Source organism: Coregonus clupeaformis, chromosome 37 (genome assembly GCF_020615455.1).
Source record: "Coregonus clupeaformis isolate EN_2021a chromosome 37, ASM2061545v1, whole genome shotgun sequence".
NCBI classification, from domain to species: Eukaryota; Metazoa; Chordata; class Actinopteri; order Salmoniformes; family Salmonidae; genus Coregonus; species Coregonus clupeaformis.
The window spans coordinates 10,079,896-10,368,253 of NC_059228.1; the positions used below are offsets into that span (position 1 = coordinate 10,079,896).

The 288,358-nt window shown below is 45.0% G+C and overlaps 5 protein-coding genes and 1 long non-coding RNA gene across 8 annotated transcripts in view; 3 read left to right on the top strand and 3 right to left on the bottom strand.

Annotated features, from left to right (window-relative positions):
- The window catches only part of LOC121553758 (fibrillin-1-like), an 11,788-nt gene extending 9,003 nt beyond the window's left edge, over nucleotides 1-2,785 (bottom strand). The window contains exon 1 of the mRNA XM_041867124.1: nucleotides 2,679-2,785. Within this exon, the coding sequence (XP_041723058.1) occupies nucleotides 2,679-2,763 (85 nt within the window). The 5' untranslated portion in view covers nucleotides 2,764-2,785. The remainder of the gene's footprint in view (nucleotides 1-2,678) is intronic.
- A 25,075-nt stretch (nucleotides 2,786-27,860) lies between these two features.
- On the top strand, nucleotides 27,861-34,419 carry LOC121553657 (tumor-associated calcium signal transducer 2). The gene is made up of 7 exons (XM_041866940.2): nucleotides 27,861-28,170; nucleotides 28,716-28,817; nucleotides 32,513-32,771; nucleotides 33,020-33,085; nucleotides 33,197-33,359; nucleotides 33,490-33,729; nucleotides 33,917-34,419. The coding sequence occupies exons 1-7, from the start codon at nucleotides 28,107-28,109 to the stop codon at nucleotides 33,938-33,940; spliced, it is 918 nt and encodes a 305-aa protein (XP_041722874.1). The 5' UTR covers nucleotides 27,861-28,106; the 3' UTR covers nucleotides 33,941-34,419.
- Nucleotides 34,420-40,622: 6,203 nt separating this feature from the next.
- plekhh2 (pleckstrin homology domain containing, family H (with MyTH4 domain) member 2) lies at nucleotides 40,623-91,052 on the bottom strand. Of its 2 annotated transcripts, none has more exons than XM_045211534.1 (30): nucleotides 90,884-91,052; nucleotides 82,971-83,120; nucleotides 64,283-64,345; nucleotides 63,415-63,564; nucleotides 63,097-63,180; nucleotides 62,778-62,859; nucleotides 62,519-62,698; nucleotides 56,527-57,401; nucleotides 56,372-56,447; nucleotides 56,170-56,264; nucleotides 55,862-56,042; nucleotides 55,436-55,572; nucleotides 53,271-53,384; nucleotides 52,632-52,718; nucleotides 52,289-52,447; nucleotides 51,667-51,747; nucleotides 51,401-51,580; nucleotides 49,662-49,770; nucleotides 49,378-49,490; nucleotides 49,095-49,175; nucleotides 48,260-48,357; nucleotides 47,950-48,127; nucleotides 47,226-47,381; nucleotides 45,106-45,203; nucleotides 44,818-44,959; nucleotides 42,673-42,818; nucleotides 42,207-42,336; nucleotides 41,650-41,736; nucleotides 41,370-41,519; nucleotides 40,623-41,168 (listed from the first exon to the last, which is right to left on the bottom strand). In XM_045211534.1, the coding sequence occupies exons 2-30, from the start codon at nucleotides 83,091-83,093 to the stop codon at nucleotides 40,983-40,985; spliced, it is 4,341 nt and encodes a 1,446-aa protein (XP_045067469.1). In that variant the 5' UTR covers nucleotides 83,094-83,120; nucleotides 90,884-91,052; the 3' UTR covers nucleotides 40,623-40,982. The 2 variants fall into 2 exon arrangements, with proteins under 2 accessions (XP_045067469.1, XP_045067468.1); XM_045211533.1 differs by having other exon boundaries at nucleotides 48,996-49,175.
- A 209-nt stretch (nucleotides 91,053-91,261) lies between these two features.
- On the top strand, nucleotides 91,262-205,540 carry thada (THADA armadillo repeat containing). 2 transcript variants are annotated; one of them, XM_045211535.1, is made up of 38 exons: nucleotides 91,262-91,401; nucleotides 92,498-92,577; nucleotides 92,676-92,785; nucleotides 101,663-101,796; nucleotides 102,093-102,247; nucleotides 102,357-102,389; nucleotides 102,513-102,561; nucleotides 102,796-102,989; nucleotides 103,331-103,425; nucleotides 103,599-103,822; nucleotides 105,453-106,171; nucleotides 111,918-112,069; nucleotides 116,399-116,554; nucleotides 116,740-116,847; nucleotides 117,023-117,146; nucleotides 117,269-117,417; nucleotides 118,979-119,210; nucleotides 119,432-119,567; nucleotides 119,674-119,810; nucleotides 120,028-120,180; nucleotides 120,478-120,638; nucleotides 133,256-133,365; nucleotides 135,866-135,998; nucleotides 136,906-137,028; nucleotides 138,272-138,394; nucleotides 138,658-138,749; nucleotides 142,455-142,544; nucleotides 146,087-146,218; nucleotides 150,410-150,578; nucleotides 158,734-158,837; nucleotides 162,261-162,343; nucleotides 172,229-172,665; nucleotides 175,735-175,859; nucleotides 182,145-182,217; nucleotides 182,312-182,462; nucleotides 182,789-182,911; nucleotides 204,303-204,484; nucleotides 204,731-205,540. In XM_045211535.1, the coding sequence occupies exons 2-38, from the start codon at nucleotides 92,505-92,507 to the stop codon at nucleotides 205,049-205,051; spliced, it is 5,865 nt and encodes a 1,954-aa protein (XP_045067470.1). In that variant the 5' UTR covers nucleotides 91,262-91,401; nucleotides 92,498-92,504; the 3' UTR covers nucleotides 205,052-205,540. The 2 variants fall into 2 exon arrangements, with proteins under 2 accessions (XP_045067470.1, XP_041722121.2); XM_041866187.2 differs by having other exon boundaries at nucleotides 91,289-91,333.
- A 4,134-nt stretch (nucleotides 205,541-209,674) lies between these two features.
- LOC121553195 (mRNA decay activator protein ZFP36L2-A-like) lies at nucleotides 209,675-212,989 on the top strand. Its single transcript, XM_041866194.2, has 2 exons — nucleotides 209,675-209,971; nucleotides 210,268-212,989. The coding sequence occupies exons 1-2, from the start codon at nucleotides 209,921-209,923 to the stop codon at nucleotides 211,456-211,458; spliced, it is 1,242 nt and encodes a 413-aa protein (XP_041722128.2). The 5' UTR covers nucleotides 209,675-209,920; the 3' UTR covers nucleotides 211,459-212,989.
- A 3,659-nt stretch (nucleotides 212,990-216,648) lies between these two features.
- Nucleotides 216,649-219,521, bottom strand: LOC121553173. The gene is made up of 3 exons (XR_005997508.1): nucleotides 219,314-219,521; nucleotides 218,214-218,330; nucleotides 216,649-216,687 (listed from the first exon to the last, which is right to left on the bottom strand). It is a non-coding gene; the product is annotated as an uncharacterized LOC121553173 (long non-coding RNA).
- Nucleotides 219,522-288,358: the final 68,837 nt, after the last annotated feature.

A 288,358-nucleotide genomic window follows, 5' to 3' on the forward strand; every position in this document is an offset into this window, starting at 1 on the left:
ACGATGGTCATTATGGCCAAACAGTTTTATTTTTGTTTCATCAGACCAGAGAAAATTTCTCCAAAAAGTACTATCTTTGTCCCCATGTACAGTTGCAAACCGTAGTCTGGCTTTATTATGGCGGTTTTGGAGCAGTGGCTTCTTCCTTGCTGAGCAGCCTTTCAGGTTATGTCGATATAGGACTCGTTTTACTGTGGATATAGATACTTTTGTACGTGTTTCCTCCAGCATCTTCACAAGGTCCTTTGCTGTTGTTCTGGGATTGATTTGCACTTTTCGCACCAAAGTACGTTCATCTCTAGGAGACAGAACGCGTCTCCTTCCTGAGCGGTATGATGGCTGCGTGGTCCCATAGTGTTCATACAGTGGGGAAAAAAAGTATTTAGTCAGCCACCAATTGTGCAAGTTCTCCCACTTAAAAAGATGAGAGAGGCCTGTAATTTTCATCATAGGTACACGTCAACTATGACAGACAAATTGAGAAAAAACATTCCTGAAAATCACATTGTAGGATTTTTAATGAATTTATTTGCAAATTATGGTGGAAAATAAGTATTTGGTCACCTACAAACAAGCAAGATTTCTGGCTCTCACAGACCTGTAACTTCTTCTTTAAGAGGCTCCTCTGTCCTCCACTCGTTACCTGTATTAGTGGCACCTGTTTGAACTTGTTATCAGTATAAAAGACACCTGTCCACAACCTCAAACAGTCACACTCCAAACTCCACTATGGCCAAGACCAAAGAGCTGTCAAAGGACACCAGAAACAAAATTGTAGACCTGCACCAGGCTGGGAAGACTGAATCTGCAATAGGTAAGCAGCTTGGTTTGAAGAAATCAACTGTGGGAGCAATTATTAGGAAATGGAAGACATACAAGACCACTGATAATCTCCCTCGATCTGGGGCTCCATGCAAGATCTCACCCCGTGGGGTCAAAATGATCACAAGAACGGTGAGCAAAAATCCCAGAACCACACGGGGGGACCTAGTGAATGACCTGCAGAGAGCTGGGACCAAAGTAACAAAGCCTACCATCAGTAACACACTACGCCGCTAGGGACTCAAATCCTGCAGTGCAAGACGTGTTCCCCTGCTTAAGCCAGTACATGTCCAGGCCCGTCTGAAGTTTGCTAGAGTGCATTTGGATGATCCAGAAGAGGATTGGGAGAATGTCATATGGTCAGATGAAACCAAAATATAACTTTTTGATAAAAACTCAACTCGTCGTGTTTGGAGGACAAAGAATGCTGAGTTGCATCCAAAGAACACCATACCTACTGTGAAGCATGGGGGTGGAAACATCATGCTTTGGGGCTGTTTTTCTGCAAAGGGACCAGGACATTGATCCGTGTAAAGGAACGAATGAATGGGGCCATGTATCGTGAGATTTTGAGTGAAAACCTCCTTCCATCAGCAAGGGCATTGAAGATGAAACGTGGCTGGGTCTTTCAGCATGACAATGATCCCAAACACACCACCCGGGCAACGAAGGAGTGGCTTCGTAAGAAGCATTTCAAGGTCCTGGAGTGGCCTAGTCAGTCTCCAGATCTCAACCCCATAGAAAATCTTTGGAGGGAGTTGAAAGTCCGTGTTTCCCAGCGACAGCCCCAAAACATCACTGCTCTAGAGGAGATCTGCATGGAGGAATGGGCCAAAATACCAGCAACAGTGTGTGAAAACCTTGTGAAGACTTACAGAAAACGTGTGACCTGTGTCATTGCCAACAAAGGGTATATAACAAAGTATTGAGAAACTTTTGTTATTGACCAAATACTTATTTTCCACCATAATTTGCAAATAAATTCATTAAAAATCCTACAATGTGATTTTCTGGATTTTTTCTCCTCATTTTGTCTGTCATAGTTGATGTGTACCTATGATGAAAATTACAGGCCTCTCTCATCTTTTTAAGTGGGAGAACTTGCACAATTGGTGGCTGACTAAATACTTTTTTTCCCCACTGTACTTGCGTACTATTGTTTGTACAGATGAACGTGGTACCTTCAGGCGTTTTGAAATTTCTCCCAAGGATGAACCAGACTTGTGGATGTCAATTTTTTTTTATCTGAGGTCTTGGCTGATTTCTTTTGATTTTCCCATGATGTCAAGCAAAGAGGCACTGAGTTTGAAGGTAGGCCTTGAAATACATCCACAGGTACACCTCCAATTGACTCAAATGATGTCAATTAGCCTATCAGAAGCTTCTAAAGCCATGACATCATTTTCTGGAATTTTCCAAGCTGTTTAAAGGCACAGTCAACTTAGTGTATGTAAACTTCTGACCCACTGGAATTGTGATACAGTGAATTATAAGTGAAATAATCTGTCTGTAAACAATTGTTGGAAAAATTACTTGTGTCATGCACAAAGTAGACGTCCTAACTGACTTGCCAAAACGATACTTTGTTAACAAGAAATTTGTGGAGTGGTTGAAAGACGTGCAATGTTTTAATGACTCCAACCTAAGTGTATGTAAACTTCAGACTTCAACTGTATGTATACTTCAGTGACCTTAACCCAACACCTACTACGTCGTCGAGAGGTTTGGATCTCTTGGCGTAAAAGTTATGGTGTTGGCTTGACAGTCGCAAAGTCCCGGGTTCAAGCATCGGTTAGGACTACCCCCTGACTTTGCTACAACACAGTATGTTTATGTCAGAGGTCAAGGGTCAGTACCTGTGCAGTTGCGTCCGTCCCCAGTAAAGCCAGGCTTGCACCTGCAGGTGTAGTTGTACCCTGAGCTGAGGCAGTTGGCCATCATGTGACAGGGAAAGGGGAAGGGAGGGAGGCAGAAGTCTGAGAGGAAAAGAATGAGAAACATGAATGAGGACAGCTCAATGGTAATGAATAGGGCCAGGAGTTTCTGGATGAGGAAAAACTCCTGACTAGTAGTAATGAATAATTTCCTGAATGCAGGTAAAGAAGTTGCTAGCTGAGTAGTGCTCATTAGGGCACGCAACGGAAAATGAGCAGGTAGTCCCTCCCTGTTTTCTCTCCCGTTTAGTGCCTAATGAACACAACCCTTGTTATCCAAAGTATACTAGCCATTTTCAAAGCACTTGTATCCCTGCTTGTCCCTGTAGATGGTGGGTGAGGGGCACTCTCCACAGGTGAACTGGTCTGGCTCTCCCTGGGATTGAGACTGGGACTGGCACTGTACTCCTGGGAAGCAAGGGTTCCCTTTACACACGTCGGTGGTATTCCCACAGAATTTCCCACTGAACCCCTTAGGGCACAGACACCCTACCACCTGGGAGGACAAGGCACAAAAGGTGTGTGAGTTGATCGGCATGAGAATATCATCTCACACTCAAAACACAAGACTAGTTTATATTGCGCTCTGGGAGAAAACACACAAGTCCATTTAGAAATACTCCCCTTACTGTTTTGTCTGTCAGTCAGTCTGTCTGTATGTTTGTTTACCTGAAATTTCCCCTGCAGATGGTTGTCCACTATGCTGTCATATTGGCAGGTGCCACCATTGAGGCAGTTACACATCTGCAGGATGGGAGTGAACTGAGAGCTGAAAAGCTGGTCATCAACTCTGATGGTCAGGTAGACAGGCTGGATGTTGAGTGGTGTCCAGGTCAATATGCCATCACCTATAGGGAGAGACACATTAATGAATTATAGGTAACTTCGCCAAGAGGGGTGGTTGCATGTGTGCGTGTGTGTACATGTGTGCATGCGTGTGGGTGTGTGTGTGTTTGTAGCTCACTTTTTCCAACAGATGCTTGTGGTGGTCTGGGGAAGAGCAGTGAGAAGCTTATAGGGTCTAGGTTGGCGTCTTGAGCGCTGATCTGCACGCGAACAGTGGATTTGACCTTACAGCGGATCACTGTGGGCTCAGTCACGATGGGAGGCATGTTCCCTACATAGGAGAGAAATTGAAGCATGTCAATGACTTATGCCCTCAAACTCAACTCTGGACCTCAAAGCCAGTTCCACTGCTTTTTTTTCATTGTTCCCCTTTAATAATGGACTGATTTAGACCTGGGACACCAGGTGGGTGCAATTAAGTATCAGGTAGAACAGAAAACCAGCAGGCTCCGGACCTCATAGGGTAAGAGTTGAATACCCCAGACCTATAGAGAAGCATGTCAATTGACCTCAATCACCACTACACTGCATTCAATGAATTCTTACGGAGCGGATGGCAGAATGCGGTGGAGTAGGATGAAGTTGCACATACAGGCCAGTGGTGGAAAAAGTACCCAACTGTCATACTTGAGTAAAAGTAAAGATACCTTAATAGAAAATGACTCAAGTAAAAGTGAAAGTCATCCAGTAAAATACTACTTGAGTAAAAGTAAAAAAAGTATTTGGTTTTAAATATACTTAAGTATCAAAACTAAAAATAATTTCAAATTCCTTATATTAAGCAAACCAGACGGCACCATTTTCTAGTTACATTTTTTTTTAACAGATAGCCAGGGGTACACTCCAACACTCAGACATAATTGACAAACGAAGCATTTGTGTTTAGTGAGTCCACCAGATCAGAGGCAGTTGGGATGACCAGGGATGTTTTCTTGATAAGTACGTGAATTGGACCATTTTCCTGTCCTGCTAAGCATTCAAAATATAACGAGTACTTTTGGGTGTCAGGGAAAATGTATGGAGTAAAAAGTACATTATTTTCTTTAGGAATGTAGTCTAGTAAAGGAAAGTTCATATCCATCAAAAAAACGACTTAAGTAGTACTTTAAAGTATTTTTACACCACTGAAACACGCTGATCTAAGGTTTGTGTTTACCCCCCTAAATTAGCCCAACTAGGCTAATATTTAAGATTAGACTTTGTAATTGGGGAGGGTAAGCTGATCCTAGATCTTTGTCCAGGGGGCAACTTTTACCCAGAGCACACAGTATGTGACTCAAAGAGGAAGGGCCAACAGTCTTAGACCTTTGGCTAACGTAACAGTTGACTCACCAAACACCATAGCCAGCTTGTGGTACAGCTCCTGAGACTTCAGACTCTGCAAACCCAGGTCAGTGTCGTTAGAAGCCAGGATGTCATGAACACACTGCAAACTGCCCTGACATGTCCTCCTCAGCCTGTCTTGTACAGCTGGACTCACTGACATCAGCTCCTCTGTAGAGGCTGGAGTAAACCGATCAGAGGGCGGGTTGGAGAAGAGCAGGGTCTCTGGAACAGGCACAGCCCCTATGGAACACGTGACAACATCAGTCAGAACCCTCAAGATATCTCACCATATTTGACATTAGATTAGACATGAGGGGCTCTGTGTGAATTAGTACCCACTTATCAGACCAAGGCTGAAAGTGTCACACCCTGATCTTTCACCTGTCTTGTGCTTGTCTCCACCCCCCAACCAGGTGTCTCCCATTTGTTCCCAGTATTCCCTGTGTATTTATACCAGTGTCTTCTGTCTGCCTGTTGCCAGTTTGTCTTGTTATGTCAAGCCTACCAGTGTGTTTTTCCGTACTCCTGTTTTGCCTAGTCTCTGTTTTCAAGCCCTCCCGGTTCCGACCTTTTCTGCCTGCCCTGACACTAAGCCCGCCTGCCTGACCATTCAGCCCGCCCTGACCTCGAGCCTGCCTGACCATTCAGCCCGCCCTGACCTCGAGCCTGCCTGACCATTCAGCCTGCCCTGACACTAAGCCCGCCTGCCTGACCATTCAGCCTGCCCTGACCTCGAGCCTGCCTGACCATTCAGCCCGCCCTGACCTCGAGCCTACCTGACCATTCAGCCCGCCCTGACCTCAAGCCTGCTTGCCGCCCTGTACCTTTCGGACTCTGACCTGGTTAATGAACTTCTGCCTGTCCTCGAGCTGCCTCTTGTATTTTAATAAATATCAGCGACTCGAACCATCTGCCTCCTGTGTCGTTATAGAAAGGGTGAAAGACCGCTCCTTTAAACACCTAGCAACGTCTGTGAATGGCTACTAATACATGAGTGGAGTTAGGGGTACTTAATCTGCATGATACACTATATGTGAATTAGGGGAGAGAGACTACACTAGCATGCTACCTAGAATGAAGCAATGTATTGTACATGCATTTTAAGTGGTATGTTCGTATTGACATTCAATGTGCCTCCAACTCCTTAATGTGACTTATTGACTTAAGCCTCACTCACAGGAAAGGCCAAAGTGGCGCAGGCTCTCCTCCGGGGGAGGGTTGTTCTTGGGTGAGATCATCAGCTTCCCGTCAGACTGCAGGAAGTCATCAGTGCGGTTGGAGCTCCAGAAGCCCAGCAGGCCCACGGTGCGGTTGTAGAAGGTCTGGGGGACCTCCACCAGGACAGCCAACTGCTGTCCACCACCACCTCCATCCACCCTCCACACCACCACGTGGAGCCCCCCGGCGTACACTGTCGCACAGCTACTGACCGATGTACAGCGCACCGCAAAACCCTCCTTGCCCATGTGCACCACACCTGCAAGGACAGCAGAGGGCACTGTTATATCATCTCAAGGGGATATGAGGATTGCATTCTATTGCTACTGTAATTTGCTGGGTCCCAGCCCGTTCGGGTGTGGAAAGGAATGAAATTGTAGACCAGATAGCCATATAATTCATATTCATCTTCCACTGGGTAGAGGTGAGGACAAATGTAAGATCAGAGCCATTTTTATAGATGTGTGGCAGAAGAGATGGAACTCTGAGCCCAAGGGCCGGCATTTATATGCCCTCCAAAAAAAGGTCGGTGGACCAAGATTCAAAGGTCAGATTAGGAAGGAAGAGGTGGTGTTTGTTCGATTATGCCTAGGACATTGTACATTGAACTCCTCATTACATCTGGTTGGCAAGCATGTGAGGAAAGGGTGGAGCATGTGTTATATTGTTGTAAGTACAGTGAGGGAAAAAAGTATTTGATCCCCTGCTGATTTTGTACGTTTGCCCACTGACAAAGACATGATCAGTCTATAATTTTAATGGTAGGTTTATTTGAACAGTGAGAGACAGAATAACAAAAAAATCTAGAAAAACGCATGTCAAAAATGTTATAAATTGATTTGCATTTTAATGAGGACAATAAGTATTTGACCCCTCTGCAAAACATGACTTAGTACTTGGTGGCAAAACCCTTGTTGGCAATCACAGAGGTCAGACGTTTCTTGTAGTTGGCCACCAGGTTTGCACAAATCTCAGGAGGGATTTTGTCCCACTCCTCTTTGCAGATCTTCTCCAAGTCATTAAGGTTTCGAGCCTGACGCTTGGCAACTCGAACCTTCAGCTCCCTCCACAGATTTTATATGGGATTAAGGTCTGGAGACTGGCTAGGCCACTCCAGGACCTTAATGTGCTTCTTCTTGAGCCACTCCTTTGTTGCCTTGGCCGTGTGTTTTGGGTCATTGTCATGCTGGAATACCCATCCACGACCCATTTTCAATGCCCTGGCTGAGGGAAGGAGGTTCTCACCCAAGATTTGATGGTACATGGCGCCGTCCATTGTCCCTTTGATGCGGTGAAGTTGTCCCCTTAGCAGAAAAACACCCCCAAAGCATAATGTTTCCACCTCCATGTTTGACGGTGGGGATGGTGTTCTTGGGGTCATAGGCAGCATTCCTCCTCCTCCAAACACGGCGAGTTGAGTTGATGCCAAAGAGCTCGATTTTGGTCTCATCTGACCACAACACTTTCACCCAGTTCTCCTCTGAATCATTCAGATGTTCATTGGCAAACTTCAGACGGGCCTGTATATGTGCTTTCTTGAGCAGGGGGACCTTGCGGGCGCTGCAGGATTTCAGTCCTTCACGGCGTAGTGTGTTACCAATTGTTTTCTTGGTGACTATGGTCCCAGCTGCCTTGAGATCATTGACAAGATCCTACCGTGTAGTTCTGGGCTGATTCCTCACCGTTCTCATGATCATTGCAACTCCACGAGGTGAGATCTTGCATGGAGCCCCAGGCCGAGGGAGATTGACAGTCTTTTGTGTTTCTTCCATTTGCGAATAATTGCACCAACTGTTGTCACCTTCTCACCAAGCTGCTTGGCGATGGTCTTGTAGCCCATTCCAGCCTTGTGTAGGTCTACAATCTTGTCCCTGACATCCTTGGAGAGCTCTTTGGTCTTGGCCATGGTGGAGAGTGGAATCTGATTGATTGATTGCTTCTGTGGACAGGTGTCTTTTATACAGGTAACAAGCTGAGATTAGGAGCACTCCCTTTAAGAGTGTGCTCCTAATCTCAGCTCGTTACCTGTATAAAAGACACCTGGGAGCCAGAAATCTTTCTGATTGAGAGGGGGTCAAATACTTATTTCCCTCATTAAAATGCAAATCAATTTATAAAATTTTTGACATGCGTTTTTCTGGATTTTTATGTTGTTATTCTGTCTCTCACTGTTCAAATAAACCTACCATTAAAATTATAGACTGATCATGTCTTTGTCAGTGGGCAAACGTACAAAATCAGCAGGGGATCAAATACCTTTTTCCCCTCACTGTACGTTGAAGAGAGGGACAGATTTGAAGTGTAGGGTCGTTGAGGTTGGACGGGTTGGCGGGGGTTTGGAATGGATTTTGGGGATGGGGGAGGGTATTTTAGAAGTTAGTAGGGATCTTTTTTATTTTCTCAGAAGTACAGAGTTAGGTAGGAGGATTTAGAAATGTGGAGCTAATGTTGTAAACTGTGATTGACCACACACTCCGGCACAGTAGGTGGCAGCATGCACCTTTAACGTTTGTTTGCGGACCGCCATTATATCATAGAAGAAGAAGACGCTACTGTAATATTGTATGTAACAAGGTTTGGAGAATGATGTTCCAGGTAGTTTGTAAAATTGTATAGAGATTTACTATATTCCTAAATTGCATTGTCTAGTCTGGTGGAATAATAGTAAAAGGTTGAATAGTAATCTTCCTGTTTCTGTGCCATGTTTGTTATGGTAGGCCAAGTGTAGGCCTGTGTACTATTTTGATTTCTTACCGACAAAGACTGGGACCTCCACATTATCCACCAGGACCTCCAGTCCCTCTCCTGACTCTGCACACCGCCACTCAACCTGAACACACACACATTCACACAGAGGTAAGGATAATCAACCACATGAGATCTACAGCCCATAATACAACCCATAAGACACACACACACACACACCGCACTGACCTTGCCGATGCCCTGGTGAAAGGCAGCCATCCTCACCACCGTGGGGACCCGTCTGGCCTGTCCGTCTGTCTCCAGCTCGCACGTCTCACCCTGCAGCGTGAAGATATTGGAGCCCGTGTAGGAGGAGAGGCGCACAATGACAAACTCGCCGAGGGCCTTGAAGGAGTACTCAGTCCCATCGAAGGTGATGAAATGAAGGCTGCCGTACACCATGCCTGTAGACAAAACAGGTATATACTGTATGAGAAGGAAACAATTCACTAACCAAGACTTTATACAGTACATTTACACTCATTTACACTGAGGGGTACAAGCACACAGGCATACAGTGAAGGATCTGTCTATTATCACATAATGGGACCAAACATGTGGGCTATATATCATTGACAAACAGTGACAAAATGATGTATGATTAAGCAATAATGCCTGAGGAGGTGTGGTATATGTCCATTATACCACGGCTATCGGCTGTTCTTACGCACAATGCAACGCGGAATGCCTGGATACAGCCCTTAGTCGTGGTATATTGGCCATATATCACAAACTCTGTGGTGCCTTATTGCTATTATAAACTGGTTACCAACGTAATTAGAGCATTAAAAATACATGTTTTGTCATACCCGTGGTATACGATATACCACGGCTGTCAGCCAATCAACATTCAGGGCTCGAACCACCCAGTTTATAATAGAGTATATTCTGTGAGTAAATAATAATTAATTCAATGAGTTGACAGGAGTTGAAAGTAAATGACCCCCATTCCTCTGAGTAGAGGTAAGCTCTCACCAATGCCCTGTGTTGCCTTGACCGCTGTTATGCAGCAGTTGGGGCTCACCCAGCCGTAACCTTGGCAACGGTCCAGGGGTCTCTTGGCCAGATAGAGGTGGCATAGAGAGGACTGGATACAACACCACTGGAACGGAAGGAGATCCTCATCTAGAGATGGAAGGATAGAAATAAGATGACAACAGGCAATAAGGATGAGTTTGCTAGTTTAAAAGACAAGCAATTGGTGATTACATCAATGAATGGCATTATTGATGTAACAGCATTCCGAATGGCAGGTTGAGCTTTCACTATTTGACGCAAATGAGACGTTACCTATGTGTTTCTGTGCAGTGGCTCCAGAGAAGTAGCGCTCGCTGTATCCAGCCAACAGGGGACCTTGTTGGTCATACACACATCTCTTCCCTGAGCCGTGCCGATTGGACAGGATGGACTGGAATACATAACCGCCACTGCCCCCCCAGCGCAGCCCCCGTAGCTCCCTCACCCGTACCCGATCCTGCTGGTTGGGGGGGAGAGTCTCAGACCCGAAGGCCAGGTCCTCCAGTGCTTGGGCGTGGGTACAGGGGCACGACGACACCCCCTTGGCCCACTTCGTTGGCTCAGGCTCCTTTATGGCCCACACCTGGCACCTCATCTTGGGGTCCTGTTCGCGCTCTGTGGGCCCTGTCAGGTCATACACCAGCTGACCCAGCTGACCTGTGTTCCCCCTCACCTCCTGAGGCCTATACCGCCCCCCTGGGCCAAACAGATTTGTTGAATTTGTGGTCTCGTTGAAAAAGTGGGCTCCACCATCGGTGTAGCCTGTGAGGGCGTCATGGTGGATCCTCTGGCCAGGACTCCAGTGCATCTCCCCGAAGCGTAGCAAGGCAAAGGAGCGCTCCCCGTCCGTAGTCAGGATACACTGGAAGGTGTTAGTCTGGAACAGACCACAAGGTGGCACCACAAGAACAAAAAGATGGGGAGAGAAATTATATGTGAGGACTGATTCATCAGGTAGGTTACACTCTCCCAGCTAACACTTGAGTAACAATGGATGCTAAACTAGGACAGACATCCGAGCAAACAATACCACACCCTGTACCATCCAATAACCCACTTTCCTGCTAGACGTGCAATTATGTTTAGCGCCAATAGACACCTACAGTATACGCCTCTATCGGAGGTTGACATGATTGGGACATTGAACATTGAACCAATACCTCAGAGTGGTTGATTTTCTGATAGGAGACAGCCATCACATGATCCCAGGTGATCTTTAGAATCCAGGCTGGGGTGAACGCAGGTTTGCCGTTCTGTTCCTCAAACCGTGTCACATCCTCCGCTGTACGGTTGAAGACAATTTGGGAATATCTATCTGACAAATTCAGCTTGTGGTATTCCTAGGAGAGAGAAAATAATTCAGATTAGATGAGATTAGTCCAATGACTGCCATCCCCACTTTAACTCCACTCTGACCCAAACTCACCCCTCACCTTTCACAACTAACCCTTGACCTCTCACCTGATAGAACAGCTTCCCCTCCCCGAGGGTGAGGTCAACATCGTCCCAGAACACGGCCAGCATTGCCAGGCTCTCGTTGCCACGGAAACCCTTAGGGAAAGGGACAGGAAGCAGGAACTGCTCGTTCTGACTGATCGACTGGAACTGGATGAGTCCATTATCTGAGAACTAAGCCAGAGATGTTTTATTTTTTAATTAAAAAAATATATGAATTGCCAAACCTACAGTATGTCGCATGAAACATGCATTCTAGTCAAAACTATTCTGATTTGTCCTTTACTATAACATTTGGAAAGACAATTTGATCAAGCAGATTGTCAGTGTAATGGTACACATCTTTGATAGTGTTGTCATATTATACATTTGAATATTGTGGTAGAATATGATGATAAAGGCCTTAAGTCTTTCCAAGTCTGGCTTTATACTGTACTGTAGAACCAATCTGTTGGCTTCTTTGAATATGTCACGACTTCCGCCGAGGCTGCCTCCCCTCCTTGTTCGGGCAGGTTTCCTAGCTACTGCCGATCCCATTCTCATCACTCCACTTGTCATGTCTTGTCAATCACACACACACCTGGTGCTCATTCCCCTAATTAGTATGTGTATAAGTGTTCCCTCTGTTCCCCTTGTCTTTGTGAGTGTTTATTGTGAGAAGCTCGGTTGAGCTACTCTTCCATTTGTTATTGCCAAGGTGTAATTTCCCTTGTGATAGTTTCGTTTTGACGCTTGGTGCGGCTCATAGCCTGTGGCAAAAATGAGGGGACATGAAAAACAGGTATAGGCCAAGCAAAAGGTTATTTACTGTAAACCAAAGAAAAAGGAATGAGGTGTGGAAATGTCATAATGTAGGTAAGGTGCATGGATGCATGAATCTGTGTGTCTGAACATGACTGAGTGGAAACTAAGTAAACCTACAAAGGAACAAACAAAACAGGATCATACATGGAGGAGCAGGGAGAGAGAGAGAGAGAGAGAGTGGTTAGTGAAGCAGTTTTAAATACCCTGAGCCCAGGTGACTCCAATCACACCAACTCCAATCACTAACGACCCTCCTCTGCCTGCAGGAGGAACCGCCTCTGCACTGCAGAGGGGCCGTGACACCCCCCTCCTTAAAATGAGGGTCCTACCCTCAACCCAAATTACGACCCAACATATTTAAAACAATCCAAAATTCCTCCCAAAAACCAAAAAGATACTGATACCAGTCCCGGCTTCTAACAGTAGCCCCGTGTCCCCTAGCTGACTGTCCGTCCTCAAACTCAGCAGCCCTGGTACCTGGGGAGCAATTTAAGAGAAAAGAGGCGCAGACAGCCCGCAGGGGTCAGCAGAGAGAAAATACAAACTAGGCTAAAGGAGCACGGGACAGAGCATCAGCAATGATATTATCCTTACCACTAATATGTCTAATAATCGAGGTTGAATGGTTGCAAGAACAAAGCCCAACGCATCAGGCGCTGGTTCGGATTTGCAGGGACTTCAGAAAAATAAGTGGGTTGTGGTCAGTAAACACAGTTACAGGGGTTAAACCAGAACCAACATAGACCTCAAAGTGCTGTAAAGCCCAAATGTAGACCTAAAGCCTCCTTTTCAATTACAGAATAGTTTTGCTGATACTTATTAAATTTCCGGGAAAAGAAACTGACTGGACACTCAACATTGTCATCATTTTCCTGGAGAAGCACAGCCCCAGCACCAATTTGACTGGCATCTACCTGCAATTTGAAAGGTTTCCCAAAATGTGGTGCTGCCAACACAGGTGCCAAACACAAAAGAGCCTTAACTGCATCAAATGCCTCTTGACACTGAGTGGACCAGATAAATTCAGCCTTGGCCTTCAACAGATTGGTCAGGGGGGCCCCCACTTGTCACAGGCCGGCTCATAGCCTGTGGCAAAAATGAGGGGACATGAACAACAGGTATAGGCCAATCAAAAGGTTCTTTGCTGTAAACCAAAAACGATTAACTTTAAACAAAGAAAAAGGAATGAGGTGTGGAAATGTCATAATGTAGGTAAGGTGCATGGATGCATGAATCTGTGTGTGTCTGAACATGACTGAGTGGAAACTAAGTAAACCTACAAAGGAACAAACAAAACAGGATCATACATGGAGGAGCAGAGAGAGAGAGTGGTTAGTGAAGCAGTTTTAAATACCCTGAGCCCAGGTGGCTCCAATCACACCAACTCCAATCACTAACGACCCTCCTCTGCCTGCAGGAGGAGCCGCCCCTGCACTGCAGAGGAGGGGCCGTGACATTATGTAAACGGCAAACTCTGGACTTCGGTGTTTTACCTCCTGCGCCTGACTCCTTCATTCACAGGAGGTAAAACGCCGAAGTCCAGAGTTTGTTCCGTTTACATAAATAAAACGCACCAAGCGTCAAAACGAAAGTTGAGTGATGAGAATGGGATCGGCAGTAGCTAGTAAACCGGTGACGACGAACGCCGAAACCTGCCCGAACAAGGAGGGGAGGCAGCCTCGGCGGAAGTCGTGACAGAATATTGCTTTTCCTTAGTTCTGTCAAAGGTGGTCATTTTATTTTGGTGAATATATACGTTGTAGTTTTGCACATATATCCATGTTTTGTTTGTTGTTGTTGTTGTTGTTGTTTTTTTTGGGGGGAGGGGTAGATCAGTTTTAATATTGCAGATAGTGCTTTACCAAATGTCCACAGCAAAGGCCATTTCAGAGAAAAGATACAGTGATGTACATCCTCTTGCATCTAATAAAAAACGGTTGAATTGTACTAAAAATAGTACTAATCATTTATCTTGCTGTCTTCAGTTCAGGGTTGCCAGTCTCAGAGTTGTGAGTAAAGATGTGGATACTTACATAGACACGATCAAACAGCTTGCCTATGAAGGGGAAACCCATTGGTGGTGTGATGTAGGGAGAGTTCCCATCCTCTGTGTCCAACCACACTCCTCTATCTCCCACCTCGTCACCAAACGGGTACAAATCACTCTCTGTGAATTACATCATTGTAATTATGACATTTTGATACACTTTTCACACATAGAAAATATGCAGCAAAATGCCAATTACTATATATGCTGCAAGAATATTCGAAAAAGTAAACAATTTTTCGTTACACTATTTAGCACTTCAACTACTTCAAGTGCACTGCTAGCACTTTGATTTATCTTGACTACACTAGACACATTTGGTATGTGTTCAGCATACATGCAGAGACACTAATTCCATAACCACATACAGAACACAGAACAAAGTTAGTTTGCAGTGTAGCTTTATGAAGGAGTAGCCCACCCTTGGCCAGCTCAGTACAGACAGTGTTGTTAGAGGCACAGGAGCAGTTGAAGGACCCTGGGTAGTTTCTACAGGATGTGTGGGCGGGGCATGCCGAGGGCGACACACACTCATCCTGGTCAACACACCCTCTCCCCCCATGCCCCCCTCTCTCCCCCCTGGTATCCCAGCCACTGCCACAGTGGCAGTGGAACCCCCCCACAGAGTTAGAACAGGTGGCAGCAGAGTGGCATCCTCCTTTGTTCTGTTGGCACTCATCCAGGTCCACACACAGGGCCCCGATGCCCAGGAGGCCTGGGTGACACACACACAGGAATGACCCAGGCGTGTTGTAGCAGAGGGCGCGTTTGTGACAGGGCGCCGTCAGGACGGAGCATTCATCCACGTCCTCGCACCAGGTGCCGTTGCCCGCGTGGCCCTGGGAGCAGTGGCAGGTGTAGGAGCCTGGAGTGTTCCAACAGCGCGCCAAGGGGTGACACACCTCTGCACCATTACTATTTCCACATTCATCCACATCTACACACGCTCCCACATCCTCATGGTACCCCCCAGGACAGTCACAGTGGTACGTCCCAGGCAAGTTGGTGCACACCTGGTCAACGTGACATGTGGTATTAAAGAGGCACTCGTCAATATCCTCGCACACTGTGTCATTGCCTTGTGCCCCTGGCTCATACCCGTCCACACAGGGACACAGGAGGGAGCCAATTGTGTTTTTGCACACGGAGTGATCCAGGCAGGGGGTGCCCTCTGGGTCGCTACATTCGTCTACATCCTGGCAATCTGTGCCGTTCAGGAGGAAGCCACTATTACAGGGACACTGGTAGGAGCCAGGGAGGTTGACACAGGTGGAGTAGGGCTGGCAGACAGAGGTAGAGGAGTTGGAATACTCCTCAGAACACTCGTCCACATCCACACACTCAGTATCGTTGCTCCAGAAGCCCTCGTAGCATAAGCAGAAGAATGAACCAATGGTGTTCATGCATGTTCCGTTGGTGCAAAGTGGCCCGAAGTCGGGGTCCAAGCAGTCCTCGATATCCTCACAACGATCATTCATACTGAGGAATCCTACGTTACAGGGGCACAGGAAGCTGCCATAGGTGTTGACGCAGGTGCTGTTCTCAAGACATGTGGAGTTGTCCAGGCATTCGTCGATATCCTGGCAGCCTGTGCCATTGCCCTGGTAGCCGTCCCAGCAGTTACAGACAAATGAGCCGGGTGTGTTCTGGCAATCTGAGATATTCGGGCACTGCGCCAGCCCCAAGGCACACTCGTCAATATCCAGACACTGAGAGTTGTTACTAGCCAGGAAGCCCAGGTCACAGTGGCAGCGGTAGCTACCCTCCGTGTTGGTACAGGTGCTGTTGTCAGGACAGGTGTAGTTCCCCGCCTCACACTCATCCACATCCACGCAGTGTGTCCCATTGTCCTGGTAGCCATCCCAACAGTCGCACGTATAGGAGCCCTCTGTGTTGAAGCAGTAGGAGAACTCCGGGCAGTACTCCTGCCCCGATTGCCTACACTCGTCCACGTCCCAGCAGGTCATCCCGTTGCCGTGGAAACCATCCTGGCAGTGGCAGTAGAAGGAGCCCTGGGTGGGGTGGCACCCTGCGTGAGGGTGGCACACACTGCTGGCGTTCAGGCAGTTCTCCTCGCTCACACACGTGCCTGCATCATAGGCTAGGCCCAGGATGCAGGTGCAGTTGTAACCCCCAGGGGTGTTGTGGCACGTCAAGTTCCCCCCACAGGTGGAGGGTGAGAGACACTCATCCACGTCCTCACAGACGAACCCATCCCCCTGGTACCCCTCCTGGCACAGACAGAGGTAGGAACCGTCCATGTTGTTGCATTGTGCCAGGCGGCTGCAGTTGTGGGGCTGGGTGGAGTTGTCGGCACACTCGTCAACATCCTGGCACACAATGCCAGTGCCCTCGGTGCCAGACGGGCAGGTACAGTTGAGCGATCCAGCAGTGTTTGAGCAGCTGGCAATGGGGTGGCATCCTCCATTTTGGTTTTGGCACTCATCAATGTCTATAATTCATCCAAAATGGGACAGTGTCAGGAAAACAGCCCCACAAGTTACTAAAAGAAAGCTCACAAGAGAATCCACACAAAAGTAGAGCAGGTACTGTATACATGAACAGTCTTAACAGAGTTAAGTAATGTATACTGATAATAGAAATGATAAGAGAAATGTTAAGCTTACCAGAACAATTCTTCCCATCGCCAGTGAAGCCACTGAGACAGAAACAGAGGTGGCTCCCTACTGTGTTCACACACCGGGCAAACTCACTGCACTCCTTGTCTCCAGACACACACTCTTCCACGTCTGAGAAGAAAGAAAGAAAGAAAGAAAGAAAGAAAGAGAAAGAAAGAGAGAGAGAGAATCACCTGAACAACATCAACATTTTACAATTTTACAGTACACCCTATTCTAAAAAAGATGTAACTCCAGATTTTGAAGAAATAAGATAGGATTTTGCAATTGAGTGGTTATTGAGAAATATTGAGTGGTTCTGGTAGTTTTTCGGATTAAATCCTCTTACCAACGCAGTTTGTCCCGTTTTGTCTGTAGCCCACTTTGCAGACACAGGAAAAAGAGCCTGGGATATTCACACACTCCGTCTCATTCTGGGGGCACACATTCTCCTGACACTCATCTATATCCGAGCAGGCGAGTCCATCCCCCTCAAAGCCTATGTCACACACACACTGGAAGCCAGCGGGCGAGGGGTGGCAGAGCCCATGACGGTGGCAGGCAGGGGCACACCAGGGACTGGGGGCCACACAGGTGTCATTATAGGCCACTGTGCCGTTCATACAGGAACAGACGTAGGCTCCGGGGGAGTTGACACACTTTGAGATGGGGGGACAGGTGGCGGCGTTGGAAAGGGCACACTCATCCACATCCTGGCACCAGAAGCCGTCCCCAAAGAAACCCTGCTGGCAGGAGCAGGAGAAGTCCCCGGGCACGTTGGCACACTGTGCCCGTGAGTGGCATGTGCCATCTTCAGCACACTCGTTCACATCCTCACACTTGGAGCCGTTGCCTATGAATCCATGCTTACAGGTACAGGTATGGGAGCCCACTATGTTCAAACATGTGGCATTGACGTGGCAGGGGTTGTCCACTTTGCACTCGTCGATATCCGTACAGGCCTTGGTCGCTGTGGGGCGGTCAAAGCCCACCTGGCAGGGGCACTTATACGCCCCCTCAGTGTTTGAGCAGCGCTCATTGATGTAGCATGGCTTCTCCATGGCCTGGCACTCGTCTATATCCTGGCATATGGTGCGGTTGACCAGGTTGAACCCGGGCGGACACAGACAGGTGAAGGAACCTTTACTATTGATGCAGGTGGCTTTATTCCGGCAGCCTCCGTTGTCCACCAGACACTCGTTCACGTCCGCACACTGGATCACCCCATCCCCGGAGTAGCCTACCTGGCATCTGCAGTTGAACGTGCCCGCAAGGTTGGTGCAGAGGGCATTGGAGTGGCACTGCTGTGCCAAGGAGCACTCGTCCAAGTCCTCACAAGTGATGCCGTTGCCCCTGTACCCTGCCCTGCACTCACAGGTGAAAGAGCCCGGGAAGTTGGCACAGTTGGAGAAGAGGCTACAGCGCCCGATGGCACACTCATCCAGGTCCATGCACTTGGAGTTGTTAAAGATGTAGCCCGTGCCACAGTCGCAGTAGAATGACCCTCTGGTGTTGACGCACGCGGCCGAAGCAGGGCAGATGTTAGGGGTGATGCACTCGTCGATGTCTGTGCACTCTCTTCCATCCCCTAGATATCCGGAGCGGCAGGAGCAGTCATAGCTGCCCAGCACATTGATACAGGCAGCGTTGGGGTCACATGTATTCTCCCCATTACACTCATTGATGTCCCTGCATGCCACCCCATTCCCATTGAATCCATCAAAGCAGGTGCAGCTGTACGAGCCCAGCATGTTGACACAGTCAGCATAGAGACTACAGATGTTACCAGCACACTCATTAATGTCCTCACAGGTTTGTCCATTGCTCTGGTAGCCAATACTACAGCTGCATTGGTATGATCCAGGCAGGTTCTTACAGCCTTTGTAGCCAAAGGAGGCCGAGCAGACACCGGGAGTCTCTGAACACTCATCTATATCCAGACACAGGTAGTTCCCATTGCCCTTATAGCCTGTGTTACAGGTGCACACATAGGAGCCGGGGTTGTTAGTACAGGTGGCATTCCAATGGCAGATGCCACGGTTTGTGCATTCGTCAATGTCCGTGCACTGAAACCCATTGCCATTGAAGCCTCCCTTGCACTTGCAGTCTCTCCCTCCTTCTCTATTCGTACAGAGGGCATTGGCGTGGCAGCCACCATTCTTCGTCTGGCATTCGTTGACATCCTCACATTGGACTCCGTCGCCGAAGTAGCCATCCAGACACACACAGCTGTAGCTGCCCGGTGTGTTGTTGCAACGGGCCTTTGGGTGGCAGCCGTGGAGGCCGGTAACACACTCGTCAATGTCCTCACACAGTAGTCCATCTCCGTGGTAGCCAACCTGACACACACATACAAAGCTATTGCCTTTAGCCTTGAGGCACTCGGCGTGGGCGTGGCATTTACTTCCCACCGCTTCACAGTCACTCAGATCAGCAACTAGAGAGAAAGAGAGAAAGAGGAGAGAGAAGCGCGCATTAGAATAGAGAGAAACTTATGAAGTTAGTTTATTTAGAACTCATATACTATACTAGACCAAAACGAAATGTAATTGATAAAGAGAGAGATGATTACAGTCAAGATTACATGCAACCAGATTGTGGACAGACTCACCTACAGAGCAGTATCCCAGCACTGCACAAAGACACACCAGTCTTAGCAGTGGTAACCTGCAAGATAAAGAGTACAGTGAAAATGGTGACATTGAAATGCATAACATAGAAATGTATTTCACACCGCCTTGAGACTGATTTGGAGGCTCTGGAAGTCCTGTTATTTGTCAATGCATTAACCTTCATCCCTTGAATTTGTATGAGTCACAGAGACCAGCACAGCAGTTATATCATATAGCTCAGCTCTGGGAAAGTAGGTCAATTCCTTGTTCTGCTTAATGGTAGTAGAGTATTTGTTACATTTGTTAGGGTCATTTGTTGCGTAACCCACTTCCACTCCAAACAATGGCACAGTAGCTACTATTACCTTAACATTAAGCTTATTTTTGAGACATGAATCAACCCACCACAAACTTGGATTAGCAAACACAACGTGCCATTGGAACACAGGACTGATGGTTGCTGATAATGGGCCTCTGTACGCCTATGTAGGTATTACATAAAAAATCAGCCGTTTCCAGCTACAATAGCCATTTACAACATTAACAATGTCTACACTGTATTTTTGATCAATTTTATGTTATTTCAATGGATAAAATAATTGCTTTTCTTTCAAAAACAAGGACATTTCTAAGTGACCCCAGACTTTTGAACGGCAGTGTACATCATTTTGCAACTTACTTATACAGATGTCAAGACATATTCCCAAAAAGTATTTGATATTCTCTGCTGATAAAACATGTGATTACGAGTATATGTTTTTACTAATCATTTGGCAGTAACTTCTGTTTCTTTGATTAGGCCACAAAATTAACAACCTGAGAAAAAAGGACACTGTACTGGAACCCATTATTGTTTGTTCAAAGAATGTCCCCACAATGCATTGTTGAGCATCCAAATAGGTGAGACGTCTAAGTCCAGAGGGGTTGGAAATACAAGTCCACTAACAATATCCCACTGAATAGAGGAAAATGATGAGAATAATCCCTGTTGTCTGATTGGGTTACAAGCTAAATGCTAAGACTCCCTCTAGGCCAGCCAGGTTAAATTAGTGTGTGTTCATGGCCTGTGGGGACAGAGCTTCATACGTATGAACCCGGGTGGTGGTGAGTTGTTTTACATATACAGTGGGGGAAAAAAGTATTTAGTCAGCCACCAATTGTGCAAGTTCTCCCACTTAAAAAGATGAGAGAGTCCTGTCATTTTCATCATAGGTACACGTCAACTATGACAGACAAAATGAGATTTTTTTTCTCCAGAAAATCACATTGTAGGATTTGTAATGAATTTATTTGCAAATGATGGTGGAAAATAAGTATTTGGTCAATAACAAAAGTTTCTCAATACTTTGACACAGGTCAAACGTTTTCTGTAAGTCTTCACAAGGTTTTCACACACTGTTGCTGGTATTTTGGCTCATTCCTCCATGCAGAGCTCCTCTAGAGCAGTGTTGTTTTGGGGCTGTCGCTGGGCAACACAGACTTTCAACTCCCTCCAAAGATTTTCTATGGGGTTGAGATCTGGAGACTGGCTAGGCCACTCCAGGACCTTGAAATGCTTCTTACGAAGCCACTCCTTCGTTGCCCGGGCGGTGTGTTTGGGATCATTGTCATGCTGAAAGACCCAGCCACGTTTCATCTTCAATGCCCTTGCTGATGGAAGGAGGTTTTCACTCAAAATCTCACGATACATGGCCCCATTCATTCTTTCCTTTACACGGATCAGTCATCATGGTCCCTTTGCAGAAAAACAGCCCCAAAGCATGATGTTTCCACCCCCATGCTTCACAGTAGGTATGGTGTTCTTTGGATGCAAATCAGCATTCTTTGTCCTCCAAACACGACGGAGTTGAGTTTTTACCAAAAAGTTATATTTTGGTTTCATCTGACCATATGACATTCTCCCAATCCTCTTCTGGATCATCCAAATGCACTCTAGCAAACTTCAGACGGGCCTGGACATGTACTGGCTTAAGCAGGGGGACACGTCTGGCACTGCAGGATTTGAGTCCCTGGCGGCATAGTGTGTTACTGATGGTAGGCTTTGTTACTTTGGTCCCAGCTCTCTGCAGGTCATTCACTAGGTCCCCCTGTGTGGTTCTGGGATTTTTGCTCACCGTTCTTGTGATCATTTTGACCCCACGGGGTGAGATCTTGCGTGGAGCCCCAGATCGAGGGAGATTATCAGTGGTCTTGTATGTCTTCCATTTCCAAATAGTTGCTCCCACAGTTGATTTCTTCAAACCAAGCTGCTTTCCTATTGCAGATTCAGTCTTCCCAGCCTGGTGCAGGTCTACAATTTTGTTTCTGGTGTCCTTTGACAGCTCTTTGGTCTTGGCCATAGTGAAGTTTGGAGTGTGACTGTTTGAGGTTGTGGACAGGTGTCTTTTATACTGATAACAAGTTCAAACAGGTGCCATTAATACAGGTAACGAGTGGAGGACAGAGGAGCCTCTTAAAGAAGAAGTTACAGGTCTGTGAGAGCCAGAAATCGTGCTTGTTTGTAGGTGACCAAATACTTATTTTCCACCATAATTTGCAAATAAATTCATTAAAAATCCTACAATGTGATTTTCTGGATTTTTTCTTCTCATTTTGTCTGTCATAGTTGACGTGTACCTATGATGAAAATTACAGGCCTCTCTCATCTTTTTAAGTGGGAGAACTTGAACAATTGGTGGCTGACTAAATACTTTCCCCCCCCACTGTATTTCCCTCATTAAAATGCAAATCAATTTATAACATTTTTGACATGCGTTTTTCTGGATTTTTGTTTTGTTATTCTGTCTCTCACTGTTCAAATAAACCTATCATTAAAATTATAGACTGATAATTTCTTTGTCAGTGGGCAAACGTACAAAATCAGCAGGGGATCAAATACTTTTTTCCCTCACTGTAGGTGCCAGGCGCAGCCTACACACTTCTGTGCATTGTTCTTCTACAATTGAGAATCAACTATCAGAAACAGAAAGGGCAGGCAGCTTTGTACGTCATACATATAATTCTGTGTATTAAATGGGTCTATGGTAAAGCCATGAAATGACATCTGTGCTCTCCATGTCCAAATGACATTGCCACCTCAGGGATTAAATTAATAAGAGGCGTATAATGACTTGATACCCATGTCATACAGGACCGGATTAACAAACTGGCACGCAGGGCACGACCTCCCCGACCTCCAGGGAGGTCGGTGGGCCCCCAGATAACACATGATAGAATTGCAGAAAAAGCCTCTCTCATCTTTTTAAGTGGGAGAACTTGCACAATTGGTGGCTGACTAAATACTTTTTCCCCCCACTGTAAATACAGTCTACTGTAAGTCCCAGAGGACCTTATTCTACACAGTAAAGTTATACAGTTACAGTAAACTAAAAGGTCATGTTTGCCTCCTACCAAACCCCTACATTTCAACATTAGGTGCAGTATCTACTGTACTCTATGGGTAAGTTACTAGGCCATGAAGTGTAGGCTATTTGTTTTCAGGTCCAGAAATAGTTCAAGTTCAAATCTATTAGAATGTAATTGCTCTAATACAACATTCCAGTTTCAATGTTGAAACCCAAATGATCTATATCACAACTTGGCAAATGAAGAAGGTGAAAGAGACATGCATGTACCATTGCCTTCACTTACGGATATGTTTACTGAGCACCAAAGAACGGGTATAGAATGATATGTATTCACTTTTATTTAATCAGGGGAGCCCAATTGAGACCAGGTTCTCATTTTCAATGGTGCCCTGAGACCATAAAGTAAAATATAAAAATATATACAATAGCAAGCATCACTAACATCATAGCCATCCTAAACAAGTTATTAAATCAATCAATGTAAGGATTGCCTTTGAACATTTTCTGTTCCCCTTGCCAGGGTAAAGTGTGTCATCAGACAATGTCTTTATATTACGTTTCCTGCTCAGTATCACAGACACCGGAGTACACAAAAAATTTGACAATAAATTATGAAAACTTTCATAATCACAGAACATAAGTATGAAACGACCAATTAGGAACCTTTCCAAAATGTATCATTTAGAAACCCTCATGTGTCTATAAGTCAGTCAGAGCGCACCAACAAGTCACAGAAAAAAAAAAATATATGTATATGACTCAAAAAGGCCATCGGACATTTACAGCTACAGGTATCATAACAGAGAATTACTCACCACATATTTTTCTATATTCTCAGAGTCTAGGAGGCTTTCATTGGGGCTGAGAGTGCAGGCTTCTCTCGGCTGTAAGGTGTGTGTCTCTCCTTCTCTCTGTGTCCTCTCCTCCTTTCTTACCCAGGCTGTGTGCCAGTTCAGTTACTCCACTCCTGTCTCTTGTCTCCTCGAGGGACACAAAACAACAATCTACCATACCTGAGAGCCCTCTGACATCTTCAACCTCTGAGAAGGGGAACACCCATATTTTTCATTATGTTCTGTTCCTCTCACAATAACTGGACTAGTCCCCTGAGGCATTCATTTGTCCTCCTCACTGTAAAGGGATAGAGCCAAATAGACAAGGAACACTGGTCGGGATGGGTTCATCTGTAAAGAAGTGTTAAAATAGTTTTACAGTGTTATTCTGCTGAGAATAGTTCACAATTATCTGATGTGGGCATTTTACATTTGGGTTCCATTCTACATGTATCATGATTGCTTATTGTTTTCTAGGAGGAAGGCCTTTGCATAAACTGTACAGAATGTGCCTCTAGGAATCAGGGCCCACATTCACAAAGCGTTTTCAGAGTAGGGGTGCTCTAGGATCAGGTCTCTCTTCTTATTCATTAAAGGTCTACAGGCAAAACAGATCTGAGATCAGCCCTCCTAATCTGAGATGCTTTGTGAATACAGCCTCAGGAGTCCAAATAGTAGGAGTGCTGATTTAGGATTAGTTTTGCCTTTTAGATCATAATGAATAAGATCAGGACAGATCGTAGATCAGCACTCCTACTCTGAGAAGCTTTGTGGATACATTGCAGGTACTTCACTCGTAGACCTGCTAATCAGCTGTGTGGTGAGATAAAGAAATAAAGGCTACAGGTAGATAATATATGCTAGGTAGTAAAGTAATAAAGTAAGTCTACTATGTTGATAAGGCCAGTTAAAGGGAAACTACCTGTCTGGTTTGTCAGTTCCATTCCCAGGTGGAACAATCACTTGAATACAGTGTTTTGATATGATATTTTTTATTGTCTGATCAATATATATCGATTAAATTATCGTATTTCAGAAAAATATTATGATTAGTCATGTTGTACAATACATTTCTATTTAATATCGAAATAAATTTTTTCACTGGTGGATCAGTAAATACAGTGAGGGAAAAAAGTATTTGATCCCCTGCTGATTTTGTACGTTTGCCCACTGACAAAGAAATGATCAGTCTATAATATTAATGGTAGGTTTATTTGAACAGTGAGAGACAGAATAACAACAACAAAAATCCAGAAAAACGCATGTCAGAAATGTTATAAATTGATTTGCATTTTAATGAGGGAAATAAGTATTTGACCCCCTCTCAATCAGAAAGATTTCTGGCTCCCAGGTGTCTTTTATACAGGTAACGAGCTGAGATTAGGAGCACACTCTTAAAGGGAGTGCTCCTAATCTCAGCTTGTTACCTGTATAAAAGACACCTGTCCACAGAAGCACTCAATCAATCAGATTCCAAACTCTCCACCATGGCCAAGACCAAAGAGCTCTCCAAGGATGTCAGGGACAAGATTGTAGACCTACACAAGGCAGGAATGGGCTACAAGACCATCGCCAAGCAGCTTAATTAGAAGGTGACAACAGTTGGTGCGATTATTCGCAAATGGAAGAAACACAAAATAACTGTCAATCTCCCTCGGCCTGGGGCTCCATGCAAGATCTCACCTCGTGGAGTTGCAATGATCATGAGAACGGTGAGGAATCAGCACAGAACTACACGGGAGGATCTTGTCAATGATCTCAAGGCAGTTGGGACCACAGTCACCAAGAAATCAATTGGTAACACACTACGCCGTGAAGGACTGAAATCCTGCAGCGCCCGCAAGGTCCCTCTGCTCAAGAAAGCACATATACAGGCCCGTCTGAAGTTTGCCAATGAACAATCTGAATGATTCAGAGGAGAACTGGGTGAAAGTGTTGGGGTCAGATGAGACCAAAATCGAGCTCTTTGGCATCAACTCAACTCGCCGTGTTTGGAGGAGGAGGAATGCTGACTATGACCCCAAGAACACGTCAAACATGGAGGTGGAAACATTATGCTTTGGGGGTGTTTTTCTGCTAAGGGGACAGGACAACTTCACCGCATCAAAGGGACGATGGACGGGGCCATGTACCGTCAAATCTTGGGTGAGAACCTCCTTCCCTCAGCCAGGTCATTGAAAATGGGTCGTGGATGGGTATTCCAGCATGACAATGACCCAAAACACACGGCCAAGGCAACAAAGGAGTGGCTCAAGAAGAAGCACATTAAGGTCCTGGAGTGGCCTAGCCAGTCTCCAGACCTTAATCCCATAGAAAATCTGTGGAGGGAGCTGAAGGTTCGAGTTGCCAAACGTCAGCCTCGAAACCTTAATGACTTGGAGAAGATCTGCAAAGAGGAGTGGAACAAAATCCCTCCTGAGATGTGTGCAAACCTGGTGGCCAACTACAAGAAACGTTTGACCTCTGTGATTGCCAACAAGGGTTTTTCCACCAAGTACTAAGCCATGTTTTGCAGAGGGGTCAAATACTTATTTCCCTCATTAAAATGCAAATCAATTTATAACATTTTTGACATGCGTATTTCTGGATTTTGTTGTTGTTATTCTGTCTCTCACTGTTCAAATAAACCTACCATATAAATTATAGACTGATCATGTCTTTGTCAGTGGGCAAATGTACAAAATCAGCAGGGGATCAAATACTTTTTTCCCTCACTGTAATTTTCCACACTTTTACTGATGCATCTGAGAAATATGACTCATAGACAAATTAGTTGTGGAGAATTTAGTCAGTGCATCAGCAAAACTGATCAGTGTTGTTTCAACCTTTGGTTCAGTTTTGTGTGAAAACTTTACCTGGGTTGTTCAAATGATACTGTATCTAATGATATATATCAACAATGAAGCCTGTAGTTTGAAAACTTATTGTACAGCTGGTATTTTGCAAGGTATGTCTAGAAGAGAACAGCAGGGGTTCTCCAGTGGAATTGAGGTGCAATTGCCTTCAAATGGATGGACTTGGATCTCCATGATTGCTTCCAATGTGGTTGAAATAAACTGTCATTGATATACTATGTATTTTATCTGTGCAGACTTTCTTTGCCCAATTTAACTCCTATAACTTTTGTCTATTGTGTAATAACTGATATTTATGTGTACAATGTTGGTAGCTCAGTTGGTAGAGCATGGCGCTTGCAACGCCAGGGTTGTGGGTTCGATTCCCTCGGGGGGCCAGTATGAAAATGTATGCACTCACTAACTGTAAGTCGCTCTGGATAAGAGCGTCTGCTAAATGACTAAAATGTAAATGTTAAAATAATTGTAGGGAAAATAATTGTCTCCTTTTTTTACAAATGTTGATTATTTTCTCAAAATAGCTTACCATTAAAGCCTACATATTCTGATTACCTCTCATCTCATCTTTCATTGCCATTAGTTAGATTATATAAAATGTGCTATTTACTAAATTAGGTTGTTCTCTGTCTCTTGCTCTATCTCTCATGCTTTCTGTCTCTCTCGCTCTCTCTCTCTCTCTCTCTCTCTCTCTCTCTCTCAATTCAATTTCAATTCAATTCAATTCAATTTCAATTCAATTTAAGGGCTTTATTGGCATGGGAAACGTGTGTTAACATTGCCAAAGCAAGTGAAGTAGATAGTAAACAAAAGTGAAATAAACAATAAATATTAACAGTAAACATTACACTCAGAAGTTTCAAAAGAATAAAGACATTTCAAATGTCATATTATGTATATATACAGTGTTGTAACAATGTGCAAATAGTTAAAGTACAAATGGGAAAATAAATAAACATAAATATGGGTTGTATTTACAATGGTGTTTGTTCTTCACTGGTTTCCCTTTTCTTGTGGCAACAGGTCACAAATCGTGCAGCTGTGATGGCACACTGTGGTTTTTCACCCAGTAGATAAGGGAGTTTATCAAAATTGGGTTTGTTTTCGAATTCTTTGTGGATCGCTGTAATCTGAGGGAAATATGTGTCTCTAATATGGTCATACATTTGGCAGGAGGTTAGGAAGTGCAGCTCAGTTTCCACCTCTCTCTCTCTCTCTCTCTCTCTCTCTCTCTCTCACACACACACACACACACACACACACACACACACAGGGAGAGAGCGAGGGGGAGAGAGAGAGAGAGAGCGAGAGCTTGTTTCCTAATATGGTTAAGACGGAAAAAAGGTGAGCCAGGTAATACCCCTCCTCATTGTTTAAATTAGTTGACGTCATGAGATTGACCGTTCTTATAAATCAAGCACTTCTCAACTACAGAATCATATAGCAATAGATGTTACATTAAGTGTTTGTATAGGTGATACGCAGACATACCAGTGTTCGTTTGGTGAACAAGATATAATTGGAGTGTGTCAACTGCTTGGACGAGCCGTAACTGTGAGGAAAATAGGAAGCTTGTGTCGCTCAGGTGTTTACTCCATCTTTGTTTTCAAGGTTTTTCTCAAATTCAACTATGAAGATTTGGATTGCACTTCTTCTTGCGACTTTCGCAGTGGGTGTATCAGCTCAAGATCAATGTAAGTTGCTTTTAAAATTGGCATTTTAACAAGGCAAATGTGTTCGAATCAGTACCTATAGAAATGTGTAAGTAGCCCTAATCTCTAGCCAATTTTGATTAGTTGGAGGCTGTTGGCTAAAATGTATAACAAATTGGGTGGGTAACTTTATTTTATTGTTTTATTGCCCTCAGTGTTGTTCGCTGCCTAACGCTACATATAGACAGCCAGGCCTAATCAAGTTTTTTGGTATAACATCGTTTGCCTAAATATTACAATGACATTGTATATGACGCAATTGTATGCTTTTAGTTATAGTCAAACCACCAGTTTCGGTGCGCAAAGGACAGTGGGGGTTGGGAGAAATAGGTCTGTTTTGTGTAACCAACGCCCAGTACGAGCTCTCTACCGGTAGGCTTAATTACACCCTCTATGGGAATTCCTTTGGGACTTGTTCTAACTGCCTTCACTCTAATAAACATAGCATTGTTATTTCTAGCAGATATGTCAATTACATCACCTGTTAGCCTCATGTAGATTTGACCGGTTTAATTTGTCTTTCACAGGCATATGTGACAGTTTTAAGTGGGCTACATGTGGTGGCACTCCTTGCCAGTGTAGCGTCACGGTGGGAACTGGTGAGAATCAAAACCTGGACTGCTCTAAATGTAAGTACCTCTACTACACTACTCAAAAAAATAAAGGGAACACTTAAACAACACAATGTAACTCCAAGTCAATCACACTTCTGTGAAATCAAACAGTCCACTTAGGAAGCAACACTGATTGACAATACATTTCACATGCTGTTGTGCAAATGGAATAGACAACAGGTGGAAATTATAGGCAATTAGCAAGACACCCCCAATAAAGGACTGGTTTTGCAAGTGGTGACCACAGACCACTTCTCAGTTCCTATGCTTCCTGGCTGATGTTTTGGTCACTTTTGAATGCTGGCGTTGCTTTCACTCTAGTGGTAGCATGAGACGGAGTCTACAACCCACACAAGTGGCTCAGGTAGTGCAGCTCATCCAGGATGGCACATCAATGCGAGCTGTGGCAAGAAGGTTTGCTGTGTCTGTCAGCGTAGTGTCCAGAGCATGGAGGCGCTACCAGGAGACAGGCCAGTACATCAGGAGACGTGGAGGAGGCCGTAGGAGGGCAACAACCCAGCAGCAGGACTGCTACCTCCGCCTTTGTGCAAGGAGGAGCACTGCCAGAGCCCTGCAAAATGACCTCCAGCAGGCCACATGTGCATGTGTCTGCTCAAATGGTCAGAAACAGACTCCATGAGGGTGGTATGAGGGCCCGACGTCCACAGGTGGGGGTTGTGCTTACAGCCCAACACCGTGCAGGACGTTTGGCATTTGCCAGAGAACACCAAGATTGGCAAATTCGCCACTGGCGCCCTGTGCTCTTCACAAATGCAAGCAGGTTCACACTGAGCACGTGACCGAGTCTGGAGACGCCGTGGAGAACGTTCTGCTGCCTGCAACATCCTCCAGCATGACCGGTTTGGCGGTGGGTCAGTCATGGTGTGGGGTGGCATTTCTTTGGGGGGCCGCACAGCCCTCCATGTGCTCGCCGGAGGTAGCCTGACTGCCATTAGGTTCCGAGATGAGATCCTCAGACCCCTTGTGAGACCATATGCTGGTGCGGTTGGCCCTGGGTTCCTCCTAATGCAAGACAATGCTAGACCTCATGTGGCTGGAGTGTGTCAGCAGTTCCTGCAAGAGGAAGGCATTGATGCTATGGACTGGCCCGCCCGTTCCCCAGACCTGAATCCAATTGAGCACATCTGTGACATCATGTCTCGCTCCATCCACCAACGCCACGTTGCACCACAGACTGTCCAGGAGTTGGCGGATGCTTTAGTCCAGGTCTGGGAGGAGATCCCTCAGGAGACCATCCGCCACCTCATCAGGAGCATGCCCAGGCGTTGTAGGGAGGTCATACAGGCACGTGGAGGCCACACACACTACTGAGCCTCATTTTGACTTGTTTTAAGGACATTACATCAAAGTTGGATCAGCCTGTAGTGTGGTTTTCCACTTTAATTTTGAGGGTGACTCCAAATCCAGACCTCCATGGGTTGATGATTTTTGTTGTCAGCACATTCAACTATGTAAAGAAGTATTTAATAAGATTATTTCATTCATTCAGATCTAGGATGTTATTTTAGTGGTCCCTTTTATTTTTTTGAGCAGTGTATATCAGGCCACATTAATCTTATTTGGGAAACTTTTAAAGGTACAGTCAATCATGATTTTCCTGTCTTTATATTTTGCTATATCTACACCTAGGTTGGAATAATATTGGGGAAATAATAATGCCTCTAAGAGCTGTTTGAAAAGACTGCCTGAAAATTCAGCCTGTAGGTGAGATTGAGTTTCGATGAGGTTTCACGGTGGCTGGCATCCAATACATTTTGCATTACCGCCACCTACTAGACTGGGGTATAAATCTTGTATACTTTGCGTGGAGAAAAGAGGGGGTGGGGGAGGTATACCCTACACTCGTTAAAAACCCACCACCCTATTCCACTGTTTAAACCGGTCTGGTCCAGCTCAGGCCAACGACCTGATCCAACCATAAATTCACACATTGTGCCCATGGCAGAGAGGATGGAAGTTCAATATGTAGTTAGATGTTGTAGGCTAATGTTAACCTCTACGGGATCAGTGTCTCGTATACGGGACGGTTGAGCTAACGTGCGCCAATGTGATTAGCATGACTGTTAGTAACAGCAAACTTTCCAGGACATAGACATGTCTTATATGGGCAGAAAGCTGAAATTGTTGTTAATCTAACTGCACTGTCCAATTTACAGTTGCTATTACAGTGAGAAAATACCATGCTATTGTTTGAGGAGAGTGCACAACAAAAACTTATCAAGGCAACTGGTTTGATACATTCACCTCTGAAGGTAAATAATGTACTAACATTCAGTAATCTTGCTCTGATTTGTCATCCTGAGGGTCCCAGAGATAAAATGTAGCATAGTTTTGTTTGATAAAATCCATTTTTATATTCAAATGTAGGAACTGGGTTCTGCAGTTTGAACCCTTGCTGTCGCTGGCTCCACACCCACCCCGCCCGGCCATCTAGATGTGTGAAAGTTAGTGTATAAGCTAATGATCCATCATGTATGACATTCCTGGGAGTGTGTAAACTTACATTTTTCATTTTTGTATGTTCTGTATAGTTATGTACTTAAATGTATCAATTGACCAATTCGGCAGACTTGATACAAAATAGTCCAGTATTGCAATGCTTCACTGGATCAATCTGAAACGTTGCACACACTGCTGCCATCTAGTGGTCAAAATCCAAATTGCGCCTAAACTGCAATCTTATATTGTGGCCTTTGTCTTGCATTTCAAAGAATAGAAAACGCATGTATTTTTGTATTATCTTTTACCAGATCTAATGTGTTATATTCTCCTACTTTCATTTCCAAAAACTTCAAAGTGTTTCCTTTTCAAATGGTATCAAGAATATGCATATCCTTGCTACAGGCAGTTAGCTTTGTGTCATTTTAGGTGAAAATTGACAAAGGGTCTGTTCCTTAAGAGGTTAACACACCCTGTTATCCCTTGTATGGGATAACTGAAATATCCTAATGTCACTTTGTCGGGCAAAGACCCAAAAGAACCGACAATTACTTCTGTTTCATCACTCAAGCCACCCAGTCTGCTTCGCTCCAAACGCAGAGGATCCCAAACACCGGGAATCTTCCTTTGTTTGGTCCACTTTTACATTTTAATCACTCCTTTCAACTGTACCCTTTACTCTTTAGAGCAAAACAAGTCACAACCCTTGTCCCCATTCATGTGGTGCGGAGTGCCCATTCCCTCTGACCGGCAGAAACTATCACAAAACCACTTCAGGTTACCTTCATAGTCCACAGTACCAACTCCATTTTCACCCACCCTTAAACCACATGGATCAGCCAAAAGGCAGGGGGCCACTTTCTACAAAAATGTCACTAATTCTTATCCTGACCATCGGTGCAAGCCTTGGGCTCCGAACTTCAGCACACCTGCCACCTCCGAAGTTTTTTTTTTTTTTAAACCCAGTTTTCCACTCAGACCGTTCTAGCTATATTCTACTTGAGAAATTGCTCTTTGCTAAGAAGCTATTAGTCTATTGACAAAAAAAAAAGTATATAGAACACAATTGTTAACCAGAAATAATTTGATATTGAGATGACTGCATTTTTTTTTTTTCATACTTGTTTCAAATATTGCAACTACAGCCAGTGTTCATGGGTTGAAATAATTTTCAGGGACTGGTGACACTTGTTCTCATCCAGTGTTATTTTGGCTATGAATGATTCTACTTATTCTTCCTCTCCTGTCAGTGATCCCCAAATGCTTCCTGATGAAGGCAGAGATGTTCCGTGCTAGGCATGGCCTGTCTACTCGTACCGGAGGAAAGCCAGTCGATACTGCCTTTGTGGACAACGATGGCATCTACGACCCAGACTGTGATGCCAATGGTGCCTTCCGGGCCAAGCAGTGCAATAACACTGAGGTGTGTTGGTGTGTCAACAGTGCTGGCGTGCGCAGGACCGACAAGGGAGACAAGAGCCTTCGGTGTGAGAAGCTGGTGGAGACCTAGTAAGTTCCTATCATGCATTTTAGAATAAAGGGCTACCATCATTCATGCCGGATGTGTTTTCGGCTTTGATGTACAGACTAAGTACACGTGTTGTGTGAACCATAAGTTCTAGATGATTAAGTTGCGATGTGAAGGTCTGAGGGTAGAGATGCCAAAGATTGCTAGGATTAATCTAAATTCTGATGACTTGGCCATTGTACCAGGTATTTAAATCTAATCTACCCCCCTGTCCCTCCCTCTCCTCCAGTTGGGTTCGCCTGGAGCTCAAGCACAAGGCTGTGAACAACGCCGTGGATGCTGCTAAGTTGCAGGAGTAAGTAGTTGTCTCTTTTTATAGAATGAATCTTGTCAATTGAATATTATAATACTCGTCAAATGTTGACACGTGCATGAAATAACTAACTGAACTTTTGTCCTAATGCAGTGCCGTCGCAACTGCCATCCAGAACCGTTACAGCTTTGACAAGACCCTTGTAAAGGAGGTCCAGTATGACCCTAAGGCTCGCCTGATCGTCGTCGATGTTCAGAAGGAGAAGGGAGACCGCAAGGCCGACCTGTCTCGTATGGCTTACTACATGGAGAAAGACGTAAGCCATGACCTCTCTCCTTGCTTTGCAATTTCACTAAAGTAACAAAGATCAAGGTCTCTCTTGGGAAAGATGCCTTCTGACCTCAATGGGACTTCCCAGTTAAAATAAAAATGGTCACTATTCCCAGGTCAAGGTGCTGCCCCTGTTCAAGGACCAGGCTAAGTTTGAGCCCAGTGTGGACGGTCAGAAGCTGGAGATGGAGAACATCTTGGTGTACTATGTAGACGAGGAGGCCCCCACCTTCACCATGAAGAGGCTGACCGGGGGAGTCATCGCCGTCATTGTGGTGGTCATGCTGGCCGTGGCCGCCGGACTGCTGGTCCTTTTCCTTAAGAGGAGGCGAGAGCAGAGGTATAGCAAGGCAGAGGTGAGTGCTCCAATATATTTAACTGAATACCATATTAAGGAAGTGTTTGCAACGTGTTGATAAGTGGTCATGGTTTTATTAATGCAACCCTGTGTAAACTGTAGTAATGACAATCATCATAACCATACTAGCGTGTTGAAAAAGCACTTGCCCTCTGTTGCCTAATGTTTTGTTGCTTCTCTTTCAGCCCAGAGAGCTGGAGGCCATGTAGACATCTTAACCACAGAGCCGGTTCTACGCTGAAATATTAACACCTTGTTTATTCTGTTTGCAATTGTGCGGTTTTTAATATTGTTACTGAGGGATGCCGCTTGTAAAGGATTGGTCATATTCTATTTGGCACTGTTACTACCGCACAACATTTTTATGAGCTGTTGATAGAATTTTTAGCTTGATGTCTGTACAGCTGCTTACGCTGATTTCAAATAAAATGTTGATTAAAAGAAGAGTTTTGGATGCTGTGGATCCTGCAAACTCAACTCTGGATATGGAAGCCAGTTCAACTTTTATTTTTTTCAGGGACTGATTTTTAGACCTGGGGCACCAGGTGCGTGCAATTAAGTATTAGGTAGAACAGAACCAGCAGGTTCCAGACCTTGTAAGGTTTGAATAACCCTGCTGTAGATTGTGTAGTTTCATATACATTTCGTTTTGATGGATTTTCTGTTTTTAATAAAGTGTGTATTTTAATGTGTCTTCATACTTGATTTATTAGCTCTTTTACAAATGTTGGTCAATTGACTCTTATTTTTCCTCTAGAACAAGAGGTTCAGCATTTAAGCCAGGTAGAAGTTTTGGTAAGGTGTCTCAATGGAAAATTGATGTGGTGAGTCAGATTTTGATATAATGAAGACGCCTATGTCGCCACCCTAGCAATGGGATTTGTTGTCCAGAGTGGAATGGCGGGCTGTCAAGCTCCCACCTATTCCTCTCTTTGGATTGGTGGATACATCTCGTTGTTTTAATACTTTGACTATTCGATGAGGGGTGTTAGCTGCCTGTATTCAGTGGAGAGATACTATGCTACTAGCCACATCATGAATATGCATAGCCATGTCGACAACTCCGATAGTCTTTTCAAAGTTGCCGGGATGTTGTGTCCTATATCAGTACACGTATGCTAAGCATTACGGAACTTCTATTTGATCAAACAAATGTTAATTTTTTACACTAATTCGACACTCATTGACCTCCATACAAAAACTCCTTGCTTGCTGGAGACGACAGATTTTTGGCCCAATTATCCCTCTCACTTCTCTTCCTCTGGCAATCAAACCAATGGAGGGGAGGGGAACAATTTGCGTGGTATGTTGTCTCTTTGGGTTAGCCTGCCTGGCTAATATACTCAAACCAAATACATAAAGACATGTAAAGTGTTTTTCATAAGCTGAAATAAAAGATCCCAGAAATGTTCCATAAGCACAAAGCTTTCTCAAATTTGTTTCCATCCCTGTTAATGAGCATTTCTCCATTGCCAAGATAATTACATTCACATTAGAATCATTTAGCAGACACTCATATCCAGAGCAACTTACAGTAGTGAGTGTATACATTTTCATACTTTTTTTTTTTCTCCTTATTGGTCCCCCGTGGGAATCGAACCCACAACCCTGGCATTGCAAGCACCATGCTCTACCAACTGCGCAACACAGGACCACAATCCCTCCACCTGACACATGGGGTATCAAGACGCTGATTAAACAACATGATCATTACACAGGTGCACCTTGTACTGGGGACAAAAGGCCTCTAAAATGTGTAGTTTTGTCACACAACACAATGCCACAGATGTCTCAAGTTTTGAGGGAGCATGCAGTTGGCATGCTGCCTGCATGAATGTCCACCAAAGCTGTTGCCAGAGAATTGAATGTTCATTTCTCTACCATAATCAACCATCGTTTTAGAGAATTTGGCAATAAGTCCAACCAGCCTCACAACCGCAGACCATGTTTATGGCGTCGTGTGGGCGAGCGGTTTGCTGATGTGAACAGAGTGCCCCATAGTGGCGGTGGAGTTATGGTATGGGCAGACACGCTACAGACAACGAACGCAATTGCACTTTATCGATGGCAATTTGAATACACAGATATAACATGACGAGATCCTGAGGCCCATTTCTTTTAAGGTATCTGTGACCAACAGATGCATATCTGTATTCCCAGTCGTGAAATCCATAGATTAGGGCCTAATGCATTTATTTCAATTGACTGATTTCCTCAGATGAACTGTAACTCACTAAAATCTTTGAAATTGTTGCATGTTGCATATATTTTTGTTCAGTATATGTACAAATTGTCACCCCTAAACATAATTGTATGGCTAGTATTGGTCTTGAGTGACAGTGAGTTGTAAACATGGCACTTTACTGAAACTCAGCCATGTCCATTTAAACACCTCTGACTTGATCCCAGCTGAGCTCAGGCAGCGTATTACATTTACATTTACGTCATTTAGCAGACGCTCTTATCCAGAGCGACTTACAAATTGGTGCATTCACCTTATAGCCAGTGGGATAACCACTTTACAATATGTTTATTTAATTTTTTTTGGGTGGGGTGGGGTAAGGGGGGGTAGAAGGATTACTTTATCCTATCCCAGGTATTCCTTAAAGAGGTGAGGTTTCAAGTGTCTCCGGAAGGTGGTGAGTGACTCCGCTGTTCTGGCGTCGTGAGGGAGCTTGTTCCACCATTGGGGTGCCAGAGCAGCGAACCACTGAGAATGTTTACAGTTTACACACATTGTATACTTTAGATAACCTGTTTGAACACTGTACAAACTAATATTCTGGGTGTGTATTTGGATATGTTGCCAAATAGAACTGTTAATCCATGTTATGTGGAAATTGCTTCCATCTCTCTCTATAGTTGCCTTATTTTTCTTTCTGATCCTACTACCCACAAGTCCTGAGTATGTCAGTCAATCCAGTAGAATAGCGAACTATGTTTTTTTTCCCACAACCCACTGACTTTGTTTACATTTAGAGACAGTTTTGTTATTCTCCCCAGGTGAAGAGGCTCAGTAGGGTGTGGTCACCTCTGGTCTCTACACCATATGTGTCACACGTTCAGTACCTGTGATACTCTGTTAGAAATGCCACTGAATGACTGGTCTTTATAAACCTTACTGTCATGGGGTCATTGATACGTTTTGTGGGGGCTTTCTAAAGTATGTCTTTATTTGAGATAACTTGTCTCAGCTTACTCACATTGTTGGGTTTGATGTTTGGTTCTGGAGATTCTTCTTTTACTAGCAGTATGGCTACGAGTAAGTACAATCTTTGGATGTGTCAGTGTCATAAGTGTTAAACATCGATGAACCAATGAATTGGACACCTGTCTGTAAAACCATTATAATCATACATTTGGTACATGACAATGACAAAGGACTTTCTTTCTCACTGGAGTTTCTCTTACTCCTTTAAACAATAACTAAAATACTACACAAATATACAAAAATAGCCTTATCAATTAATAAATTATTGCCATTTTCAATAGTCATTACAAATTGCTTTGCCCGTTTCCCATTCAAACTCTTCTTCCTTCTCTCTCACTGTTTTCCTCCTCTCCTAAGCAACACAAAGTGCCTCTAACTAGTTTAGACAGGTTTTGGTGTCATATATCCCCCTTCCCCCCACTCCTCTGTTCCTGGAATGAGGGTGTCAGTTCCCGAAAGGCCCTACTGAAAGCTCCACAGCATCAGCCACAGAACAGCCTATCAGGTGACAGGAGGGCAGGTAGGGGGAGGAACAACTGTCGATACTACTTGGAGATACTGTATATTCTGTAATAGATATTTTTAAAATCAGTCTGTTTTAATAGGATAATTACACTGTTTGCGCTGAACAATCCCATCTGGACAAGAGGAATACCTATGTGAGAATGCTGTTCATTGACTATGGCTCAGCATTCAACACCATAGTACCCTCCAAGCTCATCATTAAGCTTGAGGCCTTGGGTCTGAACCCCGCCCTGTGCAACTGGGTCCTGGACTTCCTGACGGGCCGCCCCCAGGTAGTGAAGGTAGGAAACAACACCTCCACTTCGCTGATCCTAAACACTGGGGCCCCACAAGGGTGCGTGCTCAGCCCACTCCTGTACTCCCTGTTCACCCATGACTGCGTGGCCAAGCACGCCTCCAACTCAATCATCAAGTTTACAGATGACACAACAGTAGTAGGCTTGATTACCAACAATGACGAGACAGCCTACAGGGAGGAGGTGAGGGCTCTGGGAGTGTGGTGCCAGGAAAATAACCTCTCACTCAACGTCAACAAAACAAAGGAGATGATCGTGGACTTCAGGAAACAGCAGAGGGTGCACCCCCCTATCCACATCGATGGGACCACAGTGGAGAAGGTGGAAAGCTTCAAGTTCCTTGGCGTATACATCACTGACAAACTGAAATGGACCACCCACACAGACATTGTGGTGAAGAAGGCGCAACAGAGCCTCTTCAACCTCAGGAGGCTAAATAAATTTGGCTTGGCACCTACAACCCTCACAAACTTTTACAGAGGCACAATTGAGAGCATCCTGTCGGGCTGTATCACCGCCTGGTACGGCAACTGCACCGCCCGCAACCGCAAGGCTCTCCAGAGGGTGGTGCGGTCTGCCCAACGCATTACCGGGGGCAAACTACCCGCCCTCCAGGACACCTACAGCACCCGATGTCACAGGAAGGTCAAAAAGATAATCAAGGACCTCAACCACCCGAGCCACTGCCTGTTCACCCCGCTATCATCCAGAAGGCGAGGTCAGTACAGGTGCATCAAAGCTGGGACTGAGAGACTGAAAAACAGCTTCTATCTCAAGGCCATCAGACTGTTAAACAGCCATCACTAGCACATTAGCGGCTGCTGCCTATAGACATAGACTAGAAATCACTGGACACTTTAAGAAATGGAACATTAGCCACTATAATAATGTTTACATATCTTGCATTACTCATCTCATATGTGTACTGTAGTCTATACTATTGTACTGTATCTTAGTCCATGCCGCTCTGACATCACTCGTCCATATACAGTGGGGGAAAAAAGTATTTAGTCAGCCACCAATTGTGCAAGTTCTCCCACTTAAAAAGATGAGAGAGGCCTGTAATTTTCATCATAGGTACACGTCAACTATGACAGACAAAATGAGAAATAAAATTCCAGAAAATCACATAATAGGATTTTTTATGAATTTATTTGCAAATTATGGTGGAAAATAAGTATTTGGTCAATAACAAAAGTTTCTCAATACTTTGTTATATACCCTTTGTTGGCAATGACACAGGTCAAACGTTTTCTGTAAGTCTTCACAAGGTTTTCACACACTGTTGCTGGTATTTTGGCCCATTCCTCCATGCAGATCTCCTCTAGAGCAGTGATGTTTTGGGGCAGTCGCTGGGCAACACGGACTATCAACTCCCTCCAAAGATTTTCTATGGGGTTGAGATCTGGAGACTGGCTAGGCCACTCCAGGACCTTGAAATGCTTCTTACGAAGCCACTCCTTTGTTGCCCGGGCGGTGTGTTTGGGAACATTGTCATGCTGAAAGACCCAGGCACGTTTCATCTTCAATGCCCTTGCTGATGGAAGGAGGTTTTCACTCAAAATCTCACGATACATGGCCCCATTCATTCTTTCCTTTACACGGATCAGTCGTCCTGGTCCCTTTGCAGAAAAACAGCCCCAAAGCATGATGTTTCCACCCCCATGCTTCACAGTAGGTATGGTGCAACTCAGCATTCTTTGTCCTCCAAACACGACAAGTTGAGTTTTTACCAAAAAGTTATATTTTGGTTTCATCTGACCATATGGCATTCTCCCAATCCTCTTCTGGATCATCCAAATGCACTCTAGCAAACTCCAGACGGGCCTGGACATGTACTGGCTTAAGCAGGGGGACACGTCTCGCACTGCAGGATTTGAGTCCCTGGCGGCGTAGTGTGTTACTGATGGTAGGCTTTGTTACTTTGGTCCCAGCTCTCTGCAGGTCATTCACTAGGTCCCCCCGTGTGGTTCTGGGATTTTTGCTCACCGTTCTTGTGATCATTTTGACCCCACGGGGTGAGATCTTGCGTGGAGCCCCAGATCGAGGGAGATTATCAGTGGTCTTGTATGTCTTCCATTTCCTAATAATTGCTCCCACAGTTGATTTCTTCAAACCAAGCTGCTTACCTATCGCAGATTCAGTCTTCCCAGCCTGGTGCAAGTCTACAATTCTGTTTCTGGTGTCCTTTGACAGCTCTTTGGTCTTGGCCATAGTGGAGTTTGGAGTGTGACTGTTTGAGGTTGTGGACAGGTGTCTTTTATACTGATAACAAGTTCAAACAGGTGCCATTAATACAGGTAATGAGTGGAGGACAGAGGAGCCTCTTAAAGAAGAAGTTACAGGTCTGTGAGAGCCAGAAATCTTGCTTGTTTGTAGGTGACCAAATACTTATTTTCCACCATCATTTGCAAATAAATTCATTAAAAATCCTACAATGTGATTTTCTGGATTTTTTTTCCTCAATTTGTCTGTCATAGTTGACTTGTACCTATGATGAAAATTACAGGCCTCTCTCATCTTTTTAAGTGGGAGAACTTGCACAATTGGTGGCTGACTAAATACTTTTTTTCCCCACTGTATGTATATATTCTTAATGAATTCCTTACTTAGATTTGTGTGTATTGGGTATATGTTGTGAAATTCTTAGATATTACGTGTTAGATATTACTGCACTGTCGGAGCTAGAAGAACAAGCATTTCGCTACACCCGCAATAACATCTGCTAAACACGTGTATGTGACCAATACAATTTGATTTGATTTGAACACTGCTTTAAATGGCTGCAGGCAGTCGGTTAACCCTGGACCGTCTCTGTGGGGATTCCAAATGCCTGTCTGAACCACAACTCCAAGGGTGTCAGTTTGCCAATGGCGTTTATTTAAATATTTGTACAATAATGACAATTGAAAGATGCATTCTACATTTATATAAATGTATGGCATATCAAAATAAATACCTAAAACATACAGTATAAGCTAGTATTTGGGAATGACATACAGCATGAACAGGACAACGCGCATAAGAAACAAGTAACATACAGTTCAAAATGGGAAAAGAAAATGGTTGTTTCTTATTGGACAGGTTAAGATCGTACCTCCCTGTTTCACTCCATTTCGTACCTACTTAACACAACCCTGATTCCATGTACTCTGCTGATCCCCTGGCCTGATATACAGTAAATGTATGTAGCTGTACTTGCAGCTTATAGAAGGGCGATCACAGGAGAGTAGGTGCCTTGCTAGGTCTGCCCGCTGCTGGTGGTGATTTACTCCTTAGCTCTTTGCTCTTGAGATTGACAGGCTGAGCCACCAGTAAGGCAGGGGCAGAGAGGTGGTGGGTGGCGGCTTTCTGTTGATGGGCACTGTTGATGTAGCTGGAGATGAGAAGGGTAATCTCCCTGATCTGCAAAACAAAACAGGACCTCTTCACCTCTTTACATAAGTGCAAATCTACCTACACATAGTTAACCTGAGCCTCTGAAATCGGAAATGGCTGTTGAGAGAGAGAGTAGGAGAGTGAAAGCGCACAAGGGAGTGAGTGAGTGAGAAAGTGAGAGATAGGGAGAGTGTGCTTGTCTATGTCTTGTGTGTCCCACACACTAACCTTGGAGGTGGCCATAGTGAACAGGTGTTTATCTGTGGGCTTGTCTTTGGTAGCATTACTGCCAATGCTCTGGCCTACCACCAGCATAAAGTCCTGCCTGCAGCCTCCAAACGTCACCAGGCTCTTATAAGGGTGGGACACCAGCAGTTTCTACACAGTAAAGGGGAACATGGAGAGTGATGGGTGTAGTGAGTAGAGAGCAGGAAACCACAGGAAACCATGCATAAACCCAAAGATGAATATATACTTTGCTGGAAAAGATAGAAATAGAAATGCTTACAATGGAGTTGTGCTCCAGCACGCTGATGCCATCCTCGTGCACTGCCAGCCACAGGCGGGCACCCTGCTCTGGAGAGGGCGTGATGGACTGAATGATCACAGGGACAGAGAGACAAATCAGGGGAGAGCACAGAGAAAGAGTGACAGGTGGTTAACATCGTCATTCAATGCAAGGAATACATATCTATGACATTGGAAGATAAAACACACTGCTGACTAATCATGGCTTCATAAAGGCTAACTTGTACCTTGTAAGGCTAAGTGTGTACCTGAAGTATATTGTCTAACTGGGTTATGTATGGATTTCATTTTCTGCCAGCACACACACACACACAACACACAGACATTTCTGTCGTGTTCTTTGTATCTATAAGAGGCAATATTAACGTGCGCACCACCACATTGTGTGTCTGTGTGGTGCAGGGAATAGAAAAACCCAATGCTCAGTGTGGTCAATGATGATGTAGTACGAAATGTCAACAAATAGGTAAATGTTCAATAGGTAACTGTGTATGCGGAAGTATTTTTGGTCTTTGTCCAGTAAATAAACACACGCACCTCCGCTTCAAACAGCTTGGCCCCGAAGAAGGGCCACTTCCTGGCCACAGTCAGGTAGATGCGTACACACTCGGATGAACTTCGACCCCTGAGTGATGCCCATCGGGTGGACAGACGCTGGCGCAGTTGCCTGGGGGGTGGGAGAGGGTAGTTTATAAATGACAGAGTGTGTGTGAGGGGGATTAATAAATAACTGAAAGTATGGGAGTCAGACTAAGAGAGAATATAATTTCCCCTCGAGAGGTGTGTGAAACTTGGGTAAAGAAGGAAATAATAGCAGACCTAGGTCCAAATATTATTTGAAATCTTTCAAATACTTTTAGCGTTTGCTTTAGCCTGCCCTGAGTGCCAGATGGGTGGGTTTTGCACTTTTACAACTATTCTATTGATTCCATTGCGTCAATCAAGTCCAGCCAAAAGTTTTTGAACCCAGGTCTGTATAATAGAACACATTCTAGCAGCTTACCTGAGTTGTTCCTCAGTGGATGTCCTGCGGTAGTGTTTTGGGTAGAACCTCTCCAGTACCTGTTTCAGGGTCTGGTTAGACTTGGTCTGGGCTGAGTTGGGGCTGGCTGGGGTGGAGAACGGACGCTCAAAATCTCCAAACTCCACCTGAGACCAGAAACAATTACATTAACATTTACAAAGGAGACTCTAGTCTTTACACTGCGATACCATCTAATATCCACTACTGACAGGTAAACTCTTTTGGTTCCAATTAAACCTTCCTATATTTAACAACTCTGAATACACTGTTGACTTTCAAAACAAGGTGAGACAATGACAAGTTGGCAAACTGCTCACACCCAGGCTTGGGGTACTGCAATGGCATTCAATACAATTGCAAATTCCCCATTCAACACATAGACAAAGGCAGAATAAACTGTTTTAGAGATGATATGTCATTTACAATGGGCAGACAGTGAGGAGAGAGAAAATACACCAATGATGGGTAAAATTTATGGGATTATATACAGTAGGTACAGTGCCTTGCAAAAGTATTCATCCACTTTTGCGTTTTTCCTACTTTGTTGCATTACAACCTGTAATTTAAATGGATTTTTGGGGGGATTTCATGTAATGGACATATACAAAATAGTCCAAATTGGTGAAGTGAAATGAAAAAAATAACTTGTTTCAAAAAATTTAAAAAAATTAATAACGGAAAAGTGCTGCGTGCATACGTATTCACCCCCTTTGCTATGAAGCCCCTTATAAGATCTGGTGCAACCAATTACCTTCAGAAGTCACATAATTAGTTAAATAAAGTCCACCTGTGTGCAATCTAAGTGTCACATGATCTGTCACATGATCTCAGTATATATACACCTGTTCTGAAAGGCCCCAGAGTCTGCAACACCACTAAGCAAGGGGCACCACCAAGCAAGCAGCACCATGAAGACCAAGGAGCTCTCCAAACAGGTCAGGGACAAAGTTGTGGAGAAGTACAGATCAGGGTTGGGTTATAAAAAACTTTGAACATCCCACGGAGCACCATTAATTCCATTATTAAAAAATGGAAAGAATATGGCTCCACAACAAACCTGCCAAGAGAGGGCCGCCCACCAGAACTCACGTACCAGGCAAGGAGGGCATTAATCAGAGAGGCAACAAAGATACCAGATAACCCTGAAGGAGCTGCAAAGCTCCACAGTGGAGATTGGAGTATCTGTCCATATGACCACTTTAAGCCATACACTGGGCTTTACGGAAGAGTGGCCAGAAAAAAGCCATTGCTTAAAGAAATAAATAAGCAAACACGTTTGGTGTTCGTCAAAATGCATGTGGGAGACTCCCCAAACATATGGAAGAAGGTACTCTGGTCAGATGAGACTAAAATTGAGCTTTTTGGCCATCAAGGAAAACGCTATGTCTGGCGCAAACCCAACACCTCTCATCATCCCGAGAACACCATCCCCACAGCGAAGCATAGTGGTGGCAGCATCATGCTGTGGGGATGTTTTTCATCGGCAGGGACTGGGAAACTGGTCAGAATTGAAGGAATGGTGGATGGCGCTAAATACAGGGAAATTCTTGAGGGAAACCTGTTTCAGTCTTCCAGAGATTTGAGATTGGGACGGAGGTTCACCCTAAGCCTACTGCTAAAGCAACACTTGAGTGGCTTAAGGGGAAACATTGAAATGTCTTGGAATGGCCTAGTCAAAGCCCAGACCTCAATCCAATTGAGAATCTGTGGTATGACTTAAAGATTGCTGTACACCAGCGGAACCCATCCAACTTCAAGGAGCTGGAGCAGTTTTTTCTTGAAGAATGGGCAACAATCCCAGTGACTAGATGTGCCAAGCTTATCGAGACATACCCCAAGAGACTTGCAGCTGTAATTGCTGCAAAAGGTGGCTCTACAAAGTATTGACTTTGGTGGGGTGAATAGTTATGCACGCTGAAGTTTTCTGTTTTTTTTGTCTTATTTCTTGTTTGTTTCACAAGAAAAAATATTTTGCATCTTCAAAGTGGTAGGAATGTTGTGTAAATCAAATGATACAAACCTCAAAAAAACCAATTTTAATTCCAGGTTGTAAGGCAACAAAATAGGAAAAATGCCAAGGGGGGTGAATACCTTCGCAAGCCACTGTATATGGACGTCACAGACCTGGGCTAGCAGGGCAGACATCTCAAGAGCCAGCTCCTTGTTGACAGGGAAGTGTCCTGCTATGATGGCCTCGTTCGTCTGATAGGCCAGGAGCAGCCTCTCTCTCTCTGACTCACCTCGCACCTGAGGAGAGAAGTACAGCCTGCACACAGACAGACAGAGACACACACGCACGCACACACACACCCAGACACAGACCCAAACACAGACAGAGTGTTAAGGGGTTAACTAGTGGTGAATGAGATCTCTACATACACACAGTAAGTGAAAGTAAAGTGTAAAATCTACCTGTTCTTGTAGGTGAGCCGGAAAGTTCTGGTGTTCTCAGACTTGCCCGTGTGCTGCTCCTTGGAGGCCTGCTCCCATTTGGAGATGATGTCACAGATCTGTGAGAAAGGAAGACATGCATCTTTTGTGACAAAGACTTCAGATTTGACAAAGGCTTTGTTGAAAAAAATAATAAAGAACCCTTAAAAGGCAAATCCTCACAATTTCTCCAGCACAATACCAGTGTCTACATACAGTGGGGGAAAAAAGTATTTAGTCAGCCACCAATTGTGCAAGTTCTCCCACTTAAAAAGATGAGAGAGGCCTGTAATTTTCATCATAGGTACACGTCAACTATGACAGACAAAATGAGAAAAAAAAATCCAGAAAATCACATTGTAGGATTTTTAATGAATTTATTTGCAAATTATGGTGGAAAATAAGTATTTGGTCAATAACAAAAGTTTCTCAATACTTTGTTATATACCCTTTGTTGGCAATGACACAGGTCAAACGTTTTCTGTAAGTCTTCACAAGGTTTTCACAAACTGTTGCTGGTATTTTGGCCCATTCCTCCATGCAGTTCTCCTCTAGAGCAGTGATGTTTTGGGGCTGTCGCTGGGCAACGCAGACTTTCAACTCCCTCCAAAGATTTTCTATGGGGTTGAGATCTGGAGACTGGCTAGGCCACTCCAGGACCTTGAAATGCTTCTTACGAAGCCACTCCTTCGTTGCCCGGGCGGTGTGTTTGGGATCATTGTCATGCTGAAAGACCCAGCCACGTTTCATCTTCAATGCCCTTGCTGATGGAAGGAGGTTTTCACTCAAAATCTCACAATACATGGCCCCATTCATTCTTTCCTTTACAAGGATCAGTCGTCCTGGTCCCTTTGCAGAAAAACAGTCCCAAAGCATGATGTTTCCACCCCCATGCTTCACAGTAGGTATGGTGTTCTTTGGATGCAACTCAGCATTCTTTGTCCTCCAAACATGACGAGTTGAGTTTTTACCAAAAAGTTATATTTTGGTTTCATCTGACCATATGACATTCTCCCAATCCTCTTCTGGATCATCCAAATGCACTCTAGCAAACTTCAGACGGGCCTGGACATGTACTGGCTTAAGCAGGGGGACATGTCTGGCACTGCAGGATTTGAGTCCCTGGCGGCGTAGTGTGTTACTGATGGTAGGCTTTGTTACTTTGGTCCCAGCTCTCGACAGGTCATTCACTAGGTCCCCACGTGTGGTTCTGGGATTTTTGCTCACCGTTCTTGTGATCATTTTGACCCCACGGGGTGAGATCTTGCGTGGAGCCCCAGATCGAGGGAGATTATCAGTGGTCTTGTATGTCTTCCATTTCCTAATAATTGCTCCCACAGCTCTTTGGTCTTGGCCATAGTGGAGTTTGGAGTGTGACTGTTTGAGGTTGTGGACAGGTGTCTTTTATACTGATAACAAGTTCAAACAGGTGCCATTAATACAGGTAACGAGTGGAGGACAGAGGAGCCTCTTAAAGAATAAGTTACAGGTCTGTGAGAGCCAGAAATCTTGCTTGTTTGTAGGTGACCAAATACTTATTTTCCACCATAATTTGCAAATAAATTCATTAAAAATCCTACAATGTGATTTTCTGGATTTTCTTTTCTCAATTTGTCTGTCATAGTTGACGTGTACCTATGATGAAAATTACAGGCCTCTCTCATCTTTTTAAGTGGGAGAACTTGCACAATTGGTGGCTGACTAAATACTTTTTTCCCCCACTGTATGTGAAAACTGCACATTTTTACGATTTGTACAAACAAATATTAAGTTAATAAGTTCTACCCGATGAGCAAGAAAATACCCTTCCTCTGGCTAGAAATTCGTTGCAGGTTTTGAAAATCACAGAGAAGCATTTTATAGGACCTTTAATCTGATCTTTTTAACCACAGATCATATAAACGTGCCATTTTTACATATGTAGACACTTGTATAGTGCTAGAGATAATGAATATGAGGTTGAAATGCCCTTTAAGTGCTTTTCCAATAAAGACAGCAGATATTGTCCACATTTTTTGAGTGGGGAAAAATACTTTCCAGTATTTGTGTGTTGATTCTGTGAATGTGGCCATGTCTGTATGATGTCAGCTATTCAGTCTAACCTTGATGCCCCCCTGTAGACAGTGCTCCAGCTCTCGTCCAGTAGGGTCGTCCGTGTAGAGGCTGAAGCCTGATTGACCAGTTTTCCTCATGCCTGTGTCCTGGTTCAGTCTGCACTGAAACTCCTCCACTGTGGTAGAGGCATCAAAGCCCACTACCTGGATGGGGCAAAATACACCGTCAATGTGTGTGTGTGTGTGTGTGTGTGTGTGCATGCACCTTTGTGGTTGCAAAGGGAGGGTATATTACTGGAAACTTTTGTTTTATTATCAGATGACATCTAGTGGCCTTTTTGGGTAATTCAGATTATCACAGGTGTCTGTAATTATCTCTGGCCCACAGCATGTAGAATATATAAAATAATCAAATAAGATGATTTAGTGAATACCATTGGTGTTTAATATGAGGGTTTAGGCATGAAATATATATATATATATTTTACTATGTCAATATTTCTTTGTTGTAAATGTTTTGGCACCAAACTGGTGGCAGTTGTGAAAAAAGTAAATAGTTGAAAGAGTTGCAGAGTTAAAAAGTAAAAAAGTAATTTAAGTATAAATTACCAAATTTACCATAGATTGCCATATATTACCTGTTAATTACCAAAATTACAGAAGATTCTGTTCACTTTGGTAAATTACCTGTAGCTTTAAAACCCTAGCATGCACACGTGTGTGCGTCTCTCTCCCTGTGCACACTAACTGGTAGAGAGAGTATGTGTTGTACCTGGTATGTGTTGTTGAGGAAGTGAACAGGTACACTGAAGGGCAGTGAGTGGTGGTATGGGTTCCTGAGAAGGATAGACAGGATCTCCATACGGGACGCCCGGGCCTGACGCTCACCCTTTTGCTGGGTCCTCTCTACCGACCTCTGACAGTAGATGGCGTATTTACCCACCTCTGTTCTGAGAGAGACACACAGGGGAAAGTACAGTCAAATTGCAGGTAAATACAAGGTTGGGTTAGCAAATGAGCGACTAGGAAGTCAGACTAGGGACAATTTGCATGCGTGCGTGTGTGAGTGTGTGTGTGCTCACCTTGAGTCTCCATGCTTCTTAAGGTGTACCTGCAGCAGCCAAAGGAAGGGGTGCTGGGGCAGAAAGAGACCCACACACAGAGCCAGGAACTGCCATCCCTGTGGAAGACCATACATTTACATTTTAGTTATTTAGCATACAAACATAAACTCTCATTTGTTAACTCCGTATACACTGAGTATACCAAACATTAGGAACACCTTCCTAATATTGAGTTGTAAACCCAGCCACGTTGCAGTTGACACAAACCGGTGTGCCTGGCACTTACTACCATACTCCGTTCAAAGGCACATAAATCTTGTGTCTTGCCCATTCACCCTCTGAATGGCACACATACACAATCCATGTCTCAATTGTCTCGAGGCCTAAAAATCCTTCTTTAACCTGTCTCCTACCCTTTATCTACACTGATTGAAGTGGATTTAATAAGTGCCATCAATAAGGGATCATAGCCTTCACCTAGATTCACCTGGTCAGTCTATGTCATGGAAAGAGCAGGTGTTCTTAATGTTTTGTATACTCAGTGGATAAGGGCAAACTCTGTTTAAATCCATTGCAATTCACTAGTTCAAATTCAAATACATACTCTGCATGCTCCAGTTTAGTGCACCCATAATGGATTCACAACAATCTATTCATGACCGCCACAATCCATTGAATTTGTCAGGTGTGGACTGTATGTAATTTTACATGTACTCCTGCTGCCCCTCTGTGGTGAAAGAGTATGTATGTGTACCTGCAAGGGCCAGGGCTGCCCTTGGGGCTGTCTCTTGCGTGTCTGTTTGATGAGCTGACAAAATAACTCGTTTTGTAGCTCTGGGTGGGTCAGGCACACCTGCAACGCACTCTGGGCCAGGGACACGTGGTAGTCAATGGCTGGAGCATCGATTGCCACGTTGATGAAGAGCTGGCATGTCTGGAAGAGAGGGAGAGAGGGGGACAGAAAGAGAGAGAGATATAAAGAGAAAGGAGGAGAGTCATTGGAAAAACTGACATAGCTCTTTGAATATTATTTATTGTCAAAAGATTGCAAGGCCCATGAACTAATTCTCTTTGCGTGCACATGTCTGTGATGTCATGCGCGTGAGTGTTTGTGCGCATGTGTGTGTGTATCCTACCTTAAAGAGCTTGATGGCCTCAGTCTGCAGGGCCTGAGAGGGCAGGGTGGTGAGTGGAGATGACAGACCCTCTTTACTGAAACACAGCATGGGGTTTCTCCATATCTGAGAGTCTGAACGAAAGAGCGAGAGAAAAAGAGCGAGTTTGGAAAATGCAGTGAAAACTATTGACATACTGAAGAGAAGTCTTGCACACCCGACTTATAGTCACTTTCAATAGCAGAAGAGTCTAACTGATGAGATACTGAAACAGACAAAAGCCAGAAGAGCAGTAGGACACTCACTTGGTTCTCCCTCCACATTGAGCAGTTGGCCCACCAACTGCTCAAACTCTGTGCCAACCTTGCCCACCGTGTTGCCCGCTGCCACCGACAGGTGATACAGCCAAGCCTCCTAAAGAAACCAGAAGACAGGGCAGAACCACTATAGCTACAGTGCCTATCAAGTATTCATCCCCGTTGAATCTTTTCACACTGAAATTGACTTAATTGTGATTTTCTGTCACTGATCTACACAAAATACTTAATAATGTCAAAGTGAAAAGAAAATTATATAAATGTTTACACATTTATACAAAATAAATAACTAAAATCTATTAACCCACTTTGTTATGGCAAGCCTAAATAAGTTGAGGAGTAAAAATGTGCTTAACAAATCACATAATAAGTTGCATGGACTCATTCTGTGTGCAATAATAGGGTTTAACATGCTTTTTGAATGACTACCACATCTCTGTACCCCACACATACAATTATCTATAAGGTCCCTCAGTCGATTAATGAATTTCAAGCACAGATTCAACCACAAAGACCAGGGAGCTTTTCTAATGCCTCGCAAAGAAGGGCACTGATTGGTAGATGGGCAAAGAAAAAGCAGACACTGAATATCCCTTTGAGCATGGTAAAGTTATTAGGCTTTGGATGGTGTATCAATACACTCAGTCACTACAAAGATACAGGTGTCCTTCCAAACTGAGTTGCCAGAGAGAAAGAAACCACTCAGGGTTTTCACAATGAGGCCAATGGTGATTTAAAAACATTTACAGAGTTTAATGGCTGTGATGGGAGAAAACTGGATCGATCAACAACATTGTAGTTACTCCACAATACAAACCTAAATGACATAGTGAAAAGACGGAAGCCTATACAGAATTAAAATATTCCAAAACATGCATTCTGTTTACAAAAAGGCACTATAGTAATACAGCAAAAAAACATGCAAAGCATTACGTTTATGGCAAATCCAACACAGCACCACTGAGTACCACTCTCCATATTTTCAAGCATAGTGGCTGCATCATGTTATGGGTATGCTTGTCATCAGCAAGGTCTGGAGACAATAATCTAAAACACAAGGTCAAATCTACACTGGAATTGCTTACCAAGAAGACAGTGAATGTTCTTGAGTGGTCTAGTTTCAGTTTTGACTTAAATCTGCTTGAAATCTATGGCAAGATTTAAGATGGCTGTCTAGCAATAATCAACAACCAATTTGACAGAGCTTGAAGAATTTGAAAAGAATAATGCGCAAATATTGCACAATCCAGGTGTGCAAAGCTTTTAGAGACTTAGATACCCCAAAGTACTCACAGCTGTAATTGCTGCCGAAGGTGTTTCTAACATGTATTGATTTAGGGGGTGAATACTTATTTAAATGTGTGTTTAATTTGTCATAAAAGTATTTATTTAAATTTTTATTCCACTTTGACATTAGTGTTTTGTGTAGATCTTTGACAATTCTTTCCCCATTAAATACATTTGAATCCCACTTCGTAACACAATCAAATTTGAAGAAATCTTATGATAGGCACTGTACAGTATATTGGCTAATTACGGCAGTATTAGCAGTATCTACCAGTTGGGTGAAGCATGGTGCTTGCAACACCACAGTTGTGGGTTTGATTCTAGCAAGTGAAACACGTACTAAAATGTATTCACTGTAGGTCATTTTTGTGTCTGTGTGACCTTTTTATCATGGGATGTTCTCTACCATGTATCCACACTGATTCTGGCTCCTCTCATACCTTCTCATGTCGGGATTCAATGAGCAGGTAGGTGGGGCCCTGCTCCTGGGGATGGACAGCTATGGTGTGGGGCGTGGCCTGTAAGCCCCTCCCGCATGACTTCAGCTCCTCATCCGAGTCACGTGACCTGTCCACCTCCTCCACCCGAGCCTCCCACAGCTTGATCTGACCTAGGGGGAACTGTGGGGGCGCACACTGCGCGTTAGTATGGTGAATGGGAAGATGGATGAGTAGAGAGTATGAGTATAAGTGAATGAGTTGTGTACCTTGTCATCCTGACTGCGGAAGTAGTAGAGTGTTTTACCGATGAGGGCACACCACACCCGCTTGGAGTAGCCATGTTTCACCTGACAGAGATACAAAAAAGTGACCTTCACTTCAATGAGGCACTGGTCATTGGTAACCACCTTAGTCAACCAAATGTCAACACTCGACTCATAGAGTCATAGTTCTAGAGAGTTATCGTTCAAGTAGAGAGTTTAAGGGGCAATCTGCAGTTCAAACAATAACAAAGCAAATAGGGCTGGAGAAATGAGGGGTAGGGCTGAAGAAATGTAACCTCTCCAAAATGTATAGACAGAGCTATGGATGCAAGGGCTGATCATCCATGATATCAAAATGCTAGTTTTAACAATGTTTTGAGGCTATACAGGGTTTGTTTACAATTACATTGTTTACAAACAAAGGAGTAAAGAAAGCTTATTTTTTGGGTTCTGATTGAGTTAGACAGTTGAACTAAGCTCACGAGGCATTTATAAGTTATATTATTCCAGAATCAATGGCTATATATTATGAATTTAAAAGTAACAAAAAAATGGATGTAGCAATCACAGATTGCCCCTTTAAAGTTCATGGCTATCAGGGATATTTAGTGCTGTAAGACAGAACCTTGATGAGATGGCCCTTCATCCCGGGTCGTATCTCAGGTTGAGCGAACAGTGGGCTGGCTGTTTTGACCCTCAGAACACTCTGTAGAACCCTCAGCCACTCCTCTAGCAGGTTGGGAGAGTCTGCCTTCAGATAGTATACTCTCTTCCCTGTAACAATCTGAGATAACACACACGCATGCGGGCACGTCAGCATGCACGCACACAAACAGGAAATTATAGTTAATGCTAAAAATGTGCAGGCAAATATCCACATGAACACACTCTCCTGCTCTCTCTCTCTCTCTCTCACACACACACACACACACACACACACACACACACACACACACACACACTAGTACCTGGAGCACTTGCTTCCCGTCGCCGCGGGCGATACTACTGGTGGTGTTGACCTCAATCTGACCCTGTGGTCTCCGGATGACATCACTCTGGGAAGACCAATCACATAGGCTCATTCAGTAAATGACATAAGTGAGAGTGTTACAGTTCACTGAACCAAATCATCAGACCTGTCATGAGAGCTACAGATGTAGGATCTTAATTTGATCACTCTTTTGTTGCTGCACAGCAGGAAATGCAAACTTGTAGTGTATTCAAGGTTTAAAAAGGCTTCTAAAGTTTGTAATTTCCACTTTAAAATGTCAGACTTGATTTGCCCTAATGAAAAATGTAACAACTCCGACAAAAATGTCCACATAATAATTCACATTTCCTGTTGCTGCAGGTTTATTCTCCTGCTGTAGCAAACTGGCTCAAATTAAGATCCTACATCTGTAGACATGAACGTGTACAAGGAGACATGGCAGAAAAACACTCACACTAAATATAGCCTCAGATGTACACAAACCCATAAATAACATAGATCATAACAGTGTCAGTCCACATTAATTTCAAGGCAAACTTTTGAGGCCAGTTGGTATACATGATTTGAGTGAGTGTGTGTGAGCGTGTGTGTGAGTGTGTGAGTTTTTCTAACTGACCGGTGACTTGTAATAGAGCAGCTCTCCATCTTTGAGGACAAACCAGCGTCTCTTCCAAGTCTTCTTCCACGTTTTCACCATCTTCAGGAGGTACCCTGACTTCTCCATGGGCTCCTACAAACACAGGAGTTGGGGAGTGGTGTGTATGTATAGTGTCAGGTGTAGGGTATATGTGTTGGCTGTGTCACTTTATCAGCAAACTCTTGTCGAGAGAGTATGCGCCAAAACCAGATTGGGCAAGTTTGCTATTTTATTGCAACAGTTTTTGTGACAAAACCATCGGTAGAGTTGAAAATGCAATGGAAACCCATTTAATTTAGATGTTTTATTTGGTACATGGGAACTTAACTGTAAAATTGTTTTTTTATGGGCACCATGTCATCATGCACAACCTTTTACAGTGGGGAAAAAATGTATTTAGTCAGCCACCAATTGTGCAAGTTCTCCCACTTAAAAAGATGAGAGAGGCCTGTAATTGTTCATCATAGGTACACATCAACTATGACAGACAAATTGAGAAAAAAAATTCCAGAAAATCACATTGTAGGATTTTTTATGAATTTATTTGCAAATTATGATGGAAAATAAGTATTTGGTCACCTACAAACAAGCAAGATTTCTGGCTCTCACAGACCTGTAACTTCTTCTTTAAGAGGCTCCTCTGTCCTCCACTCGTTACCTGTATTAATGGCACCTGTTTGAACTTGTTATCAGTATAAAAGACACCTGTCCACAACCTCAAACAGTCACACTCCAAACTCCACTATGGCCAAGACCAAAGAGCTGTCATAGGACACCAGAAACAAAATTGTAGACCTGCACCAGGCTGGGAAGACTGAATCTGCAATAGGTAAGCAGCTTGGTTTGAAGAAATCAACTGTGGGAGCAATTATTAGGAAATGGAAGACATACAAGACCACTGACAATCTCCCTCGATCTGGGGCTCCACGCAAGATCTCACCCCGTGGGGTCAAAATGATCACAAGAACGGTGAGCAAAAATCCCAGAACCACACGGGGGGGACCTAGTGAATGACCTGGAGAGAGCTGGGACCAAAGTAACAAAGCCTACCATCAGTAACACACTACGCCGCCAGGGACTCAAATCCTGCAGAGCCAGACGTGTCCCCCTGCTTAAGCCAGTACATGTCCAGGCCCGTCTGAAGTTTGCTAGAGTGCATTTGGATGATCCAGAAGAGGATTGGGAGAATGTCATATGGTCAGATGAAACCAAAATATAACTTTTTGGTAAAAACTCAACTCGTCGTGTTTGGAGGACAAAGAATGCTGAGTTGCATCCAAAGAACACCATACCTACTGTGAAGCATGGGGGTGGAAACATCATGCTTTGGGGCTGTTTTTCTGCAAAGGGACCAGGACGACTGATCCGGGTAAAGGAAAGAATGAATGGGGCCATGTATCGTGAGATTTTGAGTGAAAACCTCCTTCCATCAGCAAGGGCATTGAAGATGAAACGTGGCTGGGTCTTTCAGCATGACAATGATCCCAAACACACCGCCCGGGCAACGAAGGAGTGGCTTCGTAAGAAGCATTTCAAGGTCCTGGAGTGGCCTAGCCAGTCTCCAGATCTCAACCCCATAGAAAATCTTTGGAGGGAGTTGAAAGTCCGTGTTGCCCAGCGACAGCCCCAAAACATCACTGCTCTAGAGGAGATCTGCATGGAGGAATGGGCCAAAATACCAGCAACAGTGTGTGAAAACCTTGTGAAGACTTACAGAAAACGTTTGACCTGTGTCATTGCCAACAAAGGGTATATAACGAAGTATTGAGAAACTTTTGTTATTGACCAAATACTTATTTTCCACCATAATTTGCAAATAAATTCATTAAAAATCCTACAATGTGATTTTCTGGAGAATTTTTTTGTATCATTTTGTCTGTCATAGTTGACGTGTCCCTATGATGAAATTTACAGGCCTCTCTCATCGTTTTAAGTGGGAGAACTTGCACAATTGGTGGCTGACTAAATACTTTTTTTCCCCCACTGTATACACAACAAGTCAGTTTGATGGAAACACCCCTCTGGTGGCATATTGTTTTATTCCGATTTTAGAATATTCCAATGAAAATCTGTCGGCAATTGGATGGAAACCTAGCTATAGAGAGAAACGTGGTTTGTGCTCAACAAAAAAACAATGTTCTTACATTCTTGCCGTTGTCGCGGGTGCTGGAGCAGGTCTTTGGGAGTTTCTGCTCTGGCTCAGAACACTCTGTGTCAGTAGAGTAGGCATCAGGAGGAATGGCATAGTCACTCTCTGATGTCATGGACGACATGGACACAGCTGGAGAAGAGGGAATACACAGACAGTCATGAGAACATGGTAATAATCACGTATGGATTTGGTTTTAATATGAGGCAGTGTGAGATGTGTACTCTTGTGTGAGCCTTCTTGTGGTGTGTTTGTGTGTGTGTGTGTGTGTGTGTGTGTGAGGTGTCTGACCATGTGTGTGCAATGACCATGTGTGTGTATGTGTATGTGTGCATGCGCATGCTTGCGTGTGCAAGTGTGTGTGTGTGCGCAAGTGTGTGAGTCTGTATTTATGAAGTGTCCGTGTGAGTGTGTGCAGTACCTCTCTTGAGGGAGCGGGGGCTGCCGGGGTTGCTGTTTTTGCGGGAGCCGGATCTAGAGGTGTGTGAGCTACATTTAGATCCTTCCTCTTCTTCTGAGCTGGACGACTCCTCTGAGCTGGACGACTCCTCTGAGCTGGACGACTCTTCTGAGAACGGACTACTGCTCAGCAGAGTGGCTTTCTACAGAAGGTAATACACACCATCAGCTTGACACACACACACACACACACACACACACTCTAGAGGGTCACATTAAAACAGGACTTCTGCGGGTGACACACACACACACACACACACACACACCTACCCCCTTCAGTGTAGTGTAAACAGGCGTGGTCATGTTCTTATAGATGAGGGATGTGTAAAGCACAAAAGCAGGGTACGAGGACTGGAGGGAGGGGTCTGGAACAGAGATGACAGCTCAATCAGCCAATCACAGAGCCTTCTCCAAAACACAGGGCCAATGGCAGAACGGTACTGACCCAGTATTCTCTTCTTCTCTCTCTCACCTTTGCTTGCCTGGTCTGTACATGAGGTCTCTGACAGCCTGATGCCAGACTTAGCCACTGCATATATCCGGCTTTCCTAAAGGAACAGTCAACACAAGCAAAGCATAAAACACTCAAAGTATGTACAATAAAGGTAAATAGAACTTAATGCTCACCCAGGAGGGGAACCTGTGTAGAGGGGGTGTCGGTGGCTTGCTCCCTGGCACCGTGGCAGGGAGGTCTGGGCTCTCTGGGGGCTCGTCTTTGTCCGTGGCGAGTGAGGCTGGTGAGGTGCGCAAGGTTGGCTTGGTGGCTGGCTGAGGGGGCGTGTCTCTACCCGTCTCCATGCCGACCTCCTGTTCCTGATCCAGGTCGGTCTCTTGGGGCCTAAGGGGGCGGAGCATGCTGATGGCGTTGCGCGTCCGTCCATGAGCCGCCTCCGTGCTGATTGGCGGCTGGCTCAGGTGTCTCTTGGCCAGGGCCACGCTCATCACGCCAAACCCAGCGGGCGTCCGCAGGCGGGGCTGCTTGGGAGAGGCGGGGGGGTCTCTGGAGTCCTGGGTGGAGGTGGGGCGCTTGGGGGTGAGGATGGGGCTAGGGGTGTTGGAGGGGTCACTGGAGGAGGACGAGGAGTCTAGTCTCTGGGACTGGAAGCGTTTGTTGAGTTCGTCCGAGGAGCAATCCTCAAGTTTCCTCTCCCTGACCCCCTCCTTCTCCGTCAGCCCCCCCTCCCCGGACCCCGGCAGGTGGAAGTGGGGGAGCTTGGTACGCTCCATGTCATCATCGAACAGAGAGCTGCTGTCATCAGACGCTGTGAGGTAGGTCTCGCTGCCGGGACGGCTGTACTTCAGCGGACACCCCTCCCCTTCACACAAACCTCCACCCTCGCCCTCCAAAGCAGCAATGGAGAGCACAGAGGACACACAACGAGACTCTGGCCCTCCTGTGCTCTCACACACACTCTCAGTCTCCTCCTCTGAGGTAGCGTCCGCTGGTCTGTGGCCTCCACTCTCTGCCCCGGAGGAGACTGATGTCTCTGTATTGGTGTTATCTGTCAAAGTAAACAAACACTTGTATGACTGTAAATCGCTTTGGATAAAAGCGTCTGCTAAATGGCTTATTATTATCAATATCATGTACCAAATAACATACCAAATCAATGTTCTTCAATCCTGGTACTGGGGACTTACAGACTATGCTGTGCAGGCATTTGTTTCAGCCCAGTACTAACACGCCTGATTCAACTAATCAAAGGAATTATGATTAGTTAAGCTTAATAAGGTGTGTTAGTGCTGGTCCAGATCAAGAACCTGCACACCCTGTGTAGTCCAGCGGATAAGAACCAAATACACTGAGTATACCGAACATTAGGAACACCTTCCAACTCTTGCAACATAGCCTGTTGAATAATATAATTTTATATGCATAAAACGCATCATCCAAATGCATCGTATGCCTACACACATTGACTTGAATAAATGGTTGTATTTTCAATACCTTCAAACACCAAATTAGGCCTACCTAATCAAAATAGGCCATCATCACTATCAATCGTGAATTATAAATCTTCTCATTTTACAGGTCAAATGTCCAAGCTGCATCTGAATGCCATTTGATCTCACTCAGTTTCATGAGAATATGCATTTAGATCTTCTTGAGTGATGCGAGTAAATACTTTTTGAGCGGATTTCAGAGCATATGATATTAACAAGCAACAGACTATCCTACCTGTATTGTTTCCATCAGAGACCATTTTTCCTATGGTGCGCGCTAGTTTTGGCCGCATCATGAGAAAAAAAACTTGGCCATTCAGCACAATCATCCTTAAAGCTCTTAAGAAATTAGGTGGTGTTTTTGGTCTTACAGTAACAAGTATGCTATTATAGTCAGGCTATTATGCAGAATACTAATTAATAATTCATTAAGTGATCTTCCGAGACATTGATTCGTCACTCTGGTGCGCTCCAGGAGCACTACACCCCTAATTATATTCAGTTTTTCAAAATGATCACCAACCAGCACCATAGGGCCATATTGGACAAGATTCACATAAATAATTGGTACATACAGCCCAACTATGGCTTAAAATGTTTTAAGGGTTCTGGAGAATACAATAAAATGGCCCAAGAATGACATTTATATGTATCCTTTAAATATTTTGTAGAAAAGTGGTGAAAAGGTGCCAAAAGAAATCGACCAAAATGACTGATTCTTGAATATACTTTCATCCTCATTTTCAGTATTTTGGGTGTTCCCTAAAGTCTACTAAATACATTATACAGTGAGGGAAAAAAGTATTTGATCCCCTGCTGATTTTGTACGTTTGCCCACTGACAAAGAAATGATCAGTCTATAATTTTAATGGTAGGTTTATTTGAACAGTGAGAGACAGAATAACAACAAAATGTCAAAAATGTTATAAATTGATTTGCATTTTAATGAGGGAAATAAGTATTTGACCCCCTCTCAATCAGAAATATTTCTGGCTCCCAGGTGTCTTTTATACAGGTAACGAGCTGAGATTAGAAGCACACTCTTAAAGGGAGTGCTACTAATCTCAGCTTGTTACCTGTATAAAAGACACCTGTCCACAGAAGCAATCAATCAATCAGATTCCAAACTCTCCACCATGGCCAAGACCAAAGAGCTCTCCAAGGATGTCAGGGACAAGATTGTAGACCTACACAAGGCTGGAATGGGCTACAAGACCATTGCCAAGCAGTTTGGTGAGAAGGTGACAACAGTTGGTGCGATTATTCGCAAATGGAAGAAACACAAAATAACTGTCAATCTCTCTCGGCCATGGGCTCCATGCAAGATCTCACCTCGTGGAGTTGCAATGATCATGAGAATGGTGAGGAATCAGCCCAGAACTACACGGGAGGATCTTGTCAATGATCTCAAGGCAGCTGGGACCATAGTGACCAAGAAAACAATTGGTAACACACTACGCCGTGAAGGACTGAAATCCTGCAGCGCCCGCAAGGTCCCCCTGCTCAAGAAAGTACATATACAGGGCCGTCTGAAGTTTGCCAATGAACATCTGAATGATTCAGAGGAGAACTGGGTGAAAGTGTTGTGGTCAGATGAGACCAAAATCGAGCTCTTTGGCATCAACTCAACTCGCCGTGTTTGGAGGAGGAGGAATGCTGACTATGACCCCAAGAACACCATCCCTACCGTCAAACATGGAGGTGGAAACATTATGCTTTTCTGCTAAGGGGACAGGACAACTTCACCTCATCAAAGGGACGATGGACGGCGCCATGTGCTGTCAAATCTTGGGTGAGAACCTCCTTCCCTCAGCCAGGGCATTGAAAATGGGTCGTGGATGGGTATTCCAGCATGACAATGACCCAAAACACACGGCCAAGGCAACAAAGGAGTGGCTCAAGAAGAACCACATTAAGGTCCTGGAGTGGCCTAGCCAGTCTCCAGACCTTAATCCCATAGAAAATCTGTGGAGGGAGCTGAAGGTTTGAGTTGCCAAACGTCAGCCTCGAAACCTTAATGACTTGGAGAAGATCTGCAAAGAGGAGGGGAACAAAATCCCTCCTGAGATGTGTGCGAACCTGGTGGCCAACTACAAGAAACGTCTGACCTCTGTGATTGCCAACAAGGGTTTTGCCACCAAGTACTAAGTCATGTTTTGCAGAGGGGTCAAATACTTATTTCCCTCATTAAAATGCAAATCAATTCATAACATTTTTGACATGCGTTTTTTTCTGGATTGTTTTGTTGTTATTCTGTCTCTCACTGTTCAAATAAACCTACCATTAAAATTATAGACTGATCATGTCTTTGTCAGTGGGCAAACATACAAAATCAGCAGGGGATCAAATACTTTTTTCCCTCACTGTATATGATATTCTGTATTTTGTCAATTTCAAGAAATGTAACAAGAAACCTTCCCTGTAGCCTACTTACTCCCCTATACTTAGAATGTTGAAAATTGAACCATGGACATGAAGCCATTCTAATAGAACTCTACCTTTTTGAAAGGGAAGTATGGAACAGGATACTAAGGCTACCATTACTTATTATACAAGCACTGTTTTGGTACATATTAGATATCATTCTAATCCACAGATATCACACAATATTTTTAAATCATTAGGAGCATGCTGAAATTTGACCCTCTCAATAGAGGGATCAAAATATCAACAACAAAAAATGTGAGTTGGACAGCATTTTGGGCAAATTTTTGGTCGGAAGTTACATACACTTAGGTTGGAATCATTAAAACTAGTTTTTCAACCACTCCACACATTTCTTGTTAACAAACTATAGTTTTGGCAAGTCGGTTAGGACATCTACTTTGTGCATGACACAAGTATTTTTTCCAACAATTGTTTACAGACAGATTATTTCACTTATAATTCACTGTATCACAATTCCAGTGGGTCAGAAGTTTACATACACTAAGTTGACTGTGCCTTTAAACAGCTTGGAAAAATCCAGAAAATGATGTCATGGCTTTAGAAGCTTCTGATAGGCTAATTGACATAATTTGAGTCAATTGGAGGTGTACCTGTGGATGTATTTCAAGGCCTACCTTCAAACTCAGTGCCTCTTTGCTTGACATCATGGGAAAATCAAAAGAAATCAGCCAAGACCTCAGAAAAAGAATTGTAGACCTCCACAAGTCTGGTTCATCCTTGGGAGCAATTTCCAAACGCCTGAAGGTACCACGTTCATCTGTACAAACAATAGTACGCAAGTATAAACACCATGGGACCACGCAGCCGTCATACCGCTCAGGAAGGAGACGCGTTCTGTCTCCTAGAGATGAACGTACTTTGGTGCGAAAAGTGCAAATCAATCCCAGAACAACAGCAAAGGACCTTGTGAAGATGCTGGAGGAAACAGGTACACAATTATCTACGGTTTGCAACTGCACATGGGGACAAAGATTGTACTTTTTTGAGAAATGTCCTCTGGTCTGATGAAACAAAAATAGAACTGTTTGGCCATAATGACCATCGTTATGTTTGGAGGGAAAAGGGGACTGCTTGCAAGCCGAAGAACACCATCCCAACCATGAAGCACGGGGTGGCAGCATCATGCTGTGGGGGTGCTTTGCTGCAGGAGGGACTGGTGCACTTCACAAAATAGATGGCATCATGAGGAAGAAAATTATGTGGATATATTGAAGCAACATCTCAAGACATCAGTCAGGAAGTTAAAGCTTGGTCGCAAATGGTTCTTCCAAATGAACAATGACCCCAAGCATATTTCCAAAGTTGTGGCAAAATGGCTTAGGGACAACTAAGTCAAGGTATTGGAGTGGCCATCACAAAGCCCTGACCTCAATCCTATAGAAACTTGTGGGCAGAACTGAAAAAGCGTGTGCGAGCAAGGAGGCCTACAAACCTGACTCAGTTACACCAGCTCTGTCAGGAGGAATGGGCCAAAATTCCCCCAACTTACTGTGGGAAGCTTGTGGAAGGCTACCTGAAACGTTTGACCCCAGTTAAACAATTTAAAGGCAATGCTACCAAATACTAATTGAGTGTATGTAAACTTCTGACCCACTGGGAATGTGATGAAATAAATAAAAGCTGAAATAAATAATTCTCTCTACTATTATTCTGACATTTCACATTCTTAAAATAAAGTGGTGATCCTAACTGACCTAAAACAGGGACTTTTTTACTAGGATTAAATGTCAGGAATTGTGAAAAACTGAGTTTAAATGTATTTGGCTAAGGTGTATGTAAACTTCCGACTTCAACTGTATCTAGCATATCAAGTTTGATACTTGTATCATAAAATATAACAATTATTTCACCTATCCACTGGACTAGTGGTTCTCCTGGACCAGCAGTGAAGAACATAAGATGTAGGATCTTAATTTGATTACTCTTTTGTTGCTGAGAATTGTCGTGTAGAGCAGGAAATGCAAATGTGTAGTATATTCAAGGTTTAAAAAGGCTTTTAAAGTTTGTAATTTCCACTTAAATGACTTGATTTGCCTTACCAAAAAATTTATCAACCCCTACAAAAATCTCCATGAATTATAATTCACATTTTCTGTTGCTGCAGAATTATTTTCCTGCTGTAGCAAACTTGCTCAAATTAAAGATCCTACATTTGTAGTATGACGTTGATAGTCATAGAAATGATCAGTGATGGTCATCCAGTAGATATGAGGAGGTAGGGACTGACCAGTGTTGTTCCCCCCTTCGGCCTCGAGCTGGGTTCTGAGGGTCCTCTGGGCGGGCTCGGGGCCTGTTAGGACCTGGGGGTTCTTCCCTCGTACCTGGAAACAGCCAAACGTCAAGCTGCTGAGACGCTGGGCTTCCCCGGGCTTGGACTGGACACCACCTCCTCGCTTTTGCTCCAGGGCTGGAACACATACATGAAACAGACTTTAAAATGTCTAGCCAGGGGATTTGGGTGTGTGTGTCTTTCCTGTGGTCCTTACCCTGCATCTGTTTCTGTAACTCCTGGATCTGAGCCTCCTGCTGAATGTTGGTCTCTCTCAGAGCAGCATTCTCCACCTCAAACTAGGAACAGCACAAACTCTTGTAACACCAAAAAGCATCAACACTAATACTATACAAATACACATGCTTGTTTTGCTTTCCTTGTGGTGACCAAACAATTGATTCCCATTGAAAATCCTATTTTTCCTAACCCTAATTGCAACCCTAAGCCTAAATAGCATTTTTCCTTGTGGGGACTGGCAAAATGTTTTCCTTGTTTTGCTATCCTTGTGAGGACACACACTTCCTGTACTGTACCTCACACAGCTTCAGCATCACCCACTCTTTGATCTTGGCTGCTTTCTCCTCCACAGTCTTAGCATCCTGGGCTCGGATCTGTTTCTGGTAAGGGACAGAGACAGATATCAACACTGATCTAGGATCAGCATATCCTCCCCCAATCCTAACCCTAAACCATTAGGGGGGAAAGCACAAAACTGACCTTAGATCACTGTCTAGGGGCGGCTCTTTACCTACTCCTCCAGCTGTAGTCACAAACACTGTTCTAGGATATGCTTACCCTCCCACAATCCTAAACTTAACCATTAGGGGGAAAGTCTAGGGACAACTGTTTACCTGCTCCTCCAGTTGTGTCTCCAGCAGGGTGATGACATTATCCTTCTCCTGTAGGAGAGACTGTAGGTCCTGACAGCGTTTGAACAACCGCACCTCAGAGTCACCTGACTGACCGTCTGGGGCCTTCACTTTCTCCTCCATCCACTGCACCTAAGAGAGAGACACACACACACACATTGTTATAAAGAGCACACATGCACACACTCATACGCACACATCACACACGTAATAGAATGTGCTCAATAAATATACAGGTAACTTCCCAAATAATGGAAACACTTGAGTAAATGAGGGATACAAAGAATGTTGAAAGCAGGTGCTTCCACACAGGTGTGGTTCATTAGTTAATTAAGCAATTAACATCCCATCATGCTTATGGTCATGTATAAAAATGCTCGGCAGGCCATTATTTTGGCCATTATTTTGGATACCATGGCTATGCCACCATAGGATGAAAATGCCCCCATCCACAGGGCATGAGTGGTCACTGAATGGTTTGAAGAGCATGCAAACGTGTAAACCATATGCCATGTGTCAGTCACCAGATGTCAACCCAATTGAACACTTATGGGAGATTCTGGAGCGGCGCATGAGACAGCGTTTTCCACCACCATCAACAACACACCAAATGATGGAATTTCTCGTGGAGGAATGGTGTCACATCCCTCCAATAGAGTTCCAAACACTTGTAGAATCTATACCAAGGCGCATTGAAGCTGTTCTGGCTCGTGGTGGCCCAACACCCTATTAAGACACTTTATGTTGGTGTTTCCTTTATTTTGGCAGTTACCTGTACATGTAACACACACAAATACACACACACACGAGCATGCTGACACACACGTACGCACACACACATCTCATTTACCTGCTGGTGAGCTTTGAAGGCACATTTCTCTGCCTCTATCACCTGCGTCTCCAGCTGCTGAATCTGTAAGAGGGAGAATGAAGGAAACATGTTTATGTTTCATGTTTACATACACAGTCACTGAATACATCCTCAGTCCCACTCCCATGACTTGCACTGAATGATGTGAATGAGACCTTTCATTTCCCTCTTGGAAAATGGTCTAACCCATTAAAACAATGTTTATACAGTCTGAGAGGAGAAATATCAACCTCCACACAAACCCAAATGCAGCAAATATAGAATGGGAGGTGGTGCATACTAGACTAGTGAGAGTGCCATTACTGATAACGCTGACTGATTTATGTTCTTAAATGGAAAAGGGAACAGTTACATTCCCCAAATGCTCTTGCATTGAGCATCCATTGTCAAATACATTTAAAAATCTAATGGAAACAACTTATTTCTTTATTGGTCATATTTTGTATGTCATCACTTGTAACTACTAAACCTGTATAGACTAACTCATTCACTTACTCCAGTGAGACTTGACTCCTGTTGTACTGCCCCTCTTGGTTATGGCTACAGTTTGTAACGCGGAAGTCGGGTTGGACGTGAAAGTGTATGGTCGCACAGTGTCAAGTCTCACGGTTACAGCCAGTCCTTTGTGTGCCCCTGACCAGAGAGGACTCTTAGAAAGCTGTCAGGCTCATGTTAAACCACAGAGACACAGAGAGTGCCATTAATACCAGAGAACACCACTGTTTGCACTGCAACGAGACGCCTAACTGATCTAGTGCACTTCGCACGCCACTTTGTCACAATTACAGTGGACGCGCACGCACAGGCACGCACGCACATACATACACACGCATACAAAGGAAAGAATGCACTCACGTGCACACAGACACAGCTTTGTGGGAATGGGGAAGAATACTTTATGAGTAGCATTCCTCTCAAATGCCTCAGCTCAAAGTGGCGGAAGTGGCAGGGAAACCAATGTCTTCTGAGGAGGCACTTGAAAAATCCCAAGCCCTCTGACAAACACGGCCTTTGAATGTGCAGCAACAAGACAACCTCCCTTCCACAAAGTCCCATTACAGCAGCGGCATTCTATCCAACACACACACACAAACACACACACACACACACACACAGTCCAGTATTCTGGGATCATGACATCATTGTGTGGCTATAGTGGAGCCTGTGCGGACCGGAGAGCTGGCTCCAGAGTTGCTGTTGGACTCTCATTGCTCTGGCACTGGTTCTACTCAGCAATGTGTTTCCCTTTAGTTCTAGTGACTGGGAAATGGACCCAGCCCAGCCCAGCCAGACCCAGAGGTTAGCTGATGCTATGCCCTTACACACACACACACACACACACACACACACACACACACACACACACACACACACACTCAGAGTTTCCATTGCAGGAGAATAATACGTTTGGAAGACTATGTGAATCAAAACTGTATGTATGGGTTTTCTGTGTGTGTGTGTGTACATAGGGATCAGGAACCAAGGAAGTTGTTTTATGGGCATTTCAGTAGAAAGGGGAGTCAGTGAAGCCAGTGGTACACAGCAAATCCTGTCTGAACCAGTCAGGTCCACTCTTTCTTCCAACTCTGGCTAAGGGAAAGAAGGCCTGGAGCCTATTCACAGCAGAGAGCAGGGCCAGACTGTACACACACTACCCTAACTGTGGCCAGTGGTGTGCCAGCTGGACCAAAGGGTGTGTTCAGATCAAAAACACACATGAAACCTGCGGAATATGTCATACAGGGCCGGCCCTAGGCATAAGCGACATCATTTTATTTGTCAGTCACTGACAGTCACTCAATTAGCCCATGTCAGCAAAACATTTTTAGATTGATAAATTAGTCTAGCCAGCTATCTGAAAGTAATCATGGCCGAATTACCGACCGGGTACGTGCCTTGGGGCTCTGACCTCCAGGGTACCCACATTGATTTTGTTAGTCACTCTCTCTCAGATATCATATTAACATGGCATAATTCTTGGCAAAATGTCAGGAAGTTTGCTTTAAAACTTCAACAATTTCTCCCCACCCCATAGCAAAATGTGGAAGGAAATTGGATGTAAAACTGCAAAATTCTCTCTGCGCCCCATGGCAAAATATGTAGAATTACAGGAAATATAAAAAATTACTCTAACACTTAAATGTTTTGCTCAGGAGTTGGGGGGTCCCCCCAAACAATCGCGCTTAGGGTCGGCCTTGCACACACATACAAATGTACACACGCACATGCACACAGAGTGGCAGACAGGCAAGCACTCACGAACACTCACACACTTAGCCACATCTTCTTAGAAAGGATTCTCCAGAGCCCAAGGTCGTCCACAAATGACAAACCACAGCTTTCTCTCAATGCACAGATATAGCATCAGGCAGAGAATAGAACTGTAATTACAGACAGGCAATTCTACGGTAGCAGAATGACACTGAGACTTTTTCACTTTAAACGTATGCCAAACAAAAACCATCGATTGCAAAGTTAACCCTTTACACTCGTGGGAATTGGCCTATATGGAGAGGGCTAAATTGAAATGTTGAAATATTTTGGTTATTGAACTACAGTAAGTGAAGTGGATTAACACCCGGTAACAGAATGACATTTACATTTACATTTACATCATTTAGCAGACACTCTTATCCAGAGCGACTTACATTATTTATTAATTTTTTTCATACTGGCCCCCCGTGGCAATCGAACCCACAACCCTGGCGTTGCAAACGAACCCACAACCCTGGCCAGACCGAAGCCACTCCTCAGTAAAAGGCACATGACAGCCTGCTTGGAGTTTGCCAAAAGGCACCTAAAGGACTCTCAGACCATGAGAAACAAGATTCTCTGTTCTGATGAAACCAAGATTGAACTCTTTGGCCTGAATGCCAAGCGTCACGTCTTGAGGAAACCTGGCACCATCCCTACAGTGAAGCATGGTGGTGGCAGCTTCATGCTGTGGGGATATTTTTCAGTGGCAGGGAGACTAGTCAGGATTGAGGGGAAGATGAACGGAGCAAAGTACAGAGAGATCCTTTATGAAAACCTGCTCCAGAGTGCTCAGGACCTCAGACTGGGGCGAAGGTTCACCTTCCAACAGGACAATGACCTTAAGCACACAGCCAATACAACGCAGGAGTGGCTTCGGGACAAGTCTCTGAATGTCCTTGAGTGGCCCAGCCAGAGCCCGGACTTGAACCTGATCGAACATCTCTGGAGAGACCTGAAAATAGCTGTGCAGCAACGCTCCCCATCCAACATGACAGAGATTGAGAGGATCTGCAGAGAAGAATGGGAGAAACTCCCCAAATACAGGTGTGCCAAGCTTGTAGCATCATACCCAAGAAGACTTGAGGCTGTAATCGCTGCCAAATTTGCTTCAACAAAGTACTGAGTAAAGGGTTTGAATACTTACGTAAATGTGATATTTCAGTTTTTTATTAGTAATACATATGCAAAAATGTCTAAAAACCAGTTTTTGCTTTGTCATTATGGGGTATTGTGTGTAGATTGATGAGGAAAAAAACAATTTAATTCATTTTAGAATAAGGCTGTAACTTAAGAAAATTTTTGAAAATACTTAACGAATGCACTGTATAAAGACTTACAATTTCCCCATCTCCCTTTTACTAATAGTGAGCGTGCAACTATCCAACAATTTCCCCCTCTTCCCTACCAGTGAGTCAAGGAAATTCTGACAAAGTTTTAGGATATTTTCAATGAACATAAAGGAAAGTAGTGTTACAGGTTTCAATAGGCCACAAGATATTAACGTTTCAAGAAAGGAGTGTATATATTTGTCCTGGCGAAGCGCTTTTATGCGCTGACTGAATGGAAGCTACTAATTATGAGTTTTGTACTCCGCTGGTCTCTCGGGAAGAAATTACGAGTCCTCACTGTCCGATACCGAGTCAAGACTGAGTAAAAATGTATCTGACACCGAGACAAGACCAAGACACTCAATGTGGTCTCGAGACCAGACTCCTACAACACTGGTAGCAAGTGACCCAACTGTGGTTTGTGACTCCTATGAATTCCCATTGTAGTCAATTCAGTTGCAGTCTGTTAAAGATTTTTGTGTAGGATGGAAAATGGTTGAACAATTTATATATGCCTTAAATTCAACAACAAAAAAATAAACTTCATTTGATTGACACCAAATTTGATGTGATCCTATGACATGTTATTGCTCATGGGGCTTTTTAACATGGAAATGCCCAGGCCATATAGAGAGTACAGCTGGAGAATGGGAGAAAGGATGCACACACATGCACACACTTGTTTAAGGATGCATCACTGTCTATCGTTTCCTGAGCAGCTCTGATGGGACTTTGTTAATGATAGTTACTGGAATTTACACTGTGGTAATCTGTGTTATGGTCCATTACCCTGTCCCTGAAATACACTTCCAGTCAGACAACGTCTACATAACATGAACACACAGTGTTTACACACTTGAAACACAAAAGGCTCAACATTAAGACATGTCAAATCAAATCAAATCAAATGTTATTGGCCACATGTGCCGAATACAACATGTGTAGACATTACAGTGAAATGCTTACTTACAGCCCTTAACCAACAATGCATTTATTTCTTAAATAAAAAAGTAAAATAAAACAACAACAAAAAAGTGTTGAGAAAAAAAGAGCAGAAGTAAAATAAAATAACATTAGGGAGGCTATATATACAGGGGGGTACCGGTGCAGAGTCAATGTGCGGGGGCACCGGCTAGTTGAGGTAGTTGAGGTAATATGTACGTGTGGGTAGAGTTAAAGTGACTATGCATAAATAATTAACTGAGTAGCAGCAGCGTAAAAATATGGGGTGGGGGGGCAGTGCAAATAGTCCGGGTAGCCATAATTAGCTGTGCGGTAGCAGAGAGAACAGTCTATGACTAGGGTGGCTGGAGTCTTTGACAATTTTGAGGGCCTTCCTCTGACACTGCCTGGTATAGAGGTCCTGGATGGCAGGAAGCTTGGCCCCAGTGATGTACTGGGCCGTACGCACTACCCTCTGTAGTGCCTTGCGGTCGGAGGCCGAGCAGTTGCCATACCAGGCGGTGATGCAACCAGTCAGGATGCTCTCGATGGTGCAGCTGTATAATTTTGTGAGGGGAATAGGCTTTGTTGTGCCCTCTTCACGACTGTCTTGGTGTGTTTGGACCATGATAGTTCGTTGGTGACCTGTTTCACTACAGCCCCGTCGATGAGAATGGGGGCGTGCTCAGTCCTCTTTTTTTCCCCTGTAGTCCACAATCCTCTCCTTTGTCTTGGTCACGTTGAGGGAGAGGTTGTTATCCTGGCACCACACGGCCAGGTCTCTGACTTCCTCCCTATAGGCCGTCTCATCGTTGTCTGTGATCAGGCCTACCACTGTTGTGTCGTCGGCAAACTTAATGATGGTGTTGGAATCATGCCTGGCCATGCAGTCATGGGTGAACAGGAAGTACAGGAGGGGACTGAGCATGCACCCCTGAGGGGCCCCCGTGTTGAGGATCAGTGTGGCAGATGTGTTGTTACCTACCCTTACCACCTGGGGGTGGCCCGTCAGGAAGTCCAGGATCCAGTTGCAGAGGGAGGTGTTTAGTCCCAGGATCCTTAGCTTAGTGATGAGCTTTGAGGGCACTATGGTGTTGAATGCTGAGCTGTAGTCAATGAATAGCATTCTCACGTAGGTGTTCCTCTTGTCCAGGTGCGAAAGGGCAGTGTGGAGTACAATAGAGATTGCATCATCTGTGGATCTGTTGGGCGGTATGCAAATTGGAGTGGGTCTAGGGTTTTTGGGATACTGGTGTTGATGTGAGCCATGACCAGCCTTTCAAAGCACTTCATGGCTACAGACGTCAGTGCTACGGGTCGGTAGTCATTTAGGCAGGTTATCTTAGTGACCTCGGGCACGGGGACTATGGTGGTCTGCTTGAAACATGTTGGTATTACAGACTCAGTCAGGGACATGTTGAAAATGTCAGTGGTCAGCACATGCTCGGAGTACACATTTTACATTACATTTTAGTCATTTAGCAGACGCTCTTATCAAGAGCGACTTACAGTTAGTGAGTGCATACATTTTTGTTTTTCATACTGTCCCCCGTGGGAAACGAACCCACAACCCTGGCGTTGCAAGTGCCATGCTCTACCAACTGAGCTACACGTCTGCCAGTCCTGGTAATCCGTCTGGCCCTGCGGCCTTGTGAATGTTGACCTGCTTAAAAGTCTTACTCACATTGGCTACGGAGAGCGTGATCACATAGTCATCTGGAACAGCTGGTGCTCTCATGCATGCTTCAGTGTTGCTTGCCTCGAAGCGAGCATAGAAGTGGTTTAGCTCGTCTGGAAGTCTTGTGTCACTGGGCAGCTCGCGGCTGTGCTTCCCTTTGTAGTCTGTAATAGTTTTCAAGCCCTGCCACATCCGACGAGCATCAGAGCCGGTGTAGTACGATTCAATCTTAGTCCTGTACTGATTCCTTGCCTGTTTGATGGTTCGTCGGAGGGCATAGCAGGATTTCTTATAAGCGTCCGGGTTAGAGTCCCGCTCCTTGAAAGCGGCAGCTGTACCCTTTAGCTCAGTGCGGATGTTGCCTGTAATCCATGGCTTCTGAATGGGGTATGTACGTACGGTCACTGTGGGGACAATGTCATCGATGCACTTATTGATGAAGCCAGTGACTGATGTGGTGTACTCCTCAATACTATCTGAAGAATCCCGGAACATGTTCCAGTCTGTGCTAGAAAAACAGTCCTATAGCTTAGCATCTGTGTCATCTGACCACTTTTTTATTAACCGAGTCACTGGTGCTTCCAGCTTTAGTTTTTGCTTATAAGCAGGAATCAGGAGGATAGAGTTATGGTCAGATTTGCCAAATGGAGGGCAAGGGAGAGCTTTGTATGCGTCTCTGTGTGTGGAGTAAAGGTGGTCTAGAGTTTTTTTTCTCCTCTGGTTGCACATTTAACATGCTGGCAGAAATTAGGTAGAACTGATTTAAGTTTCCCTGCATTAAAGTCCCCGGCCACTAGGAGCGCTGCCTCTGGATGAGCATTTTCCTGTTTACATTTACATTTACATTTACGTCATTTAGCAGACGCTCTTATCCAGAGCGACTTACAAATTGGTGCATTCACCCTATAGCCAGTGGGATAAACACTTTACAATTATTATTTTATTTATTTTTTAGGGGGGGTAGAAGGATTAGTTTATCCTATCCCAGGTATTCCTTAAAGAGGTGGGGTTTCAGATGTCTCCGGAAGGTGGTGAGTGACTCCGCTGTCCTGGCGTCGTGAGGGAGCTTGTTCCACCATTGGGGTGCCAGAGCAGCGAACAGTTTTGACTGGGCTGAGCGGGAACTATGCTTCCGCAGAGGAAGGGGAGCCAGCAGGCCAGAGGTGGATGAACGCAATGCCCTCGTTTGGGTGTAGGGACTGATCAGAGCCTGAAGGTACGGAGGTGCCGTTCCCCTCACAGCTCCATAGGCAAGCACCATGGACTTGTAACAGATGCGAGCTTCAACTGGAAGCCAGTGGAGTGTGCGGAGGAGCGGGGTGACGTGAGAGAACTTGGGAAGGTTGAACACCAGACGGGCTGCGGCATTCTGGATGAGTTGTAGGGGTTTAATGGCACAGGCAGGGAGCCCAGCCAACAGCGAGTTGCAGTAATCCAGACGGGGAGATGACAAGTGCCTGGATTAGGACCTGTGCCGCTTCCTGTGTAAGGCAGGGTCGTACTCTCCGAATGTTGTAGAGCATGAACCTGCAGGATCGGGTCACCGCCTTGATGTTAGCGGAGAACGACAGGGTGTTGTCCAGGGTCACGCCAAGGCTCTTCGCACTCTGGGAGGAGGACACAACGGAGTTGTCAACCGTGATGGCGAGATCATGGAACGGGCAGTCCTTCCCCGGGAGGAAGAGCAGCTCCGTCTTGCCAAGGTTCAGCTTGAGGTGGTGATCCGTCATCCATACTGATATGTCTGCCAGACATGCAGAGATGCGATTCGCCACCTGGTTATCAGAAGGGGGAAAGGAGAAGATTAGTTGTGTGTCGTCAGCGTAGCAATGATAGGAGAGGCCATGTGAGGATATGACAGAGCCAAGTGACTTGGTGTATAGCGAGAATAGGAGAGGGCCAAGAACTGAGCCCTGGGGGACACCAGTGGTGAGAGAACGTGGAGCGGAGACAGCTTCTCGCCACGCCACTTGGTAGGAGCGACCGGTCAGGTAGGACGCAATCCAAGAGTGAGCCGCGCCGGAGATGCCCAGCTCGGAGAGGGTGGAGTGGAGGATCTGATGGTTCACAGTATCAAAGGCAGCAGACAGGTCTAGAAGGACAAGAGCAGAGGAGAGAGAGTTAGCTTTAGCAGTGCGGAGAGCCTCCGTGACACAGAGAAGAGCAGTCTCAGTTGAATGACCAGTCCTGAAACCTGACTGGTTTGGATCAAGAAGGTCATTCTGAGAGAGATAGCAAGAGAGTTGGCTAAAGACGGCACGCTCAATAGTTTTGGAAAGAAAAGAAAGAAGGGATACTGGTCTGTAGTTGTTGACATCAGAGGGATCAAGTGTTGGTTTTTTGAGAAGGGGTGCAACTCTCGCTCTCTTGAAGACGGAAGGGACATAGCCAGCGGTCAAGGATGAGTTGATCAGCGAGGTGAGGTAGGGGAGAAGGTCACCGGAGATGGTCTGGAGAAGAGAGGAGGGGATGGGGTCAAGCGGGCAGGTTGTTGGGCGGCCTGTAGTCACAAGTCGCAAGATAGAGGGGAGAAAGAAGTCAAAGCATAGGGTAGGGCAGTGTGAGCAGGACCAGCAGTGTCATTAGACTTAACAAACGAGGATCGGATGTCGTCAACCTTCTTTTCAAAGTGGTTGACGACGTCATCCACAGAGAGGGAGGAGGGGGAGGAGGATTCAGCAGGGAGGAGAATGTGGCAAAGAGCTTCCTAGGGTTAGAGGCAGATGCTTGGAATTTAGAGTGGTAGAAAGTGGCCTTAGCAGCAGAAACAGATGAAGAAAATGTAGAGAGGAGGGAGTGAAAAGATGCCAGGTCCACAGGGGAGTCTAGTTTTCTTCCATTTCCGCTCAGCTGCCCGGAGCTCTGTTCTGTGAGCTCGCAATGAGTCATCAAGCCACGGAGCTGGAGGGGAGGACCGAGCCGGCCGGGAGGATAGGGGACACAGAGAGTCAAAGGATGCAGAAAGGGAGGAGAGGAGGGTTGAGGAGGCAGAATCAGGAGATTGGAGGGAGAAGGATTGAGCAGAGGGAAGAGATGATAGGATGGAAGAGGAGAGAGTAGTGGGAGAGAGAGAGCGAAGGTTGCGGCGGCGCATTACCATCTGTGTAGGGGCAGAGTGAGTAGTGTTGTAGGAGAGCGAGAGAGAAAAGGATACAAAGTAGTGGTCGGAGACATGGAGGGGAGTTGCAGTGAGATTAGTAGAAGAGCAGCATCTAGTAAAGATGAGGTCAAGCGTATTGCCTGCCTTGTGAGTAGGGGGGGACGGTGAGAGGGTGAGGAGAGGAGTGGAAAGAAGGAGGCAGAGAGAAATGAGTCAAATGTAGACGTAGGGAGGTTGAAATCCCCCAAAACTGTGAGGGGTGAGCCATCCTCAGGAAAGGAACTCATCAAGGCGTCAAGCTCATTGATGAACTCTCCAAGGGAACCTGGAGGGCGATAGATGACAAGGATATTAAGCTTAAATGGGCTAGTGACTGTGACAGCATGGAATTCAAATGAGGAGATAGACAGATGGGTTAGGGGAAAAATTGAGAATGTCCACTTGGGAGAGATGAGGATTCCTGTGCCACCACCCCTCTGACCAGATGCTCTCGGGGTATGCGAGAACACATGGTCAGACGAGGAGAGAGCAGTAGGAGTAGCAGTGTTTTCAGTGGTAATCCATGTTTCCGTCAGCGCCAGGAAGTCGAGGGACTGGAGGGTAGCATAGGCTGGGATGAAGTCAGCCTTGTTGGCAGCAGAACGGCAGTTCACTTATGGCCTTATACAGCTCATTCAGTGCAATCTTAATGCCAGCATTGGTTTGTGGTGGTAAATAGACAGCCATGAAAAATATAGATGAAAACTCTCTTGGTAAATAGTGTGGTCTACAGCTTATCATAAGATACTCTACCTCAGGCGAGCAAAACCTCAAGACTTCCTTAGTATTTGATTTTGGCAACCAGCTGTTGTTTACAAATATACACAGACCGCCACCCCTTGTCTTACCGGAGTCAGCCGTTCTATTCTGCCAATGTAGCGTATAGCCTGCTAGCTGCATGTTGTCCATGTCGTCGTTCAGCCACAACTCGGTGAAACATAATATATTACAGTTTTTAATGTCCCGTTGGTAGGATAACCGTAATCTTAGGTCATCTAATTTATTCTCAAATGATTGAACATTGGCTAATAGGATTGATGGAAGAGGCAGTTTACTCGCTCGCCGTCGGATCCTTACAAGGCACCCCGACCTACGTCCACGATATCTCTGTCTCTTTCTCATGCGAATGACGGGGATTTGGGCCTTGTCGGGTGTCTGTAGGATATCCTTCGCGTCCGACTTGTTGAAGAAAAAATATTTGTCCAATACGAGGTGAGTAATCGCTGTCCTGATATCCAGAAGCTCTTTTTGGTTATAAGAGAAACATTATGTACAGAATAAATTACAAATAACGCGGAAAAACACACAATAGTACAATTGGTTAGAGGGCTGTAAAACGGCAGCCATCTTCTCCGGCGCCATTGGAATGCACAACTGATGTGCCGTTCTGCCCCCATAACTATAACATCTCTCCATCACTCCACCCTTCAACCTCCTCACTGGATCCAAACTCCAGTTTGCCTACCATTCCTGGAATTCCAGGCCTGCCTCGTTGTGGCCAGCCAAACAACCACACACACCCCCCCCACACACACCCTCCCCACTCACACACACAACCCTCCATCCACAGCCTAGCCAGCTCACAAAGCCTCCTTCTGTAGACACCAGGCCTACATCTGTACTCTGTAGTAGCTCAACATCTTAGCAGCTGAACACTACAGTAAAGCAATGGTTCTAACTGATTTCCGTGCAGTGGCTCCATCAGATATAGAGTACTTCCACACAGCAGACACTTGACTACTGGTGAGAGGGAGAATTGTGCTGAGGGGCTACAACTGTGGTCCTCACAGATCTCAGTGATTAGAGCAGACACAGAGGCCCTTTGAGTCGCCTACACACATGCACGAACACATACATCATATGCCCGCACAAACACACACCTACATCTACACACACACACTCAAGCACACACAAATACACACATGATCACACATACTGTACGCACACACACTCACACACACACACACACACTTACACTCACACACAGTATATGCCTGCACACGCACACACACGTACGCATGCACGCACGTACACACACACACACACGTCTGTCATGAGGAGGAAACCGATGGAGAATCGAGCAAATATCTCAAGGTTAGAGACGTAGGCGGAATTCCATCTTGAGATTTGTGGCAGCTGGGACAGCTCTGAAATTGGAAGCATATGTCTGTGTGAACACTGCAGTGGGTGTGGAGAGGCAGCACAGTCTTACTAAAGAGATACAACTGGCTTTTCTCTCTGAGTGTTTGTGTTGGTGTGTGTGCACATTTGTTTGTGCGTTTATTTGTGTGTGCGCCTACAATAACAGACTACTCTATAGCCACTGAGTTTGTGGATGCTATTGCCATCCTACTGTAAGTACAACAGTGTGGCCATCAGTAAGGTAAACTATGGTGGTCCAGTCTACTTACTTCACATCCTTGTGTGTGATTGACATGCCCTGTCAGAGAGATGATTGGTCCACGTGACATTTAACCCCAACTCCTCCACAGGAGGCCACTACCCACACAAATGTGGAATTAATCTGGGAGTGAAAGGCAGGAAGTGGGGGGAACGCTAAAACCAGAGCACATTTCTCCACCCCAAATGTGGTTTCTGTCTTTTAACATGTGTGTTTGTGTGTGTGTGTGTGTGTGTGTGAGGATCTGGACCATAGAAGTAGGGCACTGTGACTGTCTGGTCCCAAATACTTCATCCTCCCTTTCTGTGTCGACTCTACTGCTCAGGGTTCTACTGTAGTGGTGAGTGGACTTCCTCATGCAGTAAGAAGGCGACATCAGAGAGCAGTAGTAGTATCAACAGGGCCTAGCCTATGAGAGAGAGTGAGAGTGAGATAGAGTATAGGAGAAAGAGAGTGAGCGTTTAAGAGGAAAATAGAGAGTCTGGTACAGAGAGAGAGGGAGAGAGAGAGGTGAGAGAGAGAGAGACTGAAGGGGGTAGGGAGAGAGGGAGCAATGCAGCATCCTGGGAAAATAAAACACACATGGTCTCTTTGTCTCTAGTATGAGCTGTGTGGACCACTGTTCCAGCTGGCTAGTTCAGGGGCCAAAACCAACGCCCCACCTAGCAAAAGGAGAGCATTAAAGAGAGTGAGAGAAGAACGTGTGAGAGGGTGAAAGGAGAGAGAGAGAGAGAGAGAGAGAGAGAGAGAGAGAGAGAGAGAGAGAGAGAGAGAGAGAGAGAGAGAGAGAGAGAGAGAGAGAGAGAGACACTAGTTGTGACCCACATCCCTCCATCGTTCCAAACATGGAGAAGTGTAGACTGGCTCTCTCTCTGCCTCGGTCACTTCCTGTGCAACACGCTCTCTGTTTACAAACCCAGGAATTTCCTCCCCTGGGCCGCCAAATGATTACAAGAGTGTTTATTTCTACTCCGTCTCTCCCTCCTCCTCTCCCTCTTTCTTTACCTTCACTCTCTCTACTACTTGACCAATGTTCCATGTTTTCCTACTATTTTGTACCTTCTCTCTATTCCCTTAGTGAGTTAGAGCTTTCTGGTATTGGTGATGACATCAGTATGGTTGGTGGTCTGTCTTTGTCTTTATGTTTCATCTCGTTTCACCTTGCCAACACACCATTCCAGATCTCAAGTCCTCTATTAATGAGAAAAAACCTCCACTCTGCTCACGTCTCGCTAACACAACTGTAGAGCACTTCACCACTAAAAGAAACACACATTCAACCTCGGCCACATTAATACTGCACCCACCCACTGCCCACTCAGCAAACTAGCTCGCACCCCCCCCCCACACAAACCGGTGGCAGTTAGCCTAGCGGTTAGAGCCAGTAACCGAAAGGTTGCGGTTTCAAATCTCCGACCTGACAAGGTGAAAAATCTGTCGATGTGCCCTTGAGCAAGGCACTTAACCCTAATTGTTCCAGTAAGTCGCTCTGGATAAGAGTGTCTGTTAAATATACAAAATTAAAAAATGTAAACCCCCACACACACACCATTTAGGTGCCTGCAATTCACCAAACAGATGAGACAGTGGGAGATTAGTGAGATTCTTTGAGGCATACGTGCACCCCCACACACTGATGCATGGTTTAAAACAACAGGCGCTGACACACTGCGAGCCCAGTACAGAGGAACAAAAACACACTGGGATGACTGCATTGGGATTTTCACTTGATGAGCTCATCTCGTGTTAGTAGGAAATCCAGTAGGACTGAGGTCAAAGGTCACAGGAGAAAAAACAGGCTGACTCCACTCAGGGCCGGACCATAGAGGGAGGGAAGGAGGATAATAAGGTTAGACACTACTAGTGAGAGTGACCCCTCACCCCTGACTCGGGTTGATTTAATATTTTCCCGGTATTTTACAAATGTTCCATCCCGAATCCCGAGAATAAATAACTTTTTTCCTCCCGGGTAATCAGTGTCATTCTAAAGTATATAAATATGTCTGGATTTGATTAGAGCTTTTATCGGCTTGAAAATTCAAGCCTGATTCTACCTGAGCCTGATGAGCCATACATTAAAGACATTTTATGAGCCCAAAAAAGACAAAATGATTGTGCCATTACCCAGTAGGCCTAAATGTAAATATTCAGACCCCTTGACTTTTTCCACATTTTGTTACGTTACAGCCTTATTCTAAAATGGATTTAAAAAATAATAATCCTCATCAATCTATACACAATACCCCATAATTACAAAGCGAAAACAGGTTGTTAGAAATGGAGCTACCATTGGAAGGCACGAGGAGTTGCTTCATGGTCTTATGGAAGGTTTCCAGACCTTGACAGAATGCCATGACAGCGCGTTGAATACATAGCTGGAGCAATTCCGCGGGTTGTCTGTTAGGCAGCCTACCACGACGGTAACCTCCCAGCCCCTCAGTAACCCGGCTGTCAGCAGCGCGTCTCTCCCGGCCACCCGGCTTCCCGAGAACCCCGCTTACCTCCCCTGGAACACTTCGCTGGAGAGTCGGGAACCTGTCGGGCGTTTCTCAGTGTTCCCTCATCTTCGAGCTGCAGCCTTCCTCCTTCCCCTCGGACCACTCTAAGATTGCGTACCTCATCACACTGATGTCCGGGAGGGCTCTTGCCTGGGCTACGGCAGTGTGGGAACAACAGTCTGTCGTGTGATCCAGTCTGGAGGAGTTCGTGGCTGAGGTAAAGAAGGTTTTCGATTCTCCGTTGTCCGGGAAAGAGGCTGCCCGGAAGTTACTCCAGCAAGACTCCCGCAGTGTGGCAGACTATGCGGTGGATTTCTGCACGTTGGCTGCCGAGAGTGCCTGGAACACGGAATCCCTGTTTGACACGTTCCTGCACGGATTATCAGAGGAAGTTAAGGATGAGCTCGCAGCCCGGGAACTGCCGACGGATCTCGACTTGCTCATCGCCTTGACCATCCGGATCGATGGGCGACTACGGGAACGTAGGAAGGAGAGGAGGTCCGATTCCGGTTCCACAAGCCCACCCGAGGATTCTACCTCGCCTCCGAGGCATCCCGGAAGTCCCCGACATCTAAGTTTCCGAGAGAATCCGAGGCTACCCGAGTTCCCCCAGAGAGTCTCCGAAGTCTGCCGATTCACCTCTTCCCGAGCCAATGCAACTAGGCAGAGCTAGGTTGTCTCCAGCCGAACATTTACACAGGCTTAACACGAAGAGTTGTCTGTATTGCGGGACTACTGGTCATTTCGTGTCTACCTGTCCACTAAAAGAACTGGCTCACCGGTAGGGGCGAGTACTCTGGTGGGCCATACAGAGAACTTTCCTTCTCCCCTTACTCGCACCCCTCTCCATGCCATCCGCTGTGGGGGAACCAGTCGAAATCTCTCCGGGTACTCATCGACTCTGGGGCCGATGAGAGTTTTATGGACATTACCCTGGCATCAGAGCTGGGCATCCCCACTCAGCCCCTCTCCATTCCCATGGACGTTAGAGCACTGGACGGGTGCTCTATAGGCAGGGTCACCCACAATACCACTCCCATCAACCTGCGAGTGTCAGGGAACCACAGCAAGGCTATCCAGTTCATGCTTATTAAGTCACGTCAGGTTCCCGTGGTATTGGGATCCAGCAACACAATCCCCTCATCGACTGGACTGCTGGTGCCATCATGGGCTGGAGCCCGTTCTGCCACGCCCATTGCCTACAGTCAGCGCAGCTTGCCCTGGGACATCTTCCGGTGGGCTCGGAAGTAGCCTCGGACCTCTCCGCCGTTCCTGCAGAGTACCAGGACCTCCGGGAGGTTTTCAGTAAGGCCCGGGCCACTTCGCTTCCTCCGCATCGACCCTATGACTGCGGGATCAACCTTCTCCTGGGCACCACACCACCCCGGGGACGACTGTATTCTCTGTCGGGTCCGGAGACCAAGACTATGGACACCTACATTGAGGACTCCCTGGCTGCAGGGTGTATCCGTCCTTCTGCCTCCCCCGCCGGCTTTTCATGTGTCTAGGATTGAACGTATGTCTCACAGCCCTTTTGTCTCCTGTTTCCAGGCCCACTCCCCTCCCCCGTCTCATCGACGGCCAACCGGCGTACACGGTGAGGCGCCTCCTGAAGGTTCGGCTGCGGGGCAGGGGATTCCAGTACCTGGTTGACTGGGAGGGTTATGGCCCGGAGGAGAGGTGCTGGGTCCCCGCTAAGGACATCCTGGACACAGGCCTCTTTTCGTCAAGCCCGCCAGCGTGTTTTTCGTACTCCTGTTTTCTTGAGCACTGTTTTCTAGTTTTCCCGGTTTTTATCTTTCTGCCTGCCCTGACCCTGTCTCGCTGTAGCGCTGTCTTAGGCATCTCACAGTACGGACATTGCAATGAGCAGGGACCCTGGGCAACTTTCTTTTTGTGTTTTTCAGAGTCAGTAGAAATGCCTCTTTAGTGTCCTAAGTTTTCATAACTGTGACCTTAATTGCCTACCATCTGTAAGCTGTTAGTGTCTTAACGACCGTTCCACAGGTGCATGTTCATTAATTGTTTATGGTTCATTGAACAAGCATGGGAAACAGTGTTTAAACCCTTTACAATTAAGATCTGTGAAGTTATTTGGATTTTTACAAATTATCTGTGGAAAGACAGGGTCCTGAAAAAGGGACATTTCTATTTTTGCTGAGTTTATATTCGAGTCATAGGCTACATTACATTTTATATAAAATGTACAATTAAAAAACAAGGTGATCCCGAAAGCCAGATGGAGATGTGTAAATTAGACACGCATTCGGTCCTTATATTACTGTAGCATAGGCTATGCTGCAGCAAATGTAGGCCTACCTGTCACAAGACAAACAGTTACCATGATGAGATGATACATGCATTGTGTACTGCGCTCCTACTGAGTTGCGCTGTCTGTCCCCACCCTGAGTGTTGATGATTGATCATGCAGATAGCAGGCCATAGAGAAGCCAGATTTAGACATCTCATATAATTTAACAGTTCCATTTCATGTTATGCTGTTCATATAAATAATTTATTATAATTTACCGGTTTCTCACAGTTATTTATCCCGGGAAAAGGGAGTGGGTTTGGGCGGGAAATCTTGGTATATCTCGGTAACCCGTTTCCCGGTATTCAACCCTACCCCTGACCCCTGGCCTAGGCTTATAGTGGTGAGGGAGGAACTCTGATAGATGAGTTTAGAAGGGGAGTTACACTGTTATGGGGCCTATATTACGTTTATATTACATGGTTAATCATGAAATATGGGAAAGATATCCTTCTCTCAAATAGCTAAATTCTTCAAAATGCACCCAATCAACTTCAATATACCACAGGCCTATACAAAATCACAAGCGTTTTCCCAAAGATTGTTTGGCTCAACAACTGAGCGGTAACTGTAATTCAATAAAGTCAGTTCTATCCCAGAATGCAATGCGTGACGGAGCCCTGTGGTCAGGCTGCTGTTTACATTAACCCCTAATCAGGCCTCCCTGGAGACCTTAGGCCTCAGAACTAGGCCAGCAAACTACAGGGGCCAGCCAGGCCCACCCCACTATGCAGACCAGACCAGGGCAGTCTCTCTCTCTTTCGCTCTCTCCCTGTTTCACTCTCTCCCTGTTTTACTCTCTCTCTGTTTTACTCTCTCTCTGTTTTACTCTCTCTCTGGGTCGTTACACCTCAAAAAGCACAAGAAAGAGGATTGACACCCACCATCTCAGATTATTCTGAATCGTTTCTGTTCTTAGCATTCCTGCAACATTATTATTTTCATCCTATGTAATGTAATCACTGAGATTACATTACATAGGATGAACAAACAATATTGTGAGCCGCAGCTCCATACTACCTGTCAGACACAGAGAACTGATACTGTATACTCGTTGTTGGTTTGGGATTGGCGTGGGGTGTGGGGGGTTCATGGGTGGCTTTTTACCATTTCATTGATATCCTCATGCCTTACTCATAGTAAGAAAAATGTTTGGTCCAAATCAGATGTTAGGTACTATATTTATTGAATATTATATGAATCCTATAATCTCATCTGTTTCTAACGACAGAAATTATTTCAGAACAATCTGAGATGGTGGGTGTCATGGCTTCCTGAAATGGCTCATCACACACACACACACATGCACACACACACACAAACACAGCTTTCAAACAGCACTGCTGCCTGACACATAACCAAGTCTTCATCATCCTACCTCATTCTTGCTCTCTCTCCCTCTACCGTTCTCACAGTTCTACATTACTGTAAACACACAAGCACACATAAACCATACCCCACCACTCCATAACCTAGATAGTAAAACACTATCCCACACCATACATGGACTGGTGTTTAAGAAGATCCTGCTGTTCAACACAAAGATAGAGATGGAGTGTGTGTGATGTATGAGAAAGAGAGAGAGACTAGGAAAGAACAGCTCTTCCAATTGACCTTTCCCCACAGCAGATACTCAACAGACGCTTCAAAGCCTGACTGACATTAATACAGATGGCAGTTAATTTAGGATCATGCTCCAAACAGAGATCCTGGGGCAAGAGGATGTGCCTATCCAACGTGGGAGGAAACCGTGGATAAAACCACTTCCTTGTTCTGTAACAGTAACAGTTAATACCAGCTCCAAATGAGGGAATGTGGTTAAGATGGAATTTTTTGCTCATTCAGCCTGAGCTGTGAAATGGCCAGTTAAGAGTGCTCATGAGAAAGGATGAAGGACTGGCTGCTTGGAATGGTAATGGATGATAGTCCTGTGACTGTTTTGGGGGGTTTGAGAGTGTTACGGCCATGTTCTTTAGGTGATGCGTTACTGCTGATGCGTTTGCTTCAGTTTGCATCCTATAGGAGAGCCTGGGATGTAAGGCTACTTGGGATCATTCAACAACGTACAGGTTCAATTTGTTAGAATTTGATACAACCTGTTACTTAAGACCAACCTTGTCTGCCGTTAGCTCTCTGATCTTGATGATCTGCACCCGGAACTTCATGAGGAGGGCTTCCAGGACGAAACACTTCTCCTTCCAGTCCTCCTGTCCCAGGGCCTCCTCTGCCTCGGCCATGGCCCCTGTCCCTGTCCCCTCCAGCCCCTGTGGAACACAGAGAAAGATACATTAATGACAATGGTGCAGTCATCTCTATTTAGTATTGTTACTTGGGATTCTGATAAGAATGGCAGAATCGTCCTTCTGTTAAAACCCTTACCCCTATGTCGTGGACTGCAAAAGAGAGGGTGGATGAGATGCATACAGTTGAGACAGATAGACACAGAGTAGCCGACACTGACACTGAGTAACTGTTCTTTTGAAACTGTAACTGTATTTCCCATCTGGCACCCCTCAAATGTTCCAAGGCTGGGCTTGACTAGGCTGGACTGGACATAACTGGTAGCCAAACAGAGCAATGTGAGAGAAATGTGTATGGACAATTCCACGGTAACGGAATTACGTATTGACTCAGTTTTTTCTAACTTTAAAATGTATGCCAAACAAGGACTACTTTTAACAATTTCCACAGAAAAATGTACAAAACCTAATTTAGTGGAAGAACTGTGCAGATTGTTGTGGAAAACTCGATCCAAAGATTAAGGCAGAGACTATTTAATTGTATAATAGAAACATCTTTAATCAAGCAGCTGCGAGGGATATCTACAGTATCTCTGGTTTCACAGGGAAGAACTCCAAGAGTAAATGGTTACATGTCCCTTATATAGTGGGAGGTGATAATACATTAATATTGTTATTTTATACAAGTAACAGTTCCGAAACAAAATGGCCTTGTGTTAGTGTGCAGACATACCAGGAGTCTATGAAAGGCATAAGATCACAGTCCAACACAGAACATATCCCTTGAGAAGTGACAACAGCTCACCCCAAATTCTGCCACTACAAGATGCAAACTTTGTAATGGAATTACGGTAAAATCTCGCTCAGGTTTTTATGCGACCATGTTTTCCGAAAACTGTTAAATATCTATCTCTATATTAAGATTCACAGATGTCTGCAGAAAGAATGGTGTGTCAGCTATTCAGCTATGACATGGCACCTTCAGTTTGAAAAAATCTAATCTGGTTATTGAACTACAGTAAGTGAAGTGAATTTACACCTGGTAATGGAATTACAGTAACAGAATTACATCATTACATCACTACACAGAAATGCATAATTATGGAAATGAATTTGGTACCAATTTGGTAACGGAATTACGAGTTTTAATCACTTAATAATTCATAAACAAAATTGATCAGTAAAATCACTATAACTAATTGGTAGGTCTACCATTATGTGTTACTTCTGTGAACTTTCATTATCCTCCCTCATGAGGAGGTTTTAGTAAAACTAAATGCATGCTCTTCAATCGAACGCTGCTTGCACCCGCCCGCCCGACTAGAATCACTACTCTCGGCGGGTCTGACTTAGAATATGTGGACAACTACAAATACCTATGTGTCTGGTAAGACCGTAAACTCTCCTTCCAGACTCACATTAAGCATCTCCAATCCAAAGTTAAATCTAGCAACAAAGCCTCCTTCACTCATGGTGCTAAACATGCTCTCGTAAAACTGACTATCCTACCGATCCTTGACTTCGGCGATGTCATTTACAAAATAGCTTCCAACACTCTACTCAGCAAATTGGATGTAGTCCATCACAGTGCCATCCTTTTTGTCACCAAAGCCCCATATACTACCCACCATTGTGACCTGTACGCTCTCGTTGGCTGGCCCTCACTACATATTCGTCGCCAAACCCACTGGCTCCAGGTCATCTATAAATCACTTCTAGGCAAATCCCTGCCTTATCTTAGATCATTGGTCACCATAGCAACACCCACCCGTAGTATGCGCTCCAGCAGGTATATCTCACTGGTCATCCCCAAAGCCAACACCTCCTGTGGCCGCCATTTCTTCAAGTTCTCTGCTGCAAATGACTGGAACGAACTGCAAAAATCTGTGAAGCTGGAGACACTTATCTCCCTCACTAACTTTAAGCATCAGTTGTCAGAGCAGCTTACCGATCACTGCACCTGTACACAGCCCATCTGTAATTAGCCCACCCAACTACCTCATCCCCATATTGTTATTTACATTGTTATTTATTTTGCTCATTTGCACCACAGTATCTCTATTTGCACATCATCTTCTGCACATCTATCACTCCAGTGTTAATCCTAAATTGTAATTATTTTGCACTATGGCCTATTTATTGCCTTACCTCCATAACTTACTACATTTGCACACACTGTATATAGATTTTCTATTGTGTTATTGACTGTACGTTTTGTTTATCCCATATGTAACTCTGTGTTGTTGTTGTTTTTATCGCACTGCTTTGCTTTATCTTGGCCAGGTTGCAGTTGTAAATGAGAACTTGTTCTCAACTGGCTTACCTGGTTAAATAAATAAAAAATAAAAAGAGGGAGAGAAACAAAAAAATATCTTAAAGATATGTGGGTTTTTGGTAACGGAATTACAAGGCACAAGGCAATCTTTCTTAAACTTACAGAAGGTAAACAATTTCTCCAAAAATACATATAAATGTTGATATTAGTTGGCAGGGGTCTTTAAGTCAACATTTATTGTGTTTTGATGTATTTCTTATTCCTTTTAAGACTTTTTCTGGTAGATGTTTACAGTATTTATCCAGAAATCAAATTTTAAGATGGAAAATGGTTGAAAAATGTATCTATGCCTTCATTTTCCAAAAACAGACTCTTAGCTTTCATTTGACACCCAATATGATATGCTCCTATGAACTTCACATGTTGGTGCACATGGGTCCTTTTCGATGGAAATACCCATATCATGAAAAACACGTTAGTGGGATAAACACGAGAGAGGGAAAGAGAGAGGGATTGAGAGAGAGAGCGAGCAAGAGAGGGAGGCAGAGAGAGAGAAAGAAAGAAAGAACGAAAGAAAGAAAAAAGAGAGGGAGAGTAAGAGAGACATGGGGAGATCTGGGAGTGGGACAGACAGAGAGAGGGAGAAAGACTAAGTAACATTCATACTATAATAACCTCTGATTATAGCCTTGGGCTCCAAACAAAGGGAGCACAAACATGTGTGGAAGGCAATTAACTTGTTTCCACTGGCTGTTTTTGTTGGGTGTATGTTGTGGTAAACAATGACTAAGACCCGGACTTTGGGTCTGTATCAGTCTGAAAGAAAACAACGTAATGTGCCAGAGAAAGAAAAATAACATACCATTTCTGTTATTCTGTATCAAAGAAGAACAATTCGTGTGTAAACCAACATCTAAAAACTAATTATCCTAAAAGCCGTTACAGGAAAAACCCAAATCCTCTCATCGGCCTACACCTATTTAAACAATCCATAATAATCCTTGGCCTCTACCTGGCTCTCGCTTGGTAATACTTTCTGATGAGCCCATTTCCCCAAAGAGCTATGACGTTTCCCGTAGCTGCTTCCCATATCTAGCATCACATCACAGATCTGTCTTCCATGTGTCTTCCTCCTCTCTGTCGCTCTTACTGCGTCTCACTGATTCTGCCTCTCCTTCACTCCTCTCTCTGTTTCACTCCCTCGTTCATTCCACTGTGTATGTGTGAGTGCATGTGTGTGTGATGAGGTGATGTGGGGAGCGGAGGACATCAAAGGACAGTTGACACTTGGCCCCAGGGAAAGGGAGGAGAGCTGTCTCTCTATCTCCACTCGCTTCCTGTGAGGAAAGCCAGAGCAGCTCAGAGAAATACAAATGATAATGTAGTACACTATTAGTGACATCAATGCACATACAGTGAGGGAAAAAAGTATTTGATCCCCTGCTGATTATGTACGTTTGCCCACTGACAAAGAAATGATCAGTCTATCATTTTAATGGTAGGTTTATTTGAACAGTGAGAGACAGAATAACAACAAATAAATCCAGAAAAACGAATGTCAAAAATGTTATAAATTGATTTGCATTTTAATGAGGGAAATAAGTATTTGACCCCCTCTCAATCAGAAAGATTTCTGCTCCCAGGTGTCTTTTATACAGGTAACGAGCTGAGATTAGGAGCACACTCTTAAAGGGAGTGCTCCTAATCTCAGTTTGTTACCTGTATAAAAGACACCTGTCCACAGAAGCAATCCATCAATCAGATTCCAAACTCTCCACCATGGCCAAGACCAAAGAGCTCTCCAAGGATGTCAGGGACAAGATTGTAGACCTACACAAGGCTGGAATGGGCTACAAGACCATCGCCAAGCAGCTTGGTGAGAAGGTGACAACAGTTGGTGTGATTATTCGCAAATGGAAGAAACATAAAAGAACTGTCAATCTCCCTCGGCCTGGGGCTCCATGCAAGATCTCACCTCGTGGAGTTGCAATGATAATGAGAACGGTGAGGAATCAGCCCAGAACTACACGGGAGGATCTTGTCAATGATCTCAAGGCAGCTGGGACCATAGTGACCAAGAAAACAATTGGTAACACACTACGCCGTGAAGGACTGAAATCCTGCAGCGCCCGCAATGTCCCCCTGCCCAAGAAAGCACATATACAGGCCCGTCTGAAGTTAGCCAATGAACATCTGAATGATTCAGAAGAGAACTGGGTGAAAGTGTTGTGGTTAGATGAGACCAAAATCGAGCTCTTTGGCATCAACTCAACTCGCCGTGTTTGGAGGAGGAGGAATGCTGCCTATGACCCCAAGAACACCATCCCCACCGGGTGTTTTTCTGCTAAGGGGACAGGACAACTTCAGTGCATCAAAGGGACGATGGATGGGGCCATGTACCGTCAAATCTTGGGTGAGAACCTCCTTCCCTCAGCCAGGGCATTGAAAATGGGTCGTGGATGGGTATTCCAGCATGACAATGACCCAAAAAACACGGCCAAAGCAACAATGGAGTGGCTCAAGAAGAAGCACATTAAGGTCCTGGAGTGGCCTAGCCAGTCTCCAGACCTTAATCCCATAGACAATCTGTGGAGGGAGCTGAAGGTTCGAGTTGCCAAACGTCAGGCTCGAATCCATAATGACTTGGAGAAGATCTGCAAAGAGGAGTGGGACAAAATCCCTCCTGAGATGTGTGCAAACCTGGTGGCCAACTACAAGAAACGTCTGACCTCTGTGATTGCCAACAAGGGTTTTGCCACCAAGTACTAAGTCATGTTTTTCAGAGAGGTCAAATACTTATTTCCCTCATTAAAATGCAAATCAATTTATAACATTTTTTACATGCGTTTTTCTGGATTTTTTTATTTTTTATTCTGTCTCTCACTGTTCAAATAAACCTACCATTAAAATTATAGACTGATCATGTCTTTGTCAGTGGGCAAACATACAAAATCAGCAGGGGATCAAATATTTTTTTCCCTCACTGTACTGAGGTCTTGTTCATAGTTTTCAGTTAGAGATCTAGTGCTTACATCGATCCAAGACGTCATTGTAGAATGTTCTCCGTACGGCAACGTCTTTTATTTAAAGTATCATGTAATAACATTTATGGAAATAACATTAGTCGTTTGAAGTTCTCTATGGCACTGTGTTGACTATCTAATGATTGTGTACAATCATTGTGTATTGGATTGTGGATTGTGTATTATTATATTGGATCTATAGGGAATCCTACAGTAAGTCAGAAAACACTAGCAAAACCAATTTAAAAACTTCAAAAATGTAAGAACGTTGAAGTGACTTAATTAGATAGTCTCATACATTCACAGATCATGTCAAATCACTTTTGTTTTAGGGTATTTAAACCAATTTTGCTTTGTAGCTTTAGTGATATACAGTGCATTCAGAAAGTATTCACACCCCTTTACTTTTTCCATATTTTGTTGTGTTACAGCCTGCAATTTTTATTGATTAAATTGATATTTGTGTCACTGATCTAAACACAATACCCCATAATGTCAAAGTGGAATTTAGTTTTTTGAAAAGTATTCAACCCATTTGTTATGGCAAGCCTAAATAAGTTCAGGAGTAAAAATGTGCTTAATAAGTTGCATGGATTCGGTGTTCAATAATAATGTTTAACATGATTTTTGAATGACTACCCCCATCTCTGTACCGCACACATACAATTATCTGTAAGGTCTCTCAATCAAGTAGTGAAATCCAAGCACAGATTCAACCACAAAGACATGGGGGGTTTTTCAATGCCTCGCAAAGAAGGGCACCGATTGGTAGATGTGTACAAATAAAAAAAGATGCTGAATATCACTTTGAGCATGATGACGTTATTAATTAAGCCTTGGATGGTGTATCAATACACCCAGTCACTACACAAATACAGGCATCCTTCCTAACTCAGTTGCCGGAGAGGAAGGAAACTGCTCAGGGATTTCACCATGAGGCAAATGGTGATTTTAAAACAGCTACAGAGTTTAATGGTTGCGATATGAGAAAACGGAGGATGGATCAACAACATTGTAGTTACTCCAGAATACTAACCTAAATGACAGAGTGAAAAGAAGGAAGCCTGTACAGAATAAAAATATTCCAAAACATGTTTGCAACAAGGCACTAAAGTAATCCTGCAAAAAATGTGGCAAAGAAATGAACTTTTTGTCCTGAATACAAAGCGTTATGTTTGGGGCAAATCCAACACAACACATCACTGAGTACCACTCTTCATATTTTCAAGCATGGTGGTGGCTGCATCATGTTATGGGTATGCTTGTCATCTGCAAGGTTTTTTTGGGGGGTTAAAAATAAATGGAATACAGCTATAAGCACAGGCAAAATCCTAGAGGAAACCCTGGTTCAGTCTGCTTCCCACCAGACACTGGGAGATGAATTCACCTTTCAGCAGGACAATAACCTAAAACACAAGGCCAAATCTACACTGGAGTTGCTTTTTTTTTTAAACCCTTTTTCTCCCCAATTGGTTGTTACAGTCTTGTCCCATCGCTGCAACTCCTTTACGGACTCGGGAGAGACTACGGTCAAGAGCCACGCGTCCTCCGAAACACGACCCTGCCAAGCTGCACTGCTTCTTGACACAATGCTCGCTTGTCAGAGGAAACACAGTCCAGCTGGTGACCGAAGTCAGCTTGCACCCAGCCCGCCACAAGGAGTCACTAGATGGGACAAGGAAATCCCGGCCTGCCAAACCTTCCCCTAACCCTGACGACGCTGGGTCAATTGTGCGCGGCTCATGGGTTTCCAGGTCATGGCCGGCTGTGACACAGCCTGGGATCGAACCCGGGTCTGTAGCGATGCAGTGCCTTAGACCGCTGCACTACTCGGGAGGCCTACACTGGAGTTGCTTACCAAGAATACATAGAATGTTCTTTAGTGGCTCTAGTTAGTTTTGGCTTGAAAATCAATGGCAAGACTTGATAATGGGTGTCTAGCAATGATCAACAATCAACTTGACAGAGCGTGAAGAATTTTTAAATGAATAATGGGGAAATATTGTACAATGCAGGTGTGTAAAGCTCTTAGAGAGTTACCCAAAAGACTCACAGCTGTAATCGCCGCCAAATGTGCTTCTACAAAGTATTGATTTAGGGGTGTGAATACTTATGTAAATGACATATTTCTGTATTTCATTTTCAATACATTTGCTAACATTTCTAGAAACATGTTTTCACTTTGTCATTATGGGGTATTGTTTGTTGATGGGTGCGAAAAAAATCAGGCTGTAAAACAACAAAATGTGTAATAAGTCTTGGGGTATAAATACTTTCTGAAGGCACTGTATATTTGTCTGTCATTATGCTGCTCTATACACAAGATTGTGATCATTAAAATAAATAGATGTCAAAACTGCATTCCTACAGTACAGTTCTACAATGCCAGATATAGTTAGGGAGCAAATGACACTCAGATTGATAGCTCTCCCTCCATCTCTCCAATAAAGAGAAAAAGGCATCAATATTCTTCTACATTCTTGTCTTACCCTGAAAATGGTTGACGAAAGACAGACGGTGAGAGAGATGTTACTCCATTTCAGTTATTCCATCCATATTCCACTTGTTGTTCATGTCGTATTATCCTAATTACGGAATAAAATCGAATAGTTTTTTTTCCTTTCCTAAACTTTTCATTTCAGCACTAAGTTGAAAGAGGGCTGGCTCTGGCTCGAAGGCGTGTTTTCCAACAAAAACTTCGTCCAATCGAATGTTGTAAAGGCGTGGCCATGTAGATTAAATACGTAATATATACAATATGATCGACATATATTTCAACCAATGAACGCCAACAATTTTCTCTGACAGAATTATTGGCCAATAAGAGCATCCTCAGGGCGGGCTTATGGAAACTCCGGAATTGACGTTATACACGTGTAGCATGATGGTGGCTAGCAGCAGCTGAGAGAAGCCACAGAAAATATTATTTGTGATACCAGGTTGTTAATTGCAATTTTGCATGTTTATTAAAAAGTCCTTACCTAAACGTGAAATCACTCAAATTCTGGTGAGTGGGTCTTTTACGCTACATTAGCTGTAGTTGCTTCCCCTCTTTTTGCATGCTAACGTATAACGTTACCTCTAGGTCATGGGTAACGTTAACTTATATGTATGTTTCATTGATCATCATTTAGCTAGCTATGTATGATATCTTCAGACAGTTTTTTAAAAGTCAGCATATATAACACGTTACGGAAAAGTATAGCTATACATGTCTTGCAATTATGAAGACGTAGCTAGCAAGCTAGCTAGTTGTGCTGCGTTCATAACCATGTGGGAAGGTGGTAATTCCAAGTTGTGAAGTGTTAAATACCAGTAGGATGCATTCATGTGCTTTGTTTGAACTCGTTGAGAAACGCCGATTGTCTAATGGTCAACAAGCTGCGTCAACCATAAAGTAAAAGTACAGCTGTCATGCTCGTAAACAAATGATAGTGTTCAAAAAACATATTAATAGAATTATTTTTATAAATAATGTTTTGTTGCATTTAACTGCCGAAAATGCTGTTATTGAGAGTTTCCTTAGTAGTTTACGTCGGAGGTCAGCATGTGGGAGAAGTCGGAGCTCGTGATGTGGCGCAGCGGTCTAAGGCACTGCATCTCAGTGCTAGAGGCGTCACTACAGACCCTGGTTCGATTCCAGGCTGTATCACAATGTGGTTGGGAGTCCCATATGGCGGCGCTTAATTGGCCCAGAGTCGTCCGGGGTAGGCCGTCATTGTAAATAAGAATTTGTTCTTAACTGACTTGCCTAGTTAAATAAGGGTAAAATAAAAGATGCGTTTCCCACTAATAATTACCAGTTGGATGGGTGTGAAAGTGGATTTTTCCCATTCGTATGTGGTAAATACCACCTTCCCACTTGGTTATGAACACAGCATTATTCACTAGGATATTCGCTCTAGAAAGTGTGTGGGTGCGGTTCCAATGTATGGTAGTGGTCACCAATCCTGTCCCTGTAGAGCTACATCCAGGGTGTGCACTGTGCTGGCTTTTGTTTCAACCCAACACTACCACACCTGATTGAACTTCTCAACAGAGCTTCAACAGTAGAACTTATGTAGCTAGATGTTGTTTAACGCTTCACCTGGCTGTCCTGTCAGGGGAGTCATGGTGACAAAGAAGAAAACTGTGAAAGTGGAGGCTGTGGTCTTGGACAAGGACAGGCTTGACAAGTTGATAGGTGAGAGGATGGAATTTGTGGTAGCTACTGATTATTGTAAGTGTGGTGGTGGTTTTTCTGCTGTGTAAAGTGATTATCTGTGTGTGTGTGTGTTTCAGCGTCTCTCTCTGTGGATGGAGGAGATGAAGTGATCAGACAGCTAGCCCAGACCTTGCAGGACTGTCTGGCGTTGACTGACCCAGTGCAGCAGATCCAACTGGTCAAGAAGGTTGGTGTCCATTCTCACTCTCATTACCTCAACTAACTGATAGTGTTTGGTATTTTAGATTTGGGTCACACCTATGATCGGGACGATAACAATATTGCGATGCTCGTTAGTATCGTGGCAAGGAAACAAAACACAAAGCGGATTTAACTTATTTAGGAAAACAGCCGAAATGTTGTAAACAGACATCATTATCAAGTCACATTTATCCAATCAAATGTTATTTGTCACATGCTTCATAAACAACAGGTGTAACAATGCAGATAAAAAAAGATGAATAACAAAAAAATAATACCACGAGGAATAAATACACAATGAGTAACGATAGCTTGGCTATATACACAGCGTACCAGTACCGAGTCAAGGTGCAGGGGTACAAGGTAATGGAGCTTGATATGTACAGTGCATTCAGAAAGTAATCAGACCCAACACTACCACTTTTTCCACATTTTGTTACATCCTAATTCTAAAATTGATTAAATAAATGTTTTTCCTCATCAATCTACACACAATACCCCATAATGACAAAGCGAAAACAGGTTTTTAGTAATTGTTGCTATTTTATTACAAATAAAAAAACAGAAATACCTTATTTACATGAATATTCAGACCTTTTGCTATGAGACTCGAAATTGAGCTCTGGTGCATCCTGTTTTCATTGATCATCCTTGGGATGTTTCTACAACTTGATTGGAGTCTACCTGTGATAAATTCAATTGATTGGACATGATTCGGAAAGGCACACACCTGTCTATATAAGGTCCCACAGTTGACAGTGCATGTCAGAGCAAAAACCAAGCCATGAGGTCGAAGGAATTGTCCGTAGAGCTCCTAGACAGGATTGTGTCGAGGCACAGATCTGGGGAAGGGTACCAAAACATTTCTGCAGTATTGAAGGTCCCCAAGAATACAGTGGCCTCCATCATTCTTAAATGGAAGAAGTTTGGAACCACCAAGACTCTTCCTAGAGATGGCTGCCCGGCCAAACTGAGCAATCGGGGGAGAAGGGCCTTGGTCAGGGAGGTGACCAAGAACCCAATGGTCCCTCTGAGGAGATGGGGAAACCTTCCAGAAGGACAACCGTCTCTGCAGCACCCCACCAATCAGGCCTTTATGGTAGAGTGGCCAGACGGAAGCCACTCCTCAGTAAAAGGCACATGACAGCCCGCTTGGAGTTTGCCGAAAAGCACCTAAAGGACTCTGACCATGTGAAACCAGATTCTCTGTCAGAGGAAGGCCCTACAAATTGCCAGACTCCAACCACCCTCGTCATAGACTGCTCTCTCTGGTACCGCATGGCAAGCAGTACCGGAGCGCCGAGTCTAGGTCCAAAAGTCTTCTTAACAGCTTCTACCCCCAAGCCATAAGACTGCTGAACAGCTAATCATGGCTACCTGGACACTGATGCTACTCGCTGTTTATTATCTATGCATAGTCACTTTACCCCTACCTACATGTACATATTACCTCAATTACGTCAACTAACCTGTACCCCTGCACATTGACTCTGTACCGGTACCCCCTGTATATAGAATTGTTATTGTTATGTTATTGTTGCTCTTTTTTTTTTACTTTATATTTACTAAATAAATTATTCTTAACTCTTATTTTTCTTAACTGCATTGTTGGTTAAAGGCTTGTAAGTAAGCACTTCACGGTAAGGTCTACACCTGTTGTATTCGGCGCATGTGACAAATACAATTTGATTTGATGAAACCAAGATTGAACTCTTTGACCTGAATGCCAAGCGTCAAGTCTGGAGGAAACCTGGCACCCTACGGTGAAGCATGGTGGTGGCAGCCTCCTTGCTCGCACACGCTTTTTCAGTTCTGCCTACACATTTTCTATAGGATTGAGGTCAGGGCTTTGTGATGGCCACTCCAATACCTTGACTTTGTTGTCCTTAAGCCATTTTGCCACAACTTTGGAAGTATGCTTGGGGTCATTGTCCATTTGGAAGACCCATTTGCGACCAAGCTTTAACTTCCTGACTGATGTCTTGAGATGTTGCTTCAATATATCCACATCATTTTCCTTCCTCATGATGCAATCTATTTTGTGTAGTGCACCAGTCCCTCCTGCAGCAAAGCACCCCCACAGCATGATACTGCCACCCCCGTGCTTCACGGTTGGGATGGTGTTCTTCGGCTTGCAAGCTTTCCCCTTTTTCCTCCAAACATAAGAATGGTCATTATGGCCAAACAGTTTTATTTTTGTTTCATCAGACCAGAGGACATTTCTCCAAAAAGTACGATCTTTGTCCCCATGTGCAGTTGCAAACCGTATTCTGGCTTTTTTATGGCGGTTTTGGAGCAGTGGCTTCTTCCTTGCTGAGCGGCCTTTCAGGTTATGTCGATATAGGACTCGTTTTACTGTGGATAGAGATACTTTTGTACCTGTTTCCTGCAGCATCTTCACAAGGTCCTTTGCTGTTGTTCTGGGATTTATTTGCACTTTTTGCACCAAAGTACGTTCATCTCTAGGAGACAGAAAGCGTCTCCTTCCTGAGCGGGATGACGACTGCGTGGTCCCATGGTGTTTATACTTGCGTACTATTGTTTGTACAGATGAACGTGGTACCTTCAGGCGTTTGGAAATTGCTCCCAAGGATGAATCAGACTTTTGGAGGTCTACAATGTTCTTTCTGAGGTCTTGGCTGATTTTCTTTAGATTTTCCCATGATGTCAAGCAAAGAGGCACTGAGTTTGAAGGTAGGCCTTGAAATACATCCACAGGTACACCTCCAATTGACTCAAATTATGTCAATTTGCCTATCAGAAGCTTCTAAAGCCATGACATCATTTTCTGGATTTTTCCAAGCTGTTTATAGGCACAGTCAACTTAGTGTATGTAAACTTCTGACCCACTGGAATTGTGATACAGTGAATTATAAGTGAAATAATCTGTCTTTAAACAATTGTTGGTAAATTACTTGTGTCATTCACAAATTAATGTCCTAACTGACTTGCCAAAACTATAGTTTGATAAAAAAATATATTTGTGGAGTGGTTGAAAAACAAGTTATAATGACTCCAACCTAAGTGTATGTAAACTTCCGACTTCAACTGTAGGTAGGTATAAAGTCACTAGGCAAAAAAGTGGGATTCAAATTGATTTAATTGTCATCTTTTGTCAACGATCTACACAAAATACTCTGTCAAAGTGGAAGAAAAATTCCAACATTTGTAAAAGATTAGATAAGTGTTCAACCCCCTGAGTCAATACATGTAATCACCTTTTGCAGAAATTACAGCTTTTAGTCTTTCTGGGTATCTCTTAAGAGCTTTCCACACCTGCATTGTGCAACATTTGCCCATTATTCTTTTCAAAATTCTTCAAGCTCTGTCAGATTGGTTGTTGATCATTGCTAGACAACCATTTTCAGGTCTTGCGCTAGATTTTCAAGCAGATTTAAGTAATAACTGTAACTAGGCCACTCAGGAACCTTCACTGTCTTCTTGATAAGCAATTCCAGTGTAGATTTGGTCTTGTGTTTTAGGTTATTTTCCAGCTGAAAGGTGAATTAATCTCCCAGTGTCTGGTGGAAAGCAGACTGAACCAGGTTTTCCTCTAGGATTTTCCTGTGCTTAACTCCAATCCGTTTCTTTTTTATCCTGAATAACTCCCCAGTCCTTAGCGATTACCAGTATACCCATAACATGATGCAGCCACCACTATGCTTGAAAATATGGAGAGTGGTACTCGGTAATGTGTTGTATTGATTTTGCCCCAAACAACATAAGACTTTAGTATTCAGGTCAAAAAGTGAATTGCTTTGCCACATTATTTTGCAGTATTACTTTAGTGCCTTGTTGTAAACAGGATGCATGTTTTGTAATATATTTTTTTCTACAGGCTTCCTTCTTTTCACTTTGTCAATTAGGTTACTATTGTGGAGTAACTACAATGTTGTTGATCGCTGCTCAGATAATTGTATGTGTGACGTACAGAGATGAGGTAATCATTAAAAAATCATGTTAAACACTATTCTTGCACAGAGTGAGTCCATGCAACTTATGTGACTTGTTAAGCACATTGAATACTTATTGACTCAAGACATTCCAGCTTTTCCTTTTTTATTCAAAATGTGTAAAAAGATAATTCCACTTTGTACATTATGTGGTATTGTGTTTAGGCCAGTGACAAACATATCTCAATTTAATCAATTTTACATTCAGGCTGTAACAACAAAATGTGGAAAGAGTCAAGGGGTGTGAATACTTTCTTTAGGCACTGTAACTATACTGAACAAAAATATAAACGCAACATGTCAAGTGTTTGTCCGATGTTTCATGAGCTGAAATAAAAGATCCCAGAAATGTTCCATATGCACAAGAAGCTTATTTCTATAAAATGTTGTGCATACATTTGTTTACATCCCTGTTAGTGAGCATTTCTCCATTGCCAAGATAATCCATCCACCTGACAGGTGTTGCATATCAAGAAGCTGATTAAACAGTAAGTTCATTACACAGGTACACCTTGTGCTGGGGACAATAAAAGGCCTCTTTAAAATGTGTAGTTTTGTCACACAATACAATGCCACAGATGTCTCAAGTGTTGAGGGAGCGTGCAATTGACATGCTGACTGCAGGAATGTCCACCAGAGCTGTTGCCAGAGAATTGAATGTTCATTTCTCTACCATAAGCCTCCAACGTTGTTTTAGAGAACGTCCAACCGGCCTCACAACCGCAGGCCACGTGTATGGTGTTGTCTGGGCGAGCGGTTTGCTGATGTCAACGTTGTGAACAGAGTGCCCCATGGTGGCGGTGGGGTTATGGTATGGGCAGGCAAAAGCTACGAACAACAAACAATTGCATTTTATCAATGGCAATTTGAATGCACAGCGATAGTGACGAGATCCTGAGGCCCATTGTCGTGCCATCCATCTGCCGCATCACCTCATGTTTTAACATGATAATGTACAGCCCCATGTCGCAAGGATCTGTACAGAATTCCTGGAAGCTGAAAATGTCCCAATTCTTCCATGGCCTGCTTACTCACCAGACATGTCACCCATTGAGCATGTCTGGGATGCTCTGGATCGACGTGTACGACAGCATGTTCCAGTTTCCGCCAATATCCAGGAACTTTGCACAGCCATTGAAGAGGAGTGGGACAACATTCCACAGGCCACAATCAACAGCCTGATCAACTCTATGCGAAGGAGATGTCGCGCTGCATGAGGCAAATGGTGGTCACACCGGTTACTGACTGGTTTTCTGATCCACTCCCTTACCTTTTTTTTAAGGTATCTTTGACCAATAGATGCATACAGTGGGGAGAACAAGTATTTGATACACTGCCAATTTTTTGCAAGTTTTCCTACTTACAAAGCATATAGAGGTCTGTAATTTTTATCATAGGTACACTTCAACTGTGAGAGACGGAATCTAAAACAAAAATCCAGAAAATCACATTGAATGATTTTTAAGTAATTAATTTGCATTTTATTGCATGACATAAGTATTTGATCACCTACCAACCAGTAAGAATTCCAGCTCTCACAGACCTGTTAGTTTTTCCTTAAGAAGCCCTCCTGTTCTCCACTCATTACCTGTATTAACTGCACCTGTTTGAACTCATTACCTGTATAAAAGACACCTGTCCACACACTCAATCAAACAGACTCCAACCTCTCCACAATGGCCAAGACCAGAGAGCTGTGTAAGGACATCAGGGATAAAATTGTAGACCTGCACAAGGCTGGGATGGGCTACAGGACAATAGGCAAGCAGCTTGGTGAGAAGGCAACAACTGTTGCTGCTATTATTAGAAAATTGAAGAAGTTCAAGATGACGGTCAATCACCCTCGGTCTGGGGCTCCATGCAAGATCTCACCTCGTGGGGCATCAATGATCATGAGGAAGGTGAGGGATCAGCCCAGAACTACACGGCAGGACCTGGTCAATGACCTGAAGAGAGCTGGGACCACAGTCTCAAAGAAAACCATTAGTAACACACTATGCCGTCATGGATTAAAATCCTGCAGAGCACGCAAGGTCCCCCTGCTCAAGCCAGCGCATGTCCAGGCCCGTCTGAAGTTTGCCAATGACCATCTGGATGATCCAGAGGAGGAATGGGAGAAGGTAATGTGGTCTGATGAGACAAAAATATAGCTTTTTGGTCTAAACTCCACTCGCCGTGTTTGGAGGAAGAAGGATGAGTACAACCCCAAGAACACCATCCCAACCGTGAAGCATGGAGGTGGAAACATCATTCTTTGGGGATGCTTTTCTGCAAAGGGGACAGGACGACTGCACCGTACTGAGGGGAGGATGGATGGGGCCATGTATCGTGATATCTTGGCCAACAACAACCTTCCCTCAGTAAGAGCATTGAAGATGGGTCGTGGCTGGGTCTTCCAGCATGACAACGACCTGAAACACACAGCCAGGGCAACTAAGGAGTGGCTCCGTATGAAGCATCTCAAGGTCCTGGAGTGGCCTAGCCAGTCTCCAGACCTGAACCCAATATAAAATCTTTGGAGGGAGCTGAAAGTCCGTATTGCCCAGCGACAGCCCCGAAACCTGAAGGATCTGGAGAAGGTCTGTATGGAGGAGTGGGCCAAAATTACATTTACATTTTAGTCATTTAGCAGACGCTCTTATCCAGAGCGACTTACAGTTAGTGAATACATATTTTTTTAATACTGGCCCCCCGTGGGAATCGAACCCACAACCCTGGCGTTGCAAACGCCATGCTCTATCAACTGAGCTACATCCCTGCCGGCCATTCCCTCCCCTACCCTGGACAACGCTGGGCCAATTGTGCGCCGCCCATGAGTCTCCCGGTCGCGGCCGGCTGCGACAGAGCCTGGATTCGAACCAGGATCTCTAGTGGCACAGTTAGCACTGCGATGCAGTGCCTTAGACCACTGCGCCACTCAGGAGCCCAAACCTGGTCAAGACCTACAGGAAACGTATGATCTCTGTAATTGCAAACAAAGGTTTCTGTACCAAATATTAAGTTCTGCTTTTCTGATTTATCAAATACTTATGTCATGCAATAAAATGCAAATTAATTACTTAAAAATCATACAATGTGATTTTCTGGATTTATCTTTTAGATTCCATCTCTGGATTTTTCTTTTAGATTCCATCTCTCACAGTTGAAGTGTACCTATGATAAAAATTACAGACCTCTACATGCTTTGTATGTAGGAAAACCTGCAAAATGTATCAAATACTTGTTCTCCCCACTGTATCTGTATTCCCAGTCATGTGAAATCCATAGATTTGTCCCTAATGAATTTATTTCAACTGACTGGTTTCCTTTATATGAACTGTAACTCAGTAAAATATTTGAAATTGTTGCATGTTGCATTTTTATTCAGTATATTTAGCAGTCTTATGGCTTGGGGGTAGACGCTGTTCAGGGTCCTTTTTGTTCCAGACTTGGTGCATCAGTACCGCTTGCTGTGCTGTGTCAGAGAAAACAGTTTATGACTTGGGTGGCTGGAGTCTGACAATTTTTAGGGCCTTCTTCTGATTCCGCCTAGTATGGAGTTCCTGGATGGCAGGGAGCTCAGCCCCAGTGAGGTACGCACTACCCTCTTTAGTGCCTTGCGGTCAGATGCCAAGCAGTTGCCATACCAAGCGGTGATGCAGCCAGTCAAGATGTTCTCAATGGTGCAGCTGTATAACTTTTTGAGGATCTGAGGGCCCATGCTAAATCTTTTCAGCCTCCTGAGGGGGAAGAGGCATTGTCGTGCCTTCTTCACGACTGTGTTGGTGTGTGTGGACCATGATAATTCATTAGTGATGTGGACACCAAGGAACTTGAAGCTCTTGACCCGCTCAACTACAGCTCTGTCGATGAGGATGGGGGCGTGCTCGGCCCTCTGTTTCCTGTAGTCCACGATCAGCTCCTTTTTGTCTTGCTGACGTTGAGGTCACTGCCAGGTCACTGACCACCTATAGGCTGTCTCATGGTCGTCGGTGATCAGGCCAACCACCGTCAGCAAACTTAATGATGGTGTTGGAGTCGTGCACATCCACACAGTCGTGGGTGAACAGGAAGGGACTAAGCATGCACCCCCATGTTGAGGGTCAGCGTGGCAGATGTGTTGTTGCCTACCCTCGCCACCTGGGGGCGAACTGTCAGGAAGACCAGGATCCAGTTGCATAGGGAGGTGTTCAGTCCCATGGTCCTGAGCTTGGTGATGAACTTGAAGGGCACTATGGTGTTGAACGCTGAGTTAAAGTCAATAAACAGCATTCTCAAATAGGTGTTCCTCTTGTCCAGGTGGGAGAGGGCAGTATGGAGCGGAATAGATTCCGTCATCTGTGGATCTGTTGGGGAGGTATTTCTTTATTTTCTAAGCTATAGCACACAATATTTTACATACAGACGGTTTTTAAAGGACCAAATAGGTCTGCTTTGTGTTTTAATTTTTGCCATGGAAAAAATATTGCAATACTGGTATCGTCACAGCCCAAGTCACTCCTCTGGTGCTCTGTGGGTTGGGTTGACATAAACATGCAGAGATGAGAGAACGTCAACTGTCTGGCTTGGGAGAACGTCAACTGTCTGGCTTGGGAGAACGTCAACTGTCTGGCTTGGGAGAACGTCAACTGTCTGGCTTGGGAGAACGTCAACTGTCTGGCTTGGGAGAACGTCAACTGTCTGGCTTGGGAGAACGTCAACTCGACCTGCACTGCAACAGAGAAGACACCAATATTGAGATGAGACTGTCAACTTAAACCATAAGTCCTACATGACACAGAACATTAGGCCTACAATACTGTATCTCTATGCCGGGACAAAAAACAACAACTGTCATCCAATTAACTCCTGCACATATGTTTTCATCTCACCACGTTTGCCAACCCCTCCCAGGTTCTCCTGGCTGGTCTAATGTCAGTGTGTGTCTCCAGGCAGGATCTCAGTTGGAGCTGCTGAGTGAGGAGGAAACTTCCCATGGGCCTCTCCTCCAGGCTTGTCTGCACACCCTGGCCCTCATCTACACCTCCCTGTTGGCCAAGAACCCCCTCCGTAGGGCCAGCGCCAGGTACACCTCTCCTCACCACCTCTTCCTCAGTCTCTGGCCCTGGAGAGCTACAGGGTGTGCAGGCTTTTGTTCCAGCCCAGCACAACCACAACTGATTCAACTATGCAACTGCTGATCCACACCTTAATGAGTTGAACAGGTGTGTTAGTGCTGGGTTGGAAGTGGAACAGAAGCCTACACATTCAGGACCAAGGATTGTGAACACTGCTCTACTGTTTTAAAAAAAGTAGACTAGCAAACGTTATAGAATCGCTACAATAACGTAAACACTGAATCTACATGTTCTCTCTCTGCAGTGCCCTTAGCTCTGTACCAGACTGGCTGCAGGAGCAGACTGTCAGCTGTCTGTCCGTGTGTCTGTCAGACTGTCTGTCCACTGTGGGCTCAGACCACACCTCATACCCACACATGATAGACTCTATCACATCCTGCCTAGATGCCTTCCCTCTCGGTACATATGGAACCTCCTCATTTAGACTGTCTCTTGTGTTTGGTATAATTTGAATAAGATACACTTTATCCATAGTTCATTATATACCGAATGCTCTATTGCATTTCAGGTGAGAGGTGTATACACGGTCTGCTAGCAGAGGGTGAGTGATTTGTTTATCTTCAGGTTTTTATCAAACCTGCTCAGGATGGTGAGCTCAAACACAGAAACATAGTTAATTGATGTCTTTGGGATAATATGCCTCTCCTTCTGTTCTTCTCTCCAGTGTTACAGTTCCTCCATAAGGCCTTGAGTGAATACCTCCAACTAAACAGGTAAGACAGCCTGTGCTTCTAAATCCTGGTCCTCGTGACCCACAGCACGGCAGGCCTTTGTTCGAGAACGGTACTAAAACACCCGATTCAACTAATACAGGACTTCATTAGTTGATTTAGTGCTGGGCTAAAACAAAAGCCTGCACCCACCCACAAGTATCAGGATTGAAAAATGTGTAGCGTGTGGCCTCTTACTGACTGGTGTGTGTTTGTCGCCCCCTGCTGTCTCCTCAGTGGTCTAGCAGGTCGCCATGTGGTCCAGGCCCAGCTCATGCACTCGTGTCTGGCTGCGGTCAAGGCCTCCATGCTGGTGGTGCAGAGGTCCCAGGAGCTCATCAGTGCCGCCCTACAGGCTGTCCAACCTCACTGCACCCTGCAGCTGACCCTCAGTGGCCTACTGGATTGCTACACACACATTCTCACAGATGGTGAGGACCATGTTACACCAGGGGTTTATTCACTAGGAACCAAACGGAAGCCAACAGAACGAAACGTGGAGGGACCGACCTGAATTTTTCCAATAGGAACTCTCGTTTTTGTTGCAAAACATTGTCCGTTTGGAGTAAACAGTTTCTGTTTTGCAAAACGTTTTGCAACTGTTTGCTATGGCTTGGTCTGAATGAATACACCCCTGGTTACTCAACATCAGCTCATAAAGTCTGGGCACTGAGCATGTAAGTAATGAGTGGGCTCCCCCCGACTCTTTCCATATATCTCTCTCCTTATCTCCCCTCTCTGTCTCGTCTGTTCTCTCTTTCCCATCCGCTAGAGGAGTTTCTACAGTCTGTCCAGAGCACGGCTGGCATGGCAGTGGTCCTGCTGACCAGATCTGTCATGGGGAGTGGAGATCAAATGGCCGAAGTGGTGAGTGACCACTACACCCAATACACTCACAAATACCCTGAATGATTCCATTTGCATTGGATTATTTTTGGTTGTTCAGTGATACTAGTAATGGGCATGATGTTGAATTATGGAACTTTTTGTCTGTGTCTCTTTCTGTATGTTTTTCTGTCTCTGTCCATCTGCCTGTCCAGGTGTCAGGTCTCCTGCAAGGTTCAGAGCAGAGTGGTGAGTGCGCCCCCGTGTGGCTGAGACAGAGCTGTATGGGGCTGTATGACAGTGGTCGTCCCGCGGGGGTGTCCCTCTACCTGTGTCATGGGGCCCTGGCTATGCTAAACTGGAGAGGGACAACCCAGGGGCCACAGAGGGAACAGCTGTTGCTGCTGGTTCCCCACATACTGCTGGCGCTGGACACCAGGTTAGCGACACATATGCACGCAGGAGCTAGCACGCTGACACGCCGCACAGACACGCACATGTACAGTGAGGGAAAAAGTATTTGATCCCCTACTGATTTTGTACGTTTGCCCACTGACAAAGACATGATCAGTATATAATTTTAATGGTAGGTTTATTTGAAGAGTGAGAGACAGAATAACAAACAAAAAATCCAGAAAAACGCATGTAAAAAATGTTATAAATTGATTTGCATTTTAATGAGGGAAATAAGTATTTGACCCCTCTGCAAAACATGACTTAGTACTTGGTGTCAAAACCCTTGTTGGCAATCATAGAGGTCAGACGTTTCTTGTAGTTGGCCACCAGGTTTGCACAAATCTCAGGAGGGATTTTGTTCCACTCCTCTTTGCAGATCTTCTCCAAGTCATTAAGGTTTCGAGGCTGACGTTTGGCAACTCGAACCTTCAGCTCCCTCCACAGATTTTCTATGGGATTAAGGTCTGGAGACTGGCTAGGCCACTCCAGGACCTTAATGTGCTTCTTCTTGAGCCACTCCTTTGTTGCCTTGGCCATGTGTTTTGGGTCATTGTCATGCTGGAATAACCATCCACGACCCATTTTCAATGTCCTGGCTGAGGGAAGGAGGTTCTCACCCACGATTTGACGGTACATGGCCCCGTCCATCGTCCCTTTGATGCGGTGAAGTTGTCCTGTCCCCTTAGCAGAAAAACATCCCCAAAGCATAATGTTTCCACCTCCATGTTTGACGGTGGGGATGGTGTTCTTGGGGTCATAGGCAGCATTCCTCCTCCTCCAAACACGACGAGTTGAGTTGATGCCAAAGAGCTCGATTTTGGTCTCATCTGACCACAACACTTTCACCCAGTTCTCCTCTGAATCATTCAGATGTTCATTGGCAAACTTCAGACGGGCCTGTAAATGTGCTTTCTTGAGCAGGGGGACCTTGCGGGCGCTGCAGGATTTCAGTCCTTCACGGCGTAGTGTGTTACCAATTGATTTCTTGGTGACTATGGTCCCAGCTGCCTTGAGATCATTGACAAGCTCCTCCTGTGTAGTTCTGGGCTGATTCCTCACCATTCTCATGATCATTGCAACTCCACGAGGTGAGATCTTGCATGGAGCCCCAGGCCGAGGGAGATTGACAGTTATTTTGTGTTTCTTCCATTTGCGTATAATCGCACCAACTGTTGTCACCTTCTCACCAAGCTGCTTGGCGATGGTCTTGTAGCCCATTCCAGCCTTGTGTAGGTCTACAATCTTGTCCCTGACATCCTTGGAGAGCTCTTTGGTCTTGGCCATTGTGGAGAGTTTGGAATCTGATTGATTGATTTGCTTCTGTGGACAGGTGTCTTTTATACAGGTAACAAGCTGAGATTAGGAGCACTCCCTTTAAGAGTGTGCTCCTAATCTCAGCTCGTTACCTGTATAAAAGACCCCTGGGAGCCAGAAATCGTTCTGATTGAGAGGGGGTCAAATACTTTTTTCCCTCACTGTATGCACACAAACACACGCTTGTGCGATTACTTCCACCCAAATGGTTGTCATTTTGGTTGACTATTGTTCAGTCTGTGTCCATCTCTCTCTCTGTGTGTGTGTCTGCATGCGTACACGTATGTGTGTGTTTGTAGTATAAAGGAGTCCAGCACAGCCATGGTGGTAGCCCGCGTGCTGACCCTGTGGAGCGGAGCCGCCTTGGACAGCCTGCAGGGTGGGCAGTCCTCTCCACCAGACCTGCTTCACGACTCCCTCCGCGGGGGTTCAGAGCTCCAGGGGCACCTGCTGGAGCACGTCTACACCCACTGGGAGCACCCCTTGGATGGGGTCCGCCACCAGACCCGCGCCCTCTTCAAGAACCTCCTCCTCCTGCACCAGCACAGCAACCCTCTAGCCCTTTCTGACCCCCATAGGGACCCATACATCACCCAGCTAACCCACAACCTGCTGGGCCTGGAGTGGCACCAGAGAGGGAAGTATGGCTCTCTGGCCTGCCTGGTGGAGCTCCTAGGGGCAGGGTACCTGTTGGCTCTGGACCCCCAGCTGCCCTCACGTCTCCTGGGCTTGATGGGGGACCAGACACTGGCACCTTACGCTAGCGACCTGCTAGAGAGGCTGTTTGTCAGTCACAAGGCCCAGCTGGTTGAGGAAGGTGGCACAGGGGGCACAGAGGCGGGCATGGAGAGGTGGCACCAGACCTGGGTGACCCCCCTGCTTCAGGTGCTGTGTAGAGCCAGGCTGGACCAGACCACCTATATCCTGGACTATTTCCTTCCCAAGCTTCTGCGCTGCTCCCCCTCCAGTCTGGCCCACATGGTACAGGCCCTACAGGACACACCACCCTGCAGCGCAGGTAGATATAAATGTACACGCACACAATCATGCATACATACCAGGGTCGCGTTAACGCAGGATTCTGCGTTTTTCATGCAGATGGGGAAAAAATATCTTGCAGCGTTTTGTAAGTGCAGATATAAAATGCTTCTTATTGTAAATTCTACTCGGCTGCAGTCAGGGTTAACTCCAAATCAGGAATGTAAAAGGACTAATTTCGTGATTCAGTTGCACTTCTCCACTCAGATTAAATATATTTGCTCTCATCATTGTAGTTTTTCTCCCGTAGCAAGTTAAAATGCAATTACAGTACCAGTCAAAGGTTTGGACACCTACTCATTCAAGGGTTTTTCTTTATTTGTACTATTTTCTACATTGTAGAATAATAGTGAAGACATCAAAACTATGAAAAAACACATGGAATCATGTAGTAACCAAAATATTAGTGTTAAAATAGCCACCCTTTGCCTTCATGACAGCTTTGCACACGCTTGGCATTCTCTCAACCAGCTTCACCTGGAATGCTTTTACAACAGTCTTGAAGGAGTTTCCACATACAATGGGGGAAAAAGTATTTAGTCAGCCTTCAATTGTGCAAGTTCTCCCACTTAAAAAGATGAGAGAGGCCTGTAATTTTCATCATAGGTACGCGTCAACTATGACAGACAAAATGAGAAAAAAAATCCAGAAAATCACATTGTAGGATTTTTAATGAATTTATTTGCAAATTATGGTGGAAAATAAGTATTTGGTCAATAACAAAAGTTTCTCAATACTTTGTTATATACCCTTTGTTGGCAATGACACAGGTCAAACGTTTTCTGTAAGTCTTCACAAGGTTTTCACACACTGTTGCTGGTATTTTGGCCCATTCCTCCATGCAGATCTCCTCTAGAGCAGTGATGTTTTGGGGCTGTCGCTGGGCAACGCAGACTTTCAATTCCCTCCAAAGATTTTCTATGGGGTTGAGATCTGGAGACTGGCTAGGCCACTCCAGGACCTTGAAATGCTTCTTACGAAGCCACTCCTTCGTTGCCCGGGCGGTGTGTTTGGGATCATTGTCATGCTGAAAGACCCAGCCACGTTTCATCTTCAATGCCCTTGCTGATGGAAGGAAAATTCTCACGATACATGGCCCCATTCATTCTTTCCTTTACACGGATCAGTCGTCCTGGTCCCTTTGCAGAAAAACAGCCCCAAAGCATGATGTTTCCACCCCCATGCTTCACAGTAGGTATGGTGTTCTTTGGATGCAACTCAGCATTCTTTGTCCTCCAAACACGACAAATTGAGTTTTTACCAAAAAGTTCTATTTTGGTTTCATCTGACCATATGACATTCTCCCAGTCTTCTTCTGGATCATCCAAATGCACTCTAGCAAACTTCAGACGGGCCTGGACATGTACTGGCTTAAGCAGGGGACACGTCTGGCACTGCAGGATTTGAGTCCCTGGCGGCGTAGTGTGTTACTGATGGTAGGCTTTGTTACTTTGGTCCCAGCTCTCTGCAGGTCATTCACTAGGTCCCCCCGTGTGGTTCTGAGATTTTTGCTCACCGTTCTTGTGATCATTTTGACCCCACGGGGTGAGATCTTGCGTGGAGCCCCAGATCGAGGGAGATTATCAGTGGTCTTGTATGTCTTCCATTTCCTAATAATTGCTCCCACAGTTGATTTCTTCAAACCAAGCTGCTTACCTATTGCAGATTCAGTCTTCCCAGCCTGGTGCAGGTCTACAATTTTGTTTCTAGTGTCCTTTGACAGCTCTTTGGTCTTGGCCATAGTGGAGTTTGGAGTGTGACTGTTTGAGGTTGTGGACAGGTGTCTTTTATACTGATAACAAGTTCAAACAGGTGCCATTAATACAGGTAACGAGTGGAGGACAGAGGAGCCTCTTAAAGAAGAAGTTACAGTTCTGTGAGAGCCAGAAATCTTGCTTGTTTGTAGGTGACCAAATACTTATTTTCCACCATAATTTGCAAATAAATTCATTAAAAATCCTACAATGTGATTTTCTGGAATTTTTTTCTCAATTTGTCTGTCATAGTTGACCTGTACCTATGATGAAAATTACAGGCCTCTCTCATCTTTTTAAGTGGGAGAACTTGCACAATTGGTGGCTGACTAAATACTTTTTTTCCCCACTGTATGCTGACCACTTGTTGGCTGATTTTCCTTAACTCTGCGGTCCGACTCATCCCAAACCATCTCAATTGGATTGATCGGGGGATTGTGGAGGCCAGGTCATCTGATGCAGCATTCCTTCACTCTCCTTCTTGGTCAAATAGCCCTTATATAGCCTGGTGGTGTGTTGAGTCATTGTCCTGTTGAAAAACAAATGATAGTCCCACTAAGCCCAAACCAGATGGATGGCGTATTGCTGCAGAATGCTGTGGTAGCCATGCTGGTTAAGTGTGCCTTGAATTCTAAATAAATCACAAACAATGTCACCAGCAAAGCACCCCCACACAATAACACCTCCTCCTCCTCCATGCTTTACGGTGGGAACTACACATGTGGAGATCACAAAGACACGGCGGTTGGAACCAAAAATATCCAGACCAAATAACACATTTCCACCGGTCTAATGTCCATTGCTCGTGTTTCTTGGCCCAAGCGGGTCTCTTCTTCTTATTCGTGTCCTTTAGTAGTGGTTTCTTTGCAGCAATTCGACCATGAAGACCTGATTCACACAGTCCCCTATGAACAGTTGATGTTGAGATGTGTCTGTTACTTGAACTCTGTGAAGCTTTTATTTGGGCTGCAATTTCTGAGGCTGGTAAATCTATTTATCCTCTGCAGCAGAGGTAACTCTGGGTCTTCCATTGCTGTGGCGGTCCTTATGAGAGCCAGTTTCATCATAGCGCTTGATGGTTTTTGCGACTGCACTTGAAAAAACTTTCAAAGTTCTTGATATGTTCAGTGTTGACTGACCTTCATGTCTTAAAGTAATGATGGACTGTTGTTTCTCTTTGCTTATTTGAGCTGTTCTTGCCATAATATGGACTTGGTCTTTTACCAAATAGGGCTATATTCTGTATACCCCCCTACCTTGTCACAACACAACTGATTGGCTCAAACACATTAAGAAGGAAAGAAATTCCATAAATCAACTTTTATGAAGGCACACCTGTTAATTGAAATCCATTCCAGGTGACTACCTCATGAAGCTGGTTGAGAGAATGCCAAGAGTGTGCAAAGCTGTCATCAAGGCAAATGGTGGCTACTTTGAAGAATCTCAAATATAAAATATATTTTGATTTGTTTAACACATTTTTGGTTACTACATGATTCCATTGGTGTTATTTCATAGTTTTGATGTCTTCACTATTATTCTACAATGTAAAAATAAAGAAAAACCCTTGAATGAGTAGGTGTGTTCAAACTTTTGACTGGTAGTGTAACTATAAGCAAAACATTAGGAAATGTAGCTGGCTAAATTCTTTCTATGGTAAACATTAGAAATATGACGGCCATGCATAGTTTTTGCAAAAAATACCTTTGTTTTTCATTAAGTACATTTATGTATGGCTGGTAGCCAAATAGCATTGCACATCTGATGAAAAAGATTTTCTGTGCTAATGTATTTTGTGTGAAGGAAAACTAGTTGCACGCCCCTTCACTCTGTTGAAGACAAAAAACATTGACTGTCAGTATGAAATGCAGCTGAAGTGGTTTAAATGTAATTATAGTTTTTGTTTTCTTTCACGATATGACAATGCAATTGAATTACATTTAGCACTAAACAATAACTTGACAGACATGAATTTGCACAAAATTCAAGAAACCCGTTTTCGCTTTGTCATTATGGGGTATTGTGTTTAGATTGCTGAGGAATTTTTATTTATTTAATCCATTTTAGAATAAGGCTGTAACGTAACAAAATGTAACGTAACAAAATACAGAAATACCTTAAATAAGTTTTCAGACCCATTGCTATGAGACTCGAAATTGAGCTCCAGTGCATCCTGTTTCCATTGATCATCCTTGATGTTTCTACAACTTGGAGTCCACCTGTGGTAAATTCAATTGATTGGACATGATTTGGAAAGACACACACCTGTCTATATAAGTTCCCACAGTTGACAGTGCATGTCAGAGCAAAAACCAAGCCATGAGGTCGAAGGAATTGTCCGTAGAGCTCCGAGACGACAGGATTGTGTCGGCACAGATCTGGGGAAGGGTACCAAAACATTTCTGCTGCATTGAAGGTCCCCAAGAACACAGTGGCCTCCATGATTCTTAAATGGAAGAAGTTTGGAACCACAAAGACACTTCCTAGAGCTGGCCGCCCGGCCAAACTGAGCAATCGGGGGAGAAGGTCCTTGGTCAGGGAGGTGACCAAGAACCAGATGGTCACTCTGAAAGAGCTCCTGAGTTCCTCTGTGGAGATGGGAGAACCTTCCAGAAGGACAACCATCTCTGCAGCACTCCACCAATCAGGCCTTTATGGTAGAGTGGCCTGACGGAAGCCACTCCTCATTAAAAGGCACATGAAGACGCTTAGAGATTGCCAAAAGGCACCTAAAGACTCAGACCATGCGAAACAAGATTCTCTGGTCTGATGAAACCAAGATTGAACTCTTTGGCCTGAATGCCAAGCGTCATGTCTGGAGGAAACCTGGCTCCATCCCTGCTGTGAAGCATGGTGGTGGCAGCATCATGCTGTGGGAATGTTTTTCAGCGGCAGAGACTGGGAGACTCGTCAGGGTCGAGGGGAAAGATGAACGGAGCAAAGTACAGAGAGATCCTTGATGAAGACCTGCTCCAGAGCACTCAGGACCTCAGACTGGGTTGAAGGTTCACCTTCCAAAAGAACAACGACACTAAGCACACAGCCAAGACAACGCAGGAGAGGCTTCGGAACAAGTCTCTGAATGTCCTTGAGTGGCCCAGCCAGAGCCCGGACTTGAACCCGATCGAACATCTCTGGAGAGACCTGAAAAGAGCTGTGCAGCGACGCTCCCCATCCAACCTGACAGAGCTTGAGAGGATCTGCAAAGAACAATGGGAGAAACTCCCCAAATACAGAGGACTTGAGGCTGTAATCGCTGCCAAAGGTGCTTCAACAAAGTACTGAGTAAAGGGTCTGAATACTTATGTAAACATTTCTACCTAACTGTTTTTGCTTTGTCATATAAATAAATAATATGCCATTTAGCAGACGCTTTTATCCAAAGTGACTTAGTCATGCGTGCATACATTTTTGTGTATGGGTGGTCCCGGGGATCGAACCCACTACCCTGGTGTTACAAGCGCCGTGCTCTACCAGCTGAGCTACAGAGGACACACATTATGGGGTATTGTGTGTCGATAGATTCGTTTTTTTATTTATTTAATCCATTTAAGAATTTGGCTGTAATGTAACAAAGTGTGGAAAAGTCAAGGGGTCTGAATACTTTCCGAATGCACTGTATGTCTGTAGTCTATCAGACCATTACATATTGTTTTCTCTTTCTATCTCTGAGAGAAAATGTCCCTAGACGTCAGAAAAGTTATCGAGGTTACCATTCATTTAAAAAATCGATCTTTCATGTGAAGCTGTTTCTGCAAAGGCTATGTAGCATTCCTTATATGAGGGCGGGTCCTTCTCCCTCAGTGTCTCAATATGACTATTATGGCTGAAACAGATTTTTTGATGGTCTGCATTTTGAAAATGCACATTTCTGAAATCTAATGTGAATCGTGCGTACACCTCCCTATATATACAAAATGTAAAAATGTTATGACACATTTATGTAATTTCTATCATGGTGTGTGTGTGTAGGACCTCCGGGCAGTAGGGGTGCTGTGGGGGCTCTGATGACGTGTCTGCGTGCAGCACGGGCCCAGGGGGTGGTCCAGTCAGAGGAGGGGCTGTGGGGGGGACTAGTACCCCTCTTTCTGCTCCGTCAGGCTCTGGTTCACAAACACGACCAGGTGAGGAGAGAACTCTGTGTGTGTATACATTTACATTTACATTTTAGTCATTTAGCAGACGCTCTTATCCAGAGCGACTTACAGGAGCAATTAGGGTTAAGTGCCTTGCTCAAGGGCACATTAACGTCATTTAGCAGACGCTCTTAGCCAGAGCGACTCACAAATTGGTGCGTTCACCCCTATAGCCAGTGGGATAACCACTTTACAATTTGGGGGGTTAGAAGGATTACTTTATCCTATCCCAGGTATTCCTTAAAGAGGTGGGGTTTCAAATGTCTCCGGAAGGTGGTGAGTGACTCCGCTGTCCTGGCGTCGTGAGGGAGCTTGTTCCACCATTGGGGTGCCAGAGCAGCGAACAGTTTTGACTGGGCTGAGCGGGAGCTATGCTTCCGCAGAGGAAGGGAGCCAGCAGGCCAGAGGTGGATGAACGCAATGCCCTCGTTTGGGTGTAGGGACTGATCAGAGCCTGAAGGTACAGAGGTGCCGTTCCCCTCACTGCTCCATAGGCAAGCACCATGGTCTTGTAGCGGATGCGAGCTTCAACTGGAAGCCAGTGGAGTGTGCGGAGGAGGGGGTGACGTGAGAGAACTTGGGAAGGTTGAACACCAGACGGGCTGCGGCATTCTGGATGAGTTGTAGGGGTTTAATGGCACAGGCAGGGAGGCCAGCCAACAGCGAGTTGCAGTAGTCCAGACGGGAGATGACAAGTGCCTGGATTAGGACCTGTGCCGCTTCCTGTGTAAGGCAGGGTCGTACTCTCCGAATGTTGTAGAGCATGAACCTGCAGGAGCGGGTCACCGCCTTGATGTTGGCGGAGAACGACAGGGTGTTGTCCAGGGTCACGCCTAGGCTCTTCGCACTCTGGGAGGAGGACACAGCGGAGTTGTCAACCGTGATGGCGAGATCATGGAACGGGCAGTCCTTCCCGGGAGGAAGAGCAGCTCCGTCTTGCCAGGGTTCAGCTTGAGGTGGTGATCCGTCATCCATACTGATATGTCTGCCAGACATGCAGAGATGCGATTCGCCACCTGGTTATCAGAAGGGGGAAAGGAGAAGATTAGTTGTGTATCGTCAGCGTAGCAATGATATGAAAGGCCATGTGAGGATATGACAGAGCCAAGTGACTTGGTGTATAGGGAGAAAAGGAGAGGGCCTAGAACTGAGCCCTGGGGGACACCAGTGGTGAGAGCACGTGGTGCGGAGACAGCTTCTCGCCACGCCACTTGGTAGGAGCGACCGGTCAGGTAGGACGCAATCCAGGAGTGAGCCGCGCCGGAGATGCCCAGCTCGGAGAGGGTGGAGAGGAGGATCTGATGGTTCACAGTATCAAAGGCAGCAGACAGGTCTAGAAGGACAAGAGCAGAGGAGAGAGAGTTAGCTTTAGCAGTGCGGAGAGTCTCCGTGACACAGAGAAGAGCAGTCTCAGTTGAATGACCAGTCCTGAAACCTGATTGGTTTGGATCAAGAAGGTCATTCTGAGAGAGATAGCAAGAGAGTTGGCTAAAGACGGCACGCTCAATAGTTTTGGAAAGAAAAGAAAGAAGGGATACTGGTCTGTAGTTGTTGACATCAGTGGGGTCGAGTGTTGGTTTTTTGAGAAGGGGGAGCAACTCTCGCTCTCTTGAAGACGGAAGGGACATGGCCAGCGGTCAAGGATGAGTTGATCAGCGAGGTGAGGTAGGGGAGAAGGTCACCGGAGATGGTCTGGAGAAGGGAGGAGGGGATGGGGTCAAGCGGGCAGGTTGTTGGGCGGCCTGCAGTCACAAGTCGCAGGATTTTATCTGGAGAGAGAGGGGAGAAAGAAGTCAAAGCATAGGGTAGGGCAGTGTGAGCAGGACCAGCAGTGTCATTAGACTTAACAAACGAGGATCGGATGTCGTCAACCTTCTTTTCAAAGTGGTTGACGACGTCATCCACAGAGAGGGAGGAGGGGGGGGGGGAGGAGGATTCAGCAGGGAGGAGAATGTGGCAAAGAGCTTCCTAGGGTTAGAGGCAGATGCTTGGAATTTAGAGTGGTAGAAAGTGGCCTTAGCAGCAGAAACAGATGAAGAAAATGTAGAGGAGGGAGTGAAAAGATGCCAGGTCGGCAGGGAGTTTAGTTTTCTTCCATTTCCGCTCCGCTGCCCGGAGCTCTGTTCTGTGAGCTCGCAATGAGTCATCAAGCCACGGAGCTGGAGGGGAGGACCGAGCCGGCCGGGAGGATAGGGGACACAGAGAGTCAAAGGATGCAGAAAGGGGAGGAGAGGAGGGTTGAGGAGGCAGAATCAGGAGATTGGAGGGAGAAGGATTGAGCAGAGGGAAGAGATGATAGGATGGAAGAGGAGAGAGTAGTGGGAGAGAGAGAGCGAAGGTTGCGGCGGCGCATTACCATCTGTGTAGGGGCAGAGTGAGTAGTGTGGGAGGAGAGCGAGAGAGAAAAGGAAACAAAGTAGTGGTCGGAGACATGGAGGGGAGTTGCAGTGAGATTAGTAGAGGAGCAGCATCTAGTGAAGATGAGGTCAAGCGTATTGCCTGCCTTGTGAGTAGGGGGACGGTGAGAGGGTGAGGTCAAAAGAGGAGAGGAGTGGAAAGAAGGAGGCAGAGAGAAATGAGTCAAATGTGGACATAGGGAGGTTGAAATCCCCCCAAAACTGTGAGGGGTGAGCCATCCTCAGGGAAGGAACTTATCAAGGCGTCAAGCTCATTGATGAACTCTCCAAGGGAACCTGGAGGGCGATAGATGACAAGGATATTAAGCTTAAATGGGCTAGTGACTGTGACAGCATGGAATTCAAATGAGGAGATAGACAGATGGGTTAGGGGAAAAATTGAGAATGTCCACTTGGGAGAGATGAGGATTCCTGTACCACCACCCCTCTGACCAGATGCTCTCGGGGTATGCGAGAACACATGGTCAGACGAGGAGAGAGCAGTAGGAGTAGCAGTGTTTTCAGTGGTGATCCATGTTTCCGTCAGCGCCAGGAAGTCGAGGGACTGGAGGTTGGCATAGGCTGGGATGAAGTCAGCTTTGTTGGCAGCAGAACGGCAGTTCCAGAGGCTGCCTGCGACCTGGAACTCCACGTGGGTGGTGCGTGCAGGGACCACCAGGTTAGAGAGGCAGCAGCCACGCGGTGTGGTGCGTTTGTGTAGCCTGTGCAGAGAGGAGAGAACAGGGATAGGCAGAGGCATAGTTGACAGGCTGTAGCAAATGGCTACAAAAATGCAGAGGAGATCGGAATGAAATGAGCTAAGCATCTGGGAGCAGAGAGAGCAGGGCCTCCCTCACCAAAAACTTCTACCTCAGAAACTAAAATTGTTTCACTGAACCACCCGAACAAAAACTCTCCCAACTTCCACCTTTAGAAATCAGAATTGTTGTGAACCACAGCGGTTCAATGTTTAAAGGAATAGACTCAACCCACTTTATTCAACTATGACACCATAGCTAACTAGCAAGCTAGCATCCAATAACAATAACACACCGTATAGCACCAACACTTGGTCACAACAAACCACCAATAGTGTGATAACACACTAAACAGATCATTCGTGTCTGTGTCAAGTTCCTTTCATGACGCAGCAATGATTAGACGTTGGCTAGCTAGGACAAGTATATTGTATTTAGCTACTACCGTACAGTTAGCTGGTCGTGTTGGGTAGCTAGCAATGGCCACTGTGTTGACTTTGTTTGAAGAACGGCTAGCTAGCTAGCTTCGTGCTACACCCGGCACACAATGGCTATTGTGTTGACTCTGACTCTGTTCGAAAAAAACGGCTAGGTAGCTCGCCGTGCTACAGCCGGCACTGCCAAGACACAGTAACTACCCACAACAACCCACGATGCCTAGCTATGACGCCGTAGCTAACTTGCAAGCTAGCATCCATTAACACACAATTTAGCATCAATACTTGGTTACAACAAACTGCCAAGAGTGTGTTAGCACACTAAACAGATAATTCAAGTCCGTGTCTAGTTCCTTTCATAACGCATAACGCAGCAAAAATTAAACGTTGGCTAGGACTACATTAACATTGGAAACAGCTCTCCAGCGTTGCTAATCGATACCAGTAGCTACCCGCTAGCTAGCTAGCCTCGTGCTTCGATACTAACCTACAATTACCTACGGAAACCTACAATAACAACAATACTAACCTATAATAAATACAATACCTAACTACAGCTAACTACCTACCTACGATCTAATACATGGTTAAGCTTTACTCAACACCATATGAGAAGCTTACCTCCTGCTTACCTCCAGCTTACCTCCAACACCATTCCAGTTCCTTCAGTTCGTATATACTGTGGGGGTGTGTGTGTGCTAATGACGACATTCTTTGTCTTCTCAGGTGCGAATGGACGCGCTTGGGTTATTGTGCGAGAGTCATCGTAGCACAGAGGTTCTGACCTCGCAGGAAATGGAGCTGCTTCATCACTTCCTGCCCTCCAGTCTGAGCAGCCAATCACCAGGAGTCAGGCAGCTGACCATCAGCCTGCTCAAAAAGGTCAGACACACACTGCTTTTTTAATCCAGTATTGTTTTATAAATTAATGGGCTTTGCAGAGACCCAGATTGAGATTAAGTATGCTCATGGACTAAAGCACTTTCAATGAATTGCCCATTCAAAGTTATTTTTAGTCAAGGAGCAGACTGACAAGTAGATATCTATTGATTTGTGTGTGTGTTTAGCTCCTGTGCAGAGTGAAGGATAGTGGTCAGTCATTGCAGAGGAGGCTGGTCCAGGAGAGAGACCAGGGACAGAAGGACAGAGACCAACACACCCTGGACACATACAAGGTACACTATGATAATGGACTGAATTATATAGGGCTCAAAGATCTGTACCATGTATCCTAAGTGGGGAAGACACTGAGGAGAATGGGAATGTTTGGGGAGATGGGAGGTAGAGTTTTTACAAAACTGCTCTGTATCCAACGTGTGTGCAAATGTCTGTGTGTGAATGTGTGATCAGGAGTTCCTGTGCTGGCTGTGTGAGAGCCTGTTCATGGTGCTTCTCCCCGGGGCCTCCTTCTCCACCTGTCTGACAGCCCTCCACCTGCTGTGCCAGCTGGCCCAACTCTTCACCTTCAACACTGGTACTGTACACACACGCACACACACTTACTTTACATCATTTTCATCATCAATTACCACTCCATCATTATCATTCTTATCAACTGTAATCATACACATTCTCGCTCTCTCTCCTCTCTCTCAGGGCCTGATGATGTGTTTGCTCTGGGAGAGGTGGTGACTCCTGCACATGCACAGAATGTCCTCTACTGCGTCGCCAGCAACTTCCTGGAGGTCAAGCAGCTGGCCTCTACGTTGCTACGGCAACTCCCTCCATCTGCTGTGGGGCTGCAGGTTAGTGAGACAAGCTTTGATGGTTCCATAGACCTGCCCTTGGTCACACTACATACATAGTCATGTACTCTATGGTATATCTCACTTACTTTAGGAACACACAACATATACACCTTCATATTGCAGTGAACATCATTAAGTTTGCCAACGACACAACAGTGGTAGGCCTGATCACCGACAACGATGAGACAGTCTATAGGGAGGAGGTCAGAGACCTGGCTGTGTGGTGCTAGGATAACAACCTCTCCCTCAACGTGATCAAGACAAAGGAGTTGATTGTGGACTACAGGGGGAGAAAAAGAGGACTGAGCACGCCCCCATTCTCATCGACGCGGCTGTAGTGGAACAGGTTGAGAGCTTCAAGTTCCTTGGTGTCCATATCACCAACAAACTATCATGGTCCAAACACACCAAGACAGTCGTGAAGAGGGCACGACAAAGCCTATTCCCTCTCAGATGACTGAAAAGATTTGGCATGGGTCCTCAGATCCTCAAAAAGATATACAGCTGCACCATCGAGAGCATCCTGACTGGTTGCATCACCGCCTGGTATGGCAACTGCTCGGCCTCTGACCGCAAGGCACTACAGAGGGTAGTGCGTACGGCCCAGTACATCACTGGGGCCAAGCTTCCTGCCATCCAGGACCTCTATACCAGGCGGTGTCAGAGGAAGGCCCTCAAAATTGTCAAAGATTCCAGCCACCCTAGTCATAGACTGTTTTTTCTGCTACCGCACGGCAAGCAGTACCGGAGTGCCAAGTCTAGGTCCAAAAGACTTCTCAACAGCTTCTACCCCCAAGCCATAAGACTCCTGAACAGCTAATCAAATGGCTACCCGGACTATTTGCATTGTCCCCCCCACCCCACCCCACCCCCTCTTTTACGCTGCTGCTAATATAATATGCCATTTAGCAGACGCTTTTATCCAAAGCGACTTACAGTCATGTGTGCATAAATTTTTACGTATGGGTGGTCCCGGGGATCGAACCCACTACCCTGGCGTTACAAGCGCCATGCTCTACCAATTGAGCTACAGAGGACACTAACTCTACCCACATGTACATATTACCTAAATTACCTCGACTAACTGGTGCCCCCGCATATTGACTCTGTACCGGTACCCCCTGTACATAGCCTCCCTACTGTTATTTTATTTTACTGCTGCTCTTTAATTATTTGCTATTTTTATTTTTTACTTATCTATTTTTTTTACTTAACACTTTTTTTTATTTTCTTAAAACTGCATTGTTGGTTAAGGGCTTGTAAGTAAGTATTTCACTGTAAGGTCTACACCTGTTGTATTCGGCGCATGTGGCAAATAAAATTGTATTTTATTTGAACTTGGTAGTGGGACATGAACCTGTAACTAAGCTCAAGCCTGGATTGTGCCAGCATGGCCTAATTGCTACAACATGTGCCCAGAATCTTGAAACTTAGAGATCCTGGTTTAATCGAAGAGTTGGTAGACTGGAGAGCTTGAATGTGTGTGTCAGATTGAGGTTGTGGCGTAATGATGGCTGCTTTATCCATTACACTCCATCCATCCCTATCCCTCCCGTAGGAGCCAGGCAGGATGCAGGCTCTGCTCCAGGCAGCTCTGGACCTAAGCACCAGCACCAAGCCTTTTGACAGTGTCACGGCGGCCCACCTCTTCAACATGTTCCTTCACCAGCCTGCCCTGCCCCAAGCCCTGTTGCTCTGTGCCCAGGAGCAGGGCCTCTCCTTCCAGCCTCCTGCTCTAACCCAGCCCCAGGCTTTTGAGGCCCTCACCATGGAGATCAACACTCTGGCAGGTAATAGACTCTAGTTATTTTCTTAAACTCAAAGCACTTTACATTGTATGGGGTTGCATTGAAGTTATTTTTACGCCAAAAGCGAACTACACCGGCTGTCATTTTCCTCAGTTCACAGATACTGCTCAGTGCTTGCAGTAATTGACATCACCATGCTATACTGCTATGTGTGGTGTGATTGTGTGTCATATTTAGTTTGTGTGTGTGTGTGTTTGTTTCAGTGGTGCAGTTCTTGTTGCTGTGTCTGAAGGCTGAGGTGGTGAAGGCAGAGTCGTCTCTCCTGCTGGCGGCAGCCTCCTACCCTCTCTACGGCCGAGCCCACTGTATCACTGCTGCCTTACAGCAGCTCAACACTGGGTGAGGACACACACACACACACACACAAACACGCGCGCGCACACACACACTCACGTCCACTTTTGTCTTAGCCAGTCTGTGTATATTGTTTATCCTGTGTGTCCAGGTGTCTGACTCTGACAGGCCAGTGGAGGAGTGTGGTGTCAGAGCTCATCACGGTGTCCTATAGGATGTCTGACGTAGTGTCACCTGTCGTCCAGAGCTCCTCCCCCGAAGGTCTCATCCCTATGGATACCGACTCAGGTCAGCACCTCTGGTCTAGATTAGCGAGTGAGGATGCCTCATAACTAGTGCCCAGAGTTTTTCTTGGTAAGGAAAAACACCTGGCCCTACACAAGGCAGATGGTGTGTTTTTAAAGAAGTGTATCTTAAAAAGTGTGTGTGTGTCATGGCCCTACATAAGGCTGGTAGTGTGTGTTAAAGAAGTGTAAAAAGTGTGTGTGTGTGTGCCTCTTCTCAGAAACGTCCGCTGGTCTGCAGAGGATCCTGCAGGAGATCCAGCCTCGCGACACCAACGACTTCTTCACCAGCGCCAGAGAGCTGGACACACAGCAGTCTGGACAGGAGAACGGACCTGCAGCCCCCACAGACAGACCACAGCATGAGAGCACAGGTCAGCAATACACATTTCCCCTCACTCACTGAACTAGGATATATCATATCAAAATGTGTGTTCTATCAGACTCCTCAGACACAGCAGATGAGTGGTGAAACACTGACCCCATCAGGACATAGCCAGTACTACAGCCATCTCAGTGTTTCACCACCCCTCACCCGCTGGGACAGGTGTTATGTACTACTAGAGTGGATACAAAGCACACAGTGAAAATACAATTTGTTTGGCATGACCCATTCTAGAAGGATTTTGGTTGGGTAGTGAATTTTCAGTATGCGTCTGCGTGTGTTGTAGGTGGTAGTGGTGAGGGCTACAGGGTGACAGCTCAGATGGTATTGGTGTGCTGCTGGAGGAGTATGAAGGAGGTGTCCATGGTGCTGGGACAAGTGTGTCAGAGCCTCCCCCTACAGACCCCCAACACACACTCTGACCATTGGCTCATCACCGAGGAGCAGGTGAGACACACATACAGTACCAGTCAAAGGTTTGGACACCTACTCATTCAAGGCTTTTTCTTTATTTTTACTATTTTTTACATTGTAGAATAATAGTGAAGACATCAAAACTATGAAATAACACATATGGAATCATGTAGTAAACAAAAAAGTGTTTAAAAAATCAAATAGCCACCCTTTGCCTTGATGACAGCTTTGCACACTCTTGGCATTCTCTCAACCAGCTTCACCTGGAATGCTTTTCCAACAGTCTTGAAGGAGTTCCCACATATGCTGAGCACTTGTTGGCTGCTTTTCCCTCACTCTGCGGTCCGACTCATCCCAAACCATCTCAATTGGGTTGAGGTCGTGGGATTGTGGAGGCCAGGTCATCTGATGCAGTACTCCATCACTCTCCTTCTTGGTAAAATAGCCCTTACACAGCCTGGAGGTGTGTTGGGTCATTGTCCTGTTGAAAAACAAATGATTGTCCCACTAAGCCCAAACCAGATGGGATGGCGTATCGCTGCAGAATGCTGTGGTAGCCGTGCTGGTTAAGTGTGCTTTGAATTCTAAATAAATCACAGACAGTGTCACCAGCAAAGCACCCCCAAACCATAACACCTCCTCCTCCATGCTTTACGGTGGGAACTACACATGCGGAGATCATCCGTTCACCCACACGGCGGATTGAACCAGAAATCTCAAATTTGGACTCCAGACCAAAGGACAAATTTCCACCAGTCTAATGTCCATTGCTCGTGTTTCTTGGCCCAAACAGATCTCTTCTTCTTATTGGTGTCCTTTAGTAGTGGTTTCTTTGCAGTAAATAGACCATGAAGGCCTGATTCACGCAGTCCCCTCTGAACAGTGGATGTTGATGGTTTTTGCGACTGCACTTGAAGAAACTTTCAAAGTTCTTGAAATGTTCAGTGTTGACTGACCTTCATGTCTTAAAGTAATGATGGGCTGTTTCTCTTTGCTTATTTGAGCCCAAATAGGGCTATCTTCTGTATACCCCCCTACCTTGTCACAACACAACTGATTGGCTCAAACGCATTAAGAAGGAAAGAAATTCCACAAATTAACTTTTAACAAGGCACACCTGTTAATTGAAATGCATTCCAGGTGACAACCTCATGAAGCTGGTTGAGAGAATGCCAAGAGTGTGAAAAGCTGTCATCAGGCAAAGGGTAGCTATTTGAAGAATCTCAAATATAAAATATATTTTGATTTGTTTAACACTTTTTTGGTTACTACATGATTCCATATGTGTTATTTCATAGTTTTGATGTCTTCACTATTATTCTACATGGTAAAAATAAAGAAAAGCCCTTGAATGAGTAGGTGTGTCCAAACTTTTGACTGATAGTGTACACACACACACACACACACACACACACACACACACACACACACACACACACACACACACACACACACACACACACACACACACTCTTAAACATGAACTCAATGCCATCTCTTTTACCCTTATATGTAAAGACAGCCTCGCACTCACTGAATACATGCTTGAACAAAATACCAGTAAAACTCACTCCTAGTTAACTGTATGTTGTTGTTTATATCCAGACACACACACATGCCAATACGCTCCGGTGCTCCCAGCATGGATGTGGGCCTGGAGGTGGTGTTAAGGGATGGCATGTTTACTGTGTGTCTACTGTAGTGAAAATCTTAAATTAGCATCCGCCCTCGTTAGCAGATCGCTTTCATTTTAGGACTACCAGCTGTTTAACGGCCACGATTGCCTCAGTTCCCAACTTTCCTCGCATTCTTTCCAAATCACTTCCACTACCACCCGACCCTCTCCTGAATAGGTAAACACTAAAACCCCCTCAACCCCCTGTTCTCTCTGGCCACATAGCAAACACGAACAGACAGCCTGCTCAGTGCTCAGACACCCCCTACCTCACTCCCTTACCCCAGGCCAGCACTGTCAAATAGGCTATAGCGTTTATGTCCGCTTGATCTCATGTTGTCTTTTTGGTCTCGTCTCCTTCGCTCCTTCTGTGCTGTGTGCACCTTCCTATTTACACCAGAGATCTGAATAAAATGAGGAGATGCTCATGTCTCCGCTCTAACAATGGGAGTCATTGTCCCAAAGGCGGGAATGCAGGCGACAAGCTTAGGTCCAAAATAAGCCCATAGAAACACATTGGGCTTATTTTGGACTGATTTTAGGGAGAGTGAAACTTCTCGCTTCGCTTCTTCCTCTCGGTTTACACACACGCCAAGCCCGTCCCCCTGCCACTTACACCAACAAAGTTGAGAGAACACTTCTTCCTACTACTCGCTAATTGCATTTGAGGCTTGGTCCAACAGAATCGGTCATATGGACCCTGAAACTCATTGAGGCATTATTTTACTGTAATAGAGGAGAGGTTAACCTTTCTAACGATACCATTTTTATGTCTCAACTACTCAAATAGCGCGCAGAGCAGACACTACTAAAACAGGAGTATCAATGAACATTGATTGTGGAAAATTAATGCTCAAGTTTGTCGCACGCAGCATTGCGGTACCATGTACCACTAGCAGCGTTTTAGCCAAATACTGTTATACTAGCTGTCTAGTATGTGTTTTATAAATGTGCAATAAGCATAAAACACATTTATGTAAGGAATTGGCAACTCCTTCACGTTCGGAGAAATAAGGTAGGCCACTTGATTTTAACATCTGAAGTGGACAGGCTAGCATGCTGTTCAAACAGTTGGAGATGGACAGAAAGGTGTGTTCATAACAATTCACCTGTTCTGCCTTGTTAGCTAGCAAATATATCCAAGTTGGTTAAACTTCAAAAATAAAGATTAGCTGGGTTTCCACTAGTTGCCACATACTTTATTTGTGTGTATTTATATATATATATATACATACATACACACACACACATACACACATACATACATACATACATACATACATACATACATACATACATACATACATACATACATACATACATAACTGGTTGGTTCGAGCCCTGAATGCTGATTGGTTGACAACCGTGGTATATCAGACCGTATACCACGGGTATGACAAAACATTTTATTTTTAATGCTCTAATTACGTTGGTAACCAGTTTATAATAGCAAAAAGGCACCTCGGGTTTGTGGTATATTGCCAATATACCACGGCTAAGGGCTGTATCCAGGCACTCCATGTTGCGTCGTGCATAAGAACAGCCCATAGTCGTGGTATATTGGCCATATACCACATCCCCTCGGGCCTTAATGCTTAAATATACAGTACCAGTCAAAAGTTTGGACACACCTACTCATTACAGGATTTTTCTTTATTTGTGCTTTTTTCTACATTGTAGAATAATAGTGAAGACATCAAAACTATGAAATAACACATATGGAATCCTGTAGTAACCAAAAAAGTGTTCATATATTTTAGATTTTAGATTCTTCAAAGTAGCCACCCTTTGCCTTGATGACAGCTTTGCACACTCTTGGCATTCTCTCAACCAGCTTCACCTGGAATGCTATTCCAATAGTCTTGAAGGAGTTCCCACATATGCTGAGCACTTGTTGGCTGCTTTTCCTTCACTCTGCGGTCCAACTCATCCCAAACCATCTCAATTGGGTTGAGGTTGGGTGATTGTGGAGGCCAGGTCATCTGATGCAGCACTCCATCACTCTCCTTCTTGGTCAAATAGCCCTTAAACAGCCTGGAGGTGTGTTGGGTCATTGTCCTGTTGAAAAGCAAATTATAGTCCCAGTAAGTGCAAACCAGATGGGACAGTGTCACCAGCAAAGCACAATCACACCACCACCTCCATGCTTCACGGTAGGAACTACACATGCGGAGATCATCCATTCACCTACTCTGCGTCTTACAAAGACGCGGCGGTTGGAACAAAAAATCTCAGATTTGGACTCATCAGACCAAAGGACAGATTTCCACCGGTCGAATGTCCATTGCTCGTGTTTCTTGGCCCAAGCAAGTCTCTTCTTCTTATTGGTGTCCTTTAGTAGTGGTTTCTTTGCAGCAATTCAACCATGAAGGCCTGATTCACACATTCTCGTCTGAACAGTTGATGTTGAGATGTGTCTTTGACTTGAACTCTGTGAAGCATTTATTTTGGCTGTAATTTCTGAGGCTGGTAACTCTAATGAACTTATCCTCTGTAGCAGAGGTAACTCTGGGTCTTCCTTTCCTGTGGCCGTCCTCATGAGAGCCAGTTTCATCATAACGCTTGATGGTTTTTGCGACTGCACTTGAAGAAACTTTCAAAGTTCTTGAAATGTTCCGTATTGACTGACCTTCATGTCTTAAAGTAATGATGTGGACTGTCGTTTCTCTTTGCTTATTTGAGCTGTTCTTGCCATAATATGGACTTGGTCTTTTACCAAATAGGGCTATCTTCTGTATACCACCCCTACCTTGTCACAATACAACTGATTGTCTCAAACACATTAAGAAGGAAAGAAATTCCACAAATTAACTTTTAACAAGGCACACCTGTTAATTGAAATGCATTCCAGGTGACTACCTCATGAAGCTGGTTGAGATAATACCAAGTGTGCAAAGCTGTCAAGGCAAAGGCGTGGCAACTTAGAAGAATCTCAAATATAAAATATATTTTGATTTGTTTAACACTTTTTTGGGTACTACATGATTCCATATGTGTTACTTCATAGTTTTGATGTCTTCACTATTATTCTACAATGTAGAAAATAGTAAAAATAAAGAAAAACCCTTGAATGAGTAGGTGTCCAAACTTTTGACTGGTACTGTATATTTTGAACAAAAATATAAACGCAACATGCAACAATTTCAAAGATTTTACTGAGTTACAGTTCATATAAGGAAATCAGTCAATTGAAATAAATCCATTACGCCCTAATCTATGAATGCGTCTTTCCACACAAAAGGGCTTTATTACAGACAGAAAAATAATAATGTAATCTAATCACCTGTTTGTCACACATAATATGCACGCAGGTCTCGCTCCTATACCCTCCTTTTTCTAGATCTCCTCCTTCTTATTATTATGATCATCATTATAATAGTAAGTAATGTTGTTATCATTAGTAGGCTTTGTATAGTAGCCTTGTATAACCGCCATCGAGCTGTAGGCCTAAGAGCGCGTCCTGTTAAGTCTTGATACCGCAACTTACTAAGGCCTATTGCAATAAATATCAATCAATCATTCATTCGTTCATTCCATCACACTTCATAGTAGAAATTCATGCTTTGAAATGCAATCAAGCATTTTAGTTTTAAAATTAAATAACAGCTTTGAATAATTAGCCAAAACAATAAATAAACTGTTTTTCACATAAAGAGAGCATCGCTTGAGGGAATAGGGAATGTTTTTCCTAAACAAATTATGGATTTTGTTAACAGAACTTTTCAGTCTGAAACAAGTAAGAAACTAAATGGCTGAAATGTTGTTGCAGCTTCAGCACGGACAGCACAATAAACACTTGCTGTGGTGCCTTTTGGCTGCCGTAGTGAGGAGAGCGAGACAACGTGCGCCAGACACACAGGCACGTGCTGTCAAGAACAGGACGACTCTTTTTGTTTTAGTCGAGGACAGCCGAGAGAGAGAGCGAGAGCGAATATTGCCAATACGTTTGAAAAAATAGATTTTTAGGACCTATCGCCTAGTTCAGTCCAGTTTTCTGTGTTTGTAGAGTGGGTCTGGTCTTGTCTGCACAGACAGAAACCCTGTCTAACCTGCCACAGAGATTGGCACGCTCAGTCAAATACTACTGTGTGTTTGTGTGTGTTTGACACAATACATCTTTCCAACACACGTGCCGTCAACCTCCCCTGGCCTACGCCAGCGCACTGTTTTGCATTCTGGTTGCCATGGCGACGTGGCAGATGTTTCCGTTCCTGGTCGGTGCCATAGCAACTCAAACATTGGTCATGGCGGCTTGCCGATGGTGTTTAATCCTTCATATTCATGGCACTGCATGGGCTTCAGATGGTAGACAGAGACAGTCAACAGAGCCAGGAGGAGCGTTTCCACCCTGGGGGGCATTCTGGGATACGTCTCCTCCATCTTGGGAGGCCCCTGTAGTCTGTAGAGATGTGTGTTCTGTGTCTGTGAGACAGGGGAGTGGAATGGGACCCTGGTGGTGATGTAACTGCTTGTCTTTGTGTGTGCTTGGTGCTGTTGTGAATCCGAGGTCCTCCATGGTTTCACAGCTGTAGTGTTTGTTTGGCCTGGCCTGGAATAGATGGACAGTTTGGTCTTCAGTGGAGACACAGCCATCAGTGTGGCCTCTATGGACTGTGACACTTCCCCTCTTTCACTCTTGCTCTCTGTCTCTCTCTTTTAGCATCTGTTATTGTGTGGCTCATGTTTCCAAAACACCATTTTTATAAGAAACAGGAACAAGGGTAAGGGGGATGGGTGGGAGTATGGATCATTGCTTTCCTGGAAGTGTTGTGGACAGAGTTGGTGGGATATTATCCACACTAAAACATTGGTGTAAAGCATTGCATATACTCCATCATGCGCATTCATTGAAATGTTTTTTTTTTTACCCAACCCAGGAATGACAAACCCAACACATTGATGCGCCATCAACCCATCTGACCCCATTGCCCCAAGCTGTGATCCTACCCAACTACACCCTATTGTTTAGCAGTGCATTACCAACGTAACCACTGCAGTACCAACCCAATGAGTGTCCCGTCAGACCTACTCATTCACAACCCTGAGTCTAGAGTGCAGCCTGAGGACAGAGCTGACCTCACTGCAGTAAAACCCTAGTGAAAGCCACTCAGGGAGGGCAGTGACCAAACCGCCGTGTGGTGCTGAGCTGGGCCCTCGCTGTGGACGAGAGGGGGGCAGCTATTTAAGGTGGAAGGCGTTTGTGTAATCGTTAAAGTTCCACTCGGGTTCCTGGTTGGTGGGGGAACTTAATTTAGATGGGTCACTTCCTGCTTGCAACGTGCCCATTTCCCAGAAAAGCTTCCTTGTTTCCCAACGTCCTAATTACACAGGGCTGTGTCAGTGACCCAAATAGCAGCTTTTCCTCCTGACGACTGGGCTGGCTGCCGGGCCTTGGGGCCTGGACTGGCGGCGGGTATAAGGAGGGAAAACTGCTGCTGGTGCACTACGGCTGCTGTTGTTGCTGATCTGAGGCCATTGACTGGAGCCCCGGGGGGATTATGCAACAGGCTAAGAAGAGAGCAGGGCAATCAACATTGACATTGGCTGTAATGACATTGGCTGTAACGGTACACGTATTCTTACTGAATCGTTCGGTACGGGGACCTCTGTTCGGTTCTCACTGTGAACCCGAATTAATACATAAACATATTTTTTAAAATAAAACCACTAGGCCAATAGGCTATGCCTACGCTGCGTTGTATGCCATTGCGTGAGTAAATCTGAGCTGAAAAAAACATTGTAGGCTATTCTGTTAAAACAACTACAGCCTATGCAAACATTGTAATCAAAATTATAATCTTAACCGGCAGATTTCAAACTATCCTTTTGTGAGGCGCATCCGGGAACTTTGTAGATGGCAAGTGGTAGGGCGAGTGGTGGGATCGATAAACCAGAATTGGAGGATCCTCCATCATCGTTTAAATCTCCAGTTTGGAAACATTTTGCCCTCAGTCGATTACAACTGCGATGGACAGAGATTGTGGATAAAAAGTTAATAGTATGTTTTCCACTGCTCAACGAGAATAGCCTATGCAGAGTGGCGTGTGTAGCTTGTTGTTGGCCAAAGTGCTACTACAGTCATAGAGCCTCCATGTGTGGCAAAGCAATTTAGAAGATTATCTAATCAATGGAAGATGGAATTAAAATTATGGAATTAAAAATTACATGAGAACTATATGCTACAGTGAACAAGAGCCAACAGGTAGACTGCTATTTAATAATCTGAATAGAGGTATTGTTATTTGTAACTGTAGGAGACGAAGAAAGCGCATGCAGACTCAATTAGCCTAGCTAGCTGGCTAGTTAACGTAGCTAGCTATTTTAGCCAACTAGCTTCTCTCGGTTTGATGCAGTCAAGACAGGTACTACATTATCATATTGGATGATAAATAACCTATCTATGACATGCTAGAAGTTAGTCTACTAGCGCAAGTCGGCTCGGATGCTGCCTCCCTCCCTTCTTCCCTCCCTACTCCGGTTTCACTCGCTCACAGTACACACACCGCAAGGCCCCTCTGCCTGCTCTCCCTCGCGCTGTATCAGCTATGGTTAATAAAATAGCTTACAAATGGACTTTTCTGCTGCTTCCCTCAATCTGATCCGACCACGTCTATATGGAACTGGTCGTCCTCGGGTCCGTTCGGAACTGGTCTCCTATATTGAAAAATGTATATGTGCATATGTTTCCGGTTCGGATAGCCCCAGGTCCATTTCGGAACGGGTCCAAATTGTCATAACAGTCCCTGTCACAACAGATAATGCCAGGAACATTATGAATGATGCCACAGAAATTGGACTTGGGCCACAAATAGTGGTTTTTAATTTGTCTTATTTTTCCAAATAAACAAAATATTTTTCCGCTGTACCGTAACCAAACCGTAACCCCAAAACCACAATATGTACCGAACCGTGGGTTTGGTGAACTGTTACACCATATACAATGTTGATCGAAGGACAACTTAAGTCAGGGTCAAGATTCAGGGACAGTGCATAACCGGGAAAGTCCATAGGGGCTGTAGTGTGAGATGGCCAACACAAAGTCACAGAGCAGAATTAATACTATTCATTCAATTAAACTAGGATGTATAATATGTGTGAAACTTAGTGTATTATATTTGAGACATGGCATTTAAAATGCATTTGAAAAAACAAGTTGGCCTGGGATGTGTCTGATTTTTATAGATGTGTGAAAAGGAGAGAGGACAAGGTCCTTATTCGGGGCAGTGCTGAAAGATGCCTGTCCAAATCTCTGACTTTAGAGGGGATAAGTCCAACCAGGTTGTGTGATGAAACTCAAGAGGGTGTGAGGAATTCTAGAAGTACCCCATTCTCATTCCCACACAGCTGTCCCTAGGCTGTTATGGTGACAATATTACAGCCACACCGGCTGTCACGAGTCATGACCACAGTCAAATTCCACGTCACCATTGAGTCATGGTAACTAGGCTTCTCCAAAACTGCGTTCTGATGCTGCTGATGGTCATTAGTAGCCTACCAAACTTGCAAACGGTCAGTCGCTAGTGGCCTGGTACTCAGCGCTCTTGTCCCTCTAATCGCTCTGACATCAATGCAATCAAAAATCAAATCAAACACTTAATGAGAGCCCTGGCATTCAGAGTCTGAGCGGAATAGGATCGCCTGTTTTGCAGCGAGAGCCAGCTCCTCATGGCTGGTTGATGCATGGATTGAAATAAGTGTTCCTAGAAGCCCAAGCCCATGTTGCGCAACATTTCTATAGGCTATGCTATGCAATTACGTAAGAAAACAGTTTTGATGGCCTCTATTAAAAAGAGGAGGATCCGATCCACTTTCTACAGGCTAGGCCTGCTATATTTATTTCTCAACTTTCGTAATATTAACCACATTGCTTCACTTTACAATCGGAGTAGCTTACCTGGCTGGCATGAAAATTAACCGTGGGAAAAGCCTTCTCCATTCGCTATTCAAGTGCATAAAGATTACATGTCTTTTTTACACCCTGCCCCTGTTCTGACAGGTGCATGATCATGGCCCATTCTAAATCAAAACTAATTTCACACATATTATTTAGTATATGTAAAGACGAGATTACATTGAGAATAGTCTGATGGGTGAGAATATTAGCACTTGTTAATGATGCCCAGCGTGTGCCTCGATCACACCTCTGCAGCGTCATTGCGTTTTGGTACACCAGAAGTACATTCATTTCCAATGGAACGCTGCGTTTGCCTCACAGCATTGCGTTGCAGAGGCAGCTGCAGTGCATTTTGTGTGGTGCATATGTTCGATTTATTGAACGTATGCATCAAATTGTATGCGTAGATGGCTTGACAGAAATGGTAGCATAAGGTGAATGCTGGACTTTTGTTGCACACACATCCAGATGATGCTGCGTGATGACGCTGTAGGTGTGTTTGTGTTTAAAGCGTAAATCCTTGTGCCCACCAGTTGGGTCAAACTGTATGCGTTCCGGCAGAAGTCCATTCATTTAATTGGGAGGCAATCCGCACTGCTGCGACTCATCTGCCTGCCTGGTTAGTTTGCGGTCGCATTAGTTAGATTTTTAAAACTTGTGCTTTGCTTTGCCGTGTGGTACCAGTAGTAAACCACCGAAAAGTTGCTAATGTGTAGCGTGATACTTTTTGTTGTGGATTGAGAAGACTACGTAAAATGTACCGTACGGCAAGAACATGTGTGCACGCTGCATAACGCCTCGATCACACCAACAACGTCATTGCGTTTTGGTACACCAGAAGTTCATTCATTTCCAATGGAACGCTGTGTTTGCCTCGTAACGTTGCATTGCAGAGGCAGTTGCAGTGCGTTCTGTGTGGTGCATACGTTGGATTTATCGAACGTATGCATCAAATTGTATGCGTAGACGGCTTGACAGAAATGGTAGCAGAAGGTGAATGTTAAACTTTTGTTGCACACATATCCAGATGCTGCGTACCATTTTGCGCAATGACGCTGGAAGTGTGATCGAGGCGTAAGGCAAGAAACAGCGCATGCATTTTTGTGTGACTTTTTCAAATCGTAGACGCACACATCATGTGGTCTAGCCCATGGGCCTATATGTTTTGATTAGGTTTGTATCAAAACTAAAGTGGCCAAATAACTCTAAGCCTATAGGCCTAGGACCCCTGGAACAGGGTTGGAGAGCCCATAGCCTACAGAGCCTAGTAAAGCATGTTTTCTATATTTATTGGTCAATTCTTAAAATTAAGCACATTAGTCCGCTTTACAACTGGTGTAGCCTACCTGGCATATGAACAACGTAACCGCGGGAAGCCCTTACTCCATTCGCTATTTGAGTGCAAGCTAAAGATGACATGTTTTTTTTGTGGGCCATTCTAAATAAAAAAATAATTCAACAGATATATTAGTAGGCTATATGTAAAGACCAGATTAAATTAAGAATATTATGATGGGTGAGAATATTATCAAGTGCTTGTCAAATTGTGAATGAGAGACTGATGAAGTGTGTGCAGCCTGCGCAAGAAACAGAGCAGAGCTCATGCCTTTCATGCAACTTTTTTCAAATCAGAATTGGATTCGCATTATGCAGCCTTAGGCTATATGTTTTGATTAATAATACATTCTAAGGTTTGTATCACAACTAAAGTTGCAAATATAACTCTAAATTAATCATATAGGAGACCTGTTTCAAATTCACTGTTAACCTCACAACACAGAATAGCTGCATGTGTGCACTCCCTCAAGTAACTTGGGAAAAATAACCTTTCTATTTTATTCAGCTATGTTCAGTTGTATTCTTACTGTAAAATAATATAAAATAATGCCACGGGAATTATAAGCTAATCTTGTCTTCTAAATGAACTAGTGTAGCCCACAGCTGTATGGCATAGCCAGATCAGGGCCTAACATAAGGATGACTCAGAATATGTTATTCTGTTCTTCTGAAATAGGCTACATTTTCTTCATATCATAATGTTTCTTTAGATCTGCCTAAAATAAATCATTGATTTATTGTGATGGTGTAGGCTATATTAAATGGATTTATTGTGATGGTGTAGGCTATATTAAATGGATTTATTGTGATGGTGTAGGCTATATTAAATGGATTTATTGTGATGGTGTAGGCTATATTAAATGGATTTATTGTGATGGTGTAGGCTATATTAAATGGATTTATTGTGATGGTGTAGGCTATATTAAATGGATTTATTGTGATGGTGTAGGCTATATTAAATGGATTTATTGTGATGGTGTAGGCTATATTAAATGTTTTTATTAGACTTCTTTTTAAATGTCGTTGTTCCAAAGGTCTGCATCAGTGGCTTGTAGGTTATGCGTGCACCCTGAAAGTGCTAAACGTGTTTATGCTAATTAACGGTAAATTACCGTGAGACTGGCCGTTATTTGCATGACAGTTACCGGCTGACAATTTCATGACCGCCACAGCCCTAGCTGCGCCCATCCCTCCCTGTGCCCTCTGTGCCACCCCAGCCTGGCACAGCGCCTGGGTCCAGCCTGTGGTAGAGATGCCACAGTGTAATGACAGGGCACGGAGGCCTCAGCCTGCTCCACCCTGCTCTACCTCACCTGGTTTACCCCCACATGTTGACTAAATACAGGAACACATGTGGGCTGTGTTGATAAACTTTGATGTTATGATGGTTTAGTTAATTACATAACCACATGTAATTTTATATTGTAACTAATTACTGACAGTTAACTGCTTTAATGATATTGAAATCTGTCAATCAAGACTAACTTCTGTATGTTTGTTTACCTAACCACTTGTAACTCATCCAGAGGAATTAACAAATGTGTTATGTTCCCATACGACATACCCCCCTCTCTTCTCATACCTCTCTTCCCCTCTACTCTCTCGCTCTCTCTCTATACCTCGCTCTCTCTCTATACCTCGCTCTCTCTCTATACCTCGCTCTCTCTCTATACCTCGCTCTCGCTCTATACCTCGCTCTCTCTCTATACCTCGCTCTCTCTCTATACCTCCCTCCTATCTCAGGTGGAGGGGGTGGGCCTGTACTTCCGTCAGCAACTCCTCCAGTCTCGTCACCGAGGGGCCTTTGAGCTGGCCTATGTGGGCTTTGTACGCCTCACCGACATGCTGTGCAGGTGAGTGAGAGAGACAGATTGTGCAGGTGGCAGCTGGGGAGGAATGTGCCCTCCTGTTCTGAAAAGGGCTGCTGTCTTACGAGGGGCAGTGGACCAAGCTGGCCAGATCAAACAATCCACTGTGGAGGATGGGCGGAGGACAAAGCACACACACCACACACAGACTGATACACACACACACCCTGCCATCTCCCAGAGCCCAGTAGAACATACCACCCCAGAAACAAAACCCAACTTCAAAAGGCGGGTAGTTAGGCACCCCATAATCAACACCCCCATAACCCAGCTCTGTGTATACTATCCAGACTGTTTCCACCCCAGCGCTCTGGCTCACAACACACACACACACACACACACATACACACACACACTAGTTCCGACACCAACCCTACAAGAACATTCCCCTCATCAAATCACTCAGGCATTTAGATTACTTATTTATTCAGCATATATGCTTCGCTATTGAAAGGGCAAGATGTTCTCCAAAGCTTTTCAGTTTCAGTGCCTCGCTCTATGGCACAAAATCAGTTTCCCTAACAGATAGGAGATCTGGTCTGGGGTCCGTTTTTAAAGGATGATTTAGCTACACAACGTTCCTGTAGATTGTTCTAAAACCATAATTTGGTCAACAGTAATAGACTATGCATTATGTTGATTCCTGCTATGAAAGTATCTGCCTGTCCCTGTTTCGCTGTCGGCTGCTGATTCATTCCCTCTCCCCACTGTGCGCATGGAGGAGGGAGATATGCATTCTGAGAAGCACAAGCATATGACCGTTGCTTAAAATGCTAAAAAGACTGTTTTTAAAGCAACTACTGTTCTAGTTATAGAAAAGAGTCACAGCTTTCTGTGAGTATATAATGTATACCTCTTAATATTGAGTTCCTGGCACCACTTTACAACCGGAGTAGGCTGTAGAAAGTATGGTTTTGATGCGTCCGCGGATCCGAGTGGAGTGCGCCATTTGCAGTGAATAGGCCTACATCAAGTAGCATAGGCCAAGCGCTGGAAAGTTTTTGTAGGACATTAGCCTACATTTTACTGATCGATTAATCAATTAGCATACATGGCTAGCAACAAGAAATTTAGAGTTGGCAATCTAGCTAAGTGTTTCGAGTTCCCACTTCCTCAGGTGGGGAATAATATAGGCTATAGGCCAGGGGTCTTCAACAGACCGATCACTAGCTACCAGTAGCCCACCTAAGAGTAGCTCGCAAAACAATTCTGAAAGTGCATGTGTTTTTCACGTGTTCCACCGCAAACTGTCATAAACAAATCTCACAAGTATCAGAAACCTCAAGCTGCCGCCTACTATCCGATCAAATTCACATTGACATTATCGCACCCCTAGTTAAGCACAATTGGCTTAAAAAGTCAAACGCAACACAATATCTGGCAATTAATTTCTAGCAATATTTCCCTTGTATGTCTGTGTGGTGCACGAGTTTGTCTATCATTCACTTTGTGTAGCCTGTTAGCGATAATGATAAATGTGTTCAGGGTAGACAGACTTTCCCCAAAACCTTCTCAATTAAATGTTAACTGCAAAGTACCTGGCAGAATTATATCATGCTTATTTGTATCAGTTGGGTGGGCTTTTGTTTGCAAACTCTGTTGTGACATATGCAGCAGAAAAAACATCGCTAGACCAGCACATCGTTCTCTTGCAAAATTAAAGGGGTATTACACCAAAAACCTAAATGTGTTTGTCTTCTTTGCCCTCAAATTTAAGCATTGACATGGGCTCAGAAATTTGAATTGAATTGTTTCTCTGTTAATCATTGTAATTTTTTGAGTGAAAAACAAAAACCAGGATAAATACAACCGAGGAAACTGTATTTTGGAAAATACAAAGAGTGCCTATTTGAAAGCTAGGAAAAAATTAATGAGTAGCTCGCGGCATGTTTCATAATTTAAAAGTAGCTCTTATGCTAGAAAAGGTTGGAGACCCCTGCTATAGGCCAATATGCACAAAGATGTCGGCAAATTCTCTGACAGGTTGAGCATCAAAATATCAGTCATGCATTTCCTGGATATGTTGGCTGAAATAGCTTACTTTTGGAATCATAGGCTACCATCTCAGTTGTCTAACTTGGCACTGGAAAAAAATTGTCTAGAGCCCTGCCTCTAATGTAAAGTAACTGTCCATGAAATGTTTTTTTATTGTTGTATTTGTTGTTATCAAACAAAATAGTGACATTTATCACCATATGACTTAATGTTAGGTAGGCTAAACTTACCTGGAACACTAATACGCTTTGTTGTGTCTGAGAGAGGAGTTACATGACTAATGTTGCGTAAACAACAGCAACAACAACGTCGACAGTGTTAGGATTTTAATGAAACAATGTTTCTTTGTGTGTATTATACAGCTTAATGCCATACACAGGATATTTTCCAAATATTATTTGTGTGAGTGCGTGTGTTTGTAAATGTTTTTGACATCACTGCTCACCGTTCAGCCATGGCTAATTAAGAGCCTCTTATGAGTGTGTTTTAGGAGCGGAAGCCGGACCCTGCAGCAGCTGCCTGCTCGCTGGCTCACGGAGGTCTTACAGGAGGTCAAGTCCAGCGACCCTTCCTCCAAACTGTGTGCCACGCGCCGCAGCGCAGGCATCCCATTCTACATCCAGGTGTGTGTTTATGTTGGGAAAGGACATTCTTGGCATGCCTCTAAAGCAGTCATCCTTCTCTTTCTCTCTGTCTATTAAATAGTATCACAAATTAGAGAGAGGGGAGGGAAACTTTAGGGAGAGAGCGGTGGTTGAGAGGGAGGAGGGAGAGAATGAGGTAGAGCGTGAGGAGGGAGGATGTGGACTGCGAGAGAGAATGAAGATGAGTAGGTACTGTGAGGTAGCAAGAGAAGAGGGCGATATTAGGAGAGGGAAAATAGAGGAGGCTGAGCTGTACACCTTGGCAGGCTTGTGCATTCCGTTCCTGCGGTGAAATCCGGAAAAGGCTGGCCGGTTGCTGCTGGTCATGCTGGCCTCGGTCTGAACTGGGACAGACGTCACAGAAACCATCCCAGACCCCCCAGCCCCCAGGCCAAACACACAGCTGTCTCTCATCAGCACCCACAGCCAGCCAGCCCTGCACACCGGCCGGCCGGCGCACGCTGAAGACGTCACCACGCCGGAGGTGTTTTGTACAAAGGCTTGTGTTACTTAATGACAGTGTAGTGGCAGTGGTCCAATCTCTCCATCTCCCTCTGTGTCTGTCCTTACAATTTTTCTGTATTCTATAAGGCTGTGTTTTATACAGGCAGCCCAATTCTGATCTTTTGCCCATTTTAAAAGAGCTGATCTATTGGTCAATACCAATTAGTGGTACAAAAGATCAGAATTGGGCTGCCTGTGTAAACGCAGCCCAAGTGACTTATTTTCCTTGTCTCTTTTCCCGCTATTCAATTATCCCGTTCTTTCAGATTAGTGCTGCAGATAAAGTAAAGGACGCTTTTAAAGTCTAGACTATTGGCATGCAGGCTGATGCAGCATCTGTGTCCTGTCTGATCTCATTGTATCGGTCATGTCTCCTGTCCAGGCCCTGTTGTCATCCGAGCCCAAGTCGTCCAGCTGCAGCCTGCTGAAGATGACCATGAGAGAGCTGACCGCCCTGACCATGCCCTCTCCTGACAGAGGCACTGACCAGACCACTGTCCCTCAGGTACTGAACTCTACTACTGAACACAGTTTGTCACCTGAGGCAACAGTTACTGGAGGGATCACACGTTACAATAGGGGGGAAGTGGTTGGAAATGAATTTGGCTCTACCTGAGCTTGTCGAATTTGGAATCCTCCCTGGGTGACATTTTAACCCCTTTGAGCTTCTGAGCCTAGCACTGACTCCTTACAGTAACTATAGGCTAAGTGCCTGTACTGTAACCCAAGGGTTGTGGGTTCGATTCCCCCTGGGGCCACCCACGCAAGATATGTATGCACGAATGTCTAAGTCGCTTTGGATAAAAGCGTCTGCTAAATGTCATATTGCATTATTTATATTTATATTTATATATATATTAGGGCTGTCAAAAATAGCGCGTTAACGACGTTAATTAGTTGTTTGCTGTTAATTACGTCAATTTTTTTAACGCATTTCACGCATGCGCAGTGTGACAAATTATTCAGGTCAGGAAAGTGGTTGGGAGCTAGAGGCGAGATGGAGCAAGGTGAGCAAAGTGGGCCTATTGACGGATTCAAATATAAAAAGAATGATGATGGTACAGTTAACAAGTACAAGGTTATTTGCAAGATTTGTAAGAAGGAGTTTCAATTTCACCGGAGCTGTTCAAGCTTGAAGTACCATGTCAACGCCAAACATGCGTTTGCTGGGCCGTCAGATTCAGCAAGTGGTTTGCGCCAGACCACGCTGAATGTTTGCAGGCAATTAACAAAATCAACCTCAGATAATTTGACCAACACAATAGCAAAATGGATTGCAAAGGATTGTAGACCCATTAGCATTGTAGAAGACTCAGGTTTCCTTGATGTTTTGCAAGTGGCGTCTCAAGACTCATTCTATAAGCCACCGTCAAGAGCCACAGCCAAAGACAAATATTATGGTGTGTAGTATGTTTCAGCTTGATTTAAAACACCATTATTTGGCTGTGTTAATAAACAGACATAATATGAAAATTATGTATCTGTGTCCTGTTATTTATCTTTTGGTATGCATTTCAGAAAAAAAATTGTTAGGATTCAGGTGTAATTGCAAATAGTGATTAATCATGATTAATCCACTGAAAAACAGCCCTAATATATATATATATATATATATATATATATATATAGTAGCAGTTACATGTTGCACAAAGCCCTGTATTCTTTCACTTAGGTTTAGCGTAGTCTTCCAGCCAGGCCTTTGGATGATTGCGCGTGCAGTATAGTGATGTCCCTGTTTTTGTCTCTAGGTTCATGCTCTCAACATCCTGAGGGCTCTGTACAGAGACACTCGTCTGGGGGAGAACATCGTTCCCTTTGTCTCTGAGGGAATGCAGGCTGCTGTCCTCGGCTTCACCTCCCCCGTCTGGGCTGTGAGTCCCCATCCCTCCCTCCCTCCCTCCCTCCCTCCCTCCCTCTTTCACACACTCCTTCTCTTCATCGTCCCTCCATCTTTCTCTCCACTCATCTGAATCTGTCCTGCAAGACGATAGACCTATGATAGTTATGCAGTCTCTCTCTTCCTCCCTCCATCACACACTCCTCTTCGTCATCCCTCTCTCTCTTTATTCATCTGACTGTCCTGCAAGATGATAGTCTTCTGCATGTAATCTATCCTCCTCTCTCTCTACCTCAGGTGAGGAACTCCTCCACCCTACTCTTCAGCACTCTCATCACGAGGATCTTTGGAGTAAAGAAAGGGAAGGACGAGCACTCCAAAGAGAACAGGTCTGGATCCCTCCCGAGTCTCAATATTTGTCTCTGATTCCCATAGTAAAGCAGCAGGATCCCACACCTGCTTGCTCACCCTCAGTCCTTCTCTATAGGGCCTTCGCTAACATATGTTAGTGCAAATCTCCCATTGGCATTTATGCACTGTTTATACACAAAATCCAAAGGGGGAGTGCGCAGAATGTGAGTTATGATTTGACCTTTTGATCTCTACCAGTATGATGTGCTCTGCCCTGTTGGTTCTCTTGTGTACCAGCAGGGGGCAGTGTGTCCACACCAGCCAAGCCTCCCCTTGGCTCCAGCCAAAAGTAATCAGTCCTACTCTACTCTCTCGTTCTCTCTCTGCTTGAAGAGTGTGGCAGAAACATAGTCTAATGCTGCAATTCCCTGCAAGACTCTCACACTGTCTTTAGAAAGGATAGATGCACTCAAACTCCCCATCTGCTTTCCTTCTTTTCTACCCATCCATACCCCCCCCCATTCTGCACTTTCACTCTCATACTTTTTCTCACTGTGATATCCAGGAATCTTGACTCTAGAATGATTTTTGACATTTTGTTTCAATCAAGTCTAGTGCATGTAGGCTGCATTGTACACCATCTACAAATACGAGTACATGCACGAACCGTGGCACACACTCACACAAACAGACATGTTCTTTCACTCACTCACTCACTCCCCCCAACCACACACATACCTCCACCAGTTGACAGCAATGCTCTTGTTGTCTAGCTCCCCCCTCCTGCAACCCTGCCCTCTCTCCAATCATTGCGCCACTGGCCTTCACCTCTGACCTGTGTGTGTTACTGTGAGGGGGGTAGTCTTTGACAGGACCCCCTGCAGCACTGTCTCCGTTCACCTTATACCCTTCTCCCATCAATCCACACTCACGCCAGATGTGACCTCTCTGTCCATACCCACAATGCAGTGCTTTGGCGGGGCGCTCGCTCGACTCTGTCCTGTGAAGGGTGAGATTAGCCACCAAGGACAGCGCTGGGGCGAGTGCCCGTCAAAGCATTGCATTGTGGATATGGACAGAGGTCACATCTTGAGTGAGTGGGGATTGATGGGAGAGATAACAGTAGGAGAGGGAGAGAGGGGGAGAGACTTGCTGAGGTTAAGAGGAAAGGATTTCATTGCTTGTTTACAGTGATAGTCTTACGATGACGGGTTAAAAGTGAATCCCATCTATGTAGATACTGTGTGCGATAGTGTTATTTTTAGGTCTTAGCTGAACTCATAATTTTATCCAGAGTGACTGGTAACCATGGGGGCAGAGGAGTTGATCTGAAGAGATTTTTCCTTCTCATGATGAAGTCCAATCAAGGTCCTTTTGGCCCGTCCAACCGCACAGTATGTTTTCCTTTAGTTTAATTTGCTTGTGTGGCAAGAAGCCTTCTGATCCCTCCGAGCCAGGCCAACTCAATTGTTTTGGGGATTTTTTTCCTTTCTTTTTCTTTGTGTGTTATTCTGTCTCATATTATTGCTGTGTGGACGGCGTGTGTGTGGGAGCGAGAAAGACGTGTGTGTAGGAGAGCGAGAGAAAGGCTGGTGTGTGTGTGTCTCTGTGCGTGTTTCCCCTGGTCTGTACTGCTCGTGTGTTCTACGTCTGGTACGTGTTATTACTGTGATTATTTGGCTGTGTGTTCTGGCTACAGTAAATGCGTTGTGACAGGCTGTCCACTCCAATGTCTGGCTGGGTGCTGGTCTGTTTGGTCAGACTTCTGTGCGCGTTTGTGCCTGTGATGTGTGTGTGTGTGTTGGTTCGGCTCCCATGGCTCCAGTGGAGGTGAAGTGTATCGGACCTGTCGGGCCAGCTGACCACTGGTGTGTTGTGTGTGATAGCTGTGTCTGCGTGTTTGTGTGTGTGTTAGTTTTATTTGTACAGGGTTTGAATCTGAAAGTGATTGTTGTGTTTATAATATGGTTATTTCTTCGTTTTTTTGTTATCTGTTCTGCGTCTAGATTTTATTTGGATAACACTTTTGCTCTATAAACCCAAGCCAACAACAGCTACAGTATATGTATTCTCAGTCCTCACCCTCTGTCTCTCCCTCTTCTGTTATGTCATCATCATTGTTATTATGTGAGGCCTGCTGGCCCAGGCAGACGAGACGGGGCTTGTCCTCAGACACTTTCACCCCCCCCAACTGACCCTGACCTGGCTAATCTGCCCAGACATGACCTCTGACCTCTGACCCCATGAAAGGGTCGACTGGAGGAGTGAGACGTCCCACTGAGAGGGCCTCATAAGGGGGAGAGGGAGGCGAGGCCCGCCTGTCTACTTTTACAGTCCTCTGCCATCGCTAAGGCCCTCTTCTTCAAATACTTAGACAGAATGCAAGGCAATCTTCTAGGTAGTCGGTGTTATCTACCTACGAGATAGCTGACTTCTTAGAAAAGCCTTAAGGGCTTACAGAAGGAAGGAGGGTCGTACCGTGGCAAGGGGTTAGTGTGCGTGTTCGTGCATTCACGCAGCTGTGTGTGCTTGTGTATGTGTCTAGAGGTCAAAGGTGATTTACGTGGCATAGGTCAGAGGCCTGTAATGGACAGGTTTGTAGGCATGCCCTCCGTGGCTGGGCCGTTTTATCTGTGTTCAAGACGTTTGGCCTGGCTGGAAGACTACGCTAACCCTAAGTGAAAGAATACAGGGTTTTGTGCGACACGTAACTGCTACCACATTGGCCCATGTCAGTCATAATCGGGGGACTGTTTTCCGTGTCGCGCTGTGACGCTGCACGCCGCCGCCACATGCGGCCCCACCGACACACCAGACACAACAGACGCACCTCGTTACCATGACGGCGCCCCGGCTCTAACTCGGACCAGGCCTGGGACGGGATGGTTAGTGGTAGGGGAAAGGAAGTGGGGAGGGAGGGAGGGGTGGATGGATGTGTCCCTTTCGTGGGGGGGAAAAAGTATTTGTCGCAGTCTTGGCTAAAGCATATGTGCGCTCCGCTCTTTACGTTGGTGGTTTATGCTGTTTGGCTTTGCAAGCTAACCTAGCCATTCCGTCCCCTTACGTTTCAGGGCACTTGATTTAGATGTTAGGAGTTTAAAAAAAGGTATTTATTGGCTTGGCGTGAATGGTGGCATTTAGTGTTTGGAGATTGTGCTGCCAAAGTTAAATGTTGTCAGTTTATGCATGGTATGCCGTTCGCACGCAAACACACGCACACACACACACACACACTACCCCCCTCCAAACACGCACATAAAGTGACCAAGTCAGACTACTGTCCAGAGTACAGCATTTATTTCCAGAAACACTGCTTGCCTTGGGGATAAACAAACGATACAGGCTGAAGTGAAGTGTGTTTCCCTCTGGGTTGGTTGGTTGGTAGTTGGCATGAGCCTCCTGAGATGCCAACCCTGCTGGCCAGCTCCTAATGAGCTCCTAATGAGCTTTTTATGGGCCTGTAATGCTTTGATATGCAAGGAAGTGGTTTAGAAGCCAGACAGCACTGGAGAGGTTGTTTTCTTCCTCTACCCCCTCTCTCTGCACAGGGAACTTGTGTAATTATCAAATGGTTTGCAGAGCTGGTAGGGTGTATCCACTGCTGATGTTACACTACTGTTCAAATAAGAGAGTCGATTTATCTGCTACGTGGCTGAAGATGTTTTACTGTACACAGATACATAAATTGAAATAATCCTGTCCAACTTCTCACCTCATCCCTCTCCCTCTTTCCTTCTCCATAGGATGACGGGCCGGGAGTTCTTCACTCGTTTCCCGGCTCTGTATCCCTTCCTCCTGAGTCAGCTGGAGGCGGCTGCAGCGTCAGTGGACAGGTGAGAGTTAGGGTTCAAGCTACACAGAGAGGGACATTCATGTCTGATTCACACTATAGGGCCATGCCGAGACGACAGGCTGAGCTGTACTGGGCTGGCCTGGTTCCGCATCCACCACACAGTTACTCGAACCTGCTGGAAATAAAATAAAATATTCAAGCCAGCACAGTATACAGTGAACTCCAAAAGTATTGGGACAAATCATTTTGTTGTTGTTTTGTTCTGTACTCCAGCACTTTTTAAATGATACAATGACTATGAGGTTAAAGTGCAGACGGACAGCTTTCATTTGAGGGTATTGTCATCCATATCTGGTGAACTGTTTAGAAATTACAACACTTTATGTACACCCATTTTAGGGGACCAAAAGTTAATTTATGTGTATTAAAGTAGTAAAAAGTTAAGTATTTGGTCCCATATTCATAGCATGCAATGATTACACCAAGCTTGTGACTCTGCACGTGTTGGCTGCATTTGCTGTTTGTTTTGGTTGTGTTTCAGATTATTTTGTGCCTGATAGAAATGAATGGTAAATTATGTATTGTCTCATTTTGGCGTCACTTTTATTCTAAATAAGAATAAAATATGTTTCTAAACACTTCTATATTAATGTGGATGCTAACATGATTACGTATAATCCTGAATGAATCGTGAATAATGATGAGTGAGAAAGTTAGATGCACAAATATCATACCCCTAAGACATGCTAAACTCTCACCATTACAATAACAGGGGAGGTTAGCATTTTGGGGGGGTATACAGTGCATTCGGAAAGTATTCAGACCTCTTGACTTTTTCCACATTTTGTTACGTTACAGCCTTATTCTAAAATAGATTACATTGTATTTTCTTCTCATCAACCTACACACAATACCCCATAATGACAAAGCAAAAACTGGTTTTTAGAAATGTTTGCACATTTATAAAAAATAAATAACTGATATGACATTTACATATTCAGACCCTTTACTCAGTACTTTGTTGAAGCACCTTTGGCAGCGATTACAGCCTCGAGTCTTCTTGGGTATGATGCTACAAGCTTGGCACACCTGTATTTGGGGAGTTTCTCCCATTCTCCTTTGCATATCTTCTTAAGGTCTGTCAGGTTGGATGGGGAGCGTCGCTACACAGCTATTTTCAGGTCTCTCCAGAGATGTGCAATCGGGTTCAAGTCCGGACCCTGGCTGGGCCACTCAAGGACATTCAGAGACTTCTCCCAAAGCCACTCCTGTGTTGTCTTGGATGTGTGCTTAGGTTCGTTGTCCTGTTGGAAGTTGAACCTTCGCCCCAGTCTGAGGCCCTGAGCGCTCTGGAGTAGGTTTTCATCAAGGATCTCTCTGTACTTTGCTCCGTTCATCTTTCCCTCAATCCTGACTAGTCTCCCAGTCCCTGCCGCTGAAAAACATCCCCACAGCATGATGCTGCCACCACCATGGTTCTCCGTAGGGATGGTGCCAGGTTTCCACCAGACGTGATGCTTGACATTCATAGTTCAATCTTAGTTTCATCAGACCAGAGAATCTTGTTTCTCATGGTCTGAGAGTCCTTTAGGTGCCTTTTGGCAAACTCTAAGCGGGCTGTCATGTGCCTTTTACTGAGGAGTGGCTTCCGTCTTGCCACTCTACCATAAAGGCCTGATTGGTGGAGTGCTGCAGAGATGGTTGTCCTTCTGGAAGGTTCTCCCATCTCCACAGAGGAACTGGAGCGCTTTCAGAGTGACCATCGGCTTCTTGGTCACCTCCCTGACCAAGGCCCTTCTCCCCCGAATTTACCACAGGTGGACTCCAATCAAGTTGTAGAAACATCTCAAGCATGATCAATGGAAACCGGATGCAGCTGAGTTTAATTTCGAGTCTCATAGCAAAGGGTCTGAATACTTATGTAAATAAGGTATTTCTGTTCTTTATTTTTAATAAATTTGCAAAAATGTCTAAAAACCTGTTTTCACCTTGTCATTATGGGGTATTGTGTGTAGATTGATAAGGGGGGAAAAATAATTTAACCAATTTTAGAATAAGGCTGTAACGTAACAAAAGGGAACAAGTCAAGGGGTCTGAATACTTTCCGACTGCACTGTACCTTGTTGTAACGATGTGCAAATAGTACAAAAGGGAAAATAAATCGACATAAATATGGGTTGTATTTACAGTGGTGTTTGTTCTTCACTGGTTGCCCTTTTCTTGTGGCAACAGGTCTTTCTCTTTCTCTCTCAGCCTCCAGCAGAGCGTCATATGTTAACAATTCCTCGGCTCTCACGTGCTACATGACATCACTTATGGCTGTGCCTGACTGAAATCGGATGCTAAACACATTACGCGGGGCCATAATTAGCGGCCTATAACATTTCCCAATGCATGGCCATCCCAGAGGAGCCAGGGGTGGGTGGGTGGGGGTGGTGGTTGAATGGAATAATGAAAAGCACAAGGCCCAGCTGGCAGAGGGGGGTGGAAAGGGGTCTGGTTTGGGGCCTTCTATGGCCTCTCTCTCTTTCATCTACTTTCTCTCTCTCTCTCACTCTCACACTCACTCACTCAGATTGACACTGCCAACCATGAAACAGTTACCACTGGCTCACAGGGACTGTTTTTATTCTGAGTCAGGGAGAGAGTGGGGGGTGTAGAGTTAGAATGAGAGAGAGTTGTAGGATTACAATGGAAGAGATGGATGTAGGGGCTAGTGAGAGAAATGGATTGATAAAGGGTTTGAGTGAAAAATAGGTCTGAAAAGATTGAGTGAAGCAGATCCAGTATGATGGACTAGACTGATGGGATGGGAGGGGGGTATAGTTATATTCAATAACTATTACTTTACTGTGTGCTGTACAGTATCTCCCCTGTATGTATCCATCTTCTCTGTATGCTCTCCATATGCCTAAATCCAGAGAGCATCTGGCCTGTAATATTTCCCGGGCAGGTCTGCTCTGTCTCTGTTCCAGTATGGGGAATAAACTACAATAGATGTGTATAAAGGTTGTCTAAACACAATAGCATGCCTGAATAATGAGCCAGTCACTCCAGATGGGTCAATGATAAGTAAATCATTACAATGCTGCTCACTGACTCCTACTTTCTGCCCCCTTTTTTCTAGGGGATCCTTTCCTAGGTCTTTTAATCTACTCTTGCTCTCTTTTTTAATGAACCCCCCCCTGTCCATTTTCTTGTTTGTCTGCACCAAACTTGTCTTTCTTGTCAATGATTTGCATGAAGGTGAAATCAAATGTTGTCTAATCTCGGCAAGCTAAAACCAAATCTCGCATCTGGATACTGGATTTGGTTCTGGGACAGGAAGGCGTTACTTTGGGACTAATGCGAGTCGCGAGAAAAAAACGACAACAAAAATTCTAAAGTTACCAGCTGTGGGGGCACCTCCGTGAAATCTTGATTCGTCAAAACCAGCGCACCGGAATGAACTTTGTGATGATCACAGCCCGATAGACTTTTTTGTTTTCGTCTGTCACAGAAGACTAAATGTTGTTAAATCAGTGTACCACAAGTATTACAGATGATAGATAATAACTGAAACTCTCTGTGTGTCTGTTCCAGTGACAGTGGTCAGGTGATTCTGCACCCCAGCCTGTTCCTGTTGCTGCTGGTGTTGGGGCGTCTCTTCCCCTCCCCCATGGATGGGTCTTCTTCCCCCCTGGGCCTTGCCCCCTTCATGCCTTTCATCATCAGGTGAGGGGACACACACACACACACACACACACACACACACACACACACACACACACACACACACACACACACACACACACACAACTGATGCTCTAACTTCCAGGCTCTCTACGATTACACTTTATAACTCACATGAGGCACTGTAATTCACTGTCGTCATACCGTTGTGATTAGCTACAATCGTACTCTTTGGAACACATATGGGCCACTGTGTTCCATTGATACTGTACACAGTAAGGTAGGTCACCCAGTGTGTTTTGGCCTATGTGAGTAGTTAGATAGTACCACACCTGCTCAATGTCTTATCTACATCTAACCAAACATAGCTGTACACCAAGCTTAACAGTGCCAAGAGTATACCTAATTTCTTGTCAATAAAGGACCGTATTTAGCTGGGTGTGGAGGCTGCATGCGTGCGAGTGTGTGTGCGTGCGTGCGTGCCAAGGGATGCATGTGTGTGGGTACTCGCGCTCTCTCCACGTCTCACGGCGTTCCCAGATTCCCACTCCCTTATCGCTGCTCCTCTGGCTGCGTCGGGAGGGTCCGGGCAGACTCATGGGAAACTGCGGATAGGCTCGCACATTCTTCTCATTTCTTGGAGCTGGAAGAAAAGACTGAAAAATATTATTGGAACATGTTCCCCCGCACCACCTGCAAACCTCCCAGGAGCCGAAGGCCACGCCCATTCTCTCTCTCCACCCCCCTGGCTCGTACCATCAGCCACTGAGAATGGGTGAGGGGTCTCTCTATCAACGTTGGTTCTACCACTATAGGGAAAATAGACATTGTGAGCAGTTGAGAGACCGAGAGATATCAGCTAACCAGAGAGGTGGAGGGAGTAGAAGTACAGAATTTACTTTCTCTTTATGATGAACAGTTGGATTGATTTTTCACACAAACAACACAAAAAACGGCAGCAAACAGAACAGACATAAACACAGTCAACACCACGTAACGTCACATAAACAGCTCCGTGACAAATTACAGTGAGGGGTGGTTAGAGAGGTCTAGGTTCACCCTAACATTAACATTTTACATTTGAGTCATTTAGCAGACACTCTTATACAGAGGGACTTAGGTAGTGCATTCATCTTAAGGTAGCTAGGTGAAACAACCACATATCACAGTCGTAGTAAGTATACTTTTCCGCCAATAAAGAAGTTATCAGCAAAGTCTGCTAGTAGGAAAAGATAAGCGCAAGTAAAAAATTTTATGGGGAGGAATAAGACAGATGTCTTATTTAAGATACTCTTTGAAGAGGTACTCCCTTAGACCAGTGTACCCCCAACAGTACTCATTCTTATTCAACGGATCAACTAATCCTTAAGCCCTAAATTAATTGAATGAGGTATGTTTGTCCCAGGCTACAACAAAAATGTGTGCTGTTGGGGGTACTGGAGGACTGGAGCTGGGAAACACTGCCTTAGACCATAAGTAGGCAGGGAGGAGTAGAGGAAGGCTGTATGTGCTCGGTGCCTGGGACAGCGGGAAGAGAGGGAGTAGAGGAGAGAGGGAGGACAGGGCCTTGAGGTTGGAATGCTCTGTGAGTGGCCAGATAACAACATTCAGCAGAGGAACTGATACACATAGACACACACACACAGTCCACACTCCTCAGCAGTTGCACTGTAATAACGACTGAATGAGGAAAAGATGGCTAAAGACCTAATAACACCCCCTAAGATGTTATGCAACCGGACCCTGGCCAAGCTGCTTTACTCTGTGAGTAGGATCTGACTTTGTTGTGTTCTAGTATGTTTTATGGTGTATTTCCTGAATTGTTTAAACACACGTTTTTGTTAGTCCCCTATATAATTAATACTTTGTGCTGTCACCTCTCTGACCCAACTCCCTATGCTGCTTAATGGATAGAGGATTGCTTGTCTGGTCTGGTACAGTGGGGGTTAACTGCTCCAGGGCCAGAGTGCTGGCTGGCTGGTTCTTGTCCATGGAGGTATGCAGTGCACATCCACCCAAATGAAGCCCATATGTTGGGGATGTTAAATATAGCAGGGCCCTGGCTGCTCAGGCCTTGTCTCTTTCTCGCTCTCTCCCCTTCTCCTGTGTGGATGTGTCTGGGAGGGTGATAACTATCTGCCCCCTCCTCCCTTACCTCCAGGACTTCTCCCCACTCTTATCCCAGCCGTCTTAATCCACCTTTCCATCCCTATCTCCCGCATCCGTCTCATCACCAGCTCACTTTTGATTTGCCTCTCTCTGACAGATCTCTCCATCTCTTGCGTTCCTCTATCGGCTCAGCCTTGCCCTCGTCAGTAAGGGTGATGGGGTCACAATATTCCCCCGTCCCTCCCTCCGTGACTCCCTCCATCTGTGAAAGATAAACAGACTATTTTTGCAATCTCTCTTTCTCTGTCTCCTTCTCTTTGTGCCCCTGGCAGACTGGCACTGCTTCTGACTAACCCGATACCGTTTATCGTTTTTCCACTATCCAGACCAAGCGTCTCTGTGCAGGTCTTCCTCCCTCCCTCCGTTCCTACCTCTCTCTCTCTTACTCGCTCTGGTCCCGTCTCCTCTACCTATCTCATTTCACTGTAACAGTCAGTATCCATTCCTCCCGAACGGGCTCCATTACGGCTCAGAGTGGAGCTAGTTTAGTGTTAACACAGAACAGAGACAGTCGCTAGGGAGGAAACTGGACTGCCAGGACACAAATGAGCCCCAGATGCCCCCACTGGCCCTCCCCTCGTCTGGCTGGCGTTTAACACAGGTCCCTCTCCCTCCCCGTCCCCAGTCTGTGTCCTGACCCCCTGGAGACAGCTTTGGACGGCCCTGATTCTAAAATTACACCCCTCCAAACGGTCATTTCCTCTACAAAGAGTTTTAATGGGACAAATTAGCGCTGATAGTTAACATATGGGGCCCAAATGGGGCTGGGCGGTTGATGGGGCAGTGGGCAGGCAGAGAGGTTGTTCATTAGGGACAGTTCAGAGCAGTTCAGAGCAGAGGAATGATAACTGTTGTATCTGTTTGACACAGGGCCTCTTGTGTGTCGGTCTGCGAGTTATGACACAGCAGGTGGAGGACCATTTGTTGACAGTGTGTGTGTCAGGGAGAAGGGGGATGTGTGTGTGTATTCTCGTGTATCGGTAAAAAAGGGGGGAGGGGCAGTTGTGGGGGTTGGAAACATATCTTCCAGCCCTCCAGGCCAAGCTAAATCTCAGAGCAGCGGAACATCTTCATTTTGACATTCCGTTCCATAAGCCGCGTGATGGATGGACGCTCCTCTGCTCCTGTTGTGCCGGAGTTTCCAGAGCAGAGCGGCATGGCGAAAGGCTGTTTGTTTGGCTTGAGCCGCTCGTAAAGCACTCGGCTCCGCTACGGCCCTGTAAACACACACAATGTGACACAGCAGGCCTTGGCAGCGAACAGCCAACGTCGCAGCAACTCCCCGTCACCTTACCCTTAAATTCCCTTACCCCTAACTCTCCTACCTTGTAACTCTCTTGCCTTTCCTACCCCTCACCTCTTACATTTTACATTTTTAGTCATTTAGCAGACGCTCTTATCCAGAGCGACTTACAGGAGCAATTAGGGTTAAGTGCCTTGCTCAAGGGCACATCGACAGATTTTTCACCTAGTCGGCTCGGGGATTAGAACCAGCGACCTTTCGGTTACTGGCACAACGCTCTTACCCACTAAGCTACCTGCCGCCCCTTCACCCCCCCCATGCCATGTCTGTGTGTCTGTTTGCCTGTCTGTCTTAATGTAAATTAATGTAAGTCTGTCAATCGGTCCTCAAAGTCAGCCAAAAGGCCCTCATTCCCACCTCCCTCACACGTCTCACCCATGTCCAACCCACGCTGCCTCCATGCCAGTTTTGACATTGGAGAGGGACGGACAGACAGTCACTTGTAAACAAGGCTAATTTTAGCAGGTGTAATGGGTGACTGAACAGTGAACACATTCCCCGACACCTCCATGTACGGTACAGTAGAGGACTGTGTTTGTGTGAGTGTAGGCGAAAGAGGCTCATCCTGCTTCCCTGAGAGCTAGATAACTATTTGATCGGTCGGATGTTTATAAAGCCTCAGACATCAGTCCACTCATTTGTTTGGAGTTATTCTCATACAGTATACTGTTCACCCAAACACAGGGGTGTGTGTGTGGGCACTTAGTAGGGCTTTTATAGAATCCTTCTTCTCTAACCTGCCCTGTCTGTCTGTGTTCCAGGTGTGGTCGTTCTGCGGTCTACCGGACCCGTGAGATGGCTGCCCGGGCCCTGGTCCCGTTTGTCATGGTAACCCAGGTCCCCTCCACCATCCAGACTCTACTAGAGGACCTGCCTCTGGAACCTGGACCTAGAACCCAGCAGAACCACATCCACGGAACCCTGCTCCAGGTCTAGAACCAATTCCATTCTCTACTGTCAACAGACTGAAAAAGATGCACGCACGCACACACCACACACACATAGCTCTCAACACATCCTGTCAACCCCATTATCACACTATGACAGCCCAGGGTAAATACATATTTAGTACTATCAACACATTCTGACAACACAACCAAACACTCACGCAGTAATATCAACACACACTGATGAGTCATTGGCGCTGGGCTTACTCCTAATGGGACTTGGGGGACAGAGTGGCCCAAATCAGGGGCGGTGCAGAGTAAGGGGGAGGAATGAACATCTTTGTTTAGTATTTTCTTTCAGTGATCTGACAGTTATGATTTGATAGTGGTTTCTTGTCTTCAATACTGGCTAGGTTTCATGGAGGTCTGTGGGATAGAGGGAGTGGAATGGGGAGAACGCGATGGAAACGGTTAGAGGGGGTGAGCGGGAAATGGAATACAGTGAGTAGGAGAGAGGGAGCGTAAGAGGGAGGGAGAGAGGGAACCAGAAAGAGAGAGATGGAAAGTGAGGGATGGCAGGGGAAGTGCACTCCCAGAGGCTTATGTGAGGGTTCGGAGGAGCAGGGTTTGTTTTCTTTCCTGTCATGGTGGCCATATGTGGAGCTTTCACAGATGTCTTTCTCTCTCTCTGGGAGAGGAGGATGACAGGGGAGCCCTGTCTCTGTGGCCAGGGAGGAGAGAGAGGGGAGATGTGTGGTGTGTATGTAGCACATCTATCTAGTTGCATGCGTGCCTGCTCTTGCCTCTTTGCAGCAGGGCACTTCACTTTAGACGATGCACCACAGATATAGACTGGGCAGGAACGCAGCGTGTCAGGTCCCGCTTGGTAGATCTGAATACGGAGGGGTGTCTTTCCCCTGATGGGTCACAGATAAACTGGAGTGTTTGGAGATGCTGGGTCGTGTTTGGGGCAGGAGAAGAGGGCTGTAGTGGTGTGAGCTGGGGTTGTATGCAGGCGTAAACACTGTAGAGGAGGTAGACTGAGATAGACCGAGCGTACGTGTGGACTGGAGCATCACCCAGGGCACACTAGATAGAGGAGATAGTGTGTGTGCACAAAATACTGAGGGCCTGTTTATGCTGAAATGATGAGGACAGTGTGTTCAGCTGCAGGGGATGGCTAATGTGTGTTAATGTGTTCTGGCCACTGTCAGGGAGTCAGTTGGTGTGTGTGTAACAGATAGCAGATGTGGCAGTCTCTTCCCTATTGGAAAAACCTTCCTAGCTTTCACTTGCCGATTAACATAGCTTCTGTTGCTATCCAGAATGCCCCTTTTCACCTCCATTAACAGGGCACACAGTGCACAAGCACACAGCATACCTGCCGAGACCCGTCTATACGCACTGCTAGTACACTGACACACTCTTGCCTGCTCTCTCTCCCACACCCCTAGCCGTGTGACCTGCAGTGTCCTCAGGAGACCACCCCCAGAGCATCATGCATCAGCAGACAGGTTAGAGTTATTTGAGAGATAGGTCTTTGATTAAAGCACCACCAAACACCGTGTTAGCCAGCACCGCTCCGGTCTACCCAATAAGTTCTGTTGACACAACCTCCCGGGCTCCCCTGGACCTGCCTAACGAGGGAACAGACGGACCAGCACTAACAGAACACGACGTCCGCCTCTGCACGCTTCAGCGACGCCACATAGGCCTGTCTACCCAGTATGCACGGCGTGGTCAGTAGTGTTTTGAGGTTGTGCGGTGGGGAATTAATCCTTTGTGTATTTCCACAATACAAATCCGGAGTTGTACTGTATACTCTCTCATGGACATTTTTTTTTTGTAGCCTCCGCTATTCTGTAGGAGACGGAAGTCTAACCGTACTGCTGTTTCTGAGGTTGTAGCCAATCTAGCCTGTTCCCAGACCTGTTTGTGCTGTCTTACCAAGTCATATAGTTGACAAGGGAGTTGGTTAGTTGGCAAGACAGCACAAACAGATATGGGACTAGGCTATAGCTAGAAAGGGTCTGTAGAGAGTTGTACTAGTACAGCACAAACAGATCTGGGACCAGGCTATAGCTAGAAAGGGTCTGTAGAGAGTTGTACTAGTACAGCACAAACAGATCTGGGACCAGGCTATAGCTAGAAAGGGTCTGTAGAGAGTTGTACTAGTACAGCACAAACAGATCTGGGACCAGGCTATAGCTAGAAAGGGTCTGTAGAGACTAGTACTAGTACAGCACAAACAGATCTGGGACCAGGCTATAGCTAGAAAGGGTCTGTAGAGTTGTACTAGTACAGCACAAACAGATCTGGGACCAGGCTATAGCTAGAAAGGGTCTGTAGAGACTAGTACTAGTACAGCACAAACAGATCTGGGACCAGGCTATAGCTAGAAAGGGTCTGTAGAGACTAGTACTAGTACAGCACAAACAGATCTGGGACCAGGCTATAGCTAGAAAGGGTCTGTAGAGACTAGTACTAGTACAGCACAAACAGATCTGGGACCAGGCTATAGCTAGAAAGGGTCTGTAGAGTTGTACTAGTACAGCACAAACAGATCTGGGACCAGGCTATAGCTAGAAAGGGTCTGTAGAGACTAGTACTAGTACAGCACAAACAGATCTGGGACCAAGCTATAGCTAGAAAGGGTCTGTAGAGACTAGTACTAGTACAGCACAAACAGATCTGGGACCAGGCTATAGCTAGAAAGGGTCTGTAGAGACTAGTACTAGTACAGCACAAACAGATCTGGGACCAGGCTATAGCTAGAAAGGGTCTGTAGAGACTAGTACTAGTACAGCACAAACAGATCTGGGACCAAGCTATAGCTAGAAAGGGTCTGTAGAGACTAGTACTAGTACAGTACAGCACAAACAGATCTGGGACCAAGCTATAGCTAGAAAGGGTCTGTAGAGACTAGTACTAGTACAGCACAAACAGATCTGGGACCAGGCTATAGCTAGAAAGGGTCTGTAGAGACTAGTACTAGTACAGCACAAACAGATCTGGGACCAGGCTATAGCTAGAAAGGGTCTGTAGAGACTAGTACTAGTACAGCACAAACAGATCTGGGACCAGGCTGTACTGTTGCTGGACAGGGTCTGTAGTGTGGGTAGTGAGTAGTACTTGTATGTAGGCTTGGGCGGTATACTGTATATACTGGGGTGTTTGAAAATAGTCACTGGATGGTTTTTCAATACCTTTGAAACTATTTCTTTGAAGTTTGTTAATACATTTGAAAATGTGTAGCTACTTTTGAAGTAAATACCTGCAGTTAACTTGTGCAATATGATAGGAGATAAAGAAGATTGCGTTCTTCATTTCAGCTGTCAAATTGTTTCATTAAGGAGCTTACCGGTAGTACCCAGTCACGTGGTGTTTGTTTACAAGGACACAACCACGAGAGACCGGAGCCTTGTGATGCACTCACTGTTGTGCAGCATGCGCCAGGTGATCTAGTTACAGTACGGAATTCACAACTGTTTGCCAGCTAGATATCTTATAACTATTACGTTAACTGTCTAAAATGTGCTAAATGCTCTGCAGTTGTACATTTGGTTTGCTAATTTAGTAGCTAGTTAGCTATCTAGCTAAGTGGTAAGCTTCTTCCAAAATTAAGCTTCCCTTGCCGGTAACAGCAGAAAATCCATTCCTGGATCAAGAGCCTTGCTGTCTGATATTTGCTTTGTGTGTGCAGCCAACTGTTTAATTGCATTTTTGAGTTACTTGTATAACTTTATGAGCTGGGATGTCTGTCCTGAACATAGTTTAGGTCAATGACTATAAAATGTTCGCAATGCGCACGTTAGCATATAGTTAGCATTCTCTATGGGATTGTACATGTACTTGTTAGCATTGCTAACCTTCGTATTCAAAGATTCAGTGTGGTTTGAAAATAGCTCCCCTTGTGTTCAGTGTCGGTATTACCGAATATCCCGGTATGGCACAAGGTACACTATATATACAAAAGTATGTGGACACCACATTAAATTAGTTGATTCGGCTATTTCAGCCACCCTCGTTGTTGACAGGTGTATAAAATCGAGCACACAGACATGCAATCTACATAGACAAACATTGGCAGTAGAATGGCCTTACTGATTTTCAATGTGGCACCTTCATAGGATGCCACTTTTCCAACAAGTCCGTTTGTCAAATTTCTGCCTTGCTAGAGCTGCCCCGGTCAACTGTAAGTGCTGTTATGGTGAAGTGGAAACGTCTAGGAGCAACAACTGCTCAGCCGTGAAGTGGTAGGCCACACAAGCTCTCAAAACAGGACTGCCGAGTGCTGAAGCGCGTAGCTCATAAAAAATAGTCTGTCCTCACTACAGAGTTCCAAACTGCCTCTGGAAGCAACGTCAGCACAAGAACTGTTAGTCGGGAGCTTCATGAAATGGGTTTCCATGGCCGAGCAGCCGCACACAAGCCATGCGCAATGCCAAGCGTCGGCTGGAGTGGTGTAAAGCTCGCTGCCATTGGACTCTGGAGCAGAGGAAACTATGAATCACGCTTCACCATCTGGCAGTCCGACGGACGAATCTGGGTTTGGCGGATGCCAGGAGAACACTACCTGCCCCAATGCATAGTGCCAACTGTAAAGTTTGGTGGAGGAGTAATAAGGAGTAATAATGGTATGGGGCTGTTTTTCATGGTTTGGGCTAGGCCCATTAGTTCCATTGAAGGGAACTCTTAACGCTACAGCAATTGGCAACAGTCTGGGGAAGGCCCTTTCCTGTTTCAGCATGACAATGCCCCCGTGCACAAAGCGAGGTCCATACAGAAATGGTTAGTCGAGATCGGTGTGGAAAAACTTGACTGGCCTGCACAGAGCCCTGACCTGAACCCCATCGAACACCTTTGGGGTGAATTGGAACACTGACTGCGGGCCTAATCGCCCAACATCAGTGCCTGACCTCACTAATGCTCTTGTGGCTGAATGGAAGCAAGTCCCCGCAGCAATGTTCTAACATCTACAGTCATGGTCAAACGTTTTGAGAATGAGAAGTATTGGTCTTCACAAAGTTTGCTGCTTCTGTGTTATGAGATATTTTTGTCAGATGTTACTATGGTATACTGAAGTATAATTACAAGCATTCCATAAGTATCAAAGGCTTTTATTGACGATTACATTAAGTTTATGCAAAGAGTCAATATTTGCAGTGTTGACCCTTCTTTTTCAAGACCTCTGCAATCCGCCCTGGCATGCTGTCAATTAACTTATGGGCCACATCCTGACTGATGGCAGCCCATTCTTGCATAATCAATTCTTGGAGTTAGTCAGAATTTGTGGGTTTTTGTTTGTCCACCCGCCTCTTGAGGATCGACCACAAGTTCTCAAAGGGATTAAGGTCTGGGGAGTTTCCTGGCCATAGACCCAAAATGTCAATGTTTTGTTCCCCGAGCCACTTAGTTATCACTTTTGCCTCATGGTGCTCAATCATGCTGGAAAAGGCATTGGTCGTCACCAAACTGTTCTTGGATGGTTGGGAGAAGTTGCTCTCGGAGGATGTGTTGGTACCATTCTTTATTCATGGCTGTGTTCTTAGGCAAAATTGTGAGTGAGCCCACTCCCTTGGCTGAGAAGCAACCCCACACATGAATGGTCTCAGGATGCTTTACTGTTGGCATGACACAGGACTGATGGTAGCGCTCACCTTGTCTTCTCCGGACAAGGTGTTTTCCGGATGCCCCAAACAATCGGAAAGGGGATTCATCAGAGAAAATGACTTTACCCCAGTCCTCAGCAGTTCAATCCCTGTACCTTTTGCAGAATATCAGTCTGTCCCTGATGTTTTCCCTGGAGAGAAGTGGCTTCTTTGCTGCCCTTGACACCAGGCCATCCTCCAAAAGTCTTCGCCTCACTGTGCGTGCAGATGCACTCACACCTGCCTGCTGCCATTCCTGAGCAAGCTCTGCACTGGTGGTGCCCCGATCCCGCAGCTGAATCAACTTTAGGAGACGGTCCTGGCGCTTGCTGGACTTTCTTGGGCGCCCTGACGCCTTCTTCACAACAATTGAACCTCTCTCCTTGAAGTTCTTGATGATCAGATAAATGGTTGATTTAGGTGCAATCTTACTAGCAGCAATATCCTTGCCTGTGAAGCCCTTTTTGTGCAAAGCAATGATGACGGCACATGTTTCCTTGCAGGTAACCATGGTTAACAGAGGAAGAACAATGATTTCAAGCACCACCCTCCTTTTAAAGCTTCCAGTCTGTTATTCTAACTTAATCTGCATGACAGAGTGATCTCCAGCCTTGTCCTCGTCAACACTCTCACCTGTGTTAATGAGAGAATCACTGACATGATGGCAGCTGGTCCTTTTGTGGCAGGTCTGAAATGCAGTGGAAATGTTTTTTTGGGATTAAGTTCATTTTCATGGCAAAGAGGCTGTTCTAGCAGCAAAGGGGGGGAACAACTCCATATTAATGCCCATGATTTTGGAATGAGATGTTTGACGAGCAGGTGTCCACATACTTTTGGTCATGTAGTGTATGTATGAAGGTATGAGAATCTGGATACCGCCAAGCCTACTTGCATGACTGATGAACGAGAACACAGAAGGTCACCACTCCATGCTCTCTCTGGCTCACTGTTCTAATACAACAACCCCAGCTGCTCTGTCTGCTCAGACCCCTGGTCATGCTGCTCTCCACCGTCTGCACAAATGGAAAGAAGCAGCAAGTCCCCGGGATGCAGTTGAGCTCCATGACTCCGTGACGATTAAAGATTGAAGATGTCAGTGTTCACACACACCACAGGGCTTGTTTGTCTCAGAACGTGTGTGTGTGTCGGTGGGGCCATGTTTAATCTTGGTTTTGAGTTTGCGTGTGTCTTTGGATGCTTACGTGTGAATGTAACAAAATTAATAGTGAAGGTATGCTCATTTGTTTGTATTTTTTTTGTAAGTGTCTTATTCAAGAGGTTTTTACGTGTGGTTTGTGTTTTCTGGTGGGTCCTTGCGTAAGGCTGCAGTTTTGTGTGTGTGTGTGTCTAGCCGTGCCCTGTGGTCAGTCCCTGGTTGTGGATGTGGGAGGGACTGCAGCCTGATAACAGGCTCTAAAGAGTCCTCCTACACCACCACTATTTTTACCAGGCTAAAAGTGACACACACTCACTCAACACACACATTCAACACTGACTGTAAAACGCCTCACAAAAAAATAACCCGTACAAAGAGGGTTTGATTTGTTTCGTATTCATCTCAAACGTTGCCAAACCGCTCCCATAAAATGTCCCCAAAGAGGTGGTGTCCCTCGTCAAAACGACAGGTCAAACCCTGGTCCCCCTCCGCCAATGCACCATCTTCAGGCAGGGACACAACAGTGACCTCTCACCCCCATCTCCCCTCTCCTCCCTGGGCTAAAACATCAGACCATGAGCCTTTCCTTCTGCTTTATGGATCTCATTTGACTGTGGCTTCTTTATTTTAGCTCCGTCTCATCCTATCTCCCTTCTCCTCCCACCTCTGGTTTTTGTTCAGTGTCATTCTTTTTGGAGGACGGTTTGGGTTCTATAAATATTTTTGTTTCCTCTGAGCGAGGGCGGATTAAGCTGACTCAGACTCCCACTAGGGACTTCCCAGTCCAGAGTTTGGAGGGGGCAGGGAACGACGGAGACAGGGAGGAAAGAGGGGTGTGGTGGGTGCTGTTTGTGAAAGCCAGTGGGTGTTGGCTGGGAGCCAGGGCTGGTGCTACGTGGTCGGCCTGGTTTTTCCCCCCGTTGACTTCCCTGCATGGCTTAATGAATGGCTTCCTCCTCTGTGGCCGTGGCCCAGCTAAAGAGTATACTTACTAGGGCCCAGAATACACAGAGGACCGAGGAGGCTGAGTACACAGGCACTGCATCAGAATACAGACTACACATCTGACCTAGCCTCAGAATACCTGCCTTGGTCTCTCCATTCTAACATCCACAATATCTCAACTAATATTATCATTAGGTCATTTATAATACACACAACAATACATCATTGTTTTGTTATGTCTTTCTAAGTCCCAAACAGCCACTTGGTAACCACACACAACTTTGTTCAGACCAATGTAAACTACTTTGACTTTGTTTGTGAACGTCTACCAACCTCAGCGATTGTTTGCCTAGTCGAACGCACGGCAGTTCACGCCTCAGTCGTTCAGCTACACACACTGTTATTACTTAACCAGTTGAAATGACGTGTTTGTGTGTGTTGTCTAGGTGCTGTTCCTGCTGCGCTCCTACCAGACAGATACACACAGACCCCAGGCGGCAGGAAGTGACATCAGCAAAGCCCTGTGTCCACGACTGTGGCTCGCCTCCAGGTCACCACTCATTTGCTTTCTCACGCACGCACACGCACACACACACCGCAACACAGATAACCAACCCTTCCTGATATTAAGAATAGCTCCTTTTTCCTCTTTGGCTGAGTTCCCTTCACACCCCACACAGGCTTCCATTTCAAAGGAAGCGACCTACCCCCCTACCATCAACCTTTCTGACCCAAACCAGGGCCCTGAGTGGGGTTCAAGATTACCCCTGACATGCCTACCTTGTGGAGGTCAGTGCCCGGCCCAAGACAGCCTCTGACCAGGGAAGCATGAGATAGCACAGAGGGGTGTGGAGGGGGTTAGCTAGTTAGCTTGGGCCCACTAACTCCTTATTAAGATGACGAGGTGGATTCTTGTTCGCTCAGGCACTGCGCCATCTGTCCGTTTGATCGCTTGCCGCTTCACAACCCCATGCAGAGATCCAGGACGCACACGCTGGCGGTGGGTCAGAGAGAGTCTCTTCCCCCTGGTGGAAACAGTCCTAGGGGCAGTCTAAAACAAAGCTCATTTGAAGCTTCCATTACCTAACACTAGCGAATGCAGTGTGGGCATTGTAAAATAGGAATTTAAACTTTGCAAACAACTCTTCTAAGGGCCTTTTCACACACAGTTTTGAGCTATAGTTCGAATCAGAGTTTGACTATTTGTAACATTGTATTTTTTTTATATGGTCTGGTTGGTTTCACATTGCCAAATGTCAAACGAACAAAAATTCCTAGACAAAACCACTTGTCCATGCAAGTCCTTAGTTTATTGGACAAAAATGCTCACGTTAAATCCATTTATGATTATCATGACGCATCACTTGTGTGTCCCAATCTTCATATTACTTTCGCTTTGGTCTTCCAACAACATGCAGCAATAGCTGCTCTAACAGCGATGTGATCAGTAGCCTACATCCCTGGTATAGCCCCTGTCTCCCCTAATGCACTCATAAATGCCCTGCTACTCACAATGTCTCAAGTTATGATGCTGTGTGCTCGCAGTCAAACAACCAATAATAATGCGCATCTCTGGTTCATTTCCTGTGTTTGGTCCAGACTGCGTTCTACCTGCCGTGAACCGCACCACAGTACGAATTGAATCGGACCGAGACCACCATTTTTGAGTGAACCACAGTGCTTTGTTTAGCTCGCTCCCAAGTGCGTAAAGTGTTCCCACCAGTCCAAACTAACCGAACTTAGGGGGGAAACGCACCAGAGTTCGGAAAAACCGCACCAAACAAATTTGGTGTGAAAGCCTACAGGTTTTTTTATTTTATTTTGGCAATGTGAAACCAACAGCACCAAATGAAAAAAATACAATGTAACAAATAACCGAGTCGAACTATAGCTCAAAACTGTGTGAAAACGCCTTAAGTGCACACAAAGTAAATCATCTACAGTTCTCCACACAGTTGGGATTCAAACAGATGCGTAAGGACAGATATTGCTTTGCATCAATATCCAATGAAAAAAATCCATCGGATGTCAATCTGTGATTGCATAATGATTTGAATTCTAGCTTGAGTCAGTTGTTACCCTCCAATTTTTTAGGCTTGCGGTCACTAGAGTTTTCATATGTTAGAATGAGTCAGCATTAGGCTACTGACCGGCAAAATGGCTGCCTGCCCTCCCAATGTATTCAACGTTGGCTACAGAGGGAGAGGAAGCCCATACTAACAAAAAAGTTTAATGGTGTACCATACCAGTGTCTTCATACAGGTAACTGCCAAAATAATGAAAACACTTAAATGAGGGATACAAAGTACATTGAAAGCAGGTGCTTCCACACAGGTGTGGTTCCTGAAATTAACATCCCATCATGCTTAGGGTCATGTATAAAAATGTTATTTTGGCTACCATGGCTTTGGCCCCATAGGACGACAATGCCCCCATCCACATGGCATGAGTGGTCACTGAATGGTTTGATGAGCATGAAAACGATGTAAACCATATGCCATGGCCGTCTCAGTCACCAGATCTCAACCCAATTGAACACTTATGGGAGATTCTGGACTGGTGCCTGAGACAGCGTTTTCCACCACCGTCAACAAAACACCAAATGATGGAATTTCTCGTGCAAGAATGGTGTCACTTCCCTCCAATAGAGTTCCAGACACTTGCAGAATCTATACCAAGGCACATTGAAGCTGTTCTGGCTCGTGGTGGCCCAACACCCTATTAAGACACTTTATGTTGGTGTTAGCTTTATTTTGGCAGTTACCTGTATGTGGCCAGTATTAACGCCTAAGGATCATATGGAGTGCATTGTTTGGCTTGAGATCTGATGCTTTAGGATTTCTTTTAACTTATCCCAGTACTAACCAGGCCCAACCCTGAACAGGTGTGTTCAGGGTGGTATGGCCACAAGCGTATCTCCTCAAATTACAACTCCTCAATGGGCTCGGGAGTGGCGAAGGTCGAGTCACGTCTCCTCCGAAACATGACCCACCTGGCCGCCTACTTCTTATTACACTGCTCGCTTAACCCGGATGTCAGCCGCACCAATGTGTCGGAGGAAACGCCATTCGACTGACGACCGGAGTCAGTTGCAGGCATCCGGCCCTGTCACAAAGAGTCGCTAGAGCACGATGAGCCAAAGAAAGCCATGGGCCAAACCCTCCCCTACCCTGGATGGCGCTGGGCCAGTTGTGTGCCATCCTATGCGGGCTCCCGGTCACGGACGGTCGAACCCCAGGCTGTAGTGGCGCCTCAGCAGTGCAGTGCTTTTGATTGCTGCGCCACCCAGGACCCTGACACTTTAAGATCTTAAAGACAGCTTCACAGTGCTGGTACGGTTGGGTTGGGATGAGGCTCATCCCTGGACAAATCTGTTCTCACTTAAACCACACTCTCCTCTTCCCATGGTGTGTGTGTGTGTTTATTAATATCTGAGTGATGAAAATGTGACGTCAACATCACACACTGTCCCCCTTGTTCTCACACACACACACTTGTGGGCTTTCGCAGCGCTGTGGTCACACGCTTGATGCGCACACACACCATGGAGACTATGGGACTCTGTATGCCCTTTGGCATCCCATGTGACCGCCTCAATAACTGGTCTATCCTGGGATTTTTCATCTTCATGAACACACACACCTTCCAGCATCCTCTTAATTCACACATTTATCTGAGACCTGGTGACCCAGTTACTAAGCTTAAAGTAACCTTTATGGATGTTTTTATCCATATAACAGTGACTCACATCTAGCACAATGCTCAGTGCTAACGTTCACCTTGGTACAGACGACTGACTAATGTGAGAAGTAGATTTTGTCAACAGATGACACTCTTGTATTGTTATGCGTATCTTTTGAATAAAGCTGAAAATATGCCTCAAGTAAAGGAACAGTGAAACCTGATTGTTCTCTCTTCTCTCCCTCCATCTTCTCGCACACCTTCTTCCTCAATATCTCCCTCCTGTTTTCAGGCAGAACCCGTGTTTGGTGACCCGAGCTGTGTTTGTGGACGTGCTGGGGGCAGTGTGTGGACCCCTGGCTGCTCCTGTTGGAGGTAAGTGAATCAGGCAGACAACTGATGTGTTGCACTGCCTCACACTGCCTTCATTAGGCAAGACAATGGAAAAAAATTGAAAAGTGCTTATTTGATTGATTTGAAGTTCAGGTTTTAGTGTTGCCTCCTCTTCAAAATGTTTTCTCTCATTTGATGCCAACTGAATGTGACCCTTCCAAGTGTGGCAGGGGACATATTTGGGTTGGTTTGAGATGGAAACAAGTTTTGTTTGAGGTGGAGGGAGGGACATAAGAAACCCCTGGAGTAAAAATAGCGGTAAAATGCGGTTTAGTTCACCAATTTTTGGCCAAGCCTTTTCTGAAGGTGATTTCTATACCCTTGTGAATGTTGTGCCATAACAAACGACTGGCTTCTCTCTTTGGTCTGGAGAGTTTACTTAGTATGACCTCTCCATTTTCTTAATAATGAATGTGAGTATGAATTGTGAACTACCCACTGACGTGTGTTTGCATGGCCTGTCCAACTGTCCTCCTTTTTGACTGATTCACAGAAGTATTGGATGGTCTGTGGCCAGGGTGATGTAGGGAAGTGTTGTCGAAAGTGTGTGCGCGTGCGTGTGTTCTTCTGCACTCTGCGCGATCAGGGTCTCCACAATGGAAGAATGTGAAACCAAAGGCGAGCCTCTGACAGATGGCGGGATTGTGCCTGTGACCCAGTTAAAGGAGGAGGGGTGTTGTGCATGTTTTTGGTCCATGTGCTCAACACATGTCCCGGCAGTGGAAACATTTACGGCTTTTTAAAACAAGCCTGCATTCAGCCTGGCACAGGCCTGGCCCGCCGGACCCTTACATAACAAACACACTGCAGCCTCCACCCCTCTCAGCCCAGCTTTGCCCCATCCCTCTGTCCTTCTCTACCTCCGTATTCCCTCCCTCACTCTCTCTCTGGATTTCCCGTTCCCTCTCTTTCCTCACAAGGCGTAGGAGTGAGAGAGAGCAAATTCCTCTAGAAACGACAGAAATCTGGACCAAAAAATAATATTTCACCACTCTAGAAAGTAAAGTAAGTTTAACCCCGCTGAAATCTAATTAGCATAATACAAAAATCCCCATAAAAATCCATCAGTTTAAGCTTGAGATATCTGCATTGGATGCGTCTCAATCCACCGCATCCGCCTATGTTGCACTTCCGCATCTGCGGTGAAAGATGACAGAGCTAGAGCGGTGTTTGTCAGACCATGAGACATCCCAAAAATCGGTCTTCTCACAAAATCGTCTGTAGCGTCTGAACGGCCTAGAAAACTAATGATGTCCCCTCTATGGAAAGATGAGACTCACAAACACAATGGTGTTCTTCGTTTTGATCTACGACCCCCCACAAACATCTTGGGACTCGTTTGAAGACAGTACAGCCGATCTGCCAACTTCTGAAAAGTAGCGTCCAAACAGTTTGGGCTACACACTAAAGGTGAGACTCTGACGAACACGTACATGTCGGTTGTTTTGCTCTAGAACGCCCACAGGCCTCACAAGACTCGTCTGAAGGTCCCCAGTACCAGTTGAAAAAAATGAATGAAAGTACAGAATATATAGAGACTGTTTAGTGCATAAAATAAGGGGTTAAATACATGTTAAAAAATATATATATACACTACCGTTCAAAAGTTTGGGGTCACTTAGAAATGTCCTTGTTTTAGAAGGAAAAGCAATTTTTTTGTCCATTAAAATAACATCAAATTGATCAGAAATACAGTGTAGAAATACAATGTTGTAAATGGCTATTGTAGCTGGAAATGGCTGATTTTTTAAATTTCTTTTTAATGGTATATCTACCGGACATAGGCGTACAGAGGCCCATTATCAGCAACCATCAGTCCTGTGTTCCAATGGCACGTTGTGTTTGCTAATCCAAGTTTATAATTTTAAAAGGCTAATTGATCATTAGAAAACCCTTTTGCAATTATGTTAGCACAGCTGAAAACGGTTGTGCTGATTAAAGAAGCAATAAAACTGGCCTTCTTGAGACTAGTTGAATATCTGTTGTTCCATGTAGTGAATCTGTTATTCAATGTGTTTGTATGGGCTAATAGCAGTAAGGCCAAAAATAGTTTTTCATCAAATATATATATATATGTATGTATGTGTGTGTGTATATATATATATATATATATATATATATATACACACACACACACACACAGTGGGGAGAACAAGTATTTGATACACTGCCGATTTTGCAGGTTTTCCTACTTACAAAGCATGTAGAGGTCTGTAATTTTTATCAAAGGTACACTTCAACTGTGAGAGACGGAATCTAAAACAGAAATCCAGAAAGGCTGGGATGGGCTACAGGACAATAGGCAAGCAGCTTGGTGAGAAGGCAACAACTGTTGGCCCAATTCTTAGAAAATGGAAGAAGTTCAAGATGACGGTCAATCATATTTGGTCTGGGGCTCCATGCAAGATCTCACCTTGTGTGGCATCAATGATCATGAGGAAGGTGAGGGATCAGCCCAGAACTACACGGCAGGACGTGGTCAATGATCTGAAGAGAGCTGGGACCACAGTCTCAAAGAAAACCATTAGTAACACACTACGCCGTCATGAATTAAAATCCTGCAGCGTACGCAAGGTCCCCCTGCTCAAGCCAGCGCATGTCCAGGCCCGTCTGAAGTTTGCCAATGACCATCTGGATGAACCAGAGGAAGAATGGGAGAAGGTCATGTGGTCTGATGAGACAAAAATTGAGCTTTTTGGTCTAATCTCCACTCGCTGTGTTAGGAGGAAGATGAAGGATGAGTACAACCCCAAGAACACCATCCCCACCGTCAAACATGGAGGTGGAAACATTATGCTTTGGGGGTGTTTTTCTACTAAGGGGACAGGACAACTTCACCGCATCAAAGGGACGATGGACAGGACAATGTACCGTCAAATCGTGGGTGAGAAACTCCTTCCCTCAGCCAGGGGATTGAAAATGGGTCGTGGATGGGTATTCTAGCATGACAATGACCCAAAACACACGGCCAAGGCAACAAAGGAGTGGCTCAAGAAGAACCACATTAAGGTCCTGGAGTGGCCTAGCCAGTCTCCAGACCTTAATCCCATAGAAAATCTGTGGAGGGAGCTGAAGGTTCGAGTTGCCAAACGTCAGCCTCGAAACCTTAATGACTTGTAGAAGATCTGCAAAGAGGAGTGGAACAAAATCCCTCCTGAGATGTGTGCAAACCTGGTGGCCAACTACAAGAAACGTCTGACCTCTGTGATTGCCAACAAGGGTTTTGCCACCAAGTACTAAGTCATGTTTTGCAGAGTGGTCAAATACTTATTTCCCTCATTAAAATGCAAATCAATTCATAACATTGTTGACATGTGTCTTTCTGGATTTTTTTGTTGTTATTCTGTCTCTCACTGTTCAAATAAACCCACCATTAAAATTATAGACTGATCATGTCTTTGTCAGTGGGCAAACGTACAAAATCAGCAGGGGATCAAATACTTTTTTCCCTCACTGTGTGTGTGTGTGTGTGTATATATATATATATATATATATATTATACTTCAAGGGGTCTTAAAATTCAAAATCAAATAGCAAAATTATCCTTGGTATGACTCTTTTAAAACAATTCCATTTAGCTTAGTAGAACCGTCCCTTCCCTGGCTTAGACAGGGCTTAGTCTGTTAAATCATCCTTATTCACTTTTACTGGAATCATCCACTAAGTAGGAACTGGAAATGTATTGGGCAGTTCCTGCAGACAGTCACATCGCTGTGTAACAAACTCATCTCTGAGGGAGAGGAGGGGTGAAGGAGGAGGAGGAGGATGGGGGAGGCTCTTCTCCACATGCGCCTCTCGGCGGCGGCCCATTTGATCCATCCGGACTCGTAAATCCCCCCCCATCTCCCCCGTCCTTTGCTCCAACCAAGCCAGTAAAATCAGCAGCAGCACATATTTAGGATCTCTCTCTCTCTCTCTCTCGCTCTCTCTCTCTCTCTCTCTCTCTCTGGCTCTCTCTGGCTCTCTTTCTCTCTCTCTGGCTCTGTCTCCGTCTGTCTTTCTGTCTCTGTCTGTCTCTGAAATCCAACCCCACTGACTTTATTGCCAGCACTATCCTTACCTCTCAGTTGGGTTATTCACACGACTCAATCCACCTTAAATGATCTCATTTAAACACGCACACACTAAAGTCGTTAACACCCACAGATCTGTAGCTGATCCTAGTGTTGAGTCACATGTATTTATATTATTAGAGGATTTGGCTTTTCTGGAAAGGGTTGTGTCCATCACACACATGAATCATCAACGTCAACACACACATTCCCATAGACACACACACACAGACACACACAGTCTCAAAAACAAGCTCTGACACACACACACACACACACACACACCCAGGGCCTGTAAGGTAATTAGAGGGAGAGGGAGTGATGCCAGCAGGTTGTACAGGCTCCTCCATCATGGGAAAGAGCACATCTGCAGCACAGACCGACACACACACAGACAGAGAGACACACCGTCTGGGGTTTGTTTTTCACAGTTTGGGTAATGACGGGGGAGCATGTTGTAAAATCCAGCTGTGAATGTGTGTACTGGTAAACTCAAGAAACTGAAGTACGGACATACCTAGATACGCACACACACGTTTTGAGTGTATTGAGTGGGTCAGCACAGTACTCTATCCATAACTTTGTTTAACCAGGCCCCTAATGTATATACACACCTTGGACAGGGTCAGCATGGGACATGACTCCAGCAGTACATGCGCACACACACACACACACATCCTTTCTTACATAGTGGGCTTGCACACATCAGGATTTATTTCACACACACCAGAACAATAATTTATTCTCACACACAAACTGGCCCAGTGCATAACAAAACAAACACGTATAACCTCCAAGCCTCACACAAGCTTGCTCTCACACAGACACTTTTAAGAGGAAGCGAAAGGAAATGGTTTGTGAGTTGGACTGGGCGTTTACGATACATCTTGGATTGGATTATGAAAGTAAACGCAGCGAGAAGTTTGTTGACTTTTAATCTAAATACATCATGCCAGATGGATATTTACATGTTTTAAAGGAGTGCAGTGTTACTCTGGCAAAGTTTATTTAAACCAAATGTGGTTTCATTTTTGTTTAAATATTTGACGTGTTTTGAGTAGACCCACACACATATAGTGCTGATATAATTCTCACAAACTCGCTCTCACAAACGCTCCCATTTCAACGTTAAACATTTTTCAGGTTTGCGAATGCTGGTTTTTGATGGAAAACACTATAGTGAAAAATAGTGTTGTATCGTTATCAAATTTTATTTGTCACATGCGCCGAATACAACAGGTATAGACCTTACTGTGAAATGCTTACTTACAAGCCCTTAACCAACAATGCAGTTCAAGAAATAGAGTTAAGAAAATATTTACTAAATAAACTAAAGTTTTAAAAAATTGTGTAACACAATAAAATAACAATAGCGAGGCTATATACAGGGGGTACCGGTAGGGAGTCAATGTGTGGGGGTACAGGTTAGTCAAGGTAATTTGTACATGTAGGTAGGGGTAAAGTGACTGCATAGATAATAAACAGCGAGTAGCAATCTAAATAGTGGGTGGCCATTTGATTAATTGTTCAGCAGTCTTGGGGGTAGAAGCTGTTAAGGAGCCTTGTGAACCTAGACTTGATGTTCCGGTACCGCTTGCCGTGCGGTAGCAGAGAGAACAGTCTATGACTTGGGTGACTGGAGTCTTTGACAATTTTTTTGGGCCTTCCTCTGACACCACCTAGTATATAGGTCGTGGATGGCAGGAAGCTTGGCCCCAGTGATGTACTGGGCCGTACGCACTACCCCCTGTAGCGTCTTACGGTCAGATGCCGAGCAGTTGCCATACCAGGCGGGGATGCAACCGGTCAGGATGCTCTCGATGGTGCAGCTGTAGAACTTTTTGAGGATCTGGGGACCCATGCCAAATCTTAACAGTCTCCTGAAGGGGAAAAGATGTTGTCGTGTCCTCTTCACGACTGTCTTGGTGTGTTTGGACCATGATAGTTTGTTGGTGATGTGGACACTACAGCCCCGTCGATGTTAATAGTGGCCTGTTCGGCCCTCCTTTTCCTGTAGTCCACGATCAGCTCCTTTGTCTTGATCACGTTGAGGGTGAGGTTCTTGTCCTGGCACCACACTACCAGGTCTCTGATGACCTCGCTATAGGCTGTCTCATCGTTGTCGGTGATCAGGCCTACCACTGTTGTTGCGTCAGCAAACTTAATGATGTTGTTGGAGTCGTGCTTGGCCACACAGTCGTGGGTGAACAGGGAGTACAGGAGCGGACTAAGCACACACCCCTGAGGGGCCCTAGTGTTGAGGATCAGCGTGGCAGATGTGTTGTAGCCTACCCTTACCACCTGGGGTGCGTCCCATAAGGGAGTCCATGGTCCAGTTGCAGAGGGAGGTGTTTAGTCCCAGGGTCCTTAGCTTAGTGATGAGCTTTGTGGGCACTATGGTGTTGAACGCTGAGCTGTAATCAATGAACAGCATTCTCACATAGGTGTTCCTTTTGTCCAGGTGGGAAAGGGCAGTGTGGAGATTGAGATTGCGTCATCTGTGGATCTGTTGGGGTGGTATGCGAATTGGAGTGGGTCTAGGGTTTCCGGGATGATGATGTTGTGAGCCATGACCAGCCTTTCAAAGCACTTCATGGCTACCGACGTGAGTGCTACGGGACTATGGTGGTCTGCTTGAAGCATGTAGGTATTACAGACTCGGTCAGGGAGAGGTTGAAAATGTCAGTGAAGACACTTGCCAGTTGGTCCGGGCATGCTCAGAGTACATGTCCTGGTAATCTGTCTGGCCCCGTGGCCTTGTGAATGTTGACCTGTTTAAAGGTCTTGATCACATCTGCTACGGAGAGCGTGCTCACACAGTCGTCCGGAACAGCTGGTTCTCTCATGCATGCTTCTGTGTTGCTTGCCTCAAAGCGAGCATAAAAGGCATTTAGCTCAACTGGTAGGCTCGCGTCACTGGGCAGCTCGCGGCTGTGTTTCCCTTTCTAGTCCGTAATAGTTTGCAAGCCCTGCCACAACCGACGAGCGTCAGAGCCGGTGTAGTAGGATTCAATCTTAGTCTTGTATTGACGCTTTGCCTGTTTAAAGGTTTGTCTAAGGGCATAGTGGGATTTCTTATAAGGGTCAGGATTAGTGTCCCGCTCCTTTGAAGTGGCAGCTCTAGCCTTTAGCTTGGTGCGTTGTAATCCATGGCTTCTGGTTTGGATATGTACACACGGTCACTGTGGGGATGACGTCGTCGATGTACTTATTGATGAAGCCAGTGACTGAGATGGTATACTCCTCAATGCCATTGTATGAATCCCGGAACATATTCCAGTCTGTGCTAGCAAAACAGTCCTGTAGCGTAGCATCCGCGTCATCTGACCACTTCCGTATTGAGCGAGTCATTTGTACTTCCTGCTTGAGTTTTTGCTTGTAATCAGGAATCAGGAGGATATAATTATGGTCAGATTTGCCAAATGGAGGATGAGGGAGAACTTTATGCGTCTCTGTGTGTGGAGTAAAGGTGGTCTAGAGTTTTTTTTCTCCTCTGGTTGCACATTTAACATGCTGGTAGAAGTTAGGTAAAACTTATTTAAATTTGCCTGCATTAAAGTCCCCCGCCACAAAGTGCCGCTTCTGGATTAGCATTTTCATGTTTGCTTATGGCCTTATACAGCTCGTTGAGTGCGGTGGATAGTGTGGTCTACAGCTTATCATGAGGTACTCTACCTCAGGCGAGCAATACCTCAAGACTTCCTTAATATTAGACATCGTACACCAGCTGTTATTGATAAAATAGACACACACCCCGCCCCTCGTCTTACCAGATGTAGCTGCTCTGTCCTGCCGATGCACGGAAAACCAAGCCAGCACTTTTAGCCACGACTCGGTGAAACATAAGATATTACAGTTTTTAATGTCCCGTTGGTAGGGTAATCTCGAACGGAGATCATCCAGTTTATTTTCCAATGATTGCACGTTGGCCAATATAACGGATGGTTGAGGCAGGTTTCCCACTCGCCGACGAATTCTCACAAGGCACCCTGATCTCCGCCCCCTGTATTTCCGTCTTTTCTTCACACGAATGACGGGGATTTGGGCCTGGTCTCAGGGAAGCAGTATATCCTTCGCGTTGGACTCATCTTTGTCCAGTTCGAGGTGAGTAATTGCTGTTTTGATATCCAGAAGCTCTTAAGAGACGGTAGCAGCAACATTATGTACAAAATAAGTTACAAATAATGCGAAAAAACGAACAAAATAGAACAGTTGGTTAGGAGCCTGTAAAACAGCAGCCATCCCCTCTGGCTTATTTGGAGTATTATGGATATTTCTGTTATATTGTGTTATGTTTTAGTATTTGTAAGGCCCACTGCTAAACTGGACAGGTTGTTGAGTAATTTAGAACCAGTGGTCAGTCGATGTGCCCTGGGCCTGTTTTGAGTATGGTCGACTGTCGTACTGTGGTTGAGCGGTCATTGTTACAGCAGGTCTCTGTATGACCGACTGTTTCCTCTGACTACTGTCTGGACTGTCTGGTCATGTGTTATGAAAGTGAGAAGTCGTTAGAAAGACACGCACACACAGAACTACTGGCCTTTGGCATCCAGTGTCCCTACACACACACACACACAGCCAGTCTGTGGTGGAACGCCTTTCATTTCCTAACTGAATCCCGGATGTGCCCCCCATCCCCTCCTTCTCCCCCCAAGAGACTCAGCTATTTTGATAAATGCTATTATAAAAACAGCTCTGCTCTCTGCCTAATGATGTTATCCCTCTCTCCCTCTCTCTCTCCCTCCCTAACATCAGTTTCCTGACCTAGTTGAAAGGGGAGTCAGGAGTTTGGGCTGCTCCCTGTTAGACTTGATTCACTCTCCTCCAGCTCTGTTTGGGTTGTTGTTGTCACCCTGCTGTTCCGTCCTGCATCTGGGGGTGTGAAACTGTGGTACAGTAGAGTTGTGTAAGATCTTGATTGAGTGTGTGTGCACGTGTGTATAGTTCTACATGGGGGTTTAACTGAGAGGAAAGGCCTGAAAACCCAGATAGGGTTGCAGTGTCCTTCCCCCAACCCATATCCCGTCGACATATACCCTTTCTCCCAAATGCAGACAGGCAGCCCTTCTCTCTCGCTCTCTCTCTCTCTGTGACAAGCTCCTAATTGTCTCCAGTCATCCTCATCCCCCCCGGTCCCTCGTCTCTCGTCCCGTCGTCATTACTGTCCTCCCATTATGGCCATTACGGACCGCTCATGTGGCCGCCGGACCCTTTGAGGATCTGGTTCCACGGTAACCTGGCCCGTCTCCACGGTAACCCTAGACCGTCTCCGGGGGAATGCAGCATTTCCTTTCCTTTTGTCTGGCCCATGTGGAGTGGCGCTCGGGGGCCAGGTTGAGTTGCACAGTTTTTTTTTTGTTTTTTGGGGAGGGGGCAGGAAAAGGAGGAGGAGGTGGTGTGTGTGTGTGTGTTAAGATTAAGCTGACCGTGAAAGGAGGCCCTGTGAGATGTCTTGGATTTGGAGCATTGTAGTAGGAGGGGGTTGGGGATGAAGCTACAGAATGATATTGAGTTACCAAAAAACGTCCTGGTAGTGCAGTAAGGCTGTGCTTCAGAGAGAACTGGTGTGGGCACGTTTGTGGTCTTTGTACGTCTATCAACCATTGGAGCCTAGACAGTACAGAAGGACTAAGTGTGGAGGTGTGAAGTGACTGGCACAATGATGAGCCATGCCAACAGAGTACAACAAGGCTGTACACCCGTCACCTGTAGACCCCAGAGGGTTGGCAGCACCTCCCTCCTGTAAGTGTGTGTGTGTGTCTTTGTGTGCATGCAAGTTCTCAAATGTCCTCTACCTGTTTCTGTCTCTCCTCAGATTCAGAGCTTAAGGAGCTGCGTGAGGAGACGCTGGCACTCCTCATGGCCTCTGAGCTGGTGACCCCTGGAGGCCCCTCTGCTGTGTGTGGCCCCTCGGGCCCCTGTGGCCCCCCCGGCACCACCCAGTATCTCCTCAGCCTGGCACGCCTGGCACTCAGCGCCAGCGTGGAGAGCCCACTACTGTGGGGCGTGGAGGAGGATGGCACCACATCGCGAGGACTCCTGCTCCTGGGGTGTCTGCTGCAGTGCCCACACTACGAAGTCCGTGAGCTGGCCCTGGGAGAGGTCCTGAGGAGGCTGGAAAGAGAGAGGGATGAAGGGGAGGAGGAGAGGGATGGAGAGGGGGAGAGAAGCTCTCACTGGCCCCAGGAGACGATCATCTCTAACCTCACTACCCTGGCCCTGCATGAGGCCCACCCTCAGTCTCTCGCCAAGGTAAGACTCCATGGACACCATGGGGAGGGTCTCTAGGACCAGAGTTTTTTCCTCTGGTCTGGTCATGTTTTAAGGATAAACTCCAGGTCACTTAAACATGATGATATGGTTATTCGGTAGTTTGTCATTAAGCTGGTGTTTTATGAAGCCTATGGGGGAATCAAACGTACAACTCCACCCATTGTGTTCAACCTCACTCTCCCCATTGACAAATTCAAGACAATTATAGCAAATTGATTCCATGTACAAATCTGTTTTCCTTATTATTGCGTGAGAGCCTTATAGCACCATACGGCTACGCCAAGCACACAGCACAGGCAGAGAGAACATCTCCCTCCCTCCCTCCTCGGTCCCTCCTCGGTTTGGTAACTTTCCACTCCTCCACCAGGCAGCACCGCTGCACACGGTGGAGGTTTAAGTAAAAAGGCAGCCTGCTTATCCCAGCTAGAATCATATTTCAATTCCTCATAAACACTGGACAGCCATCCATTACCCAACACTTTGCTCTGCCATTCCTATCATTAACCTGTGTTAGAGTTGACAAGACTCGTCACTCCTGGAAATGGTGCGTGCGCGCATGTATGTGTGTGTGTTTTACTGAAAACTGTTTTATTGCCTAGCCGTTAATGTTTAAGCAGCCGGCCCGTTAAGCCGCATCTCTCCGTGCCAAGGACACCGTTTCCATGGCTAGCCCTCTGCTCCAGTAAAGCATTCTGGAAGAAAACACTGCGTTTGGGCTGACTTCCTCTGTGGGTTGGATCTGTTGGCCTTTAAAAGAGCAGGAGCAGGGCATTCAGCTTCCTGTGAGACTAACCTGCACAGACTATCCTCCTCAGCCCAGTCTCTCACTTTACAGCTTTACAGTGCTTTAAAGGTCTCAGACGGGACTGCTATTTGCTGAGTAAGGTGTGTGTGGGTGGGTGGGTGGCATGGGGGTTTGAAATAAGTCCACTATTTGAATAGTATCATGAATTTTTGTTGGATATCCGGAGATTCGAAATACATGTTTTATTTTTTGTTACTTACGTTTTTTTAACCTGAGCACTGCTGCGTGAGGGAGAGGCTGGCGCTCTATTGCTGCAGCTGTGGAGGTGCCGGTGAGATGGGAGCGAGCAGGCAGAGGCAGAGAGAGCGACGCTGCTCAGCCACAGCCAAGACTAGCTAACTTGTAGTAGCCACAATGTTATTTAGCGTCCCATATAACAGTGCCTGTCTTGACTGGAGTAGCCTAGAGAAGCTAGCTAGGCTAATTAAGGCCACATGCTGCGCTTTCTCCCCAACCCCATTCAGATAAAACAGCCTACCTGTTGGTTGCTTGTTGTAGCCTACTCCTTCTCATTTCGGTAACTTTTAACGCCATAATGTTATTCCGTCTTGCATTGCGTTAGTGAACTCTCACTCCACTTGCTACACATTGAGCCTCTTTGCCACTTTGATTGGCCAAGTTACACACCTGAAGGCTACCGGTCGGCTACCAGTCTTTTTTATGGGGCTCATGTCATAAAAACGACATTGGAAAGTTTGTTGTTTTATTAAATTAATAACTTGAAATGTCATGGTATATCCTTGTATGTATCAGTGTCACATGGATATTTTAATTTAATTTAGAAAAAGCCTTTTCAGTGTTAAAATAGGCCTATAAAAATGAATACTCACAAGTACTCGAATACTAACGTCTGTTTGGATATTCGACTAACCGTGCACATCCCTAGTTTGTGTGTGTCAGGGAGGTTGTGTGTGTGTGTGTGGGGAGGATGCGTGTGTGAGCGTGTTTGTTTGTATGTCTATTGATGTTATTTGAATGTGTGTGTTTAGGAGAGTGCTTGTGTGTGATTCAGCGCATGGTGAGACAGGAGCCCATTAAAGGGGGTAGTAAAACTGAAAAGCCATGGAGCATCATAGAGACCAAGAGAGACCAGAGGCTAAAGAACAGCTGTGGGGTATACTACTTTAATATTTGTCTGAGACAGCAGCACAGTCACAAGCTGAGGGCCACAGAAGCCATATAACCTGCTCACGTCCCGTCCAGACTGACATCCACTTACACTGCTATCCCTCTAACCCCATAAAGGGATCATTTAAAAGCTTTAATAACAGCTCCATGCATTTAAATAAGTAATAATCAAAGACATATGCAGAAGGAATGTCAACAGGTGTTGGGGGTTTCTGAGGGAAAACAACTTCTTCCTCCCCAGACTCACTCCGCTGATCCCTCGCTTAAGGTGGGACTGGAGGAACGGAGAGGGAGTCAGGTCCTGGAAAGCAGAAATGAGAAATGGAAAGGGAGAGAAGGACAGAGACTGAGGGACAGATCTAGAGATGAGGCAGAGAGAGGGCGAAAGGGATGAAAGCCAGAGACACACACACACACAGGGTGGTACAGGGTGTGTGTGTGTGTGTGTGCGCATACGTGTGTCACAGCTGTGTGCCCGTGGTTTGGGTTAGCTGGGAGGATCTGAACGTCCAGAGGGGTAAAATGATCTCCAGGGCAGGGTGCCAACTCACACAGGACAGACACCACAGAGCTGTGCGCCTCAACCTAGGACCCAGTTGTTCATGTTCAAGAGTAGACATATAGTCAGGAAAAAATCCTGCTCTTACTTCACCTCTGTATTAGGGATGGGCACTTGAAAGAATGGCTGATTTCGAGTACTCTCTTGAAAATAATTTGTAGTACTCAAGTACTCGCATGTTAGCGTGAAACGGGCCTGCCCTGAAGGAAAAAAGTTTGCGGTATGCTATTGGTTGTTTTAATTACTGGTTCTGATACACAACTGAGACTAAAGTATGTATTTTCACTGCACTTGACATACTCCAAACAGTAAACACATATTAGAGTTAGACATTTTTTTTGTGCTTATACATTTAACCTGCTAAATATGTGCATTTGTACATTTCAAATACTTGTATTCAGTTATTAGTAATCTAATACAAACCTTGAATCGAGTATTTGAGTACTCAGATGTGGTGCTGCTCAGTCCTCTTACTCCATTTCTCTCCTTTTCTTTTTCTCTTGCTCTCTCTCCCTCCCTCTCTCATCTCTCTCACTCTCCATTCCTCTTTCCTCAGGTGCTGCAGGTGCTGTCTGTCCTCAGCATGAGTTCTGACCTGCAGTGGATGGACGGTCTACAGACTCTGACCCAGGCAGAGGTCCTGGAGCGGGTTCTCACACTGGCTGAAGACTTCGCCCACAGGTGAGCCCACCCACCAAGGGCCTGAAACATCAATACACTATTACCCTTTTCACACTACTGAGCTGAACCAAGCCAAGCTGATCTGTACTAGGCTGGCCACCACCACAATTGTTGAAACCATGCTTGAAAGGAGTTTAGGATGGGTTAGGATCTCCGTAAGGACTTGGCCCTCAGTAAGCAACAGCACTTAAAGTTAGTGAGTGCATACATTTTCATACTGGCCCCCCCGTGGGAAACGAACCCTCAACCCTGGCGGTGCAAGCGCCATGCTCTACCAACTGAGCTACAGGGGACACGTCCACAACAATGGCTCATTGAGTGCTTTCTCTTTTTATGCCATCACCCTAAGATTCCATTCCTCTCAATATCAGGCATAGTTCTCCTGAACTTCTCCCAGTCCAGCCTGTGAGACATTGTGACATAAGCAAGTCACACTCTCTTCCAGCTGTACAGTGCCTTGCAAAAGTATTCATACCTCTTGGATTTCTTCACATTTTGTTGTGGGATTAACATTTATTTAATTGTAAAAAAAAAAAAATGTCAACAATCTACACATAATACTCTGTCAAAGTGGAATATTTTTTATTTTTTTAAATTATTTTTTAGATTAACTGAAATTAGTCATGGCATATGTATTCAGCTTCCTGAGTCAATGCATGTTAGAAAATACCTTAGAATTATTTGTTTTGGATATACAGTGCCTTCGGAAAGTATTCAGACCCCTTGAGGTTTTCCACATTTTGTTAGGTTACAACCTTAATCAATTTTAGAATAAGTTGTTTTTTTCCCCCTCATCAATCTAATGACAAAGCAAAAACATATTACATTTACATAAGTATTCAGAACCTTTACTCAGTACTCAAGTCTTCTTGGTTATTGCGCTACAAGCTTGGAACACCTGTATTTGGAGAGTTTCTCCCATTCTTCTCTTCAGATCCTCTCAAGCTCTGTCAGGTTGGCTGGGGAGCGTCGTGGCACAGCTATTTTCAACTCTCTCCAGAGATGTTCGATCGGGTTCAAGTCCGGGCTCTGGCTGGGCCACTCAAGGACATTCAGAGACTTGTCCCGAAGCCACTCCTGCGTTGTCTTGGCTGTGTGCTTTGGGTCGTTGTCCTGTTAGAAGGTGAACCTTCACCCAAGTCTGAGGTCCTGAGTGCTCTGGAGCAGGTTTTCCATCAAGGATCTCTCTGTACTTTGCTCTGTTCATTTTTCCATCGATCCTGACTAGTCTCCCAGTCCCTGCCGCTGAAAACATCCCCACAGCATGATGCTGACACCACCATGCTTCACCTTAGGGATGGTGCCAGGTTTCCTTCAGACGTGACGCTTGGCATTCAGGCCAAAGAGTTCAATCTTGGTTTCATCAGACCAGAGAATCTTGTTTCTCCGTGTCTGAGAGTCCTTTAGGTGCTTTGGCAAACTCCAAGCGGGCTGTCATGTGCCTTTTAATGAGGAGTGGCTTCTGTCTTGCCACTCTACCATAAAGGCCTGATTTGGTTGTCCTTCTGGAAGGTTCTCCAATCTCTACAGAGGAACACTGGATCTCTGTCAGAGTGACCATCAGGTTATTGGTCACCTCCCTGACCAAGGCCCTTCTCCCCCGATTGCTCAGTTTGGCCGGGCGGCCAGCTCTAAGAAGAGTCTTGGTGGTTCCAAGCTTCTTCCATTTAAGAATGACAGAGGCCACTGTGTTCTTTGGGACCTTCAATGCAGCATAAATATTTTGGTACCCTTCCCCAGATCTGTGCCTCGGCACAATCCTGTCTTGGAGCTCTACGGACAATTCCTTCGACCTCATGGCTTGGTTTTTGCGCTGACATGCACTGTCAACTGTGGAACCTTATACAGTTGAAGTCGGAAGTTTACATACACCTTAGCCAACTACATTTAAGCTCAGTTTTTCACATTTCCTTACATTTTTAATACTAGTAAAAAATTCCCTGTCTTAGGGCTTGCTCGCACATGCTTTTTCAGTTCTGCCCACAAATGTTCTATAGGATTAAGGTCAGGGCTTTGTGATGGTCGCTCCAATACCTTGACTTTGTTGTCCTTAAGCCTTTTTGCCACAACTTTGGAAGTATGCTTGGGGTCATTGTCCATTTGGAAGACCAATTTGCGACCAAGCTTTAACTTCCTGACTGATGTCTTGAGATGTTGCTTCAATATATCCACATAATTTTCCTTCCTCATGATGCCATCTATTTTGTGAAGTGCACCAGTCCCTCCTGCAGCAAAGCACCCCCACAGCATGATGCTGCCACCCCCGTTCTTCACGGCTGGGATGGTGTACTTCGGCTTGCAAGCTTCCCCCTTTTTCCTCCAAACATAACGATGGACATTATTGCCAAACAGTTCTATTTTTGTTTTATCAGACCAGAGGACATTTCTCCAAAAAGTACGACCTTTGTCCCCATGTGCAGTTGCAAACCTTAGTCTGGCTTTTTTATGGCGGTTTTGGAACAGTAGTTTCTTCCTTGCTGAGCGGCCTTTCAGGTTATGTCGATATAGGACTCGTGTTTATACTTGCGTACTATTGTTTGTACAGATGAACGTGGTACGTTCAGGCGTTTGGAAATTGCTCCCAAGGATGAACCAGACTTGTGGAGGTCTACTATTTATTTATTTATTTTTTTTCCCCCCATGATGTCAAGCAAAGAGGCACTGAATTTGAATACATCCACAGGTACACCTCCAATTGACTCAAATGATGTCAATTAGCCTATCAGAAGCTTCTAAAGCCATGACATCATTTCCTGGAATTTTCTAAGCTGTTTAAAGGCACTGAAAGTATGATACAGTGAATTATAAGTGAAATAATCTGTAAACAATTGTTGGAAAGATTACTAGTAGATTGTCCTAACCGACTTGCCAAAACTGTAGTTTGTTAACAAGAAATTTGTGGAGTGGTTGAAAAACAAGTTTTAATGACTCCAACCTAAGTGTATGTAAACTTCCAACTTCAACTGTATATACAGGTGTTTGCCTTTCCAAATCATGTCCAATCAATTGAATTGACCACAGGCGGACTCCAATCAAGTTGTAGAAACATCTCAAGGATGATCAATTGAAACAGGAGGCACATGAGCTCAATTTTGAGTCTCATAGCAAAGGATCTGAATACTTATATAGATATATATATATTTTTTTATATATATAAATGTGCGTACGTTTCTAAAAACCTGTTTTAACTTTGTCATTATGGGGTATTGTGTGTAGATTGATGAGCAAAAAAATATTTTAATCCATTTTAGAATCAGGCTGTAACGTTACAAAATGTGTAAAAAGGGAAGGGGTCTGAATACTTTCCGAATGCACAGAATCCAGGTGAAAGCTATGATCCCTTATTGATGTCGCCTGTTAAATCCACTTCAATCAGTGTAGATGAAGGGGAGGAGACCAGTTAAAGAAGGATTTTTAATCCTTGAGACAATTGAGACATGGATTGTGTATGTGTGCCATTCAGAGGGTGAATGGGCAAGACAAAAGATGTAAGTGCCTTTGAATGGGGTATGGTAGTAGGTGCCAGTTGCACCGGTTTGAGTGTGTCAAGAACTGCAACGCTGCTGGGTTTTTCACGGTCAATAGTTTCCTGTGTGTGTCAACAATGGTCCATCACCCAAAAGACATTCAGCCAACTTGACACAACTGTGGGAAGCATTAGTCAACATGGACCATCATCCCTGTAGAACGCTTTCGACAACCTTGTAGTCCATGCCCCAACGAATTGAGGCTGTTCTGAGGGCAAAGGTGTGCAACTCAATATTAGGAAGTTGTTCCTAATGTTTTCTACACTCATTGTATTCAATGTCTGAATTGTTATTGTTACCCATCTACCAATCACTGCCCTTCTTTGAGGCTTTCGAAAAGCTCCCTGGTTGAGTCTCTTGGCATTCTCTCAACCAGCTTCATGAGGTAGTCACCTGGAATGCATTTCAATTAACAGGTATGCCTTGTTAAAAGTTAATTTGTGGAATTTCTTTCCTTCTTAATGCATTTGAGACAATCAGTTGTGTTGTGACAAGGTAAGGGTGGTATACAGAAGATAGCCCTATTTGGTAAAAGACCGTCCATATTATGGCAAGAACAACTCAAATTAGCAAAGAGAAACGACAGTCCATCATTACTTTAAGACATGAAGGTCAGTCAATCTGGAACATTTCAAGAAGGTTTCTTCAAGTGCAGTCACATAAGCCATCAAGCGCTATGATGAAACTGGCTCTCATGAGGACCGCCACAGGAATGGAAGACCCAGAGTTACCTCTGCTGCAGAGGATAAGTTCATTAGAGTTAACTTTACCTCAGATTGTAGCCCAAATAAATGCTTCACTGACTTAAAGTAACAGACACATCTCAACATCAACTGTTCAGAGGAGACTGCGTGAATCAGGCCTTCATGGTCGAAATGCTGCAAAGAAACCACTACTAAAGGACACCAATAAGAAGAAGAGACTTGCTTGGGCCAAGAAACACAAGCAATGGACATTAGACAGGTGGAAATCTGTCCTTTGGTCTGGAGTCCAAATGTGAGATTTTTGGTTCCATATGTGTTATTCCATATGTGTCTTCACTATTATTCTACAATGTAGAAAACTGAAAAAATAAAGAAAAACCCTTGAATGAGTAGGTATGTCCAAACTTTTGACTGGTACTGTAAGTATGAGAGACAGAGGAAGGGTTGGTCATTCAAAAATCATGTCAACCAATATTATTTCACACAGTGAGTCCATGTAAGTTATTATTTGATTTCTGAAGCAAAATTTGACTCCTGAACTAATTTAGGCTTGCCTCAATAAAGGGGCTGAATACTTATGCAATGGCTATTTTAGTCATCAAACTTTTATTAATCTTTCTAAAAATATATCATTTTTACTAGATTGTTGACAAGAAATGACAAATCAGTTTTAACCCCACTTTTGAAGAAATCAAAGGGGTCTGAATACTTTTGTAAGGCACTATGTTATGAGGACAAAGGAAAATGGAGGGAGGGGAGGTAACTTTTAAGAATGACCTCAAAATGGCCGCTGGTAATGGTGCCTTGTCCTCAAATCAGATGTTATTTGTCACATGCTTCGTAAACAACAGGTGTGGACTAACAGTGAAATGCTTACTTGAAAGCCGGCTGCCAAAACAGCACTAAGCCATCCGTGATTGATGTGCAGGCTTAAATGGAGAGGTGGGAGGACAGTAGGTGAGGTGCAGCCTCCCTCTTTCCCTCCTTTCCTCTCACTCCGTTGGTCTATGAAAGGACCCACATACCTGTGGCTGTAAGGATTTCACTCCTGTATTCCGAGCCATAGCCGTGGATTAAGGAGATAGTGCTGGGTAAATCTATCACTTCACTCCGGGTCCTATGTTAGCTGCCCAACTGGCCCGTGCACCTGGCGACAGGTGTGGAGATCTGGCCAACCGTGTGTGTCCGTCCGTGTGTGGGTACAGATCCTTGTGACATGGAGCTGTGTATTATCATGCTGAAACATAAGGTGATCGCGGCAGATGAATGGCACAGCAATGGGCGTCAGGATCTCGTCACGGCATCTCAGTGCATTCAAATTCTCTAAAACGATATTGGAGGCAGTTTATGGTAGAGAAATGAACATTACATTCTCTGGCAACAGCTCTAGTGGACATTCCTGTAGTCAGCATGCCAATTGCACGCTTCCTCAAAACTTCAGACATCTGTGGCATTTTGTTGTGTGACAAAACTGCACACTTTAGTGGCCTTTTTATTGTCCCCAGCACAAGGTGCACCTGTGTAATCAGCTTCTTGATATGCCACACCTGTCAGGTGGATGGATTATCTTGGCAATGGAGAAATGCTCACTAACAGGGATGTAAACAAATTTGTGCAAAGAATTTGAGAGAAATAAGCTTTTGGTGCAAATGGAACATTTCTGGGATCTTTTATTTCAGCTCATGAAACATGGGAACAACACTTTACATGCTACGTTTATATTTTTGTTCAGCGTAGCTCCATTCATGTCTATTTTATTTTATTCCTTGTGTTACTATTTTATTATTATTTTAAACGGCATCGTTGGGAAGGGCTCTTAAGTGTCCATTTCACGGTAAAGTCTACACCAGTTGTATTCTGGCATGTGACATATTTGATTTGAGGCATGTTTGCTCTGTGTGCGTGTTTTTACACACCACTTTATTGAATGGTGTTGTGTAGGGGCCCATTTTCTTTGTGCAGTGTGTTACTGCAGTGTCGAGTGATAAAGAGCTCACACTGTCCGTGGGTTTTACTGTTGTCATATATGTGTGTATGTGTGTGTTGTATTCCAGTGTGGAGTTGCACTGTGCTTCCCTGACCCTGGCCTCTAGACTGGTGGTGCACCTATCACACACTGACCCTCAGGTAAGAACCACCAATGATCCAGCTGTGAAATTGTGTGTCTACCATGCCCTGCAGTAACATAAGTTTGTCTGTGTTTATGTCCTTCTCCGATCAGGGTGTGGCTGTAGTAGCGTGCCTGGGGCGCTGGGGGGCGCTGGTGTCTCAGTGCTGCGGTGTGGAGCAAAATGTTGAGGTCAAGATGATGGCTGCTGAGGTACTGGTCAACGCCACACCCACCCTGTTGACCAGCCCCAACCTACCATTGGGTGAGTAGGCCTATATGGAAGTTGGATGTATTTGTGGGGGCTACAGTTGTTTGTTTTTGGTGTGTGTTTGTGTTGGTATTTTGTGGTTGTGTTTTAAGGACACAGTCATACAGATAGAGACAATGTTTTTTTTTAATGGGAGTCTTCCGCGGAAGGATGATGGACAACGGAGATGAAAAACCTTTGTGCGTATGTAACCCGTCCCAAAAACAAGTTGAGATGAGTTGAACGTTTTGACAGGCCGAAACGGACTGTGATGAATGCGTATGCAGTTGAATACATTTTCATACATCTGTCTGTGTCTAATTAAGTGTTTATTGTGCCAGGTGTGTCCCACACAGTGTCTCTGTGGAGAGGTCTGTTCACTCTACTGCAGGACGAGGACCAGGATGTCAGAGACAGAGCTGCTGACTTCATCTCCAACCTCCCTACACACCTACTGAACACAGGTACACACACCACCTCCGCACAGACACACATGCACAGAAACACACACAAGGGCTGCTTAACCAAATTCCATCTGACATCCAATCGAAATCGAAATTTCAAAGAAGGTTGCGTTAGTAGCGCTACATGCAGCTGTGACATCATGTTTAGTTAGCGCTTGTGGATGTGTTGTAAATACTTTAGATATAGAGGTCATATAAAATTACCCCGTAATCTTTTTATTACCGTCTCTGCCACAGTGTCAAACACACACACATATGTGTTGGAGTTGGGGAGGGGCACTGACGTGGTTTCTCGCTAAGATTGGGGAGTGTTCCCGGAATGAGGGGTGCTAAATCTTGTTTGTCAGGGGGGTACACTGGGGCTGGATATCATTTGTGTGTGTCTGCGTGTGTGTGTGGTGATTCGTCATAGCTCTGAAGCGTTTGATCTTTGTTTTGTAAAACATTTTGTGACTGCAGGTCTTGGATGCACTCTCAAGCTAACACACACACACACTGCGCCACTCACGGATATATGAGACCACTCAAAAACACCCCTTTGTGGCGCAGGCAGGCACTCACACAGCACCAGAGTATTGACTAGGGGTTGGAACTGAACTTATTTACCGATCGTTTCGTTTTGAACTGAACCACAGTTTTTTTTTTTGTTCGGTTCCACTGTTCCGACCAGCAAAATAAAGTTCTGAACCGGTTCGAAAACAAAAAAAGTAGCTGTTTATATCGTTGCTTTCTGTTATTTTTGAAACCTCTGAATTGTATTATTGTTTTACATTTAGCTCGACATTAAATGACTTCACCAATGGATAGAGCAGCTTTATGGAGCAGGCAGCTATGTACATACATTGGAGAGACAAGTGTAGAGTGCGACATGCGACTGAAATTTTGCAGGTGAGGAGAGCGCTGGGCATCTTGTTGTTATCACATGCATTATCTAAATTAGGCCCACAGAATTATACCTATGGAGGAGCGGCTTCTATGAAGGAACTTTGAATGTCTTTGAACTTCAGAGAGTTGGCTCAACTAACGTTGGACCAGAGCAAGCCCTTGATCATGACTCTCAGTTCCATTACATTACACATAATGCTGCCTAGAGTTTGAGAGCTAGACCAGAGCTAGCTAACAAGCTTGTGTGTGCAGAGCGGCACCAGAATTAAAATAAAAGCATGTCTTAACTTTTTGTAGTTAATAAATCCAATGTGAAACGTGATAACTATTTACGTGATAATGCCAGCGAAGCCGGTGTTTGGAGGATATATTGGCACGGATGTTAGGTCCGAGACGAAGTCGAGTGCCGGCAAATTGTGCCAATATATCCTCCAAACACCAGCTTCGAGGGCATTATCACTTTTATACAACGTGTTACCAACATATTCAAATAATGATTGACATATTTTCAATATAAACATTATTTTGATGAATTTATTGGTTTAGTTGCCAGAGACGTGACCCAGTCGCTCAGTCTTTTTGTTCTGTATCTATGGACGCGACCCAGTCGTTCATTCTAAATGTTCCATTGCCATACAGGCTGGCAACGTTCTTATCCCTTGCTTGCTAGCTAGCCAACTACGGCTAACTTACAGTCACGTCAAACAGTGCAGCCAGAATAACAGCAAAGTATTTGGATACATCCATAACAATGAGCTAATGATGCGTGATTTCGCCTGGCATAGAAAATGTGTTCTCTCATCACGACACCGTTGTTCAGAGGAGCTAGCCAACAACACAGCTAACACGATCACTTCAAACTGAAGCTGGAAAGACAGCAAACTAGCTGCATTTCGTTTTGTTGTACCTGTTTTCTATTGACATTTCCTTGTATATATCCATAAAAATGATCCCAGCTGATTCATGATTTTGACTGGCTGAGAAAAGCTGCCTGTTTGTCTCGTCCTGTCTCCCGACACGTTCATTACTATGGGACAGCTGGAGATCGAATTTCAATATTGAAAAATTTTGCAAATGTCGGCGAGACAGACAGCAAGGTTTATACAAATCTCTGCTAATGAAAATCAAATACTAGTCTAAAAGAAATGGGAGATGATGTCTAGATGCTTTTTATAGTGGAGATCAAGTTTATAAATTGCCTGGCTGGGCTGATGAGACAGTGGATTGCGCAGTGAGATGGAGCAGAGTAAATAGGCCTTTCAACGTCATAGCTTTAGCTGATGGTAACTTGTGGAATAGACACTGGCTGGAATGCGGTTTTAACCAATCAGCATCCAGGATTAGACCCGCCCGTTGTATTAAGCATCCTTAACCCTTTACACCCCGATATAATTCTAGAATGCTGCTGTAGATTACTGAGAATTTAAAAGCTAATTTTCTCACACATTTCAAACAAACAGACATAGCTCAAAAACAAATGACAATTACAAGTGAACTTAGTTTTAAAGAGCACAACCTCTTCTTTAATATGGCACCACATTCATGTCAATAGGAATAACATATTTTGTCTTCCATTGTGTAAAGACACTCACTATAAAAAAAACTATTAACACTCAACACAACAACAAAAAAATTTGAGTATTTAAATTGTAGTAAATTTGTCTAAATTACTCACTCAAAATGTACGAAGTATAATATATTACACTTATAAATATTATTTACATATAAATACAATTATCCTAAATGTGACCAGAGGACAGTATTCAGGAAGTATTTCAAAACCCTCACAAAGTAGGCTATTGGATTGACAACGATTCTTACTTCTGTAACAATGTAAAAATGCAAATAACTATTCAGACTATTTCAAAATGTAGCTAACCTCTCATTAAGATTTAGTACAGACCAGGACTGAAACAAAATGTGGAAATAGTAGCCTACTTTGACAACAATTCAGTGAATGCAACAAGTATTAGATAGAGACAGATAAAGAGAGAACATACAAAACAACAACTGTTCAGAAACAATAAAAGATTTGTAGGAAAAATTCATACTGTATTTCACACTTTAGTGTTTGCATTGAGCCTACAACATGTCATGGAACTTCTGGAAGCACCATCCTGCAAAGTGGCACAGAACACATAGAACACCCAAAGGAAGTTTCTACACATCTCCCACTCTTTGGCCTGCGTCCACTCAGGATGCACACCACACACCTCTCTTGCACCCTTCAAACTTAACCTGCTTTCAAATGATGAGTTACAACTCGGTCCCTGGTGCCACACTCCTGGCTCCCCTCTTCCTGCCACTGTAGCCATATCACAAAGTGAATGCAAAAGCTGCATTTTGAATGCCTCAGGGACCAGCGCCTGCAGTTTCTGGGAAGGGGCCTTTGCAGGGTCCCCCACACAATGTATGCATTTATGATGGCAATGTTGAGCATCCCCCAAAACACATACTAACAACATTGTAATAGTTCCTCAGTTGGTCAAGATGGTCAACCCCGCCCATTTTCTTGTTGTAATCCATTGCAAGCTCTGGAACAGATAAGTTCCTACCACCTTTAAAAACCACTGTCACTTTAGGCCCAGGCTGTGTGGTACAAGGGTGAATGGTGGGACTTGGGGCAGACACACTCGGGTGTGCTCTTCCTCTTCCCCTCCGTCTTCCTCCTCCTCTCCCTCTGCTTCGTCCTCTACCTCCTCCTGTTCCTCCTAATCTCCCTCCTCTTCCTCCTCCTCTCCATGTTCCTCTCTCCCTCTACTCTTCCTCCTCTTCCTCTCTCCTCTTCCTCTCTCCTCTTCCTCTCTCGCTCCACTCCTCCCTCCTCGCTCCACATCTCTATCCCTCCAATCAGCTCTAACTCCTCTTCCTCCCTGCCTTTTGCTGCTGAGCTCTGACTCCATATCACTTCCCTCTCTTTCACTGACCTAGAGGAACTGAGTAACAGAGGGAGAGGAGAGGAGCAACAAATAGGATACAATTGTGGTTAGGAACAGAATCTGTCTCTCTCCCTCTCACACTGTCGGTCTCTTCCTCTTTCTTTTTCTCAACCATACACATACTCTCTTCCTAATAAGGGGTTTCCATAATAGATTGTGTGATACAGTTACACGCTTCCCATTCATCTCTTTCTCTCTCTCCCCTTCAATCAACTCTTGCTTTCTTGCCTGACAGACTAACTACAGAGTTTGCCAATGTTAGCTGATTATTTACGAAGCCGGGACCGTTTCCAAATGAATTGCATGGGTTGAAACAGAACAAAACAAGCAACTTGTTAGCTGGAAATGTAAACAAATATCCAACTCATCATATGAGCTCCACTGCGCGGGCATCTAACACGACAGCTAAGCTGTCAAATAATAGGAAAACAAGGCAATGTAGCTTATAAATATCTGCACCTAGCAAACATGACAAACCATAACCTAAACCCAACAAATTACTCTAGCCTTTATTTCGGTGGCTAGTTAGCTGGTTGTCTGTATGGCTAGCTAGTGAAGGTGACAGCTGAGGTTGACACTTTGTAAGTGCAGCCCTAATTTACCGCTATACACAACTGACAGACTAACTACAGCAAGCAGCTTTGGCGTTTCCATATGAATTACATCGGTAGAAACAAGACAAAACAACCAACTTTATAGTTAGCTGACTATATACAGCTAAACACTGCAATTATTTCCATGAGACAGAGAGCAAACATATGAGCTTCACCGCTGATGTGCTCACCTGTACCAACTAAATTATCATGACATTTATTTATTTTATTTTATTTCACCTTTATTTAACCAGGTAAGCCAGTTGAGAACAAGTTCTCATTTACAACTGCGACCTGGCCAAGATAAAGCAAGCAGTGCGATAAAAACAACACAGAGTTACATATGGGGTAAAAAAACATAAAGTGAAAAATACAACAGAAAATATATATACAGTGTGTGCAAATGTAGCAAGTTATGGAGGTAAGGCAATAAATAGGCTATAGTGCAAAATAATTACAATAGTATTAACACTGGAATGCTAGATGTGCAAGAGATTATGTGCAAATAGAGATACTGGGGTGCAAAAGAGCAAAATAAATAACAATATAGGGATGAGGAAGTTGGGTGGGCTAATTTCAGATGGGCTGTGTACAGGTGCAGTGATCGGTAAGGTGCTCTGACAACTGATGCTTTTAAGTTAGTGACATGAGTTGCTAATCTGAGAACTATTCTCCAAGTTTCACAGCATCAAACATCGACTACACCAAACATACACTACCGGTCAAAAGTTTTAGAACACATAATCATTCATTTCTATATTTTTACTATTTTCTACATTGTAAAATAATAGTGAAGACATCAACACTTTGAAATAACACATATGGAATCATGTAGTAACCAAAAAAGTGTTAAACAAGTCAAAATATATTTTATATTTGAGATTCTTCAAAGTAGCCACCCTTTGCCTTGATGACAGCTTTGCACACTCTTGGCATTCTCTCAACCAGCTTCATGAGGAATGCTTTTCCAACAGTCTTGAAGGAGTTCCCACATATGCTGAGCACTTGTTGGCTGCTTTTCCTTCACTCTGTGGTCCGACTCATCCCAAAAACCATCTCAATTTGGTTGAGGTTGGGGGATTATTGAGGCGCGGTCATCTGATGCAGCACTCCATCACTCTCCTTCTTCGTAAAATAGCCCTTCCACAGCCTGGAGGTGTGTTGGGTTATTGTCCTGTTGAAAAACAAATGATAGTCCCACTACGCCCAAACCAGATGGGATGGTGTATCATTGCAGAATGCTGTGGTAGCCATGCTGGTTTAGTGTGCCTTGAATTCTAAATAAATCACAGACAGTGTCACCAGCAAAGCACCCCCACACCATAACACCACCTCCTCCATGCTTTACGGTGGGAACTACACATGCAGAGATACTCCGTTCACCCACACCACTTCTCACAAAGACACGGTTGGAACCAAAAATCTCAAATTTGGACTCCAGACCAAAGGACACATTTCCACTGGTCTAATGTCCATTGCTCGTGTTTCTTGGCCCAAGCAAGACTATTATTCTTATTGGTGTCCTTTAGTAGTGGTTTCTTTGCAGCAATTCGGCCAGGAAGGCCTAATTCACACAGTCTCGTCTGAACAGTTGATGTTGAGATGTGGCTGTTACTTAAACTCTGTGAAGCATTTATTTGGGCTGCAGTTTCTGAGGCTGGTAACTCTCATGAACTTATCCTCTGCAGCAGAGGTAACTCTGGGTCTTCCATTCCTGTGGCGGTCCTCATGAGAGCCAGTTTCATCATAGTGCTTGATTGTCTTTGCGACTGCACTTGAAGAAACTTTCAAAGTTCTTGAAATGTTCCGTATTGACTGACCTTCATGTCTTAAAGTAATGATGGACTGTAGTTTCGCTTTGCTTATTTGAGCTGTTCTTGCCATAATATGGACTTAGCCCTATTTGGTAAAAGACCATCTTCTGTATACCCCCCTACCTCGTCACAACACAACTGATTGGCTCAAACGCATTAGGAAGGAAATATATTCCACAAATTAACTTTTAAGAAGGCACACCTGTTAATTGAAATGCTTTCCCGGTGACTACCTCATGAAGCTGGTTGAGAGAATGCCAAGAATGTGCAAAGCTGTCATCAAGGCAAAGGGTGGCTATTTGAAGAATCTAAAATAACACTTTTTTGGTTACTACATGATTTCATAGTTTTGATATCTTCACTATTATTCTACAATGTAGAAAATAGTAAAAAATAAAGAAAAACCCTTGAATGAGTAGGTGTTCTAAAACTTTTGACCGGTAGTGTATATCTGCTCTTTACTTATTTCACTCACCTCGACATCATCGCTTTTCAAAGTGCAAGGACGTGTCCGAATCCGTATCATCAACCAACATACTGTAGATACAGCCTCTTTCACTGTGAAAAGTCGTCGCCTGCTTCAGCGCCATCATTTTGAGTAACGAAGTAAACAAAAACGTTAAATTCAAATGACTCCCGAGTGGCGCAATGGTCTAAGGCACTGCATCGCAGTGCTAGCTGTGCCACTAGAGATCCTGGTTCGAATCCAGGCTCTGTTGTAGCCGGCCACGACCGGGAGACCCATGGGGTGGCGCACAATTGGCCCAGCGTCGTCCAGGGTAGGGGAGGGAAGCCGGCAGGGATGTAGCTCAGTTGGTAGAGCATGGCGTTTGCAACGCCAGGGTTGTGGGTTCGATTCCCACGGGGGGCCAGTATGAAAAATAAAAAAATTATGAATGCACTCACTAACTGTAAGTCGCTCTGGATAAGAGCGTCTGCTAAATGACTAAAATGTAAATGTAAATGACAGCATACCCTGTTTCTGGTTGAGGACAACAGCCACGCAAATACCATAAGAGGTTGTTGTGATATTGACGCAGATATTGTTAGAAAAACAAGGCCCTTCGCAGCCACTATAGTAATTTAAAGAAAGGCCATCGACAGTCACTATGGGTTCTAAAGGGTTATTAACTAGCATTGAAAAAGTGTATCCATTGTTCTCTTATAAAAAGAAATATCTCCCTAATTTCTGAATCATGCCTGGAACGTCAGTAGCTACAGTAGACCATTTCTCGGAGGAAGGGGAGGGACAGGTAGCCTACACACACACTGGTAACAGGCAGGTAGACACTGGAATACGTTTCTGAGTGACAGTGAGGGTTCGCTTTGTTCCGTGTTTTGTAGAACTGGGGGAAAAAATGACCAGAATGTTATTAACTGGTTCCCATGCTTTTAAAATAACTGTTCTGATCTGGAACAGTATAGGTAACTTTTGTTCTGGTTCTGTTCCTCGAAAGAAAAGGTATTTATATTTTCCAGTTTTTGGTTATGTTCCCTGAACTGGCTCCAACCCCTGGTATTGACATCCGTCCACTCAGTGTGACTTCCTCTCCTCAAGACACACACTTCCTCTATTTTCCCAGCTTCTTCTCCTGGTGAAAACACAGGAGCCACCCTTATTGTCCCTGCGTCTGCCTCCACTGATAACATCTCCTCATTGCTCTCTAATCAAAAGAGCATCCATGTCTATACATCCATGTGTACGTTGGGGCCGAGCAGGGTCAGATACGAACCAGATGACTAAGACTGATAAGCTTTTTCTACAACAGGATGGGAATACAATGAACATAATTGCTGTGTGTGTGTGTCTTGGGGATCCCCTGTCCTTTCTCCCTCCTCACCACACTAGTCATTTCCTGAGAGTTCAACCCTGATGTGTGGGCGTCAGAATTCTTCGTGGACTCTACAGATCTTACATTGCTCTGCTCTAAAGGGACACGGTGTGTTGATGTCCTATATGGAGGGTTTTGTATGTTTTGACATTTATACCGACAGAATGTTCTAGTTTGTGTGTGTGTGTGTGTGTGTGTGTGTGTGTCTCTCTACATTCAGCCAAGCCACCGAGTCTGCCTACAGGGTACTGTAATGGGGATGGGGGCATGTTTACGACGTAATGTAGCAGGGTAAAGTAGTGGAAGTGTTGAACCAAGGCCATGTAATGACAGCTCTCTGCCTTTTGATATGGATGTGAATCAGAACCTATCCCTTCACACCAGTAGACCCCAGCAGTTATATTCTACCTCTACTTCATATCCACATACTATTTCAACGTAGGGGTGGTATATAAAGGAAGAGGACTTGAGTTAGTACCCAACAACATAGGGTGTACTTCTAATGTAGTGCAATAGATGGTACGGTAGAGTGTCAACACCAGCACAGTAATGGCCAATTGACTTGGAAAGTTAGTCATGTCCTCTTTGTTTTTTATTTTTTATGACCAATTAACCCCTTTACCAAAGAGCACCTTCTATCTACAAAGATCTACTATTATGTATCCTAGCAGCGCTTCCCTTCTTTAGTTCTACAAGTTAGTTATGCATTTAGAAGTATGGGAGATAAAACAGCCCTTCAACATTTTATTCTATAGTATACAGTCCTTTCAGCCTGATAAGGCCCTTCCTGGTTCTCACCTGAACCACAATGGAGCCCATTGTTTCCTCTATATGCATAAATCGTGGCCGCCACCCAAGAAAAGTGTTCAGTGTAAACTTAAACGACTAAAACCAGATAAAGTATGTAGAAAAGATAATCTAGCAATATTTTTTTTTTATAAGTTCATCTTTGAGAACTAACAATCACCAAAATAAAAACTAAACAGTCAGGGAGAATCTGAAATTCAAAAAATGATAGAACAAGGCATAAGCCATGGCAACGTGTAGAATTGCAGGAAACTAGCTTTAAAACTGTCAAATGCTGTCTCTGCGGCCAAGAGAAGGACATCTAAAACCGTGCCATAGGCCACGCCCACTACCAAAGGACAAGGGTCGTTAAATATTATACCAGGGCCAAGGGTTTTTCCTGACCACATGACCTGACCAGAAAAAACTCCTCATAGCCCTAGTAATATTAAAGGGTAGGTAGCATAAACGTTACCACATATGGATTTGCATTAGAATATGCATCAAAAGTCCCAATGCAAAGTTACACCTCACTTTTTCTATTTTTTGAGTTAATGATCAGAATTCCAAAGAATGCTGAAGTCATGCCGGAAAAAACATTTGGGGGGTGTGATGTAATATGGAGGACCCGGCAAGCCAGCCTATTCCCTATAATGTAAAATCCAACAGAAATAAGTTAAAATGTGTAACTTCATATTAAACCAAATCGTTTGCACTCATGACTACTGGTTTCAATTACATTTTCAGGCAACTTACAAGCAAATACTTTATCAATTTATTGTTACAAATCAGCTTGCAAGGTTGCTAGCCAACTAGTCTGCTAATGTTAGCCCTACTAGCCTGCTAACATTACGTTAGCACTGCATGAGTCAGCCAGTTGCTATCAACACCTAGCTTACAACTACATTAAAGTAAACCACAGTTTTGGAAATACATAATGCCATCTAACCATTTATCAAATAATGTTACCGGTATATGCAGTTACACTACATGACCAAAAGTATGTAAACACCTGCTCATGGAACATCTCATTCCAAAGTCATGGGCATTAATATGGAGTTGGTCCCCCCTTTGCTGCTATAACAGCCTCCACTCTTCTGGAAAGGCTTTCCACTAGATGTTGGAACATTGCTGCGGGGACTTTCTTCCATTCAGCCACGAGCATTAGTGAGGTCAGGCACTGATGTTGGGCGATTAGGCCTGTCTTGCAGTTGGCGTTCCAATTCATCCCAAAGGTGTTCGATGTTGAGGTCAGGGCTCTGTGCAGGCCAGTCAAGTTCTTCCACACTGATCTCGACAAACCATTTCTGTATGGACCTCGCTTTGTGCACGGGGTCATTGTCATGCTGAAACAGCAAAGGTCCTTCCCCAAACTGTTTCCACAGAATAGTCATTGTATGCTCTAGCGTTAAGGAGCCTAGCCCAAACCATGAAAAACAGCCCCAGTCCATTATTCCTCCTCCACCAAGCTTTACAGTTGGCATTATGCATTGAGGCAGGTAGCGTTCTGCTGGCATCTGCCAAACCCGTATTTGTCTGTTGGACTGCCAGATGGTGACGCGTGATTCATCACTCCCGAGAACGCGTTTCCACTGCTTCAGAGTCCAATGGCGGCGAGCTTTACACTACTCCAGCCGACGCTTGGCATTGCGCATGGTGATCTTAGGCTTTTGTGCGGCTGCTCGGCCATGGAAACTAATTTCATGATGCTCCCGACTAACAGTTATTGTGCTGACGTTGCATCCAGAGGCAGTTTGGAAGTCGGTAGTGAGTGTTGCAACCGAGGACAGATAATTTTTACGCGCTTCAGCACTCTGCGGTCCCGTTCTGAGCCGTTGTTGCTCTTAGACGTTTCCACTTCACAATAACAGCACTTACAGTTGACCGGGGCAGCTCTAGCAAGGTAGAAATTTGACGAACTGACTTGTTGGAAAGGTGGCATCCTATGACGGTGCCACGTTGAAAGTCACTGAGCTCTTCAGTAATGCCATTCTACTGCCAATATTTGTGTATGGAGATTGCATAGCTGTGTGCTCGATTTTATACACCTGTCAGCAATGGGTGTGACTGAAATAGCCGAATCCACTAATTTGAAGGGGTGTCCACATACTTTTGTATATACATTGTATCTTAGCCAGCAAGCAAGCCAGCTAAAGTTTATTTTAGCCTGCTAGCTAGCCTAGCCAGTAAACTAGCCTAGCTAGACAACCACCACGGTCGACATAGCTAAGTAGTAAACCAGATAAAAACTAGTCTAGCACAGGCAGGAACCCACAGAACACAAAAAAAACCCAGCAGATATAAAGTAGAGAGAGCGGAGACTTACCGACAAGAAGACTCCTTCAGAAAGAGAGTCAGCTAGCTAATCCAATAGCGATATAGTGAGGTAAATCCACATTAAATTTACCCGGTTTTTTCCCCATCACTGCTGACACTGACGATGTACTAGTAGGTCAGGAGGAAATAATGTTGCAAGCTTCACATTAACACTCTGCTTAGCACCTGGTTTCAGTCAGTCTCTTTCTGAATCAAATCAAATCAAATCAAATTTTATTGGTCACATGCGCCGAATACAACAGGTGCAGACATTACAGTGAAATGCTTACTTACAGCCCTTAACCAACAGTGCATTTATTTTAAACAAAAAAAGTAAGAATAAAACAACAACAAAAAAAGTGTTGAGAAAAAAAGAGCAGAAGTAAAATAAAGTGACAGTAGGGAGGCTATATATACAGGGGGGTACCGTTGCAGAGTCAATGTGCGGGGGCACCGGCTAGTTGAGGTAGTTGAGGTAATATGTACATGTGGGTAGAGTTAAAGTGACTATGCATAAATACTTAACAGAGTAGCAGCAGCGTAAAAAGGATGGGGTGGGGGGCAGTGCAAATAGTCCGGGTAGCCATGATTAGCTGTTCAGGAGTCTTATGGCTTGGGGGTAGAAGCTGTTGAGAAGTCTTTTGGACCTAGACTTGGCACTCCGGTACCGCTTGCCGTGCGGTAGCAGAGAGAACAGTCTATGACTAGGGTGGCTGGAGTCTTTGACAATTTTGAGGGCCTTCCTCTGACACCGCCTCGTATAGAGGTCCTGGATGGCAGGAAGCTTGGCCCCAGTGATGTACTGGGCCGTACGCACTACCCTCTGTAGTGCCTTGCGGTCGGAGGCCAAGCAGTTGCCATACCAGGCGGTGATGCAACCAGTCAGGATGCTCTCGATGGTGCAGCTGTAGAATTTTTTTGAGGATCTGAGGACCCATGCCAAATCTTTTTAGTCTCCTGAGGGGAATAGGCTTTGTCGTGCCCTCTTCACGACTGTCTTGGTGTGTTTGGACCATGATAGTTCGTTGGTGATGTGGACACCAAGGAACTTGAAGCTCTCAACCTGTTCCACTACAGCCCCGTCGATGAGAATGGGGGCGTGCTCAGTCCTCTTTTTTTTCCTGTAGTCCACAATCATCTCCTTTGTCTTGGTCACGTTGAGGGAGAGGTTGTTGTCCTGGCACCACACGGCCAGATCTCTGACCTCCTCCCTATAGGCTGTCTCATCGTTGTCGGTGATCAGGCCTACCACTGTTGTGTCGTCGGCAAACTTAATGATGGTGTTGGAGTCGTGCCTGGCCATGCAGTCATGGGTGAACAGAGAGTACAGGAGGGGGACTGAGCACGCACCCCTGAGGGGCCCCCCGTGTTGAGGATCAGTGTGGCAGATGTGTTGTTACCTACCCTTACCACCTGGGGCGGCCCGTCAGGAAGTCCAGGATCCAGTTGCAGAGGGAGGTGTTTAGTCCCAGGATCCTTAGCTTAGTGATGAGCTTAGAGGGCACTATGGTGTTGAATGCTGAGCTGTAGTCAATGAATAGCATTCTCACGTAGGTGTTCCTCTTGTCCAGGTGGGAAAGGGCAGTGTGGAGTGCGATAGAGATTGCATCATCTGTGGATCTGTTGGGGCGGTATGCAAATTGGAGTGGGTCTAGGGTTTCTGGGATTATGCTGTTGATGTGAGCCATGACCAGCCTTTCAAAGCACTTCATGGCTACAGACGTCAGTGCTACGGGTCGGTAGTCATTTAGGCAGGTTATCTTAGAGTTCTTGGGCACGGGGACTATGGTGGTCTGCTTGAAACATGTTGGTATTACAGACTCAGTCAGGGACATGTTGAAAATGTCAGTGAAGACACTTGCCAGTTGGTCAGCACATGCTCGGAGTACACGTCCTGGTAATCCGTCTGGCCCTGCGGCCTTGTGAATGTTGACCTGCTTAAAAGTCTTACTCACATCGGCTACGGAGAGCGTGATCACATAGTCATCCGGAACAGCTGGTGCTCTCATGCATGCTTCAGTGTTGCTTGCCTCGAAGCGAGCATAGAAGTGGTTTAGCTCGTGATTTGATTTGATTTGATTTAGTGAAGACATCAAAACTATGAAATAACACATATGGAATCATGTAGTAACCATAGAAGTGGTAAACAAATCTAAATATATTTTATATTTGAGATTCTTCAAATAGCCACCATTTGCCTTGATGACAGCTTTGCACACTCTTGGCATTCTCTCAACCAGCTTCACCTGGAATGCTTTTCCAACAGTCTTGAAGGAGTTCCCACATATGCTGAGCACTTTTCCTTCACTCTGCGGTCCGACTCATCCCAAACCATCCCAATTGGGTTGAGGTTGGTGGTTTGCGGAGGCCAGGTCATTTGATGCAGCACTCCATCACTCTCCTCCTTGGTCAAATAGCCCATACACAGCCTGGAGGTGTGTTGGGTCATTGTCCTGTTGAAAAACAAATGATAGTCCCACTAAGCCCAAACCAGATGGGATGGCGTATTGCTGCAGAATGCTGTGGTAGCCATGCTGGTTAAGTGTGCCTTGAATTCTAAATAAATCACAAACAGTGTCACCAGCAAAGCACCCCCACACCATAACACCTCCTCCTCCATGCTTTACGGTGGGAACTACACATGCAGAGATCATCCGTTCACCCACACGTGTCTCACAAAGACACGGCGGTTGGAACCAAAAATCTCAAATTTGGACTCCAGACCAAAGGACACATTTCCACCTGTCTAATGTCCATTGCTTGTGTTTCTTGGCCCAAGCAGGTCTCTTCTTCTTATTGGTGTCCTTTAGTAGTGGTTTCTTAGCAGCAATTCGACCATGAAGGCCTGATTCACACAGTCCCCTCTGAACAGTTGATGTTGAGATGTGTCTGTTACTTGAACTCTGAAGCATTTATTTGGGCTGCAATTTCTGAGGATTGTAACTCTAATGAACTTATCCTCTGCAGCAGAGGTAACTCTGGGTCTTCCATTCCTGTGGCGGTCCTCATGAGAGCCAGTTTCATCATAGTGCTTGATTGTCTTTGCGGCTGCACTTGAAGAAACTTTCAAAGTTCTTGAAATGTTCCGTATTGACTGACCTTCATGTCTTAAAGTAATGATGGACTGTAGTTTCGCTTTGCTTATTTGAGCTGTTCTTGCCATAATAGGGACTTGGTCTTTTACCAAATAGGGCTATCTTCTGTATACCCCCCTACCTTGTCACAACACAACTGATATGGCTCAAACGCATTAAGAAGGAAATAAATTCCACAAATTAACTTTTAAGAATGCACACCTGTTAATTGAAATGCATTCCAGGTGACTACCTCATGAAGCTGGTTGAGAGAATGCCAAGTGTGCAAAGCTGTTATAAAGGCAAAGGGTGGCTACTTTGAAGAATCTCAAATATAAAATGTATTTTGATTTGTTTAACACTTTTTTTGTTACTACATGATTCCATATGTGTAATTTCATAGTTTTGAATTCTTCACTATTATTCTACAATGTAAAGAATAGTAAAAAATAAAGAAAATGAGTAGGTGTGTCCAGACCTTCGACTGGTAGTGTAAGTAGATATGCGCAGGGTTCCCATACTCCAATCCGCTCGCTTCAACCGGACAAACCGTTCCGACTTCAAAGCTTGCTTGTCGTTTTTGGGCCACAAATGAGTCGTAACACCGTCCTTGTGGGTATAACAGCACTATGCGGGTATTACTGCACTAGCTACAAACGACGTAAATCTACTACAACACTCACTCACTTACTCGACTACCACTACCAAACGCACAGGAGAAGAGGCGTTGCAGTTTTTCGCATTAATTTATATGGTTTCTTCTTCGTGGATGTACATAGTAGCTCACCAGCACCAAACTTGGTTTGAATTGTAATTACATGCTAGCATGGCTAGTAGCTAAAGTTAGCCAGCTGGAACTAAATAGCTAGGTAGCACTGGTTCTCCACATTACGTTGAGAAATAGTGCATTTTGGGTAGTGCCGAAGATATCTGTAAGTTAATAAATATGTAAAAACGCTAAAGCATAATTGTTTGTCGTTTTTGGTAACCAGATTGTGACTACAACTAAGTTACTTTCTCCCACTCCGGCAAAAAATCCTATGTGTAGCACCTTTATGTAAGTTAATTATGGTGATTATGACTGTAGTTGTGGATGTTATAATTGTTTATTCAATTTAGAATAAAGTGTGATTCTCTGCAGACTGAAAAACATAAACAGTAGTGGTGTTATGGGCTGTGCTGACCTGTGTTTTTATCTAGGCCATTCTCAATGAACCATCATTTGTCAATGATATATATAAATGAACCATCATTGAATCCACACTCTCAACCCATATCAATATTAACGTCAATATTATGTAATGTATGTGTGTGTGCTGCTCTGTCCATTCATTTACAGCAGCACAATAATAGGAGGATATCCTGATGTAGCAAAGGATTTTTCACTTATAAACCAGGTTTGTTCTGTTTTAACTGGGAATCCTTCAATCATTAAACCTGGGTTGGTAATGTATGAATGGAGCATTCATTAGGGCTGGGAATTGCCAGGGACGTCACGATACTTACAGTGCCTTGCAAAAGTATTCATCCCCCTTGGCGTTTTTCCTATTTTGTTGAATTACAACCTGTAATTTAAATGGATTTTTATTTGGATTTCATGTAATGAACATACACAAAATAGTCAAAATTGGTGAAGTGAAATGAAAAAAATAACTTGTTTCAAAAAATTCTACAAAATAAATAACGGAAAAGTGGTGTGTGCATATGTATTCACCCCCTTGCTATGAAGCCCCTAAATAAGATCTGATGCAACCAATTACCTTCAGAAGTCACATAATTAGTTAAATAAAGTCCACCTGTGTGCAATATTAAGTGTCACATGATCGGTCACATGATCTCAGTATATATACACCTGTTCTGAAAGGCCCCAGAGTCTGCAACACCACTAAGCAAGGGGCACCACCAAGCAAGCAGCACCATGAAGACCAAGGAGCTCTCCAAACAGGTCAGGGACAAAGTTGTGGAGAAGTACAGATCAGGGTTGGGTTATAAAAAAAATATCCGAAACTTTGTCATGCAATAAAATGCAAATGAATTACTTAGAAATCATACAATGTGATTTTCTGGATTTTTGTTTTAGATTCCGTCTCTCACAGTTGAAGTGTACCTATGATAAAAATTACAGACCTCTACATGCTTTGTAAGTAGGAAAACTTGCAAAATCGCCAGTGTATCAAATACTCGTTCTCCCCACTCTCTCTCTCTCTCTCTCTATATATATATATATATATATATATATATATATATATATATATATATATTAGTTTTCAATTTCGTGATATCCAATAGCGATCCAATTACGATCTTGTCTCATCACTGCAACTCCCCAATGGGCTCGGGAGACACCCGCCCGCTGAACCCGGGACCCAGCTGCACCAATGTGTCGGAGGAAACACTGTTTAACTGACGACCGAAGTCAGCCTGCAGGCGCCCTGCCCGCCACAAGGAGTCGCTAGAGCGCTATGAGCCAAGTAAAGTACCCCCGGCCAAACCCTCCCCTTACCCGGACGACGCTGGGCCAATTGTGCGCCGCCCTATGGGACTCCCGGTCACGGCTGGTTGTGACACTGCCTTGATATAATAACCATCATATCGAAGTAGGCTAAATGTGCATTCTAGCCAACAGCACGCAGATAAAGTGTGCAGTTGGCTAGAGCCCACGTGCCAATACCAGTGTGCACACTCGCTATATGGAAATACATTTGACCGTAATGCTTATCGGTCTGTAGGCTAATTTGTATAATTTAGTGGAACTAAATTGGCGCGTGTTTATTTTCATTAGTCTACATGTACACTGTATATACAAAAGTATTTGGACACCCCTTCAAATTAGTAGATTCGGCTATTTCAGCCATACCCGTTGCTGACAGGTGTATAAAATCGAGCACACAGCCATACAAACTCCATAGACAAACATTGGCTGTAGAATGGCCTTACTGAAGAGCTCAGTGACTTTCAACGTGGCACCGTCATAGGATGCCACCTTTCCAACAAGTCAGTTTGTCAGATTTCTGCCCTGCTAGAACTGCCCCGGTCAACTGTAAGTGCCGTTATTGTGAAGTGGAAATGTCTAAGAGCAACAACGGCTCAGCTGCGAAGTGGTAGGCCACACAAGCTCACAGAACGGGACCGCCGAGTGCTGAAGCGCGTAGTGCGTAAAAATCGTCTGTCCTCGGTTGCAAAACTCACTACCGACTTCCAAACTGCCTCTGGAAGCAATGTCAGCACAATAGCTTTTTGTCGGGAGCGTCATGAAATGGTTTTCCATGGCCTAGCAGCCGCACACAAGCCTAAGATCACCATGCGCAATGCCAAGCGTCGGTTGGAGTTATGTAAAGCTCGCCGCCATTGGACTGGAGCAGTGGAAACGTGTTCTCTGGAGTGATGAATCACACTTCACCATCTGGCAGTCCGACGGACGAATCTGGGTTTGGCGGATGCCAGGAGAACGCTACCTGCCCAATGCATTGTGCCAACTGTAATGTTTGGTGGAGGAGGAATAATGGTCTGGGGCTGTTTTTCATGGTTCGGGCTAGGCCCCTTAGTTCCAGTGAAGGGAAATCTTAATGCTACAGCATACAATGGCATTCTAGACGATTCTGTGCTTCCAACTTTGTGGCAACACTTTGAGGAAGGCCCTTTCCTGTTTCAGCATGACAATGCCCCCGTGTACAAAGCTAGGTCCATACAGAGATCAGTGTGGAAGAACTTGACTGGCCTGCACAGAGCCCTGACCTCAACCTCATCGAACACCTTTAGGATGAATTGGAAAGCCGACTGCAAGCCAGGCCTAATCGCCCAACATCAATACCCAACCTCACTAATGCTCTTGTGGTTGAATGGAAGCAAGTCCCCGCAGAAATGTTCCAACATCTAGTGGAAAGCCTTTCCAGAAGAGTGGAGGCTGTTATAGCAGCATAGGGGGGACCAACTCCATATTAATGGCCATTATTTTGGAATGAGGTGTTCGACAAACAGGTGTCCACATACTTTTGGTCTTGAAGTGTATCTTATTTGTGACGCGCACCATATAAAGAGCCTATTTTGAGCGGAATATCACCTCAGTGCCAGTGCTGCTGCAGCTCATCAGCGCGTTTCTGCTGGAGTGAAATGTGTTTTTATATAAGCCCAGTCATAGCACAGCAATTCTAAATGCAATTGCGTGTTAACTGTTTTGATGTCCACCATTTTTAAGAATAGTTTTTAAAAAAAATTCTCAACTGGTAATTGAAGCGGCCTCCCATTCACCATTCAAGTACATAGGCAATGGTAGGTAGGCTATCAGCATGTCACCCACCACTTTGCAATGTGAGCTGGTGGCATGCATTTTGAAAACTGATACTGAATTGTTTGTAACCTGAATGTTTTACTTCATATAATGAGGCGTGTCTTACCTTGCTTCAAAGTAGCCTAGCCAAAATCCGACCATTTGAAATGTGGATGCAATTATTTTAGAAAGACTTCCTCATATGCCATAACCAGCATCTCGGTTTGAAAATGACGATTTAGTGGCTGCTTCATTACAGGAGCTGCATGTTCTGTTAAGATGACCATAATCTAAGTGTGATTTCTGTCATTCTGAGCACCTTGGGTGGATGCCCTAATGGGTTACATGCATATATGGTTCCGGTAAATTTCTCAAATGGACGGTAAATTAAAATCTTCCCGGTCACAAAACCCTGGTGTGTGTGTTTTTTGTTTGTCTGTGTGTGTGTGTTTTTGTGTGTGTGTATGTGTTACTGCCTGTGAATGTGTGTAGACATATAGGTACAGGTATACAAAACCATACACTGTAGTAAACCAAGATTTTAACCATTTGTGTACCAGCACTCAAAACAGACTTGTTTCTCTGAGCTGTGAAGAGTGAAAGATTAAGCAGAGCAGGGCCTTGTTAGAAATGCAGGTGGAGGGGCCGGGGCAAGGGCCGGTGTGTTCCCAAGGTTAGGGGCCCAGGTGGGTTAAAACTGGGCATAGAAGGGGCGTACTGAGGCCCCCTATCCCTCTGATGTGGGTGGCTGAGCAGCAGAATGGAGTGTGGGCGTGTAACTCCCCTCACACTCCAACACACAGCATGATCATTACAGCCCCCCTCCCAAAAATCCCCCTCCGTCATTGGTACACCCGACACCCCCCAGCTGCAGAAGCTATGTCGCAGATTTGCGGAACACCAAAGCTCCCTTCTCTCTTTCCTTATTTCCAAACATTAAAAAAAAATTAGTTCCAGCCGAAGACTCCCACCACATATTGATTTCAGGAATTAAGCGTCCTCCTTTCCTGCCGGGATCTAGCTCTGTGTCATAGCGAAACATGGCACAGAGCTTGCTGGCTGCGTACCGATGCAGAAATGAGGCGGATGGGAAAAATTCACCCCGAAATACCATTGACGTGACTGAAGGGCAGGACTTGGAACAGGCATTGATCTCTCTGAAATGAGTCTAAATCTATTTCCAGTGCAGCTGTAGCTCATACAATGCCATTCAGTACCTTTCCTCATGTCATGTTATGGTAGAGTGAATATGTTTTACTGAGCAGGTTATTATGAGATTTATAATTGCAGGAGTCCATATACTTTGTATAGTGTATACTCCTGGATTGCTCTCCACACCTCCTGTCCTATTCTATCCACTGAGTGCCAACAGGCTTACAGTGTGCCAAATGTAGTAGTGGTTGTCACCCCCTGCCGGCCCCATTAACCAACAGGAATATGCTGCCCTGTCTTCTCTTCGATAAGATCGTTAGATATACACTGTTACTCACATAAACAACACACTCGAACACCGACACTCTTGCCCCACCACACACACACACACACACACACACACACACACACACACACGAGTAATAGCAGTGGAAAGCCAATCCCCTGAGAGGAGTGTGGATGTTGTGTACTGTAAGCCGAGGACAGACAAGGGGAAATCTTGTTAGTGAAGTGTGAAACCTCACGAAAGTCCATCAATTGATAAGTGGCTAGTTTCCTGTTATGCCTTAATGTTTGGGGCTGGTTGTGTTTTGAAGCACGCTGGCCCGGGTCCAGCGGTAAAGCCTGTCACCTTCTCTCCCCCTCTGGGATGAATGGCTGGGGTGACACCAGAGCCGGGCCAACCCAGAGAGGGGGTGGCACAACACTTTGGTTCAAGAAAGGAACATGCCACTCCAGCTCAACACACATAATCCCTGATAATACCGTACAATCAACAACTTCTTAGGTTCAGAGTGGGCTTCCTTGAATCTCAAGCCCTTGGTTTTACACCCCCTTTTAGAAGGGAAAACCCAAATCCTCCTGAACAGCCAGGATTCCCAGCACGGCTAGGGTTATGGTGGTGGTTTGGGATGGTGTGTGGGGATGTTGATAGGGGTTAAGGTGAGGCTTTCCTCCCATCTCTGCCCCTCTTCCTCCCCCCCCCCATGGTGGTAGTGTTTTGACTGGTAGGCCTGAATTACTTTTGAAGTCCCTTGTGTTATCTCCGGCTATCAGCTATGCAGTGCATGGTCATGGGATAATAGCACAAAAACACACCAACACATGCACACAGTTGCAGAGAGCTTTCAAATTGATGCATGGAGTCATTCAATCTATGGCTAGAGGCTGTTGTTGGAGGAGTGTTAATACTGTCATGTCCTCCCGCCTAAAGTGGCGTATTTTCTCTTTCTTTTCACTTAGACACTTCCTGTGCTCTCTCCCATACACTCTTTCCCAGCTCAACCCTTGGTGTGTGTTATTTTTATTTATTTTTACATGAGTTATAGCTTTCTTTCCCATAATGGGTTCAAGGTCCAGAAGAGAACACACACTTGGTCTGGAACATAAAGACCAAAGTGCATCAATCTTTTGTATAACCTTCGCATTGATCCTGTGTCAGACAACCGATTGGGAGCAGACTTCTCTGCTGTTTTTCTCTCCCGCTCCTTATTTAGTGTTCTATGGGCCTTATGGTAACGGATGCTATGAACCAAAAGAACATCCACATTATAGCTTCATCAGTGCTATTGTACTAGAACAGTGTTTCTCTTTCTGGTGCCTGTTGCCCCTAAAGACTCCCCTGCTCTCCAAACCATACTTACCCCTCTCGCTTCTCTCCAGATTCTCAGAATGTGAAAATAGGTATGTGAACCTCAACCTCCTGTTGTTGACTCTGTCCCCTGTGTCCCTAGATGTGGCCTGTGTCTCGGTGTGCCCACCTGTTGCCCTGGACATGGGTGTGGGGTTGCTATGCCAGCTGTTCCAGCTGTGGGGGCAGGTGCCAACGGGCATCCTCACCCTGACAGAGTGGCTGCTGGGAGACGTCAAGGGAGACCAGGAGCAAGAGACAGCCACAGTAGAGGCAGCTGGCCTGGTAAGGAGAAACACACACCTTCCAAAGAGTTGGGATTCGACTGGATGAGATGAGATGGAATGGGGAGTTGATGTCTATGCCCTTTGGCAGAGTATCTTCTTCTTCATCCCTCTACAACCAATCTCTGAAATGCATTAAAGCATCAAATTAACTTAATTCAATCTGGATCCATTCATTACCCTTTTCCACCTTCCATTTGAACACATTAGTTCTCATCTTCCATTCACTCTCATCTCCTCTGCACAGGATGAAGAGGAATTACTGTTTGAGAAGGGTGATCTGAACCTTTGGGCTGAGCCTGTTCAGTGGGCACGTCTGCTACACAGACACCTGGGTGTCCTCTTCAAGGCCCCAGGGCTGAAGGCTCTGAACCAGAAGCAGGCAGAGCTGCTCAGACTTTCGGCAGATGCCCTATCCCTGGCCACCCAGCAGGCTCTGGATGGCCTCCCAGCCCTGCCCCAGTTCTCCTGCAGCATAGAGCACACCCGGCTGGCCCTGCAGCAGGAGAGGGCCACACTGGCTCTGGATATACTGGGGACCCTGAGACAGACTGGGCTGTCAGGCTGAGGACCAGGGAAGGTCAATGTTGGTCTAAGACACCATAGCCACTAGTAAGTTAACATCCTTGGTCAGTTTCAGGGCTCAAGACCAGAGTAAAGGTAGATTTGGTTTGTAGATTGAGACAATCCCGCAATACAGAACCATCCCTCGATAGAAATGCAGGTTGGAGTTCTGTAAAGTATTCACTTGTCAAGATAACGGATGGGGGAAAATGGTTGGAGTATGATGCATTAACCACACTTATGGAATTACATTTTTCAGCTATGAGACATCACTCAGTGCCTGGAGTGTCTGGAAATACATCAATGGTCTCGCTACTTTTAGACTCAAATAAATATTTTGATTTGAACAATTATGCAAGCAGTACACATTTTAATGACTAACATTTAAATTTTAATCAGCAGTGGATGTATTAGTTTTATAAGGGAATGTACTGCTGAAAGTGTTTATGTTCGAGTTTTGTTTTTGTTTTTCAAATTAAAGATGCCTAATTCATGTGCCTCGTGATTCATAAAAACAACCACAGGACGGTATGTGTACAGTGGGGGAAAAAAGTATTTAGTCAGCCACCAATTGTGCAAGTTCTCCCACTTAAAAAAGATGAGAGAGGACTGTAATTTTCATCATAGGTACACGTCAACTATGAAAGACAAATTGAGAAGAAAAAAATCCAGAAAATCACATTGTAGGATTTTTTATGAATTTATTTGCAAATTATGGTGGAAAATAAGTATTTGGTCACCTACAAACAAGCAAGATTTCTGGCTCTCACAGACCTGTAACTTCTTCTTTAAGAGGCTCCTCTGTCCTCCACTCGTTACCTGTATTAATGGCACCTGTTTGAACTTGTTATCAGTATAAAAGACACCTGTCCACAACCTCAAACAGTCACACTCCAAACTTCACTATGGCCAAGACCAAAGAGCTGTCAAAGGACACCAGAAACAAAATTGTAGACCTGCACCAGGCTGGGAAGACTGAATCTGCAATAGGTAAGCAGCTTGGTTTGAAGAAATCAACTGTGGGAGCAATTATTAGGAAATGGAAGACATACAAGACCACTGATAATCTCCCTCGATCTGGGGCTCCACGCAAGATCTCACCCCGTGGGGTCAAAATGATCACAAGAACGGTGAGCAAAAATCCCAGAACCACACGGGGGACCTAGTGAATGACCTGCAGAGAGCTGGGACCAAAGTAACAAAGCCTACCATCAGTAACACACTACGCCGCCAGGGACTCAAATCCTGCAGTGCCAGACGTGTCCCCCTGCTTAAGCCAGTACATGTCCAGGCCCGTCTGAAGTTTGCTAGAGTGCATTTGGATGATCCAGAAGAGGATTGGGAGAATGTCATATGGTCAGATGAAACCAAAATATAACTTTTTGGTAAAAACTCAACTCGTCGTGTTTGGAGGACAAAGAATGCTGAGTTGCATCCAAAGAACACCATACCTACTGTGAAGCATGGGGGTGGAAACATCATGCTTTGGGGCTGTTTTTCTGCAAAGGGACCAGGACGACTGATCCGTGTAAAGGAAAGAATGAATGGGGCCATGTATCGTGAGATTTTGAGTGAAAACCTCCTTCCATCAGCAAGGGCATTGAAGATGAAACGTGGCTGGGTCTTTCAGCATGACAATGATCCCAAACACACCGCCCGGGCAACGAAGGAGTGGCTTCGTAAGAAGCATTTCAAGGTCCTGGAGTGGCCTAGCCAGTCTCCAGATCTCAACCCCATAGAAAATCTTTGGAGGGAGTTGAAAGTCCTTGTTGCCCAGCGACAGCCCCAAAACATCACTGCTCTAGAGGAGATCTGCATGGAGGAATGGGCCAAAATATCAGCAACAGTGTGTGAAAACCTTGTGAAGACTTACAGAAAACGTTTGACCTGTGTCATTGCCAACAAAGGGTATATAACAAAGTATTGAGAAACTTTTGTTATTGACCAAATATTTTTTTTCCAGCATAATTTGCAAATAAATTCATTAAAAATCCTACAATGTGATTTTCTGGAGAAAAAAATTCTCATTTTGTCTGTCATAGTTGACGTGTACCTATGATGAAAATTACAGGCCTCTCATCTTTTTAAGTGGGAGAACTTGCACAATTGGTGGCTGACTAAATACTTTTTTCCCCCACTGTATGTATGCTTCCTCACAGCACCTTGTACAACAGGACTGAGCACTGAGGCTTCAACCTATGTGCTGGGACATAGTTTTCCTTTAGCACTACATAACACTTCATACACTGTTCTCATATCAACTACACTGTCACATGGATAAGGGAAAGGGAAAGGGCTAGTCAGTTGCACAACTGAAAGCATTCAACCGAAATGGGTCTTCTGCATTTAACCCAACCCCTTTGAATCTGAGAGGTGCGAAGGGCCTTAATCAACGTCCACGTCATCGACGCCAGCGGAGCAGTTGTTGTTGGGGGTTAACTGCCTTGCTCAAGGGCAGAACAGCACATCTTTACACCTTGCCGGCCTCTGGGATTCGAACCAGCGACATGTATACAGTGCACTCTACTCCACATAAACATAGCCTCCAAAGCTGTTGTGTACTTCGGACATTTAGATTAAATCCACACAACCGCCTGAGCCATAAGGGCCTCAAAAACAAGCACCAACAGTGTGGTTTTAGTGGGTAGGAGAGAGTAAATCCGTTGACAATGCATGGGTTGCTAAAGCAGATGTGTTCACCCTAAATTACCCTCGGAATTCTATTTGTTCCATTTACAGCTGTCCTCGGTTATGTTGTAAGATAGGTCATTTTCATATATTTAACACGTTTTCCAGTGGACTCTTCTCATCCATTTGAATAGGTTTTTATGCACCCTTGGTTTCCTAGGTTATGTAATTAGGAGGGCAATACAATGGTCCACTGTCCTGTGCCTGCGACCCGTGCAGACAGCTGGGCAGTCTCGCTCTGTAGTACTGGCAATGTTCCCTGTTACTGTAAAAATTCTGTAATGTTTTGGAACACTTGAACATCCCCCAATAAAAACAGCACTGTGTGATGGGAGAGTGTTTTTTGCAGATGAGGACTTGTTCAAGGGATTTCTCAAAGTATGAGGCTTGCCGTCCTTGGCATTAGAATATTTATCATCATAAACGCTCAAGCTCAAATAGGAGTGCAGCCCCAGCTCAAATTGAAGGGTTCGTAGTAGTAGATTCCAACCTGTTGTCATTTGTTTTCAGCTGTTGCTAGTTGGCTTTTTTTATATCCAGCTCTCAGCAGCTAAACCACAGTATGATTATTGAATGATGCAAAAGGCAGCACAATGCACTTTCAGATTTGGTCATTTGGGAAAGACTTGATGGTAACTGGTGTCACAGAAACCTGCAATTTATGGTGATATGTTTTGTACATAATTGTAACATTCCAAACAAAAAGATATCCCTTGTGGGACCCTAATATAACCCTGCTTCTGCTCTGCACCTCATTGCTAATTATGCAGTCTTTGTATGTGGCTGTGAACTTGGTTTGGCTCCAATTTAGAGTATTTTCATTCTCACACTTTCATAGCTTTCAATTGTGTTCGTTTTTGGTACATCGCACTGACAAAATAGGATATTTTAAATTTAAATCATGCCTTGCACCTCAGCAGGTGGCGCTCAAGTCTGTAAATTCATTTTGGGCGTTGCTCTCAGGGGGGCAGTGTTTCACTTCTTTTTTACAGAGATTCACATTCTTTCAGTTAACTCTGTGTGTTCTGAGATTGTGTGCGGCTGAGCCACAGTACAGAGTCACAGTATAGACTAGATGGCTGAACGCTCTGTGTATAATGAGTGGCTGGTTGGAAATTCAATGAGTGCTACTTTGAACTCGTGTCCTTGTTATATTTCAATTAACCATCGTATATGTAAATGTCTTGTGCTGCACAACAATTGAATACTGGGAGGCCAATCAACTCTATTCTTATGTAATGTCTTTTTAAAAATATAAGTAGGTTATTTGACCACGTTGGAGTGGACAATTACTGTCTTTTGTCATTCGTAATAGACTATGCGCAGGGCTTCCCCAACCCTGTTCCTGGAGAGCTGTAGGTTTTCGCTCCAACCCCAGTTGTTACTAACTTGATTCAGTTTATCAACAAGCTATTTGAATCAGGTGCGCTAGAAATGAGTGCTGGAGTGAACCTATAGGACAATAGCTCTCCAGGAACAGGGTTTTAGAGCCCTGGACTAGAGCATAATTTCGGCGGTGTGGATTATCATTATGCAACCACTCGAACAAACCGAAACAAAAAAATGCATTGCACTCTGGCTGCATTAATTCATATGATTTCCCCAACACTTGCTGTCCCACTCAAGCGTGCGAAACAGAGCGAGATCAAAAGCAGTGGTCTTTACAGTTTGTATTGTGTATTTGTCTAAACGTGTACAAAGATAAATGACTTTTCTAGCAACTACTACTGTATTACTAGTATTAGTATTCTAATTACTAATTAAATGGAACCTTACACAATTTCGTTGTGTAGTAGAATTTTGGAGGAGAATTTCAAGGCGGGGTATAATAATAGGAGGCCAACCAGTGACTGGAAGACATTTGAAAACGGGGGCGTGCCCTGCCAAACTTTGCTACAACTTCAGAAAACTCCACCCATGCGAGCCACCGCAAAGCATTTATATCCATGTGCAGAGGAAAAGTAGTTAGTGAAGCAGTCTGGCTCAGCGCTTCTCTAAGGAAGAACCTACAACACAAGGAACTTTCACCTACTTGTTGTTTCATCTCTACCACTGGAATTGCACATTCGTTTTTCAGAACGTTCTAAAACCAGTTGAGGCACAATTTACAACAGTTGCCTCGTGCATTGAAGGATCCTGGTTGGTCCTCTATGAGAGCTACTGTGACAGAACTTCAGAAAAAGAGATGTCTGCAACCATCTTGTCCGCTTTCTACGACATCGATATGCTTTACAAGGTACGTTTTAGTTTCAAAGTACATTTCCCCATTGTTTGGAGTTGGAAAATATTTTATACTTTTTTTTACAAGGTCTGATGGCTAACTAACTTGGAGCATGCATTTATTTTCAGTAGGTTACAACTACAAATAGCAACCCGCTTGCTAGCGAGCAAGAACTTGTAGCTGGCATGCGCCCTACAGTTTTTACTTGTAACAAAGTTTACGTTTGTAATCTTGTTTTTATCAGGATGTATGTATTCGTCCAAAACCGTATTAGTGGAAATGCATTGCTAATTTGTATTTCCTCTCAACAGCAAGATAAAAGCATGAACATGAACGCTATGAATCACATCAATAGCATACTGGACAAGAAAGCGGTGGGGGCTCCAGTGACTACACATAGCTCCAACAGTTCTTTCACGCCGGGTTTTTTCCGTAGAAACTCGACCACCAACATGGAAGCAATGACCAACAACAGCAACAAGTACTCAACCAACTCCTACAGTAATTTGATGGAGAACACAACGAGCAGCAGTACTGCCATTATGAACAAGGAGAACCAGTTCCGCGACCGGACATACAGCGAGAACGGGGACCGTAGCCAGCAGCTGCAGATCGTGCAGCAGAAGCCAGGCTCTCAGATCAACTCCACCCGCTACAAGACAGAACTCTGCAGGCCCTTCGAGGAGAACGGAGCGTGCAAATACGGAGAGAAGTGCCAGTTTGCGCACGGCTACCATGAGCTGAGGAATTTGTCTCGTCACCCTAAGTACAAAACCGAGCCCTGTCGCACTTTCCACACTATTGGCTTCTGCCCCTATGGTCCCCGCTGTCATTTTATCCACAACGCTGATGAGCGAAGACCCGCTCCAAGCAACGCCAACGTGCAGGTGGAACCCAAGTCAGCCCGCGAGCTCTGCGGCTATGTTCAAAGCGATGTTGTGCCACAGCAAGTCGGGTACAACCGGGACAGACCAAAGCTTCACCACAGCCTGAGTTTTTCAGGTTTTTCCAGCCACCACGGACTTGAGTCGCCACTGCTCGAGAGCCCCACGTCCCGCACACCACCACCCCCCTCAAACTCCTCTTGCTCTCCCAACTATTATGAGGACGTACTGTCTCCCAACTCCATGTCTTGTGTGAACAGTGCATTCAATTTTCCTGGCCATGATCTGAAAGCCTTACTTGCTCCCCTGGCCGTGCATACGCAGAACGGCTATGGCAACAACCATTTCAATGGTGCCTACTACGGGAACATTCAAGCCAACATGTGCCCCCCTTCTCCCCCATCATACAATATGAGCCACTTGCAGTCCCTGCGCCGCCTCAACGAATCACCGGTGTTCGACTCCCCTCCTAGCCCACCCGACTCCCTCTCAGACCGGGAGAGTTATGCGAGCGGGTCCCTCAGCTCTTCTGGGAGTCTTAGCGGCTCTGAGTCTCCAAGTTTGGATGCTGGGAAACGTTTGCCAATCTTCAGCAGGCTGTCGATTTCTGATGACTAAACATCCTATCATGTTATTTTCAATGGATGAAATTTGTCCTTGACATGGCATTAGTTATTTTTCCTTTTTGTAAAGATAGCTGTATAAAAGTAGATACCAACAGAAGGCATTCCATCGGTGACTTAATTATTTTATTTTTTTTGCTGCAAGTAAGGGCAGTCTGTCTCAGGCAAGCCACACTTCCCTGGGATAGATGTGTACAAGACTTGACACGAGACTGTAAAGCAGTTTCAGATTTCTTCCATCCTGCCAAGAAATGCCTTGACACAATGAACTTTCTTTTCTTCTAAGTATGTGTTCCTTTCTGAAAGTTTAAACTTCCATTCCAGAACTTTAATCTGTTTCACAGCGCCACGCAGTGGTTTGTTTGATTTAGTATAGTTTGTTGCTTAGTTGAAAAGCATTCAGAGTTAGGTTTGTTTGGGGAAATCACTGCTGATGGTTGAAAATGTATATATACATTTATATATATAATTTTTAGCTGTTTTGAGTGATTACATAGCAGTGCGTAACTGGCTATGAAATATTTAACTTATTTATTATCTTGTGAAAAGTATAGGCTATACGTTGGTAATTTGTGTCCATACTGTATTTATCAAGTATGATGAAGCAATAGATCTATATTCTTTTATGTTTAAATTATGATTGCCATTATTAATCTGCATAAAGTGGAGTATGTTCTTTTCACAGTAATATATATTGTTTTTGGTCTCCTTTTGTAACTTCACTTGGTTATTTTTATTGTAAATGAGTTTTAAAAAATCTTAATTTAAGAGAACGTATGTGATATTTATTTCATACATTTTGTTTACGTTTATTAAAACAAAAGTTTGCGTGATTTGCTGTTTGTTCTGAGGTTGCTTGTAAGAGCTGTGGAAGGTGTTTTGAGAATCCTTATCTAGATGTTTCTGTAGAATGTATAAACAATGTGGTTGTGCAGACCGTCCAAACCTGAGCTAGCCTTGTTTTTTTATAGATCAGACTCGGTGACAAAGAACCCAAGTAAATAAATTAACCAAAAAAGTATTTTGTTTTCTTCTGTTTGTATGAGGTCACACTGTGATTCCAGCCACGTGCTAAAGAATGTAGCAATCCCTTGTGCCCCAGTATTATTGTGTAGTGCCTACAGGGTTCACCATCTTACATGCCTTAATATTAACCAAATAAAGTATTTTTCCTACATGTATCTTTTACACAAGTTTAATTGAATGTAGTGTTGGAGCTGAATTACTTTTGAAAGTTGTTACCACTTATAAGACCTTGGGACAACCATTAATTTTTTTTTATTCCTCATTCCTCTACTCTTGATTTTGTTTGCTTTTTTCCCTTTGATATTGACTAGTTCAGGGGATGCGCACTATGTACTTTTTGACTACTTTATCAGAAGTAAAGCTTTTTGAATGTAACTAAAAACGGACAAAAAGACAAGTTGTAATTATTTTTGGAGAGTCAGTTCACTACAAATTGAGTGAGACTTAACTTTGTACTGTACATTTTTGTAGTTCTCCCAATAAAATCATTTTGAAAATAGTATTGTGCTGCTTGGTCTTATCCTTCAGAAAGAATGATGCAAGTGTCTTGGTATTTCTGGTAAGATCTTTCTCTAGTAGTGTCATTCATAGAAATGTAATAATTCGAAACCTGTTTTCAACACTACATCCTCTCAATCATTCATACCACAGGAGGATACTGCTTTCTAAAGACACCAGCATGTTCAGCTCTGCCATGCTCATAACAAAAACACTAAGTTATAAATCATTTTCTTCCCCATTGACTCCCCCAGCATCATTGAGGGAAAAGGCCTGAGTCATTAGTGAATGCACCCCTCTCTGGCATATCTGTACAAAGTGGCTGGCCTCGGAGGCCTACTCTGACTATTTGTCTTGGCTTGGGGCCAATGGGGCTTTGTGTTGATTATAGAGTAGACCCTCAGTATAGCACAACCACCAACCCTGACACTAGTGGGAGGTGAGGCTGGCAGGGTTAGTGAGAGTTAACCCATTTTAAAGGTATTGCAGTACTATTTGTTTTTCAGGAGCCTCTCAAGGAACTCTCCACCCATTTCAATAGTCTATTCTGTGAAGTTATCAGAACTCACAAAGTCATTAAGAAAATAAAGCCCTAGAAGCCATGTAGTGCGGAAAGTTCACGACAAGATAAGGGAGGGTGATAAGGCTGAGCAAATATTTACACAGTCCTCAGGTTTTCACAATGAAGTGTTTATCAAGAGGAGAGCCTAAGGGCCCACAATGCAGGATGCCTGTGCCAAGTAGGATTCACGTGCGTGTGCTTGCATATGTGTGTGTGTGTGTGCGCGTGCATGCTCCTACAATGACAGGAAATACTCTTGACTTCTGATTACGGCAGGAAGAGCCCAGTTCCTCACCTCCCCTGCTGTTTTTGTTCTTTTATTTTCCTTCTCCTGACCGGTGGGATGGCTGCTTCTAGAGGATATTATTTGTGCAGCAGCATTGCTTGAGAGCAGCTTGGCTTGCCCTGGCATTGTTTTTGTCATGCTCAGTAAGGCGTGAGCAACATCATGACTATTACCATGCAACTTATTTCCAGAGCATCTGCAAGAGGATTGTGTTTACTGGGGATGGAGCAGATCGATCGCTGACGACAGCCAGGACCATTATACATTTACATTTTACATTTTAGTCATTTAGCAGACGCTCTTATCCAGAGCGACTTACAGGAGCAATTAGGGTTAAGTGCCTTGCTCAAGGGCACATCGACAGATTTTTCACCTAGTCGGCTCGGGGATTAGAACCAGAGACCTTTCGGTTACTGGCACAACGCTCTTAACCACTAAGCTACCTGCCGCTCTATTATGAAACTATTATGAAAGGGCTCTACACCACCCCTCTGCTACCAGTACTCCAGATTACCCTACAGTCCAAATGATATAGCCCTTATGAGTTAGCCAGCATGGCTGGCTGTATGGAGAGACCCAATAAGAGAGGAAACTTAAAATTATCCCCTATCTATGTTCTATTTATGTCACCTTAACACATGCACAATTAACAGCCAAACATGATGGGTGTGTGTGAATCTCACAGAGAAGGGATGGTCGAAGTCTGGCTTGGGTATTTGGTGAAGCTGTGAAATGTGACATGGCCTATCCACCTCTGTGAAGCTTTACTTAGATTGGTTGTGGCTCACACATGATTGACATCTGAGAGCATGGTGATAGGGAGGTGTCAGTGAGCTGAGAGGGTGTGGTCTAGAAAGTAATGCCACTGTGAGTGTGAATATAGGATCCATTATGCAGTCTTGTACAAATCCTTACACCCATATTGAAATAGAGAGCAACAAACGGGATGTCGGTAATACATGCAGTTTCAATAACTTAACCCTTACTATGGTTGCCGTGGATTGAGCACACTGAGACAGACACACAATATAATTATGGAATAGCACCTTAAGTGGGAGCGTTAGTTGAAAATACTTAATGAGTGGTGTTTATATGGGGGAGTTCTTGGCAGCATTGAAGTCCATGACTCCTTTCACTTACGATATTACATTTACATTTTAGTCATTTAGCAGACGCTCTTATCCAGAGCGACTTACAGTTAGTGAGTGCATACATTTTTTCATACTGGCCCCCCGTGGGAAACGAACCCACAACCCTGGTGTTGCAAGCGCCATGCTCTACCAACTGAGCCACACAGGGCCATTACTGAAGAATGAGTTTGTAGCATGGAACATAAATCCTTGAGGTTGGTTGTTGTGTGTGTGTGTGCATGCATATGTATGTGCATGTGCATTCGTGGATGTGTGTTTATGCACCACTAGTAATGACATATAATCATCCAAAATATTTATACTGTACAAATAGCGTAGCTATGATGAGTGGTGTAGTGTAGGAGAGCCTCATCGTGAAGAAGTGTCCCCGCTCAGTGATTACCCAGGCAGGCTGTGTGGAATTGTCATGCAGCTGGAAAGGTATTTTTTATGAGGGCCACAGAGAGCCGGTTCCATAAAAAGCGGCGAGACAGCCTTTGAGGGGTCAAAGGTCGTCTACAGACGGATGTTGTTGGGGAGACTGAGAGAGGGCTGGGCTCTTACTCACGTCCATATTTCATATCACTGGGTTTTATACAAAGGCTGTGTTGATACAATCTCCTTACAGAGGGCAGGAAATGACTGTTTGTACATGCTAATGATGTTTATATTTCTTCCTAATTCCCTCTGTTTTCCCTTTGGTATGTCTCATTTTTCTACCTAACCACACATATAGGCTAGTATTATGTTAGGCTTTTGCATACCCATGCGCACACTGGTTGAGCATTCATATAAACACATTTTGTGTGTTTTTGTGGTCAGGTCTGTGGATTTGGAAAATCCATATCCGCCTAACTAATATTTATCTTTTGACCCACAATGTGGTGAGTGTTTTGGTGCACTATGGCTGCCTTGCATCACCCACATGCAGTGGTGTGGTGGTGCCTGGAGAAGTGGGTAAACTCTAATTTTGTCAATAATTTCCTAAATGGCCCGCCCAGCAAAGGAAAGGCGCCCTTGTGTGAAAGATTCTATGAGAAACAGTGACATACACTCTGAATGACCTAAAATAATCAATCCCATATTGGTCTTTCACATTCAGGCCAACCCAAGCTGTACTGTACAAGTTGGCTATTAGTAGGTCTACAATTGAAACAGATAAATGAGGCTGTCAACTGAGTCAGAAATTCACAGGTTTCAGTTGTATTTTTTCACTCTCAGTTACACCTTTTTAATAGAAAAACAACAACATTGAATGTTCTAAGTCCAACAATGCTTAAACCACATCAGAAGATCACTTTTGAGGTCTGGGAAAAATATAAGAAATGTTGATTTCTGGGTGTAGTTACCCTTTAATTAAAGTGTGCATGCACCTAGCATTGTTGTTTGGTTAGTGGTGTTTCTGTAGCAGGAGATGGAGTTTGCAAAACAAATGGACACTGAATTGATGTGAGACGAGTACTGAGGATAAGAAGAGATAGGACGCAGGAATCAACAATGTAAAGGTTTACGTAACACTGAGCAAGAGAACAACAAAGCGTGAGTACACGACATGACACTAACAATCACACACAACACAACACTGAACAATCCAGGGCTATATAGGGGTGGTGATGAGATGATGAGGTGCAGGTGCTCTGGAGGGTGCGTTGGGTTTCCATTCAGGTGTTGCCGAGGTGGTGCGCTCAGACCAGTGGCTCAGTAGACCGGCGAATCAGAGCTCTGGAGGGGAGCAATTGGAGGTGACGTGACATGATGCAAATAATCATGATATCATTCTGCCAGTTAGGCATAGCCTACTTTGTAGCTACTTAACATTTAATTGAGAAGTTTTTTTGGAAAGTCTTTCCATCTACCAGACGATGGTTAGGCCTGTAATTAGCATCGCTATATTTGTCCTGTTCCTTAAGGGTTTTACACCTGGACTTTTACTTCATATTATGAGGCCCTCTTACCTTGCTTCAAAGTAGCCTATAGCCAAAATCCCACCATAGAAACGTGGAGGCAATTATTTTATAAAAACTTCCTCATATGTTTGTGTGGTTCAGAGAGTGTCTCTTTCCCTACATGGAGCCCTCTGCCCTTGGCCGTGCAGCTCATCTAAGCCCTGCTGCAGCACCTCCATCAATAAGGCCTTTAAGGGTCAGAGGACCAGGGGCCGAGTCCAGGCACAGACCACCTTTATCCTACGCGTTCAGGCTACTCATTCATGGGAGCAGGGCAAGAGAGCACACATACTCCATGGCACACACACTCTGAGCGGCCTCTGTGTGCTTACACACACCCGGCCGTGGACCGAGCAAATAAACCCCCCATCTATGGACTCGAACTCAGCCCACCTTTAGCTGCCTGCACACACGCACATACACACGGACACACACACACACTAACATCACAGAACTATACTGTCAATAAAGATACGTTACATATAGAAAACAGAACTCACATTAATGTGAAATTCAATAGCTAAAACAAACTATAAAACAAACATTTACATTTACTCTCTCATACCGCTGCTATATCAGACAGTTTATAACATGTCTATGTAGCATGTACATGTACATTGTGGGTCCTTGGCCAATGGGTGTGTGCCAGTGTGCTTTCTAATAAAAGGAAGGTCAGAGTGTACTTAGCCTTTAGTAAAGATGGCCCTCACCCTCTCCTCACAAGGACAGAGTGTGATCTCTGATGGCTCAAAGTGGCTCAAATACACAGCGCTGCGTGGCCCACTAACATACACTCCCATATATTCTCACATTACATCACTTATGGAGAAGAACTGCTCTTCTGTTTAGCCTTGGGGGCAGACTGAGAACCAGACTTATTCAATGAATAATTTAGGGTTTACTGGGAAATGTTTACAGCCATCGTATTGCGCCAGGTCAACTGACTAAGAGGGGTTTTGGAACATTTATTTAACGTTGTGGTAATGTTAGACTGTGATTCACAGATGCATTGACTTGAATCAGAGGCTCTCTCACGCTTTGTATCAGTGTAAAGTACAGTGCATGATCTATTTACCTACAGCCAGACCTCATGTAAGGTCTAATTGCTTGGCAGACTGTTTTTAGAGTCTATAACCCATTTACTCACTGAAGGTAATGGCCTTAGTCAGCTAAGAGTCACGTGTCTCGACTGTTCAAAGCAGACACTGTAATACATTGTAACAATGACTAAACTGTAGGCTACTACCATTTCTAACCACAGATTTAGTTCAGTTTCAACCGAAGGCCAAAAAGCATATTTACCTTGTCCCTCATGATAACCCACCTTCCCTCATTTCCAAAGTGGTTCAGTCCAAAATCATCCCTGATTGTTCCCCGCTTCTCCCCCAGTGGTCTGGTCCAAAAGGACTCCTGAGGCGCCTAAGGAAATGAGAGGTTGAGATTTCTCCCTCGATAAGTTCCAACCTGTCAGTATGTTTTTCTAACGGCACGTTACACGGCTGTCGAGCCCCAGCGATGTGTTTCAGATTACTTCAATTTTAAAGCTTTTTTCCCTCTGCCATTCAGTTTGGTGTTTATGAGAGAAGAGTTAGATAAACTGTTTACGAAAATGCTCCAGCTTTTTATTTCTGGAAAAGTATATGAACTGAGTGTTTTGTGTTTTGGCTGGTTTCGGTCAACATGAATTCCTGTCAAATATCTCAGATATAGAGTCATATTCATGGGAGTTGTTTCCATGGCAGTGGCTTTACAGTGTTTTATTCCCCTGGAGAAGGGGAAAAAACATAGTCCTGGTTTGAGAAGAGGCCTGGTTGTCAGCACATTGGTCTCTAAGGGAAAACAGTATGATCTGAGAACAAGTTCACTGTGTGAGTCATAAGGAAGAGTACTCAACTCACTATCTCACTTATCTTCACCTCCTTGACCTGACTGTTAAACTCATCAGCGTCTCTCTCTCTCTCTCTCTCTCTCTCTCTCTCTCTCTCTCTCTCTCTCTCTCTCTCTGGCTCTCTCTCTCTGGCTCTCTCTTTCCACCCCCCTCGCCTGCTCTCTCTCGCTCTCTCTGGCTCTCTCTCTCTCTCTCTCTCTCTCTCTCTCTCTCTCTCTCTCTCTCTCTCTCTCTCTCTCTTTCCACCCCCTCGCCTGCTCTCTCTCTCTCTCTCTCTCTCTCTCTCTCTCTCTCTCTCTCTTTCCACCCCCTCGCTGCCTCGCTCTCTCTGGCTCTCTCTCTCTCTCTCTCTCTCTCTCTCTCTCTCTCTCTCTCTCTCTCTCTCTCTCTCTCTCTCTCTCTCTCTCTCTCTCCCACCACCCTCGCCTGCTCTCTCTCTCTCTCTCTCTCTCTCTCTCTCTCTCTCTCTCTCTCTCTCTCTCTCTCCTCGTGGCATTTAGAGGGATTATCTCACCTCATGATGTACAATAGCCTTCAGCGTTGCCCTGACAACCCGGAGCGGTGTGGTAACCAGGTTACCTGTTGAGTGAGTTCCCGTCTTTATCCCTGTGTCAATATTTCACCAGCAGCAGGTAAACCTTGGGTGTTGCGACACTGACCTACTTTTCCCCGCGGCGGAGGAAGAGATAGCAGCTAGGTGCTGTTGTGATCCACCAGACAGGTCTTCTACTAGGACTGGTCAAGTTGTGTTCTTGCTCCCTCTATCAGGCTTAATGAGAGCATAGGTAAACATTACACAACCAACACACCATTCTGGCCAGGCACTCCGAGAAATACTAAGGCTACACACCAGCACGTACTGCGTCAATTCAGATGATATGAAATTACTATGTACTCATTATCTTCTCATCAGTTCAGGTTTTTGTTTAGTCAGGTTGCAAATATATTGTACTTTATCTGTAATTAATGAACAACAGGATAATACCTCAGTAGATAAAGCTGCTGTCACCTTTCCCATGGATGGATTGGTGAAAATCTAATCTCAATATTGACAACCATATTACTATCTTGCCTCTAGTCATAGGCCTGGTTATCTAAACATAACATGGCAACATCCAAATATCAATAGTCTTGCACATGCCCAATACTACTGAATGTGAGGGACTTGGACTGGGGGTTAAAGTACTAAGTAAATTCCGGCATTACCCCCTGTGTGTACTCAGTGGAATCTCTGGGCCATCCCATAAAACTGAGTGTGTTTGTACGCACCTCAACCACTGATGCTTCTTTTCACATGACCAAATATTCCTTCTGATGGTAAACACACACACACACACACACACACACACACACACACACACACACACACACACACACACACACACACACACACACACACACACACACAGACACACACAAAACAGTATTGTACAGCTAACTTTGTGGGGACACACAATTCAGTCCCATTCAAAATCCTATTTTCCCTAACCCCTAAACCTAACCCTAACCCATACTCTTACCCTAGCCCTAACCATATCCCCAAAACCTAACCCTAAACCTAACTCTAGTTCCTAACCCTAACCCTAAAACTAACCTTAGCTCCTACCCTAACCCTTAACGTAATTCTAACCCTAACACTAATTCTAACAACTCTAAACACCCTAGAAATAGCATTTGACCTTGTGGGGACTAACAAAATGTCCCCAGTTGGTTCTTCTGGGGACCACAAGAATAGTTAAACATGTCCACACACACACACACACACACACACACACACACACACACACACACACACACACACACACACAAACACAGTTGCATGCTTAAACATGCACATACACTTGCTGGCTGTAATGTTTGAGTGTGATGTGCGATTCACCACAGGATCTGTCTTGTTCAGCCAGTGCCCTGAGGAGCTTTATCTGAACCCATCTAAACCCTGCAGTCTCTCTTTGTGTGTGTCTGCGTGTATGTATATGTACATACGTGTGTGTGTGTGTGTGTGTTATATTTGAGCGTACAAGTATGTGTGTGTGTAGGAGTAGAGAACATAAATCAGTGAGTTGGTGATAAATGACTGCCTATGGTGTTAGGGCCCAGTGTATGTGTATCATTAGGCTGACTTCTCCCCCCTCCCCCAGTCACCTGGGCGCCAGGTAGGGAACAAGAACAGCTGGAAGCTCCTAGAAACATCTGCAGACACGCCCCCGTCCCTCACACCTACACCATCCTGTCTCTCTAACATCACAACAACTACCTTGACCCCAAGCTCTCACCCTTAGCCTTGCTGTACCCTTCCATGCCAATGCTAGCCAGATACAGTTGGCTGTATGTTACCCATTAGAAATAGAATTGGCTACATTGCAGTATATGTGCAGTGTTTGTGTAGTTGTTTAGTAAGCGCCTTTATCTGGGGGAAAGTCCATAGGTATCCTCTAAGCCAGCTGAGTATTCACAGAGGAAGATATGGGTCAGATAACAGAAGGTATAGGTCTACAAAATTACTTTCTACACTAGGTTTCCAATTTGCTATGAAAATCAGTAGGGTGATATGCATATCCCAAATGTATGTTTACCGGCGCTTTTTTCTTTTCTTTATCAGGGAACTAATCTAATTCCCTCACTTGGTGATGTCATCTCAAATCTTCATCTTTAATGTTACAAATCTTCTTATCAACGTCCTCGGGACAACTGGGTTTCACCATGACATAAAGGGGACATCTTTCTCTCCACCTATCTGTGAAGATTTCACAGTTGACAGCGTCCCTATGTTCATGGACAATGAAACGTTTCCCTGAGGTGCCCAGTTTTGTCAGAGCAAGTGATTGTTCTCAGTGTTTTATTTTGGTTAGTGCAGCTTCGGGGAAGGAAGTTTGCTGCACGGAGCCAGCAGAGAAAGAGAGAGATTGGGAGCCTTAGTTTGTGTCTGAGAGCTGCCTGAACCCAGAAGGACCCATCCTGTTGTCACGGTTTCGGCCGAGGCAGCTCCTCCTCCTTGTTCGGGCAGGTTTCGCCGGTCGTCGTCTCCGGAGTACTAGCTGCCACCGCTCTATGTTTTCTGTTTGACTAGTTTTGTCTGTTAGCCACACCTGTCTTGTGTTATGTCTAATTTAGCACCCTATTTAGTTTCCTTGTTGGTAGTGTAGTGTTGTGTGTAATTGTTTTGTGTTAGGTGTCATTTCGTACCTGTGTTTGGTACGCCTCTACTGTTTTGCTTACTTCTCGGTTGAGAAGAGTTTTGCGCGCCTGTTTATGCGCGCTTGTATTTTACGCCTGTGTGCGTTTTGCCTCTGGCTGTTTTTGGATTATTGCCTCGCACTTTCCAGTAAAGATTATTGGACTATCAATCTGCTTCTGCACCTGATTCCACACCACACCATTTCTACACGGCCCTGACAGAATTACACACCACTTCGATGGAATCAGCAGGAGCACAAGTCGACAGCGTGGAGGACCGTCTCCAGGGACAGGAACATCGCATCAATCGGATCGGGCACGCGTTGGAGGGCGTCATGGACACTCTTCGGCGCTGGGAGATCAGCGGTGTTCCCACAGCCCCACCGGTCGCTCCATCACCACCAGAGAACCTGCCTACTCATCCACCGGAACCCAGTGGGATTCGGCTCTCGCTCCCGAGGGCGTACGACGGCTCCGCTGCCGGGTGTCAGGGTTTCCTTTTGCAAGTGGAGCTCTACCTGGCCACTATACACCCGGCGCCCTCGGGATACGAGAGCGTTTCCGCCCTCATCTCCTGTCTCACCGGCAAGGCGTTGGAGTGGGCCAACGCCGAATGGAGGGGAATAGACTCCGCCACAGTCACCTATGCGGAGTTCTCCCGCCGCTTTCGTGCGGTCTTTGACCATCCACCAGAGGGAAGAGCGGCGGGGGAACGTCTATTCCACCTCCGACAGGGGGATGAGGAGCGCTCAAGAATTCGCACTGGAGTTCCGGACTCTAGCGGCTGACGCGGGGTGGAATGAGAGGGCCCTCATAGACCATTTTAGGTGTAGCCTTAGGGAGGACGTCCGCAGGGAGTTAGCGTGTAGGGACGCTACTTTAACTTTTGACCAGCTTGTGGACATGGCTATTCGTCTGGACAACCTACTCACGACCCGTGGGCGTCCCAGATGGGGGCCTCCCATTCCACCCTCCAGCACCTCCGAGCCGAGTCCGATGGAGCTCGGAGGGGCTGGCGCTAGAACGAAAAGAGGAAGGAACCCGAGGGGAGCAGTCTCCTGCACCAAGTGTGGCCGCGGAGGGCACACCGCGGCTAGGTGCTGGGGAGGGTTCCCTGAGGAGGGAGAGGGCAGGCCATACAGTGGGGAGTTCTCCCAGGTGAGTAGGCGCCCTACTTACCCAGAGCTTTCTGTCGTCCACTTTACATTACCTGTTTGTTTTCCACAGGTTGCACCTCGTTCCCAGCATAAGGCGCTAGTCGATTCAGGCGCAGCTGGGAATTTTATAGATCGTAAATTCTGTGTTAAGTTAGGGATTCCCCTCCTTCCAGTCGATAAGCCTTTCCCCGTACATGCCTTAGATAGTCGTCCGTTAGGATCTGGGTGGATTGGGGAGCTCACAGCGCCACTTAGGATGATGACGCAGGGGGTCATGAGGAGATGATTCAACTCTATCTGATTGACTCTCCTGCGTATCCGGTGGTACTGGGGCTTCCCTGGTTGACTACCCATGATCCTACTATTTCGTGGCGAGAGAAGGCTCTTAAAGGGTGGTCTGCTCAGTGTGAGGGGTTATGTCTGGGTGTTTCCGTAGGGGCGACCTCGGTGGAAAGTCCGAACCAGATGTCCGCACTGCACATTCCTCCTGAGTATGAGGATTTGGCACTCGTGTTTAGTAAAACCCGAGCGGCACGATTGCCACCTCATAGACAGGGGGATTGTGCGATAGACCTCCAGACAGGAGCCGCGCTTCCGCGGAGCCATGTGTATCCTTTGTCACAGGAGGAGAAAAGGGCAATGGAGACTTACATTGCCGAGTCTCTGAGACAGGGATACATACGGACCTCTACTTCTCCCGCGTCCTCGAGCTTCTTTTTTGTGAAGAAGAAGGATGGAGGTCTGCGTCCGTGTATTGACTACCGCGGTCTCAATCAGGTGACTGTTAAATATAGTTATCCACTTCCGCTGATTGGGACTATGACGGAGTCATTGCACGGGGCACGGTTCTTCACAAAATTGGACCTCAGGAGCGCATATAATTTGGTGCGCATTAGGGAGGGCGATGAGTGGAAGACAGCATTTAGTACTACCTCCGGCCATTACGAGTATCTCGTCATGCCATATGGGTTAATGAATGCTCCATCAGTCTTCCAATCGTTTGTAGATGAAATTTTCCGGGACATGCAGGCGCAGGGAGTGGTGGTGTATATCGATGATATTCTGGTGTACAGCCCTACTCGGGCCGAGCATGTAGCCCTGGTGCGCAGGGTATTGAGGAGACTGTTGGAGCATGACCTGTATGTCAAGGCTGAGAAATGCCTGTTCTTCCAGGAGTCAGTTTCCTTTTTTGGGTTACCAGTTGTCTGCGTCAGGGGTGAGAATGGAGGTGGACCGAGTGTCCGCCGTGCGTAATTGGCAAACCCCAACGACGGTTAAAGAGGTGCAGCGGTTTTTGGGTTTTGCGAATTACTACCGGAGGTTTATCCGGGGTTTTGGACAGGTGGCAGCTCCCATTACGTCTCTTCTGAAGGGGGGGTCCGTGCGCTTGCAGTGGTCGGCTGAGGCGGACAGGGCTTTTGGGAGACTGAAGGACCTGTTTACCTCGGCTCCGGTGTTGGCGCACCCGGATCCCACTTTACCGTTTCAAGTTGAGGTAGACGCGTCCGAGGCCGGTATTGGGGCCGTTCTATCTCAACGCTCGGGTACACCACCTAAGCTCCGCCCCTGTGCTTTTTATTCTAAGAAGCTCAGTCCGGCGGAGCGGAATTATGACGTAGGGGACAGGGAGCTGTTAGCCGTAGTCCAGGCCCTAAAGGTGTGGAGGCATTGGCTTGAGGGGGCTCAGCACCCTTTCCTTATTCTGACCGATCACCGTAACCTGGAATATATTCGGGCCGCTAGGAGACTAAATCCTCGCCAGGCTCGATGGACTATGTTTCTCGCCCGGTTTGTGTTTAAGATCACTTACATCCCTGGGTCCCAGAACGGGAAGGCAGATGCTCTGTCCCGCCGGTATGACGCGGAGGAGAGGTGCGTGGAGTCCATTCCCATACTACCGGAGTCGTGTCTGGTGGCACCGGTGGTGTGAGGGGTCGATGCGGAGATCGAGCGGGCGTGCGTGCACGACCCTAGTCCTCCACAGTGTCCGGTGGGTCGGACGTACGCCCGCTCGAGGTCCGGGATCGGTTGATTTATTGGGCTCACACGTCGCCCTCCTCTGGACATCCGGGTATTGGCCGGACGGTGCACTGCCTTAGTATGAAGTACTGGTGGCCAACATTAGCCAGGGATGTGAGGGTTTATGTCTCCTCCTGCTCAATATGTGCCCAGTGTAAGGCACCCAGACATTTGCCCAGGGGTAAATTACAGCCCCTGCCCGTTCCACAGCGACCCTGGTCTCATCTATCGGTGGATTTTGTTACCGATCTTCCCTCCTCTCAGGGGAATACCACCATCCTGGTCGTTGTGGATCGGTTCTCTAAGGCCTGTCGTCTCCTTCCCATGCCGGGTCTTCCTACTGCCCTACAGACCGCTGAGGCTCTATTTACTCACGTCTTCCGGCATTACGGGGTACCCGAGGATATAGTGTCTGATCGAGGCTCCCCAGTTTACCTCCAGAGTCTGGAGAGCATTTATGGAACGTTTGGGGGTCTCGGTGAGCCTTACCTCGGGTTACCACCCGGAGAGCAATGGGCAGGTCGAAAGAGTCAACCAGGATGTGGGTAGGTTTCTGAGGTCATATTGTCAGGACCGGCCGGAGGAGTGGGCGAGATATGTGCCCTGGGCCGAGATGGCACAGAACTCTCTCCCGCCACTCCTCCACTAGACTAACCCCTTTTCAGTGTGTCTTAGGGTATCAGCCGGTTCTGGCACCGTGGCATGAGAGCCAGATCGAGGCCCCCGCTGTGGATGAGTGGGTAGGGCGCTCGGAGGAGACGTGGAACGCTGCTCATGTCCATCTGCAGCGTGCCATACGTCGACAAAGACGAGCGCCGACCTACGCCGCAGTGAGGGGCCAGTGTACGCACCTGGAGATCGAGTCTGGCTCTCAACCAGAAACCTACCCCTCCGCCTGCCCTGCCGGAAGCTGGGTCGGCGGTTTGTGGGGCCTTTTAAAGTCCTGAGGAGATTGAATGAGGTGTGTTACAGGTTAGAACTACCTATTGATTACCAGAATATTAACCCCTCATTCCATGTGTCTCTCCTCAGGCCGGGTGGTAGCTGGTCCACTCCAGGACTTCGAGATTGAGGAGACTCCTCCGCCCCCGTTGGAGATCGAGGGGGCTCCGGCGTACACTGTTCGGACCATCCTGGATTCCAGACGCCGGATGGGGGTCTCCAATATCTCGTGGAGTGGGAGGGGTACGGTCCGGAGGAGCGGTGCTGGGTGCCGAGGAGGGATATTCTGGATCCGTCCCTGATGACCGAATTCCATCGTGGTCATCCCTACGCGCCCGGCGCCGCGCCCTCCTGGGCGTCCCCGAGGCCGGAGTCGGCGCACGGCTGGAGCCGCGCGTCAAGGGGGGGGTACTGTCACGGTTTCGGCCGAGGCAGCTCCTCCTCCTTGTTCGGGCAGGTTTCGCCGGTCGTCGTCTCCGGAGTACTAGCTGCCACCGCTCTATGTTTTCTGTTTGACTAGTTTTGTCTGTTAGCCACACCTGTCTTGTGTTATGTCTAATTTAGCACCCTATTTAGTTTCCTTGTTGGTAGTGTAGTGTTGTGTGTAATTGTTTTGTGTTAGGTGTCATTTCGTACCTGTGTTTGGTACGCCTCTACTGTTTTGCTTACTTCTCGGTTGAGAAGAGTTTTGCGCGCCTGTTTATGCGCGCTTGTATTTTACGCCTGTGTGCGTTTTGCCTCTGGCTGTTTTTGGATTATTGCCTCGCACTTTCTAGTAAAGATTATTGGACTATCAATCTGCTTCTGCACCTGATTCCACACCACACCATTTCTACACGGCCCTGACACCTGTTTACTCACCGGGTGACACTGCATTCTCCGTCCACCGCTGCCCATGGGACGATCCAGATTAAGTGTTCTCCTCCTGCAGTGGAACAAATGGCTGTTACAGAGAATTGCATGAATCTTGCAATGTGGTATTAATGTGGTATTTTAGTTTGAATGGGCATCCAGTCCCTAAATGGTTTGTGTGGCTTACACACACACGCACACGCACGCACGCAAACACACACACACGCAGCTGTCACCACTAAAAACACAAAGCCTGGTGCATCCTGGGTAAACACCATCGTCTCTGGAATCTAGCCAGCCAGTCAGCCACCACCTCCAGCACCCCTCCAGATCCCGGATGGCTTCTCCTCTGAGGTCGCACAGTTCTGCCTGCCTGCCCCTCTTTTACTCTCTCTCTCTGTTGGATGAACTTACCCCTCTCACGCCTCTGTGGCACGTCACAATGCCACGCAGGGTCCTTGGGGTGACAGAAGGGGACCTGCCACCTGATAGGGGCCCACTCCACGTCACCTCAGTCCCCCTCATTGCCACGTTGTCCCCTTCTGTCACCCCAAGGACCCTGCGTGGCATTGTGACGTGCCACAGAGGCGTGAGAGGGGTAAGTTCATCCGACAGAGAGAGAGAGTAAAAGAGGGGCAGGCAGGCAGAACTGTGCGACCTCAGAGGAATTCCTCCTCCTAGCCACAAGGCCACAGCTGATCACTGCACACAGCAATTTAGTCACCTCAAGATACACACACAGATTTGATTTTTTCCCCTTTCTGTCCTCAGCAGGCAGGAAACATGGACAAACATTGAGGAACAGCTTAAGACAACCAAGCCGTTGGCCTAACTGGGAGTAAACATCGTGAGGGCAGACACAGAGATAGCGAGGGAGAGATGAGAAAGGAACATATTTTGTTTTGATAATGGGATCTATGATAGATAGATGAATGGGTTAAATGCACTCTGAAAAGCTAGAATGATGTAATACTGGGTGACTGTATCATAATGGAGCTTGTTGTGTCATAAGTCAGTGAGGTGCTCTGTTGAATAAAGAGGTGTTGAACATCATTTGACCGGATGGCTTCTCCATAAACACCTAGCACATGATCTACACCACACCGTCTGACGCAGAACAAACATGGACCTGGGAGATTGTGAAGAGCTCTCTCTCTCTCTCTCTCTCTCTCTCTCTCTCTCTCTCTCTCTCTCTCTCTCTCTCTCTCTCTCTCTCTCTCTCTCTCTCTCTCTCTCTCTCTCTCTCTCTCTCTTTCTCCCCTCTCTCTCTCTCTCTCTCTCCATTGCCAGCACGGCTCAATGTTCAACCTCTCTCAGTCGCCGTTCAGAAAAAAAAAACAGGAGGGGTATAAGTTCATATGCCTTGACACTGTGATATATAGGCCTAAGGCAGAGACAATAAGAAGACACAGAGGCAGAATAAATTCAACCACACCTTTGTTAAATCACAAACCGGAGAGCAACTTCTGTCCGGTAAAGTCCACAAAGCATATTGCATATCACCTATGCTTAGTCTAATACAGTGACAACTAAATGATACCAAAAACTATTTAGTCCAATCAACGTAAGCTAAATATGATGTGGCTGTCCATGGTTCTGATTTGTGTGTGTGTGCGCATTCGTGCAAGTAGAAAAACATGTTGACTCACCCTACTTGTAGAGAAACGCCAATGCCATCCTCCTCTCTTTCATGTTGAAGAAACAGTCTATCACTCTGTCATATAGTACACGCTTTTATTTTTGCTGTCCTGTCTAGCTTGCTCGCTAGACTAACTTCCTTTCATGGGCAACGCTAGCTAGTTAACCTTCTACACTTTCTACATCCAGCTACATATTGAACTTCCATCCTCTCAGTTCACAATGTATGAATTTATGGTTGGATCAGAATCGCTGTTATAATCATTGGCCAGTACGGAGAATTAAGTAAAACCACAAGTCCAAATCTTTATCTCCATCCATGGCTAATTTAGGAAAGGGACAATTTTAGCTAGCTAGCTACTGAAGGACAACAACACAACGAGATGCAACAATTCAAGTTGTTTCTGTCAATGACGTATTTCACTTGATGAGATGTGATTGGAGTGAAGCCAAATCCAAACTGGCTTCCCTTGACAATTTCTTTGGGTGCTCCAGGACTAGTCACAGTTGAGCTCACTCAGTTTAGCTCAACGCTGATTGGCTATTATTTTATACAAATGCTCGCTGGCTTCTCTTGCATTCAATGCTATGGGCTGCAACAATGTCATACTCTTTTTAACCAGACAGCATCAGATAGATGGCCTACACATACAGAGACAGAGGGGCGCTGTTTTGCTCGCTCTGATGCTTTCTCCGGTGAGACACTGTATATACAAAAGTATTTGGACAACCCTTCAAATTTGTGGATTCGGCTATTTCAGCCACACCCATTGCTGACAGGTGTATAAAATACACAGCCATGCAATCTCCATATACAAACATTGGCAGTATAATGGCTTTATTGAAGAGCTCAGTGACTTTCAACGTGGCACTGTCATAAGATGCCACCATTCCAACAAGTCACTTTGTAAAATGTCTGCCCTGCTAGAGCTGCCCCGGTCAACTCTATGTGCTGTTATTGTGAAGTGGAAACATCTAAGATCAACAACGGCTCAGCCGTGAAATGGTAGGCCACACAAGCTCACAGAACGGGACCGGCGTGTGCTGAAGGACGTAGCTCGTAAAAATTGTCTGTCCTCTGTTGCAACACTCACTACCGACTTCCAAACTGCCTCTGGAAGCAACGTCAGCACAATAACTGTTAGTCGGAAGCTTCATGAAATGGGTTTCCATGGCCGAGCAGCCACACACAAGCCTAAGATCACCATGCGCAATGCCAAGCTTCGGCTGGAGAGGTGTAAAGCTCGCCGCCATTGGCGTTCTCTGGAGTGATGAATCACACTTCACCATCTGGCAGTCCGACGGACAAATCTGGGTTTGTAGGAAAATAGGTAATGATATAAAAATGTCTCTGGGAATGAGGTTAGTGAGGTAGTTAGGGACACCGATTGTAAAAGAGATTTAGTTTGTGTTATAAACTACTTTTAGCCTCCTATAGACTTTTAACCTCCTGGTCTCTTACACTAAGACTCCCTGCACTGCTCCTAAAGAGGATAGACAATAACATGCAACAGAGTCATATTATAGATATAATCCGCAGACATACTGTATATCTCCTGTGCAGAGTGCCTTGTTGCCAACCTGAATGTAGCTTTTAAATGAGGCCATCTAAAAGTAACAACTAGCCCACTGTCAATATACAGTCAGATAAAGATGAACAAAAAATACTGTATATAATAAATAATACAAATACTGAGCTATATTGTATGCTAAAAAAATGGGAAATTGTTATTATTTTATACTAATACTACTGCTTAGAGAAAGAGATTTTATTTTAAAAAATCTAAAAAAGATAGGGGTCAAAATTGTTGGCACCCCTGTTTTCAGTACTCCAGTACCTTCCCCTTGCGAGGATAATGACACTGAGCCTTTTTCTCAAATGTTTTATGAGATTGGAGAACAAGTTGGGAGGGATCTTAGACCATTCCTCCTAACAGAATCTTTCCAGATCCTTGATATCCTTTGTCTGCTCTAATGGACTGCCCTCTTCAATTCAAACCACAGGTTTTCAATGGGGTTCAAGTCTGGAGACTGAGATGGCCATTGCAAAATGTTGATTTTGTGGTCAATTAACCATTTATTTGTGGATTTTGATGTGTGCTTGGGGTTATTGTCTTGCTGGAAGATCCACTTGCAGCCAAGTGTCAGCCCACTGGTGTAAATGGACAAAGAGTTCTATCTTCATGTCATCTGACCATAGCACCGGTTCCAATCCCAGTACCAGTAGCTCTTTGGCCACGCACACTAATGGTGGGTTTGGTGTTGAAAGAAAAATGCACATGCATGCAGAAAAAGAACTCCATACCTACTGTAAAATATGGTGGGGGATCTTTGAGGTTATGGGGCTATTTTGCTTCCGCTGGTCCTGGGGCCCTTGTTAAGGTCAACACATTAGTGATGTACAACACGTTAATTGTGTACATGACTGTCATTGCACATTAGAATAATATGGATGAATAAATGCCATTATTTACAAAGTTATCATAGTACAGACATTTATTTGTAAGCCTAACATTGTACACAACACAGTATAATCACATCACTAAGGAAATAACATGGTCCACACACACCCACACAGTTCTGAGGCAGCACCTCTTCCCCCTCAGAAGGCTGAAAAGATTTGGCATGGGCCCTCAGCTCCTCAAAAAGTTATACAGCTGCACCATTGAGAGCATCTTGACTGGCTGCATCACCGCTTGGTACGGCAACTGCTTGGCACCCAACCGCAAGGCGCTATAGAAGGTGGTGAGTATGGCCCAGTACATCACTAGGGCCGAGCTCCCTGCCATCCAGAACCTCTATACCAGGTGGTGTCAGAGGAAAGCCCCCTATAAATTGTCAGACTCCAGCCACCCAAGCCATAGACTGTTCTCTCTGCTACTGCATGCCAAGCGGTACCAGTGCACCAAGTCTGGAACCAACAGGACCCTGAACAGCTTCTACCCCCAAGCCATAAAACTACTAAACAAGACTAAATAGTTAATAAAATGGCTACATGGACTACCTGCATTGACCCTTTTTTGCGCTAACTCTCTTGCACTGACTCTATGCACACACACTGAACTCTACTTACACGGACACCCCAACACACTACATACCCCCACACGCACATTACACGCGCACACATGGATACTGACGCCACACAAACACTCTCTCACACACACACGCACACACACACACACACACTCACTTTACCCCTGCCTATATGTACATAGCTACTTCAATTACCTCGTACCCCTGCACATTGACTCGGTACTGGATGTCCCTGTATGTAGCCATGTTCTTATCTACTCTTTATTCCCTGTGTCACTATTTCTATTCAGTTTTTTAAAATCTTTAACTCTGCATCGTTGGAAAAGGACCCGTAAGTAAGCATTTCACTGTTAGTCTACACCTGTTGTTTACAAAGCATGTGATAAATAACATTTGATTTGATTTGATAAGACACAGAACTCTGTGGCATATTGCAAAACAGCAAATGTGTTTTCAAAATGTAGTTGCCTTCTCAGAACATAAATACCTTCATAAAAACGATATTATACCATCAAAATTGCAAATACATTCTTCAAAAGAATTCGACTGCCTGCAAAATGATTAACGCAACCATACTTATCTCTTAAGTCCAAGCAGACAAAACAGAAAGTTAGTCTGTGTTTTAAAAATCCCAGTAGATAAATACATTTTCTTAAATGATGAAGTACAGCTATCCAAAGGTGCAGATTTATGGGCAATTACTCGCCTTTTATGCATATTTCACCAAACAATTTCATACACATCAAATCAAATAGTATTCCTGCAGGATCACAATCGAATTCCATGTTTTCAATACAAAGGTTTGCTCATAGTTTTGTAGACTTTCCATTGGCACACAGAAACACAATCCACAATAGAAATAAGAAAAGGTGAATACAATGTAGGAACACTGATATGAATGTATGTATAGGCCTAAATCCACACCAAAGCAAAGCTCTATAATGGAAGGTCACAATGTTGGAGATACTACAGTATACTACAAAATTCTATAGTACACACTACATGATCTAGGGATACTACAGCGTAAAGTATAGTATTCTACAGTATACTACAAAACTCTATTATAAGTATTACACATGATTGAGGGATACTTCAGTGTGAAGTATAGTATTCTACAGAATACTATAGAATTATATAGTAAGTACTATAGTATTCTATTAGTAAATTATAGTATTTGTATGTGTAAATTAAGTAAATGTAATTGCTAAAATATTCTTAAGTATCAAAAGTAAAAGTATAAATCATTTCAAATTCCTTATATTAATAACATTTTACTGTAGTGGGCTAAATCAGGGTCACACAAAGTGTTTATTGGTAGTCTTAAACAAATCTACTTTCAAACAAAAGTATACACCTCACACACATGGTTATAGGCTTAACAAAAAGAAGACACCTGGACCATGTCAGATATAGAGTTAAAATGTATTACATTTTGAGTTGCATCCCAATATTACACTTTAAATACATCACAGAAGACTGAAATTTAACAAAACCCTTTGACATAGAACACTGGATGTTCGGTGTAATTAAAACAATTAAAATAAATCATTATGAAATTATGGAAAATATTAATACCATTCCACCCATGAGGCCACTAGGTCATTTGACTGCCACAAAGGGCTACGCAAACCAGAAGGCACCATTTTCTTGTTTAAAAATAAATAAATAGCCAGGGGCACACTCCAACACTCTGATATAATTTACAAACGAAGCATGTGTGTTTAGTGAGTCTGCCAGATCAGAGGCAGTAAGCATGATCAGGGATGTTATCTTGATAAGTGCGTGAATTGGACAATTTTCCTGTCCTGCTAAGCATTCAAAATGTAACAAGTACTTTTGTGTGTTGGAACAAGTATAGAGTAAAAACTACATTATTTTCTTTAGGAATGTAGTGAAATAAAAGTAATAGTTGTCAAAATATAAACAGTAAAGTACAGATACCCCCAAAACTACTTAAGTAGTACTTTAAAGTATTTGTACCTAAGTATTTTACACCACTGGTGGCAGCATCACAATAAGTGATCTGTGAGGGAGTGGATACTGGACAATAGGCTCTCTTTTGATGTGCTTAATCATTTTAACTGGGTGGAGCGGTCCAGTACAAAGACAGGCTAGTGACCATATCCCATATCTAGACTACGACCCTGAATGATCCCTGTCACTGACCCATGGGCCACACAAGATATGAGTGGCAGTGTTTCCAGTGTGTGTGTGTATGTGTGTGTGTATATTTTACCATAGGAAAAGGGCAGAGAAGGAATCAGCTTTGGTGGTGGTGATATGTGTGTGGGTCACAGGAGGTTGGTGGCACCTTAGTTGGGGAGGACGGGCTCGTGGTAATGGTTGGAGCGGAATCAGTGGAATGGTATCAAATACATCAAACATGATTTCCATGTGTTTGATGCCATTCCATTTACTCCGTTCCAGCCATTATTATGAGCCGTCCTCCCCTCAGAGAAAGATAGAGAGAAGAGAAATGGTGTTATGCAAACCCATTTCCCACCCTTTCCCCATCATGACGTGTTAGCCAGCCGTGTCTGTGCAGTGTCTGACATGGCATTACGTCAGACAGGGGTATTCATATACGTGTGTGTTTGGGTTGTGTTAGCCTGTTACACACATTGAAACTGTCTAGGGGGGAGTTGACGTGGTTAGCCCTTGCTCTGACTCATCTCAGCCTGTACTGTCAGGAGTACATCCCATGTCCTGCACAGCTGCAGACAAAAAGTCACCTCTTCACCATGGCCTAGGCTTCCTCAGAAGGGCCTGTCTGGTGTTCAGTGATCGAAACAAGCTGGCTAATTTAAAGCCCACAGTATTAGTCTCAGTGTTTCAACAGCATTAGTCTGGGTCTGTCTGTCCCTGTCTGACCCTCTCCTCCAACACTTGTCATCTTTTAAGTTATTCATGTCTGCTACAATGCGTGATGATTATTTTTGTTCCACCACATTATCTATGCTCATGTGTCTGGGTAACATCTTACGTGGAAGTGGGAGTTATTACTATAGAGAATGCAGAGACAAAACATGTTGATGTCAGTTCAGCTTTATGTTTCTGATTTGATTTATCTGGTTCTAGCTTTAGAGAATTGTGTGTGTTTATGTGTTTGTGTGTGTGTATGTGGCACCTTAATTGGGGAGGACAGGCTCATAGTAATGGCTGGAACGGCATAAATGGAATCGTATCGAACACATCAAACACATGGTTTCCAAGCAGCCTCTTGTGTGTGTGTGTGCGTGTGCGTGCGTACATGTGTGTGTGCGTGCATACGTGTGTTTATGTGTCTGTGTTTTTTTTTACACTGTCATAACCTCATTGAGGGTGTTCCCTTGGACTCGAGGCCTATGACTTCTGCTACAGAGGCCAATTTGGGACATAAAATCCATTCCCTGGGGGAGCTGAGTTGGAAAACTGTTTGTATTTGTGGTCAGTCCAGTCCCAGACCAGACTTAGGAACATCTTTGCCCCCAGGGCTGAGACTATGAGGCTACCCCAGCTATGTGATTTAACAGGGATGTCTGTCTGACTGTCCCCCATCACATCCAGTGCATATATGTACAGTGCTGATATTAGGACAGGGTCAGTCTCAGCAGGAGTTCATCAGACTGAGGCTATCCTAATACGGACACTGTATTCCAGATCCACCACATGTACGTTAAGAAAATAGTAGAAACTTTATCCTCCCTTGTGATTATTTCCTGATTATACGTCATAGTCATAGTTGAGTCAGGTTATGGGCTGTTGTAGTCAGTCGTGTGTATTCATCGATGCCAAGCCAGGCTTCCCCCCAAAAATGACCAATAAAATAAAATTTGATATTTTGTCTTGCTGTGTTTAATAATTTTCCTTCACTTAGCAAGAGGCTGAATGTATCTCACAGGAGAAACCATCCGAGTGATCTAAACAGCGCCCCCGCCCTCTCTCTACGTGTAGGCAATCTATCTGATGCTGTCTGGTCCAAACGAGTATGACATTGTTGCCGCCCATAGCGTTGAAGGCAAGGGAAGCCAGCGAGGATCTGGCCTCCCTTGACAAAAAAGAATAAAAGATGAGCCAATCATCGTTGAGCTAAACTGAGTGAGCTCAACTGTGAATGGTCCTGGCGCACCAAAACAAGTGTCAAGGGAAGCCAGTTTGGATTTGGAGTCACTCCTATCAAATCCCATTGAGAGCATACGTCATTGACAGAAAGACTTGAATTGTTGCAACTCGTTGTCCTCCAGTGGCTAGTTAGCCAACTAGCTAAAATTGTCCCTTTCCTAAATTAGCCATGGATGGAGATAGAGATTTGGACTTGTGGTTTTACTTAATTCTCCGTACTGGCCAATGATTATAACGGCGATTCTGATCCAACCATTAATTCATACATTGTTGTGCCCCTGGCCTGAGAGGATAGAAGTTCAATATGTAGCTAGATGTAGAAGGCTAATGTTAACTAGCTAGCGTTGCCCATGAATGGAAGTTAGGCTAGCGAGCAAGCATTTTAGACAGGTAGCCTAGGACAACAAAAATAAAAGCGTGTACTATATGACAGAGTGATAGACTGTTTCATCAACATGAAAGAAAGGAGGATGGCATTGGCGTTTCTCTACAAGTAGGGTGAGTCAACATGTTTTTCTACTTGCGCGAATGCGCACACACACACACACACAAATCAGAACCATGGACAGCCACATCAAATTTAGCTTACGTTGATTGGACTAAATTGTTTTTGGTATCTTTTAGTTGTCCCTATATTAGACTAAGCAGAGGTGATTTGATGATGTTGAAATGTTGAAGTTGAAATGGTGCTGGAATAGTGGAGGCGGCTCCTGTTTTCTTTGTGACTTGCGATAACTCTCTGTGGTTCTAAATCAATAGTTGTTTAGTAGTCCGAAAATGTCGGAAACATTAACTTGCTTGACCATGCTGTAGGTCATGTAACTGTTAAAAGCAAGTATTGTGCAAGTCTTGACTGTCCATATAGAATCTTACCTCCCTGCAGCACACCACAAATCCAATGTTGGACAGGACTCAAACTTCAATCAAAATACTCACTGGTAAAATGAGAGCAACATAACCATTCCTATTTGTGTAGATAGTGAGATGCAGAGCTAACATTCATCCAGTATCCAGTATTCATTAACATCTGTGGCCTCAGGAAGTGTTGTTGGCCATCTGTGACAGGAACAATGGCCACACATGAGAGCAATATTTAATATGGATGTGCTTTTGGCAGGAAGGATGGCAGAAAAAAATGCTGAGAGTGGAGAGAGTGGAGAGAGTGGAGAGAATGAGAGTTGGAGCACTCGGGTCAAAAGGTGCCTTATGGCAGAAGAGACAGGAAGTGACATCACTGTGGGGAAACATACCGCACCTGTTTATTGGCCAGGCTGGCTGTGCTTCTCTGGCCCCCAATCATGCTGCGTGGGAAACAGGGGCAGGCTGACTGACAAGCACAAACGGGCAAACATAACACACTGTTGGCTTAGTGGTTGTGTGTGTGTGTGTCAGAGAGAGAGAGACAGAGAGTCTGGTTTTGTGTGTGTGTGTGTGTGTGTGTTGGTGTGTTTGTGTGCGTGGGCCTGTACTATGTGCATGTGTGTGTGTGTGACAGTCTGGAAGGCAGGTTTGCTGACAGCAGCTCCCAGCTCTGATTTGGATGGCTGCGAGGTGCTGACAGCTGACTATTATTTCATGGCCGCGCTGGGGGCCAACGTGAAGGAACAGGACTATGAAAAACTCCCTAACCTGTTCCTCCCTGCTGTCGGCCAGGGGCTCATTGGAAAAAGATTGCAGTTCGGAAAACCGCTTCATTCACGGATGTGCCATCCCATTAACCAAAAATTCCATTGAAAACCCAGGGGACACGGGAAGCGACGGGAGTAGACAGGAGGGATCGGGAGGTTCCTAGGTAGAAAGGTTGACATTGGATCAGATTGGTAGCCCTGGTGAACTCTCTGGGAGAGGGAAGAGAGGAAATAGGGGAAGGGGAAACAGGGGTGTGTGGGACACAGGGTTGACAGCTCTCTGTCACAGGCTGGGCCCACTGAGACGCTAGGGAGTCTTTCCATCAGCTCTCATATCCTGTTGATGAGAGAGAGAGAGCTGCCTCTCTCTTTCTTTCTCTCTTCTTTTTCTCTCTCTCTCCTTATCTCCCTCTTTCACTCTCTCCCCCCTTTCTCTCGCTATCTCTCTCTCTCTCTCTCTCTCTCTCTCTCTCTCTCTTTCTCTCTCTCGCTCTCTCTTCTACACTCTCAGAGAGCAGCCAGAGAGCACTCTACCTGTCTATCTGACTCTCACTCTGTCTGTTTGTCTTGGTTGGCATCAGGGGCGATGCGTCATTCAGGGCAGGTGGTGCAGAGCAAAATCTCCAGGTAAAGCTCGAAAATTCAAGCCCCTTGGGTGTTGCCATAGACTTACAGTGCCTTGCAAAAGTATTCATCCCCCTTGGCGTTTTTCCCATTTTGTTGTTTTACAACCTGTAATTTAAATGGATTTTTATTTGGATTTCATGTAATGGACATACACAAAATAGTCCAAGTTGGTGAAGTGAAATGAAAAAAATTACTTACAAAAATAAATTCTGAAAAATAAATAACGGAAAAGTGGTGCGTGCATATGTATTCACCCCCTTTGCTATGAAGCCCCTAAATAAGATCAACAGTGTTTCCTCCGACACATTGGTGCGGCTGGCTTCCGGGTTAAGCAAGCAGTGTGTCAAGAAGCAGTGCGGCTTGGCTCTCGACCTTCGCCGAGTCCGTAGGGGAGTTGCAGCGATGAGACAAGATGGTAACTACCAATTGGATATCACGAAAAAGGGGGTAACACCATGGGCCAGAAAAGTTTTAATACATTGGCCATGCTGTCAATCCAGCATTACTTCTGCCGCGTTCAAAACAACTGGAAACTGGAAACTGGGAAATCTCAGACTTCAGTGAGTTCAAGATCACTGGGAACTCGGAAAAAACTAGCTCCGACTGTGAAAATACGGAAAATAATTTTGAACGGTCATCCAACTCGGAATTCCAAGTCGGGATTTCGGGCCTCTTTCTAAAGCCCACAAGAAGGACCGCCGCGCCACCTTCCTGTTCAAGTGAGCACAGCACAACAAGGTGAGTCCAAAAATGTATTGTATGCTGCTGCATAAATGATGTAATATACCAGGGAGATATGTATACAAGAAAGTAATACTAAGTGTATGTTGTGTAGTAAGCTGTTTGTAGCCCATGAGCCACCCTAATAATTTGGTCCCTTTCCTCCCTCATAACTTAGCATACTGTTCTGACTTAATGGTGCACATGTAGCTTATAGCCTGTTTTAGAGAAATGTACATTTTGAATATTGTAAGAGCTTTCATTGTCTGCTTATATGCCCCTTTTATTTATCCTACGGTTCTGACTTGGTGTACAGGGAGAATACTGTAAGAACGGCCCATGTTCTGAATTCTGTCGCAGTACATTTCAAAAGTGCTGAACAAATAGGCACATTGACTACGTCCTTCCTAGCTCGCTCATTAATATCTTAATCGAAATTAAGGAGTGCCTCTTATCAGCTCGTCGTTCCCTTATGCCATAGTTTGTACATCTCAATTGTCAGTAGAAACCACATTTGTTTAAGCAAGTCAGCCATATCAGATACAGTGCATTTGGAAAGTATTCAGACCCCTTCCCTTTATTCACATTTTCTTACGTTACAGCCTTATTATAAAATTGATTAAATAAAATAAATTCCACATCAATCTACACACAATACCCCATAATGACAAAGCGAAAACAGGTTTTTTAAATTGTTACAAATGTATAAAAACTTATAAACAGAAATACCTTATTTACATAAGTATTAAGACCCTTTGCTATGAGACTCGAAATAGAGCTCAGGTGCATCCTGTTTCCATTTATCATCATTGAGCTGTTTTTACAACTTGATTGGAGTCCACATGTGGTAAATTAAATTGATTGTACATGATTTGGAAAGACACACACCTGTCTATATAAGGTCCCACAGTTGACAGTGCATGTCAGAGCAAAATCAAGCCATGAGGTCAAAGGAATTGTCCGTAGAGCTCCGTGACAGGACTGTGCCGAGGCACAGATCTGGGTAAGGGTACCAAAAAATGTCTGCAACATTCAAGGTCCCCAAGAACACAGTGGTCTCCATCATTCTTAAACGGAAGAAGTTTGGAACCACCAAGACTCTTCCTAGAGCTGGCCGCCTGGCCAAACTGAGCAATCGGAGGAGAAGGCCTTGGTCAGGGAGGTGACCAAGAACCCGATGGTCACTCTGACAGAGTTCCAGAGTTTCTCTGTGGAGATGGGAGAAACTTCCAGAAGGACAACCATCTCTGCAGCACTCTACCAATCAGGCATTTATGGTAGAGTGGCCAGACAGAAGCCACTCCTCAGTAAAAGGCACATGACAGCCCGCTTGGAGTTTGCCAAAAGGCGCCTAAAGGACTCTCAGACCATGAGAAACAAGATTCTCTGGTCTAATGAAACCAAGATTGAACTCTTTGGCCTGAATGCCAAGCGTCACATCTAGAAGAAACCTGGCACCATCCCTACGGAGAACCATGGTGGTGGCAGTATCATGCTGTGGGGATGTTTTTCAGCGGCAGGGACTGGAAGACTAGTCAGGATCGAGGGAAAGCTGAACGGAGCAAAGTACAGAGAGATCCTTGATGAAAACCTGCTCCAGAGCGCTAAGGAACTCAGACTGGGGTGAAGAGTCATCTTCCAACAGGACAATGACCCTAAGCACACAGCCAAGACAACACAGGAGTGGCTTTGGGACAAGTCTCAATGTCCTTGAGTGGCCCAGCCAGAGCCCGGACTTGAACCCGATCGAACATCTCTGGAGAGACCTGAAAATAGCTGTGCAGCGACGCTCCCCATCCAACCTGACAGAGCTTGAGAGGATCTGTAGAGAAGAATGTGAGAAACTCCCCAAATACAGGTGTGCCAAGCTTGTTTCTTCAAACCCAAGAAGACTCGAGGCTGTAATCGCTGCCAAAGGCGCTTCAACAAAGTACTGAGCAAAGGGTCTGAAGACTTATGTAAATGTGATATTTACGTTTTTTATTTTTAATACATTTGCAAACATTTCTAAAAGCCTGTTTTTGCTTTGTCATCATGGGGTATTGTGTGTAGATTGATGATGGGGAAAAAAAACAATTTAATCCATTTAAGAATAAAGCTGTAACGTAACAAAATGTGGAAAAAGTAAAGGGGTCTGACTACTTTCCAAATGCACTGTATGTTTTTCAAACAGGCAGTAAATGAGGCTGAAGGAACTGTTTCGCTGCCAGACAAGGCTCCACTGATAGCCAGGTGTAGCGGTGGTAAGGATTCACTCCATGGTGCTGAAAAGAACGCTTTGCTGTTGAGACAGCTTTATGTAGGCCCTAACAGTTTGTGGGCACCGTTTGTCACCGTTATATTGCAATGAATGTATTGTTTAGTGTTGTGTTTTTTTGTGTAGTGGCTTTGCTGGCATGCATCCACCCAATTTTGTTTTTGTTTGCTCCACCAAGATTGACATGCTAAAGTCGCCACTGGTTGGCATTGGGTCACAGACCAGCCCAACTGGAGAGCCGCTCTCTTTCAGACATCTTGGCTCCAGACACCTGTCAATCCACCAAAGATCGTACGGTGAGTGTCAGCACCTTGTTTCAATCGCACACTTCCTGGTGTCAGAGATAGTGGAGAAGTGTGGAAATACATAGAAAGAACAATGATGGTCAGTTAGAAATTAACACAGTATCCAATGGGATCATGGAGGAGGAATCATAAGGATTATATTTACATACACTATGTTGGGTTTCAACAAAAACATTATCCAATGAGTAAAAAAAGTATTATCCCTTCAACTTTCCTTTGATATCCCTTATTTCCATTGACTCGTGATATTCCTTATTTCTCAATCAACCTTTTTTCCCAGTGCATTTAGCTAGATTCTCTGTTGGCATAGAGCGTGTTTTCTCTGAGGAACCAAGGCCTGTCTCATAGTGAAGGTTGCTTCTCTTTCCTCTGCCTCCTCTGCCCTTGTAGATGTGGACCCAAACAATAAGATACACAAATTATAGTCCCCTAGGCCATAGTGGCCGATGTGTTTTATCCATTCACACTGTGGAGAGGCAGTGGAGGCTCGGAGGTTCTGAGAAGGCCCTATCAGCGGAGAGATACACGCCAGCACTTTTTAAAACAGCAGATACCAGCGCTTACAAAGGTTAAACCAAGGCTGTGTGAACAAAAGATGAGCTGGCAGTGGAGGACTGTTTACCCAGCTAGCACATAACGTTCTGAGAACCATATGTTTCTTAGAGCTTGGTGAGAGTGTGGTTGTCCTATGGTTATTTTGAATACAACCTTTCCACAATGTTCTGGGAATGACGCAGGATAGTTGATTGGCTTTGGAACATTCTCAGCACACTTATTTTCTTGGTATTTCATTACTTTAACAGAACTTTTCCTAGTTCAAACATGGTTGCATTTCATTTATTTTTTGGTAATGTACTAGGAATGTTCTCCAACTGGTTTGACATTGGGAATGTTCTCAAATAGATCTGAGAACTTTAAGAAACAGAATTCTTCAGTGGGAATTTTAGTACTTTAGCATAACGTTTCCTACAGGTTTCCTCATGGTTCTATTTAAAGTCATGTTCTCAGAACATTCATAGAATGTTAAGAAACAACATTCTTCTGTGGGAATTTCAGTACTTCAGCATAACATTTTCTGCAGGTTTCCTCATGGTTCTATTTGAAGTCATGTTCTCAGAACATTAAGAAAATGTTCCTTAAAAACCACAAGAAAACATTAGTAACGTTCAAAGAATGTTCTAAGAATGTTATTTAAAAACATATACATTCCGTTCTCTGCGTCAACAAAACTCTCTCTATCCTCTATCTAGTTAAGTGTGATCAGGTGTGTTGGCCGCACCCACTAATTGGCCACACCTGATCTTAATTAGTGCTTGTTTCATTTGAAATGGGGTCGTTTGAATAGACTAAAATGAACAGCTTTGTATGACTTAAAAAAACATGCTAGCTTCATCCTGGTGGCGCAGTGGACTAATTCCATGGATGAAGAACAGAAGATCATAGGTTCGAATCTCACTGATGCCATGCCACAATTAAAAATAAATGTGTCCTATCTGTGCTTGGAGTTCAAAACAGTAAAACTAAGCTAGTAGTGTTATTAAAAGTCTTATTGAAACATTCAATTTATGTTCCCAGAACAGGCAAAGTTTCAGTTCCATTCTCAGAACGTTAAAAAAATGTCTTATCGCTTCATTCCCAGAACGAATGGGAAACGGAAAATGTATGTTCCCACAACTTCCAAAGGAACCAAATGTGCTAGCTGGGTAGTGTATGTGTGTGTGTGTGCATGCACATAGTGCTTGTGTGTGTGTGTGTTTGTGCATATCTTTCTGTGTGTGTATCGATCATTATACTCCTCCAGTGTTTATTTCTTTATAGAGCCCTGGGTGATTGGGTGATTGCTGCTGGTTGTGAACTGTGTCAATGAGCTGGGGCATAGTACATGGTGCAGGCCTGGATGACATGATGACTGGAGGAGTGGAGGGGTAGGGCCCCTGGGTTAAAGATTGACCTATCATCCCAGGCAATGATCTACAACCTCCTGCTGAATTCCAACCCTCTCAGGTCAGCCGCATCAGCCCTGAGTGCCACAGGACTACACACAGACGAGCTGGCTCTCATGAGAAACACCACAAGAATGGAAGACCCAGAGTTACCTCTGCTGCAGAGGATAAGTTCATTAGAGTTACCAGCCTCAGAAATTGCAGCCCAAATAAATGTCACAGACACACCTCAACATCAACTGTTCAGTGGGGACTGTGTGAATCAGGCCTTCATGGTCGAATTGCTGCAAATAAACCACTACTAAAGGACACCAATAAGAAGAAGAGACCTGCTTGGGCCAAGAAACACAAGCAATGGACATTAGACCGGTGGAAATGTGTCCTTTGGTCTGGAGTCCAAATTTGAGATTTTTGGTTCCAACCGCCGTGTCTTTGTGAGTTGCGGTGTGGGTGAACGGATGATCTCCACGTGTAGTTTCCACCGTAAAGCATGGAGAAGGAGGTGTTATGGTGTGGGGGTGCTTTGCTGGTGACACCGTCTGTGATTTATTTAGAATTCAAGGCACACTTACCACAGCATTCTGCAGCGATACGCCATCCCATCTGGTTTGGGCTTAGTGGGACTATCATTTGTTTTTCAACAGGACAATGACCCAACACACCTACAGGCTGTGTAATGGCTATTTTACCAAGAAGGAGAGTGATGGAGTGCTGCATCAGATGACCTGGCCTCCACAATCCCTCAACCTCAACCCAATTGAGATGGTTTGGGATGAGTCGGACGGCAGAGTGAAGGAAAAGCAGCCAACAAGTGGTCAGCATATGTGGGAACTCCTTCAAGTTGGAAAAGCATTCCAGGTGAAGCTGGTTGATAGAATGTCAAGAGTGTGCAAAGCTGTCATCAAGGCAAAAGGTGGCTATTTGAAGAATCTCAAATATAAAATATATTTAGATTTGTTTACCACTTCTTTGGTTACTACATGATTACATATGTGTTATTTCATAGTTTCGATGTCTTCACTATTATTCTTCAATGTAGAAAATAGTAAAAAATAAAGTAAAACCCTTGAATGAGTAGGTGTGTCCAGACTTTTGACTGGTACTGTACATTACCCAGTTTTAAAAGTAACATGTTACTTATAAGAAGTAATCTGATTATGTAACACGTAACCCCAACACTGGTTGAGAGAGAGAGAGAGAGAGAGAGAGAGAGAGAGAGAGAGAGAGAGAGAGAGAGAGAGAGAGAGAGAGAGAGAGCACATGGTCACTGAAAAGTAAAAATGTGACAGAGTGAAAGTATTGGAGTACAGAGCGGTGTTTCTGAAAATAGACAAAAGCCTCGCCAAACTCCTGCACAAGAACAGTTGGATGTGTCTGAGTCCTGGCGTCCATTTGGATTCCCATTGAAGTGTTTATATGACAGCCATTTCAGGGCCTAATCCTTGAACCATCTGTCTCTGTGTAGAGCTACAGGGATTACAGTAGAGGTGTTGCAGTGTTCAGGGACTGGCTCCACCACTGGGAGAGGTGGAGAGAGAGAGAGAGGGGGGAGAGAGAGAGAGAGAGAGAGAGAGAGAGAGAGAGAGAGAGAGAGAGAGAGAGAGAGAGAGAGAGAGAGAGAGAGGGAGAGAGAGAGAGGGGGGGAGAGAGAGAGAGGGGGGAGCGAGAGAGAGAGGGGGAGAGAGAGAGAGAGAGGGAAGAGAGAGAGAGAGAGAGAGAGAGAGAGAGAGAGAGAGAGAGAGAGAGAGACACAGACAGCAGACAGAGATAGGGTCAGAATCATGCAGGAGAGTAGAGAAGAGGAAATGTCAGAAAATGTTTCTTAGAGCTTGGTGAGAGCATGGTTGTTCTATGGTTATTTTGCATACAACCTTCCACAAAGTTCTGGGAATGATGCAGGATACCCAGCTAGCACATAACGTTCTGAGAACCATATGTATCTTAGGTGGGAATTTCAGTACTTCAGCATAACGTTTCCTCATGGTTCTATATAAAGTCATGTTTTTAGAGTGCTCAGAGAATGTTGTAAGAATGTTATTTAAAAACGTATACATTCCATTCTCAGCGTCAACAAAACTCTCTCTATCCTCTATCTTGTTAAGTGTGTTCTGGTGTGTTGGCCACACCCACTAATTGGCCACATCTGATCTTAATGAGCACTTGTTTACTTTGAAATGAACAGCTTTGTATGAGTAAAAAAAACAAAAAACATGGCATGCTAGCCAAAAAATAACATTCCCAGAACAGGCAAAATGTTCACGTTCTCGGAACGTTTAAAAAACCTTCAGTTTTACTGGTCAAGAAACTTATGGCTTCATTCCCAGAACAAATGGGAAACCAAAAATGTACATTCCCACAACTTGCAAGGAACCAATTGTGCTAGCTGGGGTGGGATACTTTCTGAAAATGTGCTTTCTGGAACACCTTACAGAATCATCCCATTGTCTTAACCGGCCAGCATGATACATGATAAATAGCTTAGGAACTACACTAAAATAAAAAATTAATAAATATTAAACACAGGATGGATGACTTCTTCAAACACAAATTGAGGACAACTTTTTTTCAATTGATACTGGCAAATTGGGACACCGTGATTGGCAAAGTGGGACACTTAATTCTTTATTGTAAAGAAGTAGAAATGAGAGTAGATGAGTAATTTCAATATTTTAATGATTAACTTAATTTATTCATACCAATGAAATGTATTAAAACATTATTTAGGTATTTTTGTGTAACATTAATAATTATCACTATTATTATTATTATTATTATTATTATTATTATTATTAATAATATCATCAATCTTGATTATAATTATATCCCATTGGGCACAGATGTCAATTCAAAGTCTATTCAACGTTGGTTCAACGTAATTTAATTGAAATGACATGGAAACAACGTTGATTCAACCAGTGTGCCCAGTGGGATGATGTATATCCTCTTAAACTCTGACGCCCTCTGGTGGCATTTGATAAATGACGTATAATATTGTACACTACCCTCAAAGTACATTTAGGTTTCAAAACTATAAGTCCTACAAACACATGCTTAGTACTGTTAGAAAGAAACAATGTGACTACTACAGAGCCTGAGATACAGCAGGCCAAAAAAACCGAACGTACTGTTTTTCCTTTTTTGGGGGGAGGGGGGGTCCCCTCAATGGTCCCCATGTTGGGGAATAAGAGATTTCAACGTTTTTTTTGTCAGATCTTTTACCTAATGGTGGCGCTCTAAACATGCGCAAATTCCCATAGGAACACACTTTTGGTGACGTGACTGACATTGCATACAATATGACCACAGTACATTTATGGCCTTTATGGGGGGTGGTGGGGATTCTTATGACATTGCCAGCTGTAAGATTTGAGTTCAATTTCTAAAACGACAAGGGCTGTAGCTGTTTTTTTTCTGACCAGGTCTTGACAGAGTCGAAAACAACCATTCAAAGTTTAACATGATATGTAATTGTATAGCCTATAAATTAAATAAAATGAACTACATTTGGCCTATCAGCTCAAAATTCTCAACACTATCCTCTAGTGGACATTTTGTAGAATGCAACCAGAAAGACCCCTCACCCCTCAATTTCAATGACTGTTTTATTGTCACCAGAGTCAAATACAGCAAAATGAACTATTTTTGTCATATACCTGAATGGTTATGAATATAGCTAGCTAGGGGTTTTAATGTTGGTGAGGTAATATCTTTCTAAGTAAAATGCAGCGATGCTAGCTTTCGCTAGCAAGCTAGCTGATGGCAGATTTGAGGAAAATGAAATAGAACATTTGATCCTATTTAGAAAATTGATTTCTGTTAAGAAAACATGTATTTCATAACGTACCCCTTCCTAGGGACGGCATGGGAGAGCGCAAGCAAGCCAGTGACTCAGCTCCCGTAATAGGGTCAGAGGCAGAGATTCCCAGTGGAGAGAGGGGAGCCGGCCAGACAGAGATAGCAAGGGTGGTGTCACTCCAGTGCCTTGCCTTTCACCTTCGCACCCCTAGACCAGACTACACTCAATCATAGGACCTACTGAAGAGAGTTAAGACCGAGTCTGCTTCTCTCACATGGATTGGCAGACCATTCCATACAAATGTTGCTCTATAGGAGAAGGCCCTGCCTCCAGCTGTTTGCTTAGAAATTCTAGGAACAGTAAGGAGGCCTGCCTCTTGTGACCATAGCGCACATGTAGGTATGTACGGCAGGACCAAATCAGAGAGATAGGTAGAAGCAAGTCCATGTAATGCTTTTTAGGTTAACAGTAAAACCTTGAAATCAGCCCTAGCCTTAACAGGAAGCCAGTGTAGGGAAGCTAGCACTGGAGTAATATGATTACATTTTTTGGTTCTAGTCAAGATTCTAGCAGCCTTATTTAGCACTAGCTGAAGTTTATTTAGTGCCTTATCTGGGTAGCCAGAGAGTAGAGCATTGCAGTAGTCTAATCTTGACACCTTTTCGACCACTAGCCTGCCATTGGCTGGATGTCCTTTGGGTGGTAGACCATTCTTGATACACACAGGAAATGGTTGAGCGTGAAAAACCCAGTAGTGTTGCTGTCCTTGACACACTCAAACTGGTGCGCCTGGCAGCTACTACCATGGCATGGAAAAAGCTGCTCTTGAAATATTTGTTATATGTTCATCAAAAGAGCGATCAGGGTCCAGAGTAACGGAGAGGTCCTTCACAGTTTTATTTGAGACGACTGTACAACCATCAAGATATTCATTGTTAGATCCGACAGCAGATCTCTTTGTTTCTTGGGACCTAGAACTAGCATCTGTTTTTGCCGACATCCACTTCCTTATGTCTGAAACACAGGCTTCCAGGGTAGACAATTTGGGGTCTTCACCATGTTTTATCGAAATGTACAGCTGTGTGTCGTCGGCATATCAGTGAAAGTTGACATTGTGTTTCTGAATGACATCACCAAGAGGTAGCATATATAGTGAGAACATTATTGGTCCTAGAATGGAACCTTGAGGAACACAAAAACGTACCATTGATTTGACAGAGGACAAACCATCCACAGATACGAACTGATATCTTTCCGACAGATAAGATCTAAACCAGGCAAGAATTTGTAGACCAATTAGGGTTTCCAATCTCTCCAAAAGAATGTGGTGATCGATGGTGTCGAAAGCGACACTAAGATCTAGGAGCATGAGAAAAGACGCAGAGCCTTGGTCTGATGCCATTACAAGGGCATTTAGAAAATGTGATTACACCAAACAGCCTTCTTTATATCACAGTCCAGTGCTAGCACTGAGTCCATGGTACAATGTCCTAACCTAAATCCACTCTGGTATGGGGATAAGAGACCTTTACTCTCAAACATATGTACTAATCTGTCTGTGACCATTCTTTCCATTACTTTACACAGTACAGAGGCCAACACTATGGGTCCGTATGAGCCCGGGTGGGATGCTTCTTTTCGCTGTTTCACAATTGGCACCACTATGGCATGTTTCCACGCTGCTGGTAACGTCCCCTCCTCCCATACTGTATTCAATAACGCCATTACATCCTCCAGTACCAAATCATCCAGGTGTTTAAGTTGTTCATAGCACAGCCCATCCTTACCTGGGGCCGTGTTTCCTCCTTGTGTTGCCCGGCACAGATCATTAATTGTGAAAAACACGTTGCTTGGGTCAATATTGTCATAGTTGGGCTCAAGTTCAACCCCTCTGTCTGACATCATTACTGTCCATGTCATAGCCTGAAATGCTTTGACACATAATTCAGCTTTTTCTTTATCATTTACGGCGATCTCTTCTCCATCCTCCAACACTGGCATACCCAACTGTCTGTAACTTCCAGACATTTGCCGAATCACCGCCCACACTTCTCCCATTGGTGTACCGCCCCCAATTTCCCACAATATTTCCTCCAACATTCCCGCTTGGCTCCCATAATGACCTTCCTCACTACTGTCCTTAGCTTTTTATACTCCACCACTGAACTCTCCATTGGATATTGTCTCAGGGCCCTGTGTGCCAAATTTCTAGCACAAACTGCAGTATCACAATCGTTGTTCCACCAGGGCACACTGATCTGTGCCCTAGGGTGCTTTTTCTGTGGGATAGTAAGTACAGAAGCTTAATTATTATGAATTATCATTGTACACTGGGATTCATTCCATTCATGAATGGATCAGTCACTATTAACCTTACTCACTCCTTCTGCACATTTCTCTGCAAATTCCTCCCATCAAGCTTTTAGAAAAGTCCAGGGGTTTAGATCTTTCATCCACTTCCACCAACAGTTTTCGGCCAAACCAGCTCAGGACGGGAAAATGGTCCATTAAAACCCAATCTCCTCCATTGTTTATGCAGACTAATCCGTGGTTATTGAGGAATTCTTCAATAACTTTCCCATTCCAATCCATATTGGCACTACCTCAAAGCGGGTTGTGTGCATTAAAACCCCCCACCCATATCACGGGAGCTTTTACCGCAGCCATTATCTCATCAAGCGCCCCAATCTCCAGCGGGAGGCATGGGTTGTAAAAGTTAATTACTGTAATTCTACCCTGGACACTCCACACTTTAACCGCTATACATTCCAAATCAGTTCTCAACAAAACTCTTCCTGAACCCCCCACTCGCTCTTCCTGATCCAAGGAAAAACACATACCCAGGCAAAACAAAATTCAAACATGGTTTTAAACATGTTTCCTGCACACAGACTCTCAGGCTTATCCATAAATACATCCACAAACCTCTTAAATTCTTGTTCATTACATATTACACTTCTTGCATTCCACTGCAGTATCATTACCCTTATTCCATATAATCCGATTCCGGCTCATCCCCAACCCCGCCGTCCTCCTGAGACCCAACTCTCCTCACTGCCTCTATGTAGGATGCAAACTCACCACTGATTGATCCGTGATCCCCAAGAATGTGTCTACTTGCTTAATCACTGCATCTTTCAGGCCGGATGACGTCTTCACCTGTCATGCTACCCACAACACTTCCACCATTAAGACCAAGAACTCCTTCTTCTTGATCAAGTACGAGTCAGCTGGAATCACTGGTGCTGGCGGAGGGGCCATCCTACCAGCGGCGTGCTCACCCCCATCTGTGCAGCAGCACCGCCCACTACTAGTTTCGCCGCCTCTGCGTACAATACTCCCTCCACTCTAATCTTCTGTACCTTCTCAGTTAGAACATGTTGCTCACAACCTCAAAATGCTGCCACATGGTTTCCCCCACAGTTACAACACTTTGGCTCTCCTCCTGCACACTCTGAGTACTCAAGATTACTTCCACATGTCCCATCTTCTTGTCCCCGTGCACACCGCCACTACATACCCATACCTCTGGCACTTATAGCACCGCAGCGGAGGCAGCACATATGGCTTGACCGTGAAGCTCAGGAATCCCAGGATCACTCTCTGTGGCAAGGCTTCCCCACTGAATATAACTAGCACATCCATGCTCTCGCTTCACTGTCCATTTCAAGTCTGTTTGAACCGGAAGACATCTACGATTCGAGCCCCCTCCAGATTGTTCCTCAACTCATCCTCCATTACATCCAGTGATCCCATAAATTACTCTCTTGGCTCCTTTGTTCTGTCCTGGGGCATAGCACTCCACTGCCTTTTCCCCCAGCATTTTCAGTCTCAAGGCTTTGGTCCACTGGGCTTCAGATTCGCGAAAGATTAGCATGTTCCCGTTCGACAGGAATTTCGCATGGAGGATGTCTCCAATCTCCTTGCGTCTGATATTTTAAGAGGGTTAATGCTACTGCTCGCCTCTCTCTCCCTAAACTTCACAATTATCTTGAACTCCCCCCCACTTTCCTCAATCCTCATAACCATTCCATTCGAGCCACCTGAGTAACTGTTACTGCCTCTCTCCTTCTCCCTCTCTTTCCACCTTAGTAAACTCTTTCGATTAGCTACCTCCCGACCATCTCCCTTCCCCTCTTTCTCCCCTCCTGGCATAATGTTGGTGCAAACAACCAACCATTTCCCACAGGGATACAGCACCTTACGGCGACAGCTTCACAGTCTACAAGACTACGCTCACTAGCAAACACTGCTACCATGTGCAATCGCCCTGTAGCACACCACCCGAAAGTGTCAGTAACAATTTTTTGTTGTTGAATTTAATAGACAGGTTGGCTGACAACGTCACAAAAATGATGCGCGCACATCGATGTGGCCAGTAGCTGTGCTTTGTTATGACAAGAAGCTGCCATGTGGGGAATCATAGGTGGCTCGTTTCAGCTAGTTGTATCTTGTTCTCGAGACCATGTCTTGTCTTGAGGTGTTTTGACTGATTTCATGTCAATGCTAATATGGCAAACACTTGCTAGCTAACCAGCAACTCTAATGATGTATTTGGGAGACAAGTGCTCATGCAAATGTATTTATGTTTTCAATAAACATTTGGAGACAAAATATAAATTACATGTCAACAATCTAAGCCAACCCCACCTGTTTTGCCCCATAGTTGTGCATGCGTCTGTTTTGTTATGAAACAACCAACCCGTCTATGTTAGAATATAAAAAATTAGCTAATCGATCAGTTCAGTGATTGCCTAAATTCAACACACCTGGTCTTCCAGGTCGGTTAAATCAATTTGAGTGACTGCTCTAATAATGGAAATAAAGATGGAAGGCCGGCTGGAGGAGACGAGATCAGATGGGACAATTCTAGCCAATGAGAGGGCAGATATGTGTGTGAACAACATGCCATAGAGATAGATAGATGACTAATCTTTGTATCTGTGCCCTTATAGTGTTTGTGACAGCCTCACGTAGCAAATTAGCAATTAAATGTTTTGTTAACAAAATTTGAGAATCTCTCATTGACCTCCATACAAAAATTCCTTATTTTCATGGACAGATTTTGGGCAGAGTAAAACCCCTCGCTTTGCCTCTTCCTCTCTGTCCCTAGTCTTGTTGAGGGGAGTGGTGCACTGTGGGAAAATGTTGCCTTATAGTAGTGAAGGATTCTCAGAAGGGCATTGCAGGCCCCAACAGGAGGTACTGAGGGGCAGAGCCTGACTGTGGTTTTCAGCTCACTTGTCATTTTTACAGACACACTGGCACTACAAACTGCCACTTTTCCTCCCTATGGTGTTCACATGGAACATAACCCTGGCAAAGCTATGATTTCTGTGGCCTTGCGCTTGCTTTTTTTAAACACTCGTTGTTTGGTGTATCTGCAAACGTGCATAGTGTGTTTATCCCTGTCTGTTCAGTTTCAAGGGCGTTCTAAATGGTGGTCTTTTTTTTGTTGCTGCCAGAGCGTTTTGGTTTGTGTGTGTGTGTGTGTGTGTGTGTGTGTGTGTGTGTATGTGTGTTTTCTTCTCAGTGCCTTAGCCCACATGACACCCTCTAGTGTGTGTTTGTGTCCTTGGGCCTTTCAGCAAAGTTTCGTCTCACTGTGATGAATGTCATGAAAGCACGTTAATCATCCCAGCAGTGCTGTTTTTTTGCTGGTGAGCTGCAGACGTGTCTTTTTCCATCCTATTGTGAAGAAAGCTCATTATTGTCATTGTCTTAGGCTGAGTCACTGACCCTGCACTGCAGAAGGATACTTTACACTTGGCTGTCAGAGATAGGGAGACACTAGAGCCAAAATGCCTTCTAGCAGCTTCAGACATTCAGACAAGCATTTCGCTACCCCCGCAATAACATCTGCTAAACACGTGTATGTGACCAATATCATTTGATTTGATTTGACCATCTAACGTTACAGAGAGGATCTGGGGTTTTTATTCAGCATGTGACCTGGCAAGGAGTTTTTCCTGGACAGTTCACAGGGTCAGGAAAGAGGAAAACTCCTGGCCCGAAGTATAGTATGGAATCTTCCCATCCTGCTATTGTGATGAGTAGAGGAGTGTGTGTGTGTGGGTTTTTGAGGTTACTGAAGACGAGTTACGTAACGGTGCTGTGATGTGGTCAGTGGAGCGTGAGATAATGGCAGGTTAATGGGCTTGACAGGAGGCCGGAGAGTGACCCCACACTCCCTACACACACCTCAGCGGTCAGTTCACCTCATGCTCCTTAGTGGTAACTTCATAACTGTTTCTACCCATCTCTTTCTTGCAGTATGCACCAAACCTCAATATTTATTCCTAACTATACAGTAGACTATCTTTCATTCTCAAACTTTAGTCACAAGCTCTCTTCTCTGCTTAAAAAACACAGCTTCAGAGAAAGGGACTGCTGCAGTCTTAAGTGTGTCTGGAATGAGAAAAATGACTGGCTGTCAATCAACTGACTGACTGGTCCTGTTTCCCTGGGCAAGTAAACCAGTGGCTCTTCCCCTTTAATGAACTCTTAGTTTCCATGCTTCAAGTCGAAGGCCAAGTTTAACTCCAACAAAATGTTGTTTTGACCAGGGATTCATCTTACACTGGATATATAAGTGTACATCTGGTCATTAGTTCAATGTAATTTGCATTTGCAATTTATTCATGGATTAACTGATTAAATATTTAACAGAATATTTCATTTTGTTAAATTTATGGCTTATTTGAATAGTGACCAATACAACAAACACATTGAAACATTGAATGGACAATCATCTGACGTGTTGCACAATAGTGGTCATAGCTCACACCTCACACAAATATGCAACACCATTCAGGCTGCAAATGTTCCCTAAAACAACACTTAAAGAGTGACAACCCCTAAAAACCAACTAATCCCTTTGAAAATCGGCTATGTGGCATCGATATGAGAAATATTTATTTTAGTATCAAAGTTGACTACAAAGTGTAAATAGGATAATTTTGGTCATAAAGTCAGTATTGTCTAAAACTGAGTTTAGAACCTCAGTGCGTCACAACGAGTAAATGAAGGTTGGGTTTGGATTACAATTATGTCACAAATCATGCCCCCTTTGCCAAGCTCCATGTGCAAATCGCCCCCCGCCAACTTCGCTTCCCTTCATTGAATGAGGCTCCGTTGTTTCATCGCCCCCCACCAACTCGTTCAAAGGATTACGGCCATTTTAAACTGAAAAGCCCTATATGGATTGACCATGCTTCCAGAAGGATAAACAGTCAACAACTATGGTTTTCATGCCCTGCCGAAGGACCCTATCACGCAGAATAGGTGGTTGGAGTTCGTTGGTCCCCAGTGGTGGTGAGTATACCGGTAGCTAGACCATAGACTGCTGGTTATGTATCTGCCTGGTTATGTATATTTTGATAATCATTATCATTATTATCGCTAGTTAGCTAACAACTAGCTGGCTAACGTTAGTCTACCGCAATACAATTTGGATTTGGCTTGGAAACATGATAACATTTCAAAAGAAGGCAAATAATTAGTAGGAAAACGTTTTGTCATGATTGTGATTTCGCCAGATTGACTTTAGATGCAGTACAACTTTAGCCAGCTAACTAAGATTGAGGGGACAACCGTATTTTAGCTAGCTAACATTAGCATTGCTAGCTATTTTTTACTAACTTTGCTAGTAACAGTAATGGTAACATTGCCACCTCTCTAAAGTACATTTGAAGACGTCATACTATGTCAAAGTTGTTTCCTACAAATATTTGCTTACTTTAGCAATGTCATCATATTTCGATGCCACTCCGAGGTGCAACCCATGTCTAAGCACAAATAGATATTGGATGCAGCTATGGTAGTACTAGCTAACTCATGCCTGACTTCAACAATTCAATCTGGATCCAATCTGGAGCCAGTCTGTCTACATCTAAAGCATAGAATTAGCTTCCAAACGAGATTACGTTATTAGATTATGTTTTTCATTGAGGGATGATGACAATCGTTGACCCTGTTTTTCTGTTAGACAAAGTGAACAGTTGGGTGCCATTTTGATCCCCTGATCATGAACAGATGCCGGAACCTACGAGAAGGAGCAAAGGTGGGTATCATAACATGTCCAGCAATGTGATCGCAATGGTTTAGCGACCTCCAAAAATTATTTCATTCACTGTTCACTTGTTTTTTCACAGCTTGTCAAGCATGACCTCAGAATAAAAGTGTGTCATGCGACACTTCCGTTGTTGCCAGAGTCTCCCTCGACTCCTATGAAAAGGACATGCCAACATGAGGCCTCTAATAGCGACCTGAGTTACTGCCCTGATGACACAGATGGCTTCATCAACAACGACAGGTAATGTGTGTTATGTGAAAAGTTGTATAAAAACATAACCAGCTTGATAAAATAGTAGGCTAATTCCCCAGCCAAGCTGATACAACAATAGTCATTTTAGTTGTCATTTGCAAAAAGCTATGTCCTTTGTTTAGAACAAAATGCAATTTACCACTTGGCTGTCCATTGTATCACCCTGTCACAGGCCCTCCCAGTCAACACTACCTCATAAGATTGCCTGCTGCTCGAGAGATGTTCAGTTTGCAGCCGAACATGCAGCATAGAGAAGACCAGCAAGGGGCCCCTCATCAACATCATGCAGACATGCCCTTGCTGTGAGCATTCCTATGAATGGAACAGTCAGCTGCATGTTGGCAAGTATCCAGCCAGCAACCTTCACCTGTCAGCGGCAACAGCTTTCACAGGCTCATCATTTGTACAAATACAGATAACCCAATTGTGAAACATAATTTATGCAAACTTACATTATTTGTTGCTTATTTTCTACTTCTTAGGTGCATATACAGTGGGTAAAAAAAGTATTTAGTCAGCCACCAATTGTGCAAGTTCTCCCACTTAAAAAGATGAGAGAGGCCTGTAATTTTCATCATAGGTACACATCAACTATGACAGACAAAATGAGAAAATAAAATCCAGAAAATCACATTGTAGGATTTTTAATGAATTTATTTGCAAATTATGGTGGAAAATAAGTATTTGGTCACCTACAAACAAGCAAGATTTCTGGCTCTCACAGACCTGTAACTTCTTCTTTAAGAGGCTCCTCTGTCCTCCACTCGTTACCTGTATTAATGGCACCTGTTTGAACTTGTTATCAGTATAAAAGACACCTGTCCACAACCTCAAACAGTCACACTCCAAACTCCACTATGGCCAAGACCAAAGAGCTGTCAAAGGACACCAGAAACAAAATTGTAGACCTGCACCAGGCTGGGAAGACTGAATCTGCAATAGGTAAGCAGCTTGGTTTGAAGAAATCAACTGTGGGAGCAATTATTAGGAAATGGAAGACATACAAGACCACTGATAATCTCCCTCGATCTGGGGCTCCACGCAAGATCTCACCCCGTGGGGTCAAAATGATCACAAGAACGGTGAGCAAAAATCCCAGAACCACACGGGGGGACCTAGTGAATGACCTGCAGAGAGCTGGCACCAAAGTAACAAAGCCTAGCATCAGTAACACACTACGCCGCCAGGGACTCAAATCCTGCAGTGCAGACGTGTCCCCCTGCTTAAGCCAGTACATGTCCAGGCCCGTCTGAAGTTTGCTAGAGTGCATTTGGATGATCCAGAAGAGGATTGGGAGAATGTCATATGGTCAGATGAAACCAAAATATAACTTTTTGGTAAAAACTCAACTCGTTGTGTTTGGAGGACAAAGAATGCTGAGTTGCATCCAAAGAACACCATACCTACTGTGAAGCATGGGGGTGGAAACATCATGCTTTGGGGCTGTTTTTCTGCAAAGGGACCAGGACGACTGATCCGTGTAAAGGAAAGAATGAATGGGGCCATGTATCGTGAGATTTTGAGTGAAATCCTCCTTCCATCAGCAAGGGCATTGAAGATGAAACGTGGCTGGGTCTTTCAGCATGACAATGATCCCAAACACACCACCCGGGCAACGAAGGAGTGGCTTCGTAAGAAGCATTTCAAGGTCCTGGAGTGGCCTAGCCAGTCTCCAGATCTCAACCCCATAGAAAATCTTTGGAGGGAGTTGAAAGTGTGTTGCCCTGCGACAGCCCCAAAACATCACTGCTCTAGAGGAGATCTGCATGGAGGAATGGGCCAAAATACCAGCAACAGTGTGTGAAAACCTTGTGAAGACTTACAGAAAACGTTTGACCTGTGTCATTGCCAACAAAGGGTATATAACAAAGTATTGAGAAACTTTTGTTATTGACCAAATACTTATTTTCCACCATAATTTGCAAATAAATTCACAAAAAATCCTACAATGTGATTTTCAGGATTTTTTTTCTCATTTTGTCTGTCATAGTTGACGTGTACCTATGATGAAAATTACAGGCCTCTCTCATCTTTTTAAGTGGGAGAACTTGCACAATTGGTGGCTGACTAAATACTTTTTTCCCCCACTGTAATAACCACCATTGATAATGTAATCAGTGCTCTCTGTGTGTGTGTGTGTGTGTGTGTTTGTGTGTGACCGACCAGTCTCTTTGATGAGGGGCCAGGAGCTGATCTACGCTGCCAGAGCCCCATTGATGGGCATAGCAAAGAACTCACCTCCAGCCTCCCCTCTTGCCTGTTCACCAATGGTGGTCGATGGGGAGAACACAATTAGGTAGGTTTAGTCTGACTTGTTCAAACTTCAACATAGTACCTGTTTGTGTGTGAGATATTACCTATCCTAACTGCCATTGGAAGCAGAACAGCGATTATGTGTTCACAGAAACATGTATGGAGCCAGCACGGAGACTTGCAAGATGATATGATGATGTCCAGACTGACAGACGGGCTTGATACTGATGTTTCTGAATGGAGAGAGACCTGGCACTCGGCGTTAACATTTTGCTAGACATAACTTTTACTTGTATTGTCTTTTTTTATTATTGAATTGAATGGTATCAGTCAATATGGCGAGGGAGAAACCCTGTGTATTCTGCACCAGGATCAGGGAACTCCTGTTGTATACGGTACACCACACAGGAAGGTATGACCACTCTGACATGTTTGCCAAGGTAGCCCCATTACCACCAGACAAAATGCTGATAGGCACAGTATCTGTATTGGCTGGGAATGACAATGAAAGATGAAAGATGCACATTGCTATACACTGAACAAGAATATAATTATTGGCACAATATCTGTATTGGCTGGGAATGACAATGAAAAATTAAAGGTGCACATTGTAATACACTGAACAAAAATATAAATGCAACATGTTTCATGGCCGCCAGCATTTCTTCAAGAGCAAGCCAAAAAAACGAGGCCAAATCAGCAGGTGCAGGTCCCCTTTAATTGCTGACACAGCCCAAACACAGCAACCACATGTCGATTTTGATGTTTGAGATACACACCCATACCAGTAACCCCATTAAAAGACAATACTGCCTTTTCTTGTCTTCAATGGTTAAGCTGGCATACATACAGAACATGTTGATTTGAGGTAAAGTTAGAGCCTGTTTGTTCTGTGAAGAATAAAGTCAAAGTCTCAGGTATTGCTGTATGATGAAACCAAACCAACTATGCAGCTATTTGGGTTACCACGGTCATTATAGGGCTGATAAGACTGCTACACATACACCATTATCTTAAACGTAGGCCATTTTACAGTAGTTAAAGTGTTGTGTGTGCATGGTTGAGACAGTCAAACACAAACGCAGGAGTGTGTGTGCACGCACGCACGCACGCACACTTTGTCCCTAGTCAATGTTCCATGTGAATGAGAACAATGGCGGTTTGTGGGATGTGGAAGGAGGAGGGGCAGTAGGTAGGGAGGGAGCGGGCCTACCTTAGTATTACATAAGCAGGTGCAATAGAAGGCAATCAGATTACCACCAACTGGTTAATAATTACAGGGTCAAAGGCAGTGATTGTGACCAGACAATGGATTGTTTGGTTTGGTGTGGTGTATGTGTGTGCCGGCCATCTTAATATGGAGAGGCAATTTGCCACTGTTATAGTGAGTTTAATAGTGAACTGGGCATATACTTCAGAATATCAGCAACAAGCTCCAAGTAATTTTAATTCTGGAAATCTGTTCTAAAGTATTTTCCGCATAATAGAGAGATATACACTGAGCATACAAAACATTAGAAACACCTTCCTAATATTGAGTTACACCCCCCTTTGCCCTCAGAACAGCCTCAATTCGATGGGGCATGGACTCTACAAGGTGTCGAAAGCGTTCCACAGGGATGCTGGCCCATGTTGACTCCAGTGCTTCCCACAAGTTGGCTGGATGTCCTTTGGGTAGTGGACCATTCTTGATACACATGGGAAACTGTTGAGTGTGAAAAACCAAGCAGAGTTGCAGTTCTTGACACACTCAAACCGGTGCGCCTGGCACCTACTTCCATACCCCGTTCAAAGGCACTTAAATATTTTGTCTTGCCCTTTCACCCTCTGAATGGCACACATACACAATCCATGTCTCAACTGCCTCAAGCCTTAAAAATTCTCTGATTTAAGTGGATTTAACAGGTGACATCAATAAGGGATCATAGCTTTCACCTGGTCAGTCTATGTCATGGAAAGAGAAGGTGTTCCCTATGTTTTGCACACTGAGTGCATGTGATTGTATACGATTGGATACAAATGTTGGCAAGGTTTGAAATGATTATGCTTTAGTCAAATATTATATCTGTTTGGGCTTCTTGTGGTCAATTTGCGGTCTACAAATTATTTGTAATTATGTTCCGGCCCCCTGACCATCCGCTGAAGAAAAAATTGGCCCGCAGCTGAATCTAGTTGATGATCCCTGCTGTAGGTGTTTTGCCAGTTATTTTCCATCAGTCTTGAAGTTGGAGCCTTCACCGTGGCAAGTGAAAGGCTGAACAGTAGTGTGTAATACTGAAATGAGTTGAACATTGGTTTTGGCAAAATATCATTTTTTTGACAGTCCTTCATACCGACACACACATGCACACACACACACACATACACACACCTCACCTCACACTCGGAACAAAAACCTGCCAAGAAATTCCTCCCTAATTGAACCACACAGGTAAATGACCTGTGACAAGTGCAAACTTCTCTCTCTTCTTCTCTCTCTCTCTTGATTTATCAAGATGAGTCCCCCACGCTTGTCTCAAAGCAGCGCGATGGTGCTGTCCCAATCAAAACAGTGCTGAAATGATCAACTAGGTGACCACACATGACTATTGGTTTAAATTAGTATATGGTTGGGATAGATTTACATTTACATTTTAGTCATTTAGCAGACGCTCTTATCCAGAGCGACTTACAGTTAGACTTTAGGAGTGTCAATAAGCCTTTAAGCAAGAATTTGATACATGTCTTCAAACGCATTAGCCTACTTTTATCCAATATTTTTGCCATTCAGTTGACCATAACTAAGGAGAGTTTTCCTCTCTCTGCGCTTTTTCCAGGCCCAATGGCTGCATTGTTCTCAACACCAGTTTAAATCAATATAATGTTTTCTAGAAATCAGGCCAAATTGGCACACACACACGCATTTATTTGTTGTTGACATTTTTACATTTGAGCCATTTAGCAGACGCGCTTTTCCAGAATGACTTACAGTTATTGCATTCATCTTAAGATAGCTAGGTGGGACAACCACATACCACAGGCATAGAAAGTACATTTTCCCCCAATAACGTTGCTATCAGTAGCTGGTTCAACCATTGGGGTGCCAGGACAGAGAAGAGCTTGGACTGGGCTGAGCAGGAGCTGCCCTCCCATAGGGGTGGGAGGGCCAAGAGACCTGAGGTGGCAGAACGGAGTGTTCAGGTTGGGGTGTACGGTTTGAGCATAGCCTGAAGGTAGGGAGGGGCAGTTCCTCTTGCTGTTCCGTAGGTAAGCACTATGGTCTTGTAGTGGATGCGAGCTTAGACTGGAAGCCAGTGACGTGTGCGGAGGAGCGGGGTTGAAAACCAGGCAGGCTGCAGCGTTCTGGATAAGTTGGATAAGTGGGGATCCCAGCCAACAGCGAGTTGCTGTAGTCCAGACGGGAGAGGACAAGTGCCTGGATTAGGACCTGCGCCGCTTCCTGTGTGAGGTAGGGTCGTACTCTACAGATGTTGTAGAGCATTAACCTGCAGGAGCGGGTCACTGCTTTGATGTTTGCAGAGAACGACAGGGTGTTGTCCAGGGTCACGCCAAGATTCTTTGCACTCTGGGAGGGCGACACTGTGGAGTTGTCAACCGTGATGGAGAGGTCTTTGAGCGGGCAGGCCTTCCCCAGGAGGATGAGCAGTTCTGTCTTGTCAAGGTTGAGCTTGAGGTGGTGGGCCTACATACAAGCTGAGATATCTGCCAGGCACACAGAGATGCGTGTCGCCACCTGGGTGTCAGAACGGGGAAGGAGAAAAGTAGTTGAGTGTCATACACATAGCAATGATAAGAGAGACCATGTGAGGACATGACGGAGCCGAGTGACTTGTTGTATAGAGAGAAGAGGAGAGGGCCTAGAACAGGGCCCTGGTGGATGCCAGTAGTGAGAGTACATGGTACAGATCCTCTCCATGTCACCAGGTAGGAGGAGCCTGCCAGGTAGAATGCGCAGAGCCTGAGACACCCAGCCCTCAGAGGGTCGAGAGGAGGATATGATGGTTCACAGTGTCACACACACACACACACACACACACACACACTGTTGCAGTGAAAGTAATGGAGCGCTATAAAGCTGTATGGTGTCTGTCTGTCTGCCTGTCGATGTGAGTCCAGACCTCTGGTTCCTATCTACTTATCTCTGCTGAAAGGAAAGATAGACTATAAGAGAGATTTTGATTTCATTTTTTACCTTTTGATTTGACTTGTTTTTATACTGGAGTTGTCTGAATCAGATCTATAGGTTACACTCAATAATGCACTGAATGTGTGGTCGACCAGGTTTTTTCTCAGTCAATAGTTTTTCTGGTCAGGGCTGGGCTGTGGTGCGCTGTCAGTGATGCGTAGCTTTCATTTCAGCCCCAAGGTGCAGTGGATTCAAAGGTGAGAGTGTTCTGTCAGAAAGTCCATCCCTGCTACCAAATCAAACCCCAGACAACACAATCACCTTGGACTGATGTCTTCCTCAGCCAAGCCAGGGGGCATTGAGGGCATTCTCTCTCTCTCTCTCTCTGGTGTCTTGGCCTCCATCCATTAACCAGTTACATAACCAAAGGTCTGAGAACCTGGTGGCTGTTCAAACAAGAATGCATCACACAGGATTAGCCGATGACAGACATGACCCACATACTGGGACCTGCTTGGCGTTTCCCTCCATACCTGACAGTCAGTCACTGTCAAACCCCTTTTGGACCGCAATCTGCACTCTAATCTAGATTCTAGAACACTCTTGTCATGGTTATGGTTGTGGGCAGGGCCAGTAATCAATGGTTGAAAACTTTAAAAAGGGCTGCACTTGGGTATGAGATGAGGTATTGTGTCTATGGGAACCTGGGCCAACACAAATCTTACCCTGAAACGTGTCTGTCAGTGGATTATTTATTGAGTTTCCATACTTGGTCTTTGGCTTGTTTAAAACTAGTCACCACGGATAAGCGTGTCTTTGTGCTTTGGCTTAGCCTGATGACTTTGCTGCAGCTGATTTGAGATCTGTAGAGAGACTCATCTCTCTGTCTGTGCAGGGAGCCACATTAAACCCAACAACACAGAGAGAGCTAGTGATTATTGTTTTCTATCAACAATGACAAGCCACCGGGGTCTGACAACTTGGATGGAAAATTACTGAGGATAATAGCGGACGATATTGCCACTCCTATTTGCCATATTTTCAATTTAAGCCTACTAGAATGTGTGTGCCCCCAGGCTTGGAGGGAAGCAAAAGTAATTCCACTACCTAAGAATAATAAAGCCCCCTTTACTGGCTCAAATAGCTGACCAATCAGCCTGTTACCAACCCTTAGTAAACTATTGGGAAAAATGGTGTTTGACCAGATACAATGCTATTTTACAGTAAACAAAATGACAACAAATTTTCAGCATGCTTATAGAGAAGGACATTCAACAAGCACATCACTTACACGAATGACTGATGATTGGCTGAGAGAAATTGATGATAAAAAGATTGTGGGGGCTGTTTTGTTAGACTTCAGTGTGGCTTTTGACATAATCGATCATGGTCTGCTGCTGGAAAAACGTATGTGTTATGGTTTTACTCCCCCTGCTATATTGTGTGTTACCTGTCTAACAGAACACAGAGGGTGTTCTTTAATGGAAGCCTCTCCAACATAATCCAGGTAGAATCAGGAATTCCCCAGGGCAGCTGTCTAGGCCCATTACTTTTTTCAATCTTTACTAATGACATGCCACTGGCTTTGAGTAAAGTCTGAGTGTCTATGTATGTGTATGACTCAACACTATACATGCCCACTACTACAGCGACTGAAATGACTGCAACACTTAACAAAGAGTTGCAGTTAGTTTCAGAGTGTGTGGCAAGGAATAAGTTAGTCCTACATATTTCTAAAACTAAAAGCATTGTATTTGGGACATATCATTCACTAAACCCTAAACCTCAACTAAATCTTGTAATAAATAATGTGGAAATTGAGCAAGTTGAGGTGACTAAACTGCTTGGAGTAACCCTGGATTGTGAACTGTCATGGTCAAAACATATTGATACAACAGTAGCTAAGATGGGACGAAGTAGGTCCATAATAAAGCGCTGCTCTACCTTCTTAACAGCACTATCAACAAAGCAGGTCCTACAGGCCCTAGTTTTGTCGCACCTGGACTAATGTTCAGTCGTGTGGTCAGGTTACACAAAAAAGGACTTAGGAAAATTGCAATTGGCTCAGAACAGGGCAGCACGGCTGGCCCTTGGATGTACACAGAGAGCTAATATTAATAATATGTACGTCAATCTCTCCTGGCTCAAAGTGGAGGAGAGATTGACTTCATCCCAATTGTATTTATGAGAGGTATTGACATGTTGAATGCACCGAGCTGTCTGTTTGAACTACTGGCGCACAGCTCGGACACCCATGCATACCCCACAAGACATGCCACCAGAGGTCTCTTCACAGTCCCCAAGTCCAGAACAGACTATGGGAGGTGCACAGTTCTACATAGAGCCATGACTACATGGAACTCTATTCAACATCAAGTAACTGATGCAAGTAGTGAAATTAGATTTAAAAAACAGATAAAAAAACACCTTATGGAACAGCGGGGACTGTGAAGCAACACAAACACAGGCACAGATACATGCATACACACACAATAACATACGCACTATACACACACGTACACATGGATTTTGTACTGTAGATATGTGGTAGTGGTGGAGTAGGGGCCTGAGGGCACACGGTGTATTGTGAAATCTGTGAATGTATTGTAATGTTTTTAAAATAGTATGAACTGCCTTCATTTTGCTGGACCCCAGGAAGAGAATGGGGATCCATAATAAATACAAATACAAATGTGAAGCTTATTGATACACATGGGCAACCACGGCCTTGGAGCGAACACACACAACCAGACTCCTATTAGAGATGGGAACAACAGAGAGCTTCTTTCACTGCTATTCAGGTCAGCTGGTGCTATACCAAAACACAGGGGCCTGGCAGATTGGACCAATCACGTAACCAGGCTCACCATGGCTCGCCCCTCCAGCCATCACCCAGACAACCACCATGTGCCCATCGATGTAACCAGGGCGACATGACAGTAGTATGCGAGAACTTACCGCCCGGTTACATCAATCACATTTACACGTCTTGCCTCACAGAGAGACAGAGGCAGCAAGCGAGAGAAGGTGACCTGAACCAGATATCGCAGAGCAAGGAGGACCCGTTTGGGGCCCGCTTAGGTGGCGGTGGCACGGGGCTAAGTGACAGGCTCCGTCTGTTCATCACAATGTCAACTGGCCTTTTTTTGTCTGTCTTTTTGTCTGTTTCTTCTTTCACTTGTTTGCATATGTGAATGTTAACCAAACAATTGTAGGAAACTGGTTCAGCAGATCATGGCTGTCCCTATCCCCCATCTGCTGCTCCACTCTAAACCTGTCTGTGGTTTTACTGCGCCCGCTTTCAAAACATTCCACCCGACAGTTAATCAAGTTTACATTTCTCCCGGTGCATGTTGGGTAATTCACTTGGTATCTAGTCATCTATCAAGACCTACCATATTATGAAAACACCAACATATATTTCCTACTTTGTATAAACTAATATTTTGGTGTGTCATATATACAGTATTTTGACTGTATGATGACTATATAAAGGTATGGAGCGATTTCAGTGCCATCAGAAAATGTATTTGAATTCCATAATTTTGAATTTGTATTAGGATATTGAATTTGAATGTAATATTATTGAATTTGTAATGCACAAATTGAATCATTGAATTTATAAATTGAACTTGTATTTCTTGTTTCGAAACTGAATTGAGTGAATACTGCATTCAGTTTTAAAATCATATTTCAATTTAATTGAATATTCAAATTCAATATTTATATCTTCAGTTTCAATATGGTAGATATTACATTCATTGTCTGTGTATCAAGTATACAAATATAATTTCAAGTTTATCAAAGTTTCATATATTCAACTTCTCAGATGCATTCAGACTCAGTTTTCAAATTCAGTTCTCTAAATTCAGATTCAAAACCAGAGACATCCTGGTACTTGGTCAGCCAGGAAAAGTAGAGGAGAACAGATAGAATTAAACGCTCACTAACCAGGTTTCCATCCAACCATTTCATGCGGATGAATTACCTGACGCAACCGGGATAATGGAAACATGAAATGCTGGTACAATTTTATGAATGGCGCCATATGACTACGACTCGGGAAAGCATGCAGTTTAATAGGCCAGGGTTTCCCAAACTCGGTCCTGGGGCCCCCCCTGGGTGCATGTTTTGGTTTTTGCCCTAGCAGTATACAGCTGATTCAAATAATCAACTCATAATCAAGCTTTGATTATCTGAATCAGCTGTGTAGTGCTAGGGCAAAAACCAAAATGTGCACCCAGGGGGGGCCCAGTACAGAGTTTGGGAAACCCTGTATTAGGCTACAGACTAAATAAGTTATGATGAACTTCACAGGGTGGTGAATGTGCAAGGTGATGAGCTTGATGCTTGTTTCCAATAAATATTGAGGGTCTTATTCTGGTGACATGATGATCGATGCTTGGCTGCTGTTTGACACTTATCCATAATAATGTCATAATGTAAGTAGCCTGTATCTGCGAGCTGTTGGCTAGAGCGCATGTGCCAAGACCAGAGTGGTCACATTTGCTATATAACGCAACAGTTTTAGTGACAAAACCATCAGTAGAGTTAAAAATGCAATGGAAACCAATTTAACTTGTATTTTTCATTCGGTACATGGAAATGTAACGGCACTACATCATCACGAACAGCATTTTATTAGCAAAAAGTCTGTTTGATGGAAACTGCGCCTATTGTTTTATGCAGATTTTAGAATATTTGCATGAAAATCTGTAGCAAATTGGATGGAAACCTAGCTAATGTGTTAAACAGAAGCTTCTGGCAGTTTCTGAAGCCAATGTGGCATGTTGAATTTATTTTCTTGAATTTGGCTCTAGCGTTCGAACCGTTTCGGTTTAAACTATTATGACCCCATTCATGAAAGCTAAGACTCTCTGGAATATGGATGTTCCTTCTGTTTCCCTCTATAATGATCACAGGCCACCTTAAAAAGGAGTGTCACAAAAACCACAATTTGGCCCAATAAGAATACAGTTGAATAACCCTGTCAAATGTTTCTCTCTGCCCCATGGCAACATTTTTAGAATTGCAGGAAATTATCTTTAGGACGGCAAAAAATGTTTTTGGGGGTATGCCACTGAGGCCACTGGCTAGAAATCGGAGAAACCTCGCAGTAGGAAGTGTCCCAAACAAGCATTCTGCACTCTCTCTCTCCCTCTCTGACTTCTTCAATCCTGGATGGTGGAGAGTGTGCGTAGGAGAGTGTTGGAGTGTGTGTTGGGGATGGAAAGTCCTCCAGTTGAACAGTTTCTCTTTTAAGTTTGAGGGTAACCAGGGGAAGAATGAATGAGATCCTAGGATAGGTATAGGAGCCTGTAAATGTTTGTGAAAGACAGCAATTGTGTGTGAAAGAGAGAAATATTAATCTTTCCCTTGTGAGGAAACTGTATAGACGGGTTGGCTGATGCACGTGAATCAATTGGGTCGGAAGGCGTGCTTTGTTATGATTCTGAACGGTCAGATCGCTAGCAACAATGACAAGAAGCTGCCATGTGGGGAATCGTAGGTGGCTCGTTTCAGCTAGTTTTATCTTGTTCTTGATACCATGTATTGTTTTGAGGTGTTTTTACTGATTTCGTGTCAATACTTACATGGCTAATATTCGTTAGCTAGATAACCAACAAATGTAACATTGTATTTGAGAGACAGCAAGCGCTCATTGTGCAAATGTATTTATTTTTTCAATAAACATTGGAGACGAAATATAGTTTACATGTTGTCAACAATCTAAGCCAACCCCGTCTGTTTTGCCCCATAGTTGGGCACATGTCGGTTATGTTGCTAACCAACCAACCCGTCTATACCGATCACTGCACCTGTACACAGCCCATCTGAATGTCACGGTGTCAGTGTATGCGGTAGACTGAAGTCAGGCGCAGGACACAGAACTCAAGGGAAAACGTATCTTTACTAAAACACGTAAAGAAACAAGAAGCCTCCACGCAGGGAGGAATAAACCCGCTCACCAACGACATCCGAGTACAACAACAAACACGCACAGAACACAATGGGAGCCACAGGGTTAATAGGTGCGGAGTAATCACAAGATGGGCAACAGGTGTGAAACAATCTGACACAACAGGTAGAACATAGATCGGCAGCAGCTAGTACTCCGGTGACGACGAACGCCGAAACCTGCCCGAGCAAGGAGGAGGGGCAGCCTCGGCAGAATCCGTGGCAGTACCCCACCGGCCTCGGGGACGGTCAGGATGACGCGGTGCGGGGCAAGTGGGATGATTGCGGTGGTAATCCCTCAACATGGATGGATCGAGGATATCCCTCCTAGGAACCCAGCACCGTTTCTCCGGACCGTACCCCTCTCACTCCACGAGATACTGCAGGCCCCCCACCCGACGCCTCGAATCCAATATGGACCGAACCGAGTACACCGGTGCCCCCTCGATGTCCAGCGGGGGCGGAGGAACCACCCGTATCTCCGACTCCTGGAGTGGACCAGCTACCACCGGCCTGAGGAGAGACACATGGAACGAGGGGTTAATACGATAATTAGTAGGAAGTTGTAACCTATAACATACCTCGTTCAATCTCCTCAGGACTTTGAATGGCCCCACAAACATACACCGGGGCCTCACTGCGGTGGCGGTCGGCACTCGCCTTTTGCCGCCTGATGGCCCGCTGCAGACGTACATGGGCAGCGTTCCAGGTCTCCTGCGAGCGCCGAAACCACTCGTCCACCGCAGGTGCCTCGATCTGGCTCTGATGCCAAGGTGCCAGGACCGGCTGATAACCTAATACACATTGGAACGGAGACAGGTTAGTAGAGGAGTGGCGGATGGAGTTCTGGGCAATCTCTGCCCAGGGGAGGTAAACCGACCACTCCCCCCGCTGGTCCTGGCAATACAACCTCAGAAACCTACCCACCTCCTGGTTGACTCTCCCCACCTGCCCGTTACTCTTGGGGTGAAATCCTGAGGTCAGACTGACCGAGACTCCCAGACGTTCCATGAACGCCCTCCAAACCCTAGAGGTGAACTGGGAACCCCGATCAGACACTATATCCTCAGGCACCCCGTAGTGCCGGAAGACATGCGTAAATAGGGCCTCAGCTGTTTGTAGGGCCGTAGGGAGCCGGGCAGCGGAATGAGGCGGCAGGACTTAGAAAACCGATCCACAACGACCAGGATCGTGGTGTTCCCTTGTGAGGGGGGAAGATCCGTCACGAAGTCCACCGATAGGTGGGACCATGGTCGTTGTGGAACGGGTAGAGGTTGCAATTTCCCTCTGGGCAGGTGTCTAGGAGCCTTACACTGGGCGCACACCGAGAAGGAGGAAACATAAACCCTCACGTCCTTAGCTAAGGTGTGCCACCAGCACTTCTCACTAAGACAGTGCACTGTCCGACCGATACCAGGATGACCAGAGGAGGGTGACGTGTGAGCCCAATAGATCAACCGATCGCGAACATCAAGCGGTACGTACACACGACCCTCTGGACACTGAGGAGGAGTGGGTTCGTTGCACAACGCCCGCTCGATCTCCGCGTCAACCTCCCACACCACCGGTGCCACCAGACTCGACGCCGGAAGTATGGGAGTGGGCTCCACGGAACTCCCCTCCGTGTCATACAGTCGGGACAGAGCATCTGCCTTAGCGTTCTGGGAACCTGGCCTGTAAGAAAGGGTGAAAACAAAACGGGTGAGAAACATGGACCACCTTGCCTGGCGAGGGTTTAACCTCCTCGCTGCGTGGATGTACTCCAGATTGCGGTGGTCAGTCAAAATGAGAAAAGGGTGTTTAGCCCCCTCAAGCCAATGTCTCCACGCTTTCAGAGCTTCGACCACAGCCAACAGCTCCCGGTCCCCCACATCATAGTTGCGCTCCGCCGGGCTGAGCTTCTTCGAAAAGAAGGCACAGGGGCGGAGTTTAGGTGGCATACCCGAGCGCTGAGACAGTACAGCGCCTATTCCAGCCTCGGACGCATCCACCTCAACCGTGAAGGCTAAAGAGGGGTCCGGATGAGCCAGCACTGGAGCCGATGTAAACAGGTCCTTCAGACGACTAAAAGCCCTGTCCGCCTCCGCTGACCACCGCAGACGCACCGGCCCCCCCTTCAGTAACGAGGTAATGGGAGCTGCTACCTGACCAAAGCCCCGGATAAATCTCCGGTAGTAATTAGCAAAACCCCAAAATCGCTGCACCTCCTTTACCGTGGTTGGAGTCGCCCATTTACGCACGGCCGAAATGCGGTCACTCTCCATCCTCACCCCTGACGCGGACATATAGTACCCCAAGAAGGAGATGGACTCCTGGAAGAACAGGCATTTCTCTGCCTTAGCATACAGGTCATGCTCCAACAGACTTCCAAGCACCTTACACACCAGGGACACATGCTCGGCCCGTGTAGCGGAGTATATAAGGATGTCATCAATATACACCACTACCCCTTGTCCGTGCAGGTCCCTGAAAATCTCATCCACAAATGATTGGAAAACTGAGGGAGCATTCATTAACCCGTATGGCATGACCAGATACTCAAAATGTCCAGAGGTGGTACTAAATGCAGTCTTCCACTCATCTCCCTCACGGATACACACTAGGTTGTACGCGCTCCTGAGATCCAATTTTGTGAAAAAGCGTGCCCCGTGCAATGATTCCGTCATACTAGCTATCAGAGGTAATGGATAGCTGTACTTGATGGTAATCTGATTTAGGCCACGGTAATCAATGCACGGGCGTAACCCACCATCTTTCTTCTTCACAAAAAAGAAACTTGAGGAAACGGGTGAAGTGGATGGCCGAATGTATCCCTGCCTCAGAGATTCGGTGACATATGTCTCCATAGCCGCCTTCTCCTCCTGAGACAAAGGATACACGTGAATCCGGGGAAGTGCAGCTCCTACCTGGAGATTTATCGCACAATCCCCCGGACGATGGGGTGGTAATTTAGTCGCCCTCTTTTTACTGAAGACGATAGCCAAATCGGCATACTCGGATGGAATGTGCATGGTGTAAACCTGGTTTGGACTTTCCACCAAAGTTGCCCCCAAGGAAACTCCTAAACACCTCCCTGAACACTGACTGGACCATCCCTTGAGAGCCCTCTGTTGCCATGAAATCGTGGGGTTATGAATGGCTAACCAGGGAAGTCCCAACACCACAGGATGCGCAGGAGAATTAATCAGATAGAGGCTAATCCTCTCCTCATGACCCCCCTGCGTCATCATTAGCAGTGGAGCAGTGACCTCCCTGATTATGCCCGACCCTAACGGGCGACTATCTAATGCGTGAACAGGGAAAGGTTTATCAACAGACACTGTGGGAATCCCTAGGCTACGTGCATACTGGCGATCAATAAAATTCCCAGCCGCGCCTGAATCTACTAGCGCCTTATGCTGGGAATGGGGAGAAAATTCTGGAAACATAATGTCGATACACATATTAGCAACAGGGAACTCTGGGTTAGTCGGGTGCCTACTCACCTGAGACGGTCGACCAGTGCTCTGCCTGCTGCCTCGACCTCCTGAGAACCCTCCCCTGCACCGACCAGCAGTGTGTCCTCTGCGGCCACACCTGGTGCAGGGGACAGTCTCTCTCCCAGTCTCCCTACCTGCAGCACCTCTGAGCTCCATGGGGGTATGCTCGGAGGTGCTGGGGGATGGAATGGACAGACCCCCATCAGAACGTCTGCGGGCTGCCAACAGGTTATCCAACCTGATGGACATGTCCACCAGTTGGTCCAGGTTAAAATTGGTGTCCCTACAGGCCAGTTCCCGACGGACGTCCTCCCCTAAGCTGCAACGACAGTGGTCGATAAGGGCCCGCTCATTCCATCCCGCGCTGGCTGCTAAAGTCTTAAACTCCAGCGCAAAATCCTGCGCGCTCCTCATCTCCTGTCGTAGGTGGACCAGACGTTCTCCCGCCGCTCTCCCCTCAGGTGGATGATCGAATACCGCCCGGAAGCGGCGGGTGAAATCCTCGTAGTGGACAGTTCTCGAGTCTATATTTCCCCACTCTGCGTTTGCCCACTCAAGCGCCTTCCCCGATAGACAGGAGATGAGGACGGACACGCTCTCGTATCCCGAGGGCGCCGGGTGAATGGTGGCCAGGTAGAGCTCTACCTGGAGGAGAAATCCCTGGCACCCGGCAGGTGTACCGTCATATGCCCTCGGGAGCGAGAGCCGAATTCCCCTGGACCCAGGTGGCGAAGTGGTAGCCAGTGTAGCAGGTGGTGGTGTGGTTGGACATGGTGAAGGGATACCACCTCTCTCAATTCGCTCCATCATCTGGAACACTCGTTCCATCGTAGCACCGAGATTCTGGAGTATCGTCCCTTGACGTTGGACTCGTTCCTCCATCGTCTCGGTAGATCCAGTCGTTCCTGCTGACTCCATAGTGGTGCGTGTTTCTGTCACGTGTCAGTGTATGCGGTAGACTGAAGTCAGGCGCAGGACACAGAACTCAAGGGAAAACGTATCTTTACTAAAATACGTAAAGAAACAAGAAGCCTCCACGCAGGGAGGAATAAACCCGCTCACCAACGACATCCGAGTACAACAACAAACACGCACAGAACACAATGGGAGCCACAGGGTTAATAGGTGCGGAGTAAACACAAGATGGGCAACAGGTGTGAAACAATCTGACACAACAGGTAGAACATAGAAACATAGAACATAGATCGGCAGCAGCTAGTACTCCGGTGACGACGAACGCCGAAACCTGCCCGAGCAAGGAGGAGGGGCAGCCTCGGCAGAATCCGTGACACTGAAATTAGCCCGCCCAACTACCTCATCCCTATATTGTTATTTATTTTGCTCATTTGCACCCCAGTATCTCTATTTGCACATCATCTCTTGCACATCTATCATTCCAGTGTTAATACTAATTGTAATTATTTTGCACTATAGCCTATTTATTGCCTTACCTCCATAACTTGCTACATTTGCACACACTGTATATATATTTTCTGTTGTATTTTTGACTTTATGTTTTGTTTTACCCCATATGTAACTCTGTGTTGTTGTTTTTATCGCACTGCTTTGCTTTATCTTGGCCAGGTCGCAGTTGTAAATGAGAACTTGTTCTCAACTGGCTTACCTGGTTAAATAAAGGTAAAAATAAAATAAAAAAATAAAATAAAATAAAACTAGTGAATGGGTACAAGTGTGAGTGAGTGTTGTCATGGGAATGAGAGGGGAAGGGATCACACTGCTGACCTCAGGTGTGCAGGAGCACACACACACACACACACACACACACACACAACACACACACACACACACACACACACACACACACACACACACACACACACACACACACACACACACACACACACACAATCCATCCACACCAAAAATGAAACAGCTGGAGGTATACCTCAGTTCTGTGGGCAACTGAGTTGATTGACAGGTGGTTTAACAGTCCCTGATAAGCACTAATCTGCTGGGTCCTTACCTGAGGCAGGGCAGCGGTGTTACCCCCGACAATCACTGATAGGGGATGGATAAGCCCCCATGCACAGCAGACACCCCACTGTCCAAGTCAAAGCACCCACACACCACAGGAGCCTGTCACACACAGACAGACAGACAGACAGACAGACAGACAGACAGACAGACAGACAGACAGACAGACACACACACACACACACATACACACACACACTTTCCCGCCAACCTCTAACACTGCCTCCCTCCAACACCAGTCTAAGTTCATTTGGAATGAAGACATTCTCTTTGATCTGAATAGGAATTTCCAAAAGTGTCCCTTTTGTTGGAGAAAGCACAATGTCTAAGTTAAAAAGCCTCCATCTCCTTTCAGCCAGGGCCCTCTAAACTCCCTGTAAGCCTCCGGGGGCCCCGGCCCCAGCAATTCCCTCTCTGTCTCTTGCTCTCTAAAAGAGGGCTGCATGGGTCTCTGAACAGTGGGCCTCCTTGTATTCTCCCAGTCTCAGCAGAACCCATTGAGTGGCTCACAATGTGCCGGACAGTCCTTTACTGTAAAAAGGACCTTTTCTCTGGGGTGGCTCTGAACTGCATCGGGGAGAGGGAGATGCTTTTCACAAGGCTCCAATAGAGGCATCTGCAATCTGTTGATGCTTCCACTGGCCCTCCCCTTCAACTCTTCCTTTTACAACAAACTGGCCACAAACAAGGACAAATCAACCATGAATTTCTTAGTGCCTGGCAGCCGCTACCCGCTCTCTCTCTCTCCATCTCATTCCCTCTCTTTCCCTCTCTCCCCCCCCCCCTTCTCTCTCTCTCTATCTCCCTCTCTCTCTCTATTCCTCCTCTCCCTCTCCGCGTTGTCTTTTGTGCAAGGGACTCTGAAGGCTTGTTTTCCCCTAACTTTTCTCTCTCCCTCTCTCTCTTTCACCTTCTGTCCATCTTTCAGCTGCTTCCCATTCTCTCTCTTTCCCTGAGTGAATTGTGGAGGGCTAACGAACAGAATTCCTATATAAAGGCCTTTACATGGCCACTGAATGGGATTCTGTTTTACAGCCATCCACAGTTCCTCCTTTAGACCCCTCTGGGGGCTTCATATTGTACAGAAGAAAGTGAGATCCACACGGATTGAGGGTGGAGGGAGGGGTGGGGGTATTCTTCACATTAGGGGTTTGGATGAATGCTGGATGGTTGGGCGGTTGGCGCCTTGGGGTGGGAGAGGGAGGTAGGCGGCTGTACAGTGGCACAGCAGCCTGGGATAGTGATGGATGTTGACACAGACTCAGGGTATAAACCCAATTTCAACTGTGATAATTTACAATAACACATGGCAATTTGTAACCTATTCACATTTACAGTGAACATGTTCCACTACATAAGTCATGGTGTTGATGTAGAGGAAATATAGGGTGTGTGTTCATAAAATGTTGAAGTCATAGGGAATTTAGCAGTAAATCTCAATTCTAATGCGGGAATCGCTATACTATACAGACAGATGTTTTTTCTCCCGGATCTCCCATACAGTTGACCTTCTATAAAACATGCCTCAAGAAAGCACACACTGAAAGGACTGGTGCATTCAATCTGGAGCACCATTCAAACCCACCTGTTTTCTTCCCCCTCCCCCTCCTCCTCCTCCTCCTCCTCCTTTCCTCCTCCCCACATCCTTAGCTTCCTTTAGGCAGAGAGAGAAGAGGAGGTTCTCTTGAGGTGCTGGCTGCTGGCTGCTGGCTGCTGGCTAGCTGGTTGGCTGAGGACTTAGATCACACAGCCTGGGTTACACAACATCATTTCAAGGGCAAACAGCCTTTCTGTCCCCCCCACCCCCTCCACCCCTGCACCCCTAACCCAGGGGATCACTCATGCAAGGCCATGATTCTCCTCTGTGCACATCTGCTGTGGTGGGCAGGCTACAATGGGCAGACGAGGGGCCGGCGAACGGGGGGTGGGTAGCGGTGGGGGAAATAAGAGGGGCACTTGGCTTTGGAAGAGGTCCGGGGCAGATGCCTCGAAATACTGCGCAGGCTTCCATGGCGATAGTCTTGCAGTGTTTACTACCCCCAATAGTCCCTCTGTCTCCCCTCTCTTCCCCCTCTCCCTCCCCCTCTCCAGGACCACTGTGCCCTTCCTCTTCTAATGTAAATGCTGGGCTGGCAGGGGGAAGGAAAGTGGGAAGAGGGGCTCTTTTTGTGTGGTGCTGTTTTTCTCTCCTCCACCCTCTGGGCTCTTGTTTGGAGGCTGTCTGGCCGTGGCGGGACGCTGGGCTCTCCACTGCTTTATGGATCAGGGTTTCTTTCAATAGTTTCCCTCTCTCTTTCTCCTTCTTTCTCTCTCATTCTTTACAGGTTTTGTCTGTCCAGGCCCACTGCCCATCAGAGGCTTGTGCTGGTGCCATGGGCCGTTTATGGGGCATTCACACTGGCACCCATTAAACTGACTGAGAGGCGGCATGGAGAAGGGCTTAGTAGACTGGCCCTGTGCTGACGACCTGGCAGTGCCAACGTGCCATTCTGGTGTTCTTGGTATGGCACTGCCAGACATGTGACACACAGGCCTACATGTGAGCACAAGCCATTCTTTATGGTGTGAGACGACAAAGTAATATTTATCTTGATTATAACTTTGTTTTGTTATTTTCTGTTTGTGGACAGTCGTGGTCAAAAGTTTTGAGAATGACACAAGTATTGGTCTTCACAAAGTTCGCTGCTTCAGTGTGATGAAATATTTTTGTCAGATGTTACTATGGTATACTGAAGTATAATTACAAGCATTCCATAAGTGTCAAAGGCTTTTATTGACAATTACATTGAGTTTATGCAAAGAGTCAATATTTGCAGTGTTGACCCTTCTTTTTCAAGACCTCTGCAATCCGCCCTGGCATGCTGTCAATTAACTTCTGGGCCACATCCTGACTGATGGCAGCCCATTCTTGCATAATCAATGCTTGGAGTTTGTCAGAATTTGTGGGGTTTTGTTTGTCCACCCGCCTCTTGAGGATCGACCACAAGTTCTCAATGGGATTAAGGTCTGGGGAGTTTCCTGGCCATGGACCCAAAATGTCGATGTTTTGTTCCCCGAGCCACTTAGTTATTGGATGGTTGGGAGAAGTTTCTCTCGGAGGATGTGTTGGTACCATTCTTTATTCATGGCTGTGTTCTTAGGCAAAAATGTGAGTGAGCCCACTCCCTTGGCTGAGAAGCAACCCCACACATGAATGGTCTAAGGATGCTTTACTGTTGGCATGACACAGGACTGATGGTAGTGCTCACCTTGTCTTCTCCGGACAAGGTGTTTTCCGGATGCCCCAAACAATTGGAAAGGGGATTCATCAGAGAAAATGACTTTACCCCAGTCCTCAGCAGTCCAATCCCTGTGTGGCTTCTTTGCTGCCCTTCTTGACACCAGGCCATCTTCCAAAAGTCTTCGCCTCACTGTGCGTGCAGATGTACTCGCACCTGCCTGCTGCGATTCCTGAGCAAGCTCTGCACTGGTGGTCCCACGATCCCGCAGCTGAATCAACTTTAGGAAACGGTCCTGGTGCTTGCTGGACTTTCTTGGGCGCCCTGACGACAATTGAACCTCTCTCCTTGAAGTTCTTGATGATCAGATAAATGGTTGATTTATGTGCAATCTTACTAGCAGCAACATCCTTGCCTGTGAAGCCCTTTTTGTGCAAAGCAATGATGACGGAACATGTTTCCTTGCAGGTAACCATGGTTAACAGAGGAAGAACAATGATTTCAAGCGCCACCCTCCTTTTAAAGCTTCCAGTCTGTTTTTCTAACTCAATCAGCATGACAGAGTGATCTCCAGCCTTGTCCTCGTCAACACTCTCACCTGTGTTAACGTGAGAATCACTGACATGATGGCAGCTGGTCCTTTTGTGGCAGGGCTGAAATGCAGTGGAAATGTTTTTTGGGGATTAAGTTCATTTTCATGGCAAAGAGGGACTTTACAATTAATTGGAATTCATCTGATCACTCTTCATGACATTCTCGAGTATATGTAAATTGCCATCATCAAAACTGAGGCAGCAGACTTCGTGAAAATTAGTATTTGTGTCATTCTCAAAACTTTTGACCACGACTGTACATGTGTGTATACGGAGGAATGAGAAAAATATAGACTATATACACAAAAGCATGTGGACACCCCTTCAAAATTAGTGGATTCGGCTATTTCAGCCACACCCGTTGCTGACAGGTGTATAGAATTCGAGCACATAGCCATGCAATCTCCATAGACAAACATTGGCAGTAAAATGGCCTTACTGAAGAGCTCAGTGACTTCAGCGTGGCACCGTCATAGGATGCCACCTTTCCAACAAGTCAGTTCGTCAAATTTCTGCCCTGCTAGAGCTGAAGTGGAAACTTCTAGGAGTAACAACGGCTCAGCCGCGAAGAGGTAGGCCACACAAGCTCACAGAACGGGACCGCCGAGTGCTGAAGTGTGCAACGCATAAAAATCGTCTGTCATCGGTTGAAACACTCACCACCGAGTTCCAAACCCCCTCTAGAAGCAACGTCAGCAGAAGAACTGTTCGTCGGAAGCTTCATGAAATGGGTTTCCATGGCCAAGCAGCCGCACACAAGCCTAAGATCACCATACGCAATGCCAAGCGTCGGTTGGAGTGGTGTAAAGCTCGACGCCATTGGACTCTGGAGCAGTGGAAATGCGTTCTCTGGAGTGATGAATCGCGCTTCACTATCTGGCAGTCCGACAGGCGAATATGGGTTTGCCGGATGCCAGGAGAAAACTACCTGCCCCAATGCATAGTGCCAACTGTAAAGTTTTGTGGAGGAGGAATAATGGTCTGGGGTCGTTTTTCATGGTTTGGGCTAGGCCCCTTAGTTCCAGTGAAGGGAAATCTTAACGCTTCAGCATACAATGACATTCTAGACGATTCTATGCTTCCAACTTTGTGGCAACAGTTTGGGGAAGGCCTTTTCCTGTTTCAGCATGACAATGCCCCCGTGCACAAAGCTAGGTCCATACAGAAATGGTTTGTCGAGATCTTGACTGGCATGCACAAAGCCCTGACCTCAACCCCATCGAACACCTTTGGGATGAATTGGAACACTGACTGTGAGCCAGGCCTAATCACCCAACATCAGTGCCCGACCTCACTAATGATCTTTTGGCTGAATGGAAGCAAGTCCCTGCAGCAATGTTCCAACATCTAGCGGAAAGCCTTCCCAGAAGAGTGGAGGCTGTTATAGTAGCAAATAGGGGACCAACTCCATATTAATACCCATGATTTTAGAATGAGATGTTTGACGAGCAGGTGTCCACATACTTTTGGTCATGTAGTGTATTTATTGGTTGCTTGTCTTTGAAACTTTATAGAAAAATAAATCAAGGAAGTTGATGTTGATGTCTCTTCCTGGTCCGAACTCAGGGCTCTATTCAATCAGATCTGCTTTAGTCGACATGCGCATAGCGGATGTTTTGGCGGTGTCAGAGGTGGAACTGAGTTAGAGCTGTCAAATCCACAAGCGGCTCCTGGCATTATACCTAAAGCAGGCATTGCCATTGGCTGCAAGGAGTCGCATTAAGAGAAATCCCATGCAGCCTTGTTTACAAGTTCGAACACTGGAATATGAGATGTAATCTACACCTCGATTAGGCTGATAGAAATACTAATGATTTAATTTAATGATTTTCAATTTGAGCATAATTATTTCTATATACCTTACACTTTCTCGTTCTGAACTTCTAACATGAGTGTGGATGGGTGTGGCTTCATGACAATGATCAAGAGCAGCTGCTCACTGATTTGACAGCTCCAACGCAGTTACACCTCTGACACCGCCAAAACATCAGCTATTGCGGGTGTCGGCAATCACTGGTTAACGCTTGATCTGATTGAATATAGGCCTCAGTCAGCCAATCAGCTCATGGTGAGTCTCATCATTCATTATGCACAGCACTAATGCCACGTTCAAAACAACTGGGAACTGGGAACTCGGAAATCTCTGCCTTTCCGACTTCAGTGCGTTCAAGACAACTGGGAACTCAGAAAAAAACTGTTACATATTGCAGCTTTAATCTGTTTATTTCACTTAATGAATACAGACAAAATGTGTTCAATTATCAAATAATAAAATAATTATTACATTAATTAATAGAAAACCATCAAATTTTGGAAATAAACAAGATAAGAATACAAGAAAACCCCTTTCTTTGAGACATGTACTCACACACTAACACACGCACGCAAGCAAGCACGCACAGTTGTACATTCACACACACACACACACCTAACAGCCTGTTGATTGATTCCTGAGGGTATGAACGGAAGCACCTGATCATTAGCAGATAATAGGGGTGTCGACTGAACAGAGGGGCTCTTTACAAGCCCGCTGGTGACTGACAACAACACCAGGGATATGGTGTGTGTGCACCCCTTTCTATCTCTCGCTTTCTCTCTCGCTCTCGCTTTCTCTCTCGCACGCACGCACGCTCTCTCTCTCAATTCAATTCAATTAAATGCTAAGGGCTTTATTGGCATGGGAAACGTGTTTACATTGCCAAAGCAAGTGAAATAGATAATAAACAAAAGTGAAATAAACAATAATAAATTAACAGTAAACACTACACTCACAAAAGTGTTCTCTCTTTCGCTCTCTTTCGCTCTCTCTCTCTCTCTCGCTCTCTCTCGCTCTCTCTCTCTCTCGCTCTCTCTCTCCCCCCCCCCAGTGGGGATAGTCATCATTCCCGTCTGTCCAGCTGTGCCTCTCTTTATCTCCCACTTCCGAAGCCCATCACAGCAGCTTTTGCCACTGCCATCACCCCACACTCCCCTTCCCTCCCCTCCACCCCCCACCCTGCACTTGACAGGATCCCAGCCTGCTGGTAACATCAAAGCGACGTGGCGTGGAGCTCCCAGGGCCCCGGCCTAGCTGCCACTGGAAACAGGAGGAGGCTTAGAGACCAAGCCTTTTGTTATGTCAAGAGTTCTTTCTCTCCTCCTCCACTTTCTTTCTCAAGTGTGCCCACCTATCCCATTCATTTAGGGATTGTAAAAGAAGATTGGTGAGTTCATAAAGAGAACGGTCTATCCTAAGACTATTGTTACGGGGAGAACCATAAAAATCACTATCCCTTGCTCACCAGGGACAATGGGGTTGTTCTGGCAGTGGTGAGTGGGGAGAGAGGGAAGAGGAGGGAGGATGGGAGTGATGACTGTAATGTATGAAGGAATTGGGTGAAAGTGTACTGGGATGTTGCTGGGCTACTTTGTCCAAAGTGAGGACAAGTCATGATTGTAAGTATGTTTGGCTTAACTGTAAATGTAAAAAAAAACGAATGTAGTGGTCAAATATTTCACACAATATTGTGGCAATTTAACATATATCTTTTTAAACAGGCTTAAGTTGAAGTTGAATAAAAATTACTTATTGACACTTCATTCAATATCATGTGGAAATATTAAAATAACTCAAGCTGTTCGCTCACATTTTTTCCTCACACAGCAACACCTCCAAATTAACTAGGGCATTTTTGATAAAAGCCCAAATTTCCTCTAACTCCTCGTCAATATTCTAACATATGCTCTCCAGTCAACATGGTTGTTTTGATCATCTGTGTTTGACTGTGAGCAGCATCAGTTGGTTTTGAGAGGAAACCTCTTCAAAGGCCTGTTTATCTGTAAGTCATGTCTGTCTGGCTGTCTGCACACGGCGTGCCTCAACCACTTTCTGATGCAACTGGAGCCTTGTAGCACACTCAGCTAGCCACACAGACTGTGCCGAAACACACACAGAGAAAAATATGAGGGAGAGAGAGAGAGAGAGAGAGAGAGAGAGAGAGAGAGAGAGAGAGAGAGAGAGAGAGAGAGAGAGAGAGAGAGAGAGAGAGAGAGAGAGAGAGAGAGAGAGAGAGAGAGAGAGAGAGAGAGAGAGAGAGAGAGAGAGAGAGAAAGACAGGTTGTGGTTATGATAGCATCATACACCTTATTCCTCTGTCTCCCTCATTCTTTTGCCGAAAATGGTTGCTGTGTGCTGACCACAGCAGTGTGACGATTGGGTGGGTACCTCTTCCACTGCCCTCTGAGAGAGATACAGGGTGGGTGACATGCCTAGTAAAGTGGTGGTGGGGCTCTCTGTGCCTCTCGCCGTTCCTCACACACACTCACACGTACACACACACACACACACACACCAACGCACACAAATAGACTGTAAATGTGTGTGTGTGTCAATCACACAGTGAACTGAGCCACTTTGGGCAAACAGAGCAGGGGAGATTAATGAAAAAGGCCTGTGCCTCACCTTACTGTTAACTAGACTTCTCCTCTCTGAAGGAGCATGAGGTACTGAGTACTGTTGACATATATCTTTTTATGCATCGCGGACCGTTTTTTCGAAAAAAAAAACATCACTTTCTGTGGCTTGAAAGCTGATACCAGCCTCCCCTCACATATATGTATGTCACTGTCTGTCTGCTGCTTTCCTCACTCTGGCCTGTGGTTGGACTGTTTTGGCTACTGAGGGCCTGTGTGTTGACGTAGGTTGTGCAGTGCTCGCACTAGCAAACACACATACACGGTGTCGCATGCAAACACATGCACGCATGTACACACGTGCAGGCGCATGGACACACACACGCATGCAGATAATCACAATCACATACACGATAGCACACATAAACATATAAACATGATATGATGCAAGGCAGGCATGGTGCGTGATGTTCTTTTGTGCAGCTCTGTCTGTGTGAAAGTGTGTTTGTCCCAGCTGGTGCAGTAATCTCGCTCATCTCTCCCAATCAGCACACTGAGGCTGTGGGCCATTGCTGCATTTACGCACACTGTGGTTTGACAGGCCTGTGATACACACAGCTACGCCTGATAAGACCTGTTTATCTCACCACTCTGGTTTCCTCCTCACAGCACTCTGGAGTTGTAGCTGCTCTCTTTCTCTCTCTCTGTAGCCTCCCTTTCTCTCTCTCTGTAGCCTCCCTTTCTCTCTCTCTGTAGCCTCCCTTTCTCTCTCTCTGTAGCCTCCCTTTTCTCTCTCTCTGTAGCCTCCCTTTTTCTCTCTCTGTAGCCTCCCTTTTTCTCTCTCTGTAGCCTCTCTTTCTCTCTCTCTCTGTAGCCTCCCTTTTTCTCTCTCTGTAGCCTCCCTTTTTCTCTCTCTGTAGCCTCCCTTTTTCTCTCTCTGTAGCCTCCCTTTCTCTCTCTCTGTAGCCTCTCTTTCTCTCTCTCTGTAGCCTCTCTCTTTCTCTTATTTCTGTCACTCTCTGTTGTTGTAACATTGCAGGCTATTGTGTTAACCGTTTGTAAAGAAGCACTGAGTATAAAACGTACAGTACTCACTCAGATTACTGTCCTTTGTATTGTACTTACTGTTTGTCCTAACCTGTTTCCCTACATCTCTTACTCACTACACAAACACATACACACACATTGAAACACACACACACACACACAGAAATGCATGGCTGTAATTCTATTGCTCAACTGAGCGACATTACTCCTCAGTTTACATTGGAAAATGTACAGTAGAATTTAGGCTAATAATAAAAAGTTAACTCATAGTCATAAGCGGCTATGATTGAGTACCTCCACTCACTTGTACTTTGCCTTTATATGCTCTTAATATAATGTCTACTGGCAACCGAATGCAATAAGGATGGCAACAGCTAAGTTATTGTTTTGCTTCAGTGAAATGTTGCATATTGTCGTTGTAAATCCCAGATTGTGCTATGTTCTTGTCTTGTTTCTGTCACTATAAAAGTTAGTATTCACTGTGTTGGCATTGGAGCTGGTGGCCTGCAATCTGTCTCTAACTGGGTCACCTGGGAAGGCTAGCTGATAGTGAGTATCCACAATGCACCTCTCTGCTCATAACACACACTCATCATATAACACAGTACACCGCCTCTCTACTGATAAGCATGCACCACATCTAAACTTCCTGTCTCTAAACCACACACACACTCATTCAACTTTCATTTCATTTCATTTGCTCTTATTTCATATAAACTCCCATTATCTAACATGTCATATACAGTACATCTAGTAGACCAATAAGACTCGAGATGGTGTGCATTATAGGGTCAAAAGGCACATAGCAAAACAGGATATCTCCTTAAAAAGTGTTGTCACATTGTTGATGAGCAGACTGGAGTGGATGGGAGGTTTTGTACCCGGGTGGGGTGTCAGCAGGAGGGTCACAGAGGAATGAAGTAGACAACAGAGAGGGAGACAGTGAAGAAGGAGAGGCAGAGCAAGATAGTGAGAGAGAGAAAGAGAGTCACAATGACAGAGAGAGAGAGGGAGAAGGAAGCTTTTTTTTAAAGAAACCCTGATGCCATAAAGCATCAGACAGCCCAGAAGAGACAGAGTGCAAGTTGGATGGCATGAGAGTGCACCTGTCCCATAGGGGGGAAACACTGTTGAACTTAACCAGAGTTGGCAGCACCTCAGGTTGACCTTGTCTCCGTCGGCGACCGTGGTCCTCTTATCCCATTAAGGAATGGACCATGGCGGTGGAGAGGGGATCGACCGTGGACTAACCACTCACCCCCCTGTTATGCTACGTTGGTCTCTCTCTCTCTCAGGGGCCCAGGACAAACATCAGCACTGGGAACAAACAGGCCGCTAATGTGGAATGACAGGACACACAATTCTAACCTCACAGACATACTGACACATGCACACACACATTCACACACACACACACAGAAAGACACACTAACACGCACACACGTGTCATGCGCACAAGCATACAGTGTCACGATCGTCGAAGGAGGTGGACCAAGGCGCAGTGTGGAATGCGAACATATTTATTTAAATAATGATCACACGAACAAAACGATAACGTGACGTCCTTGGTTACATACACAAACCAACACGGAACAAGAAACCACACCAAATGAATGCCAAACGGCTACCTAAGTATGGCTCCCAATCAGAGATAACGAGCTACAGCCGTCTCTGATTGGGAGCCACCCTGGCCAACATAGAAATACAAAACTAGACTATCACCCTAGCACACAAAACACAAAGAAACAACACACCCTGGCTCAACATAACAGAGTCCCAGAGCCAGGGCGTGACATACAGACACAAACTTACACACACGCGTGCGCACACGCACACACACACAACTACACACACAATCACACTCACACTCACACATACACACACATACACACACAGGACACCACATACACTACCAGTCAAAAGTCTGGACACACCTACTCATTCAAGGGTTTTTCTTTATTATTACTATTTTTTACATTGTAGAATACACATATGGAATCATGTAGTAACCAAAGAAGTGTTAAACAAATCAAAATATATTTCATATTTGAGATTCTTCAAATAGCCAACCTTTGCCTTGATGACAGCGTTGCACACTCTTGGCATTCTCTCAACCAGCTTCATGAGATAGTCACCTGGAATGCATTTCAATTAACAGGTGTGCCTTCTTAAAATGTAAATAGTCTGGGTAGCCATTTGATTAGCTGTTCAGGAGTCTTATGGCTTGGGGGTAGAAGCTGTTAAGAAGCATTTTGGACCTAGACTTGGCGCTCCAGTACCGCTTGCCGTGCGGTAGCAGAGAGAACAGTCTATGACTAGGGTGAATGGAGTCTTTGACAATTTTTAGGTCCTTCCTCTGACACCGCCTGGTATAGAGGTCCTGGATGGCAGGAAGCTTGGCACCAGTGATGTACTGGGCTGTACACACTACCCTCTGTAGTGCCTTGCGGTCAGAGGCCGAGCAGTTGCCATACCAGGCGGAGATGCAACCAGTCAGGATGCTCTCAATGGTGCAGCTGTAGAACTTTCTGAGGACCCACACCACATCTTTTCAGTCTCCTGAGGGGGAATAGGCTTTGTCGTGCCCTCTTCACGACTGTTTTGGTGTGTTTGGACCATGATAGTTTGTTGGTGATGTGGACACCAAGGAACTTGAAGCTCTCAACCTGTTCCACCACAGCCCCTTCGATGAGAATGGGGGCGTGCTCGGTCCTCTTTTTCCTGTAGTCCACAATCATCTCCTTTGTCTTGATCACGTTGAGGGAGAGGTTGTTATCCTGGCACCACACGACCAGGTCTCTGACCTCCTCCCTATAGGCTGTCTCATCGTTGTCGGTGATCAGGCCTACCACTGTTGTGTCGTCGGCAAACTTAATGATGGTGTTGGAGTTGTGCCTGGCCATGCAGTCATGGGTGAACAGGGAGTACAGGAGGGGACTGAGCATGCAACCCTGAGGGGCCCCCGTGTTGAGGAACAGTGTGGCTGATGTGTTGTTACCTACCCTTACCACCTGGGGGTGGCCCGTCAGGAAGTCCAGGATCCAGTTGCAGAGGGAGGTGTTTAGTCCCAGGGTCCAATCTCTGGCATACTTTATTAATTGAAACACATATGACAGACACACAGACAGATGTACAGTTGAAGTCGGAAGTTTACATACACTTAGGTTGGAGTCATTAAAACTAGTTTTTCAACAAATTTCTTGTTAACAAACTATAGTTTTGGCAAGTCGGTTAGGGCATCTACTTTGTGCATGACACAAGTAATTGTTTACAGACAGATTATTTCACTTATAATTCACTGTATCACAATTCCAGTGGGTCAGAAGTTTACATACACTAAGTTGATTGTGCCTTTAAACAGCTTGGAAAATTCCAGAAAATGATGTCATGGCTTTAGAAGCTTCTGATTATTGACATCATTTGAGTCCATTGGAGGTGTACCTGTGGATGTATTTCAAGGCCTACCTTCAAACTCAGTGCCTCTTTGCTTGACATCATGGGAAAATCAAAAGAAATCAGCCAAGACCTCAGAAAAAGAATAGTAGACTTCCACAAGTCTGGTTCATCCTTGGGAGCAATTTCCAAATGCCTGATGGTACCATGTTCATCTGTACAAACAATAGTACGCAAGTATAAACACCATGGGACCACGCAGCCGTCATACCGCTCATTAAGGAGATGCGTTCTGTCTCCTAGAGATGAACATACTTTGGTGCGAAAAGTGCAAATCAATCCCAGAACAACAGCAAAGGACCTTGTGAAGATGCTGGAGGAAACAGCTACAAACGTATCTATATCCACAGTAAAACGAGTCCTATATCGACATAACCTGAAAGGCCGCTCAGCAAGGAAGAAGCCACTGCTCCAAAACTGCCAGACTACGGTTTGCAACTGCACATGGGGACAAAGATTGTACTTTTTGGAGAAATGTCCTCTGGTCTGATGAAACAAAAATAGAACTGTTTGGCTATAATGACCATCGTTATGTTTGGAGGAAAAAGGGGGCAGCTTGCAAGCCGAAGAACACCATCCCAACCGTGAAGCACGGGGGTGGCAGCATCATGCTGTGGGGGTGCTTTGCTGCAGGAGGGACTGGTGCACTTCACAAAATAGATGGCATCATGAGGAAGGAAAATGATGTGGATATATTGAAGCAACATCTCAAGACATCAGTCAGGAAGTTAAAGCTTGGTCGCAAATGGGTCTTCCAAATGGACAATGACCCCAAGCATACTTCCAAAGTTGTGGCAAAATGGCTTAAGGACAACAAAGTCAAGGTATTGGAGTGGCCATCACAAAGCCCTGACCTCAATCCTATAGAAAATTTGTGGGCAGAACTGAAAAAGCGTGTGCGAGCAAGGAGGCCTACAAACCTGACTCAGTTACACCAGCTCTGTCAGGAGGAATGGGCCAAAATACACCCAACTTATTGTGGGAAGCTTGTGGAAGGCTACCCGAAACGTTTGACCCAAGTTAAACAATTTAAAGGCAATGCTACCAAATACTAATTGAGTGTATGTAAACGTCTGACCCACTGGGAATGTGATGAAAGAAATAAAAGCTGAAATAAATAATTCTCTCTGCAATTATTCTGACATTTCACATTCTTAAAATAAAGTGGTGATCCTAACTGACCTAAGACAGGGAATTTTTACAAGGATTAAATGTCAGGAATTGTGAAAAACTGAGTTTAAATGTATTTGGCTAAGGTGTATGTAAACGTACGACTTCAACTGTATGTACGCATGCACGTACACACACTGGCATATACAGTACAGTCAAACACACACAACCTATAATTCCATTTCCACTCTCTGAGAGACCTGGAGAGGAATGTGCAGAGGACATGGTGAGAGCAGGGGCAGGGCAGGGGGACATGATAGGATTGGTGGCAGGGACAAGTGCAAGGTCAGGGTCAGGGGTGGTATAGCAGACTGGGCTGGTGGCTGTTTGTTGACCTCAGGGTGACAGACAGACACTTCACAGACAGACAGTAAGCCAAACCTAGTCCAGCAAACCATCCCTGTCCCCCTCAACCCTCCAGCCTTTTCCCTCCCCCAAAGCAGCCTATCCCAATCCCCACAGAAATAGCCTGGGCCCAGGCTTTTTCCAGTAGAGCAGTCCCTAACAGGCTGAGACTTGTTGTTGAAGCTCCAGTCAGTCAGTCCCACACCAGGCAGGTCACCCGAGATACAAGTCAGTATTTGACGTTCATCCATGTCTGAGGACGTTGGGAGATGAGGTGGAAACCGGTCACTAGGGGCAACAGTGAGTGCTGTTAGTATCTGCCTCTGGTTCCAAAGGTTGCATCAGCCTCTGGTTCCAAAGATTTGAATCCAGCGATAGAAAGCCACTTTTGATATTTTTGTTTTTAGCCTATCCCAAACCTTAACCCTTACCTTAAACACTTCGAAATTTGACGTTTGGAACAACTTCAAAATTTTACGTTTGAGAAACATGAATGAACGTCTAAATCGGCAGTGAGACTGTGAGAGCTTGTTGCCCACACACTCTTCTACCCCCAGCTCACCTCCCCACCCGACCCCCAGCCTCCTACGCCTTACAGAAAGGCTGCGACCTGTCACCCTACACCCACATTATACACGCACCCACTTCCACACACCCATAGCAGATCAGCTAACAGACAGCACCACCAACACACACACATGGCATGATCACACACACACGCGAGCGCACACACACACACAAACGCACACAAACGCACGCACTGGCTCCTCCAATGCAAACAGACAGGCTGGTGCATGACAGCTCACCTATTCCAGAGTAGGTATACAAGGTTCTCAATGGTCCTACACCTAGTCACACACACACACACACACACACACACACTCACACACCTCTGACTGAGACAAATCACAGCAGAGTAGAATGACTGGTCTACATCTATACACATTGAAGTACCCACAGTAGAGTGAGGGGTGTTAAACAATATACAGTATCTTAGGTACAGTAATGA

Bases quoted from the DNA above. Each gene is read 5' to 3' on its own strand.
- LOC121553657 (XM_041866940.2), top strand. From the start codon at position 28,107: ATGAAGATTTGGATTGCACTTCTTCTTGCGACTTTCGCAGTGGGTGTA. The intron at 28,818-32,512 runs GTAAGTACCTCT...CTCTCCTGTCAG, and splicing joins AAACCTGGACTGCTCTAAAT to TGATCCCCAAATGCTTCCTG. The intron at 33,360-33,489 runs GTAAGCCATGAC...CACTATTCCCAG, and splicing joins CTTACTACATGGAGAAAGAC to GTCAAGGTGCTGCCCCTGTT.
- plekhh2 (XM_045211533.1), bottom strand. From the start codon at position 83,093: ATGGCCGAGGCAGAGGAGGCCCTGGGACAGGAGGACTGGAAGGAGAAG. The intron at 45,204-47,225 runs GTTAGACTGAAT...CCTTTCTCACAG, and splicing joins GTCTACAGGGGGGCATCAAG to ATCTGTGACATCATCTCCAA. The intron at 42,337-42,672 runs GTAAGCTGCTAG...CCCACCCCCCAG, and splicing joins TCCACTGAGGAACAACTCAG to GCAACTGCGCCAGCGTCTGT.
- thada (XM_045211535.1), top strand. From the start codon at position 92,505: ATGGTGACAAAGAAGAAAACTGTGAAAGTGGAGGCTGTGGTCTTGGAC. The intron at 182,218-182,311 runs GTAAGAACCACC...TTCTCCGATCAG, and splicing joins TATCACACACTGACCCTCAG to GGTGTGGCTGTAGTAGCGTG. The intron at 182,912-204,302 runs GTACACACACCA...CTGTGTCCCTAG, and splicing joins TACACACCTACTGAACACAG to ATGTGGCCTGTGTCTCGGTG.
- LOC121553195 (XM_041866194.2), top strand. From the start codon at position 209,921: ATGTCTGCAACCATCTTGTCCGCTTTCTACGACATCGATATGCTTTAC. The intron at 209,972-210,267 runs GTACGTTTTAGT...TCCTCTCAACAG, and splicing joins ACATCGATATGCTTTACAAG to CAAGATAAAAGCATGAACAT.